At 44.1% G+C, this 288,358-nt stretch overlaps 1 protein-coding gene across 1 annotated transcript; it reads right to left on the minus strand.

The window, feature by feature from the left end:
- Positions 1–29,715: 29,715 nt before the first annotated feature.
- LOC141080666 (amine oxidase [flavin-containing]-like) lies at positions 29,716–229,070 on the minus strand. Its single transcript, XM_073566054.1, has 15 exons — positions 228,779–229,070; positions 115,383–115,477; positions 112,114–112,251; positions 82,844–82,948; positions 82,422–82,513; positions 78,130–78,271; positions 76,207–76,356; positions 73,046–73,205; positions 72,394–72,490; positions 69,608–69,661; positions 62,613–62,670; positions 61,693–61,790; positions 58,406–58,517; positions 33,256–33,318; positions 29,716–30,643 (listed from the first exon to the last, which is right to left on the minus strand). Exons 1-15 carry the CDS (start codon positions 228,822–228,824, stop codon positions 30,491–30,493), a joined length of 1,563 nt encoding a protein of 520 aa, XP_073422155.1. The 5' UTR covers positions 228,825–229,070; the 3' UTR covers positions 29,716–30,490.
- Positions 229,071–288,358: the final 59,288 nt, after the last annotated feature.

Genomic DNA, 288,358 nt, shown 5'->3' on the forward strand with positions numbered 1-288,358 from the left:
CTTTAACACATAGTGAAATCGAAAACAGAAAAAAATTCCAAGTGCGGTGAAATTGTGAAAAAAACACAATTCAGACATTGTTTTTTGTCAGTTGTTTTTACAGGGGTGGGGAAAATGACCATGCAATATGATTCTCCCAATCACACAAGATTATGTCAATACCAAAAACATGTCCATTTTTTTTTTTTTAATTATTTTAGTGGTGAAAAAAAATTATGAAATTTACAAACAAAAATCTTTGGAGTTGTGTTGTGTTTTTGTGAGACTCGCAACATTTTTATTTTTTGTCCAATGGAGCTGTTTGATGGCTTATTTTTTGCAGGGTGAGGCATTATTTTTTCATTTTGGGATAGGTGTGACTTTTTGATCGCTTGTAACAGCATTTTTTTGGAATTGTGGTGACTAAAAAAAATTAATTTTGGCGTTCTTGATTTTTTTCAGTTTACAGTAATTACAGATCAAGTTACCGTATATACTTGTGTATAAGCCAACCTGTGTATAAGCCGACCCCCCTAATTTTGCCACAAAAAACTGGGAAAACTTATTGACCTGTGTATAAGCCGAGGGTGGAATCCATAGACTATTCCCCCATATGCTGCTCCATAGTTTATGCCTCCATATGCTGCTCCATAGATTATGCCCCCATATGCTTCTCCATAGTTTATGCCCCCCATATGCTGCTGCATAAAATATGCCCTCATATGCTGCTCCATAGAATATGCCCCATATGCTGCTCCATAGATTATGCCCCCATATGCTTCTCCATAGTTTATGACCCCATATGCTGCTCCATAGATTATGCCCCCATATGCTCCTCCATAGTTTATGCCCCCATATACTGCTGCATAGATTATGCCCCCATATGCTGCTCCATAGAATATGCCCTCTTATGCTGCTCCATAGAATATGCCCTCATATGCTACTTCATAGATTATGCCCCCATATGCTTCTCCATAGTTTATGCCCCCATATGCTGCTCCATAGAATATGCCCCCATATGCTGCTCCATAGATTATGCCCCCATATGCTTCTCCATAGTTTATGCCCCCCATATGCTGCCCCATAGACTATGCCCCCATATGCTGCTCCATAGAATATGCCCCATATGCTGCTCCACAGACTATGCTCCCATATGCTGCTCTATAGAATATGCCCCCATATTCTGCAAAAAAAGCCATACTAACCTCTCCTGGGTCCATCGCCACTGTCTGCCGCTTCTTGTGTCAGTGACTGTTCAGCCAGCAGAAGGGCGGCGCGCACTAACCACATCACCGTGCCCCCTGTTGCCTAAATGTCACTGACACAGGATGCAGCAGAGACAGCGATGAGTAGCGATGGACCGGGGGACAGGTGAATATCGCTATACTCACCCATCCTGCCGCGGTCTCTGCAGCCTCACTTCTCCACTGTCTACCTTCCTGTCTTCAGCGGTCACATGGTACCGCTCATTACACTCATGAATATGCGTATATTCCTGAGTGTAATATAATGAGTGTATGAGTGTATTACATGCATATTCATGAGTGTAATGAGCGGTACCACGTGACCACTGAAGACAGGAAGGGAGATAAAGATATTTAAAAATTTTTAAAATGCACATATCTGGTATTGTCACATTTAGAAAAGTCCGATCAATAAAAATATAAAAATAATTACCGTATATACTTGTGTATAAGCCGAGATTTTTAGCCCATTTTTTGGGGCTGAAAGTCCCCCTCTCGGCTTATACACGGGTCATATACCGGGGGGTCGGCAGGGGAGGGGGAGGGGGGAGTCAGAGATCATACTTACCTGTCCTGCCTCGGTCTCTGCAGCCTCGCTTCTCCACTGTCTCCCTTCCTGTCTTCAGCGGTCACATGGTACCGCTCATTACACTCATGAATATGCGCATATTCCTGAGTGTAATATAATGAGTGTATGAGTGTATTACACGCATATTCATGAGTGTAATGAGTGGTACCACGTGACCACTGAAGACAGGAAGGGAGACAGTGGAGAAGTGAGGCTGCAGAGACCGAGGCAGGACAGGTAAGTATGATCTCTGACTTCCCCGCTCCCCTCCCCTGCCGACCCCCCGGTATATGACCCGTGTATAAGCCGAGAGGGGGACTTTCAGCCCCAAAAAATGGGCTAAAAATCTCGGCTTATACACATGTATATACGGTAATTATTTTTATTGATCGGACTTTTCTAAATGTGACAATACCAGATATGTGCATTTTAAAATTTTTTAAATATCTTTATTTTCATTGGGTAAATTGACCTTTTTTTTTACTTTTTACTCATTTTGTTTGCCCAATTAGGGGTCTTGAAGATGCGATAATTCAATCGCTTGTGATATATGGAGCGATGCTGAGCCATCTATCTGAAACTGAACCTATCAAAAACTGAACTCCTCGTGTTTCCTCCCTTTACCAACCTACCTTTGCCCGATATTGCCATCTACGTGTGTGATTCCACCATAATTCCCCAGCAACATGCCCACTGTCTTGGGGTCATACTTGATTTGGAGCTTTCATTCATCACCCAAATCCGATCATTGTCTCGCTCTTGTTATCTGCACCTCAAAAAATTTCTAGAATTCGACCTTTTCTTACTTTGAACTCTGCAAAAACTCTTACTGTTTATCTTATTTATTCTCGTCTGGACTATTGTAACTCTCTACTAATCGGCCTCGCTCTTAACAAAATCTCCTCTCTCCAATCTGTCTTGAATGCTGCAGCCAGGATCATATTCCTCGCCAATCGTTACACCGATGCCTCTACCTTGTGCCAGTCATTACACTGGCTACCCATCCACTCCAGAATTCAGTATAACCATTACCCTCACCCACAAAGCACTCCATGGCTCAGCACCACCCTACATTTCCTCCCTTGTTTCAGCCTACTACCCTATCTGTGCCCTTCGTCTGCTCATGACCTGAGGTTAACATCCTCAATAATCAGAACCTCCCACTCCTGTCTCCAAGACTTTTCATGTGCTGCACCAATTCTTTGGTTGATACGATTAATCCCCAATACCCACAGTTTTAAACGTGCCTTAAAAACGCATTTGTTCAGACTGGCCTACCGACTCCACGCATTAACTTAACTATCCCTGTGTGGCCTATTCAAAAAATTTTTTTTTACCATAATCAGCTTTTTTGCATCATGTTCTCACATGCTTTATGCATTTAAAAGTCCTCTGTGTGTGTACTGTTATATACTTAGGCTGTTAACTGGTTCATGCAGCATCACAGGAACACCCGATTCTTACACTATGGCTGGTCCAAACAATGAAAGCAATTCTTACCATCTACCTTTCGTCTCCCCTTTTTCCTCATAGATTGTAAGCTTGCGAGCAGGGACCTCATTCCTCTTGGTATCCTCTTGGTATCTGTTTTGATCTGTGTTTATTGTTATGCTGTAATTTCTATTGTCTGTCCAAGTCCCCTCTATAATGTAAAGTGCTCTGGAATATGTTGGCGCTATAGTAATAAAATTATTATTATATAGGAGAAAGTCTCCTTTGAATCTCTGCCACAGGGCATGAAAACCCATCGGTGACCCGTGATCGCATCACAGGCGTGCTGATGGGCGGAAGGACACTCGTACTTGACCGCACAAGTTAAATGCCGCTGTCAGAGATTGGCAGTGGCATTTAACAGGTTAATAATCGAGGGCTCTGCTCCACCCGCGATTGTTAGCAGCAGGTACTGGCCGTAATACACAGCGATTACCTGTCGGGTATGTGGCAGGTTGCCCACTCCATACAGCTGCTTCCGCTTCAATCATATATTTACGGTACATTTCATGAAAGGGTTTAAAAAAACACATGTACCCTATTTATGCTATACTGCTATGCTCATATTCGTGTATTTACACAGAACGTGTGTCCTTGCAAAACACATGTAGACATTTTCATTTTTTCGGGCAGCACAGATGGCAAGGGCCAATACAAATCTATTGGTCTGTGTGTTCTCTGTGTACTGTCCATGTTTAACATTGCAAAGTATGAGACGTGTTCTAATTTATTTCTTCATCCCTATCATAAAAATATGGACACATGGATGACACACTGATGGAAAACTCTGACACTGTTATTGGTTTTACATCTACATGTTTTATAGGGATGTGTGAAGCCTTATTTAAGCACAAATTAGCATGCAGCAAACGTCAAATGCACAGCTCTGGTCAATTTACACTTCACATTTTTTTCCCACAGATTGTGCGGGAGATTTCTCAAAATGTGATCTACAGTATCTGTCATATGTCTGACATATATCTGTCATGTGAAAACAATTTTCCTCATTCTATTCTGCGGCTTGAATGTGCTGTGTATGTGATTTTTTGGGAATGCATATATTGTTGAAGTTTCTCCATGAAGTATCACCAAATGAATGAACGGATATGTCCTGCATTTCAATTGGCATGGAATGGCAAAATAAAAATTTGCCTGTTGCTATTTCACACACTGCTGAATACTCAGAGAGAGGGCTAATGGCATCAGACTTGGCCCGGTTGGCTTCTCCATTATAAACGGCCCTGTAGATCTATCACATGCCCAGCCAATCAGGGGGACAGTATAATAGATAAGTATGTCACAAAAAATAAGGAATAATTACATATCTATCCTAGGTGCATGAAGAGTTTCCAGCAGTAAAGATTAAAAATATGTTATCAAGTAAATGCATAAAAATAAATACAGAATAAAGTGACAGGGAAAGAAAAAACCTCCAATAATGAAACATAGAAATTCCCTCAAAAATAGAAACACCCAAATAAAGGTCCATATATATGAGAAACAAGGGAATGGATACCTAAAAGTGCCAGTGCTGTGCTTTTGTCAGAATTAGATGTCGGGAATGGATGTTACTCTTCTCTCTCTGGAGTCACGACAAACCAGTAGTAGAGTAAAAATGCAGATTTATTTTCTACACGTTTCAGAGTTCACTGACTCCTTCCTCAGTTCAACCATACATAAGGTTATGTATGGTTGTCCAGAATAACTTCCATTCCCAGCACTGAGTCACACACAACCCTATTAGGTGAGCAGTTCTGTTACTCTTTACTAATCATTTATGTTTAGTGGGGGTGTCACATTGTATGTTAGAAACGCGTATATCTGCACAGAGATTGAAGCTTCAGAGACTGGGAGTTCTGTGGAAACTGTTTGGGTAAGAATACAAGGACAGAACAATGGAAAGGACACCATTGTAGGCATTTACTACAGGCCGCCTGTGCAAGCTGAAGCTATGGATGAACTCTTTATGCATCAAATGGCCAAGTTCTCCAAAAAATATGACATAGTTGTCATGGGAGATTTCAACTATCCAGACATTTGTTGGGAATCTCTCTCAGGCAAAACTAACAGGTCAAGGAAATTCTTATCCTCTCTTGCTGACAACTTTATCTTCCAAAAGGTAAGGGAGAAAACAAGGGGAACTGCTACCTTGGATCTAATCCTTATAAACAGGGAGGAAATGGTTGAGGAGGTAAAAGTGGCTGGGACCCTAGGAGGTAGCGACCATGCTATTTTAGAATTTTGGATAACTAGAGGCGGAAGACCTGTGAAGACTCAGACGTCAAGGTTAGATTTCAGAAAGGCAGATTTTAAGGGATTCAGAAAGAGAATTGGAGGGATCCAATGGCTGGATATCCTTAAAGACAAAAATGTCCGGGAAGGATGGGAAATCTTGAAAAATGAAATTCTCAAAGCACAGTTGTTAACAATTCCGAAAAGAGGGAAGAATAGGAAGCAGTTAAGGAAACCAGGATGGATGAACACAGAACTTAAGCACATGCTAAAAAGGAAGAAAAAAATGTTTATAAAATGGAAAGAGGGAGGCATATCTAAAGAAGAATATAATGCTGTCTGCAGAACCTGCAGGGCACAAATCAGATTAGCTAAAGCTGAAAATGAATTGAGGCTTGCAAGAGATGTCAAAAGCAATAATAAAGGATTTTGGGGATATGTCAAAAGTAAAAGAAAAGTCAAAGATGCTATAGGATTTTTACAGGATGAAAATGATGAAATGGTAAGACAGGATGTTGAGAAGGCTGAACTTTTAAATTCCTATTTTGCATCTGTTTTCTCTCAGGAACGAAATGTAACATCAACTGTTATTCACTGTCCTATTAAGGGAATAGAAGAATCCAGGATATCTATAAACAGAAAGATAGTGAGGAAACACTTAGCTAGCCTAAATGAATTCAAGTCTCCAGGTCCAGATGAATTACACCCCAGAGTACTGAAGGAGATAGCAGAAGAAATTTTTGAACCCCTCTCTATAATCTTTGAAAATTCTTGGAGAACAGGAGAAGTGCCAGAAGACTGGAGAAGAGCAAATGATGTTCCTATCTTCAAAAAGGGGAAGAAGGTGGACCCAGGCAACTATAGGCCGGTGAGTCTGACTTCTATACCAGGAAAGATCTTTGAACAAATTATTAAACAACATGTATGTCAATACCTGGATAAGAATGAAGTGATTAAACAGAGTCAGCATGGGTTTGTAACTAATAAGTCATGTCAGACTAACTTAATTTCCTTCTATGACGGTATCACTGATTGGGTGGATCAAGGAAATGCTGTAGATATAGTATATCTTGACTTCAGCAAAGCATTTGACAAAGTCTCTCATACAATCCTTATTGAAAAACTGACTAAGTATGGAATGGACAAGGCAACTGTTAGGTGGATTCATAACTGGCTTAGTGATCGGACCCAAAGAGTGGTCGTAAATGGCTGCACATCCAGTTGGAAGAATGTCTCAAGTGGGGTACCACAGGGCTCTGTCCTGGGCCCTGTATTGTTCAACATCTTTATCAACGATTTAGATGAAGGAATTGAGGGTAAACTGATTAAATTTGCTGATGACACAAAGCTAGGAGGGATAGCTAATACTAGAGAAGAGAGAGAGAGGATTCAAAAAGATTTAAACTGGAGAAGTGGGCAGCAACTAACAGAATGGTTTTTAACAGGGAGAAATGCAAAGTACTACATCTGGGCAATAAAAATGGAAAAAGCATATATAGAATGGGAGGAATAGGGCTAAGTGACAGCACATGTGAAAAAGACTTGGGTATACTAATAGATCACAGACTGAATATGAGTCAACAGTGTGATGCAGCAGCAAAAAAGGCAAATGCAATTCTAGGATGTATTAACAGAAGCATACAGTCTAGATCACGTGAAGTCATTATTTCCCTCTACTCCTCTTTGGTCAGACCTCATCTGGAATATTGTGTCCAGTTTTGGGCACCACATTTTAAAAAAGACATCAACAAACTGGAGCAAGTTCAGAAAAGAGCGACCAGAATGGTGATCGGTCTGCAAACCCTGTCTTATGAGGAAAGGTTGCAGGATTTGGGAATGTTTAGTTTGCAAAAGAGAAGACTGAGAGGAGACTTAATAGCTGTCTACAAATATCTAAAGGGCTGTCACATTGTAGAAGGATCAACTTTATTCTCATTTGCACAAGGAAAGACTAGAAGCAATGGGATGAAACTGAATGGGAGGAGACACAGATTAGATATTAGAAAAAACTTTTTGACAGTTAGAGTGATCAATGAGTGGAACAGGCTGCCACGAGAAGTGGTGAGTTCTCCTTCAATGGAAGTCTTCAAACAGAGGCTGGACAGACATCTGACTGGGATGATTTAGCGAATCCTGCTTTGAGCAGGGGGTTGGACCAGATGGCCAGGAGGTCCCTTCCAACTCTACGATTCTTTGATTCTTTGATTCTATGTTGGATAAGACCCTATTGTACTCTTCCATTTCTGTATAGTGCTGTACTTTTACATATAAGCAATTTGTAAATGGTATATTACCTGTAGCAAATGTGCCTCCTAAGAGGTCCAAAGGCTCTGTAACCCACCACCCCAACGCCATTTTGCCTATCTTCTTCCAGGGGGTTGTCTGCTGTGAGGGATCAAGAAGGATCAAACACCTTTATTTAGGTGTTTATACTTTTGTTGTAATTTCTGTGTTTTTTTTTGGATCATTTTTTCTTTACCTGGCTTTTTATCTTGTATTCGTTTTTATGCATTAACTTCATAAAAGTATTTTTAATCTTTACTGCTGGAATATCTTTATACATCTACAGTAGATATGCATTATTCCTTGGTGTTTTGGTGATAAACAGTGGGTACGGAAAGTATTCATCCCCCTTATTGCAGCCATTTGGTAATTTCAAAAAAGTTCATTTTTTCCTCATTAATGTACACTTTGCACCCCATCTTGACTGAAAAAAAAACAAATCCTCTCCAGTTCCATCAGGTTGGATGGTGAAAGTTGGTGGACAGCCATTTTCAGGTCTCTCCAGAGATGCTCAATTGGGTTTAGGTCAGGGCTCTGGCTGGGCCAGTCAAGAATGGTCACAGAGTTGGGTGTTTTTCAGCTGCAGGGACAGGACAACTGGTTGCAATTGAAGGAAACATGAATGTGGCCAAGTACAGAGATATCCTGGATGAAAACCTCTTCCCAAGTGCTCTGGACCTCAGACTTGGCTGAAGGTTCATCTTCCAACAAGACAATGACCCTAAGCACACTGCTAAAATAACAAAGGAGTGGCTTCAGAACAACTCTATGACCATTCTTGACTGGCCAAGCAGAGTCCTGACCTGAACCCAATTGAGTATCTCTGGAGAGACCTGAAAGTGGCTGTCCACCAACGTTCACCATCCACCCTGACAGAACTGGAGAGGATCGGCAAGGAAGAATGGCAGAGGATCCCCAAATCCAGGTGTGAAAAACTTGTTGCATCATTCCTAAGAAGACTCATGGCTGTACTGGATCAAAAAGGTGCTTCTACTTAATACTGAGCAAAGGGTCTGAATGCTTATGACCATGTGATATTTCAGTTCTTTTTTAATAAATTTGCAAAAATTTCTACATTTCTGTTTTTTTCAGTCAAGATGGGGTAGAGACTGTACATTAATGAGAAGAAATGAACTTTTTTGAATTTACCAAATGGCTGCAATAAAACAAAGAGTGAAAAATGTAAAGGGGTCTGAACCCTGTACCTGTGGGGTCCTGTACCCACTGTATTAATGGTGGGTGCACGTTTGTATTTAGCTGCGTAGTGTAGAAGTTGGGGAAAAGGGGGGGGGAATGTTCTCTGGAAGCAGTGATTTAGATAACTGTGTTATTTTCTGCAGAGACGAGTCCTGGCTGGAAGAAGTGATGGTGGTGTGCAGCGGATGAAGAAGAAAACTGAAGAGTCTGTGTGTTACCTGCATACTAACACTATACACCAGAGGTCTCAAACATGCGGCCCGTGGCCGCATGCAGCCCCTGAGGCAGTCATCTGTGGCCCGCGGTGCACCACATGTCTCACCCACTGAGGCAGGTAGAAGGGGGAAGGCAGGGCACGCATTCAGGAGTGTGCAATGGCTGTGAGAGTGCGATGGCTGTCCTGTGTGCACAGGACCTGTGATGAGGTCACAGGAGGGGGAGGAGTCAGGGGTTACATGATCAGGGGCCTCAGTGTATGCAGGACTCTGCTGTGCTGGTTGTCATGGTGCTGGATGCGGGTAAGTTTGTGTGTGGGGTTTACAGGTTGGATGTAGCAGAGCTGTGTGTGCACCAGGTGCATGGAGCGGAGCCGTGTGTGTATGAAGACCGAGGTGTAGGGAGCGGAGCCACGTGTGTACGAGGTGTTCTGAGCAGAGCCATGTGTGTACGAGGTGTACGGAGCAGAGCCGCGTGTGTATGAGGACCGAGGTGTAGGGAGCGGAGCCGTGTGTGTACGAGGTGTATGGAGCAGAGCCGTGTGTGTACGAGGTGCACGGAGCAGAGCCGTGTGTGTACGAGGTGTGCAGAGCCACGTGTGTATGAGGTGAGCAGAGCCATGCGTGTATGAGGTGTGCAGAGTGGAGATGGGCATGTATGAGGTGTGCTGAGTGGAGAAGTGCGTGTATTTTGGCATGGTGGGGGGGGCCCCATTTGAAAGTTCACACCAGGGCCCATAACTTTGCAGTTACGCCACTGCTCATCCTAGAAGAGAGGAGGAGTGCGCCGCTCTGTAGTGGCTGTGGCCCTGCGTGATGACACCCCTCTGACGCTGTGTAATGACATCACGCCAGCGTGCAGAGAGCGGAGGCGTGACTTTCCCCCCATTGCTAGATTTTGCAGGTGACTGTGGCTGTGCGTGTACAGCGAGATGCTAGCGCCCACTCACATGCAGAGCTGACACTATCATCCGCTGAGGAAAGCTGTACATTGCAGCTGACAACCTATTTGAACAGCCACGATCGGTATTAGCACCAATTGTGGCCATTTAACCCCTTAGATACCGTTATCAATTGTGACTGTATTAAGTTTGAAAGGAATGCGAGCTTAAATTTTTTTTTTTATGTGCGGCCCATTTACTCTGCCGAGTTTGAGACCCCTGCTATACCCTGTATATTATATACAGAGCTCCTGTGTATAATGTCACCAGCAATCAATGTATTACCTGTACACTATACACTATATACAGAGCTCCTGTATGTCTACCACGCAAAGTGTACACATTGTAAAAAATGTATTTTCTTGCACACTTTGCTGTTGTGAGACCTTGTATACACTAGAGTACTTGGTGAGTTTTTTACCTGAGTATTTTTAAGTCAAAACCAGGAGCAAAACTATAATAGAAACATGTCACTACTTCTGCATTTTTTACCCACTCCTGGTTTTGGCTTGTAAATGCTGAAGTACAAAACTCATCAAATACTCAGTGTGTGCACGTGGCCTAATATTACAACATTTCACCTGTACACATCTTAACACAGTGATGTGTTGCAGGATGTGAATTTTCCTACATTTTCTTGTCTTGTTGTATTTAAAAAAGGCATGTTGCCTTCTTTTCATTCTTTAAATATTTTAAAAGAAGATCAAATTTTAGTTTTTGAAAGCCTGATTTAATTGTCCAATTTATTAACCAAACCACTCACAACCTACGACCATGTTGCATGGAAAACCTATGGGTTGCTACTTCACAGGTAGCATTTCATAAATAGAAAAAAGATTAAGGCTTTGCCATTGCAAACCAAGTTGCATTTAAGAATCAAAGGCACCACAACAATACTGCTGGATGCTGCTGCTGAGGATTATTTTCCATGCATGTATCTAGAATGAAACCTAGGGTTAATTTTCATTAATTCGATGAGAATTTGAAATGAAAAATAACTATCACCTGCAAAAAAATTTTTTTTTTTTTTAAATTGTACACAGATACACACATTTTACTATTTGCTTACCTACAACATTTAGTCAAGCCTGTAAAATACTGGGAGAATGTAGTATGGTCAGATAAGGCCAAAATTGAACACTTCTGAAGCCACAATATACATCATGTTAGGGTAGTTTCACACTAGTGTTCGTGGGCGCAGCGCATGGCCGCCACTAAGCCCCGCCCCTGGCCACACCCCCTCTGGTCAGTTCCTCCTTTGATTGCATGAGGCTGCATGCGATCAGCATATCCTATATTTAGCGTTGGATACACTGATCGTGGTCTGATTTTGCTGGCGCTGCACCCTTTTGGCGCTGCACCCAGAGCACAAAAATGCAACACAGCGCGTTTTTGTGTGCTGGGCGCAGTGCCAGCAAAATCAGACCAGCGCATGGTCAGCGTATCCCACGCTAAATATAGGATACGCTGATCGCATGCAGCCTCATGCGATCAAAGGAGAAACTGACTGGAGGGGGCGCGGCCGGGGGCGTGGCTTAGCGGCGGCCCCACGCTGCGCCCAAGAACGCTAGTGTGAAACTAGCCTCAGGAGGCAAAAGTCACTGTATATCTCCCTAAAAGCATCATACTAACAGTGAAGTTTGGAGGTGGGAACATCATGGTGTGGGGCTGTTTTTCAGCATACGGCACTGATGAACTTCATATGATTATAAGTAAGATGAATGGACAAATGTACCGAGACATTCCTCGTAAAAATCTGCTGCTATCTACCAGGATGATGAAAATGGAAAGAGGGTGGAAGCTGCTAGAATGGCTCAGTCAATCACCTGACCTGAATCCAATAGAAAATTTATGGAAGGAAGTAAAGCTCAGAGTTCATAGGAGGAGCCCACTGGACCTTCAGGATTTGAAGAGTGTTTGGGTGAGCGAATGGACCAAAATCACACTGTATCCGATGAGTTTCTCCATACAGGAGGCATCTTGAAGTTATCATCACCAACAGAGGAATTTGTGCCAAGTATTAAGTGTGTTCAATACTTTTTCCCTGTGTAAGTTCTCATTATTACACATACAGTGCTGTGCAAAGTAATTGGGACAAAGCATTTCTTTAAGTAAAATCATAAGTTGGTTACCAGTCAGTGATTCAAACCAGTTTTAACTGCTTTGAACAGGTGTGAGTGCCTGTTCAAAGCTGTTAAAACTGGTTTGAATCACTGACTGGTAACCAACTTACAATTTTACTTTAAAAAAATGCTTTGTCCCAATTAATTTGCACAGCACTGTAACTTAATTTATGTACATCTATGGTTTGATTTCTTTATTTCTTTGCTTCTGTGGATTGGATGGGTTGTTTCCAACATCTGGTGAGAATATCATGTCAATAGCACCTTTAAAAATATATTTACTAAGAGAATTGGTGACGTTTTCATCCAACCAGAGTGCAACTCATTCTACTTAATGTGCTTCTGATTAGGTGATCACCTGAACCGAATCTTAATAAATTAAGGAATGTATAAAAAAAAACCCTGCTGTAGTGTTCACAATCTACTTGCAATAGGACAAGCTGGATGGCAAAACAAGTGCTAGTAATATCCTAAAAGCAATAAGAATGTAAAAATAACTTTTAACCATGCCAAAGGAGTTGAAAAGAAAAGTCTTGAGTGAGGAAAAGAAGGGCTCAATTCTGGCTTTACTAGCAGAGGGATACAGTGATTGTCATGTTGCCTCCATCCTTAAAATTTGTAAGACGGCAGTCTTTTACAACAAGGTCAAGCAGCAGACATTGGGGTCGACAAAGCTACAGACCGACAGAGGGCGAAAACAACCCTCCACTGACTGGGATGACTGTCATCTTATTTGAATGTAACTCAGCAACCACAAGATCACATTAAGTGACCTACAAAAGGAATGGCAAATGGCAGCTGGGTTGAAGTGCACGGCAAGTACAGTTCGTAACAGGCTTCTAAAGGCAGGGCTCAAGTCATGTTAAGCTAGAAAAAAGCTTTTCATCAATGGGAAGCAAAGGAGAGCCAGGCTGAAGTTTGCCAAACACCATAAGGATTGGACCATAGAGGACTGGAGTAAGGTAATATTCTCTAATGAGTCTAATTTTCAGCTTTGCCCAACACCTGGTCATCTAATGGTTAGACGGAGACCTGGAGAGGTGTACAAGCCACAGTGTCTTGCACCCACTGCGAAATTTGTGGAGGATCAGTGATGATCTGGGGATGATTCAGCAAGGATGAAATTGGGCAGGTTAATCTTTGCAAAGGACGTATGAATCAAGCTGCAGACAAGGTTATCCTGGAAAAACGGTTGATTCCTTCTGCTCAGGCAATGTTCCCCAACTCTGAGGACTTTTTTTTTCCAGCAGGACAATGCGACATGCCACACAGCTAGGTCAATCAATGTGTAGATGAAGGACCATCACATCAAATCCCTGTCATGGCCAGCCCAATCTCTAGACCTGAACCCCATTGAAACCTCTGGAATGTAATCAAGAGGAATATGGATAGTCACAAGCCATCAAACAAAGAAGAACTGCTTAAATTTTTGTACCAGGAATGGCATAAGGTCACCCAAAAGCAGTGTGAAAGACTGGTGGAAAGCTTGCCAAGACACCTGAAAGCTGTGATTAAAAATCATGGTTATTCCATAAAATATTGATTTCTGAACTCTTTCAGAGTTAAAACATTATTATTGTTGTTTCTAAATGATTATGAACTTGTTTTCTTAGCATTATTTGAGGTTTGCAAGCACTGCATTTTTTTGTTATTTTGACCATTTCTCATTTTCTGAAAATAAATACAAAATTTATTGCTTGGAAATTCGAAGACATGTTGTCAGTAGTTTATAGAATAAAAGAGCAATTTACATTTTACTCAAAAATATACCTATAAAGAGAAAAATCAGAGAAACTGAAAATTTTGCAGTGGTCTCTTAATTTTAATACAAAATCAGCAAGGGATCAAATACTTATTTCCTTCATTGTATATATTAATAACGGTAAAACATATTACTCACCACACAGAGTACAATATTAATATCAATATATAATTCCCATTTATATGATATATTTGATTCATTAAAATTGTCACTAAGGTTAAACCAAACATAAAATGACACACATGTGAAACGGTAGTTTTATTTTAGAATTGCATTTGTTCACTTCTCAAAACCATAAATAGCTGATCCAACAAAAAGATTTCACAAGTTGGTTTATAACACTGCCACAGAGGCACTTGTAGAAAGCACAATCCATTTAAGGTACAAGCCTCTGTATTTCAAAATAGAAATAAACGAGTGTCTGGATGCATTAACGCTAAAAGATATACCACATATACTTCAGCAATGTGTTCAGCAAGGACCCGCCTTTAGTACTTTGAATACATTCTGCAATATTGTTATTGTAATTTATCATGAAGAGTAATGTATGTAACTATGATTGCCCCTGCTAAAACATTTTTTAAAAATCCAACCTTTATATATAATATGATCCTGACTGAAAAATTGTGACTCTATTCACTAATAGTAATCTGTGCTAGTAGTAGCCATAATGAACTCAAACTAAAATATGCTTTAGGCAAGGCTCCATTTGTATACCACTGAATGATCCCACTATTATCAATTAACAGTCTAAAGATTCATTGCTGGATAGGATAGCCACTTTAACCTAGTGTCACACAACTGTGATGTACATTTTATCTTTTGGATTAAGGTTGTAACAAGATCCTCTTCTTATGATTCAACATTTCAACATGTACTAAAACAAATCTAGAAATAGTCTGTTTATAATGGAAAGGACTTCTAGGTCTTGTTCTCCAATATGTATAGCACAGCCTTCTTGTGGGTACACAGCTGGGAAAGGAAATTGAGTAGAAACATAAAAAAGTCAGATTGTAAGCTAGTTTTTAATCTATTTATTGATTACTGTTGCTTAGGGGGAGTTTTGTATGTGACAGTCTCTTTTATTGTATATGTAGCAGAAATATGTTTAACACTTGTTATCATAGGTACTTTTCTACCAATACCAAAAAACTTGCTATATTATCAGTAGTATAATTATAAACTGTCTTGTTTCAAAGAGCAGATACAAAAATTGGATGTGTTATTGAGGAAAATAATGCATCCCTGTTTTTTCTCATCCTCCATATTTTCAACTACATATGAAGTCATAAATTTAGCCCAAGGGTGAGCTCTAGATATGAATCAGAGATGGCATCATGGGTTGGATATATGAGTCATCTTAGATATTTACCACATCATTCATCAAATGATTTTTCCAGACGTAAAACTATTTTAAGTGTTCTACAAAAAACTTGGGGCTTTGGGCGTTTTTTGCCAGGCCCACATAGCTTTATTCACTTTTTTAAAAGTTATCAGAGCTTATCTGGGAGGAGCGTAGCCAAGCATAAATGACAAATTCATAATTCAAGCCTAATTCAACCAAAGCCCTCGATCTCCTGTAATAAAACAAAAATAATAAAACAACAATATAACATACCTGTCCGACATTCTGTCCCACGCTGTAATTTATGTCTGGGGGACAAATAGTTTTCAACCTGGACGATGCCAAGATGTGACTGTTCAGGTTGAGAACCACTAGTGAATGAGCTGCTGCTGTGTGGGACAGAATGATGGACAGGTATGGTATGTTGCTGTGTTTTTATTTTAGTTTTATTACAGGAGATCGAGGGCTTCGATGGAATTAGGCGAGGTCATAAGTATGGTTTAATTAAGATTATTAAAGAAGTCTGTGCTCTTCTTTCAATTATACAACTTTTTTTCTGGGAGTCTGTGTTTTCTTACAATGTGAATATGGGGAAGTAATGGGGGTGTCTTATTGACACCTCTCCATTACTAACTTCGGGGCTTCCTGTCACCTGACAATACAAAGGTGACATCAACCCCCAACTATCACCCCACTTGCCACCGCTACAGGGCAAGTTGGAACAGCTGGGCAAAGTGCCAGAATTGGCACATCTAATAGATGTGCCTTTTCTGGGCAGCTGTGGGTTGCTACTTTTAGGCTGGGGGCAAATATCCATGGCCCCTTACCAGCCTGAGAGTACCAGCCCCCAGCTGTCTGCTTTAGCAAGGCTGTTTGTCAAAAATAAGGGGGACCTCACCACAGTTTTTAAAATTATTTATTTAAAGAAATAAAAAAACAATGTGGGGACCTCTATTACCTTGATAACTAGCCTTGCTTAAGCTGACAGCTGAGGGTTGCAGTCCCCAGCTGTGAGTTTTGCCTAGCTGGTTAGCAAAAAATACAGGGGAACCCATGCCGTTATTTTTTAAATTATTTATTTACAGTGCAGGAGCAGTTGATGAATACTCCCATCCGCCGCTGCTGCACTGCTTTCACCGTTATTAGTGGCTGCAGGTGTTGAATGATGGGACTAGTAGTCTCATGAGCTGACACCAGTGACCAGAGATAAACTTGATACCTCCAATCACAGCTGAGTGCTCACTCTGTCACTTGACAGTGTGGGAACTGCTGCTCTCTGACCGGTGGGGATGATTTCACCACCGATCAGAAGGGGTGTTTCCCATGCTGCCATGCAAATGACAGCATGACAAACACCCGGTGTTCAGGCAGCCGAACCCAAACAGCAACACTGACTTCCTGGTGAAGTCCATGTTCCGTGTCTGTGCCCAAACAGTAGGTGTTCAGTAGAGTTGAGCGAAACAGGTCGAAAAATTTCAAAAGTCGCCGACTTTTGTCAAAGTCGGGTTTCATGAAACGAAACCCGACCCTAGGATGAGGTCGGCCACGAGGTCGGCGACTTACGCGCCAAAGTCGCGTTTCAAAAGTTTGTTTTGTGCTCTTTTACAGCCAATCAGGATCCACGGACACTGTGGGCAACGTGATGACATAGGCAGGGGTCACCACCATCTTTCAGAAGGGCATGCAAGTGATTGGCTTGCTTTGGTGGGCGTCACAGGGGGTATAAAAGGGCATGCACGCCTACCGCCATCTTACTTCTGCCGATCTCAGTATAGGGAGAGGTTGCTGCTGATTCTGTAGGGAGAGCGTTAGGCAGAGAAGAAGACAAAAAAACTGCTTCTGCTGCTAGCGATTTGGCCTGCACAACACACAAGTCACTGTGTGTGCAGTGCAAGGGGAGGCTATATTGTGGTGTATCAGTGGTGCTGGTTGTTGGGCTGCCTTTTAAGGCTTCCTGACAGGCTGGCATTGCTGTTTACCCACTGCTCCGCAAACTGCTTTTTTAAAAGCAATCCCAATTTTTTTTTTTTGACCTGCTGAGAAGAAAAAAAAACTGCTTCTGCTGCTAGCAATTTGGCCTGCACAACACACCAGTCACTGTGTGTGCAGTGCAAGGGGAGGCTATATAGTGGTGTATCAGTGGTGTTGGTTGTTGGGCTGCCTTTTAAGGCTTCCTGACAGGCTGGCATTGCTGTTTACCCACTGCTCCGCAAACTGCTTTTTTAAAAGCAATCCAATCTCCCTTATCCTGTAGTCACTTTGGACACAGCTGTGCCATCGAGCCTGTCACATAGCGCTCAGATATTCATTGGGCCTCACACAATCCACAAGTGTCCAGTGTCCAAAAGTGTGTGCAGAGATTCAAAATCTCCCTTATCCTCTCGTCACTTTGGTCACAGCTGTGCCATCGAGCCTGTCACATAGCGCTCAGATATTAATTGGGCCTCACACAATCCACAAGTGTCCAGTGTCCAAAAGTGTGCGCAGAGATTCAAAATCTCCCTTATCCTCTCGTCACTTTGGTCACAGCTGTGCCATCGAGCCTGTCACATAGCGCTCAGATATTCATTGGGCCTCACACAATCCACAAGTGTCCAGTGTCCAAAAGTGTGCGCAGAGATTCAAAATCTCCCTTATCCTCTCGTCATTTTGGTCACAGCTGTGCCATCGAGCCTGTCACATAGCGCTCAGATATTCATTGGGCCTCACACAATCCACAAGTGTCCAGTGTCCAAAAGTGTGTGCAGAGATTCAAAATCTCCCTTATCCTCTCGTCACTTTGGTCACAGCTGTGCCATCGAGCCTGTCACATAGCGCTCAGATATTCATTGGGCCTCACACAATCCACAAGTGTCCAGTGTCCAAAAGTGTGTGCAGAGATTCAAAATCTCCCTTATCCTCTCGTCACTTTGGTCACAGCTGTGCCATCGAGCCTGTCACATAGCGCTCAGATATTCATTGGGCCTCACACAATCCACAAGTGTCCAGTGTCCAAAAGTGTGTGCAGAGATTCAAAATCTCCCTTATCCTCTCGTCACTTTGGTCACAGCTGTGCCATCGAGCCTGTCACATAGCGCTCAGATATTCATTGGGCCTCACACAATCCACAAGTGTCCAGTGTCCAAAAGTGTGTGCAGAGATTCAAAATCTCCCTTATCCTCTCGTCACTTTGGTCACAGCTGTGCCATCGAGCCTGTCACATAGCGCTCAGATATTCATTGGGCCTCACACAATCCACAAGTGTCCAGTGTCCAAAAGTGTGTGCAGAGATTCAAAATCTCCCTTATCCTCTCGTCACTTTGGTCACAGCTGTGCCATCGAGCCTGTCACATAGCGCTCAGATATTCATTGGGCCTCACACAATCCACAAGTGTCCAGTGTCCAAAAGTGTGTGCAGAGATTCAAAATCTCCCTTATCCTCTCGTCACTTTGGTCACAGCTGTGCCATCGAGCCTGTCACATAGCGCTCAGATATTCATTGGGCCTCACACAATCCACAAGTGTCCAGTGTCCAAAAGTGTGTGCAGAGATTCAAAATCTCCCTTATCCTCTCGTCACTTTGGTCACAGCTGTGCCATCGAGCCTGTCACATAGCGCTCAGATATTCATTGGGCCTCACACAATCCACAAGTGTCCAGTGTCCAAAAGTGTGTGCAGAGATTCAAAATCTCCCTTATCCTCTCGTCACTTTGGTCACAGCTGTGCCATCGAGCCTGTCACATAGCGCTCAGATATTCATTGGGCCTCACACAATCCAAAAGTGTCCAGTGTCCACAAGTGTCTGCAGAAATTCAAAATCTCCCCTGTCCTATAGACACCTTGTACCTTGTTTTACATTACTATATAGTTTGTTGGATTTTGTCTACATTTCTACCAAAAATGAGGAAGGCTGGTGGAAGAGGCCGTGGAATTGGGCGGGGGTTGGCAGCTGGTAATGATGGTGTTGGTGGTGGATCTGATGGAAGTGGCAAGAGCAAAATAGGACCGAATGCAGGAGGTGTTGAGCCTGCGTCATCGTCTGGCTACATAAGGCCTCGAACGCTTAGTTTTCTAGGAGTTGGCAAACCGCTTTTAAAGCCAGAGCATCAGGAAAAAGTTTTGTCTTACATTGCTGACTCAGCCTCCAGCTCTATCGCCTCCTCTTCTTCAGTTGTAAAAAGTAAAAGCACTGAGTCGTCATTGGAGGCTCATGTTCATGAACCACACCTTTCCTTGTGTCCTTCACCCCAACCAAGATTGAAGGATGACGCAGGCCATACTACTGATTACTCCATGGAGCTGTTTTCACATACCATGCCTGGATTATCAAGTCAAATGGTGAATTACCCAGGCCAAGATGAATCTGACATGGAGTGCACTGATGCACAGCCGCTGATGGATGATTCTGCTGGTACATTCACTCAGAGCACTACATTGTCCTCGCAGTGTACAGAGCCAGATTCTGACCCTGATGAGACTCAGGTGCCCCTTCCCGCACACTATACCACCATACACGGTGACACAGAGGAAGGTGCACATGACATAGAAGAGGAGGTGATGGATGACCCAGTTGTTGACCCAGATTGGCATCCATTGGGGGAAGAGGGTGCTGCTTCCAATAGCTCAGATGAGGAGCATCCACAGCAGACATCGACATCGCAACAGCTGTTATCTGGCAGGCCCGTAGCACTCCAAAGACAGGTTCCAAACATCAAAAGAGTTGCTGGACTGCTTGTCCAGAGGGTCAAAAGATCACAGCGTGCTAGGCCGCAAAATGTCTGCCAAAGTAGGAAGAGTGCAGTGTGGCACTTTTTTGAACAAAATCCTCATGATCAGGCCAAGGTTATCTGTAAGAAGTGCGCAAAGACCTTTAGTCGAGGGAAAAATCTGAAAAATTTGAATACCAGTTGCATGCTTAGACATTTAACCAGCATGCACTTGCAAGCATGGACACAACACCAAACCTCAAGTGCCACATGTGCAACTGATCACAACGAAGGTAGTCAGCAACGCTACATTGTTTCCCCCACTGTAAGCCCACCGGTTAGCACAGCAGCAAATGTTGAGGTGTCGTTGCAAGGCCACAGCAGTCAGGGAATCCCACTGTTATATCAACGAAAGACTGATTCTAGGCCATCAGAAAGAACACCAACTCCATCACCATCATCAACCCTCTCTCAGTCCGCCCTGTCCACCGCTACTTCCACCATATGCAGCTCTCAAGTCCAGCTCACCCTCCCAGACACTATGAGTAGGTCAAGAAAGTACTCAGTCTCTCATCCGCGTACACTGGGTTTGAACGCCCACATTGCCAAACTAATCTTGTTTGAGATGATGCCCTTTCGGTTGGTGGAAAGCGCAGCTTTCCGCGAACTCATGGCCTATGCAGTACCACGCTATGACCTACCCAGTCGCCACTTCTTCTCTCGCAAAGCCATCCCAGCCCTCCACCATCATGTGAAAGACCGCATTGTCCATGCACTCAAGCAGTCAGTGAGCGGAAAGGTGCACCTCACAACTGATGCATGGTCCAGTCGGCATGGCCAGGGCCGTTACGTGTCCATCACTGCGCACTGGGTTATGTGGTGGATGCAGGGTCCACAGGGGACAGCGGTGGTGGGACAGTGCTGCCTAGCCCACGGTATAGGAAACAGTTGGCTGTAGGCGTTCGACCCTCCTACTCCTCCTCCAGAAGCGAAAGCTCGTCCACAGAGCGCAGTCGTACGAGCACTCCATCTGCAGCTGCCACTGTTGCACACGATGTGTCCCCCTATCGAGCAGCTAGTGGAAAGCGTCAGCAGGCTGTGTTGCAGATGATGTGTTTGGGCGACAGACACACCGCCGAGGTGCTGGCCGAGTACTTGAAGCGACAAACTGAGTCATGGCTGGGCAGTGTACATCTTGAGGCAGGCAAGGTAGTTAGTGATAACGGCCGTAATTTTGTGGCAGCCATAGCCCTTTCAAAACTCAGCCACATACCTTGCTTGGCTCACACCTTGAACCTCGTGGTGCAGTGCTTCCTCAAAAATTATCCGGAGTTAACAGCCCTGCTCCAGAAGGTGCGAAGACTGTGCGCGCACATCTGCCGGTCGCCTGTACACTCCGTTCGTATGCAGAAGCTGCAGCGATTGCTCCACCTTCCCAACCACCGCCTCATTATCGACATTGCAACAAGGTGGAACTCCACCCTGCACATGGTGGAGCGGCTGTGCGAGCAGAGGCAGGCCATAATGCATTTGTGGGAGGATACACGGCCAGGCACTTTGAGAGCAGACATGGAGTTGACAGGTGTGCAGTGGTCGAAGCTGAAAGACCTCTGTAAAGTCCTTCAGTGTTTTGAGGAATGCACACGGCTGGTAAGCGCAGACGACGCCATCCTAAGCATGAGCATCCCTCTTATGCGTCTGCTCATGCAAACTTTGACGCACCTTAAGGAGCAGGCATCTGCAGCCAATGTTGATGAGGAGGAAGAGGAGGAGGGAATCCTTGATGACATTCAGCCATTGTCTGCTCAGGGACCTCTCCTGGACGAGGTGGAGGAAGAAGAGGAGGAGGAGGATGATGATGGGGATGATTACTTAGGGGAGGAGGATGCATCTCGTGGGGCAAGTGAAAATGTTGGCGTGGCAAGGTCTGGTACAGGGTTTGTGCGTGACTGGAGGGATGTGGATTTGCCAGAAAGTGCTCCTCCACCCAGCACTTGCAGTGCATCATTGACACCGGGAACATTGGCCCACATGTCAGATTATGCCTTGCAGATCCTAAAAAGGGACCCCCGCATTGCCAAAATGATGAACGATGACGACTACTGGTTGGCCAGCATCCTGGATCCACGCTATAAAGGCAAATTACAAAACATCATGCCACAGGATAACCTTGACCTTATATTGGCTAATAAACAAGCAACTCTGGTAAATCGGTTGCTTGAGGCATTCCCAGCACACAGCAGCGGTGATGGTTCTCACACGAGCCGTACGGGCCAGGGGCAGCTTGGCAGAGGTGTTCGTGGTGCACACAGCAGAAGTGGTGTTGGAGACAGGGGTTTCATGACAATGTTGTGGACTGATTTTTCAAATACAGCTCACACAACTGGTAATACTGCATCGATGGAAAGTGACAGGAGACAGCAGTTGTCAACTATGGTAACAAACTACTTTTCCTCCCATATCGATGTTCTCCCACACAGGTCATTCCCCTTTGACTAGTGGGCCGCTAAACTGGACACCTGGCCTGAATTGGCCCAATATGCCTTACAGGAGCTCGCTTGCCCAGCTGCAAGTGTGCTATCGGAAAGAGTCTTCAGTGCAGCTGGATCAATCCTGACAGAAAAAAGGACCCGTCTGTCAACCCAAAATGTGGATGATCTAACCTTCATTAAAATGTACCATGCATGGGTTTCCAAGGATTTTGTCCCACCTTCCCCTGATGACACATAGGGTGACAGAAAAATGGCTTGCTTTGGTCCACCTCTTCCTGGTACTTCACCTATTTCGCCTTTTGCATCAGCTGAATGTCCAACATCAACATATGCCACTTTCTAAAACTCCCTAACTGTGCTGCCTCCCCCCCCATGGCCGGGGTCACCACCTGGCGCACGACACCGTGCGAGTGCCGTTGCCCTGGACAGGTGGGTAAGCCGACTCTTGGGCGCGGGCACTGGCACAGGGTCCCTCATAGTGCAATCAAGTGTCTCTGACGGTGGTGGTGCACACCTGCCGTCAGACACACCGCTGTACTATGAGGGGCCCAGTGCCAGTACCGACGCCCACGAGTGGGACCCCTTGCTTGGGCAGGGCCCCAGCATTTGCAATCTTTACCTCTCCCTGCTCCTCCGCTGTGTAATCTGGGCCGTCAAATCCATACTGTGCCTGACACCGTCTGAGCCTGCCTCCTGAGACATATATTTTGAATGTGTACGCTATCCATACATGTTATCCGGGGAAACGGTACCCTTTCAAACCTTTGTGCAATCACGTGCAATCCATACTGGGCCTGACACCGTCTGAGCCTGCCTCCTGAGACATATATTTTGAATGTGTACGCTATCCATAAATGTTATCTGGGGATACGGTACCCTTTCTAACCTTTGTGCAATCACGTGCAATCCATACTGGGCCTAATACCGTCTGAGCCTGCCTCCTGAGACATATATTTTGAATGTGTACGCAATCCATACATGTTATCTGGGGATACGGTACCCTTTCTAACCTTTGTGCAATCACGTGCAATCCATACTGGGCCTAACACCGTCTGAGCCTTCCTCCTGATGTATAGACATAGATTTTGAATGTGTACGCTATCCATACATGTTATCTGGGGATACTTTACCCTTTCTAACCTTTGTGCAATCACGTGCAATCCATACTGGGCCTAACACCGTCTGAGCCTGCCTCCTGAGACATATATTTTGAATGTGTACGCAATCCATACATGTTATCTGGGGATACGGTACCCTTTCTAACCTTTGTGCAATCACGTGCAATCCATACTGGGCCTAACACCGTCTGAGCCTGCCTCCTGAGACATATATTTTGAATGTGTATGCTATCCATACATGTTATCTGGGGATACGGTACCCTTTCTAACCTTTGTGCAATCACGTGCAATCCATACTGGGCCTGACACCGTCTGAGCCTGCCTCCTGATGTATAGACATAGATTTTGAATGTGTACGCTATCCATACATGTTATCCGGGGATACGGTACCCTTTCTAACCTTTGGGCAATCACGTGCAATCCATACTGGGCCTAACACCGTCTGAGCCTGCCTCCTGAGACATATATTTTGAATGTGTACGCTATCCATACATGTTATCTGGGGATACGGTACCCTTTCTAACCTTTGTGCAATCACGTGCAATCCATACTGGGCCTAACACCGTCTGAGCCTGCCTCCTGAGACATATATTTTGAATGTGTACGCTATCCATACATGTTATCTGGGGATACAGTACCCTTTCTAACCTTTGTGCAATCACGTGCAATCCATACTGGGCCTAACACCGTCTGAGCCTGCCTCCTGATGTATAGACATAGATTTTGAATGTGTACGCTATCCATACACGTTATCCGGGGATACGGTACCCTTTCTAACCTTTGTGCAATCACGTGCAATCCATACTGGGCCTAACACCGTCTGAGCCTGCCTCCTGAGACATATATTTTGAATGTGTACGCTATCCATACATGTTATCTGGGGATACGGTACCCTTTCTAAGCTTTGTGCAATCACGTGCAATCCATACTGGGCCTAACACCATCTAAGCCTGCCTCCTGAGACATATATTTTGAATGTGTACGCTATCCATACATGTTATCTGGGGATACGGTACCCTTTCTAACCTTTGTGCAATCACGTGCAATCCATACTGGGCCTAACACCGTCTGAGCCTGCCTCCTGAGACATATATTTTGAATGTGTACGCTATCCATACATGTTATCTGGGGATACGGTACCCTTTCTAACCTTTGTGCAATCACGTGCAATCCATACTGGGCCTAACACCGTCTGAGAATGATGGATGGGGCCCACCATACACTGGAACATTCCAAAGGTGGACATCAGACACTGGAGCAGCATTTACAGGGCCCATTATACACTAGAGCATTAGAAATGGGGCCCATTATGTTTGGAGCATTATTTGGGCCCATAAGACAGTAGAGCTTCATCTATGGGGACCAACATATACTGTAGCATTATGTGGAGCTCATCATATACTGTTTCAAACATTATATGGGACCAATGATTCTGTATGGAGAAATAGATGGGCCTTGTCACGAGATGTAAAAAGTGAGGTATTTTTCATTGTACTATACCGCTATTTCTCTGCCGTATCGGAGCATGATGAGTTGTGGTATGTGTTAAAGGGGCGCTCTTTCACCCAGGGCACATGAAAACCTGCAGCCAGCCCTCCCCCCCACAACTTTAGCCAAATAACCCCCATTTTTCAGTGTGTAACTTGTATTATGAAGTTAATTAAGGTTGACAAGCTTAAGTAAGAAGAATTGATGCTTTTGGCATTCAAATGGGCACTGTAGGTGTGTTTCCTGTCCTCCTCTCACTGCCGACTTTTATTCCCCATTGACTTACATTGGGTTTCGTGTTTCGGGACGACCCCGACTTTTCCCTATAATCGGACGATCTTGCTCGACCCGACTTTTAGAAAAGTCGGCTTTCACGAAACGAAACGCGACCCTAAAAAACCAAAAGTCGCTCAACTCTAGTGTTCAGTACTGATGCCGAATTTTACTGTTCGGGTTTGCCCATCTCTAATGGTAGCCCATCCTAGTTTGACATCAGGAGAGATTGAAGTTTAAAGAAACTCAGCTCCCAAGACCTGTGTCTCAACTGACAGAAGTGCTGTATCGTAAGCACACATACCTCGATGTGCCAAGGAGAAAGGCTGTGACATGAGAAGAAAGAAATCTTCTACTCTGCTGACTGAGATGATTTTTTATACCAGCTTGAGTCTTAAGTGCTCAGTCAGCCAAGGAGATTTACTTCTTCTCTTGTGATTACCCTTATCCTCAGAGTTATCAGTGCTCAATGGAGCTCAAATGTTGCATGGGTTAATAAAAGGTTCCATTTTACTGGATGTGCTGCCTCACTCTCCATATCTTCTGACTGTTGGTGTCTGTGGCATCAAATCCTTAGCGGTGTGAACTCCCTCTTTCAAATTGCCAGTGCTGTTACCTTTCTTTTAATTCAATTCAGTAAAATATGATGAAAGCTCCAAAAATGTTGTCAGTTTGACTAACAGCAAGTATTAAAGAAGTTTTCAGATCCCTGTATTTTCCAGGTAAGTGCTCCTCCACATTTTATGGCTCTGGCTACAGAAATCTTAACAATAGCCCGTCAATCTTATGTGTCATTTGGGCTAATAGTGCAGGAATTAGTACAGTATCTGTATAGTGTATGGGCGCCAATATCTTCTCTAACCACTGTCAAATTAACATAGCATTTTAGAAACATACCTACTGCCACTTGTGCCTGTCCATAGAGTAAAAATCACCTATTTTGAAATTTGGAAGTGGGAGTAGAGAGATATACTGACAGCTTACTTTATGCTCACCAAACCACTCTCTATCCAACACTTGTTAATATTTTATCAAACATTGATAGATTTTCTAACTTATGCAATGGACACAATGTACAATGATTAACAAATACCCAAAACATGAATAGATTCACCAGTACATGACACAAGTTCTAGCTCTTTATTATGTTGTATTCTTTAATTCGAAAGCACAGTAGTAGTCAAGAATTTGACAACATAATTGACAACATAATTAAATTAATACTAATTTTGACTATCAGTATGTCTGACTTTGAACAAATTGTATTAGTCACAATTACATATGTGTAAATATGTGTGTAGATATCCACTACTGAAATTATATTTCTAATATAGATACGAACATTGATCATTTTCTTTTCACTCATCTTGTTATCTTCTTTTAAAAGCTACATGCAAATTGTAAAGGACAAGTGGATTACAAAAGAACTGCAGTAACAAATTTTGTCTTAACACTTATCATATTCATTATCAATCAAGAGTAGAATTAGAATTTAAACATGGTGACGTCATCAATGAAAAGAAGGTTTATGAGTTACCAAGGTCATAAAATGGACAAGTATCCAGGCATTTAAAGAGGTTATCTACTATTACATTTTATATTTAAATTGTGTGGTGTAAAAATTGGAAAAACTCAAGATACTCACTTACCGGACCTCCACTAAAAAAAGCGAGACGGTTGGACAGAATTTTGATCATTGCAAGCTACCATAATTGGTTGCAAAAGTTATGCGATATCTGAAAAGAGGGCTGGAAGACTGTCAGGGTTCACAGATAACAGTGTGGAAGAACAGTGGGTATTTAACAGGTTAATATATGCTTTTTTTCTTTCTTATACCACACAATTTTAACATGGTAAAGTCAAATTAAAATGTTCGCAAATTCAAAAATGTAATATACACCTTCAGTTTTACAATAGACATTGTCTTAAAATTTTATTGGTCATACTCTCAATAATTTTAACAACTTACTAAGATGATGGAAGGAAGTAGTTACTAATTCCTTAACCGTACTAATTTCTTTCAGTTGTTTCCACTGTCATAACACAGCAAAAAACTTGGACTCTACATAGTTCTACCGAATTTTAACCATCATAGAACCTTATGGTAGTTTCAAATTGGGCTGTGATTGTTACCAAGATGCTTTTGTGACATAATTTTGTCTTAAAGAAGTAGTCTGTGACCACCACTGCCAAAAGTTTTTATGCAAAGCTGCATACTGTATCCAGGACATATTTTAGATATGTAGCCCTGGGCAAAAGTAAAAGTGGGACCCCAAATGCTAACATATTGCACCATAGTATAGAAACAGGTTGCATTTCAAAGGATCAGTTTTCAGTTCATTAAATGAGCACCAATTGGTTATATTCAAGTTGTTCGGCGCTTTTCTATTGGGCTCTTATGCAGGCTAATGAAGAACTATAGGGACAGAATGATTATTAATATATGGTTATATATTCGGTACCATTGCATATCATCAGTACAACATCTCTTATTTACATAGAACAGTGCCAAGAACAATGATTTTTGTTCCGGCACATACGATCCAATCACCTGATGAATGAAAATTTTGCTTGTTAGTTAGGAGAATGTTTACAGTTAAGAAAGCTTGTCTGTGCTGCCGGTATTTTTATATATGGATGCCATACATACCATGTCACTGCACGCTGCATGCTAAACACACACACACATTATTAAACACATTCCTTGCTACACACACGCTGCATGTTCCTCACATAGACATGTAGTACAGGATATATTGCATTGTTAGCATAATTTCTGGCTTAAAAAGGGAAGCCGCACCAGACTGACCAGCCGACAAAGCATGCAGCTGTATAGGTTGTAGCCAGGAGCCCCTTTGGGAGTTCTGAGCAACTGCCCCAAATAGGGGCCCTGACTGTACCTCTTGGGAAATTTAATCTTGGAGCTAAACCTCTGTGATCCCGGTTTTAAGCCAACTACCACTATTTAAGTAAAGAACATCAAATGCTAATATATTCTGTGCTACAAATGGATAGTGTGTTTGTAAAGGTACTGTCACACTTAGCGATGCACCAGCGATCCCGACCAGCGATATGACGCGGTCAGGATCGCTGGTACATCGCTAAGTGGTCGCTAGTGAGCTGCCACACAGGCAGATCTCAACAGCAACATAGCAGGGGTCGGGGGTCGCTACTTACCTGTCAGACAAGGCGATCCTGATGTCTTCCCGCCCGCGTCCACGCGTCGCTCGCCTCCACAGCAGGAAGCCCAGCAGGAAGCTGACGACGAGAAACGGTCCAGGACGTTCTCACGCGATCAGCGATAACCAGCGGGGGAGCGGTCGGAGGTAAGTATCAGACATAACGATATCGCTAGCAATATCGCTATAACGTCACAAAAGCCAGTGACGTTATAGCGATATTGCTAGCGATATCGCTTAGTGTGACAGGCCCTTAACACACAATGCACAATAAAATACGTCTAGTGACCAAATTTAAATTGTTAAATAATTTAACTATTGTTTACGGGTTTTTTTTAGAGAGTAATTCCTAATGAGTAAATTAAAATTATTACACTGGTATAGGAAGGACATAAAATGGACAAATGAAACTTATATCTACAAAATATAGTTCATTATACATGTAGTATTGTGGATACATGCAAAAAGATACCTTATTATAAATTAAATGTTTTGAGGTAATTGTATATTTCTAGACTAGTTCTTCCAGGATAAGTATAGTAAACTGAAAGCAGCAATAAAGACCTGGAGTATCACAACCATGAGACATCACCAATGTTTTCCCTGTAAAAAAAACAACTGCTAGCAACCATGTGTAAATTCTTAAAAGGACTAGGCCTCACTAAATAGTAATCCTCACTAGCAGATTATAACATTTGACTTCTAATGAATTATGCTAAAAGATGCAACCTAACTCAGCATTGACCCATCCCCTGATAATACCGAGTATTCAGCAAAACATGTTCAGGGGACATGTGCTTGGTCTTTAGTTTTAAACCTGTTGCATCATCTACCTCTTTATCCTTGTACCGTGGGGTGTCATCACAAATACCTGTGATAAGCAAATGTTACCTCATCAATCCAAACAGTATCTACTTCTTTTAGAAGAAATGCAATTATGTTATTCATACCCCGAATTAGTTTGCATTTTTTAACATAATGAATAGTGATGAGCGAGTATACTCATTTCTCGAGATTTACCGAGCATGCTCGGGTGATCTTGGAGTACTTGGATGTGCTCGGAGATTTAGTTTCTGTCACCTCAGCAGCATGATTTCTGGCTGCTAGAAAGCCTGAATACATGTGGGGATTTCCTAACTAACAGGCAATCCCCACATGTATTCAAGCTGACTAGCAGCCGCACATCATGCAGCTACGGCGACAGAAACTAAATCTCCGAGCATGTCCAAATACTCGGAAACCACCAGAGCATGCTCGGAAATCTCGAGTAATGAGTATACTGGCTCATCATTAATAATGAATTAAAAGTTACATTTTATAACCTGTTAGTGAGGGTTACTATCTAGTGGGGCCTTGCCCTTTTAGGAATTTATACTATATAAAATATCTCTCTCAGGTTGTATTATCTCTATGGGCTATTTTCATTACTCAGTTAGTAGGAAACATCAACTTAAAATAATTCAAATTTGGTTGACTTTTATAAAATCGTTGAAACATAGCTTGTGACATTGAGATTGTATTAAATATTGACTCTAGCCTTACGTTGAATAGTGTCAATCAACTGTGTCTTGTACAATCCTCACATAATATATGTTGGCATTCAGCAGTTTTGTCAAAATTTGTTGCGTTACAAAATTTTTAGGAAATATCAAAAATAATATGTTCTAAACAAAAATCAACACTAAAAAAGTAATCTACAAAATCATCCAACACTATGTTAATGACATTTTCAATCATTGACTTGAAAATTATTTTTTAACTATATCGGGATTGTTAAAACACAAATTAACTGTTCATTTCTGAAATTAGGTACAATAAGTTATTTCACAGACTAGAATTGTAGACTAGAACTAAATCTTTGGAATAAAGCATCTATTAATTCCGAACAGGAAGTCCTTTTTTGTAAAAGCTTAATCCTAACATGAGTGTTGTTATAACTGTTGAAAATCCAAAAAGAGTCAGTAAACCGCCAATGGAAGGTAAGTTTCTTTCCAAAAATGTAGTTGTAATTGGATTTGCTGGAATATCCTGCAAAAATATGAGAAGAAAAAAGAACAATTTAAACACAAATCAATTCTCACCATTCCAAAATATTTATTAAAGTGTAACTCCATTTCTGTAAAGGCAGTGGTTAAATGAATTAATCATGCTTAAAGGCATTGTCCCACAAACAAAGTACATTTTAATCACTAGATCTTGGTATTAAAATAGGTTCCACAATTGGATGTGGTAAAAGAAATGTTCTTGTGCTGAGACCATGCTGGAACATGGTCAGCACATACCACAGCTTCTGACTGGAGATGGGCAGACACCTGGATTTCAGGTCTGGTGGATTTGGCTGAACACTTACAAAAGTCTTCGGGTCCGGGTACCAGAACAGTTTGCAGACCTGAACCCAAACTTGAAAGGGGGGCCCAAACATAGAGTGTTTGTTACGCTGTCATGTCCATGACATAGCGGCAAACACTGTTTCTGATCGGTAGTTTTGAACAGCTGACATGTGCCCGCAATAGCTGCGGGTGGAATTGCGATCCACCCGTGGCTATTAACTAGTTAAATGCCACTGTCAAACACTGACACTTATACTTTACAGTTCTACTAATTTTGCAGTCTTGCTAGACACCCGTATCTGTCACACAAGAAGAAGTTCACAACCTACCATAAACCAGGAAGTAAGCAGAATTGTGAGTTACTCCAGAGATAATTTGAGAATACCCCACTGACAGCGGCATTTAACAAGCGCTTCTGACAAGCACGCCGGAAATACGCTCTTCGGTGACCCGAGCCACGTGATCGCGGCTCATCGGTGTGTCAGCATGACAACCGGAGGTCTCCTGGAAACCTCTATGGTTGTCAGTGCTGAATTGCTAGGAGTGCCACCCAGTGGTCGGCGCTCATAGCAAGTCAGTAATTCAGCTACATATAGGCGATCTGCTCATCGCCTCTATGTAGCTGAGCCGATCCAGTTGTGCCAGCTTCTAGCCTCCTATGGAGACTATTGAAGCATGCCAAACGTAAAAAAAAAAGTGTTTAAAAATATAAAAAAATACAAAAGTTCAAATCACCCCCCTTATGCCCCATTCTAAATAAAACAATAAAAATAGAATCAAACCTTGCCAAAAAGTTCCATTTTTGTCTCATCTGTCCATAGGACATTCTCCCAGAAGCATTGTGGCTTGTCAACATGTAGTTTGGCAAATTCCAGTATGGCTTTTTTATGATTTTTTTCAACAATGGTGTCCTCTTTGGTCATCTCCCATGAAGTCCACTTTGGTTCACACAACGTCAGATGGTGCGATCTAACACTGATGTTCCTTGAGCTTGAAGTTCACCTTTAATCTGTTTAGAAGTTTTTCTGGGCTCTTTTGTTACTATTCGTATTATCTGTCTCTGATTTGTCATCAATTTTCCTCTTGCGGCCACATCCAGGGAGGTTGGCTACAGACACATGGAGCTTAAAGTTCTGAATAACATGTGCAACTGTAGTCACAGGAACATCAAGCTGCTTTGAGATGGTCTTATAACTTTTACCTTTAACATGTTTGTCTGTAGTTTTCTTTCTAATCTCCTGCGACAACTGTTTCCTTCGCTTCCTCTGGTCCATGTAGTCTGTGATACACACCATGTCACCAAACGGCACAGTGAGTGTCTGTAGCCCTCTATACAGGCCCACTCACTGATTCCAAGATTGTAGACACTTGTGATGCTAATTAGTGGACACACCGCGATTTAACATGTCTTTTTTGTCACATTATTTTCAGGGGTACCATTATTTCTGTCCAGGCCTATTTTATGAGTTTTATTTTTTTTAAATTCTGTGGAAGCATGGTTGGAAATCAATGTCTGACTTTCATTTGTTTATTTTCATAGATTTTTGATTTATTATTACTTTTGTCAAGTTATTTCTGTCACCACTGTGGTTTTTTCTGTCATTAAATGAGGGTAAAACAGCAACTTTGACCACGTGTGAGTATTAACCCAGGTATTCACAAGCAAAGAATGTGGAATTGGTGTGACAAGTTGTATGTTCTCTTTATTGAATACACGTCAAAGCACCGTACATTTACGAGAGGTTGTGCCTGGTATTGAAATACACCAGTGTTCAAGAGCCGTGTTGCTCGAAACGCGTATGGTCTCATTACACACCACCCCTTGTCATTGCTGTGCCATCTGATATGTCTGTTTTGTCATTTTGAATTTTTTTAGGAACATCCAATAAATGTTTTCTAATTTTTAAATAAGCCCTGTGAGTGAGCTGGATCCACTTCTATTTTTCCTACTGAAATTCACTACAGATTTGTCCTATACAAGTAAATTGATAAATGATGCCAGATACAACTGTTACTAAAAGTACAGTACTGTGATGTATTGAGCATTGTAAACACTAAAGGAGATGTGGCTCTTGCCAAAGCAATGCAACCTCTGAAGCTGATCAGCAGAGGTGCTGAAAAGGGAAATCCTGACAATTAGATATTGCAGGCACTTTTAATGTTATCTTTTAATACTGTTCCATAAAGCCTATTTATTGCACATAGAATAGTATGCCAAGCAAGACTGACTCTAGCTGGATCCCATGGTACACTGTTTTGATTGAACCCACATAAGGGACCTAATATTCAGAAACATAATTGAGTTCTTACCAATGACTGTGGTTCTGTCATCAAAATATCATTCTCGGAAATTTTTCCCAGCTCACATAAAATCTAAAACAGAATTAATAGAAAGGTTATAGGATTTACAACCAGACAGTGAAATAAAAAAACTTAATCATAATTATGTAACAATAAAGTCATTATTTTGGAAATTTATCAACATTTTATGAATTAACAAATTAATTAGACAATACACTTCAGATACCATATATACTCGTGTATAAGCCGAGATTTTCAGCCCATTTTTTGGGGCTGAAAGTCCCCCTCTCGGCTTATACACGAGTCATATACTGGAGGGGGATCGGCGGGGGAGGGGGACCAGGGGAGTCAGAGATCATACTCACCCCCTCCTGGCTCGTCTCTGCAGCCCCCTGCTTGTTCCATGTTCTCGGCGCCCCTGATCATCCTGCTTCAGCGGTCACGTGGTACCGCTCATTAAAGTCATGAATATGCACATATACATGACTTTAATGAGCGGTACCACGTGACCACTGAAGCAGGAAGAGCAGCGGTGCCGAGAACATGGAACAAGCAGGGGGATGCAGAGATGAGCACCAGGAGGGGGTGAGTATGAGCGGGGGGAGCCATATTCATCTGTCCCCGTTCCACCGCTGTGTGTCGCTCTGCTGTCTTGCGTCCTCTGCAGTGACATTCAGGTCAGCGGGTGCGATGACGTAGTTAGTATGCGCCCTCTGCCTGAACAGTCACTGCAGAGCTGGCAATGCTGATGAGCAGCGGGCAGCAACGGAGGTGAGTATACATTTTTTTGTTAAAGGAGGCAGCTGCAGCAGCAACATGATGGGGCCACTCACTGTCATCATTATCTGGGGCCACTCACTGTGCAGCATTATCTGGGGCCACTCACTGTGCAGCATTATCTGGGGCCACTCACTGTGCAGCATTATCTGGGGCCACTCACTGTGCAGCAAAACTGGGGCCACTCACTGTGCAGCATTATCTGGGGCCACACACTGTGCAGCATTATCTGGGGCCACACACTGTGCAGCATTATCTGGGGCCACTCACTGTGCAGCAAAACTGGGGCCACTCACTGTGCAGAATTATCTGGGGCCACTCACTGTGCAGCATTTTCTGGGGCAACTCACTATCCTCATTATCTGGGGCCACTCACTGTACAGCATTATCTGGGACCACTCACTGTGTAGCATTATCTGGGGCCACTCACTGTGAAGCATTATCTGGGGCCACTCACTGTGCAGCATTATCTGGGGCCACTCACTGTGCAGCAAAACTGAGGCCACTCACTGTGCACCTAGGCTTATATGCGAGTCAATAAGTTTTCCCAGTTTTTTGTGACAAAATTAGGGGGGTCGGCTTATACACGGGTCGGCTTATACACGAGTATATACGGTAAATCACATTTCCAATATGTCAACTTTAAAATGTTTATACAAAAAATAGCTATTGATAACAATCTCTGAATTAATTATAGCCAAACAATACTTTTTATTAGATGGTTCATCTATTTCAGCTACATTCCCTGATCTTTATTAAAAGAATGCATACAGCAATGCAATGATGAAATAAAATTTTCCAGGTTCAACAAATTTTTTACCCAAATAGATTTTCTGTGAATACTACAAAGCTTCTATTTGCCCTAAAAAGACATGTGCAACACCCTGAGAGCTCCTAATCCATTCAAGCTCTTTAACAGAAACAAAGCCTTAGTAATGTTAAATAATGTAAACATCACCAAAGAAACAGAAGATTCTTCTAGATACACTTTCAGAAAGGGGATGAATTAGTGCAGCATGTACAAATATAAAATTTGACTAGTAAAACAGGTGTGGAAAAAAAAATTGCACAAGAAATGCAAACATTCAGTAAAGTTGCTTGTGATAAGCAAGTACACCCACTCTGACTGACATTGGTTTCATTTTTTATTCTGTAAAAAATATTGTGCTTGTTTGCTGCTGCTTTCTATTGCATTAAAATAGACCTAAAATATGTTGTAATTGTTAATTGTAATTGTTACAATTGTGGTTGTAATTACAATTGTTGTAATTGTTGCTGCTGGTACCTCACCTATTTCTCTCTCCCTACTAATTGAATTTTTGTATTATTCACATACTACTATAGTCATCTTCATTGATGCAAATGTACAACACCTTACTAACTGAAGAATTTGACCAATTTTCTAGAGCTTTCTATTCCCAGCTTTATTGCTGAGCTTTGAGCATAGATATCCTCTCACTGTCTTTAATCACTCTAAGGGCTCATACTTACTTGCGAGAGACTCGCACGATTCTTGTGCAAGTCTCTCGCATGAAAACATGGCACTGCCGCCGACACTCAGACCGGAGTGTGCAGCTACATGTATTTCTATGCCGCCGCATGCTCCGGTCCCAGTGCTGGCAACTGCCAGGTTTTCATGCGAGAGACTCGCACGAGAATCGTGTGAGTCTCTCGCAAGTGAGTATGAGCCCTAAAATTGCTGCTGCATTCCCTATCTAGGCTTGTAAACTGGCTGTGATAGTGCCTCCTGATTGGCTGCACTATAACATGCGATGTGATAGCTGAAAGGTATTATAGGGACACCAGCACGATCATGCCTGAGGTGATGGCAGCCTTCTGTGGCTGTTTCAATCTACTACAATGTGTGAAAAGGCTGAAAGCATTGCGTTGCTTTCTTTTGGTGATCCGCACAAATCAAATCACAAATTAGTTGAATTCACCAGGATCTACCAATTTCATGAAATTTGACTGAAATTCAATTAGCATTGAATTGATTTGCTCATCACTTCTCAGCATAGAACCATAATAATAACCATTAAAGGTAATCTGTCAGTAGGTTTTTGCTATGTAATGTGAGGACAGCATGAGGTAGAGGCTAAAAGACAGAAACCAACGATGTGTCATATGTCGAGCTGTGTGATGTTGTTTACCAAGACTTAAGATTTAATCACTTGGTGAATATTATTGCAGTAACTAGCTGGCACACACTTTCAGGTCTAACTCTCCCCCTTCTGTGATAAGCAGCTCATTGTCTATAGAGCATGCACACTGAAAGCCTGGTGTGGGTGGGGTTAGATTTTTCAGCTCTGCTGCATTGCTAAATCTAAAAACTCTGTGTCAGAACTGCTGCATAGAGTAAACTAAAGTTATACATCACTTGATTCAGGGTCACTTTGCCTACATCAAGCAAAAACCTGCTGACAGATTCCTTTTAATATCTTTAGGATTATAGAACAATTATGAACAATTCTGAACTAAACCTCATCATAAAGCATCTGTACCTATTCTCAATAATGCTTTTAGGCTATGTGCACACGTCCAGAATTCTGGCGGAAATTTCTGCGGGAATTCTGCAACTCCCTGCCGCAGGAAATACGCTAGAATTCTGCATGCGTAATTCCCATGTATTTCCCTAGATAAACTAGCGTTTTGCAAGCGTAATTAGCTTGCAGAATGCTAGCATTTTCCAAGCAATCTGTAGCATCGCTTGGAAAACTGATAGACAGGTTGGTCACACTCATCAAACATAGTGCTTGACAAGTGTGACCAACTTTTTAGTATTGATGCTGCCTATGCAGCATCAGTAGTAAAAAGATATAAAGTTTAAAATAATAAAAAAATAAAAAATCGTGATATTCTCACCTTCCGGCATCCCACGCAGCATTCCCAGTCCTCGTGATGCTCCCGGCAAGTCCCATTCCCAACGATGCCTTGCGACAATGACCTTTGATGATGCAGTGGTCTCGCGATACCATAGTGGTCTCGCGAAACCACTACGTCATCAAAGGTCATTATCGCAAGGTATCGCTGGGAATGGGAGTTGGCGGGACCATCGCTGAGGCCTGGGGACGCTGCGAGGGATGCCGAAAGGTGAGAAGAGCACGATTTTTTATTTTAATTCTATTTTTTACAGGGATATGGTACCCAAAGACTGGAAGAGAATCTCCTCTCCTCCAGACCCTGGGTACCATCCGCACATTTTCTGCTTACTTTGAGCATGGTGGGCATAGCCACATGTGGAAAGTAAGCGGAACAATGCATTCCTATGTGTGTGGAATTCCCGCGATTTCACACAAAGAATGAGCATGCTGCGTATTTTTCCGTGATGCGATTTTGCTGCGGAAAAATACACAGCATTAGCACAGCATGTGCAAAATGCCATTGAATACATTGGCTTGCTTATTTTATGCGTTTTCCCAGCGTCAAAACCCGGCAAAAATGCATAAAATACGTTGGAATTCCGGACATGTGCACATAGCCTAAGGGTTTAAAAAAAACAAATTTCCCTTGAAATTTGTGCACTCAAGCTAAGAATACCAAAAGGCAAATACATAAGTACAGTGCCTTGAGAAAGTATTCGGCCCCCCTGGAACTTTTCAACCTTTTCCCACATATCACGCTTCAAACATAAAGATTAGAGTTGAGCGACTTTTGGTTTTTTAGGGTCGCGTTTCGTTTCGTGAAACCCGACTTTTCCAAAAGTCGGGTCGAGCAAGATCGTCCGATTATAGGGAAAAGTCGGGGTCGTCCCGAAACACGAAACCCAATGTAAGTCAATGGGGAATAAAAGTCGGCAGTGAGAGGAGGACAGGAAACACACCAACAGTGCCCATTTGAATGCCAAAAGCATCAATTCTTCTTACTTAAGCTTGTCAACCTTAATTAACTTCATAACACAAGTTACGCACTGAAAAATGGGGGTTATTTGGCTACAGACTGTGGGGGGGGAGGGCTGGCTCCAGGTTTTCATTTGCCCTGGGTGAAAGAGCGCCCCTTTAACACATACCACAACTCATCATGCTCCGATACGGCAGAGAAATAGCGGTATAGTACAATGAAAAATACCTCACTTTTTACATCTCATGACGAGGCCCATCTATTTCTCCATACAGAATCATTGGTCCCATATAATGTTTGAAACAGTATATGATGAGCTCCACATAATGCTACAGTATATTTTGGTCCCCATGGATGAAGCTCTACTGTCTTATGGGCCCAAATAATGCTTCAAACATAATGGGCCCCATTTCTAATGCTCTAGTGTATAATGGGCCCTGTAAATGCTGCTCCAGTGTCTGATGTCCACCTTTGGAATGTTCCAGTGTATGGTGGGCCCCATCTATCATTCTCAGACGGTGTTAGGCCCAGTATGGATTGCACGTGATTGCACAAAGGTGAGAAAGGGTACCGTATCCCCAGATAACATGTATGGATAGTGTACACATTCAAAATATATGTCTATACATCAGGAGGCAGGCTCAGACGGTGTTAGGCCCAGTATGGATTGCACGTGATTGCACAAAGGTTAGAAAGGGTACTGTATCCCCAGATAACATGTATGGATAGCGTACACATTCAAAATATATGTCTCAGGAGGCAGGCTCAGACGGTGTTAGGCCCAGTATGGATTGCACGTGATTGCACAAAGGTTAGAAAGGGTACCGTATCCCCAGATAACATGTATGGATAGCGTACACATTCAAAATATATGTCTCAGGAGGCAGGCTCAGACGGTGATAGGCCCAGTGTGGATTGCACGTGATTGCACAAAGGTTAGAAAGGGTACCGCATCCTCGGATAACATGTATGGATAGCGTACACATTCAAAATATATGTCTCAGGAGGCAGGCTCAGACGGTGTTAGGCCCAGTATGGATTGCACGTGATTGCACAAAGGTTAGAAAGGGTACCGTATCCCCAGATAACATGTATGGATAGCGTACACATTCAAAATATATGTCTCAGGAGGCAGGCTCAGACGGTGTTAGGCCCAGTATGGATTGCACGTGATTGCACAAAGGTTAGAAAGGGTACCGTATCCCCAGATAACATGTATGGATAGCGTACACATTCAAAATATATGTCTCAGGAGGCAGGCTCAGACGGTGTTAGGCCCAGTATGGATTGCACGTGATTGCACAAAGGTTAGAAAGGGTACCGTATCCCCAGATAACATGTATGGATAGCGTACACATTCAAAATATATGTCTCAGGAGGCAGGCTCAGACGGTGTTAGGCCCAGTATGGATTGCACGTGATTGCACAAAGGTTAGAAAGGGTACCGTATCCCCAGATAACATGTATGGATAGCGTACACATTCAAAATATATGTCTCAGGAGGCGGGCTCAGACGGTGTTAGGCCCAGTATGGATTGCATGTGATTGCACAAAGGTTAGAAAGGGTCCCTTTTCCCTGGATAACATGTATGGATAGCGTACACATTCAAAATATATGTCTATACATCAGGAGGCAGGCTCAGACGGTGTTAGGCCCAGTATGGATTGCACGTGATTGCACAAAGGTTAGAAAGGGTACCGTATCCCCAGATAACATGTATGGATAGCGTACACATTCAAAATATATGTCTATACATCAGGAGGCAGGCTCAGACGGTGTCAGGCACAGTATGGATTTGACGGCCCAGATTACACAGCGGAGGAGCAGGGAGAGGTAAAGATTGCAAATGCTGGGGCCCTGCCCAAGCAAGGGGGGCCCACTCGTGGGCGTCGGTACTGGCACTGGGCCCCTCATAGTACAGCGGTGTGTCTGACGGCGGGTGTGCACCACCACCGTCAGAGACACTTGATTGCACTATGAGGGACCCTGTGCCAGTGCCCGCGCCCAAGAGTCGGCCTACCCACCTGTCCAGGGCAATGGCACTCGCACGGTGTCGTGCGCTAGGTGGTGACCCCGGCCATGGGGGGGGAGGCAGCACAGTTAGGGAGTTTTAGAAAGTGGCATATGTTGATTTTGGACATTCAGCTGATGCAAAAGGCGAAATAGGTGAAGTACCAGGAAGAGGTGGACCAAAGCAAGCCATTTTTCTGTCACCCTATGTGTCATCAGGGGAAGGTGGGACAAAATCCTTGGAAACCCATGCGTGGTTCATTTTAATGAAGGTTAGATCATCCACATTTTGGGTTGACAGACGGGTCCTTTTTTCTGTCAGGATTGATCCAGCTGCACTGAAGACTCTTTCCGATAGCACACTTGCAGCTGGGCAAGCGAGCTCCTGTAAGGCATATTGGGCCAATTCAGGCCAGGTGTCCAGTTTAGCGGCCCAATAGTCAAAGGAGAATGACCTGTGTGGGAGAACATCGATATGGGAGGAAAAGTAGTTTGTAATCATAGTTAACAACTGCTGTCTCCTGTCACTTTCCATCGATGCAGTATTACCAGTTGTGTGAGCGGTATTTGAAAAATCAGTCCACAACATTGTCATGAAACCCCTGTCTCCAACGCCACTTCTGCTGTGTGCACCACGAACACCTCTGCCAAGCTGCCCCTGGCCCGTACGGCTCGTGTGAGAACCATCACCGCTGCTGTGTGCTGGGAATGCCTCAAGCAACCAATTTACCAGAGTTGCTTGTTTATTAGCCAATATTAGGTCAAGGTTCTCCTGTGGCATGATGTTTTGTAATTTGCCTTTATAGCGTGGATCCAGGATGCTGGCCAACCAGTAGTCGTCATCGTTCATCATTTTGGCAATGCGGGGGTCCCTTTTTAGGATCCGCAAGGCATAATCTGACATGTTGGCCAATGTTCCCGGTGTCAATGATGCACTGCGAGTGCTGGGTGGAGGAGCACTTTCTGGCAAATCCACATCCCTCCAGTCACGCACAAACCCTGTACCAGACCTTGCCACGCCAACATTTTCACTTGCCCCACGAGATGCATCCTCCTCCCCTAAGTAATCATCCCCATCATCATCCTCCTCCTCCTCTTCTTCCTCCACCTCGTCCAGGAGAGGTCCCTGAGCAGACAATGGCTGAATGTCATCAAGGATTCCCTCCTCCTCTTCCTCCTCATCAACATTGGCTGCAGACGCCTGCTCCTTAAGGTGCGTCAAAGTTTGCATGAGCAGACGCATAAGTGGGATGCTCATGCTTAGGATGGCGTCGTCTGCGCTTACCAGCCGTGTGCATTCCTCAAAACACTGAAGGACTTTACAAAGGTCTTTCAGCTTCCACCACTGCACACCTGTCAACTCCATGTCTGCTCTCAAAGTGCCTGGCCGTGTATCCTCCCACAAATGCATTATGGCCTGCCTCTGCTAGCACAGCCGCTCCACCATGTGCAGGGTGGAGTTCCACCTTGTTGCAATGTCGATAATGAGGCGGTGGTTGGGAAGGTGGAGCAATCGCTGCAGCTTCTGCATATGAACGGAGTGTACAGGCAACCGGCGGATGTGCGCGAACAGTCTTCGCACCTTCTGGAGCAGGGCTGTTAACTCCGGATAATTTTTGAGGAAGCACTGCACCACCAGGTTCAAGGTGTGAGCCAAGCAAGGTATGTGGCTGAGTTTTGAAAGGGCTATGGCTGCCACAAAATTACGGCCGTTATCACTAACTACTAGAGTTGAGCGATACCGTCCGATACTTCAAAGTATCGTATTGGATGGTATCGGCCGATCTTTAAAAAAAGTATCGGTATCGCCGATTCCGATACCGGAAGTCCCATTCAAGTCTATGGGACTTCCGGTATCGGAATAAGAAAAACCCTTTCCTGCCCTTGTACAGCCTCTCTGGGGTCTGTACGGGCCTTTCGGGGGGCTGTGCCGGCCTGCCAGGGGGTCTGTGCAGGCTCCGGTGGTCTGTGCCGGCCTGCCGGTGGTCTGTGCAGGCTCCGGGGGGCTGTGCCGGCCTGCCGGGGGGCTGTGCCGGCCTGCCGGGGGGCTGTGCAGGCTCCGGGGGGCTGTGCCGGCCTGCCGGGGGGCTGTGCCGGCCTGCCGGGGGGCTGTGCCGGCCTGCCGGTGGTCTGTGCAGGCTCCGGGGGTCTGTGCAGGCATCGTCCGATGGGACTACAAGTCCCATCGGGCGATGCCTGCTACCATGACAGTGATTGACACATTAGCCAATGATGGGACAGTAGTAGTCCCATCATCCGGCTAATGTGTTAAATGTAAAAAAAAAAAAAAAAAAAATACTACATACATACTACATGCATACTACATACATACTACATTCATACTACATACTACATACATGCTACATTCATACTACATAAATACTACATGCAACATACATACTACATATATACTACATGCATGCTACATACATACTGCATGCTACATACATACCACATATATACTACATACATACTACATGCATGCTACATGCATGCTACATGCTACATACATAACACATATATACTACATGCATGCTACATACATACTACATGCTACATACATACCACATACATACTACATACATGCTACATACATACTACATATATACTACATGCATGCTACATACATACTACATGCTACATGCATGCTACATACATACTACATGCATGCTACATGCATGCTACATACATACTACATGCTACATACATACCACATACATACTACATACATACTACATACTACATATATACTACATGCATGCTACATACATACTACATGCTACATGCATGCTACATACATACTACATACATACTACATGCTACATACATACCACATATATACTACATACATACAATACATTCATACAATACATACATAGACATACAGTACATATAACATAGAGTAACATACTTACCAATACTTGTCACATTGTTCCCCGAAGCCATTGTCTTTTCCGGAATAAATATTAACATAACAAACCACAAAAATACTCACCCACGATCCGAAGCAGTCCACGAGTGTGTCCCACGACGATCTTGGGTAGAGAACTGCAGCATCAGCTGTTGCTGCCGTTCTCTACGGGCTGCAGGAATCCAATGACGGAAGGTAGGTATCCTTCCGCACTGTATTCCTCCGCCACTTAAAAAAAAAAAGTCCCTAGTCTCACTTTATGCCATTGCTGTGTGGGAATTTCCCACGCAGCAATGGCATAAAGTGAGACTAGGGACTTTTTTTTTTTAAGTGGCGGAGGAATACAGTGCGGAAGGATACCTACCTTCCGTCATTGGATTCCTGCAGCCCGTAGAGAACGGCAGCAACAGCTGATGCTGCAGTTCTCTACCCAAGATCGTCGTGGGACACACTCGTGGACTGCTTCGGATCGTGGGTGAGTATTTTTGTGGTTTGTTATGTTAACATTTATTCCGGAAAAGACAATGGCTTCGGGGAACAATGTGACAAGTATTGGTAAGTATGTTACTCTATGTTATATGTACTGTATGTCTATGTATGTATTGTATGAATGTATTGTATGTATGTAGTATATATGTGGTATGTATGTAGCATGTAGTATGTATGTAGTATGTATGTAGCATGCATGTAGCATGTAGTATGTATGTAGCATGCATGTAGTATATATGTAGTATGTATGTAGCATGCATGTAGTATATATGTAGCATGTATGTAGTATGTATGTGGTATGTATGTAGCATGTAGTATGTATGTAGCATGCATGTAGTATATATGTAGTATGTATGTAGCATGCATGTAGTATATATGTAGCATGTATGTAGTATATATGTAGTATGTATGTAGCATGTAGTATGTATGTAGTATGTATGTAGTATGTATGTGGTATGTATGTGGCATGTAGTATGTATGTAGTATGTATGTAGCATGCATGTAGCATGTAGTATGTATGTAGCATGCATGTAGTATATATGTAGTATGTATGTAGCATGCATGTAGTATATATGTAGCATGTATGTAGTATATATGTAGTATGTATGTAGCATGTAGTATGTATGTAGTATGTATGTGGTATGTATGTGGCATGTAGTATGTATGTAGCATGCATGTAGTATGTATGTAGCATGCATGTAGTATGTATGTAGTATGTATGTAGTATGTAGCATGTATGTAGTATGTATGTGGTATGTATGTAGCATGTAGTATGTATGTAGCATGCATGTAGTATATATGTAGTATGTAGTATGTATGTAGTATGTATGTGGTATATATGTAGCATGTAGTATGTATGTAGCATGCATGTAGCATGCATGTAGTATGTATGTAGCATGCATGTAGTATGTATGTAGCATGCATGTAGTATGTATGTAGTATGTATGTAGTATGTATGTAGCATGCAGTATGTATGTAGTATGTATGTATTATATATGTAGTATGTATGTAGTATATATGTAGTATGTATGTAGCATGTAGTATGTATGTAGCATGCATGTAGTATGTATGTAGCATGTAGTATGTATGTAGCATGCATGTAGTATGTATGTAGTATATATGTAGTATGTATGTAGCATGTAGTATGTATGTAGCATGCATGTATTATGTATGTAGTATTTTTTTTTTTTTTTTTTTTAACATTTAACACATTAGCCGGATGATGGGACTACTACTGTCCCATCATTGGCTAATGTGTCAATCACTGTCATGGTAGCAGGCATCGCCCGATGGGACTTGTAGTCCCATCGGACGATGCTTGCACAGACCCCCGGACATCAGCACAGCCCCCGGCAGGCCGGCACAGCCCCCCGGCAGGCCGGTACAGACCCCCACAGGGTGCACAGACCACCGGCAGGCCGGCACAGCCCCCCGGCAGGCCGGTACAGACCCCCACAGGGTGCACAGACGACCGGCAGGCCGGCACAGCCCCCCGGCAGGCCGGTACAGACCCCCACAGGGTGCACAGACCACCGGCAGGCCGGCACAGCCCCCCGGCAGGCCGGTACAGACCCCGGGCAGTCCACACAGCCCCCCGGCAGGCCGGCACAGCCCCCCGGCAGGCCGGCAGAGACCCCCGGAAGGCCCGAAATGACGGCGCATCATGATGCGCACACACCGCGCATCATGATGACGTCAGTCTGTCAATCAACTTTGAACTTCCGATTCCGATGCCGAATTCCGATATTGAAAAAATATCGGAAGTCGGTATCGGAATTCCGATACAGCAAGTATCGGCCGATACCCGATACTTGCGGTATCGGAATGCTCAACACTACTAACTACCTTGCCTGCCTCAAGATGTACACTGCCCAGCCATGACTCAGTTTGTCGCTTCAAGTACTCGGCCAGCACCTCGGCGGTGTGTCTGTCGCCCAAACACATCATCTGCAACACAGCCTGCTGACGCTTTCCACTAGCTGCTCGATAGGGGGACACATCGTGTGCAACAGTGGCAGCTGCAGATGGAGTGCTCGTACGACTGCGCTCTGTGGACGAGCTTTCGCTTCTGGAGGAGGAGGAGGAGGAGGAGGGTCGAACGCCTACAGCCAACTGTTTCCTATACCGTGGGCTAGGCAGCACTGTCCCACCACCGCTGTCCCCTGTGGACCCTGCATCCACCACATTAACCCAGTGCGCAGTGATGGACACGTAACGGCCCTGGCCATGCCGACTGGACCATGCATCAGTTGTGAGGTGCACCTTTCCGCTCACTGACTGCTTGAGTGCATGGACAATGCGGTCTTTCACATGATGGTGGAGGGCTGGGATGGCTTTGCGAGAGAAGAAGTGGCGACTGGGTAGGTCATAGCGTGGTACTGCATAGGCCATGAGTTCGTGGAAAGCTGTGCTTTCCACCAACCGAAAGGGCATCATCTCAAACGAGATTAGTTTGGCAATGTGGGCGTTCAAACCCAGTGTACGCGGATGAGAGACTGAGTACTTTCTTGACCTACTCATAGTGTCTGGGAGGGTGAGCTGGACTTGAGAGCTGCATATGGTGGAAGTAGCGGTGGACAGGGCGGACTGAGAGAGGGTTGATGATGGTGATGGAGTTGGTGTTCTTTCTGATGGCCTAGAATCAGTCTTTCGTTGATATAACAGTGGGATTCCCTGACTGCTGTGGTCTTGCAACGACACCTCAACATTTGCTGCTGTGCTAACCTGTGGGCTTACAGTGGGGGAAACAATGTAGCGTTGCTGACTACCTTTGTTGTGATCAGTTGCACATGTGGCACTTGAGGTTTGATGTTGTGTCCACGCTTGCAAGTGCATGCTGGTTAAATGTCTAAGCATGCAACTGGTATTCAAATTTTTCAGATTTTTCCCTCGGCTAAAGGTCTTTGCGCACTTCTTACAGATAACCTTGGCCTGATCATGAGGATTTTGGTCAAAAAAGTGCCACACTGCACTCTTCCTACTTTGGCAGACATTTTGCGGCCTAGCACGCTGTGATCTTTTGACCCTCTGGACAAGCTGTCCAGCAACTCTTTTGATGTTTGGAACCTGTCTCTGGAGTGCTCCGGGCCTGCCAGATAACAGCTGTTGCGATGTCGATGTCTGCTGTGGATGCTCCTCATCTGAGCTATTGGAAGCAGCACCCTCTTCCCCCAATGGATGCCAATCTGGGTCAACAACTGGGTCATCCATCACCTCCTCTTCTATGTCATGTGCACCTTCCTCTGTGTCACCGTGTATGGTGGTATAGTGTGCGGGAAGGGGCACCTGAGTCTCATCAGGGTCAGAATCTGGCTCTGTACACTGCGAGGACAATGTAGTGCTCTGAGTGAATGCACCAGCAGAATCATCCATCAGCGGCTGTGCATCAGTGCACTCCATGTCAGATTCATCTTGGCCTGGGTAATTCACCATTTCACTTGATAATCCAGGCATGGTATGTGAAAACAGCTCCATGGAGTAATCAGTACTATGGCCTGCGTCATCCTTCAATCTTGGTTGGGGTGAAGGACACAAGGAAAGGTGTGGTTCATGAACATGAGCCTCCAATGACGACTCAGTGCTTTTACTTTTTACAACTGAAGAAGAGGAGGCGATAGAGCTGGAGGCTGAGTCAGCAATGTAAGACAAAACTTTTTCCTGATGCTCTGGCTTTAAAAGCGGTTTGCCAACTCCTAGAAAACTAAGCGTTCGAGGCCTTATGTAGCCAGACGATGACGCAGGGTCAGCACCTCCTGCATTCGGTCCTATTTTGCTCTCGCCACTACCATCAGATCCACCACCAACACCATCATTACCAGCTGCCAACCCCCGCCCAATTCCACGGCCTCTTCCATCAGCCTTCCTCATTTTTGGTAGAAATGTAGACAAAATCCAACAAACTATATAGTAATGTAAAACAAGGTACAAGGTGTCTATAGGACAGGGGAGATTTTGAATTTCTGCAGACACTTGTGGACACTGGACACTTTTGGATTGTGTGAGGCCCACTGATATCTGAGCGCTATGTGACAGGCTCGATGGCACAGCTGTGACCAAAGTGACTAGAGGATAAGGGAGATTTTGAATCTCTGCACACACTTTTGAACACTGGACACTTTTGGATTGTGTGAGGCCCACTGATATCTGAGCGCTATGTCACAGGCTCGATGGCACAGCTGTGACCAAAGTGACTAGAGGATAAGGGAGATTTTGAATCTCTGCACACACTTTTGGACACTGGATGGACACTTTTGGATTGTGTGAGGCCCACTGATATCTGAGCGCTATGTGACAGGCTCGATGGCACAGCTGTGACCAAAGTGACTAGAGGATAAGGGAGATTTTGAATCTCTGCACACACTTTTGGACACTGGACACTTTGGGATTGTGTGAGGCCCACTGATATCTGAGCGCTATGTCACAGGCTCGATGGCACAGCTGTGACCAAAGTGACTAGAGGATAAGGGAGATTTTGAATCTCTGCACACACTTTTGGACACTGGATGGACACTTTTGGATTGTGTGAGGCCCACTGATATCTGAGCGCTATGTGACAGGCTCGATGGCACAGCTGTGACCAAAGTGACTAGAGGATAAGGGAGATTTTGAATCTCTGCACACACTTTTGGACACTGGATGGACACTTTTGGATTGTGTGAGGCCCACTGATATCTGAGCGCTATGTGACAGGCTCGATGGCACAGCTGTGACCAAAGTGACTAGAGGATAAGGGAGATTTTGAATCTCTGCACACACTTTTGGACACTGGATGGACACTTTTGGATTGTGTGAGGCCCACTGATATCTGAGCGCTATGTGACAGGCTCGATGGCACAGCTGTGACCAAAGTGACTAGAGGATAAGGGAGATTTTGAATCTCTGCACACACTTTTGGACACTGGATGGACACTTTTGGATTGTGTGAGGCCCACTGATATCTGAGCGCTATGTGACAGGCTCGATGGCACAGCTGTGACCAAAGTGACTAGAGGATAAGGGAGATTTTGAATCTCTGCACACACTTTTGGACACTGGATGGACACTTTTGGATTGTGTGAGGCCCACTGATATCTGAGCGCTATGTGACAGGCTCGATGGCACAGCTGTGACCAAAGTGACTAGAGGATAAGGGAGATTTTGAATCTCTGCACACACTTTTGGACACTGGATGGACACTTTTGGATTGTGTGAGGCCCACTGATATCTGAGCGCTATGTGACAGGCTCGATGGCACAGCTGTGACCAAAGTGACTAGAGGATAAAGGAGATTTTGAATCTCTGCACACACTTTTGGACACTGGATGGACACTTTTGGATTGTGTGAGGCCCACTGATATCTGAGCGCTATGTGACAGGCTCGATGGCACAGCTGTGACCAAAGTGACTAGAGGATAAGGGAGATTTTGAATCTCTGCACACACTTTTGGACACTGGACACTTTTGGATTGTGTGAGGCCCAATGAATATCTGAGCGCTATGTGACAGGCTCGATGGCACAGCTGTGACAAAAGTGACTAGAGGATAAGGGAGATTGGATTGCTTTTAAAAAAGCAGTTTGCGGAGCAGTGGGTAAACAGCAATGCAGGAATGTCAGGAAGCCTTAGAAGGCAGCCCAACAACCAACACCACTGATACACCACTATATAGCCTCCCCTTGCACTGCACACACAGTGACTGGTGTGTTGTGCAGGCCAAATTGCTAGCAGCAGAAGCAGTTTTTTTTTCTTCTCAGCAGGACAAAAAAAAAAAATTGGGATTGCTTTTAAAAAAGCAGTTTGCGGAGCAGTGGGTAAACAGCAATGCAGGAATGTCAGGAAGCCTTAGAAGGCAGCCCAACAACCAACACCACTGATACACCACTATATAGCCTCCCCTTGCACTGCACACACAGTGACTGGTGTGTTGTGCAGGCCAAATCGCTAGCAGCAGAAGCAGTTTTTTTGTCTTCTTCCCTGCCTAACGCTCTCCCTACAGAATCAGCAGCAACCTCTCCCTATAATAAGATCGGCAGAAGTAAGATGGCGGTCGGCGTGCACGCCCTTTTATACCCCCTGTGACGCCCACCAAAGCAAGCCAATCACTTGCATGCCCTTCTGAAAGATGGCGGTGACCCGTGCCTATGTCATCACGTTGCCCACAGTGTCCGTGGATCCTGATTGGCTGAAAAAGAGCGCAAAACAAACTTTTGAAACGCGACTTTGGCGCGTAAGTCGCCGACCTCGTGGCCGACCTCATCCTAGGGTCGGGTTTCGTTTCATGAAACCCGACTTTGCCAAAAGTCGGCGACTTTTGAATTTTTTCGACCCGTTTCGCTCAACTCTAATAAAGATACCAAATGTAAATATTTGGTGAAGAATCAATAACAAGTGGGACACAATTGTGAAGTTGAATGAAATTTATTGGTTATTTTAAATTTTTGTGGAAAGTCAAAAACTGAAAAGTGGGGAGTGCAATATTATTCGGCCCCTTTACTTTCAATGCAGCAAACTCATTCCAGAAGTTCATTGTGGATGTCTGAATGATCCAATGTTGTCCTAAATGACTAATGATGATAAATATAATCCACATGTGTGTAATCAAGTCTCTGTATAAATACACCTGCTCTGTGATAGTCTCAGGGTTCTGTTTGACGCACATAGAACATCATGAAGACCAAGGAACACATCAGGCAGGTCTGTGATACTTTTGTGGAGAAGTTTAAGGCTATGTGCCCGCGTAGCGTTTTAAAACGCTCACTAAAAACCAGACTCCTTCCCAGAAATCGCGAGGTTTTTTCCGCACGATTTCACCGCGATTTTACCGCAATTATGATCGCGATTTTGCCGCAATTTTCGCGTGCGATATTCAAGCACTTTCCAAGCGATTTGAAGCATCGCTTGGAAAGTGATTGACAGGTTGGTCACACTCGTCAAACATAGTGTTTGACAAGTGTGACCAGGTTTTTACTATTGAGGCCGCCTTTGCGGCATCAATAGTAAAAGATAGGATGTTAAAATGCTAAAAAAAATAAAAATATCGGGGTATATTTACCTTCCGGCGTCCCGCGCTGCATTCCCGGGCCACAGCGTTCCCAGTAATGCCTTGCGAGACCTGTGATGACGTAGTCTCGCGTTGCTATAGCGATCTCGCGTGACCACGTCATTACAGGGCCTTGCCGCAAGGCATTACTGGGAACGCTTAGGCCGGGAATGCAGCGCGGGACACCGGAAGGTAAATATACCCCGATTTTTTATTTTTTATTCTTTTTTTTACAGGGGTATGGTACCCAGGGCCTGGAGGACAGTCTCCTCTCCTCCACACCGTGGGTACCAACCGCACATGAGACGCTTAACTTCCCGCATGGTGGGCATAGCCACATGCGGGAAGTAAGCGACTCTCATGCATTCCTATGGGTGCGGAATCGCGGCAATTCTTTGCGATTCCGCACAAAAGAATGAGCATGCTGCGATTTTTTCCGCTATGCGATTCCGCCGCGGAAAAAAGCACAGCATTAGCACAACATGTGCGGAATGCCATAGGAATGCATGGGGGGCGTTCTGTACACGATTTTTAAACGTTTTTGCAGCGTTTTTACGCCGAAAATCGTGGCAAAAACGCTTAAAAATCGCTACGTGGGCACACAGCCTAAAGCCGGATTTGGATACAAAATGATTTCCTAAACTATAAACATCCCAAGGAGCACTATGCATGCGATCATATTGAAATGGAAGGCGTATCATGCCACTGCAAATCTACCAAGACCCGGCCGTCCCTCTAAACTTTCATCTCAACCAAGGAGAACATTGATCAGAGATGCAGCCAAGAGGCCCATGATCACTCTGGATGAACTGCAGAGATCTACAACTGAGGTGAGACAGTCTGTCCATAGGACAACAATTAGTCATACACTGCAAAAATCTGGCCTTTATGGAAGAGTGGCAAAAAGAAAGCCTTTTCTCAAGATATCCATAAAAAGTCTTGTTTAAAGTTTGCCACAAGCCACCTAGGAGATACACCAAACATGTGGAAGAAGGTGCTCTGGTTAGATGAAACCAAAATCTAACTTTTTGGCAACAATGCCAAACGATATGTTTGGCGTAAAGGCAACACAGCTCACCACCCTGAATGCACCATCCCCACTGTCAAACATGGTGTTGGCAGCATCATGGATTGGGCCTGCTTTTCTTCAGCAGGGACAGGGAAGATGATTAAAATTGATGGGAAGATGGATGGAGCCAAATACCGGACCATTCTTGAAGAAAACCTGTTCGAGTCTGCAAAAGACCTGAGACTGGGACGGAGATTTGTCTTCCAACAAAACAATGATCCCAAACATAAAGCAAAATCTACAATGGAATGGTTCACAAATATATGTATCCAGGTGTTAGAATGGCCAAGTCAAAGTCCAGACCTGAATCCAATCGAGAATCTGTGGAAAGAGCTGAAAACTGCTGTTCACAAACGATCTCCATCAAACCTCACTGAGCTTGAGCTGTTTGCCAAGGAAGAATGGGCAAGAATTTCAGTCTCCCAATGTACAAAACTGATAGAGACATACCCCAAGTGACTTGCAGCTGTAATCACAGCAAAAGGTGGCGCAACAAAGTATTAAGTTAAAGGAGCTGAATAATATTGCACGCCCACTTTTCAGTTTTTGAATTTCCACAAAAAATTTAAAATAACCAATAAATTTCGTTCTACTTCACAATTGTGTCCCACTTGTTGATTCTTCACCAAAAATTTACATTTGGTATCTTTATGTTTGAAGCATGATATGTGGGAAAAGGTTGAAAGGTTCCCGGGGGCCGAATACTTTCGCAAGGCACTGTATGTAAATGTGATTATTTCTTAGCAGTAAAATCTAAAAACTATAAAATTGTACAAGTGATATACCATATTTTTCAGATTATTAAGAAGAGGGAAAACACAAAGCACAATAGGGTCTTATCCCATGTATCACAAGGATGACACAACAAGAGAACTGCTCACCTGGTATACATGAATCATGGGCGGACATACCGCCAGTTCAACCGGTGCATTGCATGGGGGCCCAGAGGCTCCAGGGGTCCCCTGCAGGGCAGCTAATGGTGAAGGTAATCTGACCGGTTTCTCCAGGCCCGAGGCTACGGGGGGCCCTTGGCCAGATTGCCCTCATGTGTAGCGGTGGGCAGGGAGAGATCCCAACAGCTCCGCTGTCTGCAAGAGAAAACAGCAGGAGCGGAGCTGCAAAGATCCTTCCTGCCCGGCACCAGCGCTTTCTGTGTCTCTCTGACAGAGAGGAGTGCGTCGCTGAATGACATCATCATTCAGCAGCGCAGCTGCTGTGCCAGAGACACAGGAAGCAGCTGGAGGGCGGAGGCGGTGATGCTGCAGAGCGGACATCATATGAGGTACTGTCCTGCGGCTGCCTGTCACTGCTGCTGTGTGTGTGTGTGCGTGTGACTGTGTATGTGTGTGTATGTATGTAGTGTGATGGGGAGTGATGGGAAAAGGCAAAGATGTAGTGTGTATGTGTCGTGTATATGTGTGTATATGTGTATGTGAGAAGGCCATGATGGAGGTGATGGGGAGAAGGCCATGATGGAGGTGATGGGGAGAAGGCCATGATGGAGGTGATGGGGAGAAGGCCTTGATGGAGGTGATGGGGAGAAGGCCATGATGGAGGTGATGGGGAGAAGGCTTTGATGGAGGTGATGGGGAGAAGGCCATGATGGAGGTGATGGGGAGAAGGCCATGATGGAGGTGATGGGGAGAAGGCCTTGATGGAGGTGATGGGGAAAAGGCCATGGCCATGATGGAGGTGATGGGAAGAAGGCCATGGCTATGATGGAGGTGATGGGGAGAATGCCTTGATGGAGGTGATGAGGAGAAGGCCTTGATGGAGGTGATGGGGAGAAGGCCATGATGGAGGTGATGGGAGAAGGCCATGATGGAGGTGATGGGGAGAAGGCCATGATGGAGGTGATGGGGAGAAGGCCATGATGGAGGTGATGGGGAGAAGGCCATGATGGAGGTGATGGGGAGAAGGCCATGATGGAAGTGATGGGGAGAAGGCTTTGATGGAGGTGATGGTGAAAAGGCCATGATGGAGGTGATGGGGAGAAGGCCTTGATGGAGTTGATGGGAAAGGGCCATGATGGAGGTGATGGGAAGAAGGCCATGATGGAGGTGATGGGGAGAAGGCTATGATGGAGGTGATGGGGAGAAGGCTTTGATGGAGGTGATGGGGAAAAGGCCATGATTGAGGTGATGGGGAGAAGGCTTTGATGGAGGTGATGGGGAATGGGCAATGATGGATGTGATGGGGAGAAGGCCTTGATGGAGGTGATGGGGAGAAGGCCATGATGGAGGTGATGGGAAAAGGCCATGATGGAGGTAATGGGAAAAGGCCATGATGGAGGTGATGGGAAAAGGCCATGGTGGAGGTGATGGGAAAAGGCCATGGTGGAGGTGATGGGGAAAAGGCCTTGATGGAGGTGATGGGGAAAGGGCCAAGATGGAGGTGATGGGAAGAAGGCCTTGATGGAGGTGATGGGGAGAAGGCCATGATGGAGGTGATGGGAAGAAGGCCTTGATGGAGGTGATGGGGAGAAGGCCTTGATGGATGTGATGGGGAGAAGGCCTTGATGGATGTGATGGGGAGAAGGCCTTGATGGAGGTGATGGGGAGAAGGCCATGATTGAGATGATGGGGAGAAGGCCTTGATGGAGGTGATGGGGGAAAAGGCCATGGCCATGATGGAGGTGATGGGAAGAAGGCCATGGCTATGATGGAGGTGAAGGGGAGAAGGCCTTGATGGAGGTGATGACGAGAAGGCCATGATGGAGGTGATGGGGAGAAGGCCATGATGGAGGTGATGGGGAGAAGGCCATGATGGAGGTGATGGGGAGAATCCATGATGGGGGTGATGGGGAGAAGGCCATGATGGGGGTGATGGAGAGGGCAATGATGGGGATGGTGGTGGAAAGGGCAATGATGGGGTGGGGGAGAAGGCAATGATGGTGGTAGTGGGAAAGACAGTGATGGATGTGGTGGTGGAGGAGAAGGCAGTGATGGAGGTGGTGGAAAGGGCAATGATGGGGTGGCAGGAAAGAAAGCAGTGGTGGGGGAGAAGGCAATAATATAGGTGGGAAAGAGGTCAATGACAGGGTGGGGGAGAGGACAATAATGGGATGTGGGAAGAGGTGGACAATGAGGGGTTTAGGGGATTGGGATGGGTGGAAGGGGGACTTATAATGGACTTAGGAACAGGGGGAGGTGGAGGAAGACATTATTATTGCTTATTATGTCTAACACAGTCCCTTAGTATACAGTGTACTCACTTATTATGTCTAACACAGTCCCTTAGCATATAGTATACATACTTATTATGTATAACACAGTCCCTTAGCATACACTGTACTCACTAATTCTGTATCACACCATCATTAGTTACATAGTTTCCTCTTTTATTATGTATAACACCGTCCCTTATTACCTACCATCCTCTCTAGTTATATATGGTGCCGTCCCTTATTATATAGCTTCCTCTGCTGTTATGTATAGTGCTGTCTCTTACATAGTGTATTCTTTTTAATTTTGTTATTAACAGTGCCCTCTTTTATTACAAAGTCCCCTCTCTTTTTAGATATAAAATGACTACTGATGGAGGAGCCGGTGACCAGACTACCAGTCCATCATCTCCTCCATTAGAAAGGAAGCTTTCCTAGCATTCATTGCATTATACAGCTAACAAGACAGGACGGTATGTAATAAAAAAGAGGGCTCTGTATAATCCGATATGTAGTGAACGGTGCTGTACATAGCAAGAGAGGGCACTACATAATAAGGGACAGCAATATACATAATAAAGGAAACTATGTAATATATACGTATATGTGTGTGGCGCAATATACTGTGTGTATGTATGTGTATATATATATATATATATACACTAGCTGAAGAGCCCGGCGATGCCCGGGCATAGTAACTAACTGTGGTTAGCTATAACAAATGATAATTATCCTCCATCCCATAGTCCCGTGCCCATATACCCATCATACATATCCACCATCCCATAGGCCCGTGCCCATATACCCATCATACATATCCTCCTTCCCATAGTCCCATGCCCATATACCCATCATACATATTCTCCATCCCATAGTCCCATGCCCATATACCCGTCATACATATTCACCATCCCATAGTCGAGTGCCCATATACCCATCACACATCCTTCATCTCATAGTCCATGCCCATATACCCATTATACATATCCTCCATCCCATAGTCCCGTGCCCATATACCCATCATACATATCCACCATCCCATAGTTCCGTGCCCATATACCCGTCATACATATCCTCCATCCCATAGTCCAGTGCCTATATACCCATCACACATCCTCCATCCCATAGTCCCGTGCCCATATACCCGTCATACATATCCTCCATCCCATAGTCGAGTGCCCATATACCCATCACACATCCTCCATCCCATAGTCCCATGCCCATATAGCCGTCATACATATCCGCCATCCCATAGTCCAGTGCCCATATACCCATCACACATCCTCCATCCCATAGTCAACCATTATGACATCATAATGAGCGGCAGGGCTTGATGACATCAGCGTCGCCATGGTAACCATTGTGACATCATAATGAGGGGCAGGGCTTGATACGCACACACTGTTTCCACATTATGTAGATAGGGGCATTATGACATCATAATGAGGGGCGGGGCTTGACGCACACACACTTTTTCCTCATTATGTAGGCAGGGGCAAAATTGTTTGGTGAATTGGAATGCGCGGGGTTAAAATTTCGCCTCACAACATAGCTTAGGACGCTCTCGGGGTCCAGACGTGTGACTGTGCCAAATTTTGTGGCTGTAGCTGCGACGGTGCAGATGCCTATCCCGGACATACACACATACATACATACATACACACTTTGAGCTTTATATGTTAGGCCGGTTTCACATTAGCGCTTTTTAAGCGCACGCACGGCCGGGGGTAGCTCCGCCCCCGAGCCGGCTCTCTGCCCGGCGTGCCCGCCCCTTGCTTATAGCGCCGCCTCCTAGCAGACAGCGGCGCCTGCGATCGGCGCACCCTATCTTTAGCATAGGGTGCGCAGATCGTGCGCAGGCCGTGCGCTAGTTGCGCTTTGACCTGCGCTGCGCACCTCTGACGGTGCGCCGTGCGCGCCAAAATCCGAAAAGTTCGATTTTGGCGCGCACGGCGCACCGTCAAGAGTGCGCAGCGCAGGTCAAAGCGCAACTAGCGCACGGCCTGCGCACGATCTGCGCATCCTATGCTAAAGATAGGGTGCGCCGATCGCAGGCGCCGCTGTCCGCTAGGAGGCGGCGCTATAAGCAAGGGACGGGCACGCCGGGCAGAGAGCCGGCTCGGGGGCGGAGCTACCCCCGGCCGTGCGTGCGCTTAAAAAGCGCTAATGTGAAACCGGCCTTAGACTAGCTGAAGAGCCCGGCGCTGCCCGGGCATAGTAACTAACTGTGGTTGGTTATAACAAAATATAATTATCCTCCATCCCATAGTGCCACGCCCATATACCCATCATACATATCCACCATCCCATAGGCCCGTGCCCATATACCCATCATACATATCCTCCATCCCATAGTCCCATGCCCATATACTCATCATACATATTCTCCATCCCAAAGTCCCATGCCCATATACCCATCATACATATTCTCCATCCCATAGTCCGATGCCCATATACCCATCATACAAATTCGCCATCCCATAGTCGACTGCCCATATACCCATCACACATCCTTGATCTCATAGTCCCATGCCCATATACCCATCATACATATCCTCCATCCCATAGTTCCGTGCCCATATACCCATCATACATATCCGCCATTCCATAGTCCCGTGCCCATATACCCGTCATACATATCCTCCATCCCATAGTCCAGTGCCCATATACCCATCACACATCATCCATCCCATAGTCCCGTGCCCATATACCCATCATACATATTCTCCATCCCATAGTCCCATGCCCATATACCCATCATACATATCCTCCATCCCATAGTCCAGTGCCCATATACCCATCACACATCCTCCATCTCATAGTCCCATGCCCATATACCCATCATACATATCCTCCATCCCATAGTCCCGTGCCCATATACCCATCATACATATCCGCCATACCATAGGCCCGTGCCCATATACCCATCATACATATCCTCCATCCCACAGTCCAGTGCCCATATACCCATCACACATCCTCCATCCCATAGTCAACCATTATAACATCATAATGAGCGGCGGGGCTTGCAACCTATGATGACATCAGTGTCGCCATGGCAACCATTGTGACATCATAATGAGGGGCGGGGCTTGATACGCACACACTTTTTCCCCAGTATCTAGATAGGGGCAAAATTGTTTGGTGAATTGGAACGCGCGGGGTTAAAATTTCGCCTCACAACATAGCTTAGGACGCTCTCGGGGTCCAGACGTGTGACCGTGCCAAATATTGTGGCTGTAGCTGCGACGGTGCGGATGCCTATCCCAGACATACACACACACACACACATACATACACACACACATACATACATACATACATACACACTTTGAGCTTTATATATTAGATAAGGGGTGTGATGGCAGTGACCAGAGTCCACTTTGCATTGATTTTCCCACTGTGGTCTTTAGGAAAATAGCCACCAGAGGTTGTGCATGTGCAGATTAAGTTCTCAGGAAAGGGGCATGCAGCATCGCTCTCATTCTCGCAGCAATGGCTGCCTGCCTCCCGCAGCAATGACTCTGCCTCCCATGACCCCGCTAAATTGTTGCCACCCCCATCAAGCTATCGTAAAATTGGACTATAAGATGCACCACCATTTTATTTAACAATTTTTTTTCCTATCTTCTTCCCCAAAATTTGTGGTGCATTTTATGGTCCTGTGCGACTTATAGTCCTCAAAGCATCCTACATTGCAAGTGTTATTTTGTGGTCCTTGGACTGGTTGAGTCTTTTTTGTAACCTCAATCTCAATAACAGAATTGCGCTTGTCATGAAAGGTTTAAAAAAATTCTCAGTATGCAGAGTGTACTCTTTACTACACTTATTAATGATCTTTCAACACTTATCAATAATCAATAATTCCAAAATATAAAATTTGACCTCTCTAGCAGCTCTTTCTCCAGCTTGGATTGCTCCTTCAAGATATCCGCTCCACTCTGTCGCTGTCTCTGTGCCAGCAAAAAAGAGCCGACCAAAAGGTTGTCGTAGAACCCTTAAAATAAGAGGAGAAAGTTATTCAATTTCTAGGATTTACCTATGGATATTACAATGGTATTTCTATCAACATCCATACATTTCAATAATGGAATTTTCACTGGTTTACCATGACAGAGAGGAGACAGAAGACTGCAGTGTCTGATTTCTCCTACCCCTGCACTGATTAGAAGTACTTCATCTTCTTATTAAACAGTGTAAATTTCTTTTGGCAGTGCGGGAGTTAATCTGCTCTGTTGAGAGCTCCTAGAGTGTTTAGGCCCTCGGTTTGCACTGTTAGGCACTTCCATCTCCTATATAATAAGGGCCCTGGCTAGCCTAGCACTCATTGTCAGAGCTAGCTTATGCTGCATAGCTAGAGGTTGTTGGTGGTTAGTATAAGAAAAGGCATTTGGTGGGTTTATTTGTGACTGTTGCTAGGTTTTGAGAGTATGATAATTCCCTTTCTTCTCCTACTTTGGTTAACCCCAGCCTCTACTCCCTGGTGCATTCCTCTGTTATATGTGAGAGTATATTTATATGCATGGTATTTTTCTCTACCCTGGTTGATATTACCTTGTTAGTCTGGTTGGTGTAGTAAGGTATACTACTACTCCCCTCTTCCATGGGTGGGGAAGGGTACACACTGAGGGCAGATTCAGGAGCTAAGGAAGGTATGTGGCCCTGGCATCTTCACCATCAGAAGGAATCCAGGAATTGGGTGAGCTAGGGTACCCATAGTGTCAGGGACAGGGAAGGAGCCCCTGGTCCCGGGAAAGCCGGCAACAGTCTTGTCAAGTATTATGCACATTTGTATTAAATTAGGTAACCTGACATGTAATTATATACATGCCATGGTTTAATCCTTTTTTCAAATGATCTATAGAGAACACTACATACAGTGCTGTGCAAATTAATTGGGACAAAGCATTTTTTTAAGTAAAATCGTAAGTTGGTTACCAGTCAGTGATTCAAACCAGTTTCAACTGCTTTGAACAGGCACTCACACCTGTTCAAAGCAGTTAAAACTGGTTTGAATCACTGACTGGTAACCAACTTATGATTTTACTTAAAAAAATGCTTTGCCCCAATTAATTTGCACAGCACTGTACTCATTATGCAATAATGATATCCTATAAAAAACATAACATAGTAATGAAATTAATAATGCAGCAAATTTTTAAGTTTAAAAGATTTTTATTTTTGAATTTATAAATCTTACATAAGAAACTAATTGTAGACAAATAAAAGGAAGCCCCACACTAACAACTTAATTTTTTCTACATTGAATTAAATCATTATTAATACATTAGAAGGAATCCTGATTGACCTTTTTTCATTGATGCAGTGGTTCCATGGTTACAAAATATATAAAATTTTGTTCCAACAGACATGAGTTACTTCACTTTGTCTATTCTATTTTCTACTCTCTGTAGGTTATCAAGAGGGGAAGTAGATAGTAACATATCTCCTTAAGGCCAAGTCCTGAGAAGTCAGAATTTAGTCATTTTTTAAATGTCTAATAATTTCTTTATACAGCAAATCTGATATTATGAAGTAGAACAATCAAAAATAACGAAAAGAAAATATGCCGGGGCTAAAAATATTTACATCAGTATAAAATAATTAAGCATTTATTAAATACAAATTTAAGAACAATTTGAACGGACAATCCCAAAATATTGACATAAAATTGGTGGATGAAGCTAGTGTAGAAAACTCCTACAAAAATTAGTAGGTATGTACATAGAGGGCAAGGTCAGTGCATTAGGAATCATGCAGCCAAGTAAGAGAGACACCTATAAAAAATGCACACATAAATATATATAGATAAGTTGTCAATCCATGATGTAATACAATATGTATGTGTGGATTTTGGACATCAATTTCCATAATAGACATACAAGTAAGTATATTAACTCATAGATAATACTTTAGTAAACATATATACACCCCACATATAATAAATAAGTTAATAATAAAGATTAAATACCATCATAAATAATGAGCTCACCCACCAAACACCCGAAGCGCGTTTCTGCAAAACTGACTCCTGATGAAGCATTGACAATTGTTTATACTGATTTAAGTATTTTTTTGCCTCGCATATTTTCTTTTTGGTTATTTTACACTGCGTGCTTTTTTGGGATTAGTAATTTATTTTTTAGCGTTACAAATTTCGGTAATCTATATGAAGCAGAGTCAAACAAATATATGCGTCATTTTTACAATCATTTTTGTGACTGAATTTTTTCTTACAGTTATTATGCTAAACTGGAACATGAAAGTGTAGAAATTTTAAGAATCCTTGCCCTAACTATTAAGAGAGCTTGTCCCCTCACAATAGTATTGCAGAGACCTTTATACATTATATTACTGTTGGCTTGACTTTCCCATACATGGTAACTTTTGGCTCGGTTGTGCTATCATATATTCTCTATGAGGGAGCCACTACAAGACTCTTCTGGCAGTGGATTTTCTCCTGGAGAATAAAAGTTGCAGACACTCGAAATTCAACGAGTCAGATCCTCATCTCCCCTGGCATCATCTGTTGGGGAAGAGTAGGAAGTAATCAAGTAATCAAGAGAAAGTGAGCAGCCAGCCACAGCTCTCACCTCCTGTTGATTACTTATATATCAGAAGGAAGGTCAGTGACACCAGCGCTAATTGGGCACAGGGCTAATATGTCATAACAACCACACATGAGCCCCAGAAATGTGAGTACTGACACCGCTTGAGCAGCGCCAAAACAGGAGGTGAGTATTAGTGCTTTTATTTTTGCGAGGCAAACAATCAGATCGAAATGGGGGTTTTCCAAGTATTGGACAACCCCTTTAAGTGGAAAAATTGCACATTTTTTTCTGGCAGTTCAGTAGGCCATTACAGTGCTGTGCAAATTAATTGGGACAATGCATTTTTTAAGTAAAATCGTAAGTTGGTTACCAGTCAGTGATTCAAACCAGTTTTAACTGCTTTGAACAGGTGTGAGTGCCTGTTCAAAGCAGTTAAAACTGGTTTGAATCACTGACTGGTAACCAACTTACAATTTTACTTAAAAAAATGCTTTGTCCCAATTAATTTGCACAGCACTGTAATTGTGTCATTTACTCTTCTTAATGATGATAAGATGAAAGATGTAAATTAACTTATTTTAAAAATGTCATTGTTTGGTAAGAGTTCACTCTAAAACTTACCTTCCATACTGAGTCAGGATTCCCGGTGGAAAATAAGCCGTATAACATCCCCCAGAATACTGTTCCTCACACCAGTTCTTTTCCTCATAATGCACCGGCTGTTAATAGACCTACAGTTATGAACTTAAAACAGTTTTCTACTCTTGATTTTTTTAAAGGGTCGAAACCCATATTATCGAAACACAATATTAAGACCTCTTCAGTATTCCTTGTTTTCAAGTTAATAAACATTGGTATCAAAAACTGTAAATTCCTGTAATCTGCATAAAGATAGACTCAGATATCACATTGCTTGGACTACTGCTGATCAGACCTTGTTAGCATATTGTACCAATTTCTGTGTATTAGCCTCTTTTCCCTCCAAGATTTTGCCCCGAAGATTAAAATGGTGCTGCCACTTAAGTGGTTTGTCCAGGACTTATTTATTGGCAACCAATCCTTAGGATAGGTCATTAATATCACATCTATGGACTTCTATCACACCAATTAGCTGTTTGCAGCCACCAGTGTATGCACTGTACAAAGGGCAACAACATGGCTCTGTAGACTGTGTAGGGGCTGATATATGCTACAATAGCTCGGTGATGTCATTCAGTTCTACCAGCCATTCATAGGAGCATCGCAAATCTTGGGCCCAAACATTTTAAGGAGAGGTAACTCTTTATATGCAATAAGTTTTTCTTGAAATTCATAAAATCATTGCGAGTTGCTCTGTGCTCATATATGCAATATTCTTATGTATTTTATGGTAGTAATTCACGGGGATCTACTGATTTGTGGATTACAACACTATTCCCCCATTTTTCTTTGTTTTTGGTTTCTTTTTATTGGGTCAACTTTAGCATAAAGTTATTACTGTAATATATTAACCCTTGTTGAGCACCAGGATGAAAAGCTTGTAATGAAATAAGTGACCTTACATGTAAGGCTTCCTCAGACTCCAATACTCTTGCATACAGCTCACATATCTTTCTTTTTCTAAACAAAAAAAGGTAGGACATTTTTATTCAATGCAAGTTTGATTATAACAAGTGGGCACATGTTTCTAGTGATAAAGTACATGTTACCTTTTGAACTCCGATTGGCGAGTCGAAAATACCACACTATGGTTGTACTAAAATGTATGAGATTGCTGTATCTCCAGTCACTGGTGTTTCAGGTTTGAATATGTTACATCAGTTCATTTGTGACTGTAGTGTGATAAACAATGGCTGCCTCACTTGTAATTTGCATGAAAGATGAGCAGCTTACAGTGATGAAATATTTTGTGGTGCAAGAGTATGTCTGGTGCCAATATTTAGCGAACACTTTGAGGACAGTATGGAAAAAGACTTGACATGAAGAAATGTGCATGAATATGGTGGCTCATTGGTTAGCACCGCAGCCTTGCAGCACTGGGGTCCTGGGTTCAAAAAAGGACAAGGACAACATCTGCAAGGAGTTTGTATGTTCACCACATGTTTGTGTGGGTTCCCTCAGAGTTCTCTGGTTTCCTCCCACACTCCAAAGATATACTGATAAGGAAATTAGATTGTGAGCCCCAATGGAGACAATGCCGATAATGTCTGTAAAGCGCTGTGGAATTAATGGCGCTATCAAGAAGGCGCCAGATGTCCTTCCTTGACTGAAGACAACATTAAGAGTGCATGTGAACTGATTCTGTTGGATAAATCATTGACAGTGGACTATTTCATCTGAAAGAAGCTCTACTAGGATGGAGAATCAATTCTATTTAATTCTATTGTGGCTCACAGCTCAGTCGAAAATACAGGTGCATCTCACAAAATTAGAATATCATCAAAAAGTAAATCTATTTCAGTTCTTTAATGCAAAATGTGAAACTCATATATTATATAGAGTCATTAAACAGTGATCTATTTCAAATGTTTATTTCTGTATATGTTGATGATTATGACTTACAGCCAATGAAAACCCAAAAGTCATTATCTCAGTAAATTAGAATTCTTTATAACACCAGCTCAGCTTGAAAAATGATTTTAAAATCCGAAATGTTGTGCTACTGAATTGTATGTTCAGTAAATGCACTCAATGCTTGATCAGGGCTCCTTTGGCATTAATTACTGCATCAATGCGGCTTGGCATGGCGGCGATCAGCCTGTGGCACTGATGAGGTGTTATGGAAGCCCAGGTTGTTTTGATAGCAGTCTTCATCTCGTCTGCATTGTCAGGTATCTCTCATCTTCCTCTTGACAATACAGGCGAGTTTGCTGGCCAATCATGCAGAGTGATACTTTTGTTATTAAACCAGGTATTGGTACTTTTGGCAGTGTGGCTAGGTGCCAATTCCTGCTGGAGAATGAAATTTCCATTTCCTATAAGCTTTTCAGTAGAGGGAAGCATGAAGTGTTCTAAAATGTCCTGGTAGATGGCTGCGCTGACTTTGGTCTTGATAAAACACAGTGGACCTACACCAACAGATGACATGGCTCCCGAAACCATCATTGATTGTGGATACTTCACACTAGACCTTACCTTAGAGATCAAGGTCCCAGAGTCTGGAGGGAGAGTTGAGAGGCATACATTCCAAGCTGCTTAAAGTCTAGTGTGAAGTTTCCACAATCAGTGATGGTTTTGGGAGCCATGTTATCTGCTCGTGTGGGTCCACTGTGTTTTATCAAGACCAAAGTCAGCACAGTCGTCTACCAGGAAATTTTAGAGCACTTCATGCTTCCCTCTGCCGACAAGCTTTTTGGAGTTGTGAATTTCATTCTCTAGCAGGACTTGGCACTTGTCCACACTGTCAAAAGTACCAATATCTGGTTTAAAAACAACAGTATCACTGTGCTTGATTGGCCAGCAAATTCGTCTGACCTTAACCCCATAGAGAATTGTAAAGAGGAAGATGAGATGCACCAGATACAACAATGCAGGAGAGCTGAATGCTGCTATCTAACACCTCAGCAGGGCCACAGGCTGATCACCTTTATGCCGCCACACTGCATTGATGCAGTAATTGATGCAAAAGGAGCCCCAACCAAATATTGAGTGGATTTACTGAATATACAGGGTATAAGTATATGGGAGGGGGAAAACCTTTCAAGATGGGTGGTGACCATGGTGGCCATTTTGAAGTCGGCTTACCCAGGTGTATCCATATAAATGGCTCACACTATACATTTCAGTAGGCCAACATTTTGGATTTTATAATCATTTTTTCAAGCTGGTGTTATAAAGTATTCTAATTTACTGGGATAATGACTTTTGGGTTTTCATTGGCTGTAAGCCATAATCATCAATATTAACAATATTAATATTAACAATATTAACACTTGAAATAGATCACTCTGTTTGTAATGACTCTATATAATATATGAGTCTCACTTTTTGTATTGAAGAACTGAAATAAATTTACTATTTGATGATATTCTAATTTTCTGATATGCACCAGTACTTTTAAAGAGGAAATATCAAAGCTTGATGACAGATGGATAAATTGTAGGGAAATCAAGAAAAAATGATGTATAAATCTTTTCTGAAAGTTGATTAAAATAGATTTTACATTCAGAGTGTACATAATTTTTGACTCTCCGGTTTATAAACTTTATACAACATGAACATAATATAATGCCTATATTATTATCTGGCAAAAGTAAAACATTTTACATGAACATTACTAGTTCATGCCAAAACGATAAAATATTTATTTTTAGTTAAAAACAATAATGACTTAACATAATTAGTAAAAATACAATCAAGCCTTAATCACATGACTGCATTACAAATCCATGTTCCATTAATCTGTTATTCTGTACCAATGCAGGCCTCTGATACTACACAGAAGCACACAAAGTCTTTTTTAATAAAAGTATGTCAAGTTCTGTCACATGTGTACATAAAAGCTGGAATGCCAAAAAGTGCAATAGGGTTTTATCCTCATTACAAAGGATTTGCTCAGCTTTATGAACTTGTAAGCAAAGACTACTGCTGCAGATCCACCAAACAGATAGTAAGCAAACAAGTTTGCTTAAGTTCTGTCACATATTATTTTATGCAGGTAGTTTATTTATAGTGTAAAATAAAGTGCCTCAAAACATCAAATGGTGGAACAATCAGTTCCTTTAGTTCCATAATCCAACAAACCCATAAGGGCTACACTAAAAGCAAAAGGGTAACAATATTTTGGACTTTTGACTTTCGGGCTCCATATCTCACCATTCACTACTGCTTCGTATGTGAGACTACCATCATTTTATTGACTTATTGATGATTATCTTGCTAACCCATAAATTTGACTTGCCCCTTTTTAGCATATGATTAGTTATGCAGAATCTTATTATGTTACTGCATTGTTACTGTTTTGCTTCTGTCTCTTGGCCAAGAAAACTGCAACATGTGAGTGATATCACAGTTGGAAGTCAGTCCATTCAAAAGCCAAGAGGTGGACGTCAAGGCAAAATGTGGAAGTCAACAAGTTGGCTCATCACAAGGTATGTCAGTGGATTGTATGCTTCATAATAGTAAGGTCAGAGATATTCATGCAAGCACCAAGTGATGCACGGTACTCAAATCTGGAATGGTGGCTCGAAAAAAGGTGAAGAAGCCTCAACTTCAATATTGTTATAAGAAGCGTCAGCTCGAGTTTGCAAAAGATTATGAAAAGTGGTCAGCAGAAGATTAGAAATGGGTGATTTGGTGTGATGAGATGAAAGTCAATAGATTAGGCTCTGATAGGTGCAAATTGATCTGAAAGAAACAAGGGACGAAGGGACTAACAGATCAATAAATTTAAGGAACTGTCAAATTTGGTGGAGGAAGCCTGATGTTAGGCTAGTTTCACACTTGCTTTTTTTTGCAGCGCGTTTTTCCCGCAAAAAAACGCATTGAAAAAACGCATACAAAAGCATACAACTGCTGCGTTTTTTTCAAGCATTTTTATGAGCATGCATGAAAAAAACGCTGCGTTTTTATGCGTTTGTATGCGTTTTTAGTGCGTTTTTACCGCGTTTGCGTTTTTTTCCAACATTAGGTGGCCCCTCACACTAACCCAAACCATGACTTTACTAACCCTAACCCTGACCCTAACCCTAACCCTAACCCTAACCCTGACCCTAATCCTAACCCTGACCCTGACCCTAACCCTAACCCTTAACCAAACCATACCCTGATCCTAACCCTAACCCTAACCCTAACCCTGACCCTAACCCTAACCCTAACCCTGACCCTAACCCTGACCCTAACCCTAACCCTAACCCTGACCCTAACCCTAACCCTTAACCAAACCATACCCTGATCCTAACCCTGACCCTAACCCTGACCCTAACCCTTAACCAAACCATACTTAACCCTAACCCAAACCCTAAACCCTAACTAACCCTAACCCTGACCCTAACCCTAACCCTAACCCTAACCCTGACCCTAACCCTAACCCTAACCCTGACCCTAAACCTAACCCTGACCCTAACCCTGACCCTAACCCTAACCCTGACCCTAACCCTAACCCTAACCCTAACCCTGACCCTAACCCTTAACCAAACCATACTTAACCCTAACCCAAACCCTAAACCCTAACTAACCCTAACCCTGACCCTAACCCTAACCCTAACCCTGACCCTGACCCTAACCCTTAACCAAACCATACCCTGATCCTAACCCTAACCCTAACCCTAACCCTGACCCTAACCCTGACCCTAACCCTAACCCTGACCCTGACCCTAACCCTAACCCTTAACCAAACCATACCCTGATCCTAACCCTAACCCTAACCCTAACCCTGACCCTAACCCTAACCCTTAACCAAACCATACCCTGATCCTAACCCTAACCCTGACCCTGACCCTAACCCTAACCCTAAACCCCCTTAACTAACCCTAACTCTAACCCAAACCCCTAAATTCCATTGTCTAAACTAATGGTAAAAAAAAAAACGCATGTGCAAAAAAACGCATACATAAGCATGCCAATGCGCACATATGCTCACCATAGACTTATAATGGGTGTCTTGCTGTAAAAAAACGCATTGCGCGCGCATGCATTTTTTTGAGGCAAGTCGGACGCTCAAAAAATGCAACAGGTTGCATTTTGTGCGCCCGAGCGCATACAGCAAAAAAACGCATGCGCGGTAAAACGCGTACAAACGCATGTGTATGCGCACATAAGCGCATCCAATGCAAAGTATAGGAAAAAAAAACGCATGCGCTATTTAGCGCTAAAATACCGCGAAAAAAAACGCAAATGTGAAACCAGCCTTATGGGGTTGTTTCACAGCCAAAGGTGTTGGATACATGACCGGGCTGAGCTATATATGAGTATTCCATAAGATGAGTTACTTTATACATTCGAGTAATATAGGTATGAAAAGGATGACAGCGTTCAAGCAGGACAATGACCCAAAGCAAACATCAAGATTGGCGAAAAAATGGTTCAATGATAGCAAAGTAGAGCTGCTGGATTGGACTTCACAGTTCCCAGACCTCAGCCCACTCAAACACTTGTGGGTAGAGTTGAAGAAAAATGTTTACATACCCAAGTAAGTCGACCACTATGCACTAACTTTGGGAACATGCCGGAGAGACCTAGGATCAGATCTTGGTATAGACATATTTGAATCTTACTGAGAGCAGGCTTAGAAGGATTCTGGCAGTGTTGAAAACCAAAGGTGGATTTACAAAATACTGACAAAATAATAAAAATAAAAATTTAGATTCTAACCCCTTTCATACATCTGGCAGTGGTCAGCGCTCATAGCAAGTGAGTAATTCTGCTACATACAGGTGAGCTGATCCTCGCCCGTAGGTAGCAGAGCCGATCAGTCAAATGCAGCTTCTAGTCTAGTCTAGTTAAAAAATATAAAAAAAAAAAAGAAAAAAAAAGTTCAAATCACCCCCCTTTTGCCCCATTCAAAATCAAACAATAAAAAATCAAACATACACATAATTGGTAATGTCACATTCAGAATCGCCCGATCTATCAATATAAAGAAAGGATTAACCTGATTGCTAAACGGCGTAACGAGAAAAAAATTCAAAACACCAGTTACGTTTTTTTGGTCGCCGCAACAGTGCATTAAAATACAATAACGGGCGATCAAAAGATCGTATCTGCACCAAAATTGTATCATTAAAAACGTAAGCTCAGCACACAAAAACTAAGCCCTCATCCAACCTGAGATCAAGAAAAATGGAGCAATTATTGTTTTTAATCAAATGTTGTAATTTTTTTTCACCACTTAAAGAAAAAATAACCTAGACATGTTTGGTGTCTATGAAGTTGTAATGACCTGGAGAATCATAATGGCAGGTCAGTTTTAGCATTTAGTGAACATGGTGAAAAAAAAAACTAAAATCAACTGTGAAATTGCACTTTTTTGCAATTTTACCCCACTTGGAATTTTTTTCCTGTTTTTGAGTACATGGTAAAACCAATGGTGTCGTTCAAAAGTACAAGTCATCCCGCAAAAAACAAGCCCTCACATAGCCATTTGGAGCAAAAAATAAAAAAGTTATGGCTCTGGGAATAAGGGCAGCAAAAAATGAAAATGCAAAACTAAAAATACCTCTGGTCGTTAAGGGATTAAGAGGCAAAACAATAACAATGCAGTGACATCACAAGAATCTGCATAACTAATCATATGCTAGTCAAATTTATGTATGAGATAGCCAAGATAATTGTCTATAAAATGATGGTAGTCTCGCATTTGAAGTAGAAGTAGATGGTGAAATGAGGAGGCTGAAAGCCCAAAGTTCCAAACAGTGCTAGTGGTCGTTAGTGTCTGTGTTTCACTGTATAAGGTAAAATATATTATCTTTGTAAACATAAAATGCATGAAACACATGAAAAAATGAGCAAGAAAATATATTAAGGTAATTAAGTTATTCATATATACAGTAATATGGTGCTGTGATAATAAAATTTGAACGGTACACAAACAATTCAGAAGAAATTACACATCTCTTACCGTTCATCTTTGGAAAGATTAACCAGCCTCCTTGACTTGCGGGCAAGTATGAATCTACGATGAAATGAAAAATGTTGATAAATGTCATTAGCATTTGTTTACTCATTCAATTTATTTTTGTTTATTTTGGCTTTTTAACAAACTACCTAAGTGATACAGTGATACCAAAAGGTGCTGGCCTATGAACAACATTTAGCAGCTGTGCACATGACAGGGAGTAAAAGTATATTTACTAGGCAAACTTGTAAAGACATGCCAACTTTTCATGAGAACAGGGCTCCTGTGTGTGCATCATTTGAAAAAGGTATGGCCACACATGCGCATTACCCTCTATTCAGTGTCTTTGGGTCTAAGGCCGGGGTCAGACTTGCAAGAAACTCGCATGAGTCTTGCACCTCAATACTCAGCACTGCCACCGGCACTCAGACCAGCAGCGTTCAGCAGCATAGAAATACATGCAGCCACACACGCCGGACCCGAGTGCCGGGCGGCAGTGCCGGGTATTGAGGTGCGAGACTCGTGCGAGTTTCTCGTAAGTCTGATCCCTGCCCTACAAAGATGTTTTGTACTCATTGATTTCAATCAGTTCCATAGGTTTTTCTTATTTCTATAGGTGTTGTGCTTTTACTGTCTATCTAGTTGGCATTATTGTCTATCTATATGCATATTTAATACATCAATATGTATAGATACAAATGTACAGTGGGTACGGAATGTGTTCAGACCCCTTTAATTTTTACACTCTTTGTTTTATTGCAGCCATTTGGTAAATTCAAAAAAGTTCATTTTTTTCTCATTAATGTACACTCTGCACCCCATCTTGACTGAAAAAAAAATAGAAATGAGGAAATTTTTGCAAATGTATTAAAAAAGAAAAACTGAAATATCACATGGTCATAAGTATTCAGACCCTTTGCTCAGTATTGAGTAGAAGCACCCTTTTGAGCTAGTACAGCCATGAGTCTTCTTGGGAATGATGCAACAAATTTTTCACACCTGGATTTGGGGATTCTCTGCCATTCTTCCTTGCAGAGCCTCTCCACTTCCATCAGGTTGGATGGTGAACGTTGGTGGACAGCCATTTTCAGATCTCTCAAGAGATGCTCAATTGGGTTTAGGTGAGGGCTCTGGCTTCTGCCATAAAGGTCTGACTGGTGGAGGGCTGCAGTGATAGCTGACTTTGTGGAACTTTCTCCCATCTCCCTACTGCATCTGTGGAGCTCAGCCACAGTGAACTTGGGGTTCTTCTTTACCTCTCTCACCAAGGCTCTTCTCCCACGATTGCTCAGTTTGGCTGGATGGCCAGGTCTAGGAAGACTTCTGATGGTCCCAAACATCTTCCATTTAAGGATTATGGAGGCCACTGTGCTCTTAGGAACCTTGAGTATTGCAGAAATTCTTTTGTAACTTTCGCCAGATCTGTGCCTTGCCGCAATTCTGTCTCTGAGCTCTTTGGTCAGTTCCTTTGACCTCATGATTCTCATTTGGTCTGACATGCACTGTGAGCTGTGAGGTCTTATATAGACAGGTGTGTGCCTTTACAAATTAAGTCCTATCAGTTTAATTAATCACAGCTGGACTCCAATGAAGGAGTAGAACCATCTCAAGGATGATCACAAGGAAATGGACAGCATGTGACTTAAATATGATTGTCTGAGCAAAGGGTCTGAATACTTATGACCATGTGATATTTCAGTTTTTCTTTTAATAAATTTGCAAAAATTTCAACATTTCTGTTTTTTTTCTGTGAAGATGGGGTGCAGAGTGTACACTAATGAGAAAAAAATGAACTTTTTTGAATTTACCAAATGGCTGCAATGAAACAGAGTGAAAAATTCAAAGGGGTCTGAATACTTTCTGTGTATATTCTGTATACTTCTTGACATCTGGAGAGATACATACTGTATTTTTCCTATTTTTGTCCCCTATTTGTTATGATATTGGTATATATAACACAATCAATCAGACGATTGTAAGTTCAAATCCCTTGAAGGGAATAACAAATACAGTTAGAAAGAGAAAAAATGAAAACAAAAAAGTTCATCCCCATTAAAGATAAAGATAATCAAAAATGAAAAAATACACATGTGGTATCGCCACGATTGTTTTACGTATAAAAATAAGGAACCCAATTGGTAAACATTGTCAAAAAATTCAAAAATTACAAAATTAAGTTTTTTTGGTCACTGCAATACCACAGAAATGCTGTAGCAAGCGATCAAAATGTCATATCTATCACAAAATACTATCAATAAAAACATTTTCTGACTCTGCAAAAAATAAGTCCTCACGCAGCCCCATTGACCAAATAAAATGAAATAGTTATGAGTAGGGATGAGCGGATCCTTGGAAATTCAGGTTCTGTTATCCAACCAAACTTCAGTATAATGTTCGGTTCAGACACCAGAACTGTAATCATACTTGAACCCCATATTTGGAGCTGGAAAATCTCTTTCTCTCTCTCCCATTTTCCTTCTCACTTTCTCCCTCTCTTTCTCCCTCTCTCTTCCCCCTCTCTCTTCCTTTCTCCCTCTCTCTCTCGCCATAAAAACAATTTCTAAAAATCAATGTCAGAATTCTGTATTTTTCACATTTCACCAGACTTGGAGTTTTTTTTTTAACATTTTCCAGTACATTTATGTGATAAAATTGGCCGCATTGGGAAGGGGTTAAACTACCACTAAAACCTCAGATATATTTCTATTATAATATTTTAAGATTAAATCAGAGACAGAGATACACTTAAGAATGAAATTTACTTTTTTTTAATGCAGAAGACATATTACCCCATTATTGCTGGCACTGTGCCATCAGGTTTTGTATCATCCAAGGTTAGACCAATTGGTGCTTCTTCATCTTCAATAATCATGCTCCCACAATAATCTAGTGAATTAAAAAAATAGCATAATTACTAACTAAAAATTATTAGAGCTGGTGTGAAATAATTTAAAGGCTCCAATCCATTGACTTTGTCAATAATCTCTGGCTAGTTATCTGTGGCTCTTCTTTTGATTAGCCGACCTGGTGTGATGTCACATGCATGTCATGCTGATTTTGGTAGGAAGGTTCTCAGGGCTCAAATCCAGCAGTCACTACTGTTGTGGCCCTACAAATAGAATCACCCCTGCTCTAGTAATTGCATTTTTAAATGTGTTTAACTGATAGAAAATGGATTAAGCAGTGTTTTTTTAGTGGTAAATTGGTCTTTTAAGTCTCTTTAGAAGAAATCTTTGACTTCAAACCAAGTAGTTCTATGACTTAGTCTTCGAAATAAAATAATTTTAATCTAACCATTTTCCATGCCTTGGTCAATAATACAGTGCCAATTTAGAATGAAAATAATCATGGGACGTTAATTGTAAAATTTTTATGTACATACTGTATACATATTTGCATATAGACCAATAAAAGCAGTCCCTAATGTCTAAGAGTCCATACCTTTTTTTCTCCAGAAGGCCTCCTTATAATAAACCATGCACTTTATTACTGAGCCCATAGGAACACGGTTAATTAGCTGATTCCTTAGCGGAGGCAAACCAGGGTTAAAATGAATTTTAAGACAAAGAGCAGGTGGAATGGCACTGATGACATATTTGGCCTGTAACAATATAAAAGGGGTTTAAATACAAGAAACATTATTTGAATGCTTTCTATAGTGGGGAAAATAAGTATTTGATTCACTGCTAATTTTCCAAGTTTTCCCACCTATGAAGAATGGAGAGATCTGTATTTTGTATTGTAGGTACACTTGAGAGACAAAACTGTGAGAGACAAAATCTAAAAATAAAAAAACAGAAAATCACATTGTAAGATTTTTAAATTATTAATCTGCATTTTATTGCATGAAATCAGCAAGAATTCTGGTTCTCACAGACTTGATAGTTTTTGTTTAAGTAGCCTGCCTACTCCGCACTCATTACCTGTATTAATTGCACCTGTTTGAACTCACTACCTGTATAAAAGACACCTGTCCACACACTCAATGAATCACACTCCATTCTCACCACCATGGCCAAAGAGCGGTCTAAAGACACCATGGACAACATTAAAGATCTGCACAAGGCTGGGATGGGCTACAGGACAATAGGCAAACAGCTTGGTGAGAAGGCAACGACTGTTGGCACAATTATTAGAAAATAGAAGAAACACAAGATGACTGTCAATCTTCCTTGGTCTGGGGCTCCATGCAAGATTTCACCTCGTGGGGTAAGGATGATTTTGAGAAGGGTCAGGAATCAGCCCAGAACTAAATGGGAGGACCTGGTCAATGACCTGAAGAGAGCTGGGACCACAGGCTCAAACATTACTGTTAGTAACAAACTACGCCGTCATGGATTAAAATTCTGCAGAGAATGATAGGAAACGTCTGACCTCTGTAATTGTAAAAAAAGGTTTCTGTGTCAAATATTAAGTTCTATTTTTCTACTGTATCAAATACTTGTTTCATGGAGTAAAATGCAAATAAATTATGTAAAAGTCATACAATGTGATTTCCAGCTTTTATTTTTTGATTATTTGTAAATTGCAAGCCCTTCCAGGCAGGGCCATCATTAGTTTTGCTATATCATTGTATTATCTTTAACTTTTTTACTTAAGACTTGTATATAAACTGTTGAATTGTAAAGCACTGCGGAATATGTTGACGCTATATAAATAAAGATTATCATTAAATAAAGATTATTATTATTCTGTCTCTCACAATTGAAGTGTATCTATGATAAAAATTACAAACCTCTCCATTCTTTGTAGACTGTAAAACTTGCAAAATTGGCAGTGTATTAAATACTTATTTTCCCCACTGTAATATAAAACTATTTACCTCTTAAGGCCTCTTTCACATTACACTTACAGACATTCTATTGTGGGATAATTTGTTGTTTTTCTTTTGTTAATTTTGTTCAGATTTTCAGATAATTTGAAAAGGATCTGTCACCAGGTTAAAAGTTCTTAGTTTTTGCTTTTATTTTATTCCAGCTGCTCTCCTCAGTAATTCAGTTTTTTTTAAAAAAATATGCCTCGGTTCATGAAATATGGACCTTTATTTAGTGCTAATTTGTATAGACTTTATTAAGGAGGCGTGGCGCGGATTGCACACAGATGATACAATTTTACAACATTAATGACACTCTTGGTTTATATGTCACTTAAGAGTGACATGACCTTTGTGAAATTTAAACTGAGCCTGTCATGTCTGATGATGCTATTAACCAGCTGATATAGGGTTAATTTGCAGGTTAGTAGCATTATGAAGGTGTGTGGCACTAGGGAGAGCTTATTGACAGCTGATTCTGTAGTGGATCAGTGCCCGAGCGATGACTATAATTACCCCAGGAACAACTGAAAAATAAAGTTAGGCCGGCATCACACATGCGAGAAACCCAGATGAGTTTTGCACATTAATACCTGGCACTGCCACCGGCACCTGGATCGGAGCATGCGGCAGCATAGCAATACATGCAGCCGCACGGTCCGCTCCTGAGTGCCGGTGGCAGTGCTGGGTATTAACATGCAAGACTCGTCCGAGTTTCTCGCATGTGTGATCCCGGCCTTAATTTTCTTCTGGGTGCCACACTTTCAGTACTAAGACTGAGCACCTTCATAACGTGAGAGTGAAATTTGGGATTCGTCCTGGACAGTTAGTGTTTGGTGATAAATGCCGACCATGGACTTCTCCCTGAAGTCTGTTGCAATTTTCGGAGTTTCGGAGAGAGAGAGAGAGAGAGAATATTTTCCATCTCAAGTTAGGGTCACTATTGTTTTCAATGGGGTTCTGGGTCTGGTTATGGTTTAAGTTCGGGTATAATCCTGTTACCTGCACCGAACTTTGAAATAAAGTTTGAGTCAGGGAACCAGACTATGAACTTCCACGGGTTTGCTCATCCCTTGATGTTTCCTTTAAGAAGTGAAAAAATTGAGAAATTTGTAAAGAAAAACAAACACATTGATTTGTGCGACTATTTTCTGAGACCCAAACCAATTTTACATTTCTTTCGACTAAGCTGCGTGAATGCTTGTTTTTTGAGTGGCAAGAAGTTATTTTATTGGTGCCATTTTGTGAAAAAAATTATGTTATGAATGCATCTTATTGTGTTGTTTGGTAAAGGAGTGACAACTGAAAAATGGGGTTTCCATTGTTTCCTTTATGGTTTTTATAATACGGATTAGAAAATGTTATATTTTGATAAGTTGAACCTTTGTGCAATATCAAATATGTTTACTTTTATTACAACTTTTTAATTTATTTTTTAATACAATTGTTATATTTTTATTTTTAAACTTTTTTTTCTGTTTTTCAGTATCATTGTTAAGAGAGGGGGGAGAGTAGAGAGATATACGATATCTGCAGGTTAATAACGTTTTTACAGGTGACAGGTTCCCTTTAAGCTTACATTTAGATAGCAACTGAACAATTAAATGAACAATGACAATAAATCTGAGCAAAGATGCATATGGACTTAAGCTTTTTATGCATATACAATTGCAACTTTATGTTTATAAAGGTCTTTAGGCATGTACCTTGCTAACAAAGGAATCTGACTCACATTTTAACAAAAAAAAAAGAAAATCGAGATCTTTTGAAAACAAAATGAAATTCCTACCTCATATATTTCATGATTGACAGTTTCTACTGTAATATTCTCAGCAGATTGATCAACACGAACAACAGGCCTCTGCAGTTTTACCCGACCTTGTAAGCGTTCTGCCATTTTTTCACTAATTTGTCCAGCTCCACCAACAAATTTTCTTTCCTTAATAAACAAAATGTGATTTATAATGAATCTATACTGAAATGTTATAATGAAAGACTGATAGTACTTTGTATTGTGTATGTTTTATGGTGTCCTTTTGTTTTTTCTCCTGAAAATATATTAATAAACTGTCATTGCCCTTTGCTGTTGTTGTTGCCCATGGAGAAAATTATCCATAGACTCATAGTAGTAATAGAAATGGAATAGACAATGCAAGTCTTAGTTAATTCATGATTACTGACAGGGTCTATTTAAAGGGAACCGGAGAGCTGATTCCTGCTGCCCAAACATACTTTAAAAGGAGGCCATTGACAATGCATCTTGGATGACAAGTCCTAGGCAGAGCCCTGGGGGCGTCTCTCTGCCCCACTCCCTATGCCTAACAGGTCTCTCTTTGTACAACACACATAAGGACAGACCTGTCAATCATGGGGATCAGGGTAGGCAGAAGAATCTGGGAACCTACCTCAAACTAGTCAGCTGGCATTTCAAAGTAGGTTTTATCTGAAACACAACAGCATTACAGAGTAAAGCATACAAGTGTAATGGGGTTACCAGGACAGAGAGGAGCCAGTAGACCGCACCATCTGATTGCTATTAATCCTGTGCTGAATAGAAGCACTTCAACTTCTTTTTAAATGGTGTAAATTTCTTTTGGCTGTGCAGGGGTTAATTTGCTCTGTTGAGAGCTCTGGGAGCTAGGCTCTCAGCTGAACATGATTAGCCACTCCTATCCCCTATATAATCTAGGTCGTGACTGACACACATCATCAGATCTAGCTTATGCTGCATGGCTGAGAGGATAGTAGTTGGTGTTTATTTAAGTAGGCATTTGGTGGATTTATGTATGACTGTTGCTTGGTTTAGTGAGTGTGATATCTCCCTTTCTTCTGCTACTTTGGTTTTACCCCATCCTCCACTCCCCGGTGCATTCTTCTGTTATAGGTGAGTGTATATTTGCATGCCTTGTATTTTCCGTTTCCACTGTTCGTGTTACCTTGATCATATAGTTGGTGCACTATGGTGAATTGCTACTCTCCTCTTCTCTGGGTGAGGGAAGGGTACAGATGGAGGACGGATTTAGGAGACAATGCAAAGTATATGACTACAGCATCTTCACCTTCAGAAGTAACTCGGGGAACAGTGCGAGCTAAATCAACCCCTAGCATTGGGGACAGGGAAGGAGCCCCTGGTTCTGGGTCACCCGACAACAGAGTCCTGAGAATAAGGCTATAATAATGCGGCAAGAGTCTGGTTCATGCAACATAATCTAACTGACAGGTTTCCTTTAAAGAAACACTCCCATGAAGAATTGTTTTAATAAATGTGTCTGTATGTGCATATATTGTAGTGTGTTAATATATTCACCAATTGTCACCTTCTTCGGTGTCCAGTGCCTTTGCACTCCTGTTCAAAGTGACATCACCGCTCTTCAGACGTGCTGGGTCACACTGCGCCCTGTGTGACCCAGAAGTAAATTTTCCAATGTAAGACTAAGGGGCGCCAGAACATAAAGAGACTTCTGGCTTATGTATAAAGCATAGAGTGAGTGGATAGTCTGAAGTGCAGTGACGTCATTGGAGAAGGCAGCTGTAGGTGAGTATATTAACACATACACACTATGCTATATACTCATATATACAGATTTATTTAAAACATCTCCATTGGAGTGCTTCTTTAAGCCCTCAGGATGAAACATAATGAAATTATAACTGAAGAATTTAAAACTATCATCTAAATAGTAATTATAATTTAAAATAGTATTAGCTTTACCTGACCACCATTAGATGTCGAAAAAATTCTTGTGGTTCCTCCACATTGCTTTACATACCACAAGAACCAAAGTGCTGAAACTTCATGAGGTTCTGATGTTACATTTACATTCACAAAAAGTGTTGCAAACTTCTTGGCTGTGCTGCAAGATCATAGAAAATCAATATACTATGCTTAAAAACATATGTATAATTTAAGTATGAATGTTTTGATTCCGAGGTGGTATTGTATAGTCTAGCCACGTTATTGTTCTGTGTTCTTTACCACACTAACTTTAGTATAATCATTTACATTCATATCTTGAGCCCCCTTCCATACACAATTGATTTAATTATTAGCTGACAACTATCTCCCACGACTTCATCAAGAAAAACTTGGCTTAGCCTCACCATTTTCTTATCTCTCAGGATAACGAAAAGAATTGGCCATTGGAAATCCAACAGGTTGGGTCTTTCTCACCCCCAAAACCATTTTGGATAAAAGTCAGAATGCCTCAATACAGCTTAGATTCCCCGACATTAACCCCTTCCCGACCATTGATGTATAGATATGTCAAAGGTCGTGTCTCTCACTTTTATGCAAGCTTCGGAGCTGAACCCGTATCTGATTTGCCTCTATCATCCACATGTGAAATCGAGATCCACCACCGACTGTTAGCTTGTTAAATACCGCTGTCAATCCTTGACAGAGGCATTTAATGCAAGAGAGCTGGTAGCGTGTCATAAGACCCGTATGTCAACGCCCCTGTCACATGATCGCAGGATGCAGGTGGGATGGCATGACAGCTGGGGGTATTCAGAAGATTTTCACCTCTGTATTATTTATTACATGTCCATTATTTCCACATATTGTATATAATAGTTATCTATTACAATCAAAGTGAGAGAAACATGTAAAATAATAGCTAAAAATAGAATGTCATGGGCTTAAAAAAACAATTTGAACATTTTTGGTATTAATAGCAAGTTATCAAGCCAGGTGTTCCTATAACCACTCTGGGATTGCCCTTTTATTTAATTAAAGAGTGTGCAGCCAAAAATGGGTGATTTTTCTAAATATAAGTTATTTTTAAAAAGTGGTCATAAATAACCCAAATGCCTTCAAACTGGTCTGACTTTCTTGCAAAAGTCGGGCCTGAATTTAAGGGTTATGGGATCCTAGCATTTGTAGTGGCATTTTGCAACCCTCCACAAATTCTCTCAGAGTAAGAGCAAAATCTCGCTATTTGCAGTAACCCAGTATTGCCCTGCACTTTGCAAAACTGTTACCAAACAGTAACCGCTCTAATGATGTTACCAGTAACAGCTAAGTAACATAGTTAGCAAGGCCGAAAAAAGACATTTGTCCATCCAGTTTAACCTATGTTCCGTCAGAATAAATCCCCAGATCTACGTCCTTCTAAAGGACCTAATACCTGTAAGATACAATATTGTTAACCTCCAGTCAGACATCCAGGCCTCTCTTGAACCTCTTGACTGAGTTCGCCAACACCACCTCCTCAGGCAAGGAATTCCAGATTCTCACTGCCCTAACAGTAAAGATTCCTCTTCTATGCTGGTGGAAAACCCTTATCTCCTCCAGACGCAGAGAATGCCCCCTTGTGACCATCACCTTCCTTGGTATAAACAGATCCTCGGAGAGATATTTGTATTGTCCCCTTATATACTTAGTTATTAGATTGCCCCTCAGTCGTCTTTTTTCTAGACTAAATAATCCTAATTTTGCTAATCTCTCTGGGTATTGAGGTTCCCTCATCCGATTTATTAATTTTGTTGCCCTCCTTTGTATTTGCTCTAGTTCTATTATATCCTTCCTGAGCACCGATGCCTAAAACTGTACACAGTACTCCATGTGCGGTCTAACCAGGGATTTTTACAGAAGCAGTATAATGCTCTCATCATGTGTATCCAGCCCTCTTTTAATGCACCCCATGATCCTGTTTGTTTTGGAAGCCGCTGTCTGGCAATGGCTGCTCCAGGTAATTTTATCATTAACTAGGATCCCCAAGTCCTTCTCCATGTCAGATTTACCAAGTGGTTTCCTGTTCAATATGAAATGGTGATATTGATTCCTTCTTCCCATGTGTATAACCTTACATTTATCATTGTTAAACTGCATCTGCCACCCTTTGGCCCAAGTTACAACTTATCCAGATCCATCTGTAGCTGAATACGATCTTCTCTTGTATTGACTGCTTTACAAAGTTTTGTATCATCTACAAATGTTGATATTTTACCGTGTAAACCTTCTACCAGATCGTTGATAAATATGTTGAAGAGAATAGGTCCCAATACCCCTGTGGTACCCCACTGGTCACAGGGACCCAGTTAGAGAATATACCATTTATAACCACCCTATGCTTTCTATCACTAAGCCAGTTACTTACCAATTTACACACATTTTCCCCCAGACCAGCATTGTCATTTTGTGCACCAACATCTTGTGTGGCATGGTATCAAACGCTTTGGAAAAATCAAGATATACCACGTCCAATGACTCACCTTGGTCCAGTCTATAGCTTACCTCTTCATAAAAGCTGATTAGATTGGTTTGACAGGAGCGATTCCTCATAAACCCATGCTGATATGGAGTTAAACAGTTATTGTCATTGAGATAATCCAGAATAACATCCCTCAGAAACCCTTCAAATATTTTACCAACAATAGAGGATGGACTTACTGGCCTATAATTTCCAGGTTCACTTTTAGAACCCTTTTTGAATATTGGTACCACATTTGTAATGCATCAGTCCTGTGGAACAGACCCCGACGCTATAGAGTCCCTAAATATAAGAAATAATGGCATGTTTATTACACTACTCCATTCTCTTGTTCTCGTGGGTGTATGCCATCTGGACCCGGAGATTTATCTATTTTAATCGTATTTAGCCGGTTTTGCACCTCTTCTTGGGTTAGATTGGTGACCCTTAATATAGGGTTTTCTTTGTCTCTCGGCATTTCATCTAGCATTTCATTTTCCACCGTGAATACCGTGGAGAAGAAGGTGTTTAATAAATTAGCTTTTTCCTCGTCATCTACAACCATTCTTTCCTCACAATTTTTTAAGGGGCCTACACTTTCACGTATGATTGTTTTACTATTGATATAGTTGAAGAACAGTTTGGGATTAGTTTTACTCTCCTTAGCAATGTGCTTCTCGGTTTCTTTTTTGGCAGCTCTAATTAGTTTTTCTGATAAATTATTTTCTCCCTATAGTATTTTAGAGCTTCAATGGTGCAATCCTGCTTAAGTAGTTTAAATGCTTTCTTTTTACTGTTAATTGCCCCTCTTACTTCTTTGGTTAGTCACATTGGGTTTTTCCTATTTCTTGTCCTTTTATTCCCACAAGGTATAAACCGCTTACAGTGAGTATTTAGAATGTTCTTATACATTTCCCATTTATTATCTGCATTCTTATTTCTGAGGACATTGCCCCAGTCAACCAGATTAAGGGCATCTCTAAGCTGGTCAAACTTTACCTTCCTAAAGTTCAGTGTTTTTGTGACTCCCTGACAAGTTCCCCTAGCAAAAGACAAGTGAATCTGTACAATATTGTGGTCGCTATTTCCTAGATGCCAAATGACCTGCAGATTTGTTGTTCTGTCAGGTCTGTTAGATAGTATTGGGTCTAAAAGTGCTGCTCCTCTGGTTGGATTCTGCATCAACTGTGAAAGATAATTTTACTTGGTTATTAGCAGAAACCTGTTGCCTTTATGGGTTTCGCAGGTCTCTGTTTCCCTTTTAATATCCGGGTAGTTAAAGTCCCCAATAACAAGGATCTCACTATGGGTCGCAGCTTCATCTATTTGCCTTAGTAGTAGACTTTCCATGATTTCTGTTATATTTGGGGGTTTGTAAAAGACCTCAACGAGAATTTTGTTACTATTTTTCCCTCCATGTATTTCGACCCATATGGACTCGACGTCCTCATTCCCTTCGCTAATATCCTCTCTTAAAGTGGACTTTAGACAAGACTTTACATAAAGTCAAACCCCTTCTCCTCTCCAATTTTTATGATCCTTTGTAAACAGTAAATTTTGCCACAGCGCCTGGTTAGTGCAAAGAGCTAAAAATCTCTCTTTCACTATGAGAGTGAATGCACAGTGTTGTATATTAGAATCCCCAAACCCTGAAGTTTGGACTTTTACTAGAAAGTCAGGCCTTTTCGTGGGCATTAGAGTTACTTATGAGCATTTTTGGCAACTTTTTTAATAAAATCACCACTTCAGGGCTGTCCACTCTTTTGTTTGACTGCAAATGCCTACTTTCGAGTTGTAGGGGTTTTACACTTACTTGGTCCAGCATAACTTGTCAATCAGTTCTTTCATTGTTATTTTATCCCATTTTTCAGCATGTGGCGCATTCCAAGGAGAGTCATTGGGAATCTGAAATAAATAGTTTTAAACATGTAAAAATATGATTCCCCCCCCCCATTCATTCATTACTGTCAATAATTATAGGGTGTTTTTTTATCAATACCCAAAAGAAAATTGATATTTGAGCAAAAATAAACATTAGATTTGAGGTATCCTAAATGTGTAGCCATGTAGCCAGAGAACAGTGAAAATTAAATTATGGTATTATGGCACCCCAAAATGTTTTCTGCTATGGAATTGTCACTACGTAGTCTATCAGCACTTTTCTACAGCACTTTATATATTTTGGGATTTGTTTTTAAATTATGATGTAATTATTCAAGTTTTATTCAACGTTACCTCCTTTCCCATTTCATCCATAGTTCTCCAGAGATTGTTGTAATCCAAATAGACAATTGGATTCCACATTGGAGGAAAAGGACCTTTGAAAGCATATGCTTTACCCTAAAAGACAGTGAATTAAGAAAAAAATATATATTTGTGTGAAGAATGTTATAATGATAACTTCTTCATGCACAATATGAGATTCACACATTTTGGTTGGATACATTTTTGTTGGACATATCAGATTTAAATATGAATGTATTTATCGGATAATCTGATTGCTAGTAAAAAGAGAGGAAGAGAATGGTACTTACGAATTAGGGATATCACTTGTATTGCAATATTATGGACAGGAAGCATATACAGAATTCATAGAAGAAAATATGCACATGTTGCAGAGAAATTCACTAGACAGTAAGTTGGTTTTAATTTTAACCCCTTAACAACCAGAGGTATTTTTGGTTTTGCATTTTCATTTTTTGCTCCCCTTCTTCCCAGAGCCATAACTTTTTTATTTTTGGCCAAAATGGCCATGTGAGAGCTTGTTTTTTGCCGGACGAGTTGTACTTTTGCACCATTGGTTTTAACATATTGTGTACAGGAAAACAGGAAAAAAAATCAAAGTGCTGTGAAATTGCAAAAAAGTGCAATCCTACAGTTGTTTTTTTCTTTTGCTTTTTTACTATGTTCACTAAATGCTAAAACTGACCTGCCATAATTATTCTCCAGGTCATTATGAGTTCATAGACACCAAACATGTCTAGGTTCTTTTTTATATAAGTGGTGATAAAAAATTCCAAACTTTGTTAAAGAAAAATTGCTTCTGCTGCTGTTAGCGGCACTTGCCAGCTGTTTAAAACAGCTGACATGAGCCGGAAAAGATGTGGGCTCAGTGTCAAAGGCCACATTAAAAGGAGGGCATCCGACATCGGCATACTATTATGCCCAATGTTGGAAAGGGGTTAATATTTCAATGATTTAAAGTGGGTATCTAGGACTTTGTGAAAAGCAGAGCCTACCTGCCTGTTGTGCTCAGCACCATTCTTTGCTGGTACAGACCGCTCCTGCCAGGGATCCAGCTGCCTCTGCTGACATCACGTTGACAGAATGGCGGCCTCTTTTCCTCCCTATAATATTGAAGGGGTGTGACTTCAGACATCATTCTAACAGTTGGCTCTCTGATTTAGGCAGAATGGATCTGGCTGTGAATCTGAATGACGATGGCAGTCCTGCTCTGTCAATAGAGCAGATCAGAAAAAAGCTCCTGCTGTGTTGATGTGAAGTCAGCAGTGGCAGCTGAATCACTGGCAGGAGCATTCTGTGACCACTCTGTGCCTATGAGGAATGGCACCAGGCACAACAAGCAGGTAAATGCTAAGTAATATAATACAAAAAAGATACATTGTACAAACAAGACACATCCAATAAACAAGCTAAATCTCTAAAAAAGTAATAAAGTTCATCTTTAAACTATATAGAAAAAAACACTGATAAAAACAACTAAAATACACACTAAAATACTTCCACTCATGTCTGATCCTGGTATGGTTAGGCACCCCACCATGGAGAACCATTGAGAACCACACTGTACTGCAATAGTAAACACTATAATACTGTGTGCCCACAATGAGTTTTTGATGCTGCATATTTTCACGTCTAAGGCCACGTGCACACGCTGAGTATTTGGTGAACTTTTTAAATCAGTATTTGTAAGCTAAAACTAGGAGTGGAACTTACGGAAGTAAAGTATAATAGAAACACGTCACACGTCATCAGTTTTTACCTACTCCTGGTTTTGATTTACAAATACTGAGGTAAAAAACTCACCAAATACTTAGATTGTGCACGTGACCTTACAATTCCGGCAAAGTGGATAGGATTTGTAGAAATTTCATGCCCACTGTGCTACTATTTTACTCGACGCAAACTGACCTGTGGTGCTGGTTTCAAATCTGCAACATGTAAATTTATCTTGCAGGTACACTGAATTTTCTGTGCAAATTTATGCCATAGACTTGCAATAGATGCGAAGAATTTGCAGGTGAAAATGCACATGCGTTTTGGTGTGTTACCAAGGCAGAATCACATCAAGAACGCATGTGTCTGCACGTGCCTATATTAATAAAGTTTTGTTAATACTAAATACCAGTAAGTATTACAAACAAAGCAGCTTTATTTAAACATGGCATACCAAAAACTATAGCGCCAAAAACGAGATAAAATCACGAAAAAAACGCACTGAAAAACGCAATAAAAAAATAAGTAAACTCAAGTAACCTAATTTACCTAACAGGTGCAGAAATGGTACAGCAAATCTGCAACATTAACAACTCATCAAAAGTTCACTGTGGGAACATTGCCTAATGTATTCAAGTGCTAGTTAATTTCACCAGTCATTTGAGTTGCAGCTTATTAAAAGAACAGTCTGCAACCACGTGTGATTAATCTGCGTGAATCGATCACTAACAGTAGAACATTGATGCCAGGCCACTTTCAGCACATCAATAATATCTCAAAACCATAAAAGTAATGGTGTGCCTACAGTCTAAAGTGTGGTAGCAGATGTTGGATGCCGGATTAAGTCAGCAGAAATCAAATTATTCATCTCTTGCATCTTAATCTACTTTCCACTTTATCTTCTTTATTATGGCTAATAATTCAACCTATCACTAACGTCCGGTACCTTCCCTTCTACTTTCAAACATGCCACAATCACGCCTATCCTTAAAAAGCCAACCCTCGACTCAACCGCTATGTCCAGCTATCGCCCAAAATCGTTGCTCCCATTCGCTTCCAAATTCCTGGAACAGCACGTCCATGCTGAACTTTCCTCCCACCTATCATCTAACTTGCTCTTTGACAATCTACAATCTGGTTTCCGCCCCCATCACTTCACTGAGACAGCCCTGACCAAAATTACTAACGACCTACTTCCAGCCAAATCAAATGGACAATACTCTATACTCCTGCTTCTAGACCTGTCCGCTGCATTCGACACAGTTGACCACTGCCTCCTACTACAGATACTCTCCTCCTTTGGTATCAACAGCCTTTCCCTATCCTGGATCTCCTCATACCTTTCCAATCGCACATTCAGCGTCTCCCACTCCCACACCACCTCCTCATCCCATCCTCTCTCTGTTGGAGTCCCCCAAGGCTCTGTTTTAGGACCCATACTCTTCTCAATCTATACACTTGGTCTGGGGCAACTCATAAAGTCCCACGGATTCCACTACCACCTTTATGCTGATAACACCCAGATCTACCTCTCTGGCCCAGATGTCACCTCTCTGCTGTCCAGAATCCCAGAGTGTCTATCAGCCATATCCTCCTTCTTCTCCTCAAGCTCAATGTTGATAAATCTGAACTCATCATCTTTCCTCCATCTCTCAGATCTTCCGTACGCGACCTACCTATAAAAATTAATGACATCACACTTTCCCCAGTACCGGACATCCTCTGCCTCGGAGTAACCTTTGACTCTGCCCTGTCCTTCAAACCGCACATCCAAGCTCTTTCTACCTCCTGTCGCCTCCAGCTCAAAAATATTTCCAGAAATCCGTCCTTTCCTCAACCCTCAGTCTACTAAAATGCTTGTGCATGCCCTCATCATCTCCCGCCTCAACTACTGCAACATCCTTTTCTGTGGTCTCCCTGCTAACACCCTCACACCTCTCCAGTCCATCCTTAACTCTGCTGCCCGACTAATTCATCTCTCTCCTCGCTACTCCTCCGCTTCTCCCCTCTGCAAATCTCTTCACTGGCTCCCATTCCCTCAGAGTATCCAGTTCAAATTACTAATACTGACCTACAAGGCCATGTATAACCTGTCTCCCCCATATGTCTCTGAACTAATCTCCCGATACCTTCCCTCATGTAATCTCCGGTCCTCCCAAGACCACCTTCTCTCCTCCACACTTATTCACTCCTCACCCAACCGCCTCCAAGACTTCTCCCAAATAGCCCCTATTCTCTGGAATTCTTTGCCCCAACAAGTCCGACTATCAACCACATTTGGATCCTTCAGACGGAACCTGAAAACCCACCTCTTCAAGAAAGCCTACAGCCTGCAATGGCCCCGCTACCTCCTTCTCTCTCACCACTACCGGTGATCTCACCTCAACCAACACCGAAACAGCTGCAACCCACCAACCTACTGTCTCCTTCTCCACCATCCTGTAGCATGTAAGCCCGAAAGGGCAGGGTCCTCTCTCCCCTCTGTATCAGCCTGTCATTGTTAGTTTGTTTACTGTAAGTGATGTTCCATTTAGCTATGTGGTCCTGGATCACCGTATGTTTTTTACTTTTCAAGCAAGTTTTAAAAAGTGATCTTGTATTAAATGGAGTGTCCAGTCATCTCATAAAGAGAATCTTCCTTAAAAAAGTTCATTAGGAGTATAGGAGCTGCTGTGCAGTACCCGGCAGTGACTGCTATACTTTGAATGTAGCTGTGCTGTTCAATTTTCACATTTGGCCCTTGCCAGAGGTAATGACATCTGGGGTGCCAGATATTGGATCTCTACCAACCCAACATTGATGACCGATCTCAAAAATAGGTAATCAAAATTGCCCAGACAGCCGCTTTAATTATTTAGAAGTTAGATAAAAGACAATGTTTCTTTGCTTACTGATACTGGCATTTTTTCAATCTGTAATTATATTTACTATCTGGTTCAAGATTCAAACCTACATCCAATATGGCTACACTTAAATAAGAGGCCACAGCTGTAGTGGAAATTGCCAAACAAAGACTGTCACTTTGTCTTCAGATTAATTGGTATATAATCATCAATATAGAAATTACAACACCAAGATGGAAAAATCATGCAATTATGGGAATCCTAGAATGGGTAGATTTGTTAATAATATGAAGATAATGAAAAAAATGGAACCAACATTTTCAAAACATCTCAATTAATTCAGTATTGAGTATGAGAATCATGTGCAGAAATACAAGCACTTACACACATTGGCTGCTATCCATAAGGGTATTTCTGGTTGTCTGAGGAATGTTCTACCATGCTTAATGCACTTAGGTACGTAAATCATCAAGATCTACTGCTGGCAGCTTTGTTTGTGATTGTCAATCTATCAGGTCTTTTATGTGTTTCATGGGAAACAAGTCTAGAGATGCTGTAGGCCATGGTAGCTCATTTAGGCCACACAGTCTGCTCACAACATGAAGAGAAGCATGTGGCCCAGCAATGTCATGTTAAAGAACAGTTTCTTGCATACTCTGGAAAAATGGCTTTATCACTATTTCCAAGACCAAATCAGTGTAGCACTGAGCAGTTAGAGTACCTAGAATGTAGATAAGAGGGGTCCAGTGACCTTAGATAATACCATCCCTCACCATAATACCTGTAGTAAGGCCAGTGTGGAGTTTCCTTGTGAAGGTATCTTCATGGTGTGACCCACTTGGTCTCCATACCACTCTCCGGCTATCATTGCTCTCAAGATAAGAGTGGGACTCATCACTGGAAACCACTTGGGCAGTGCAATGTAGAAGTATTCATTCTGGAATGGCTTCATTCCAGGTACACCAACAGGTTGTCAATACATTGATTTAATTGTGCAACCAGTGTTAGTGCTATTTTTCAACACAACAACACTAGATCACATTTTGCTCTTGCTTTCATGGCCTGCAGAGTTTCCCGACATTTCTATTATTAAGCACATTTGGGATATCATTGGTCAGCAATTGCAAGGGGAGCTGAAAGTAGTGAATCTTGATGATTTGTGTGCCCAACTGCATTCAACATGGCAGATAATTCCTCAGACAACTGTGGCGCCCCCAGGAGTATGGTCGCCACAATGGCATTGCCTTCCTCCAGGGAGGGTGATGTCATGCTTGGAAGCAAGGAAGAGTCTCTCTAACAGTTAATCATGTCATGCAACACAGTACCCATTCCAGGCCAGCAGAGGGAGCTCTGAACCAGAATTGGGGGAGGAGTGCTCTCTGAGGGCCAGGAGGGGAAATTAGTTAGCTAGTGTGAGGAGGGCAAGGAGTGTAGATGCGTGGAGAGAAGCTGGTGGTTGAGCTGAGGATAGAGAGCTCCCTCCCAGTGATAGTGCATGATCTGGAGCCTGGTCTCCACGGTTGTATGGATACTGAAGGTCCTGCAACAGAAACCAGAGGAATAGGAAGCTGTAAATGCTCTATTCCCACCTAAGACTTGGAGGCACAACAGCGACGGGTGAGCCAAGAGAGATAGAGGGCTACAGCTGTCTGCCATACGAGGTAGTTCTAAGAGAAGATAAGAAGGAGGAACTTCAGTGTAACACTGTACTGCATGTACCTCAAGCCCGCACTAGGAAGGAGACTACACAACCCATCTGATAGAGAGATCCCTGAGTTGCTTCCAGGCTAACCTGCTCCTGTGCCATCTGTAACCAGGACCCTGGACTGTGTTTGCCAAGTAAAGGTAAAGAAACTGCACCCTGTTGTGTCCTTGCCTCCTTCCTGCAACATCCTCAGCACTGCTACATCTCTGTGCCAAACAATTGCACCTTCTTCCTAGCCCTTTGTCTACACTGCCCTGGGACTACAGCCCTGCCTGTGGAGGGCTACATCATTGCTGCACTACACTATCTGTCCCAGAGGATCTGCTTGCAGCGTCGGCTTAACACCTCCCTTGCCGAACACCACAGGTGGCGTCACGAATCACTTATAAACTTTATTCCCAAATCAACCCCGTTTACATGGGCGCCCAGGGCAATGGACCGGGTCACCGCTGCTGTGACAATCCCCTCTGAGAGACCGGCCCGGTACCGAGTACCCCACAACCTGGGAGGGCGACCCATTTTGGCATCACGAACAGGATTACGGAACCTGGTATCCCCGGGTCCTGTGTGCCAGAGACTGTGTTGTGTGCATTAGGCTGTTTGTACCATTGCCGCCATTATCCCACTACTTGGCACGCATGGGAAACCAAAGAGGCGGGCCGTCGTGGGCGGAGCCAGCCGAAGAGCACGAAGGAGTGAAGTGCCACGCGGGAAGAGGACAGCGTGCGAGAAGTGGGAGGAGCAGAGGCCTGCGGCCGGTAAGCCTGCTCATCCCCGGGGCCTGGCTAACGTTAACTAGGGGGGAAGAGAATGTCGGAGGCACGCACCGATGCAGTGGCGGACGCCCCCGCCAACACCTCAGCGCCGCAAGATGCAGGGCCCAACGCGGCTGCGGCTCCAATAGCACACACCGCAGCGGTCCTCATAATGCCGCTGTCCTTGCCCTACATACCGGGAGCGGCCTGGTTACCGCAGTACTCGGGTGAGTCCCATACCCTGAGTGAATTTAAAGAGAGACTGTGCAGTTTGTTTGAGGTGTATCCTCTATCTGAAAGCCAGAAGGTGAACATCCTTATTGGGCAGCTAACAGGTGCAGCATAGAGAGAAGTAAAAGCCTGGCAGGACACTGACAAAGAGACTGTTAAAAAGATTTTGTCCAAGCTAAAACGCACCTTTGACACCCCTGCAGCTGAAATCAAGATGAGGTTCTTTGAGTGTAAACAAAAAGTGCAGGACAATATAAGGGACTATGCTCTTAACCTGCAGGAGGCCTTGCGAACCGTCAAGCAAATTGATCCTGACAGTGTGAAAGAGGAAGACAAACTGTTAAAAGAGCAGTTCATTGAAGGACTCCTCTCCAGTACCCACAGAGCGCAGCTGCGCATCATAACCCTACAAAATCCTGACCTGGACTTTGCTGATTTCAAGGACAGGGTTATTCGGGTACTGCAGGATCCAACTATCAGCCGTCCAGCGCCCCCTAGATGCCCAGCGATCACCTACCACCAGGAAGCAACATCTTTCCCTTCCATCCCTGTGGAGGCTGATGCACAGACTCTGGATAAAGATCCAACAGAAAAGCTGCGTCTTCAAGTCCAGGAGTTGACCAAAGGTATGGCTGCACTTACTAAAACCGTGCAGTCCCTGCAGGTGTCCTCCAAGGAGAAGATCCAGCTGGCTTCCAGTCCAGAGGATGTCCCATGGCTCCGGAAGAGGAGAACATCGCCACTCCGAGGGAGGAACAACGATCGGTATGACCAGGACGGACGTCCCATCTGTCGTTGCTGCTACAAGGCAGGTCATCTTGCAAGATTCTGTCCTTTAAACGAGCAACCCCTGGGGCAGAGGGCCAACCCCCAGGAGTAGGACCACAAGGCCCAAGGAACTGGCAAGCCAAGTATGTGGGAGGGAGACCGATCCTTCCTGTGGTGATTGACGGCATCCCCATGAACGCTTTGCTGGACACTGGCTCCCAGGTGACCACTATGCCCTATATCCTCTACAAGCGGTATTGGGCTGACTCTGAACACATCCGTGGTGCCAGTGATGAACTAACGGTAGTTGTCAGCAATGGTCAGTCTTTACCACAAGTGGGATGTAAAGAAATTACTGTTAAAGTGGGGAGGGTAGAACTAAAATCTCAAGGTCTGATAGTTGTGGATATTGATCGACGAGAATGTAATCCCATGACGACTCTTGGTACAAATGAAATTGAAAATTGTCTTTCCGAGGTTATTGTCTTGTTGCAACAGGTGGCTGAGACTGCTGGTTTCAGTGAACAACGAGTCCTGCAGATGGAGATCAAGACCCTGATGCAAAGACAGCAGGTAGAACTCTCTGGCGGAGAAATTGGCAGTGTCAGAGTGAGTGATGCTTTCCCCATTGCAATACCACCCAGATGTGAAATGTTGATTTGGTGACGGGCAGCTATACGTCTCAGAGGAAAGGATTACCAGGCATTGGTAGAGCCAGTATACTCTGATAGCAGGCCCACTGTTCTGACAGCCAGAGGGGTGGTTGATGTACGTAAAGGGAGCGTGCCTGTACGCCTTTTGAATTGTGGGGAGGAGGAGGCCACAATACCTCGGTATGCCGCAGTTGCTAAACTGCTCACTGTCAGTAATAATGCAATGCAGGCAACAGAGCCCTTGGTCTCATCCAACCAGGTGGAGGACAATGGCTCTGTAAAGCAGCTGGAGGAGTGGTGCCAGCACCTGCAGGTGGGAACTGACTCCACACCTTCATACCTGAAAAATGGGGTTTACAGGGTGACCCAGGAATATGAGCGGGTATTCAGTAAACACCCCCTAGATTTTGGGAAGGCAAAAGGGGTTCAACACCATATCCCCACTGGAGATCATTCATCCATAAAAAAAAGATACTGGCCTATACCCCCAACACAATACCAATGTGCCAAAGGGATGTTGAGAGAGATGAAGGAAGCAGGGGTCATCAGAGACAGTTGTAGCCCCTGGGCAGCCCCAATAGTTTTTGTAAAGAAAAAGGATGGTACCATGAAAATTTGTGTTGATTACAGAAAATTAACAGCATTACACACAAAGATGCCTACCCATTACCTAGAATTGAGGAATCATTAGCTGCACTTAAAACTGCTAACTACTTTTCCACTTTAGATCTCACTAGTGGGTATTGGCAGGTCTCCGTGGCAGAGGCAGACAAGGAGAAAACAGCACTTACCACCCCAATGGGTCTCTGTGAGTTCAACTATATGCCATTCGGGCTTTGCACTGCCCCAGGAACATTTCAACGGCTGATGGAGTGCTGCCTGGGATACATGAACTTTGAGACAGTCCTGTTGTACCTTGATGATGTTATTGTTTTCTCCAAGACTTATGAAGATCATCTGGAGCACCTGGCTGAGGTGTTTGAAGCCTTGTACAACTTTGGCCTGAAGGTGAAGCCTTCCAAATGCCACCTCCTGAAGCCCAAGGTACAGTACCTCGGTCATGTGGTGAGTGCAGAAGGTGTGGCACCAGATCCTGACAAAGTCACAGCCATCCAGGACTGGCCGAAGCCCAGCAACCTCCATGAAGTGCGCCAATTCCTCTGGTTGGTAGGCTACTACCGAAGGTTCATTAAAGGCTTCACTGAAATAGCCACTCCTATGCAAAATCTTCTGGTGGGGCAGTCCAATAAAGCCAAACAGAAGAATTCCACATTTGAATGGACTGAGGAGTTGGAGAGGTCCTTCACCTGACTGAAGATGGCTCTCACAGGAGATGAAGTTCTGGCCTACCCAGATTATGACAAACCATTTGTGTTGTATACTGATGCCAGCAACGTGGGACTGGGAGCAGTACTGTCACAGGTACAGAATGGCAAAGAAAGAATGATCTCCTACGCCAGCAGGAAGCTGCGTCCCACAGAAAGGAACTCCGACAACTACAGTTCCTTCAAGCTGGAGTTCCTGGCCATAGTCTGGGCTGTGACGGAGAGATTCAAGCATTACCTAGCCTCAGCCAAGTTTACCATCTTCACGGACAACAACCCGATGACTCACTTGGAAACTGCCAAGCTAGGTGCACTGGAGCAGCGATGGATGGCTCGGCTATCTAACTATGAATTCACCATCAAGTATTGAGCAGGGCACAAGAATGCCAATGCTGATGTGCTGCCCAGAATGCCTAATCTGCCATATGCAGAAGACCCTGAGGCTCTTGAAGAAATAGCGTTACCTCCCTTCCACCGGCCACTTGCGGCCCAGCGTGCTCAAGGAGTGAGAGACAGATGGTCTGGCTTGAAAGAGGTCACCCTAAATCCATTGCCCCATAATGACTGGGCAGAAACTCAGGATAATGACCCCGCAGTCCGCCTGGTGAAGGAGCTACTGTCGCAAGCTGACTCACGCCCAGAGTCGGATGTTCCTGAAGAAACCCAGCAGTTGTGGAAGGAAAGAGGTCGGCTGTTCATCTATGAAGGAAAGCTGTGTCAGAGGAGTATCAATGCCCGCACTCATGAGCTGGTCTGGCAGGTGATAGTCCCAAAGAGAGAGGCATCAATGGTCTTGGAAGCATACCACAATGGAGCTGGCCACTTCGGATGGAAGAAGTTGGAAGCATTGCTCCGGGAGTAGAGTTGAGCGATACCGTCCGATACTTCAAAGTATCGGATCGGAATGGATCGGCCGATCTTAAAAAAAAGTATCGGTATCGCCGATTCCGATACCGGAAGTCCCATTCAAGTCTATGGGACTTCCGGTATCGGAATAAGAAAAACCCTGTTTTTCCCTTGTACAGCCTCTCTGGGGTCTGTACGGGCCTTTCGGGGGGCTGTGCCGGCCTGCCAGGGGGTCTGTGCAGGCTCCGGTGGTCTGTGCCGGCCTGCTGGGGGGCTGTGCCGGCCTGCCGGGGGGGCTGTGCAGGCTCCGGTGGGCTGTGCCGGCCTGCCGGGGGGCTGTGCCGGCCTGCCGGTGGTCTGTGCAGGCTCCGGTGGGCTGTGCCGGCCTGCCGGGGGGCTGTGCCGGCCTGCCGGGGGGGCTGTGCAGGCTCCGGTGGGCTGTGCCGGCCTGCCGGGGGGCTGTGCAGGCTCCGGTGGGCTGTGCCGGCCTGCCGGGGGGCTGTGCCGGCCTGCCGGGGGGCTGTGCAGGCTTCGGGGGTCTGTGCAGGCATCGTCCGATGGGACTACAAGTCCCATCGGGCGATGCCTGCTACCATGACAGTGATTGACACATTAGCCAATGATGGGACAGTAGTAGTAGTCCCATCATCCGGCTAATGTGTTGAATGTAAAAAAAAAAAAAAAAAATTACATGCTACATACATGCTACATTCATACTACATATATACTACATGCAACATACATACTACATATATACTACATGCATGCAACATGCATACTACATATATACTACATGCATGCAACATGCATACTACATATATACTACATGCTACATACATACTACATATATACTACATGCATGCTACATACATACTGCATGCTACATACATACTACATACATACTACATGCATGCTACATGCTACATACATACCACATACATACTACATACATACTACATACATACTACATGCTACATACATACTACATATATACTACATGCATGCTACATACATACTACATGCTACATATATACTACATGCTACATACATACTACATGCATGCTACATACATACTACATACATACTACATGCATGCTACATACATACTACATGCTACATACATACTACATATATACTACATGCATGCTACATACATACTACATGCTACATATATACTACATGCTACATACATACTACATGCATGCTACATACATACTACATACATACTACATGCATGCTACATACATACTACATGCTACATACATACTACATATATACTACATGCATGCTACATACATACTACATGCTACATATATACTACATGCTACATACATACTACATGCATGCTACATACATACTACATACATACTACATGCATGCTACATACATACTACATGCTACATACATACCACATACATACTACATATATACTACATGCATGCTACATACATACTGCATGCTACATGCATGCTACATACATACTACATACATACTACATGCTACATACATACCACATATATACTACATACATACTACATACAATACATTCATACAATACATACATAGACATACAGTACATATAACATAGAGTAACATACTTACCAATACTTGTCACATTGTTCCCCGAAGCCATTGTCTTTTAAAGGAATAAATATTAACATAACAAACCACAAAAATACTCACCCACGATCCGAAGCAGTCCACGAGTGTGTCCCACGACGATCTTGGGTAGAGAACTGCAGCATCAGCTGATGCCGCCGTTCTCTACGGGCTGCAGGAATCCAATGACGGAAGGTAGGTATCCTTCCGCACTGTATTCCTCCGCCACTTAAAAAAAAAAAAGTCCCTAGTCTCACTTTATGCCATTGCTGCGTGGGAAATTCCCACACAGCAATGGCATAAAGTGAGACTAGGGACTTTTTTTTTTTAAGTGGCGGAGGAATACAGTGCGGAAGGATACCTACCTTCCGTCATTGGATTCCTGCAGCCCGTAGAGAACGGCGGCATCAGCTGATGCTGCAGTTCTCTACCCAAGATCGTCGTGGGACACACTCGTGGACTGCTTCGGATCGTGGGTGAGTATTTTTGTGGTTTGTTATGGTAATATTTATTCCTTTAAAAGACAATGGCTTCGGGGAACAATGTGACAAGTATTGGTAAGTATGTTACTCTATGTTATATGTACTGTATGTCTATGTATGTATTGTATGAATGTATTGTATGTAGTATGTATGTGGTATGTATGTAGCATGTAGTATGTATGTAGTATGTATGTAGCATGCATGTAGCATGCAGTATGTATGTAGCATGCATGTAGTATATATGTAGTATGTATGTGGTATGTATGTAGCATGTAGTATGTATGTAGCATGCATGTAGTATGTATGTAGTATGTATGTAGCATGCATGTAGTATGTATGTAGCATGTAGTATATATGTAGCATGTATGTAGCATGCATGTAGTATATATGTAGTATGTATGTAGCATGTAGTATGTATGTAGCATGCATGTAGTATGTATGTAGTATGTATGTAGTATGTATGTAGCATGCATGTAGTATATATGTAGTATGTATGTAGCATGTAGTATGTATGTAGCATGCATGTAGTATGTATGTAGTATGTATGTAGTATGTATGTGGTATGTATGTAGCATGTAGTATGTATGTAGCATGCATGTAGTATGTATGTAGTATGTATGTAGTATGTATGTAGCATGCATGTAGTATGTATGTAGTATGTATGTAGCATGTAGTATGTATGTAGCATGCATGTAGTATATATGTAGTATGTATGTAGCATGTAGTATGTATGTAGCATGCATGTAGTATGTATGTAGTATGTATGTAGTATGTATGTGGTATGTATGTAGCATGTAGTATGTATGTAGCATGCATGTAGTATATGTGTTATGTATGTAGCATGCATGTAGTATGTATGTAGTATGCATGTAGTATGTATGTAGTATATATGTGGTATGTATGTAGTATGTATGTAGCATGCAGTATGTATGTAGCATGCATGTAGTATATATGTAGTATGTATGTAGTATGCATGTAGCATGCATGTAGTATGTATGTAGCATGCATGTAGTATGTATGTAGTATGTATGTAGTATATATGTAGTATGTATGTAGCATGTAGTATGTATGTAGTATGTATGTAGCATGTAGTATATATGTAGTATGTATGTAGTATGTATGTAGCATGTATGTAGTATGTATGTAGCATGTAGTATGTATGTAGCATGCATGTAGTATATATGTTATGTATGTAGCATGCATGTAGTATGTATGTAGTATGTATGTAGCATGCATGTAGTATGTATGTAGTATATATGTGGTATGTATGTAGTATGTATGTAGCATGCAGTATGTATGTAGCATGCATGTAGTATATATGTAGTATGTATGTAGCATGTAGTATGTATGTAGCATGCATGTAGTATGTATGTAGTATTTTTTTTTTTTTTTTTTTTAACATTTAACACATTAGCCGGATGATGGGACTACTACTGTCCCATCATTAGCTAATGTGTCAATCACTGTCATGGTAGCAGGCATCGCCAGATGGGACTTATAGTCCCATCGGACGATGCTTGCACAGACCCCCGGACATCAGCACAGCCCCCCGGCAGGCCGGCACAGCCCCCCGGCAGGCCGGTACAGACCCCAACAGGGTGCACAGACCACCGGCAGGCCGGCACAGCCCCCCGGCAGGCCGGTACAGACCCCGGGCAGTCCACACAGCCCCCCGGCAGGCCGGCACAGCCCCCCGGCAGGCCGGTACAGACCCCGGGCAGTCCACACAGCCCCCCGGCAGGCCGGCAGAGACCCCCGGAAGGCCCGAAATGACGGCGCATCATGATGCGCACACACCGCGCATCATGATGACGTCAGGCTGTCAATCAACTTTGAACTTCCGATTCCGATGCCGACTTCCGATATTGAAAAAATATCGGAAGTCTGTATCGGAATTCCGATACAGCAAGTATCGGCCGATACCCGATACTTGCGGTATCGGAATGCTCAACACTATCCGGGAGAGCTTCTACTGGGCTGGTACGAGGAAAGCCATTGAAAAGTGGTGCTGGGAGTGTGGACAATGTAACCTGCGCAGAAGGGATCGAAACAGCCAGAGAGCTCCTCTGCAGCCAATAGTAACCAAACAGCCACTCGAGTTGGTAGCCCTGGACCATGTGACGCTGGTCTCAAGCCGGTCAGGCTACATCTATGCTCTTACCATCGTGGACCACTACTCAAGATTCCTGGTAGTTGTGCCTGTCAAAGATCAAACAGCCAGGACAGCAGCCAGAGCGTTCCAACAGCACTTCTGTAGACCACATGGATACCCTGAGCAAGTACTTACAGACCAAGGTCCCACCTTTGAGGCCGAAGTGTTCCAGGAATTCTGTAACTTGTATGGTTGTAAGAAGATCCGGACAACACCATACCTTCCACAGATCGATGGTATGTGTGAAAAGATGAACCAGGTGGTGATCGACCTGCTAAAGACCCTGCCATTGGAGGAGAGGAATCTGTGGCCAGAAAAGTTGCCAGATCTGGTAGACCTCTACAACCACATTCCTGTGAATTGCCCCAACTGTACTCCAGCCTACCTAATGAGAGAGAGGACTGGCAAACTGCCTATTGATTTGGATATGGGAGTCCTTACACCTGAGGTGACGTCACCAGATGCTGACTGGGACACAGAGAGGCAGCAACAGTACTGTAGAGTACAAGAGTGTGTGGAAAAGAGTCTAGCTCAGGTAAGACAAAAACAAGAGAGGAACTAAAATCAGCATGCACCTGCAGTTCCCTTGTCACCAGGAGAACAAGTCCTCAAGAGTAAAAGAAGACTGCATAAATTGGATGACCAATGGGAAGCTGAACCATACACCATTCTACCCTCAAACTTTGACAATACCAAGGTGTGCCTTATTAGTAAAGATGGAGGAGAAACCTCAGCAGCAGTATCAAGGGATCATTTGAAATTATGCCCTGACCAGTTAAGAGAAAGAATGGAAGAACAAAATAACATCCAACCCATGGAAGAAGAAGCAAAAGTCAGCACTGTACTTGGAGAATTCCCTGCAAATTGGACTAAAGTGAATGATTCCATAGTGGTACCAGTGCTGACATTTCCCCAGCTGGTAGTACAAGAAGAAGTGACTCAAGAGAACTCTGAGAATCGGGAAGTTCAGGTAGCAGATGCCATACCAGCAGTGGAGCCGGAGAGTCCTCGCCCTGCCAGTGGTGAATCTGTTATACCCATGGTGAGTCTGAGAGTTCGCAGACAATCTAGTATCCCTGTGCTACGCAGAACCACCAGTGGTGTATCCAGTACATTACACACTACACCGGTAGTTAGCACCAGACAACCAGTGAGGTCCCCAATCACACCAGTGTTACGCAGGTCTACCCGTACTACACAAGGTATACTGTTATGATTGAGTCACCGTAGGAGGCAAAAACAGAAATGCAAGCTAAGTCCAGAAAACCAGAGAGGTTGTCAGCTATCGGATTGCAGACCCCTGAACCTATCAACACAACTAGCAGTAGCCGTGGGGGGTTCCTACGATGCCCTAGACCCCTCGATCACAGCCTGAGGACTAGATAGCCTAAAGACAGAAAGGGAAATCTAAACTGCCCCAGAGCAGACCCCAAAGCAAAAGGCAGCCCCCCACATATAATGACGGTGAAGCAAGAAGAAAGAACACAACACAGACAGAAAGATAGACTGAGCAAAGACGGGGCCCAAGCTAACTAGATAGGAAAGGACAGGAAGGCTGCTGTCTGCAATCCGTGAAAAACCCTATGAAAATAAGAACCAACAGACTGACAGTGAAAAAGGCCCTGAAGACGCTAGGCTTCAAAAAGACTATGTCAGTACTCAGGAATATTCTGAAGTCAGAGCAACCGGCAAAAGGAGATTCAGCTCACCCCAGCAGGGAATGGCAGAATCCAGAAAAGCAAGGCAAACAAAAACAAAACACAAATGCGAAAAGGCAAAGCAGAAAACTTAGCTTTAGAGGAGCAGGAATCAGACTGGTGTCCTAGAAGTCCACAGAGAAATCACCCGCAGGGCAGAAGGGCGTCGGCAGCCTTATATCCAGTCAGTGACTCCACTCAGCCAGTCATCATCATTAGGCTCAGGTGCCTGATAATCAGGCTCATTACCTTCCTTTACCAGAATAGGGAGTTCACCAGACCTCAGTGACGAAGGGGAAAATGAACTCACAACAGTATACCGCCCATCAGATATCGTGTATAGATAAGTAAATGTAAATGTTGAAATTGTATGTACATATGTAACTGTTTTCAAGTTTGTGCCTACAGATAATCTGTAAGTTTCCTTTGAACTTTCCAGTTTTGTTTTCATGGACATTGGACCACAGGACTTGTGTGATCACTAACTTTGTACATAGTTCACCATTTGCCCAGGAATGGACCATGTACATTGATGCTTGGACTTATCATCATAGGACTATTTTTGGAGCTTTTGCTTTTTGTAAATTTTTCCTTTTTCAAATCTTGTAACCTTCATATTGTTTATCTGTTTATATGGTGTTTTATGTTTTTCATCAGCCCAGGAGTGCTGACTTGCACTAGGGGGGATGTGGCGCCCCCAGGAGTATGGTCGCCACAATGGCATTGCCTTCCTCCAGGGAGGGTCATGTCATGCTTGGAAGCAAGGAAGGGTCTCTCTAACAGTTAACCATGATATGCAGCACAGTTCCCATTCCAGGCCAGCAGAGGGAGCACTGAACCAGAATTGGGGGAGTGCTCTCTGAGGGCCAGGAGGGGAAATTAGTTAATTAGTGTGAGGAGGGCAAGGAGTGTAGACGCGTGGAGAGAAGCTGGTGGTTGAGCTGAGGATAGAGAGCTCCCTCCCAGTGATAGCGCATGATCTGGATCCTGGTCTTCACGGTTGTATGGATACTGAAGGTCCTGCAACAGAAACCAGAGGAATAGGAAGCTGTAAATGCTCTATTCCCACCTAAGACTTGGAGGCACAATAGCGATGGGTGAGCCAAGAGAGATAGAGGGCTACAGCTGTCTGCCATACAAGGTAGTTCTAAGAGAAGATAAGAAGGAGGAACTTCAATGTACCTCAAGCCAGCGCTAGGAAGGAGACTACACCACCCATCTGATAGAGAGATCCCTGAGTTGCTTCCAGGCTAGCCTGCTCCTGTGCCATCTGTAACCAGGACCCTGGACTGTGTTTGCCTAGTAAAGGTAAAGAAACTGCACCCTGTTGTGTCCTTGCCTCCTTCCTGCAACATCCTCAGCACTGCTACATCTCTGTGCCAAACACTGCATCTTCTTCCTAACCCTTTGTCTACACTGCCCTGGGACTACAGCCCTGCCTGTGGAGGGCTACAACATCATTGCTGCACTACACCATCTGTCCCAGAGGATCTGCTTGCAGCGTCTGCTTAACACCTCCCTTGCCGAACACCACATGTGGCGTCACGAATCACTTATAAACTTTATTCCCAACTCAACCCCTTTTACATGGGTGCCAAGGGCCACGGACCGGGTCACCGCTGCTGTGACAATCCCCTCTGAGAGACCGGCCCGGTACCGAGTACCCCACATCCCTGGGAGGGCGACCCACAACCATTAATAACCTTATTAATAACCGTCAAAGTGATTAAGTGTCTGAGTTTCTGCGTGTCTGGAGCTCTTTTTTTTATTATTTGTATGTCATTAAAAGGAAAATCATGCTATTCATGCTGTCCAATCTATTGCAGCATGAATCAGAGACTGGCTGCTTGACTGAAGCATGCAAAATTCTTTTCTGGAAGCTCTGACATTGCAGAGAATATATAGTTGGAAGATCCTGGTACATTAGGCAGAGACAAGACTAGTCCAGTGCCACTCCATGTCATCTATGGCACAGACCCTCCGAGAACAACATCTGCAAGTAGTTTGTATGTTCTACTCATGTTTACATGGGGTCCCTTCCACACCACAAAGATTTACTGATTGGGAATTTAGATTGTGGGTCCTAATGGGGACAGTGATGATAATGTCTTTAAAGTGCTGTGGAATACGATGACATTATAAAAGTAAGGCCGGGATCACACATGCGAGAAACTCGGCCAAGTCTCGCATCCTAATACCCGGCAGTAAAGCTGGCATTCGGGAGCGGAGCGTGCGGCCGCATAGAAATACATGCAGCCACACGCTCTGCTCCCGAGTGCTGGTGGCAGTGCCGGGCATTAAGATGCGAGACTCGTCCGAATTTCTCGCATGTGTGATCCCGGCCTAAGCCTAATAAGTTCTGTGTTTTCTCTGAAATGCTAGACTGTTCACAGAACAATGTACCTGGCTGCAATTGTGCAGTCAGTGTCTGATTCAGGTTTTCAGTACCTTGAGCAGCATAAATCATGTGACAGGTTCCCTTTAACATGTCTATCCATCTTGTGATCTCCAGAATTCCATGATTTCTTCTTGGTGTTACAATTCAATGTTGAGGAGTCTATGTTAATGTTTAAATCCTATTATTTTCACAATTTTATTTACCATATTTATCACAATGATACACGTGCAGTAGATATGTATTGAAAATATATATTATTATATATATTATTATTATTATTATTATTATTAACTGTAGCTGTTGAATCAAAATAATTGTATTGAAATATATCTTTACCACCAGATGGGGCTGTGAGTGTTTGCATAAGATTGCAATCTGTTCCTGACATCCACAAAAAGCCCACAGGTTTTTGTTTTATTTTGATCACTCTTTTCCCTTCAGCACTTGTCTGGTGTTTTATTGCTTTGATCTACTTCCCACGTTCTTTCTTATACTTAGTTGCCTCCTTGTCATATTCACCCATTTTAGATATTCTCTTTGCTAAGCCTTAAAAATGCATTTGCAAGAATTACCAGAAAGGTACTGTGCTGCGAAAAGATCAATAATAATACATGAAATATTATGATTAGAGTTGAGCGACTTTTGGTTTTTTAGGGTCGCGTTTCGTTTCGTGAAACCTGACTTTTCCAAAAGTCGGGTCGAGCAAGATCGTCCGATTATAGGGAAAAGTCGGGGTCGTCCCGAAACACGAAACCCAATGTAAGTCAATGGGGAATAAAAGTCGGCAGTGAGAGGAGGACAGGAAACACACCTACAGTGCCCATTTGAATGCCAAAAGCATCAATTCTTCTTTCTTAAGCTTGTCAACCTTAATTAACTTCATAATACAAGTTACGCACTGAAAAATGGGGGTTATTTGGCTACAGACTGTGGGGGGGGAGGGCTGGCTCCAGGTTTTCATGTGCCCTGGGTGAAAGAGCGGCCCTTTAACACATACCACAACTCATCATGCTCCGATACGGCAGAGAAATAGCGGTATAGTACAATGAAAAATACCTCACTTTTTACATCTCATGACGAGGCCCATCTATTTCTCCATACAGAATCATTGATCCCATATAATGTTTGAAACAGTATATGATGAGCTCCACATAATGCTACAGTATATGTTGGTCCCCATGGATGAAGCTCTACTGTCTTATGGGCCCAAATAATGCTCCAAACATAATGGGACCCATTTCTAATGCTCTAGTGTATAATGGGCCCTGTAAATGCTGCTCCAGTGTCTGATGTCCACCTTTGGAATGTTCCAGTGTATGGTGGGCCCCATCTATCATTCTCAGACGGTGTTAGGCCCAGTATGGATTGCATGTGATTGCACAAAGGTGAGAAAGGGTACCGTATCCCCAGATAACATGTATGGATAGTGTACACATTCAAAATATATGTCTATACATCAGGAGGCAGGCTCAGACGGTGTTAGGCCCAGTATGGATTGCACGTGATTGCACAAAGGTTAGAAAGGGTACCGTATCCCCAGATAACATGTATGGATAGAGTACACATTCAAAATATATGTCTCAGGAGGCAGGCTCAGACGGTGTTAGGCCCAGTATGGATTGCACGTGATTGCACAAAGGTTAGAAAGGGTACCGTATCCCCAGATAACATGTATGGATAGAGTACACATTCAAAATATATGTCTCAGGAGGCAGGCTCAGACGGTGTTAGGCCCAGTATGGATTGCACGTGATTGCACAAAGGTTAGAAAGGGTACCGTATCCCCAGATAACATGTATGGATAGAGTACACATTCAAAATATATGTCTCAGGAGGCAGGCTCAGACGGTGTTAGGCCCAGTATGGATTGCACGTGATTGCACAAAGGTTAGAAAGGGTACCGTATCCCCAGATAACATGTATGGATAGCGTACACATTCAAAATATATGTCTCAGGAGGCAGGCTCAGACGGTGTTAGGCCCAGTATGGATTGCACGTGACTGCACAAAGGTTAGAAAGGGTACCGTATCCCCAGATAACATGTATGGATAGCGTACACATTCAAAATATATGTCTTAGGAGGCAGGCTCAGACGGTGTTAGGCCCAGTATGGATTGCACGTGACTGCACAAAGGTTAGAAAGGGTACCGTATCCCCGGATAACATGTATGGATAGCGTACACATTCAAAATATATGTCTCAGGAGGCAGGCTCAGACGGTGTTAGGCCCAGTATGGATTGCACGTGATTGCACAAAGGTTAGAAAGGGTACCGTATCCCCAGATAACATGTATGGATAGCGTACACATTCAAAATATATGTCTCAGGAGGCAGGCTCAGACGGTGTTAGGCCCAGTATGGATTGCACGTGATTGCACAAAGGTTAGAAAGGGTACCGTATCCCCAGATAACATGTATGGATAGCGTACACATTCAAAATATATGTCTCAGGAGGCAGGCTCAGATGGTGTTAGGCCCAGTATGGATTGCACGTGATTGCACAAAGGTTAGAAAGGGTACCGTATCCCCAGATAACATGTATGGATAGCGTACACATTCAAAATATATGTCTCAGGAGGCAGGCTCAGACGGTGTTAGGGCAAGTATGGATTGCACGTGATTGCACAAAGGTTAGAAAGGGTACCGTATCCCCAGATAACATGTATGGATAGCGTACACATTCAAAATATATGTCTCAGGAGGCAGGCTCAGACGGTGTTAGGCCCAGTATGGATTGCACGTTATTGCACAAAGGTTAGAAAGGGTACCGTATCCCCAGATAACATGTATGGATAGCGTACACATTCAAAATATATGTCTCAGGAGGCAGGCTCAGACGGTGTTAGGCCCAGTATGGATTGCACGTGATTGCACAAAGGTTAGAAAGGGTACCGTATCCCCAGATAACATGTATGGATAGCGTACACATTCAAAATATATGTCTCAGGAGGCAGGCTCAGACGGTGTTAGGCCCAGTATGGATTGCACGTGATTGCACAAAGGTTAGAAAGGGTACCGTATCCCCAGATAACATGTATGGATAGCGTACACATTCAAAATATATGTCTCAGGAGGCAGGCTCAGACGGTGTTAGGCCCAGTATGGATTGCACGTGATTGCACAAAGGTTAGAAAGGGTACCGTATCCCCAGATAACATGTATGGATAGCGTACACATTCAAAATATATGTCTCAGGAGGCAGGCTCAGATGGTGTTAGGCCCAGTATGGATTGCACGTGATTGCACAAAGGTTAGAAAGGGTCCCTTTTCCCCGGATAACATGTATGGATAGCGTACACATTCAAAATATATGTCTATACATCAGGAGGCAGGCTCAGACGGTGTCAGGCACAGTATTGATTTGACGGCCCAGATTACACAGCGGAGGAGCTGGGAGAGGTAAAGATTGCAAATGCTGGGGCCCTGCCAAAGCAAGGGGGGCCCACTCGTGGGCGTCGGTACTGGCACTGGGCCCCTCATAGTACAGCGGTGTGTCTGACGGCGGGTGTGCACCACCACCGTCAGAGACACTTGATTGCACTATGAGGGACCCTGTGCCAGTGCCCGCGCCCAAGAGTCGGCCTACCCACCTGTCCAGGGCAACGGCACTCGCACGGTGTCGTGCGCTAGGTGGTGACCCCGGCCATGGGGGGGGAGGCAGCACAGTTAGGGAGTTTTAGAAAGTTGCATATGTTGATGTTGGACATTCAGCTGATGCAAAAGGCGAAATAGGTGAAGTACCAGGAAGAGGTGGACCAAAGCAAGCCATTTTTCTGTCACCCTATGTGTCATCAAGGGAAGGTGGGACAAAATCCTTGGAAACCCATGCGTGGTTCATTTTAATGAAGGTTAGATCATCCACATTTTGGGTTGACAGACGGGTCCTTTTTTCTGTCAGGATTGATCCAGCTGCACTGAAGACTCTTTCCGATAGCACACTTGCAGCTGGGCAAGCGAGCTCCTGTAAGGCATATTGGGCCAATTCAGGCCAGGTGTCCAGTTTAGCGGCCCAATAGTCAAAGGGGAATGACCTGTGTGGGAGAACATCGATATGGGAGGAAAAGTAGTTTGTAACCATAGTTGACAACTGCTGTCTCCTGTCACTTTCCATCGATGCAGTATTACCAGTTGTGTGAGCGGTATTTGAAAAATCAGTCCACAACATTGTCATGAAACCCCTGTCTCCAACGCCACTTCTGCTGTGTGCACCACGAACACCTCTGCCAAGCTGCCCCCGGCCCGTACGGCTCGTGTGAGAACCATCACCGCTGCTGTGTGCTGGGAATGCCTCAAGCAACCGATTTACCAGAGTTGCTTGTTTATTAGCCAATATTAGGTCAAGGTTCTCCTGTGGCATGATGTTTTGTAATTTGCCTTTATAGCGTGGATCCAGGATGCTGGCCAACCAGTAGTCGTCATCGTTCATCATTTTGGCAATGCGGGGGTCCCTTTTTAGGATCCGCAAGGCATAATCTGACATGTTGGCCAATGTTCCCGGTGTCAATGATGCACTGCGAGTGCTGGGTGGAGGAGCACTTTCTGGCAAATCCACATCCCTCCAGTCACGCACAAACCCTGTACCAGACCTTGCCACGCCAACATTTTCACTTGCCCCACGAGATGCATCCTCCTCCCCTAGGTAATCATCCCCATCATCATCCTCCTCCTCCTCTTCTTCCTCCACCTCGTCCAGGAGAGGTCCATGAGAAGACAATGGCTGAATGTCATCAAGGATTCCCTCCTCCTCTTCCTCCTCATCAACATTGGCTGCAGACGCCTGCTCCTTAAGGTGCGTCAAAGTTTGCATGAGCAGACGCATAAGTGGGATGCTCATGCTTAGGATGGCGTCGTCTGCGTTTACCAGCCGTGTGCATTCCTCAAAACACTGAAGGACTTTACAAAGGTCTTTCAGCTTCGACCACTGCACACCTGTCAACTCCATGTCTGCTCTCAAAGTGCCTGGCCGTGTATCCTCCCACAAATGCATTATGGCCTGCCTCTGCTCGCACAGCCGCTCCACCATGTGCAGGGTGGAGTTCCACCTTGTTGCAATGTCGATAATGAGGCGGTGGTTGGGAAGGTGGAGCAATCGCTGCAGCTTCTGCATACGAACGGAGTGTACAGTCGACCGGCGGATGTGCGCGCACAGTCTTCGCACCTTCTGGAGCAGGGCTGTTAACTCCGGATAATTTTTGAGGAAGCACTGCACCACCAGGTTCAAGGTGTGAGCCAAGCAAGGTATGTGGCTGAGTTTTGAAAGGGCTATGGCTGCCACAAAATTACGGCGGTTATCACTAACTACCTTGCCTGCCTCAAGATGTACACTGCCCAGCCATGACTCAGTTTGTCGCTTCAAGTACTCGGCCAGCACCTCGGCGGTGTGTCTGTCGCCCAAACACATCATCTGCAACACAGCCTGCTGACGCTTTCCACTAGCTGCTCGATAGGGGGACACATCGTGTGCAACAGTGGCAACTGCAGATGGAGTGCTCGTACGACTGCGCTCTGTGGACGAGCTTTCGCTTCTGGAGGAGGAGGAGGAGGGTCGAACGCCTACAGCCAACTGTTTCCTATACCGTGGGCTAGGCAGCACTGTCCCACCACCGCTGTCCCCTGTGGACCCTGCATCCACCACATTAACCCAGTGCGCAGTGATGGACACGTAACGGCCCTGGCCATGCCGACTGGACCATGCATCAGTTGTGAGGTGCACCTTTCAGCTCACTGACTGCTTGAGTGCATGGACAATGCGGTCTTTCACATGATGGTGGAGGGCTGGGATGGCTTTGCGAGAGAAGAAGTGGCGACTGGGTAGGTCATAGCGTGGTACTGCATAGGCCATGAGTTCGCGGAAAGCTGTGCTTTCCACCAACCGAAAGGGCATCATCTCAAACGAGATTAGTTTGGCAATGTGGGCGTTCAAACCCAGTGTACGCGGATGAGAGACTGAGTACTTTCTTGACCTACTCATAGTGTCTGGGAGGGTGAGCTGGACTTGAGAGCTGCATATGGTGGAAGTAGCGGTGGACAGGGCGGACTGAGAGAGGGTTGATGATGGTGATGGAGTTGGTGTTCTTTCTGATGGCCTAGAATCAGTCTTTCGTTGATATAACAGTGGGATTCCCTGACTGCTGTGGTCTTGCAACGACACCTCAACATTTGCTGCTGTGCTAACCGGTGGGCTTACAGTGGGGGAAACAATGTAGCATTGCTGACTACCTTCGTTGTGATCAGTTGCACATGTGGCACTTGAGGTTTGGTGTTGTGTCCACGCTTGCAAGTGCATGCTGGTTAAATGTCTAAGCATGCAACTGGTATTCAAATTTTTCAGATTTTTCCCTCGGCTAAAGGTCTTTGCGCACTTCTTACAGATAACCTTGGCCTGATCATGAGGATTTTGGTCAAAAAAGTGCCACACTACACTCTTCCTACTTTGGCAGACATTTTGCGGCCTAGCACGCTGTGATCTTTTGACCCTCTGGACAAGCTGTCCAGCAACTCTTTTGATGTTTGGAACCTGTCTTTGGAGTGCTCCGGGCCTGCCAGATAACAGCTGTTGCGATGTCGATGTCTGCTGTGGATGCTCCTCATCTGAGCTATTGGAAGCAGCACCCTCTTCCCCCAATGGATGCCAATCTGGGTCAACAACTGGGTCATCCATCACCTCCTCTTCTATGTCATGTGCACCTTCCTCTGTGTCACCGTGTATGGTGGTATAGTGTGCGGGAAGGGGCACCTGAGTCTCATCAGGGTCAGAATCTGGCTCTGTACACTGCGAGGACAATGTAGTGCTCTGAGTGAATGTACCAGCAGAATCATCCATCAGCGGCTGTGCATCAGTGCACTCCATGTCAGATTCATCTTGGCCTGGGTAATTCACCATTTCACTTAATAATCCAGGCATGGTATGTGTAAACAGCTCCATGGAGTAATCAGTAGTATGGCCTGCGTCATCCTTCAATCTTGGTTGGGGTGAAGGACACAAGGAAAGGTGTGGTTCATGAACATGAGCCTCCAATGACGACTCAGTGCTTTTACTTTTTACAACTGAAGAAGAGGAGGCGATAGAGCTGGAGGCTGAGTCAGCAATGTAAGACAAAACTTTTTCCTGATGCTCTGGCTTTAAAAGCGGTTTGCCAACTCCTAGAAAACTAAGCGTTCGAGGCCTTATGTAGCCAGACGATGACGCAGGGTCAGCACCTCCTGCATTCGGTCCTATTTTGCTCTTGCCACTACCATCAGATCCACCACCACCACCATCATTACCAGCTGCCAACCCCTGCCCAATTCCACGGCCTCTTCCACCAGCCTTCTTCATTTTTGGTAGAAATGTAGACAAAATCCAACAAACTATATAGTAATGTAAAACAAGGTACAAGGTGTCTATAGGACAGGGGAGATTTTGAATTTCTGCAGACACTTGTGGACACTGGACACTTTTGGATTGTGTGAGGCCCACTGATATCTGAGCGCTATGTGACAGGCTCGATGGCACAGCTGTGACCAAAGTGACTAGAGGATAAGGGAGATTTTGAATCTCTGCACACACTTTTGGACACTGGACACTTTTGGATTGTGTGAGGCCCACTGATATCTGAGCGCTATGTCACAGGCTCGATGGCACAGCTGTGACAGAAGTGACTAGAGGATAAGGGAGATTTTGAATCTCTGCACACACTTTTGGACACTGGACACTTTTGGATTGTGTGAGGCCCACTGATATCTGAGCGCTATGTGACAGGCTCGATGGCACAGCTGTGACCAAAGTGACTAGAGGATAAGGGAGATTTTGAATCTCTGCACACACTTTTGGACACTGGACACTTTTGGATTGTGTGAGGCCCACTGATATCTGAGTGCTATGTCACAGGCTCGATGGCACAGCTGTGACCAAAGTGACTAGAGGATAAGGGAGATTTTGAATCTCTGCACACACTTTTGGACACTGGACACTTTTGGATTGTGTGAGGCCCACTGGTATCTGAGCGCTATGTGACAGACTCGATGGCACAGCTGTGACCAAAGTGACTAGAGGATAAGGGAGATTTTGAATCTCTGCATACACTTTTGGACACTGGACACTTTTGGATTGTGTGAGGCCCACTGATATCTGAGCGCTATGTGACAGTCTCGATGGCACAGCTGTGACCAAAGTGACTAGAGGATAAGGGAGATTTTGAATCTCTGCACACACTTTTGGACACTGGACACTTTTGGATTGTGTGAGACCCACTGATATCTGAGCGCTATGTGACAGGCTCGATGGCACAGCTGTGACCAAAGTGACTAGAGGATAAGGGAGATTTTGAATCTCTGCACACACTTTTGGACACTGGACACTTTTGGATTGTGTGAGGCCCACTGATATCTGAGCGCTATGTCACAGGCTCGATGGCACAGCTGTGACCAAAGTGACTAGAGGATAAGGGAGATTTTGAATCTCTGCACACACTTTTGGACACTGGACACTTTTGGATTGTGTGAGGCCCACTGATATCTGAGCGCTATGTGACAGGCTCGATGGCACAGCTGTGACCAAAGTGACTAGAGGATAAGGGAGATTTTGAATCTCTGCACACACTTTTGGACACTTTAGGATTGTGTGAGGCCCACTGATATCTGAGCGCTATGTCACAGGCTCGATGGCACAGCTGTGACCAAAGTGACTAGAGGATAAGGGAGATTTTGAATCTCTGCACACACTTTTGGACACTGGATGGACACTTTTGGATTGTGTGAGGCCCACTGATATCTGAGCGCTATGTGACAGGCTCGATGGCACAGCTGTGACAGAAGTGACTAGAGGATAAGGGAGATTTTGAATCTCTGCACACACTTTTGGACACTGGACACTTTTGGATTGTGTGAGGCCCACTGATATCTGAGCGCTATGTGACAGGCTCGATGGCACAGCTGTGACCAAAGTGACTAGAGGATAAGGGAGATTTTGAATCTCTGCACACACTTTTGGACACTGGATGGACACTTTTGGATTGTGTGAGGCCCACTGATATCTGAGCGCTATGTGACAGGCTCGATGGCACAGCTGTGACCAAAGTGACTAGAGGATAAGGGAGATTTTGAATCTCTGCACACACTTTTGGACACTGGACACTTTTGGATTGTGTGAGGCCCAATGAATATCTGAGCGCTATGTGACAGGCTCGATGGCACAGCTGTGACAAAAGTGACTAGAGGATAAAGGAGATTGGATTGCTTTTAAAAAAGCAGTTTGCGGAGCAGTGGGTAAACAGCAATGCAGGAATGTCAGGAAGCCTTAGAAGGCAGCCCAACAACCAACACCACTGATACACCACTATATAGCCTCCCCTTGCACTGCACACACAGTGACTGGTGTGTTGTGCAGGCCAAATTGCTAGCAGCAGAAGCAGTTTTTTTTTCTTCTCAGCAGGACAAAAAAAAAAAATTGGGATTGCTTTTAAAAAAGCTGTTTGCGGAGCAGTGGGTAAACAGCAATGCAGGAATGTCAGGAAGCCTTAGAAGGCAGCCCAACAACCAACACCACTGATACACCACGATATAGCCTCCCCTTGCACTGCACACACAGTGACTGGTGTGTTGTGCAGACCAAATCGCTAGCAGCAGAAGCAGTTTTTTTGTCTACTTCCCTGCCTAATGCTCTCCCTACAGAATCAGCAGCAACCTCTCCCTATACTAAGATCGGCAGAAGTAAGATGGCGGTCGGCGTGCACGCCCTTTTATACCCCCTGTGACGCCCACCAAAGCAAGCCAATCACTTGCATGCCCTTCTGAAAGATGGTGGTGACCCGTGCCTATGTCATCACGTTGCCCACAGTGTCCGTGGATCCTGATTGGCTGAAAAAGAGCGCAAAACAAACTTTTGAAATGCGACTTTGGCGCGCAAGTCGCCGACCTCGTGGCCGACCTCATCCTAGGGTCGGGTTTCGTTTCATGAAACCGACTTTGCCAAACCTAACAAACAGGCAATCCCTGCATGTGCTGCAGCAGTCAAATAGCCATGATACTTGATTAGGACACGAGTGTGTCGGATAATACCTTATCCGAGCATATTACCTACAATTACATTCCACAGTGTAAATATTACTCTTACCTTGACATAATGAAGGAGTTGTTGCTCTTCATTTACTTTATACGTCTCCACTCCAAGTTCTTTTGCGACTCTTATGATTCTGTTCTGAGTGGGTCCGATATAAGCACCACCGAGATCCACATATTTTGTTTTGCTGTTCTGATATGAAAACAAGTAAAAAGATAATTCATGGATGGTACCTTTATAAAATCTGTTATAATGCAAAAGAGCTGGAACTAGGGTGTAAATACGAGGGTTGCTCATTAAAGATTTCCCCTGACCCACTTCTATTTATCACAGGACGCTGAAACGGAACATGTGTAATGATACAAGTTTCTATAAGTTACGTGCCAATTTGCAACTCAGAACTGTTACAGTCTTGATTTTACAGGTGATAAAGTGGTGTGAGGTTTAAGTGGAATACAGAGCAGTCATCCAATTCCTTTACACCAAAGAGGACGTTTGATGAGATGAAAGAGGTTTATGGTGATGATTCCCTATCATACGATGTTGTCAACCACTGGCATCATCAATTCAAATGTGGTCAGACTTCGGTGCAAACAGCTCCAATTCCAGGGCGACCCCACTCTGCTATTGATGAACATATCCAACAAGTGGAGGTGGCGCAGCCATTCGCCACCTAGCCCAAAATGTCAAGACTAGTGTGGATTTCAAGGAAAAAATCATCCAAGACCATCTTTACATGCAAAAGGTATCCGCTCACTGGGTTCTCTGGCTGCTTACACCTTTCCAGAAGCAGGAACAAGTCAAATGCTCTCAGGCTCTATTGATGATGTGCCAGGGAAACCAGGAGGACTTTTTCAACAGACTGATCACACAGGATGAAAGCTGGGTCCATCACTATGATCCTGAGACTAAAGTCCAGTTGAAGCAATGGAAGCACCATGACTCACGGCCTCCAATAAAGGCAAGTGCCCAACCCTGGGCAGGCAAGGTAATGTTCACAGTATTTTGGGACCAGAACAGAGTAGTATTGATGGATTTCCTAGCAAAGGGTACCATGATCACTGGGGCATACTATGCTTCACCGCTGCGGATATTACAGGAGGCTGTCAAAACCAAGAGATGTGGCATGTCCGCCTTCTGCAAGACAATGCACCAGTTCACAACTCACATGTTGCCCAAATGGAAGCATGTGGCTTTGAAATTCTACCACATCCCCCTTAATCACCCAACCTCACACCATCCGACTTCCACCTCTTTCCAACAATGAAGTTATTTTTGAAGGGCAAGCATTTTCCAGATGATGAGACTCTGATTTCCGAAGCTACAATGTGGCTTTTGGAGCAACCTGTCGACTTCTACAAGCGAGGTGTTTTCAGTTACTTAAAGAGATGGGAGAAATGTGTGTGCCTGAGTACTCAGTGTGCATCCACGCACCTCAAATGCATTTCTAGGTTACATTGCATGTGACGTCAAAGCTTAGCACATTGGATTACTATAAAACAGGTATCATTTTTACTGTTGTTCTACAACGCATACAGCCAAATGACTAGTTTCTTTTTTTGCATTTTAAAATGACCAAGAAACGCGATTATTCAGATTCTTAGTAAAAATTACGGTAATACTAAACTTACATAGATTTATTTTCAGTGACAGAAAAAAATCCATAAATTTATAAATAAAAATTTGGTTTGTTTTACCATTTTCCAAGATCTGTTTTGTTTTTATTATATAATTCATGGAGCTGTATCATGTTTTTTTTTTTGCATGGTGAGCTGATGATTTTATTAATATAAATGTATGGGCTTTTTATTGCATTTTTTAGGATGGTGTGATGATAAATAAAAGTTCAAAATGCAATTTTAGCATTTCAAGTATTTTTTTTTCTTTTTACAGCATTTACTGCAAGGGTTCATTTGCTTTTTCTTATTTATTTATTTTTAATGGCGTAAGGAAAGTGATTTGAATTTTTATATATATTTTAGTTTTTTTAATATTTTTTAAAACTTATTTTATCTTTTAGTGAGACTAGAACCTCTAATTGTCTGATCACTTATTGCACATATACTGCAATATCACAGTATTACAGTAGATAATACGAATCACAGTCAGCCTGTGGCTGAGTTTCATAGGAAAGCCAAAATATGTGTGCAGTGTGTGTGCAAGTGTGTGCATTGATCACAGCTGATAGATTGACAGCGTCATCTGGTTAACAGCAGTTCCAACAGTTTCTCTGCTAGCTAAATAGACTGTAACAAGAATGTAACATAGCCTTGCTCTACTTTATATGGTGCAGGCTCAGCTCTTGAGCCTGTTTCATACACGAATGTCACTTCCCTGAGAGACACCTCTGACTGCCCAGCAGGTGTTATCTGAGCAAGATCGAGTGCTAATTGAGTATTTTCGGTGTGCCCTAATATTATGTTCAAGTCCTGTGGCGGCATGTCTCACAGCTGTTCAACTTTTCTAACAAACAGAAAGCTACTGTGACTAGAAGATAGTATTAGAGCATACCAAAGATACTCTATTAGCACTTGAGCATGCTCGGATAACACCTTGTCCGAGCATGTTCAATCATTATAAAACAGTATTCCACTGGAGAACCCAATTAATAAATCCATCCGCTTTGTCGTTATTTATATCAAGTGTTCTGCCCTCTTAATAGGGCAAAGAATGTTTTATTATTGTTGGGTTAATTATAGCACCATCTAGAGGTGGCTGAATTTATAGCAGTGTCTTCAATAGCATTATAAAGCCTGTGACTTTAACAGAAGCAATGCACTTTGGGATTAAAGCAGTGCTTTGTGGGAAGGAAGCAATGTATTTTGGGATGAAGAAGGGCCATTTTGCTTCTGTGAATCTCATAGGATGCACATGTTATTTTGTCCTCCTGTGTAACCCTTATTTTTCCTGAAACTTCTCTACTTGAGTCACTACCCGGATAAAGCATATCTGGTAAGCTTAATTTTCTTGCAATGCAGTGATTCAGAGGTGTTATTTACTGTGTAGCAGCCAAGAGATGTCACTAACCGTTTAGTTGCCAGTTCTCAGTAAATGTAATCATAAACTAATGTATTCCTATGTATTCCTGCATCTCAATGTACACTTCTGTGATTGTGTTAGCTATGATCATCTGCCCAATACTTATGCATGTTATTTGTATTCCTTGTAGTTTTACCGAGCATGTTCTATACTCTTCACAAATAAACAAGTTAGACTACAGAGAACGGTCTGCTTATTTTGGAAGACAGAGCTGTGGTTTATACTGTATGCTGGATTGCACATCGTGTAAGTGTGCCTGAAGGCAGAATATCAAGTAATCTTACCTTTACAGTGAATGTTCGTCCTCCTACCCGGTCACGAGCTTCAAGCACAACTACACTCAGACCTGAGTCTACAAGCACTTTAGCTGCCGAGAGACCTAGGAAAGAAAAAAAACCCATCATACATAGCATTCTTAGACATATTTATATGAGTTATGGGATAATGAATAGGGTTTATTGCTATTTAAATGCATTTGCTATTTTTTGAAAATTTTAACTCAGTGTGGGTAACAGGGAAACATTTGGTCAGGGGCATGAGTACAGGAGAGTACAAAAGAAGGTTGATTACATATTAAAGGGGACCTGTCACTTGATTATTGCTGCCTAAACAACGGGCAGCATGAATCAGAGTCTGCTTGTATGATTGCATCCAGGTATATTTTAGTTCTCTGAAATTCTTTTAAATTATAGTTTGAAGAGCAAGCTGGAGACCATTGGCAGAGAATTAGACTAGACCCTCAGTTGGCTTCTCCCCACCATGGTCCACGTGATTGACAGGTCTCTTATGTGTGTACTTAGAGAGAGGCCTATTAATCACCTGGAGCAGTGCTGGGCTCTGCAAACTATATTTTCTCTAAAAAGCTAGAGCATAAGGCCGGCGTCACACTAGAGAGGAATACGGACTAGTGAGAGGCGTTAAAAAAACGCATTGCCCACGGACCAATGATTCTCTATGGGGTAGCTCCCATCAGCCGTATTTTTCTCTCGTATTTTCTACGGTCCGTGCCAATCACAGCATGCTGCGATTGTCAGTGTATTATGACTGTAGTACGCCAATGCAAGTCTATGGGTGCGCAAAAAAAATCGCATTACACACGGACCACCCATGTGACTGGCGAGAAATACGCAAGACTTTTCCTGGTCACAGGAAATGGGCCAATCCATCATCAGGAAGCTTAGACATGCAAATTAGCTCAAAAAGCCCTCCAGACATCCAGGAAGTACTCTTCCACGGAGTACAGCATCATGGCACCCTACCAGAATCTGAATGTGGAGCTGCTAATTGCTCTTGTACATGATCACCCGGAATTATGAGACCAACGGGATGCACATTATGCCGACCGGGCAAGAAAGGAGGCTGCATGGAGGCGCATGTGTCGCAAAATGTTCCCTGATTTTGGTGATCGGCCACGTGAGGAGCAGCAGCACATAAGTACGTACACATAAATTATGTATGTCAAATTACCTGCCATCCCAAAAAAAATTAACAAGTAGGCTCCCAAACATTCTGTGCTTCTGATATTGGGCTCTTGTGGCTTGTAAATTATTTTTGGACCCACTGTTTGACCCTGAGAGAATGTTACCCTGTCCCCAAGCTCCTCATAATGCCTAGCAAAAACAGTTTAAAGAGTTGCTAATTGCCACATGAGCTACAGTGACCCTGTGCATCTGGCCTGGTTGCACTAATGCTATATGCCACCCTGGGTAGAACTCACACCCTAGTAGGCCACATGACTTGGATACTAGTTCAAAAACTTGTTTTCGGCAAATTGTAAGTTTTCATTCTTTTATGTCACATTACAGTCGAAGATGTGATGAGATGCTGGCGCAGCATCCATGACCAGTATCGCCGTGAGCACCAGCAGCAGGCAAGAAGTGGTTCAGGGGCCCACACAAAGCGGAAATATGTTTATTTCGATCGCCTCTCGTTCCTCGTTCCAATTATGGATCTCTGACCGTAAGTATAACAAAACCATCACAATGCTTTATAGGGCCCGATCAAAAATGTCCTTTTTCTACATTTTATATTTAATCACAGAACTCAGTCTAACATCACTGAAAGGGAGACAGGGTCTGAATCAGAGGCCATCATCGATTCTGTAGGTGGAGGGGTTGAGGTGTCTGACCCATCTTGTGATCTTCCAAGGAGCCAGGCCAAAGTCACTTCTCCGACTCGACCTGATCCTGCCCTAGAACCTGGGCCGCCATCAGAAACACCACCACCAGGAACAGAGCAACAACAAGGACCATCAGCTGCATCACCACACGACATCCAGGATGAACAGGGCAACAGCAGCAGCCCAATTGTTCGGCTAGAGGGCTCCCCCCAGCCTGCTGTGCCATCCAGGTGACGTAGACGAAGGCGCCATATCCCTGCCACTGATACCACAACCAATGTGGATACAGAGGACCAAAATTCTCGTAACAGAGTTGCCACTGATGATGGGGTGGAGGAGTACTCACGCAGCCTTGCCCATTATCTTCGTTCCCTTCCCCGTGAGGTGCGGCTACGTGTGCGAGGATCCATTCAGATCCTAATTGACGCAAGCACACCCCCCAATACCCCTTATGAGCTGTTTGAGTTTCTGGAGAGGTGGCAGCTGTCACCCAGGAATCTCATGCGTCTTAACCCACACCCCAAAGTGCTTGCTCAATCAGGGTCTGAGGATCCTCCTACACGTGGGCTTACACCTCACACCCTTCCCCCCCTACCCAACATTGGCAACATCATTCCAAAATGTCAGGGTATAACCCAGCACACCAATATGGCCACTTGTTCCCAGCCAATGTTGGAGGCTGGTCCCAATCTGGTTGGGGATGACATGGCCATCTTGGTGGTTTTGACTCACGGCCCTACCAGCCTCAACAGGAGAGTCGTCTCCAATATAGTGCCCAGTATCTACCTCAAGCCCATGTGCCAGCCCACTACCTCCATCATGGGCAAGAGTATGCGCCCACACAGGCCGAGGGCCAAGGTGGCCACACTAGCCATCAGGCAACACAGGCTGGGCTGCCGCCTTCTCCCCTCCTACATACTACAATTTATAACTTTGCGTGTGTTTTTGTGGTTAAATGCTGCATTGTAACATTATAAAAATTTGTTTGTGTTCTAAGGCCAATTCTGGCCATTTTGCTAAATAACAAAAGGCTTCACAAGGGCTTTAAAAAAAGGATACATAAAAAGTTTTAACTTTCAATTGTTGTTGTCTTTATCAAATGATACACTTACATCACGACATGCTGCCATATGCTTACACATTGATTTATAAATAGAGAAAAGACATAAGGGGTTGTAATATATATAGTTTCCCAAAGCCCAAAAACAAACATTTACAACATAGACACAGCATGCTCTTGCCAAGAAGGTTCCCCCTCAGGTGACATAAAGTAATTTGTGAAAATGTCACGCACTTTGAGCCCAGAGAGCAGTCTACGTTGAGGGTTGATAGGTGGTCTCGCCCTACGTACATTGTCTGACCCACGCACAACACCAGCAGAGGAGGAACAATCATGTATCCTGGTGAAGTTATGGCCAACGCCACATGCTTTAATTACTTCATTTACATTTTGTTCACTCAGCTGAATGGCAGACTGGAGGACCCGCCATTTGGCCCAATGAATGCCAAAGGAACACTCCACCAGTCACCGAGCATGTGATAGACACAAGTTACAAATTCAGCGCCGGTGGTCCAGGTTGCACCGGGGATATGGCCTCAAGACATTGCGCGTTAACTGAAACGCCTCATCTGCCACAAGGAAATAAGGGACTGATTCTTGAGTGGATCCTGGTAGCTGGCGTGGTGGTGGTAGATCCAACTGGTTGGTGCGTAGCCGCTGACCCATAATGGAAGTATTGAAGACTCTAGAGTCTCCCATCCTTCCATAGGCCCCAAAGTCAACAATTATAAGCTTGTATTGAGGGTCGGCCAGAGCCAACAATACAGCAGAAAAGTATTGTTTATAATTGAAGAATTGTGAGCCACAGTTCGGCAGCTTACGCACCCGGATATGTTTGCCATCAGGGCCCCAATACAATTAGGAAACTGGCATTCCTCCTCAAAGTCCCTTGATATCCTCAACCAGTCTTCCATCCTGGGCTGGGGCATGACGAGCTGATGTAGTCTTGACAATATTTGACTACATGTCGACCTGACTACGCCAGAAATGTAAGATCTTCCAATGAGAAACTCATGGTGGAGGGCAGCATAAGACAGGCCAGTGGACAGGAAGCTGAAGAACAACAGAAATGGAACATTTTAGAGTGCACAAATTAACAAAACACCAGGTACATACATACCAAACTTGTTAGTGATTCATATCTACTAACACACATATATTTGGTCGCACAATCACTACGTGATATTCAGTACATATTATTACACATAACATTCTGGTCTGTAAGTTTATATATCTGGAATAAGATGAGGCATTAAACTTAGGACAAAATAAAAAACATACTTTGGGCAACACATCATGAACATAGAGAATGTGGTTGTGTAGTACATACCGTAATGTGAGTAGAAGTCGCTCCTCTGCAGATATAGCTTTGCGCATCCTTGTGTCCTGAAAGGTTATCCCAGGGCGCACTGTCTCCAAGAGTAGATCAAATGTTGCAAGGCTCATGCGACAGTATTTGTAACATTTTTCCAGATGATCCCGCAGAGAAGAATAGAGGGGATGAAAATGATCTCTTGTGAGTCATTGCCTCAAAAGTGGATGGACCCACATGCGTCTCCTCCTCCTCGGATCCACAATCAGTGAGTATGGCTGGCCAAAGCGCCTGGACAAAACCCAGTTGAAGAGAACATGGTCTGTTGTTGTGAACTGAAGTGTGTCAGACATGTTTGCTAACAACCAGCAAGCCACCCACACAAGCAGAGCACCAAAATGGTCAGATTGGAGGCTGCCACCTGATGTTGAGGCAATAAATTGGGTTGGTGCTGATGATTTAAATTATGTGCAGGCCTCAAAACCGTTAAATGTCCATTTTGCAAGGTTGCGAGAAAAAAACGGTACACGGATGCCATACGGATTACATATGGATGCTTACATGAGAAAAATACGCGGCCACACCCTGACAACGGATGACATACGGAGCACTATTTAGGGACCATTTATGCGTATTACGGACGTAAAATACGGTCCGTATTTTTCTACCTTGTGTGTGACTCCAGCCTTACGGAAAAAAACATACCAGGTCGCAATGGTGCAGCCGCCAGGCTCTGATTCATGCTGCCTATGGTTCGGGCCACATGAACAGAAAGAAAGAAACTGCTCCAAAAAGGTAAATGTGGATGGCAAGATTCATGTTATGAATATCATTACTGCCCCCCCAAAAAACAGCGTTACTTTGGTTTTAGATGCATGAGATTAAGAAATTAACCATTTCCATTTCCAGTCTATCTGTATGAAATGTAGCTAAATAACTTACCATCAGCTTTAAATTACAGTAACTTAGTTGTGCAAAGTAAATATGTGGTGTGAGCAGACCGGGCTGCAGCACTGATGTAGCTTTTTATGACTTTACCTAAATCAAATATTGTCCTTATCTGACAGAGTAATGCTTAATGCTGGCTGTCCGTATCAATTTCCTGCTTTTCTGTACCACTGACCTTTCCAGCAACCAGCTGATAACTTGCAATAATCTTGTGTACAGGGAATACATGATCCACATTTCCTACAGTTACATGATAGCAGTTATTCTGCTGTATATTCACATAAAGAATTTGGGCAATTAGGTAATGCTCACACAGGGCTTTCCTTGCGCTGTGAGAATGCGATTTTAGAAATCTGATTTATTTAGCTGTGACTGTAAAATGCTGTTTTTTTAATGAACGAATAATTTGAAATGTATTTATAGTCTGATTTTATGTAGCTATACCCTCTACGTGTCTTCAGTCCCAGAAGCATACCTTCAGAACAAAGAAAATAGTATTTTTTCCACCCGCATAATACTATTGCATTTAAGCATCTAGGTTGTGAATCTAACAGAATAGGCTGGCAAAGCTCTAATGTACTGATATACACCCAGAGATACAGCATGTGTATAATGGAAGAGAGAAACGCAGTGTGTTAAAAATACCAGAATACTTGCAATGTACACCAAATATATACAAATAATTATGTATGACAATTACATAAAGATGAAAAACAGGTGCAGAAAAAAACTGAAAAATAGCACTTGTTGCCAACAATATATAATGGGGTGCACCTTGTTGGATATTGTTGGTATTTCATAGAATCATAGAATGGTAGAGTTGGAAGGGACCTCCTGGGTCATCAGGTCCAAATCCCTGCTCAAAGCAGGATACATTAAATCGTCCCAGATAGATGTCTTTCCAGCCTCTGTTTGAAGACTTCCACTGAAGGAGAACTCACCACCTCTTGTGGCAGCCTGTTCCACTCATTGATGACCCTAATTGTCAGTTTCAACCCATTGCTTCTAGTCTTTCCTTGTGCAAATGAGAATAAAGATGATCCTTCTAAAATGTGACAGCCCTTGAGATATTTGTAGACAGCTATTAATTAAGTCTCCTTTCAGTCTTCTTTTTTGCAAGCTAAACATTCCCAAATCTTGCAACCCTTCCTCATAGGACATGGTTTGCAGACCAGTCACCATTCTGAACGCTCTTCTCTGAACTTGCTCCAGTTTGTTGATGTCTTTTTTAAAATTAGAAACACTAAGGCTGTGTGCCCACGTTGCGCTTTTAAGCGTTTCCGCCGCATTTGTGCAGCAGCAGAAAAAAACTCTTCAAAAACACATTCCCATGCAATCCTATGGGATTCTGTGCCCATGCTGCAGATTTTACCGCTGCGGAATTGTAACGTGGTAAAATCCGCAGCATGTCCATTAATTCTGCGAAATCGTGGCGATTCCGCCACCATAGGATTGCATTGAAATGCTCACTTTACGCATATGGCTATGCCCACCATGCGTAAAGTGAGCGCTTCATGTGCGGATGGTACCAAGGGTCTGGAGGAGAGAAGACTCTCCTCCAGGCCCTGGGTACCATATTCCAGTAAAAAATAGAATTTAAAAAAAATATATATACTCAGCTTCTGTCGGCCCCCTGAGTCATCAGCGGTGCACGGGGCACTGCCAGCATCTTCCGTTCCCAGGGATGCATTGCGAGAATCACCCCAGATAACGTCACAGTTGCGTGACCGCTACGTCATCTGCGGTGATTCTTCCAATGCATCCCTGCGAACGGAGCTTGACGGCAGCGTTGCTGACGACCCGGAGGGACTCCGGGGACCCACAGAGGGTAAGTATATCCCTATTTTTTATTTTTTTTTAGTTATTTCTAACATTCTATCTTTTACTATTGATGCTGCATACTTCATCCACATGTAAGTTACCATTTGTAAGCATATATTCTAATCGGCACTTTTTGGGCCGACACTATAGACACTTTTATATACCTTCATACTGCCTGAACTGAATAAGATCTCTATGCACTGTCACTTTACTCTATCTATGGACCATGTGATTCAATATGGCTTTGTTAAGCCTGATCAGTATGCCCTAAGGACACTCTCCTAAGCCTATCATTGCTATAACAATACCTCTGTGCACTGTCAATTTATATTTATTTTGTAGCAATTGGCTTAAAAGGATATTCTGTGGTTTAGTATTTTATAAGTAATTCCTCTATTAGCACTAGGGTTCTCTTGTATTTTGCACTTTATTAATTCACAGATAATTTATGTATTATGGGCTTATTTCTTAACTTTTGTGCTAATTCTATTTCTGATATATATATATATATATATATATATATATATATATATATATATATATCTGTGGTCCATTAAGATAATTTACTATTTATCAGGGTAGTAATTTATTGACCTTTTATTTTGCATTTTTGCTTGCCTAGCTTTTGTACCATGTTGTGGTTGAACTTCCCCCTTCTCCAGCTTAGTTAGCGTTACTCTATAAAATATATTAATTTTGTTTATTTAATAAAATGATTGATCTTGTAAAAAAACTCTTGAGCTAATTTTTTGCTTTAGTTCGGCATATGGAAGGTCTTTTGTGGTCTTTTTTAAAATGTTGTGCCCAAAATTGGACACAGTATTCCAGATGAGGTCTGAACAAAGAGGAGTAGAGGGCCATAATGACATCACATGATCTAGACTGCATGCTTCTATTAATACATCACAAAATTGTATTTGCCTTTTTTTCTGCTGCATAGTCATGTTCCATCTGTGAACTAATAGCATACCCAAGTCTTTTTAACATGTCCTGTTGCTTAGCCCTATTCCTCCCATTCTGTATATGCTTTTTACATTTTTATTGCCCAGATGTAGTACTTTGCATTTTTCCCTGTTAAAAACCATTCTGTCAGTTGCTGCCCACTGCTCTAATTTATTTATATCTTTTCAAAAGCTCTTTCTCTCTTCTCTAGTATTAGCTATCCCTCCTAACTTTGTCATTTTTTCAATAAGGATTGTGTGAGATACTTTGTCAAATGCTTTGCTGAAGTCAACATATGCTATATCTACAGCATTTCCCTGATCCACTCAGCCAGTTATTCTGCCATAGAAGGAAATTAAGTTAGTCTGACATGACTTATTAGTTACAAACCCATGCTGACTCTGGTTAATCAATTCATTCTTATCCAGGTACTTACACACATGTTGTTTAATAATTTGTTCAAAGATGTTTCCTGGTAGAGAAGTCAGACTCATCAGCCTATAGTTCCCTGAATCCACCTTCTTCCCCTGTTTGAAGATAGGAACAACATTTGCTCTTGTCCAGTCTTCTGGGACTTCTCCTGTTCTCCAAGAATTGTCAAACATTATGGAGAGTGGTTCAAATATTTCTTCTAGAATCTCATTCAGTACTCTGGAGTGTAATTCATTTGGACCTGGAGACTTCAATTCATTTATGTTAGCTAAGTGTTTCCTCACCAGCTTTCCGTCTATAGATATCCTGGATTCTTCTATTACTTTAATAGGACAGTGAAGATCAGTTGGTGTTACATTTCCTTTCTGAGAGAGAACAGATGCAAAATAGGAATTTAAAAGTTCAGCCTTCTCAACATCCTTTCTTACCATTTCATCATATTCATCCTGTAAAACTCCTATGGCATCTTTGACTTTTCTTTTACTTTTGACATATCCCCAAAATCCTTTTTTAATACTTTTGAAGTCTCTTGCAAGCCTTAATTCATTGTCAGCTTTAGATAATCTGATTTGTGCCCTGCATGTTCTGCAGACAGCATTATATTCTTCTTTAGATATGCCTCCCTCTTTCCATTTGATAAACATTTCTTTCTTCCTTTTTAGCATGTGTTTAAGTTCTATGTTCAGCCATTCTGGTTTTCTTAAATGCTTCCTATTCTTCCCTCTTTTCGGAATTGTTAATGATTGTGCTTTGAGAATCTCATTTTTCAAGATTTCCGATCTTTCCTGGACATTTTTGTCCTTAACGATATCCAGCCTTTGGATCCTGCGTTTCTTTTTCTGAGTCCCTTAAAATCTGCCTTTCTGAAATCTAACTTTGAAGTCTGGGTCTTCACAGGTTTTCCTCCTCTGGGGTCCCAGCCACTCTTACCTCCTCAACCATTTCCTACCTGTTTATAAGGATAGGATTAGATCCAAGTTAGCAGATCCCCTTGTTTTCTCCTCTACCTTTTAGAAGAAAAAGTTGTCAGTAAGAGAGGATAAGAATTTGCTTGACCTGTTAGTTTTGCCTGAGAGAGATTCCGAACAAATGTCTGGATAGTTGAAATTTCCCATGACCACTATGTCATATTTTTTGGAGAACTTGTCCATTTGATGCATAAAGAGTTCATCCATATCTTCAGCTTGCACAGGTGACCTGTAGTAAATGCCTGAAATGGTGTCCTTTTTGTTGTTCTCTCCTTGTATTCTTACCCAAACAGTTTCCACAGAACTCCCAGTCTCTGAATCATCAAACTCTGTGCAGATATACACTTTTCTAACATACAATGCGACACCTCCTCGTTTATCAAGTCTGTTTCTTGCAAATAAGTTGTATCCTTCTAGCCTTGTATTCCAATCATGTGTATTGTCCCATCAAGTTTCAGTGATTCCAAATGACATCATATTTCTTTTCTTGCGTTAGTAGTTCCAATTCTCCTTGTTTGTTGCCCATGCTTTGTGCATTTGTATAGAAACATTTTAGTTTGTGATTGGTCGACTTCCAAATACATGTTTTCCAGACTTCGTAAGATGCATCCCATCTCTAGCAAGTAGTCCATCATATAGGTAATTCACTCCGTGATCCAGAAATCCAAATCCTTGCTGACGGCAACGTCGACATAGCCAGTTGTTCCCCTGCAGAATATTATTCCTTCTCCTTGTTCCATGGCCATCCACTGGGAGGATGGAAGAGAAGACCACCTGTGCTCCCAGGTCTTTCACTTTCTCACCTAAGTTTTCAAAGTCACTGCAGATGGTTTCCAGGTCCTTTCTTGCGATGTCATTTGTCCCCACATGTATTAGCAGGAATGGGTAGTCATCTGTAGGTCTGAAGAGTCCTGATATCCTGTCAGACACATCTTTAATTTTGGCACCTGGAAGACAGCACATTTCTCTTGAGGTTATATCCAGTCTGAAGATAGCGATATGTCCGGTAGATAGCATGTCATGTCTGCAGATAGCATCATATGTCCAGTAATGCAGGGCTACCATCAGGAATTTCTGGACCCCACACAGCCAAGGAGTTTTGTCTCCTACTATCCCCCTTTTTACTCTATTGGGTTCCATGTACTCATTGGTAAATGCTCCAGGGATGACACAAAATAGCAGGGCTCTGTCAGCAGAACAGGGTTTAGACACTATGTGGCAGTGGCGTTTTGGAGGATCATTAAATGCCTCTATTTGGTAAGAGGGAGTTGTCGAAATGGGAAGAGGACAGTAGGTTGGTAGAAAAACTTCTTGGAGACACGAGGTGGCAGGACTATGTAGGGTAAATATCTAGGGAAATGGAAAGTGGCAGCTCTTAGAAAAAGGGCAGAGGGAAGGCATAACCTGGCCAGGGCTATGTTGAATGGCAGAGAGTAAAATTAGATGAAAATAACAGTATGGTGTAGCTTTACCATAGGATCTTTGGAGAGACAGTAAGTGAAAAAGGCCATTCCAATGGCTTGGAGAAGTCCAAAAATTATAGATGCTTTGTGAAGTCAGGGACACAGCATAAGGCAGAGGTTCTGTTGCTGGGTGAAATGATCTTTTATGCCGCATAAAAGATTATCGTTCTCTGCAGCACATTGTCCAGTGTAATCAGGACCTGTGCTGCCAGAAACAATGACAGCACTTAGCATTCATTGCAGTTTGTAAGAACTGTCTACCTTAATTAAGTGACAATTAAGTGACTGGCGATCAGTAAACAAGTTGCTGATTGGTGGGTGCTTAGTTCTGCTGGCTGTCGTAAAAGCATCTTTACGCTTAACACATTCACCATGGGTGTATAATGGTGTCCTTTGTGTTAACAGGGAGCACAGTTCACTCAGAAATGACGGTACATATCAAATATTCCTTAGCTAAAATATTTCCCAAAATGCTAAGAGGAGTTGAAGCTATTTTGTATGAAGAAATGGGCTAAGGACAAATTAACACCTACTGGAAATGTTTAGATTCCCCTATAGCACAAAAGAAGTCACACCAGATAATAAAAATAAGGGTTCACATAATTTTGTCACTCACAAACATCACTAGAACATATTCCTCATTTTAAAAAAGTAACAAAGCCTCATATTTTTGACTCATTTCTCATTTGTTGTATGTTGTTCTCTTTAACTAGTTTTCGGACTTGTGTGAAAATCTGATCTAGTTTCAGGTCAACTTTTTGCAGAAATATGGAAAATTCTAAGGGGTTCACAAATTTTCAAGCACCACCGTAAATCTGCATTCTTCATAGAAAATTTAAAAGGTTCTGGTATTGCCAATTTTTGCACCTAATCATTCTTTAAGCTTTTTTTTCCTGATATCATTATAAGTTAGTATTATTCTGTAGCATTTTTTGTAACATTAACTACATGATCTCATGGAGATAATTAATTGAATAGTTGCAACAGTATTTGATTTTATATCTATCAAATTACATTTGTTTTTCTTACATTTATTGGCACTCGGGGCAATGCTTTATTTTTATAGAAGTCTGATGGTAAGCACAGCAGTAAATGTCAGGGATGACCTGTGGCTTTGTTTTAATTGAATAATGCTTTACGACAACTTTATTACATCTGTCCTTTAGTGTTATCAAATACTATTACTTTTATTAAGAAAAATGACCACAGCTAAATGAAAAATCAGAAAAACACACAAACAATGCGATACAAGTTTGAAAAAAGGACCAGCAATGTGCAAATGCTGTTAGAACTTTGTGCCTTACAGTAACAGCATATGCAAATTGCCTCTTCAGGGAGGAAGGGGACTGAACTCTATAGCGCTACCTGTTGGGAGCAACAATCCTACAAGTCACTATTGACCTTTTAATGGGCCTTGAAATGTGGCTTAGGATAAAAGTCAAATCAGAATCTCAATTTGCAGACACGGTGTTTAGGGATATTGCCCCTCGTCATTGTGAATGATCGGCAATGCGTGTGATTTCTGAGGCCGTTGTTGTGACGTCAGACCAGTCACCGCAATTAATCACATTACAGTGGGTGTGAATAATATTGAACAGGACCTTGACCGACTGACTTAACTGGTAAAAAACGCCACCCCTACATCTGAAACGAAAGGTATGTGATGCAATCTACTAATGATATAAAGTGTTTATACAACTTTATACTGGGAGCTTTTCTTTCAGAAAACAATGTTAGTGATGCAGATTGCATAATTAACAACACTCTTGGGGCAGTTTAAAACAAAAAAAGGACATGACGGGTTCCCTTTAAGGTTTAAAGAAGACAAAAGTTCACCATGTTGAACCTATAACGTAGCACGTTGATCCAGTGGAAGGTAAAATCTGAAATGGAAGACACTAATTGCTCAATATTAATGGGGAAAGTCCTTCCTGACAAAACATACATCAATCAGACTAGTTCCCTGGATCAAAGCCCCATCACAGAATCTAGTCCATCAGGTTTTAAATACATTAGATAGGACTGCTTCGAGATGGGTATACCGTGACATTGGTGGAGTGGCTCAGTATACATTTTTTGCAAAAAAAGTATCAACTAAATACCCTGTCTTTGTCATCATTTTTTCCGAGAACTTGCTGTCTACTGCTATATTTTTTACAACAGAGTATTTTTGCACGTTTGTCATACTGTGTTTTTTCTTTGTGTTTCAGTCTTTGGGTGGTGTGAACACGGTCCAACCGACCTGTTCACTTTTGTGAATGTCACATGTGTTTTTAATCTATTAGTTTCTTGCTTAGGCAAGGTTTGGGAAATCCCCGCCCCTCTCTTGTGTGACATGCACATAAAGAGCCATCTTACACAGCGTGCCCACATCAGGAAGCGACTTTCTGAATTCTGCTCATATAGGTACTGTCCACATGATCAGATTTTAAATACATTAGATAGGACTGCTCCGAGATGGTCCAACCGACCTGTTCACTTTTGTGAATGTCACATGTGTTTTTAATCTATTAGTTTATGGCTTAGGCAAGGTTTGGGAGATCCCCGCCCCTCTCTTGTGTGACATGCACACAAACACAGCGTGCCCACATCAGGAAGCGACTTTCTGAATCCTGCTCATATAGGTACTGTGCACATGATCAGGTTTTAAATACATTAGATAGGACTGCTCCGAGATGGTCCAACCGACCTGTTCACTTTTGTGAATGTCACATGTGTTTTTAATCTATTAGTTTCTTGCTTAGGCAAGGTTTGGGAGATCCCTGCCCCTGTCTTGTGTGACATGCACATAAAGAGCCATCTTACACAGCGTGCCCACATCAGGAAGCGACTTTCTGAATCCTGCTCATATAGGTACTGTGCACATGATCAGGTTTTAAATACATTAGATAGGACTGCTCCGAGATGGTTATACCGTGACATTGGTGGAGTGGCTCAGTATACATTTTTTGCAAAAAACGTATCAACTAAATACCCTGTTTTTTGTTATCATTTTTTACTAGCACTTGCTGTCTACTGCTATATTATTTACAACAGAGTATTTTTGCACATTTGTCATACTGTGTTTTTTCTTTGTGTTTCAGCCCAAGGACGCAGGGTAAGAGCCTTTCTAGACCAGGGTTCCCCAACTCCGGTCCTCAAGGCCCACCAACAGGTCTTCAGGATTTCCTTAGTATTGCCCAGGTGATAATTGCATCACCTGTACAATACAAGGGACATCCTGAAAACATGACCTGTTGGTGGGCCTTGAGGACTGGAGTTGGGGAACCCTGCTCTAGATCCACTAGGCACACGGCATCACAACTGCGAACGCCACTAATAGGCGCTGGCTACTGTGGAGTGCGGCCCAAGTGCACAGTGGCGTAAAAGCAAAGCCACTACTTGGCACTGAAGCTAGGCCCTGACTCTGCTTCCTGCCTGCACTATCAGCCAAGGTACTACCTGGCAAGGCTGATCAACACATGCATATCAAAGGTAGGGGTTTCTTAATAAGTCAGTCACCAGAGACATTCATGCGTGCATACAACACTCATTCCATATTGTCTATACTAGCGTCATGCGATCCTTTTATAACAGCAGCCTTCCGGGACCTTCCTGATGGCCCTATCCAAGCTGCTTGAGGACCTGAGCATGTGACCTCTGACCAACAATGAGCGGTCGTCTCCCGGGCATGCTCAGATGAGGAAAAGCAGGACTTAGTCCCAGGAGCGTCTGCTTGCCGCTGACTAATGCTGGATGCTATAGCCGTACCTGGGACGGTAGCAGCAACCAGATGCATAGCATTATCCTGAGGAAGATGCTGGAACTGACGTCTATGCTGAGCAGGAACCTCTGCGGCTGCAGAAGAATGGGAGACTGCAGAGGACATGGCTTGAGATTCCCCCTGTGCAGTGGCAGGAATTTGATACCTAATGGGTAGAAACATAAAAAATTTATAACTTTTGAAATAAGAGGTGGAAAAAATAAAAGTGCATAAATGACAAATGTTTTTTGTTTGTCCAGGGTGTTGTGCTCCTGATTGATTGATAGGTTGGACGAGTTTTTGGGTGGTGGGGTTGACCCAAACTGTGCGATTTCTGATGCTTAAAGCTGTGGCACTGAATCTAGCCAGTTTCAGAGATCAGTAATCCTTCAGAGCAGCACTTACAAACATTATAGTAAAAAGATTGTAAGTGCTGCACTGATTTCTTAAGAGACTAACCACTGACGATGAATTGCACGGATGGCAGGTAACCTATGCAATGAGCAGTGAAGAATAAATAGAATAAAATTAAAATTAAAAATTAAAAATCCTTCTGTACTTGAGAGTATTTTTTAGTCACAAGTATATTGGAAAATTGCTTGGTTTTACAAAACACTTTGCAATTTTACCCATTTTAAAAAGATGAGACAACCTATTCAAGAAGCTAATTTGGCAGGGGAGCACTCTATGACCTATAAGTATCCTTAAAGGGGTTGTGTCAAGAACAAACTACATTTTATTTAATTAATAGATCTTGGAATAATAACAATTTCCACAAAATATAAAAAATGTGCTACAGTGGGGAAATATGTATTTAACCAGCCACCAATAGTGCAAGTTCTCCCACTTGAAAAGATGAGAAAGGCCTGTAATTGACGTCATAGGTAGCCCACAACTATGATAGTCAAAATGAGAAAACAAATCCAGAAAATCACCTTGTCTGATTTTGCAAGATTTATTTTGCAAATTATGGTGGAAAATAACTATTTGGTCACCTAAAAATATGCAAGATTTCTGGCTGTCACAGACCTGTAACTTCTTCTTTTAGGCTCCTCTGTCCTCCACTCATTACATGTAGTAATGGCATCTGTTTGAACTTGTTATCAGTATAAAAGACACCTGTCCACAACCTTAAACAGTCACACTCCAAACTCCACTATGGTGAAGACCAAAGAACTGTCGAAGGACACCAGAAACAAAATTGCAGCCCTGCACCAGTTTGGGGAGACTGAATCTGCAATAGGCAAGCAGCTTGGAGTGATGAAATCAACTATGGGAGCAATAATAAGAAAATGGAAGACATACAAGACCCCTGATAATCTCCCTCAATCTGGGGCTCCACGCAAGATCTCACCTCGTGGGGTCAAAATGATCACAAGGACGGTGAGCAAAAATCCCAAAATCACACGGGGAGACCTAGTGAATGACCTGCATAGAGCTGAGACCACCATAACAAATGCTATCATCAGTAACACACTATGCCGCCAGGGACTCAAATCTTGCAGTGTCAGATGTGTCCCCCTGCTTAATCCAGTACACGTCCGGGTCCATCTGAAGTTTGCTACAGAGCATTTGGATTATGCAGAAGAGTATTGGGAGAATGTCATATGGTATGATGAAACCAAAGTAGAACTGTTTGGTAGAAACAAAGCATGTCGTGTTTGGAGGATACAGAATGCTGAGTTGCATCCAAAGAACACCATACCTTCTGGGAAGCATGGGGGTGGCAACATCATGCTTTGGGGCTGTTTCTCTGCAAAGGGACCAGGACGTGTACATGAAAGAGTGAATGGGTCCATGTATTGTGACATTTTGAGTGCAAACCTCTTTCCATCAGCCAGGGCATTGAAGATTAAGCGTGTATGGGTCTTTCAGCATGATAATGATCCCAAGCACACCTCCAGGACAATGAAGAAGTGGATTTGTAAGAAGCATATGAAGGTCCTGAAGTTGCCTAGCCAGTCTCCAGATCTCAACCCCATAGAAAACCTTTGGAGGGATTTGAAACTCCATGTTGCCCAGCGACAGACCCAAAACATCACTGCTCTAGAGGAGATCTGCATGGAGGAATGGGCCAATAAGCCACCAGCAGTGTGTATCTTGTAAAGACTTACAGCAAACGTTTGACCTCTGTCATTGCCAACAAAGGATATATAACAAAATATTGAGATTAACTTTTGTTAATGACCATATACTTATTTTCCACTATAATTTGCAAAATAAATCTTGCCAAATCAGACAAGGTGATTTTCTGAATATGTTTTCTCATTTTGACTCACATAGTTATGGTCTACTTATGATGTCAATTACAGGCCTCTCTCATCTTTTTAAGTGGGAGAACTTGCACAATTGGTGACTAACTAAATTTTTTTCCCCACTGTATGTACTGTGTGGCTGTGTCTTACTGTGCAGTAACATGGTCTGATCACACCACATCTCCTGGAGAGGGGAGGGCGCAAAAGAGAGGATACAGACATTACAGTACAGCAGGGGTCCCCAACCTGTAGCTCGGGAGCCAGATGTGACTCGCGGTCCCATGAATTGTGGCTCACGACTGTCTGCCAGCTTGCTGCATTAGCTCCAGGTCTAGCAAACAGGTATGAAGAGAACATCTCAAAATGGTGAATTTTGTGAGCAGCCCAGCACAGAAGAGCAGATCTGAATGCACATATACTGTCTTGGGGTTTAGAGAAGATTTAGGTATGGTACGCTGGAGGATGATACTACCTGTTAGAGGAGGTGTTGAAGTTGGGTGCGACAGTGTGTTGGGAGTCCTTGATGGGAGAATACTGAATGGGGGATATTGTGGGAACAACTCCTGGATCTTAGTTTACTTCTTTGGAGTGATTTATGTGGAAAAGCTTTGGTTATGATTATACCTGTAATGGTGTCTTTGGGTGACTCTACTATGAGGGGGGTGGGAGCTGGATGTGGCTTGCGACCCTTTCTGTGCTGAACGTGGCACGCAACCCTCTCTCTAAGCTGAATGTGGTTCTCAAGGTCAGAAAGGTAGGGGATCACTGCAGTACAGAGATCACAGCTGATTCTTTCTGTGAGGTAAAACATGGTTTTAAGCATAAGAAACACACATGTTTTTAAACAGGCTTGGAAATGTTTTACATCACAGAAACCAGCATCTGTGACCTCATACTATAATGTCTGTATACTCTCTTTTGCTTCTTCCCCTGCCCAGGAACTGTGATGTGATCAGCCGATGTTCCTGCACAATCAGACACGACCATTACACAGTACACAGCAGGGGGACATTTATAAGATTATCTCCGCACAGGAACATTTTTTTAACTCATCTAATTGTGGAACTTATTATTATTCCAAGATCTATTGATTAAAGTGTACTTTGTAATGTGACAATCCCTTTATTTTAGCTTAGCTCTGTCAGCAAGAAGAAACTCTAACTCTTAGTCCGAGGGCACATTAGCATATAGTATATGATACGAGAACATTGGATGTGATATGCTAATCACACTCGGCTCAAACTCTGCTGCTAGCGGTAGCCAAGTTTCAGTGCTCTGTGCTCGATCCTCACGTATGAGAGAATCATAGCACAGGTGCGGAGGAGACGGAGAAAATAATTTCTCCATCTCCTCCATTGACGGCGTCCTCGGGAATTGTGTCTGTTTTATCATGCCAAATCGGCATTAGATAATAATTGCATATGTGAGCTGCTCCATAGAATAACATTGGGCTGAGTGCAATCTGATATTTAATCAGATTACACTTGCCGATTTATAGCCCTTAGGCTAGTTTCACACTTGCTTTTTTTTGCAGCGCGTTTTTCCCGCAAAAAAACGCATTGAAAAAACGCATACATAAGCATACAACTGCTGCGTTTTTTTCAAGCATTTTTATGAGCATGCATGAAAAAAACGCAGCGTTTTTATGCGTTTGTATGCGTTTTTAGCGCATTTTTACCGCGTTTGCGTTTTTTTCCAACATTTTTAGGTGGCCCCTCACACTACCCAAACCATGACTTTACTAACCCTAACCCTGACCCTAACCCTAACCCTAACCCTGACCCTAACCCTAACCCTAACCCTGACCCTAACCCTTAACCAAATCATACTTAACCCTAACCCAAACCCTAAACCCTAACTAACCCTAACCCTAACCCTAACCCTGACCCTAACCCTAACCCTGACCCTAACCCTGACCCTAACCCTAACCCTAACCCTAACCCTAACCCTAACCCTGACCCTAACCCTAACCCTAACCCTAACCCTAACCCTGACCCTAACCCTTAACAAAACCATACTTAACCCTAACCCTGACCCTGACCCTAACCCTAACCCTAACCCTAACCCTAACCCTAACCCTGACCCTAACCCTAACCCTAACCCTAACCCTAACCCTGACCCTAACCCTAACCCTAACCCTGACCCTAACCCTAACCCTAACCCTGACCCTAACCCTTAACCAAATCATACTTAACCCTAACCCAAACCCTAAACCCTAACTAACCCTAACCCTAACCCTAACCCTGACCCTAACCCTAACCCTGACCCTAACCCTGACCCTAACCCTAACCCTAACCCTAACCCTAACCCTGACCCTAACCCTAACCCTAACCCTAACCCTAACCCTGACCCTAACCCTTAACAAAACCATACTTAACCCTAACCCTGACCCTGACCCTAACCCTAACCCTAACCCTAACCCTAACCCTAACCCTGACCCTAACCCTAACCCTAACCCTAACCCTAACCCTGACCCTAACCCTTAACAAAACCATACTTAACCCTAATCCTGACCCTAACCCTGACCCTAATCCTTAACAAAACCATACTTAACCCTAACCCTGACCCTAACCCTTAACAAAACCATACTTAACCCTAATCCTGACCCTAACCCTGACCCTAACCCTTAACCAAACCATACTAAACCCTAACCCTGACCCAAAACCCAACCCTAACCCTGACCCTGACCCTAACCCTAACCCTAAACCCCCTTAACTAACCCTAACTCTAACTCAAACCCCTAAATTCCATGGTTAAAAAAAAAAAACGCATATGCAAAAAAACGCTTACATGAGCATGCCAGTGCGCACATATGCGCATCCATAGGCTATAATGGCCCTTTTTAGCGCAAAACGTGCGCATATGTGCGCATGCGCTTTTTTGCAGGGCCAAAAAATGCAACATGATGCGTCTGGAAAATCCAATCGCACACCCCAAAAAAACGCAGCGCATGAAAATCGCATACATGCGCTTACAAGCGCGCAAGTATGCGCACCCATGTTAAAGATAGGGGAAAAAACGCATGCGCAGGTTAGCGTTTTTTTCCAGCGCTAAAAAACGCAAATGTGAAACCAGCCTTAGACAGCCTTTATATGGAATGATAAATGTTATGATATTTTTATTCCATTATGTAATCAGAGTTGTAGCTGACTATATAGCGCCCCTTATAGCTGTGTACAAAGTGACCATCTTTCTTAATTCCTTTGAAGTGAAGGTGGATTGAGAAATACTTGACATCCGCAATGTTTTGCGAGATAATTGATTTCTTAGTGACAAAGAAATAATGTTTCCACATTTACTGTACTTATATGTTATATTGCATTTGTCCAGGCTAGGTAGAGAACTGTATTTATTTGTTCTTGGCAGCAATCCCTTATAAAGTGCAGGCTATAATGTGATTTCAGTTGTTGTAAAGCTGGATGGATCAGGGAATGCTGCCCTAAATGACCCTCGCATGTTTAGTTGAAAGAGGACAGTAGAGCATATCTCTTGTTAGAAGCTGGAGGCTGATTGCTGACATATGCTTACATCATCTTACAAACCTATTGTTGCTCCAGGTTCTCATTGGTTACCATGGAAACGCTAAACCAAGATGTATGTACTTGTAGATACAGCAACAGAGGGAAATCTGCAGCTGCATCTTTCTCTATGCTTCACGTGCAGAGCGGGGAGCAAACTTGTATGAGCATGAGACAAATAATTATTAGAATATTACTAATTTTGCCCAATATTTTTGTGACTTCCTTAGTCCTGCCTTTTCCTTACGCATCGGTGATTAGTCTGATGTTTATATTTCATTTGACATTTAATTTTTTTAATTTTTCTGGCTTGTATTTTTAACCAGTGATTATTCTTTGCTACTAACCAAGAGCTTTGTGTGTGGTTTGTGTAGTACTGGCTTTAACTGTGTACAAATGTGACTTTTATGTTTACTGATTAAACATTTAATCATTAAACTATGACCTATACTTAATCAATGTTGTGCTGCTATTAGAGATGGGCGAACCTGAACAGTAAAGTTCGGCATCAGTACCGAACACCTACTGTTCGGGCACGGACACCGAACACGGACTTCACCAGACTGCCCAAATACCGGGTGATTGTCATGCTACTATGTGCATGACAGCGGTGTAAACACCACTTCTGATCGGCGGTGAAATCATGCCTGCCGTTCAGAGAGCCATGGTTCCCATGCTGTCAAAAGACAGTGGGAGTGCTCAGCTGTGATCGGAGTTATAAACTTTACCTCCGGTCGCTGATATCAGCTGATGGGACTAGTGATCCCATCATCCGACACCTGATGCCACTAATTACAGTGAGAGCAGGAGCGGCAGATAGGAGAATTCAACAGCTGCTCCTGCGCTGTAATAAAAAAATTAAAAAAACAACTTGGATTCCCCTGTATTTTTGCTAACCACCAGCCAGACAAAACTCATGTCATGATCCAGGACGGGGTTTCGCCTTGGCCCGTCCTGGTCAGACAGGGGGTTAATTGTTTCTGCCTCTCTCTGGCAGAGGGCGGCTATTTAATGCTCACTAGACCTAGGTCCGGTGTCAGTTATACTTCTGCCCTCGGCTGAGTTAGTTGACCTCTGGTGTACGTGTGCCTTGTGCCTGATTACTTGTTGCTTGTTTGGTTTTGATCCGGTTCTGTCCCTGTTACGAGTTCTGCCTGTCCCTTTTGTACCACACCGCTCCCTCGTGTATGACTCTCTGCTTGTGACTTGACTATTCTCTGCTCGTCCCGCTGTACCGCGCTTGCCCGTACTGTGTATGACCTTTGGCTTTGTCTGACCTCTCATCTGTATATCCCTCCTGTACCTCATTTTCCCGTACTGTGTATGACCTCCGTTTTGCCTGACTCTGAGTTGTTGCATGGTGTCCTGCCATCTCTGAAAGCAGGACGCTAAGCCCCGCCCCCTTGCAGTCACATGACCGTAGGTCCTGTGCCAGCTTGCTAACTTCAGCGTCCACAGGTCCTGTGCATCTTTACTTTCCGGCGCTGACAGGATCCTGACACTGATAGTTTGAAGCACGCATTGTCACCACTGCTGCCCTGCTCCACATGTATCTTTGAGCACTGTTTTTGTATTCAGAACATGCGCACTGGCTCAGTGAGCGAGTGTAGTGCGGTGTTCCTGACATTATAACTGACCATTACCATTTTTTTCTCTGCTCCCTTTCTCCTGTGTGTGTTATGGATCCTATGCACGCCCTTTCTGAGCAGGTAAAGCACCTGACTCAGATGTCTCAGAGACTCCTGGGGGAACAACTAGCCCTGGCTCAGTCTCAGCAGCTGATCGCTGACACTGTACAGGGGGTTTTATCATCAGGGGCTTGGGAGGTTACAGTAATTTCCTTTGAATCTCCGGTTAAGTTACCGGATACTTTTTCTGGAGATAGAAGGGAATTCAAAGTGTTCAAGGAGGGCTGTAAGCTTTTTTTTTCCTTGAGACCACACTCCTCGGGGATGAAAGTCAGAGAGTAGGGGTCATTATGTCTCTGGTAAGGGGAGCTCCCCAGGCTTGGGCTTTCTCCCTTCCTACCACTGCCCCTGAGCGTATGACTGTGGAGGCATTTTTTGAAGCCTTGGGGCATATTTATGATGAGCCTGATCGGATGCGTATGGCTGAGGACAGGGTGATGAGTATGTGTCAGGGGAAGCAGTCAGCCGAGTGGTTCTGTTTAGAGTTCAGATGCTGGGCTGCTGAGGTCTGCTGGAATGATGCCGCCCTCCAGGGTTTGTTCTGCAGAGGCCTGTCTGAACATCTGAAAGATGCCTTGGCTCTCCACCCTCCGCCTGATTTCCTGGAGGAGGCTATGACACAAGCCGTCCGAATGGATCGCAGGCTATGGGCCAGGGGAGTGATGCAGGTCGAAACCCCATTATTTTCTCAAGGAAGGGGAGCCAGTCTTACATTGGAAACCATGGAGATGGGAACCGTTGACTTCAAGGAGAAAGGAAAGAGACAATTGCTTTTGGGAAAATGCTGTTTTTTCTGTGGAGAATCTGGACATTGGAAAAAGAATTGCCCTTCTTGTCCACCAACTTACAAGCGACTGAGCCCGGGTGATTGTCGTGGAAGTCACCCAGGCTCTCAGGTACCCTTTTTCTCCATATTCCAAAATGATGTTATAAGTGGAACTTTGTTGTGGGAGTGTCTCCACAACCACTTCTGCTTTTGTGGATTGTGGATCGTCGTTAAACTTTATTGACTCTGACTTGGTGTCCAGGTGTAAGTTAGGGACAGTTAGGTTGGAGACTCCTATTCACGTTGTTGCCATTGACAAAGCACCACTGGCAAAAAATGATGTCATATTTTGTACAGAAGAGTTTCTCCTTAAAGTGAGTTCCTTACACCAGGAACATATTTCATGTTTTATTATGGACAACCTGCCTGCGGGACTGGTGTTGGGGTTCCCCTGGTTGCAATTACATAATCGGGTGATCAATTGGGAATCTCAGGACATTGCTAAATGGGGTACCTATTGTTCCGAAAATTGTTTGGTTACTGTGTCTGTGTCGTCCGTGAGTCTGGAAGGTATTCCGGAGTGCCTAAAAGACTATACGGACGTTTTCTCCGAAAAAGAGGCTGAGGTTTTACCACCACACTGCCCTTTTGATTGTGCCATTGACCTGGTTCCAGGTGCTAAATTGCCCAAGGCCCGCTTGTATAACCTTTCGGGTCCAGAATGGGCTGCAATGAAGGAATACATTTCCGAGAGTCTCCATAAGGGACAAATTCGTCCTTCTGTTTCTCCCGTGGCGGCGGGGTTCTTTTTTGTAAAGAAAAAAGATGGTGGTATACGCCCATGCCTCGATTTTCATGAGTTAAATAAGATAACTGTGAGGAATACGTATCCCCTCCCACTTATTCCTGATTTATACAATCAGTTGTCCGGAGCGAAGTGGTTTTCAAAATTAGATCTACGGGGAGCGTATAACCTCATTCGAGTCCGGGATGGAGATGAGTAGAAAACGGCTTTTCTCACTACTAAAGGGTTGTTTGAAAATTTGGTCATGCCTTTCGGTCTGACCAATGCTCCAGCGGTCTTCCAAAATTTCATAAATCACTTGTTTTCCGATCTTATTGGACGGTTTATGGTGGTGTATTTGGATGACATATTGATCTCCTGATAAACAGGCTCACATTGGTCATGTTCGGGCAGTTCTCCAAAGGCTTCGGCAGAACTGTCTCTTTGCTAAACTGGAGAAATGTTTATTTTTTGTTCAGGAGCTGTCTTTTCTGGGATTCATTGTGTCTGCTGAGGGGTATCGCATGGATCCTAATAAGGTGCAGGCCATTGTCGATTGGGTTCAACCTTGTGATTTAAAGGCTCTGCAGCATTTCCTAGTATTCGCCAATTATTATCGCAAATTTATAACGGGGTTCTCACAGGTGGTTAAACCCCTCACAGACATGACTCAAAAGGGGGCTGATATCAAGAATTGGTCAGCCGCAGCGATAGTGGCGTTTCAGTTTTTGAAAAAATGTTTCATGTCTGCTCCGGTTCTTATTCAACCGGACCCGTCTGAACCATTTATCATTGAGGTAGACGCCTCAGAGGTGGGGGTGGGGGCGGTATTGTCCCAGGGACCCGCCACTTTGACCAATTTGAGACCTTGCGCCTTTTTCTCGAAGAAATTCTCCTCCGCGGAGAGAAACTATGATGTTGGGAATCGAGAACTTCTGGCTGTAAAGTTGGCCTTTGAAGAATGGAGGCATTTTTTGGAGGGGGCTGTCCATCCTATAACTGTAATTACAGATCACAAAAACCTAGCTTACATTGAGTCAGCTAAAAGGTTGACTCCCAGACAGGCTAGATGGTCACTTTTTTTTCCCCGATTCAACTTCTCGATCACTTTTCGGCCAGGGTCCAAAAATGTCAGAACTGATGCCTTGTCACGCAGTCTTGATCCGGTGTCCCCCCCCGAACCTCCATCCTCCATTCTTCAGCCTGGGGTGTTGGTGGCAGGTGTCTCTAATATGTTGGAACGGGAGACTCGAGAAGCCCAGTCTCTTGCACCTCCGGCTAAGCCAGTGGATAAACTTTTTGTGCCAGCTCAGTTTCGTCTCAAGGTCCTCCGGGAGTTCCATGACTCAGTTCTGGGTGGACATCCAGAGATCTCGGCTACCCGGAAGGCCATTGCTAGAGTATTCTGGTGGTCTTCTTAAGCCTCTGATGTTGGGGAATATGTGTCTGCATGTGATGTTTGTGCCCGTGCAAAAACCCCTCATAACCGGCCGGCCGGGGAATTGGTACCACTGCCAATTCCTGAGAGACCATGGACACATTTGTCCATGGATTTCATCACCAACCTTCCCCCCTCCAAGGGTAATACCGTCGTTTGGGTTGTGGTAGACAGGTTTAGTAAGCAGGCACATTTTGTACCGTTGGCAGCTCTACCTAATGCAGAAACATTGTCCAGATTGTTTGTTGAGCATGTGGTGCGGTTGCATGGGGTACCCTTGAATGTGGTATGTGGTGTCTGATAGAGGAGTGCAATTTGTTTCCAGATTTTGGAGGACTTTTGGTAAGAGGTTGGGTATTGGTCTGTCCTTTTCATCCGCTTATCATTCAGAGACTAATGGGCAGACCAAGCGGACCAATCAGTCTCTGGAGCAAATTCTGCGTTGCTTGACCTCAGCCCGGCAGGATGATTGGTGTTCTGTGTTACCGTTGGCCGAGTTTGCGTTTAACAACCGCTTTAACCAGTCTACGGGTACATCTCCCTTTTTCTGCAACTATGGGTCTCATCCTCATTTTGGAGAATTTTCCCGTTTGAACTCTGGGTGTCCTGGGGCGGATGAGACTATCCAGCGGTTGGGGTAGGTATGGCGGGAGGTCCAGAGTAACATTACGAAGGCCCAGGATAAATTTAAATTTTTTGCAGACAAAAAACGATCCGTGGGACCAGTGTTTCAGATTGGGGATAAGGTATGGTTATCTACCAAGAATATAAGGCTCAAGGTCCCCTCTGCGAAGTTTGGACCTAAATTTATTGGTCCCTATGAAATTATAGAAGCTGTTAACCCGGTGGCTTTTTGGTTGCGTCTCCCGCCATCTCTATGGATCCCCAATGTTTTCCATAGGGCCCTTTTGAAACCTGTGAGGTCCTGTGCGGAGGGATCATCAGCCTCCCCGCCACTGGTTTTGGCAGACGGGCAGTCTGAGTATGAGGTGGAACGAATTGTCGGCTCTAGGTTGGTCCGTCGTGCCCTTCAGTATCTGGTACATTGGAAAGGCTACGGTCCTGAAGAACGGTCGTGGGTTCCTGCGGATCGATTGGTCCGGGCCTTTCATGCCAAGTATCCTGAGAGACCTGGGGGTCCAGTGGCCCCCCATTGAGAGGAGGGTACGGTCATGATCCAGGACGGGGTTTCGCTTTGGCCCGTCCTGGTCAGACAGGGGGTTAATTGTTTCTGCCTCTCTCTGGCAGAGGGCGGCTATTTAATGCTCACTAGTAGAGTTGAGCGACTTTGCCTTTTTTTTGGGTCCAGTCGGTTTTCATGAAACCCGACTTTCGCAAAAGTCGGGTCGAACGAAATCGGCCGATTTTTGTGAAAAGTCAAAGGCCGACTGAAACACGAAACCCAATGCAAGTCAATGGGGAAGCAAAGTCGGCAGGAAGCACACCTACAGTGCCCTTTTGAATGCCAAAAACATCAAATCTTATTACTGAAGCTATTCAACCTTAATTTACTTCATAATACTAGTTACGCACTGAAAAATGGGGGTTATTTGGCTAAATTTGTGGGGGGGTAGGGCTGGCTCCAGGTTTCCATGTGCCCTGGGCCAAAGAGCGCCCCTTTTAACACATACCACAACTCATGATGCTCCGATATGGCAGAGAAATAGCGGTATAGTACAATGAAAAATACTTCACTTTTTACATCTCATGACTGATATCCATTTTAAATTCTCCAATAGCTCCAAAAACGGACAGTATCTTACTCCATACAGTATTATGGCCACCGCATAGTGCGCTATACAGATTAATGAGGCCCATATATTTCACCATACAGAATCATTGGTCCCATATAATGTTTGAAACAGTATATGATGAGCTCCACATAATGCTACAGTATATGTTGGTCCCCATGGATGAAGCTGCACTGTCTTATGGGCCCAAATAATGCTCTCTGTATAATGGGCCCCATTTCTAATGCTCTAGTGTATAATGGGCCCTGTAAATGCTGCTCCAGTGTCTGATGTCCAACTTTGGAATGCTCCAGTGTATGGTGGGCCCCATATATCATTCTCCAGAGTATAGTGCTCCCCAAAAATTGCTGTCTCAACATTGAAAACAATTAAATAAGTCTCCTCAAATAAGTCTCCTCGCTAGGGAATACCTGTACTAGTCTGGGCGTACAGACGTGATGTCATTGCGCTCTCTGATCAGAATATCACTGTCAGGAAATGCGGAAGACGTCATGGCGGTGGAGCAGGGAGAGGTAAGTATTTCAACTTTGCAAGTGCTGTGATCCAGAGCAAGCAGGGGGGCCCACTCGTTGGCGACGGCACTGGCACAGGGCCCCTCATAGTACGGCGGTGTGTCTGACGGCGGGTGGGCTGAACCTGCACTTTCAGCTGCACCTTCCTTTTTGTCACCATGTAAGGTGGTACAGTATATGGGAAGGGTAACCTGAGTTTCATCTGGGTCACATTCAGGCTGTGTAGAGTGTGAGGGGAATGTAGTGGTCTGGTCAATGTACCAGCAGAATCATCTAGCAGTGGCTGGGCCTCAGTGCACTCGTGGCGCCCCCAGGAGTGCGGTCGCCACAGTGGCATTACCTTCCTCCTAGGGAGTGTGATGTCATGCTTGGGAGCAACGAAGGATCTCTCTAGCAGTTAAACCAACACACTACACATTTCCCACTCCAGGCCAGCAGGGAGACCTCTGAACTTGACTGCTGAGGAGCTGCTGTCTGTGGTCGGGAGGAGGTAAGTTAGGGCAGTCTGTGAAGGGAAGGGGAAGTGTGTGGACGTGAGAAGGGGAGCTGGAGGATGAGCAGAGTTAAGGCTCATTCCTAGCTTGAACGCATGGTCCGGATTCCGGTCTCCGAGTTTGTAGGGACACTGACGTTCCAGCAGCAGAAACCGGAGGAAGTAGCAGCTGTAAATGCTCTGTACCCAACTAAGGCTCGGAGGCCCCAGCAGCAACGTGTGGGAGCCTGAAGGAAAAGGCTACGACTGCCCGCCATACGAGAAAGTTCCAAGAGAGAGTGGTCTCTTTTCTTCTGAGCACTAAGAATGTTAGGCAGACGCCCTTTCTAGGAGTTTCTTTGTGGATTCTCTTATTATGACCGAGCCTACTACCATTCTAAATGAGGGGGTAGTTCTTTCTGCCATCTCACCCGATTAGAGAGATGTCCTGGAGGAATTTCAGGAGGACAAACCTGAACGTTGCCCTATGGGAAAATTGTATGTTCCTGACCAATGGAGGAAGAGAGTAATGTCTGAAATTCATTGCTCCGTATTGGCTGGTCATCCAGGTATTTTTGGTACCAGAGATTTGGTGAGTCGGTCTTTTTGGTGGCCTGCCTTATCTCGTGATGTCAGGAATTCTTTGCTCTTTTATAGGAGAGATACAATTTACGCACCACGTATATTATTATCACCTTTCACTTTATGGTTGGCACCTAGATACCGGAAGTCCACAATATCCTTGATCATGATTTCACTTCTTATGGACGTTTCATAGCAATTTAATGGCGGCTATCTCCTTAACATTGATTTCTTTACCTCACTTCACACCTGAGATTCATCTTCAAGATACTATTTGACAAGTTGTATATTCCTTGACATAGTTTAACCTTCTTTTCTTGAAGAATATATTACTCTTATGCATTGTAAGATTTGATATTTTCTCTAATTGTGATACTCAATAATATAGATTTATTTCTATTTCTGTATATATGTTCCTTCAGAGAAGTTCTGATGAAGATCCATTATCGTATCGAAAACGTTTAACACATATAATCTGGATGCAAATAAAACTAAAGATTTACTTCATCTGCCACCTGAGTGCCAAGTTCCTTTATATTACTACGTGGGCTGGAGACCCTACTTGTGCACCTGCTACTATTTATTTGAAGAGTGCCTTGTTGCTTCTACTACGTGAATCTTCTATCTCAAGGGCACCTCCTAACAATGTCATGTGAAACCTTCTCATTTAATGCTACGGAAACGTCCGAGATCGTTTCGAAGGTAACCGCATCGAGTGACTTTCTTCAAACCCCTACCAGGGAGATCAAAAACAAAGACCTTGAGAGAGATTCCAGAAGAGCAGTCAATTTAGAGCTTCATTCTATAACTCTAGCTGAATATCTACGGGTCTTACATATCCCCAGGGGCCTGCGAGTACCCCTACAACCCACTTTCTTCAAAGAGGACAAGGAGTACTGCACGAAGTTTGAGCAGATTTTAAACAAGTGTTCATTTGATTTGATGACACTAACTTTATCTTTATTACAGAAAAATTTGGAGTGTGTCAATTCACAAATATGTGTCATAGAAAGTCAACTTTCAGCCACCATGACCCAAGAAGAGTTCCAAGAGCTCAAGCTCAAAAATCAGGAGAATTTACTTCTTCACAGAACAGAATTGGAAAAGAAAAAGAGATCAAAGTTCCTACGGGACACCGAGGATTACCTGAAAAACAGAGTTTACGGATGGCGGGACACGCAACGTCCTTTCAGGCTCCGCACCTCACGAAGTTCTTCGGGGTCAACGGACAGCCGATCCGGCATAACCAGCAACACCACTTCTACGACTTTTTTAGGCCACAATCGAGGCCGCACAAGAGGAAGATGAGGCGGGGCGGCCAATGCCACCGGGGACAGCCGAACAGACACCGGGTCAAAGGTGGCGACCAGATCACAGGTAATGAACCTCTGGTGATAAACATCTCCTCAAAAAATCTGAATACCAATCAATTGTCTGTACTCCAAAAGGGATTGTCATTTTGCCCCTCTTATAAGTTCAATTTTTTTGAACTCGATATGGATCTACAGAGGTTCTTCAGAAACCTCAGACTTAAGGTACATTTTGCAAAACAACCATCTAGGCCAATAGGTCAGGTTTCCACAAGCCTACTCCAATTTACTGATCTAGGGCTTCGTACACAGTACCGTTATGCCCCCAAAAGGTAATCCACCAATTGAAACCTTTATCTCTCTAGTTGAAAGGGACATAGGAGTCTTTCATAGAGAAGTTGATCAGGGTAAATTCCACCACCACACCAATTTGTCCAGAGAAGAAAAAATGGCGCTTGATTGCCTTTCTTCCGACAAAACATTGGTCATCAAACCAGCCGATAAGGGTGGGGCATTAGTGATCATGAACAAATCAGATTATTTAAGTGAGATTCACAGACAATTAAGTGACAGAGAAATCTATAAGCCCATTTCTTACAATCCTCTCGACTCTATCATCAACAAAATTAAACCCATCATACAACACCATATAGGCGTGGGTACAATTGATAAAAAGATAGGGGAGTTTCTTTTAACCTCAGATCCCATCACACCAGTTTTTTTTATCTTACCGAAAATTCACAAGAGACTTTAAAAACCACCAGGTCGTCCAATCGTGTCTTCCACAGAGTCCATTCTTTCCCCACCAGCTATGTTTCTGGAAAGAATACTTACACCACTGGTTAAGACTACGAGATCGTACTTGAAAGATACCAACGAGTTTATAATACTCATTAAATCTCTGGGTCTTCTCCCCCCTTCCTCTTTTTGGGTCACATGGGATGTTAACAGTTTATATACATCCATTACGCATGAAAAGGGTTTAAGAGCTACCGAAACATTGATGGAGAAGGCAGGTTTGGATATTAGAATTCGTAACCTCTGTTCCGATCTCCTAGAACTAGTGTTAAAAGAAAACTATTTTCTTTTTCAAGACACATTCTACATACAGACACAGGGCACTGCAATGGGGTCACATGTAGTGCCCCCCTACGCTATTGCCTATATGGCCTCGTTTGAGGAAGATTATATCTATTCCAACCCACTGTATATACAGCATTCCAAAGTATGGCTTAGATTCATTGATGACATCTTCTGTGTGTGGGATGGCCCCCTGGACACTCTAATACAATTTGATTATCATATCAATAATGTCTGGCCCGAACTCAAATTTACCCTACAGTATGATACAGATAAGATGAACTTCTTAGATACATTGATCAGTAAAGATTCACTAGGGACACTAAGAATAGATCTTTATGTCAAACCAACCGACAGAAACAGCATTTTACACTTTGACAGCTTTCATCCATCCACGGTCAAAAAATCCATTCCCAGATCACAATACTGTAGAAAAGACAGAATAGTCTCGGAGGAGGCCACAAAGGTCCAGAGACTGACGGACATGACAAGAAAATTCACAGAAAGGGGTTATCCTGAAAAACTTTTAACTGAGTCAAGATCCAAGATAGGCCAATTTAAGAAAACTGATAAATCAGATAAACGTATACCCTTTGTCAACACATACCACCCCTACTCGAGAAAGATACAGACCACTATAAACAAACACTGGGGTCTGTTATCCAGGAGTTATCCGGAGATAGAGGAATTTCAGAAACCATTCCTCCCCTGCTATCGGAGACCAAGAAATTTAAAAGACAAGCTTGTTAGAGCAGATATTGGCTCTAACACAAGGATACCGAGACAGATGTTTCTCCACACACAAAAACAGGGTACATTTCCATGTCTGTCCTGTCTACAATGTAATATACAAAAGGGAGATCAGATTTTTCACCCACAAACTGGAAATGCTATTCCTATTAGAGGATATTATACGTGTGAATCCACATATGTTGTATACTTAATTAAATGCCCATGTGGCCTAGCTTATGTGGGGGAGACCACGCAGATGGTGAAAGACAGAATTTCACAACATAAATCCAATATAAAACAAAACCAAAGGAAAAAAACAATGTATGCATATACCCTAATAAAAATAAATAAGTAAAAAAGCAAGTGCATTAAATAACATAGGGTACTTAGTAAACACTATTTTGATCAAAAAAGTATAAAGCTGTCCCACCACGACAAGGTGTACCCATTTGAGACAGTAACTACACTAACGGTTAAAACCTACCTAGTGTGAATAGTAGCAGAGTCTCTGGGTCCCAAACGGACACCCAGCTTCAGAGGGACTAAATAAACTACACAGCTCAGTAGAATGGAGGCCACACCCTATTTGTACTGAATACAAAAATGCAGAAGAAAAAACAAAAAAACTGAACTGAAGTAGAATTGAATGACATGCATGATGTAAAAGCATGTTCACATTGGCCATAAAAGCAAGCAAAACCAAAGGAAAAAAACAATGTATGCATATACCCTAATAAAAATAAATAAGTAAAAAAGCAAGTGCATTAAATAACATAGGGTACTTAGTAAACACTATTTTGATCAAAAAAGTATAAAGCTGTCCCACCACGACAAGGTGTACCCATTTGAGACAGTAACTACACTAACGGTTAAAACCTACCTAGTGTGAATAGTAGCAGAGTCTCTGGGTCCCAAACGGACACCCAGCTTCAGAGGGACTAAATAAACTACACAGCTCAGTAGAATGGAGGCCACACCCTATTTGTACTGAATACAAAAATGCTGAAGAAAAAACAAAAAAACTGAACTGAAGTAGAATTGAATGACATGCATGATGTAAAAGCATGTTCACATTGGCCATAAAAGCAAGCAAAACCAAAGGAAAAAAACAATGTATGCATATACCCTAATAAAAATAAATAAGTAAAAAAGCAAGTGCATTAAATAACATAGGGTACTTAGTAAACACTATTTTGATCAAAAAAGTATAAAGCTGTCCCACCACGACAAGGTGTACCCATTTGAGACAGTAACTACACTAACGGTTAAAACCTACCTAGTGTGAATAGTAGCAGAGTCTCTGGGTCCCAAACGGACACCCAGCTTCAGAGGGACTAAATAAACTACACAGCTCAGTAGAATGGAGGCCACACCCTATTTGTACTGAATACAAAAATGCTGAAGAAAAAACAAAAAAACTGAACTGAAGTAGAATTGAATGACATGCATGATGTAAAAGCATGTTCACATTGGCCATAAAAGCAAGCAAAACCAAAGGAAAAATATGCATACATTGTTTTTTTCCTTTGGTCTTGCTTGCTTTTATGGCCAATGTGAACATGCTTTTACATCATGCATGTCATTCAATTCTACTTCAGTTCAGTTTTTTTTGTTTTTTCTTCAGCATTTTTGTATTCAGTACAAATAGGGTGTGGCCTCCATTCTACTGAGCTGTGTAGTTTATTTAGTCCCTCTGAAGCTGGGTGTCCGTTTGGGACCCAGAGACTCTGCTACTATTCACACTAGGTAGGTTTTAACCGTTAGTGTAGTTACTGTCTCAAATGGGTACACCTTGTCGTGGTGGGACAGCTTTATACTTTTTTGATCAAAATAGTGTTTACTAAGTACCCTATGTTATTTAATGCACTTGCTTTTTTACTTATTTATTTTTATTAGGGTATATGCATACATTGTTTTTTTCCTTTGGTTTTGCTTGCTTTTATGGCCAATGTGAACATGCTTTTACATCATGCATGTCATTCAATTCTACTTCAGTTCAGTTTTTTTGTTTTTTCTTCAGCATTTTTGTATTCAGTACAAATAGGGTGTGGTCTCCATTCTACTGAGCTGTGTAGTTTATTTAGTCCCTCTGAAGCTGGGTGTCCGTTTGGGACCCAGAGACTCTGCTACTATTCACACTAGGTAGGTTTTAACCGTTAGTGTAGTTACTGTCTCAAATGGGTACACCTTGTCGTGGTGGGACAGCTTTATACTTTTTTGATCAAAATAGTGTTTACTAAGTACCCTATGTTATTTAATGCACTTGCTTTTTTACTTATTTATTTTTATTAGGGTATATGCATACATTGTTTTTTTCCTTTGGTTTTGCTTGCTTTTATGGCCAATGTGAACATGCTTTTACATCATGCATGTCATTCAATTCTACTTCAGTTCAGTTTTTTTGTTTTTTCTTCAGCATTTTTGTATTCAGTACAAATAGGGTGTGGCCTCCATTCTACTGAGCTGTGTAGTTTATTTAGTCCCTCTGAAGCTGGGTGTCCGTTTGGGACCCAGAGACTCTGCTACTATTCACACTAGGTAGGTTTTAACCGTTAGTGTAGTTACTGTCTCAAATGGGTACACCTTGTCGTGGTGGGACAGCTTTATACTTTTTTGATCAAAATAGTGTTTACTAAGTACCCTATGTTATTTAATGCACTTGCTTTTTTACTTATTTATTTTTATTAGGGTATATGCATACATTGTTTTTTTCCTTTGGTTTTGCTTGCTTTTATGGCCAATGTGAACATGCTTTTACATCATGCATGTCATTCAATTCTACTTCAGTTCAGTTTTTTTGTTTTTTTTTATAAATCCAATATAAGATGTAAGAAATCTCATCTCCCACTTCCACATCATTTTCTCGAGAAGGGACACAATATTTCCCAGTTGAAATTTCAAGTTCTGGAGCAAATTGAACCCGACAGAAGAGGGTATGATAGGACAAAAAGACTCAAAAAAAGAGAGGCCTATTGGATTTTCACACTACAGACCTTGGAGCCCAGAGGACTAAATGGAGACTATGACAGAGTTTTCTGTGATATAAACTGTCGTTTACTAAAATTGTGTAAGTTTAAATAAGTTGTGTTAAATGACTTATTTTGACCGTAATTTTTCTTCTTTTTCATATAGAATCGTTAGACTTGGCTCTTCACTTCCTCACTGGGCACAATTGTTTCACCTGGTATATTATTCTTTCACCGCCATCTTTATATTTATATAGGACATATATCTCCCCATATGCTAAGGTTAAAACCAAAGTGATATGTGTACTTCGTACCTTTCACACACCCTAATTTTCCATACTAATTTTCTGTACTAACTCCCCTTTGTCTTATTGGTTACTATAAAATTATAACGGTACCTTACCCATGTCCTTTTTATGAATTGCGCACATAACATACATTTTAATGATTATATAATGGGATTTTTTCCTTTATTAAAATGCCTTGCCAATATCCCTTTTGTTTAATCCTGTGCAATTCCTATGTAACTTATACCATTTTTGGGCCACATAGATTTATTATTAACCCCTTCCTGACATCAGACGTACTATCCTGTCCATGGGACCCGGGCCCCTATGCCCATGGACGGGATAGTACGTCTAGCGCGATCAGCGGCGCCCACGTGGTGAGCGCCGCTGATCGCGGCTGGGTGTCAGCTGATTATCACAGCTGACACCCCGCACTATGTGTCAGGGGCGGTCACGGACCGCCCCCGACACGTTAACCCCTTGCACACCGTGATCAAACATGATCGCGGTGTACCGGGAGTTAAAGGGAAGCATCGGCAGGGAGGGGGCTCCCTCCGTGCTTCCCTGAGCCCCCCACGGCAGCGCAATGTGCAGCGCTGCTGCGGGGGACTCCTTTCCTCCAGGCCCCCGGATCCAAGATGGCGACGGGGGCCTTCGGGGGCCTGGAGGAAGCTGGCTTCCTCAGTGCCTGCAAAGCACAGGCATGAGGAAGCCTTGTGCACTGCCTGTGACAGATTGCTGATCTGTCACAGTGATCTGTGATGTGACAGATCAGCGATCTGTCACAGGACAGTGATGTCCCACCTGGGACTATGTAATAAAGTAAAAAAAAATAAAAAAAAGTGTAAAAATAATTTTTAAAAAATCGCCAAATAAATTAGTAAAAAAAAAAAAAAATATTCCCTAATAAATTCATTTTTTGAAAATAAAAAAAAACCAAAACAATAAAAGTACACATATTAGGTATCGCCGCGTCCGTAACGACCCGCCCTATAAAACTGTGCCATTAGTTAACCCCTTTAGCAAACCCCTTAAAAAATAAAAATAAAAAACGAAGCAAAAAATAATGATTTATTATCATACCGCCAAACAAAAAGTGCAATAACGCGCGATCAAAAAGACGCATATAAATATCCATGGTACCGCTGAAAACGTCATCTTGTCTCGCAAAAAACGAGCTGCCACACAGCTTCATCAGCGAAAAAATAAAAAAGTTATAGCTCGCAGAATAAAGCGATGCAAAAATAATTATTTTTTATATAAAATAGTTTTCATTGCATAAAACCGACAAAACATAAAAAACGACCTAAATGAGGTATCACTGCAACCATACTGACCCGAAGAATAAAACCTCTTTGTCAATTTTACCGCACGCGGAACGGTGTAAACGCACTCCCCCAAAAGAAATTCATGAAAAGCTGATTTTTGTTCATTCTGCGTCCCAAAAATCGGAATAAAAAGCGAGCAAAAAATGTCACGTGCCCAAAAATGGTGCCAATAAAAACGTCAACTCGTCCCGCAAAAAATAAGACCTCACATGACTCGGTGGGTCAAAATACGGAAAAATTATAGCTCTCAATATGTGGTGATGCAAAAACTATTTTTACAATAAAAAGCGTCTTTTAGTGTGCGACAGCTGCCAAAAATAAAAACCGCCATAAATAGTAAATCAAACCCCCCGTTATCACCCCCTTAGTTAGGGAAAAATAATAAAATTAAAAAAATGTATTTATTTCCATTTTTCCATTAGGGCTAGGGTTAAGGCTAGGGCTAGGGCTAGGGTTAGGGTTAGGGTTAGGGCTAGGGTTAGGGCTAGGGTTAGGGCTAGGGTTAGGGTTAGGGCTAGGGTTAGGGCTTGGGTTAGGGCTGAGATTAGGGTTAGGGGTGTGTTGGGGTTCGGGTTGGAGTTAGAATTGGGGGTTTCCACTGTTTGGGCACATCAGGGGCTCTCCAAATGCAACATTGCGTCTGATCTCAATTCCAGCCCATTCTGAGTTGAAAAAGTCATATGGTGCTCCTTCCCTTCCAAGCTCTGCCATGCGCCCAAACAGTGTTTTACCCCCACATGTAGGGTATCAGCCTACTCAGGACAAATTGCAAAACAATTTTTGGGGTCCAATTTCTCCTGTTACCCTTAGGAAAATAAAAAATTAGGGGCAAAAATATCATTTTTGTGGAAAAAAATTTTTTATTTTCACGTCCGAGCGTTATAAACTTCTTTGAAGCACTTGGGGGTTCAAAGTGCTCACCACACATCTAGATAAGTTCCGTGGGGGGGTCTAGTGTCCAAAATGGGGTCACCTGTTGGGAGTTTCAATAGTTTAGGTACATCAGGGGCTCTCCAAACGCACATGACACCCGCAGACCATTCCATCAAAGTCTGCATTCCAAAATGGCACTGCTTCCCTTCCGAGCCCCGACGTGTGTCCATACAGTAGTTTTCTCCCACATATGGGGTGTCAGCGTACTCAGGACAAATTGGACAACAACTTTTGCGGTCCAATTTCTCCTGTTACCCTTGGGAAAATGAGAAAATTGGGGACTAATTGATCATGTTTGTGGAAAAAATACGATTTTTTTATTTTCATGCCCTGGCATTATAAACTTCTGTGAAGCCCTTGGGGGCTCAAAGTGCTCACCACACATCTAGATAAGATCCTTAGGGGGTCTAGTTTCCAAAATGGTGTCATTTGTGGGGGGTTTCCACTGTTTTGGTACATCAGGGGTTTTCCAATCGCGACATGATGTCCGATCTCAATTCCAGCCAAAAACGTCAAATGGCGCTGCTTCCCTTCCGAGCTCTGCCATGCGCCCAAATAGTGGTTTATCCCCACATGTGGGGTATCAGCATACTCAGGACAAATTGCACAATAACTTTTAGGGTCCTGTTACCCTTGGGAAAATAAAAATTGGGGTGAAAAGATCATTTTTGTGGAAAAAATATGATTTTTTAATTGTACCGCTGTACGTTATAAACTTCTGTAAAGCCCTTGTGGGTTCAAAGTTCTCACCACATATCTAGATAAGTTCCTTGGGGGGTCTAGTTTCCAAAATGGGGTCACTTGTAGGGGGTTTCCACTGTTTAGGTACATCAGGGACTCTCCAAATGTGACATGGCGTCCGATCTGAATTCCAGCCAATTTTGCATTGAAAAAGTCAAACGGCGCTCCTTCCATTCTGAGCTCTGCCATGCGCCGAAACAGTCGTTCCCCCCCACAAATCAGGTATCAGCGTACTCAGGACAAATTGCACAATAACTTTTGCAGTCCAATTTCTCCTGTTACCCTTGGTAAAATAAAAAAAATTGAACCTGAAGTATTTTTTTTGTGAAAAAAAGTTAGATGTTCATTTTTTTTTAAATATTCAAAAAAATTCCTGTGACGCACCTAAAGGGTTAATAAACTTCTTGAATGTGGTTTTGAGCACCTTAAGGGGTGCAGTTTTTAGAATGGTGTCACTTTTGGGTATTTTCTATCATATAGACCCCTCAAAGTGGCTTCAAATGTGATGTGGTCCTAAAAATAAAATGGTGTTGTAAAAATGAGAAATCACTGGTCAACTTTTAACCCTTATAACTTCCTAACAAAAAAAAATTTTGGTTCCAAAATTGTGCTGATGTAAAGTAAACATGTGGGAAATGTTAGTTATCAAGTTTTTTGTGTGCCCTATCTCTGTGATTTAAGGGCATAAAAATTCAAAGTTGGAAAATTGCGAAATTTTCAAAATTTTTGCCAAATTTCTGTTTTTTTCACAAATAAACGCAAGTTATTTGAATGAAATTTTACTACTAACATGAAGTACAGTATGTCACGAGAAAACAATGTCAGAATCACCGGGATCCATAGAAGTGTTCCAGAGTTATGACCTCATAAAGGTACAGTGGTCAGAATTGTAAAAATTGGCCCGGTCATGAACGTGCAAACCACCCTTGGGGGTGAAGGGGTTAATAAAACAAGTATACACAATGTTAGAACACCATCATAGCGCAGGCGCAAGATGAGGATTACATGTGATCACTATGCAGTGACGTTCAGTCACACCTCCCGCCCCATCCTGATAATAGTGCAGGTGCGCCTCTCCATGGAGTTTAAGACCGCTAGGTCTGCAATGCGCAGACTCAATGACACAAACAAGGGATTTTCCCCGCCGGGTTACACGTGACCGCTGTGCCAAAAATGCGCTGACTCAATGACGTAATTAGGGGAGTTTCCCCGCCGGGTCATATAAACCCGGATACACATCCTAGTGTCCTGGCGTCCTCCATTACAGTGGGCACACCGCGTGTTTCCTGGCATCCTCCACTACAGCGGACACACCGCAAGTCATATGGGCTAGAGGGGGCAGGTAATATACTATTCCTTTCCCACATCACACCATGAGCCGTGTACATTGAGCAATATTGAGCAACTTCTGTTCATTTCTCTCTCTACAGCTCCATATAAAAAAGCGACTGAGGTCGCTATACCAAGCACATTACCTCTCCTTATATTTACTAAACTCAGGTATTGCTAAATATTCACTCTAAGTATAAATCTGCGCTTCCTCACTTGTACCACCACCAATCTGCATATAATAATATTATTCTATAGGACCTGCAACAAATGATTTTTTCTTTGCTCTTTTAGAGGAGAGATACAATTTACGCACCACGTATATTATTATCACCTTTCACTTTATGGTTGGTACCTAGATACCGGAAGTCCATAGCAATTTAATGGCGGATATCTCCTTAACATTGATTTCTTTACCTCACTTCACACCTGATATTCATCTTCAAGATACTATTTGACAAGTTGTATATTCCTTGACATAGTTTAACCTTCTTTTCTTGAAGAATATATTACTCTTATGCATTGTAAGATTTGATATTTTCTCTAATTGTGATACTCAATAATATAGATTTATTTCTATTTCTGTATATATGTTCCTTCAGAGAAGTTCTGATGAAGATCCAGTATTGGCTCGAAAACGTTTAACACATATAATCTGGATGCAAATAAAACTAAAGATTTACTTCATCTGTCACCTGAGTGCCATGTTCTTTTGTATTACAAATGTGGTTGATAGTCGGACTTGTTGGGGCAAAGAATTCAAGAGGACAGGGGCAATTCGGGAGAAGTCTTAGAGACGGTTGGATGAGGAGCGAATAAGTGTGGAGGAGAGAAGGAGGTCTTGGGAGGACCGGAGATTGCGTGAGGGAAGGTATTAGGAGATTAGTTCAGAGACATATGGGGGAGACAGGTTATAGATGGCCTTGTAGGTCAGTATTAGTAATTTGAATTGGATATGCTGAGGGAATGGGAGCCAGTGAAGAGATTTGCAGAGGGAAGAAGCAGAGGAGTAGCGAGGAGAGAGATGAATTAGTCGGGCAGCAGAGTTAAGGATGGACTGGAGAGGTGTGAGGGTGCTAGCAGGGAGACCACAGAAAAGGATGCTGCAGTAGTTGAGGCGGGAGATGATGAGGGCATGCATAAGCATTTTAGTAGATTGAGGAAAGGACGGATTCTGGAAATATTTTTGAGCTGGAGATGACAGGAGGTAGAAAGAGCTTGGATGTGCGGTTTGAAGGAGAGAGCAGAGTCAAAGGTTACTCCGAGGCAATGGACTTCTGGTACTGGGGAAAGTGTAATGTCATTAATTGTTATAGCTAAGTCGGGTAAGGAAGATCTGTGAGATGGAGGAAAGATGATGAGTAGAGTTGAGCGACTTTTGCTTTTTTAGGGTCGCGTTTCGTTTCGTGAAACCCGACTTTTCCAAAAGTCGGGTCGAGCAAGATCGTCCGATTATAGGGAAAAGTCGGGGTCGTCCCGAAACACGAAACCCAATGTAAGTCAAGGGGAATAAAAGTCGGCAGTGAGAGGAGGACAGAAAACACACCTACAGTGCCCATTTGAATGCCAAAAGCATCAATTCTTCTTACTTAAGCTTGTCAACCTTAATTAACTTCATAATACAAGTTACGCACTGAAAAATGGGGGTTATTTGGCTAAATTTGTGGAGGGGAGGGCTGGCTGCAGGTTTTCATGTGCCCTGGGCGAAAGAGCGCCCATTTAACACATACCACAACTCATCATGCTCCGATACGGCAGAGAAATAGCGGTATAGTACAATGAAAAATACCTCACTTTTTACATCTCATGACGAGGCCCATCTTTTTCTCCATACAAAATCATTGGTCCCATATAATGTTTGAAACAGTATATGATGAGCTCCACATAATGCTACAGCATATGTTGGTCCCCATGGATGAAGCTCCACTGTCTTATGGGCCCAAATAATGCTCCAAACATAATGGGCCCCATTTCTACTGCTCTAGTGTATAATGGGCCCTGTAAATGCTGCTCCAGTGTCTGATGTCCACCTTTGGAATGTTCCAGTGTATGGTGGGCCCCATCTATCATTCTCCAGAGTATAGTGCTCCCCAAAAATTGCTGTCCCAACATAGAAAACAATCAAATAAGTCTCCTCGCTAGGGAATCCCTGTACTTGTCTGGACAGGTGCTGTAGCTTGCTTAACAGCTCGCCAGCCGTTCTCACGCCCAGTATGGATTGCACGTGATTGCACAAAGGTTAGAAAGGGTACCGTATCCCTGGATAACATGTATGGATAGCGTACACATTCAAAATATATGTCTATACAGCATGAGGCAGGCTCAGACGGTGTTAGGCCCAGTATGGATTGCACGTCATTGCACAAAGGTTAGAAGGGGTACCGTATCCCCGGATAACATGTATGGATAGCGTACACATTCAAAATATATGTCTATACAGCATGAGGCAGGCTCAGACGGTGTTAGGCCCAGTATGGATTGCACGTCATTGCACAAAGGTTAGAAGGGGTACCGTATCCCCGGATAACATGTATGGATAGCGTACACATTCAAAATATATGTCTATACAGCATGAGGCAGGCTCAGACGGTGTTAGGCCCAGTATGGATTGCACGTCATTGCACAAAGGTTAGAAGGGGTACCGTATCCCCGGATAACATGTATGGATAGCGTACACATTCAAAATATATGTCTATACAGCATGAGGCAGGCTCAGACGGTGTTAGGCCCAGTATGGATTGCACGTCATTGCACAAAGGTTAGAAGGGGTACCGTATCCCCGGATAACATGTATGGATAGCGTACACATTCAAAATATATGTCTATACAGCATGAGGCAGGCTCAGACGGTGTTAGGCCCAGTATGGATTGCACGTCATTGCACAAAGGTTAGAAGGGGTACCGTATCCCCGGATAACATGTATGGATAGCGTACACATTCAAAATATATGTCTATACAGCATGAGGCAGGCTCAGACGGTGTTAGGCCCAGTATGGATTGCACGTCATTGCACAAAGGTTAGAAGGGGTACCGTATCCCCGGATAACATGTATGGATAGCGTACACATTCAAAATATATGTCTATACAGCATGAGGCAGGCTCAGACGGGGTTAGGCCCAGTATGGATTGCACGTCATTGCACAAAGGTTAGAAGGGGTACCGTATCCCCGGATAACATGTATGGATAGCGTACACATTCAAAATATATGTCTATACAGCATGAGGCAGGCTCAGACGGTGTTAGGCCCAGTATGGATTGCACGTCATTGCACAAAGGTTAGAAGGGGTACCGTATCCCCGGATAACATGTATGGATAGCGTACACATTCAAAATATATGTCTATACAGCATGAGGCAGGCTCAGACGGTGTTAGGCCCAGTATGGATTGCACGTCATTGCACAAAGGTTAGAAGGGGTACCGTATCCCCGGATAACATGTATGGATAGCGTACACATTCAAAATATATGTCTATACAGCATGAGGCAGGCTCAGACGGTGTTAGGCCCAGTATGGATTGCACGTCATTGCACAAAGGTTAGAAGGGGTACCGTATCCCCGGATAACATGTATGGATAGCGTACACATTCAAAATATATGTCTATACAGCATGAGGCAGGCTCAGACGGTGTTAGGCCCAGTATGGATTGCACGTCATTGCACAAAGGTTAGAAGGGGTACCGTATCCCCGGATAACATGTATGGATAGCGTACACATTCAAAATATATGTCTATACAGCATGAGGCAGGCTCAGACGGTGTTAGGCCCAGTATGGATTGCACGTCATTGCACAAAGGTTAGAAGGGGTACCGTATCCCCGGATAACATGTATGGATAGCGTACACATTCAAAATATATGTCTATACAGCATGAGGCAGGCTCAGACGGTGTTAGGCCCAGTATGGATTGCACGTCATTGCACAAAGGTTAGAAGGGGTACCGTATCCCCGGATAACATGTATGGATAGCGTACACATTCAAAATATATGTCTATACAGCATGAGGCAGGCTCAGACGGTGTTAGGCCCAGTATGGATTGCACGTCATTGCACAAAGGTTAGAAGGGGTACCGTATCCCCGGATAACATGTATGGATAGCGTACACATTCAAAATATATGTCTATACAGCATGAGGCAGGCTCAGACGGTGTTAGGCCCAGTATGGATTGCACGTCATTGCACAAAGGTTAGAAGGGGTACCGTATCCCCGGATAACATGTATGGATAGCGTACACATTCAAAATATATGTCTATACAGCATGAGGCAGGCTCAGATGGTGTTAGGCCCAGTATGGATTGCACGTCATTGCACAAAGGTTAGAAGGGGTACCGTATCCCCGGATAACATGTATGGATAGCGTACACATTCAAAATATATGTCTACACAGCATGAGGCAGGCTCAGACGGTGTTAGGCCCAGTATGGATTGCACGTCATTGCACAAAGGTTAGAAGGGGTACCGTATCCCCGGATAACATGTATGGATAGCGTACACATTCAAAATATATGTCTACACAGCATGAGGCAGGCTCAGACGGTGTTAGGCCCAGTATGGATTGCACGTCATTGCACAAAGGTTAGAAGGGGAACCGTATCCACGGATAACATGTATGGATAGCGTACACATTCAAAATATATGTCTATACAGCATGAGGCAGGCTCAGACGGTGTTAGGCCCAGTATGGATTGCACGTGATTGCACAAAGGTTAGAAGGGGTACCGTATCCCCGGATAACATGTATGGATAGCGTACACATTCAAAATATATGTCTATACAGCATGAGGCAGGCTCAGACGGTGTTAGGCCCAGTATGGATTGCACGTCATTGCACAAAGGTTAGAAGGGGTACCGTATCCCCGGATAACATGTATGGATAGCGTACACATTCAAAATATATGTCTATACAGCATGAGGCAGGCTCAGATGGTGTTAGGCCCAGTATGGATTGCACGTCATTGCACAAAGGTTAGAAGGGGTACCGTATCCACGGATAACATGTATGGATAGCGTACACATTCAAAATATATGTCTATACAGCATGAGGCAGGCTCAGACGGTGTTAGGCCCAGTATGGATTGCACGTCATTGCACAAAGGTTAGAAGGGGTACCGTATCCCCGGATAACATGTATGGATAGCGTACACATTCAAAATATATGTCTATACAGCATGAGGCAGGCTCAGACGGTGTTAGGCCCAGTATGGATTGCACGTCATTGCACAAAGGTTAGAAGGGGTACCGTATCCCCGGATAACATGTATGGATAGCGTACACATTCAAAATATATGTCTATACAGCATGAGGCAGGCTCAGACGGTGTTAGGCCCAGTATGGATTGCACGTCATTGCACAAAGGTTAGAAGGGGTACCGTATCCCCAGATAACATGTATGGATAGCGTACACATTCAAAATATATGTCTATACAGCATGAGGCAGGCTCAGACGGTGTTAGGCCCAGTATGGATTGCACGTCATTGCACAAAGGTTAGAAGGGGTACCGTATCCCCGGATAACATGTATGGATAGCGTACACATTCAAAATATATGTCTATACAGCATGAGGCAGGCTCAGACGGTGTTAGGCCCAGTATGGATTGCACGTCATTGCACAAAGGTTAGAAGGGGTACCGTATCCCCGGATAACATGTATGGATAGCGTACACATTCAAAATATATGTCTATACAGCATGAGGCAGGCTCAGACGGTGTTAGGCCCAGTATGGATTGCACGTCATTGCACAAAGGTTAGAAGGGGTACCGTATCCCCGGATAACATGTATGGATAGCGTACACATTCAAAATATATGTCTATACAGCATGAGGCAGGCTCAGACGGTGTTAGGCCCAGTATGGATTGCACGTCATTGCACAAAGGTTAGAAGGGGTACCGTATCCCCGGATAACATGTATGGATAGCGTACACATTCAAAATATATGTCTATACAGCATGAGGCAGGCTCAGACGGTGTTAGGCCCAGTATGGATTGCACGTCATTGCACAAAGGTTAGAAGGGGTACCGTATCCCCGGATAACATGTATGGATAGCGTACACATTCAAAATATATGTCTATACAGCATGAGGCAGGCTCAGACGGTGTTAGGCCCAGTATGGATTGCACCTCATTGCACAAAGGTTAGAAGGGGTACCGTATCCCCGGATAACATGTATGGATAGCGTACACATTCAAAATATATGTCTATACAGCATGAGGCAGGCTCAGACGGTGTTAGGCCCAGTATGGATTGCACGTCATTGCACAAAGGTTAGAAGGGGTACCGTATCCCCGGATAACATGTATGGATAGCGTACACATTCAAAATATATGTCTATACAGCATGAGGCAGGCTCAGACGGTGTTAGGCCCAGTATGGATTGCACGTCATTGCACAAAGGTTAGAAGGGGTACCGTATCCCCGGATAACATGTATGGATAGCGTACACATTCAAAATATATGTCTATACAGCATGAGGCAGGCTCAGACGGTGTTAGGCCCAGTATGGATTGCACGTCATTGTACAAAGGTTAGAAGGGGTACCGTATCCCCGGATAACATGTATGGATAGCGTACACATTCAAAATATATGTCTATACAGCATGAGGCAGGCTCAGATGGTGTTAGGCCCAGTATGGATTGCACGTCATTGCACAAAGGTTAGAAGGGGTACCGTATCCCCGGATAACATGTATGGATAGCGTACACATTCAAAATATATGTCTCAGGAGGCAGGCTCAGACGGTGTCAGGCACAGTATGGATTTGACGGCCCAGATTACACAGCGGAGGAGCAGGGAGAGGTAAAGATTGCAAATGCTGGGGCCCTGGCCAAGCAAGGGGGGCCCACTCGTGGGCGTCGGTACTGGCACTGGGCCCCTCATAGTACAGCGGTGTGTCTGACGGCGGGTGTGCACCACCACCGTCAGAGACACTTGATTGCACTATGAGGGACCCTGTGCCAGTGCCCGCGCCCAAGAGTCGGCCTACCCACCTGTCCAGGGCAACGGCACTCGCACGGTGTCGTGCGCTAGGTGGTGACCCCGGCTATGGGGGGGAGGCAGCACAGTTAGGGAGTTTTAGAAAGTGGCATATGTTGATGTTGGACATTCAACTGATGCAAAAGGCGAAATAGGTGAAGTACCAGGAAGAGGTGGACCAAAGCAAGCCATTTTTCTGTCACCCTATGTGTCATCAGGGGAAGGTGGGACAAAATCCTTGGAAACCCATGCGTGGTTCATTTTAATGAAGGTTAGATCATCCACATTTTGGGTTGACAGACGGGTCCTTTTTTCTGTCAGGATTGATTCAGCTGCACTGAAGACTCTTCCCGATAGCACACTTGCAGCTGGGCAAGCGAGCTCCTGTAAGGCATATTGGGCCAATTCAGGCCAGGTGTCCAGTTTAGCGGCCCAATAGTCAAAGGGGAATGACCTGTGTGGGAGAACATCGATATGGGAGGAAAAGTAGTTTGTAACCATAGTTGACAACTGCTGTCTCCTGTCACTTTCCATCGATGCAGTATTACCAGTTGTGTGAGCGGTATTTGAAAAATCAGTCCACAACATTGTCATGAAACCCCTGTCTCCAACGCCACTTCTGCTGTGTGCTCCAGGAACACCTCTGCCAAGCTGCCCCCGGCCCGTACGGCTCGTGTGAGAACCATCACCGCTGCTGTGTGCTGGGAATGCCTCAAGCAACCGATTTACCAGAGTTGCTTGTTTATTAGCCAATATTAGGTCAAGGTTCTCCTGTGGCATGATGTTTTGTAATTTGCCTTTATAGCGTGGATCCAGGATGCTGGCCAACCAGTAGTCGTCATCGTTCATAATTTTGGCAATGCGGGGGTCCCTTTTTAGGATCCGCAAGGCATAATCTGACATGTGGGCCAATGTTCCTGGTGTCAATGATGCACTGCGAGTGCTGGGTGGAGGAGAACTTTCTGGCAAATCCACATCCCTCCAGTCACGCACAAACCCTGTACCAGACCTTGCCACGCCAACATTTTCACTTGCCCCACGAGATGCATCCTCCTCCCCTAAGTAATCATCCCCATCATCCTCCTCCTCCTCCTCTTCTTCCTCCACCTCGTCCAGGAGAGGTCCCTGAGCAGACAATGGCTGAATGTCATCAAGGATTCCCTCCTCCTCTTCCTTCTCATCAACATTGGCTGCAGACGCCTGCTCCTTAAGGTGCGTCAAAGTTTGCATGAGCAGACGCATAATTGGGATGCTCATGCTTAGGATGGCGTCGTCTGCGCTTACCAGCCGTGTGCATTCCTCAAAACACTGAAGGACTTTACAAAGGTCTTTCAGCTTTGACCACTGCACGCCTGTCAACTCCATGTCTGCTCTCAAAGTGCCTGGCCGTGTATCCTCCCACAAATGCATTATGGCCTGCCTCTGCTCGCACAGCCGCTCCACCATGTGCAGGGTGGAGTTCCACCTTGTTGCAATGTCGATAATGAGGCGGTGGTTGGGAAGGTGGAGCAATCGCTGCAGCTTCTGCATACGAACGGAGTGTACAGTCGACCGGCGGATGTGCGCGCACAGTCTTCGCACCTTCTGGAGCAGGGCTGTTAACTCCGGATAATTTTTGAGGAAGCACTGCACCACCAGGTTCAAGGTGTGAGCCAAGCAAGGTATGTGGCTGAGTTTTGAAAGGGCTATGGCTGCCACAAAATTACGGCCGTTATCACTAACTACCTTGCCTGCCTCAAGATGTACACTGCCCAGCCATGACTCAGTTTGTCGCTTCAAGTACTCGGCCAGCACCTCGGCGGTGTGTCTGTCGCCCAAACACATCATCTGCAACATAGCCTGCTGACGCTTTCCACTAGCTGCTCGATTGGGGGACACATCGTGTGCAACAGTGGCAGCTGCAGATGGAGTGCTCGTACGACTGCGCTCTGTGGACGAGCTGTCGCTTCTGGAGGAGGAGGAGGAGGAGGGTCGAACGCCTACAGCCAACTGTTTCCTATACCGTGGGCTAGGCAGCACTGTCCCACCACCGCTGTCCCCTGTGGACCCTGCATCCACCACATTAACCCAGTGCGCAGTGATGGACACGTAACGGCCCTGGCCATGCCGACTGGACCATGCATCAGTTGTGAGGTGCACCTTTCCGCTCACTGACTGCTTGAGTGCATGGACAATGCGGTCTTTCACATGATGGTGGAGGGCTGGGATGGCTTTGCGAGAGAAGAAGTGGCGACTGGGTAGGTCATAGCGTGGTACTGCATAGGCCATGAGTTCGCGGAAAGCTGTGCTTTCCACCAACCGAAAGGGCATCATCTCAAACAAGATTAGTTTGGCAATGTGGGCGTTCAAACCCAGAGTACGCGGATGAGAGACTGAGTACTTTCTTGACCTACTCATAGTGTCTGGGAGGGTGAGCTGGACTTGAGAGCTGCATATGGTGGAAGTAGCGGTGGACAGGGCGGACTGAGAGAGGGTTGATGATGGTGATGGAGTTGGTGTTCTTTCTGATGGCCTAGAATCAGTCTTTCGTTGATATAACAGTGGGATTCCCTGACTGCTGTGGCCTTGCAACGACACCTCAACATTTGCTGCTGTGCTAACCGGTGGGCTTACAGTGGGGGAAACAATGTAGCGTTGCTGACTACCTTCGTTGTGATCAGTTGCACATGTGGCACTTGAGGTTTGGTGTTGTGTCCACGCTTGCAAGTGCATGCTGGTTAAATGTCTAAGCATGCAACTGGTATTCAAATTTTTCAGATTTTTCCCTCGGCTAAAGGTCTTTGCGCACTTCTTACAGATAACCTTGGCCTGATCATGAGGATTTTGGTCAAAAAAGTGCCACACTGCACTCTTCCTACTTTGGCAGACATTTTGCGGCCTAGCACGCTGTGATCTTTTGACCCTCTGGACATGCTGTCCAGCAACTCTTTTGATGTTTGGAACCTGTCTTTGGAGTGCTCCGGGCCTGCCAGATAACAGCTGTTGCGATGTCGATGTCGCTGTGGATGCTCCTCATCTGAGCTATTGGAAGCAGCACCCTCTTCCCCCAATGGATGCCAATCTGGGTCAACAACTGGGTCATCCATCACCTCCTCTTCTATGTCATGTGCACCTTTCTCTGTGTCACCGTGTATGGTGGTATAGTGTGCGGGAAGGGGCACCTGAGTCTCATCAGGGTCAAAATCTGGCTCTGTACACTGCGAGGACAATGTAGTGCTCTGAGTGAATGTACCAGCAGAATCATCCATCAGCGGCTGTGCATCAGTGCACTCCATGTCAGATTCATCTTGGCCTGGGTAATTCACCATTTGACTTGATAATCCAGGCATGGTATGTGAAAACAGCTCCATGGAGTAATCAGTAGTATGGCCTGCGTCATCCTTCAATCTTGGTTGGGGTGAAGGACACAAGGAAAGGTGTGGTTCATGAACATGAGCCTCCAATGACGACTCAGTGCTTTTACTTTTTACAACTGAAGAAGAGGAGGCGATAGAGCTGGAGGCTGAGTCAGCAATGTAAGACAAAACTTTTTCCTGATGCTCTGCCTTTAAAAGCGGTTTGCCAACTCCTAGAAAACTAAGCGTTCGAGTCCTTATGTAGCCAGACGATGACGCAGGGTCAGCACCTCCTGCATTCGGTCCTATTTTGCTCTTGCCACTACCATCAGATCCACCACCAACACCATCATTACCAGCTGCCAACCCCCGCCCAATTCCACGGCCTCTTCCACCAGCCTTCCTCATTTTTGGTAGAAATGTAGACAAAATCCAACAAACTATATAGTAATGTAAAACAAGGTACAAGGTGTCTATAGGACAGGGGAGTTTTACAATTTCTGCGTACACTTGTGGACAGTGGACACTTGTGGATTGTGTGCGGCCCACTGATATCTGGGCGCTATGTGACACGCTCGATGGCACAGCTGCCTGTGACCAAAGTGACGAGAGGATAATGGAGATTTTGAATCTCTGCGTACACTTGTGGACAGTGGACACTTGTGGATTGTGTGCGGCCCACTGATATCTGAGCGCTATGTGACACGCTCGATGGCACAGCTGCCTGTGACCAAAGTGACGAGAGGATAATGGAGATTTTGAATCTCTGCGTACACTTTTGGACAGTGGACACTTGTGGATTGTGTGCGGCCCACTGATATCTGAGCGCTATGTGACACGCTCGATGGCACAGCTGCCTGTGACCAAAGTGACGAGAGGATAATGGAGATTTTGAATCTCTGCGTACACTTGTGGACAGTGGACACTTGTGGATTGTGTGCGGCCCACTGATATCTGAGCGCTATGTGACACGCTCGATGGCACAGCTGCCTGTGACCAAAGTGACGAGAGGATAATGGAGATTTTGAATCTCTGCGTACACTTGTGGACAGTGGACACTTGTGGATTGTGTGCGGCCCACTGATATCTGAGCGCTATGTGACACGCTCGATGGCACAGCTGCCTGTGACCAAAGTGACGAGAGAATAATGGAGATTTTGAATCTCTGCGTACACTTGTGGACAGTGGACACTTGTGGATTGTGTGCGGCCCACTGATATCTGAGCACTATGTGACACGCTCGATGGCACAGCTGCCTGTGACCAAAGTGACGAGAGGATAATGGAGATTTTGAATCTCTGCGTACACTTGTGGACAGTGGACACTTGTGGATTGTGTGTGGCCCACTGATATGTGAGCGCTATGCGACACGCTCGATGGCACAGCTGCCTGTGACCAAAGTGACGAGAGGATAATGGAGATTTTGAATCTCTGCGTACACTTTTGGACACTGGACACTTGTGGATTGTGTGCGGCCCACTGATATCTGAGCGCTATGTGACACGCTCGATGGCACAGCTGCCTGTGACCAAAGTGACGAGAGGATAATGGAGATTTTGAATCTCTGCGTACACTTGTGGACAGTGGACACTTGTGGATTGTGTGCGGCCCACTGATATCTGAGCGCTATGTGACACACTCGATGGCACAGCTGCCTGTGACCAAAGTGACGAGAGGATAATGGAGATTTTGAATCTCTGCGTACACTTGTGGACAGTGGACACTTGTGGATTGTGTGCGGCCCACTGATATCTGAGCGCTATGTGACACGCTCGATGGCACAGCTGCCTGTGACCAAAGTGACGAGAGGATCATGGAGATTTTGAATCTCTGCGTACACTTTTGGACACTGGACACTTGTGGATTGTGTGCGGCCCACTGATATCTGAGCGCTATGTGACACGCTCGATGGCACAGCTGCCTGTGACCAAAGTGACGAGAGGATAATGGAGATTTTGAATCTCTGCGTACACTTTTGGACACTGGACACTTGTGGATTGTGTGCGGCCCACTGATATCTGAGCGCTATGTGACACGCTCGATGGCACAGCTGCCTGTGACCAAAGTGACGAGAGGATAATGGAGATTTTGAATCTCTGCGTACACTTTTGGACACTGGACACTTGTGGATTGTGTGCGGCCCACTGATATCTGAGCGCTATGTGACACGCTCGATGGCACAGCTGCCTGTGACCAAAGTGACGAGAGGATAATGGAGATTTTGAATCTCTGCGTACACTTGTGGACAGTGGACACTTGTGGATTGTGTGCGGCCCACTGATATCTGAGCGCTATGTGACACGCTCGATGGCACAGCTGCCTGTGACCAAAGTGACGAGAGGATAATGGAGATTTTGAATCTCTGCGTACACTTTTGAACACTGGATACTTGTGGATTGTGTGCGGCCCACTGATATCTGAGCGCTATGTGACACGCTCGATGGCACAGCTGCCTGTGACCAAAGTGACGAGAGGATAATGGAGATTTTGAATCTCTGCGTACACTTGTGGACAGTGGACACTTGTGGATTGTGTGCGGCCCACTGATATCTGAGCGCTATGTGACACGCTCGATGGCACAGCTGCCTGTGACCAAAGTGACGAGAGGATAATGGAGATTTTGAATCTCTGCGTACACTTTTGGACACTGGACACTTGTGGATTGTGTGCGGCCCACTGATATCTGAGCGCTATGTGACACGCTCGATGGCACAGCTGCCTGTGACCAAAGTGACGAGAGGATAATGGAGATTTTGAATCTCTGCGTACACTTGTGGACAGTGGACACTTGTGGATTGTGTGCGGCCCACTGATATCTGAGCGCTATGTGACACGCTCGATGGCACAGCTGCCTGTGACCAAAGTGACGAGAGGATAATGGAGATTTTGAATCTCTGCGTACACTTTTGGACACTGGACACTTATGGATTGTGTGCGGCCCACTGATATCTGAGCGCTATGTGACACGCTCGATGGCACAGCTGCCTGTGACCAAAGTGACGAGAGGATAATGGAGATTTTGAATCTCTGCGTACACTTGTGGATTGTGTGCGGCCCACTGATATCTGAGCGCTATGTGACACGCTCGATGGCACAGCTGCCTGTGACCAAAGTGACGAGAGGATAATGGAGATTTTGAATCTCTGCGTACACTTGTGAACAGTGGACACTTGTGGATTGTGTGCGGCCCACTGATATCTGAGCACTATGTGACACGCTCGATGGCACAGCTGCCTGTGACCAAAGTGACGAGAGGATAATGGAGATTTTGAATCTCTGCGTACACTTGTGGACAGTGGACACTTGTGGATTGTGTGCGGCCCACTGATATCTGAGCGCTATGTGACACGCTCGATGGCACAGCTGCCTGTGACCAAAGTGACGAGAGGATCATGGAGATTTTGAATCTCTGCGTACACTTTTGGACACTGGACACTTGTGGATTGTGTGCGGCCCACTGATATCTGAGCGCTATGTGACACGCTCGATGGCACAGCTGCCTGTGACCAAAGTGACGAGAGGATAATGGAGATTTTGAATCTCTGCGTACACTTTTGGACACTGGACACTTGTGGATTGTGTGCGGCCCACTGATATCTGAGCGCTATGTGACACGCTCGATGGCACAGCTGCCTGTGACCAAAGTGACGAGAGGATAATGGAGATTTTGAATCTCTGCGTACACTTGTGGACAGTGGACACTTGTGGATTGTGTGCGGCCCACTGATATCTGAGCGCTATGTGACACGCTCGATGGCACAGCTGCCTGTGACCAAAGTGACGAGAGGATAATGGAGATTTTGAATCTCTGCGTACACTTGTGGACAGTGGACACTTGTGGATTGTGTGCGGCCCACTGATATCTGAGCGCTATGTGACACGCTCGATGGCACAGCTGCCTGTGACCAAAGTGACGAGAGGATAATGGAGATTTTGAATCTCTGCGTACACTTTTGGACACTGGACACTTGTGGATTGTGTGCGGCCCACTGATATCTGAGCGCTATGTGACACGCTCGATGGCACAGCTGCCTGTGACCAAAGTGACGAGAGGATAATGGAGATTTTGAATCTCTGCGTACACTTGTGGACAGTGGACACTTGTGGATTGTGTGCGGCCCACTGATATCTGAGCGCTATGTGACACGCTCGATGGCACAGCTGCCTGTGACCAAAGTGACGAGAGGATAATGGAGATTTTGAATCTCTGCGTACACTTTTGGACACTGGACACTTATGGATTGTGTGCGGCCCACTGATATCTGAGCGCTATGTGACACGCTCGATGGCACAGCTGCCTGTGACCAAAGTGACGAGAGGATAATGGAGATTTTGAATCTCTGCGTACACTTGTGGATTGTGTGCGGCCCACTGATATCTGAGCGCTATGTGACACGCTCGATGGCACAGCTGCCTGTGACCAAAGTGACGAGAGGATAATGGAGATTTTGAATCTCTGCGTACACTTGTGAACAGTGGACACTTGTGGATTGTGTGCGGCCCACTGATATCTGAGCACTATGTGACACGCTCGATGGCACAGCTGCCTGTGACCAAAGTGACGAGAGGATAATGGAGATTTTGAATCTCTGCGTACACTTGTGGACAGTGGACACTTGTGGATTGTGTGCGGCCCACTGATATCTGAGCGCTATGTGACACGCTCGATGGCACAGCTGCCTGTGACCAAAGTGACGAGAGGATCATGGAGATTTTGAATCTCTGCGTACACTTTTGGACACTGGACACTTGTGGATTGTGTGCGGCCCACTGATATCTGAGCGCTATGTGACACGCTCGATGGCACAGCTGCCTGTGACCAAAGTGACGAGAGGATAATGGAGATTTTGAATCTCTGCGTACACTTTTGGACACTGGACACTTGTGGATTGTGTGCGGCCCACTGATATCTGAGCGCTATGTGACACGCTCGATGGCACAGCTGCCTGTGACCAAAGTGACGAGAGGATAATGGAGATTTTGAATCTCTGCGTACACTTGTGGACAGTGGACACTTGTGGATTGTGTGCGGCCCACTGATATCTGAGCGCTATGTGACACGCTCGATGGCACAGCTGCCTGTGACCAAAGTGACGAGAGGATAAGGGAGATTGGATTGCTTTTAAAAAAGCAGTTTGCGGAGCAGTGGGTAAACAGCAATGCCAGCGTGTCAGGAAGCCTTAAAAGGCAGCCCAACAACCAACACCACTGATACACCACAATATAGCCTCCCCTTGCACTGCACACACAGTGACTTGTGTGTTGTGCAGGCCAAATCGCTAGCAGCAGAAGCAGTTTTTTTGTCTTCTTCCCTGCCTAACGCTCTCCCTACAGAATCAGCAGCAACCTCTCCCTATACTAAGATCGGTAGAAGTAAGATGGCGGTCGGCGTGCACGCCCTTTTATACCCCCTGTGACGCCCACCAAAGCAAGCCAATCACTTGCATGCCCTTCTGAAAGATGGTGGTGACCCGTGCCTATGTCATCACGTTGCCCACAGTGTCCGTGGATCCTGATTGGCTGAAAAAGAGCGCAAAACAAACTTTTGAAACGCGACTTTGGCGCGTAAGTCGCCGACCTCGTGGCCGACCTCATCCTAGGGTTGGGTTTCGTTTCATGAAACCCGACTTTGCCAAAAGTCGGCGACTTTTGAATTTTTTCGACCCGTTTCGCTCAACTCTAATGATCAGTTCAGATTTGTCCACATTGAGCTTGAGGAAGCGAGAGGAGAAGAAGGAGGATATGGCACTCTGGGATTCTGGACAACAGAGAGGTGACATCTGGGCTAGAGATGTGTGACTTTGCCTTTTTTAGGGTCGAGTCGGGTTTCATGAAACCCGACTTTCTCAAAAGTCGGATAGATACCGGAGTTTCAACATTCTATCCTTCCATGTTACCGGAGACCAAAAACTTTGAGGGACAGATTAGTAAAGGCAGATGCAGGTTCTAGTACCAAGGTATTGAGACAAACTTTTCTCAGGACACAGAAACGGGGAACTTTTCCTTGTCTAGCGTGTTTGCAATGTAATCATATACAGAAGGGGTACCAAATTTTTCATTTACGAACCGGACGGGCCATTCCGGTCAAGCGATTCTATACATGTGAATCCACCTATGTTGTATATTTGATCAAATGTCCGTGTGGCCTTGCCTATGTAGGCGAAACGACTCAAATGATAAAGGACAGGATATCCCAACATAAATCTAAATCTAATATAAGATGTAAGAGGACCCATCTCCCACTACCATTACATTTTCTCAACAAAGGACACAGCATTTCTCAATTAAAGTTCCAGGTTCTGGAACAAATTGAACCCAACACTAGGGGTCAAGACAGAACCCGGATTCTTAAGAAAAGAGAGGCCTATTGGATTTTCACCCTCCAGACTTTGGAACCTAAAGGACTTAATAGAGACTACGATATACAGTTGTGGCCAAAAGTATTGACACCCCTGCAATTTTGTCAGATAATACTTAGTTTCTTCCTGAAAATGATTGCAAACACAAATTCTTTGGTATTATTATCTTCATTTAATTTGTCTTAAATGAAAAAACACAAAAAGAATTGTCCTAAAGCCAAATTGGATATAATTCCACACCAAACATAAAAAAGAGGGTGGACAAAAGTATTGGCACTGTTCGAAAAATTATGTGATGCTTCTCTAATTTGTGTAATTAACAGCACCTGTAACTTACCTGTGGCACCTAACAGGTGTTGGCAATAAGTAAATCACACTTGCAGCCAGTTGACATGGATTAAAGTTGACTCAACCTCTGTCCTGTGTCCTTGTGTGTACCACATTGAGCATGGAGAATGCTCCTGTGTCTACCGTGCACAGTGTCATTAAGAAGTTTAAAGCCCATAGCACTGTGGCTAACCTCCCTAGATGTGGACGTAAAACAAAAATTGACAAGAGATTTCAATGCACGATTGTGCGGCTGTTGGATAAAGAACCTCGACTAACATCCAAACAAGTTCAAGCTGCCCTGCAGTCCGAGGGTACAACAGTGTCAATCCGTACTATCCCTCGGCGTCTGAATGAAAAGGGACTGTATGGTAGGAGACCCAGGAAGACCCCACTTCTTACCCCGAGACATAAAAAAGTCAGGCTGGAGTTTGCCAAAACTTACCTGAAAAAGCCTAAAATGCTTTGGAAGAATGTTCTCTGGTCAGATGAGACAAAAGTAGAGCTTTTTGGGCAAAGGCATCAACATAGAGTTTACAGGAGAAAAAAGAGGCATTAAAAGAAAAGAACATGGTCCCTACAGTCAAACATAGCGGAGGTTCCTTGATGTTTTGGGGTTGCTTTGCTGCCTCTGGCACTGGACTGCTTGACAGTGTGCATGGCATTATGAAGTCTGAAGACTACCAACAAATTTTGCAGCATAATGTAGGGCCCAGTGTGAGAAAGCTGGGTCTCCCTCAGAGGTCATGGGTCTTCCAGCAGGACAATGACCCAAAACACACTTCAAAAAGCACTAGAAAATGGTTTGAGAGAAAGCACTGGAGACTTCTAAGGTGGCCAGCAATGAGTCCAGAACTGAATCCCATAGAACACCTGTGGAGAGATCTAAAAATGGCAGTTTGGAGAAGGCACCCTTCAAACATCAGGGACCTGGAGCAGTGTGCCAAAGAAGAATGGTCTAAAATTCCAGCAGAGCATTGTAAGAAACTCATTAATGTTTACCGGAAGCGGTTGGTCGCAGTTATTTTGGCTAAAGGTTGTGCAGCCAAGTATTAGGCTGAGGATGCCAATACTTTTGTCTGGCCCATTTTTGGAGTTTTGTGTGAAATGATCAATATTTTGCTTTGTGCTTCATTCTCTTTTGTGTTTTTTCATTTAAGACAAATTTAATGAAGATAATAATACCAAAGAATTTGTGTTTGCAATCAGTTTCAGGAAGAAACGGAGTATTATCTGACAGAATTGCAGGGGTGTCAATACTTTTGGCCACAACTGTACAAGGTTTTCTATGAGATAAACTATCCCCTATTTATTATGCACATATTTTATATGGCATGATAATATCCATACTATTGTTGGATTAACATGTAAGCCTGTTTTTTGTCTATTGTTTATTTTACTTATAATGCTTTTTTCTCTTTCTTTATAATAGAATCGTTAGATCTTCTCTTCGTTATCCCACTGGGCACTTCTGTCTACTTGGTAATATATGCACCTCACAGTATATAGTGTAATATACTGCACAGAGAGTGTGATCTCTCTGGTTCCTAACATACCTTTTTCAATTTATATATTCTTTAGGCCCACTTAATATGCATATTTATATGGTTTTCCATTTTAACAGCAGCCATATTTAAAAGATTATCCACATTTGTTTTGGGTAGACGTTATTTTATTGCTTACATGATACAAGCACAGCCACCCCGGTCACATGATCACTATGATGTGGGCATCTACAAAGTGGCAAGCGCAGTAACTGGAAATGCATATTGGCACACGGTTCACAGCAAGACATAACGCACACTGTGTGACGCTGTGTGACGCGGTTTAATGGGCGGTCCCACCGGATCTTAAACCCGGAAGTGCATGCTGGCACTTGGCGCCCTCTGCTTACAGCGAGACATATCGCACTCCGGACGAGGCCCCCCACAGGTACGTCAGGGACTTATAGCCACTACCGCTGATATATAGCCATCCTGCTTTGTATCCTGGACATAATCAACACGGTGGTCCCCTTCTTTTTCTTTCTTTAGCGCCATTCAACAGAGATAAATCGCTATACTATAGCGCTACTTACCTACAACATTCAGGTAATCAGTAATACCCCCTTTATTCAAAGAATGGGGAATTATATTGCTGCATAATTTTTCCCTGATTCACGGTTAGGGATTTTCTTTGCTGCATATTATTGTGGACTATACATAAAATATAGAACTGTATAAACTAATTGGTCTAACTTCACCTTTCCTTTTTTCCTCCTAGGAGGAACAGCCTACTCAGACCACGTATAGCACAAGCACTATCGCTTCCGATATTGAAATGGGCACAAATTGCACCGAGCACTGTAGAGCACTTATATCCTTTACTACCTGTGAGGTTTTTCACTTGTGATTTCACCCATGTTCTAACATGTACAATGAGCATTATTCTTTTCCTTAACACCGAGTACTATATATTATCGCACTGATTGACTAGAGGATGCGTATCTTTTTGGATCGGTCTCTGTTCTCTGAGACTGAAAGTATATACAGTTGACATGTGATGTTATAATACAACGTGCTGCCTTTCTTTCTTTATTTATATGCATCTTATTCGATTTTGTTTCTGTTTCTGTTATGAACTGCGGATCTCAATACAATCTCTGATGAAGGTCCTATGTTGTGACCGAAAACGTTTAGAGTAATGTTATCTGGACGCCAATAAAAATGGATCAACTATTTTCATGATTTTGAGTGCCAAGTTGTTTATCATTTTATCAAAAGTCGGGTCGAACGAAATCGGCCGACTAGAGGGAAAAGTCGGAGGCCGACTGAAACACGAAACCCAATGCAAGTTAATGCGGAAGCAAAGTCGGCAGGGAGCGGAGGACAGTAAGCACACCTACAGTGCCCATTTCAATGCCAAAAACATCAATTCTTATTACGGAAGCTTGTCAACCTTAATTTACTTCATAATAATAGTTACGCATTGAAAACAGGGGGTTATTAGGGTAAAGTTGTGGGGGGGTAGGGCTGGCTCCAGGTTTTCGTGTGCCCTGGGCCAAAGAGTGTCAGTGCACCCCTTTAACACATACCACAACTCTTGATGCTCCGATGCGGCACAGAAATATAGTTATAGTACAATGACAAATACTTCACTGCTTACATGACATGACTGATCTATTTTAAATTGTACAATAGCTCAAAAAAGGACAGTATATAACTCCATACAGTATTATGGCCACCACATTGTGCGCCATGCAGAATAATGAGCCCCATATATTTCTCCATACAGAATAATTGGCCACATATAATGTTCCATACAGTATATGATGAGCTCCACATAATGCTACAGTATATGATGGTCCCCATGGACGATGCTCCAGTGTGTTATGGGCCCAAATAATGCTCCACATATAATGGGCTCCATTTCTAATGCTCCAGTGTATAATGGGCCCCGTAAATGCTGCTCCAGTATCTGATATCCCCAATCTGGAATGCTCTAGTATATGATGGGCCTCATGGATGATGCTCCAGTGTCTTATGGGCCCTAATAATGCTGCGTATATAATGGGCCCCATTTCTAATGCTCCAGTGTATCATGTGCCCCATAGATGCTGCTCCAGTGTCTGATCTGCCCCATTTGGAATGCTCCAGTATATGATGGGCCTCATGGATAATGCTCCAGTGTATGATGGGCCCTAGTAATGCTCCATATGTAATGGGCTCCATTTCTAATGCTCCAGTGTCTAATGGGCATCATAAATGCTGCTCCAGTGTCTGATGCCCCCCATTTGGAATGCTCCAGTATATGATGGGCCTCATGGATGATGGTCCAGTGTCTTATAGGCCCTAATAATGCTCCATATATAATGGTCCCCATTTCTAATGCTCCAGTGTATCATGTGCCCCATAGATGCTGCTCCAGTGTCTGATCTGCCCCATTTAGAATGCTCCAGTATATGATGGGACTCATGGATGATGCTCCAGTGTCAGATGTCCCCCATTTTGAATGCTCCAGTATATGATGGGCCCCATTTTTAATTAACCCAGGCATGGTATGTGAAAAGAGCTCCATGGAGTAATCTGAAGTGTGTGCTGCCGCATCCTTCACTTTTGGTGTGGGTGAAGGACACAAGAAAAGTGGTTGCTCCTGACCAGAAGCCTGCACTTACGACTCAGTGCTTGCATTTTTTAAAACTTCAGAAGAGGAGGCGATAGAGCTGGAGGCTGTTTCAGCAATTTAAGTCAAAAACAGTTCCTGATGCGCCGACTTTAAAAGCAGTCTACCTACTCCCAGAAAACAGAACCTTACAGGCCTTCCAGAGCTACACCGTGATGCAGGCTCAACACCTCCTGCCTTAGCTGCTATTGTGTTTTTGGCACTACCAGCAGATGCACCACCATCAGTACCAGGTGGCCCCCCACACCCACGTCCGCGTCCTCTTCCACCATACTTCCTTATGTTTTAGAAAATTTACCCAAAATACCAGAAGATATATGGTACTGTATCAGAAGCGTATAGCTCTATACAGTCTAGGCATAACAGTAAATTTCCGTATATATTTCATGAGTCATACACAGACGCTCACAGGCTGATTATGGATTACCCAATAAAATAAAAAGGTGAAAAAGGGTAAAGTATCACCAGATACAAGGTATTTATAGAATAGTGTAAACATTCTGAATTTCCATATACATTTCAGGGGGCAGATACAAACACTCTCAGGCCCAGTATGGATTACAAAAGAATATGAAAAGCTGTAAATGGGTAATGTAACACAAGCGTACAGCTGTATACAGTGTTGGGCAAATTTGAAATTTCGGTATATATTTACGGAGTCACCCTCAGACGCTCACTCAGTCTGTGTTTGACCATAATAAAAAATGTTGTAAAAAAGGTACTGGATAACAAGATAGCAAGTATATATATTATAGGGTACAATTGAAATCTCCGTATACATAGTCCCGTAGTCAGTCTCAGACACTTACTCAGTATGGATTTGACCGTAATATTAAATGTCGAACAAAGGTACTGTATAACAAGATACAAGCTGTAGCGAATATAGGGTAAAAATTGTCATCTCCGATTCACCGTATATTTAGAAGGCGGAAACCACACACGCTCACTCACTATGGATGATACCATAATGCAAAATTTGGAAAAAAGGTGTTGTATCAGCACATACCAGGTGTATCCAGTCTAGGGGCAATTGTAAATTTCCGTCTATACTTCCGGAGTCAGACACAGACACTCACAGGCTCAGTATGTATTACACCAGAATTTAACAAGTAGAAAAAGGGAAAGGTAGTCGAAGCGTACCACAGTATACAGTGTTGTGGTACTTTTAAATATTCGTATATATTTCAATCTCAGTAAGCCAGTCCAGACTCTCCGCCACTGGAAACTACATGGATACAAGAACAGATGGAAAGTCGAGTGTTAGCAGAAATTTGGGAATTACGCATTGCGGGAAAACCTCCCGGTCGATGTTCCTTCAATTACTGTGTCTGTGGAGACAGCGAAAACGGTTCTTTGTGAAGAAAGGATTGCTTTATCGCAGTAGCGTGGATCACATCACCGTTACTCATCTACATCAAACTGTGATCACAGGGAGAGATGTAGACATGGTCCTCACTGCCTATCATGATGTCTCTGGTCATTTTGGAGTGCCAAAGGCAGAAGCCACAGACCGTAGGCAATTCTATTGGATTGGCATGAGAGGAGACATTGAAAAATGATGGCAGGAATGTCACACATCTGTGACTATCACAAATGTGAAAGGAGATCATAAAGCACCACTGCATCCGCTTGTAAGTTGACTTCCATTACAAATGGTAGCCATTGATCATCTGAAAGTAGAGGCCAGCAGGACAGGGCATAGCTACATTTTAACCATCATCGATCAACACACCAAATTTCTAGTGGCCGTCCCTGTGAAGGATTTAACTGTCCAGACTACACAGCGGTGGAGCAGGGAGATGTAAGTATTGCAACTTGCAAGTGCTGTGGTCATGACCAAGCAGGGGGGCACACTCATAGCCGACGGCACTGGCACAGGGCCCCTCATAGTACGCTGGTACTACGCTGGCGCCTGCGTCCTTTTGACAGTGCGCCGAGCGCAACCAAATTGCAACAGGTTGCATTTGGCGCTGGTCGGCGCACCATCAAAAGGACGCAGGCGCCGCCAAAACACATACTGCGCACGGCCTGCGTCCTCAGTGATAAAGATAGGGACGCATGACGCATGCAGCGTCATGCGCCCGAAGGCGGAGCTACCGGCAGAGGCGTGGCAGGGGCGGGGCTTAGCGGTGGCCGTGTGCAGGCCGTCACTGCGCCCTGAAATCAAATGTGAAACTGGCCTTAGCAGTCGTGTGAGCGGTACTTGAAAAATCATTCCACAACATAGTCATTAAACCCCTGTCTCCAACGCCACTTCGGCTGCGTGCACCACGAACACCTCTTCCATTGTGCCCACTACGGCTCGTGGTAGAACCAGCACCGCTGCTTTGTGTGGGGAAAGCCTCAAACAACCTGTTTGTCAGAGTTGCTTGTTTGTTAGCCAATATTATCTCTAGGTTTTCCTGTGGCATGATGTTGTATAATTTGCCTTTGTAGCGTGGATCGAGGATGCTGGCCAGCCAGTAGTCATCTCTCATCATTTTGGCAATGCGGGGGTCCCTTTTTAGGATCCGCAAGGCATGTGGGCCAATGTTCCAGGAGTCAATGATGCACTGCCAGTGGTGGGTGGAGGAGCACTTTCTGGCAAATCCACATCCCTACAGTCACGCGCAAACACTGTACCTGACCTTGGAACCTCAACATTTTCTCTTGCCCCTGATAAGCATCATTCTGCCCAAAATAATCATCCCCATCCTCCTCCTCCTCTTCCTCTTCTTCCTCCACCTCATCCAGGACAGTTCCCTGACCAGACAATCACTGACTGTCATCAAGGCTTCCCTCCTCCTCCTCTGCAGACGCCTGATCCTTAATGCGCGCCAAACTTTGCATGATCAGACGCATAAGTGGGATGCTCATGCTTATGATGGCGTCGTCTGCGCTTACCAGCCGTGTGCATTCCTCAAAACACTGAAGGACTTTACAGAGGTCTTTCAGCTTTGACCACTGCACACCCGATAATTCCATGTCTTCCCTCAACCTGCCTGCCCATGTATCCTCCCACAAATGCATTACAGCCTGCCTCTGTTCGCACAGCCTCTCAACCATGTGCAGGGTGGAGTTCCACCTTGTTGCAACGTCTATGATTAGGCGGTGCTTGGGGAGGTGGAGCAATCACTGCAGCTTCTGCATATGACTGGAGTGGATGTTTGAGTGACGGATGTGCAAGCACAGTCTTCGCACCTTATGGAGCTGGGATGTTAACTCTGGATAACTATTAAGGAAGCACTGCACCACCAGGTTCAAAGTGTGAACCAGGCAAGGTTTGTGTGTGAGTTTTGCACAGGCTATGGCTGCCACAAAATTACGGCCGTTATCACTGACTACCTTGCCTGCCTCGAGTTGTAGACTGCCCAGCTATGACTCTGTTTGTTGCTGCAAGTAGTCGGCCAGTACCTCCACGGTGTGTCTGTTGTCGCCCAAGGACATCATCTTTAACACAGCCTGCTGACACTTACCACTAGCTGTTCGATAGTGGGACACCTCGTGTGCAGTACTGCCAGCTGCGGATGGAGTGCTCGTGCGACTGCGCTCTGTGGATGAGCTTTCGCTGATAGAGGAGGAGGAGGAGCAAAAACCTACAGCCAACTGTTTCCTATACTGTGGGCTAGGCAGCACTGTTCCACTGCCGCTGTCCCCAGTGGAGCCTGCATCCACCCCATTAACCCAGTGCGCAGTGATGGATATGTAATGGCCCTGGCCATGCCTACTGGTCCATGCATTTGTTGTGAGGTGCATCTTTCCACTCACTGACTGTTTTAGTGCATGGACAATGCGATCTTTCACATGCCGGTGGAGGGCTGGGATGGCTTTTCGAGAAAAGCAGTGCTGACTGGGTAGGTCATAGCGTGGGACAGCATAGGCCATGAGGTCGCGGAAAGCTTCGCTTTCAACCAAATGGTAGGGCATCATGTCTAATGAGATTAGTTTGGCAATGTAGGCGTTCAAGCAAAGTGTACACGGATGAGAGGATGAGTACTTTCTTGTCCTGCTCAGAGTGTCTGGTAGGGTGAGCTGGACTGGAGAGCTGCATATGGGGGAAGTAGCGGTGGACCGGATGGAGTGAGAGGGGGTTGGTGATGGTATTGGTGGTGATTGCCTAGATTCAGTGTTGTGTTGCAAAACCATTGTGATTCCCTGAGTGCTTTGGCCTTGCGACAACACCTCAACATTTAGTGCTGGTGGTGTGCTTAACGGTGGCGGTGGTCATACAGTGGGGGAAGCGATGGAGCATTGCTAACTACCTTCAGTCGGAGCAGGTGCACACGTGCTACCTGAGGTTTTGTAGTCTGTCCACGCTTGCAAGTGCATGTTGATTAAATGTCTAAGCATGCAACTGGTATTCAAATTTCTGAGTTGTTTACCTCGGCTAAAGGTCCTTCCGCACTTCTTACAGGTAACCTTTGCCTCATTAGGATTTTGGACAAAGAAGTGCCACACTGCACTCTTCCTACTATGGTATACATTTTCTGGCCTTGCATGCTGTGCTAAGTTGACTGTCTGGCCAAGCTGTCCTGCAACTCTTTTAGTTTTTGTTCCACGTTTTTGGACGGCGACGGGCCTGGCAGATAACGGCTGTTGCGATGTCAGTGCCTGCTGCGGATCCTTCTCCTTATCTGAAGTATTGCCAGCGCCACCCTCCTCCCCCAATGGATGCCAATCCGGGTCCAGAACTGGGTCATCCATCACCTCCTCTTCAAAGTCATCTGCACCTTCCTCTTTACCTTTCTCTGTGTCACCGTGTAAGGTGGTATAGTGTGCGGGAAGGGGCACCTGAGTTTCATCAGGGTCAGATTCTGGCTCAATAGATTGCGAGGGCAATGTAGTGCTCTGGGTCGATGTACCAGCAGAATCATCTAGCAGTGGCTGTGCATGAGTGCAGTCCATGTCAGATTCCTCTTGGACTGGGGAATTCTGGATTTGACTGGATAACCCAGGCATGGTATGTGAAAAGAGCTCCATAGAGTAATCTGAAGTGTGGGCTGCCGCATCCTTAACTTTTGGTGGTGGTGAAGGACACAAGGAAAGGTGTTTTTCCTGACCAGAACCCTGCACTGACGACGCCGTGCTTGCAGGTTTCGAACATTCAGAAGAGGAGGCAATAGAGCTGGTGGCTGTTTCGGCAATGTACGCCAAAACCTGTTCCTGATGCTCCAGTTTTAAAAGCGGTTTTCCTACTCCAAGAAAAGGCAACCTTACAGGCCTTCTTGGGCCAGGCGATGACGCAGGCTCAACACCTCCTGCCTTAGCTGCTATTGTGCTTCTGTCAGAACCAGCCGATGCACCACCACCATCAGTACCAGCTGCGCCCCCCTGCCCATGTCTGCGGCCTCTTCCACGATACTTCCTCATGTTAGGGAAAATGTACCAAAAGTACCAGCAGAGAGATGGTACTGTATGAGGAGCGTCCAGCTGTGTAAGGTGAATTAAAAAAATTAAATCTACGTATATATTGTGCTAGTCACAGACGCTCTCACAGTAAGTATTGGACCGTAATCCAACAAGCAGATATATATCAGAACTGTATCAGAAGTGTACAGCTGTATACGTTTTTTGTGTAACTAACAATCTCCATATATGTATTTACGGAGTGTCACACACACACGCTGACTCTGTATAGATGTGACTGTAATATGAACGGCAGATCTACAATACTGTTTGAGAATCGGACAGCTCTATACGGTGTGTGTATGGAAAATTGTCAATCTCCGTCTATTTGTATAGGGACTGACACATGCTGTCTCTATCTAGTTTTGATTGTAATCAAACAGCAGATATACGAAATTGTTTGAAAAGCGGACAGCACTCTCAGGTGTAGGTCTGGAAAAACTGAAAAACTCCTCGGCTTTTTCTTCCAGATTCACACCCAGATAGCTTCTATTTGTCCGTGATACAAGGCGGTACACGGTAGTGTGTGAGGAGCGTACACCTGTTAGGAATGGTGGAACGCACTAAATAAAATAATAATAAAGTGCGTTCGCCGCTTGGGGTCCACCGTGCAGTAGCTGGTATAACTGCTGCTAAGTGGTGGCAGAGAAGCAATATGGCAGTATGATGCACACGGGTTAAACTTCACCCGGAGTGCGCAGAGCGGCCTCTGTTCACACACAGAGGTGCTGCAACAAAAAACATACAAAACACTGAACCTGTTAGTGACACAGGCTTCAGGTAGATGCACACACGGTATCTGGTCAAAGGAGCAGGACCCAAGACAGAGGAGCTGCGTCCCTCTAGACCTACCGTGTGTGCGGCGTCACTTTTGTGGATGCCAAGGAGTGCTGCAACTGCAGCGCGGTGTAGGACACTGCCGCTCGACGACAAAGCCAGAAAGCAAGCGCGATGTCGGACGCTAGCGTAGCGGTGCGGTGAGCACAGTGGCTTAAGGCTTGCCACTGACTGGCGCTGACTGCAAAACTAATTCCCTATTCACATGCGTATTATCAGAGGGAAGGGGTTTCAAATGAGTCAGTCACCAGAATCATGCATCCGTCACCATTCACACGTAGCAAGTATAGTCTATACTAGCGCATGGCGGAACGGCCATGTGCACTTTTTATAGCCGTGCGGGACCTTCCAAGTCTCCGAGATGGACCAATGAGATCTGGAACAGGACCTGGGCACATGACTCCCGATCTCCAATGGGAGATCGTCTTGTGAGCATGCCCAGTAGGAGCACAGAGGGACTTAGTCTCTGGAGCGGTCTGCTGCAAAGCAATCTCCTCTGCAGTAGAAAGACAGCAGGAGACCGCAGAATGTGAGGCTCTGGATTCCTGCAGAGCAGATGCAGAAACCTGACGCCTAACACACCGCTATACGGTGTCTGTATGGAAAATTGTCAATCTCCATCTATTTGTATAGGGACTGACACACGCTGTCTCTGTCTAGTTTTGACCGTCATAAAACAGCAGATATACGAAACTGTTTGAAAAGCAGACAGCACTCTCAGGTGTAGGTCTGGAAAAACGGAAAAACTCCTCGGCTTTTTCTTCCAGAGTCACACCGAGATAGCTTCTATTTGTCCGTGATACCAGCCAGTACACGATAGTGTGTGAGGCGCGTACACCGCTCTACGGTGTCTGTGTGGAAAATTGTCAATCTCCGTCTATTTGTATAGGGACTGACACACGCTGTCTCTGTCTAGTTTTGACCATAATCAAACATCAGATATACGAAACTGTTTGAAAAGCGCACAGCACTCTAAGTTGTAGGTCTGGAAAAATGGAAAAACTCCTCGACTTTTTCTTCCAGAGTCACACCCAGATAGCTTCTATTTGTCCGTGATACCAGCCGGTACACGGTAGTGTGTGAGGAGTGTACACCGCTATACGGTGTGTGAAGAAATGAACACTCAGTAACTCACCAGGACAAAATAATAAAAATTGGAGTGCTTTGAGAAAAGCAGTTTGAACAGCAGTGTGCACGCAGCAATGCAGCTAGCAGGTAGCCTTAAAAGACAGCCTAATCACCACCAGCGCTGCTGCACAAAAGCAAAAATCCTCCCCTTTCACTGCACACTAACTGTACAGTGAAAAGCGCTTTCAGCAGAAGCAGTTTTTTTTCTTCTTCCCTGCCTAATGCTCTCCCTTATTCAGAATCAGCAGCAGCACCTCTCCCTATTCTAAGATCGGCAGAAGTAAGATGGCGGTCGGCGGTCACAGCCTTTTATACCCACTGTGACGCCACACAAAGCCAGCCAATCACTTCAATGCCCTTCTCTAAGATGGTGGTGGCCGCTGCCTATGTCATCGCGTTGCCCACAGTGTGCATCCACCTTCATTGGCTGAGAAAAGGCACTAGAAGCATTATTTGAAACGTGACTTTGGCGCTCTGATCGGCGACCTCAGGGCCGACCTCACGCTATGGTCGGGTTTCGATTGGCGAAACCCGACTTTAGCTAAAGTTGTCGTTTTTTGAATTTGACCGCCCTGTTTTGCTCAACTCTAGTCTGGGCCAGAGAGGTAGATCTGAGTGTCATCAGCATAAAGGTGGTACTGGAATCCGTGGGACTTTATGAGTTGCCCCAGACCAAGTGTATAGATTGAGAAGAGTGGTGTGGGAGTGGGAGATGCTGAACGTGTGGTTGGAAAGGTATGAGGAGATCCAGGATAGGGCGAGGTCTTTGATGCCGAAGGAGGAGAGGATCTGTCGTAGGAGGCACTGGTCAACTGTGTCGAATGCAGAGGACAGGTCTAGAAGCAGGAGTATAGAGTATTGTCCACGATCATGTGACAGGGTCACCGATGGGTGGGACTAGTGTTACTCTTCCAGCGTGATCAGATTAAATGCCGCTGTCAGCGATTGACAGTGTCATTTAATGGGTCAACAGCCGCGGGTGGATCGCAATTCCACTTGCGGCTTTTAGGGTCACATGTCAGCAATTCAAAAAAGCTGAAATGTGACAGGAAAGATGTGGGCTCAGCATCGGAACCCACATCAAAGTGTCTGGAGGGAATGCAGGGCAAGCGTTAGAAGAATTAAAGCCAATAATGAAGTGAGGCTTGCAAGGGTGGCTAAAAGCAATAAAATAGCGTTTTGGTGGTATGTCAAAAGCAAAAAAAAGTCAAAGATGCTATAGGATTTTTACAGAACGAAAAGGGGAAAGTGGTCAAAAATTATGTTAGGAACGCCGAACATTTGAATTTCAATTTTGCCTCTGTGTTCTCTAAGAAAGCAAATGTAACGTCAACTAATCTTCACTGTGCTATTGAAGGAATAAAAGAATCCGCACTATCTATATAAAGAGAGAGATAGCAAGGGAACACTTACAGTAAATAATTTAGATACAGTACATTTAAATCTCCTGGTACAGATGAATTGCATCCTAGGGTACTGAAAGTGATAGCAGAGGAAATTGCAGAACCACTAGCCAGAATCTTTGAAAAGTCTTGGAGAACAGGAAAAATCCCAGAAGATTGGAGAAGGGCAAATATGTCCCTATCTTCAAAAAAGGAAAGAAGATGGAGACAGGAAATTACAGGCCAGTGAGTCTTACTTCTATACTAAGATTTTTGTTAAACAGCATGTATGCAAGTACTTGGATAAGAATACAGTAATTAACCAGAGCCAGTACAGGTTTCTAGCAAACATGTCAGACTAGACTAATCTAATTTACTTCTATGATGGAATCACTGACTGGGTGGATCAGGGAAATGAGGTAGATATAGTATATGTCGTCTTCAGCAAAGCATTTTATAAAGTATCTCATACTATCATTATAGAAAAAAATTAACAATTATGGAGTTCAAAAAGTGGATTCATAACTGGGTCAGTAATTGCACTCAAATAGTGGTAATAAATGGCTACACATCTAATTGGAAGAGTGTTTTGAGTACGGTACAGTAAGGTTTTGTTCTGGCCCTAGTGTTGCTCATGTTGGAATGTTTGGTGCAACAACTCCATTCCTGTCCGAGTGTTTAGTTGCTAGATTTGTATGCTGTTTATAGAGTAGAGCCAAAAAAACTCCCAGAGGCTCACACAGGGATAGCATGTTACTGTGTTTCCTGTTTTTCCTGTGTCTGTGTATGAGAGAAGCAGCCTGCTGCAGATGCTGCACAGATAGAGACACACAAATAATTTATTCCTGATCTATTAAGCTTATCATATATTGTTCCTGTTTGTTCCTGAATAAAGAAGCTCTGTTGTCACACGCTTGTAGAGTATCCTGAATAATCCACTGCCAACAGTTCAACATTTTTATAAATAATCTAAGAGAACTGAAGGTAAACTAATCAAATTTGCAGACGATTCACAGCTAGGAGGGATAGCTAACACTAGAGAAGACAAAGGATTCTGAAGTATCTAGAAAAATGAGCAGCGACTAATAGAATGGTATTTAACAGGGAAAAATGCAAGATTCTGGATCTGAGCAAGAAAAACAAAAATGACATATGCAGAATGGGAGGAACAGAACTAAGCAACAGCACATATGAAAGACTTGAGTAGTTAGATCACAGACACAGATCACATGAGTCAAAAATGTGATGCAGCAGCAAAAAAGGCAAACACAGTTCTGGGATGTATTAAATGAAGCATAGAATCTGCACCACGTGGAGTAATTATTGCCCTCTACTTCTCCTTGGTCAGACCTCATCTGGAATCATGTGTTCAGTTCTGTGCATCACATTTTAAAAAAGACATAGAAAAACTGAAGCAAGTTAAGAGAATAGCTACCAGGATGGTGAGTGGACTGCAAACTATGTCCTAAGAGGAATGGTTACAGGCTGGACAGATATCTGTCTGAGATGGTTTAGTGAATCCTACATTGAGCCCTATAGGGGCGAGAGAAGGAGCCCACTTCCTCTCAGAGACTTCTAAATGCCACGATTGCTATTGATCGCAGCATCTAGAAGACAACACAGGGTTAGCATCATCAGAACCTGAGTCAATCAGCTCATGGTGATGTTGCAGATTAATGGTATTGCTCTGCTTCTGAATCCTAGTGCTCCCAGGACTCTGAGGGTTCTGAGCACTGCAAGACTGCCAAACATAGAGATATGGTGCTGTACAAAGCCCAGCAAGTGCCAATGTTTACTTCTCGTTGGTGGTAGTGAAGGGGTTAATGACCTGTGCACTCACCATGCTATTTAAGTGGTTGGACAGAGAGAAGAGTATTCTCTGTCTAACCACATCTACCTAAGCAGAGCTACTGAACTCACTGGTTGTCTATACCAGTCACATGTGCTGTAGTTAAAATAGTAATTTTGACACTCCTATGGATGGTGTCAAAGTGGGATCCTATCCTATGTAAATCTTGTAGAAAACGTAGCACTTCGATAAATGTTGCAAAAATATAATTTTATTGTGTACAGGCAATCCAAAAATAAACGAAGAAGTTTTGGCTGTATAGTGACCTTCATGAGTCAGGAAGATTTCAGATTGCAAAAGAATAGAGGTAATAACGAACACTCTAGCTGGTGGTGTAGCAGTGTGTGGCGTTCAATCTGTCTGACTGATGAAGGTTTTCAGCAGACTCTTTACCACAGCAGGCAGGATTACAATGACAGGTAAGGTTAGTTTCACACTAGCTTATGGAGGAGCTGTGGAGGGATGCGGAATTCCTCTGTGAAGCTCCGCCCCCTGCCACGCCTCCTCCATTCAGCTTTGCTCCTGCCACACCTTCTCTGTTTAGCTCTGCCTACATCGGCATGCGGCCTGCGTACCCTATCTTTAGCATTGGGTACGCAGGCCATGTCTATGTATGCGGATGCCTCCGCATGCGTTGGTTTGACGGTGTGGCGACCGCAACAAAATCCAACATGTTGTGTTCGGCGCAGGTCACCGCACCGTCAAAACGACGCATGCGGAGGCATCCGCATACATTGGCATGGCCTTCATACCCAATGCTAAAGATAGGGTACGCAGGCTGCATGCGGACATAGGTGGAGCTGACCGGAGGAGGTGCGGCAGGGGGCGGAGCTTCACGGAGGAAGTCTGCATCTCTCTGCAGCTCCTCCATACGCTAGTGTGAAACTAGCCTAACACCTCTATACACAGCACATAACACACGAGCCACCATTTACAATAGTTAATTTTGCAGTTCTACTTGTTCTCCCTCTTTCCCTCCAAGAATATCATGTTTTCTCCTTGACTAGGGTGTCCCTGCTTGTGCTTGTGGATAGCCATTTTTTCTTTGTTTTCTTTAAAAATTTAAACTACAGAGCATCAACTCTCCGGCTACAAAGAAAGTTTCATAACTTCTAAAAGTAGCACTTTTCAAGTGTCCCTAATTTTGATGCACAGTTATACAAAATTTGTATACAGTGACTCAGTAAATTCAGATTTGGTATTTTAGTACGCTACAATTTGTGTTGTTCTTCTTAGACAATACAAGTCACAGCACTATTTCATTTTTAACAGACGGTTTGATGAAGGAATGACTTGTCAAATTCAATGTATAGAATAAGGCTCTTAGATGGAATGAGCATAAGAGTGGATTTAGGTTGCTACATTTAGCTCATTTAATAAAGGCAATCAATGTTTCTAACTTCTGCTAATCCCGACCTTGCGATTCTGATGACAGGACTAGACATTACATCATTGTGTTGAAAGAAATACTGTGAAAACTACAACTCCTAGTGAATGTGATGGAAAAGTGCAGCAGCCTAACTAATGGACCAAGAGAAACTTTCTCAAATTTGGCCTTTCTCTCACTTGCTATGGATCCGTGCAATAAATCTGCCAGTGCATAAACCAGAACTTTATTTTTTATATTTATTTTTTTGCAGAATGTTCTTAGCTCTTTGGCAGTTCAAAAAATAATAGAAGTATAATATTTCCTTGTATACACTGATTTAGTGCTAGTAAAATGTTCATTATAATTTAAACATGAATTGATCATATTTTATGGCCAATTTTGCAAATTGACATCAAATTGCCTCTATGACTATATATTACTACTAGAATTAATATAATATATTAGTATACAAATTTATTTGAATTACATCCTACAAATAAGTCTGCAGGGAAAGTTCCCATACACCACAGATAATTCAGAGACAGTTGTCAACCAAGCTATCAGTCCTGGCTCCTCTACATACAGACACTTCTGGTGGCTGGGAGAACAGAAAAATCAACATTTAAATTGTAATACCTGATCTTGTTTTCGCAAAATACAGTAACCTGTCAGGAGGTCCTGGTACACATTAGGTGGTTGGTTGGGCATGTCACAATATGAAGGTTTGGTAACATTTAGGACAGGGCTGCAGGGCCATAGATTCTCTCATCCTAGAGAATCAGGCCGATTATGCAAATGATGCTCTGATCACACTCTGATCAGCGTTTGATCCGAGTGTGATCCAATTCTCTCGGAAGAGAAGATCGGAGCACACGGTGAGGGGAAGGTTTTTCTCCATGCTCTCCATTGTGTCAGTGCGCAGAAATCTGACTACACTTGGATGTCATCCAAGTACACTCCAATGATTTCCCCCTTATTCATTGACTTGCATGGTGGAGTGCAATCAGAACATCCGATCAAACTCTGGTATGCTGAGATTTGTTCTTTGGACCAGCTTGGTCTGAGTAAAAAATACAGATATAGAATGCCTGACTCACCTCTAGGGAGAAGCTGCTATTACAGAACCCCAGTAACACAGGAACAAGTGTGGGTTGTGCAGACGGCATTTCAGAGCAGCGGAAATACTCGAAACAGAGTGAAGACAGAGGCCTAATTGGAGTACGTTGACAGTTAGTAGTAGTCTAGAAACAATCGCAAACTGCCACCAAGTAGGCCTCGGCCTACTACCTGATTTTCCCTGGGCTCCGACACCGCCAGTTGGTGCTCAGAAGTGCTGTCCGCACAGACAAAACACTCGCTCATGTGTAAGTGGGGTTCGGTAACGTCAGCTGATCCCCTGCTGTGTGTATGGCAAAGTGTCCTGCTCCCTCCACAGTCAAACAACCTCAGATTTACACCTGGCTCCAAGTAGGCCTCGGCCTACTACCTCATTTTCCCTGGGCTCCGACAACGCCAGTTGGTGCTCGGAAGTGCTGTCCACAAAGAAAAACACACTCGTTCATGTGAAAGTGGGGTTCGGTAACGTCAGCTGATCCCCTGCTGTGTGGCGGGCAAACTGCTGCTGCCTCCAAATTTTAGCTACTTCAGATTTAAACATTCTCTGATTTGGCCTCTGTCTCCACTCTGTCTCTAGTATTTCCCCTGACCTCCAACTCCGCCAGTTCCTGCTCACAGTTGCCGTCCACGCATTCCACACGTGTTCCTGTGTTACTGGGGTTCTGTTACGTCAGCAGATCCCCCAATGTGTGTCCGCCACTGTCTCCTGCGCTGTCCACCTTCCCACTGCAAGTGGTGGGAATGTGGACAGAGCAGGAGACATTGGCAGACACACATCAGGGGATCTGCTGACATTACAGAATCCCAGTAACACAGCAACACGTGTGGATTGGGCAGACGGCTGCTGTACGCATAAACTGACGGTGTTGTTGTTCACGTGAAATCCTGGAAACAGAGTGGAGACAGATGCCTAATTGGAGCACGTTGGCAGTCTGTTGTAGCCTACAAACAATCTAAAACTGCCACGGTGTAGGCCTCGGCCTGCACCCTGGTTCTCCCTGGGCTCCAACAACGCTAGTTGGTACTCAGAAGTGCTGTCCACACAGAAAAACACACTCGTTCATGTGAAAGTGGGGGTCAGCAACGTCAGCTGATCCCCTGCTGTGTGGAGGGCAAAGTGTCCTGCTCCCTCCAAAGTCAAAATACCTCTGCTTTACACCTCGCTCCTAGCAGGCCTCGGCCTGCACCATGATTGTCCCTGGGTTCCAACACCGCAAGTTGGTGCTCGGAAGTGCTGTCCACACAGAAAAACACACTCGTTCATGTGAAAGTGGGGTTCAGTAACGTCAGCTGATCCCCTGCTGTGTGGAGGGCAAACTGCTGCTGCCTCCAAATTGTAACTACTTCAGATTTAAACATTCTCTGATTTTGCCTCTGTCTCCACTCTGTCTCTAGTATTTCCCCTGACCTCCAACACCGCCAGTTCCTGCTCATAGTTGCCGTCCACGCATTACACACGTGTTCCTGTGTTACTGGGGTTCTGTAACGTCAGCAGATCCCCCAATATGTGTCCGCCACTGTCTCCTGCACTGTCCACCTTCCCACTGCAAGCGGTGGGAATGTGGACAGAGCAGGAGACAGTGGCAGACACACATCAGGGGATCTGCTGACATTACAGAATCCCAGTAACACAGCAACACGTGTGGATTGGGCAGACGGCTACTGTACTCATAAACTGGCGGTGTTGGTAGTCACGTGAAATCCTGGAAACAGAGTGGAGACAGATGCCTAATTGGAGCACGTTGACAGTCTGTTGTAGCCTACAAACAATCTAAAACTGCCACCAAGTAGGCCTCGGCCTGCACCCTGGTTCTCCCTGGGCTCCAACAACGCTAATTGGTGCTCAGAAGTGCTGTCCACACAGAAAAACACACTCGTTCATGTGAAAGTGGGGTTCGGTAACGTCAGCTGATCCCCTGCTGTGTGGAGGGCAAAGTGTCCTGCTCCCTCCAAAGTCAAAATACCTCAGCTTTACACCTGGCTCCTAGTAGGCCTCGGCCTGCACCATGATTGTCCCTGGGCTCCAACACCGCCAGTTGGTGCTCGGAAGTGCTGTCCACACAGAAAAACACACTCGTTCATGTGAAAGTGGGGTTCACTAACGTCAGCTGATCCCCTGCTGTGTGGAGGGCAAAGTGTCCTGCTCCCTCCAAAGTCAAAATACCTCTGCTTTACACCTCGCTCCTAGTAGGCCTCGGCCTGCACCATGATTGTCCCTGGGTTCCAACAACGCTAGTTGGTGCTCGGAAGTGCTGTCCACACAGAAAAACAAACTCGTTCATGTGAAAGTGGGGTTCAGTAACGTCAGCTGATCCCCTGCTGTGTGGAGGGCAAACTGCTGCTGCCTCCAAATTGTAACTACTTCAGATTTAAACATTCTCTGATTTGGCCTCTGTCTCCACTCTGTCTCTAGTATTTCCCCTGACCTCCAACACCGCCAGTTCCTGCTCACAGTTGCCGTCCACGCATTCCACACGTGTTCCTGTGTTACTGGGGTTCTGTAACGTCATCAGATCCCCCAATATGTGTCCGCCACTGTCTCCTGCGCTGTCCACCTTCCCACTGCAAGCGGTGGGAATGTGGACAGAGCAGGAGACAGTGGCAGACACACATCAAGGGATCTGCTGACATTACAGAATCCCAGTAACACAGCAACACGTGTGGATTGGGCAGACGGCTGCTGTACGCATAAACTGGCGGTGTTGTTGGTCACGTGAAATCCTGGAAACAGAGTGGAGACAGATGCCTAATTGGAGCACGTTGACAGTCTGTTGTAGCCTACAAACAATCTAAAACTGCCACCAAGTAGGCCTCGGCCTGCACCCTGGTTCTCCCTGGGCTCCAACAACGCTAATTGGTGCTCAGAAGTGCAACGCTAATTGGTGCTCAGAAGTGCTGTCCACACAGAAAAACACACTCGTTCATGTGAAAGTGGGGTTCGGTAACGTCAGCTGATCCCCTGCTGTGTGGAGGGCAAAGTGTCCTGCTCCCTCCAAAGTCAAAATACCTCAGCTTTACACCTGGCTCCTAGTAGGCCTCGGCCTGCACCATGATTGTCCCTGGGCTCCAACACCGCCAGTTGGTACTCGGAAGTGCTGTCCACACAGAAAAACACACTCGTTCATGTGAAAGTGGGGTTCACTAACGTCAGCTGATCCCCTGCTGTGTGGAGGGCAAAGTGTCCTGCTCCCTCCAAAGTCAAAATACCTCTGCTTTACACCTCGCTCCTAGTAGGCCTCGGCCTGCACCATGATTGTCCCTGGGTTCCAACAACGCTAGTTGGTGCTCGGAAGTGCTGTCCACACAGAAAAACAAACTCGTTCATGTGAAAGTGGGGTTCAGTAACGTCAGCTGATCCCCTGCTGTGTGGAGGGCAAACTGCTGCTGCCTCCAAATTGTAACTACTTCAGATTTAAACATTCTCTGATTTGGCCTCTGTCTCCACTCTGTCTCTAGTATTTCCCCTGACCTCCAACACCGCCAGTTCCTGCTCACAGTTGCCGTCCACGCATTCCACACGTGTTCCTGTGTTACTGGGGTTCTGTAACGTCATCAGATCCCCCAATATGTGTCCGCCACTGTCTCCTGCGCTGTCCACCTTCCCACTGCAAGCGGTGGGAATGTGGACAGAGCAGGAGACAGTGGCAGACACACATCAGGGGATCTGCTGACATTACAGAATCCCAGTAACACAGCAACACGTGTGGATTGGGCAGACGGCTGCTGTACGCTTAAACTGGCGGTGTTGTTGGTCACGTGAAATCCTGGAAACAGAGTGGAGACAGATGCCTAATTGGAGCACGTTGACAGTCTGTTGTAGCCTACAAACAATCTAAAACTGCCACCAAGTAGGCCTCGGCCTGCACCCTGGTTCTCCCTGGGCTCCAACAACGCTAGTTGGTGCTCAGAAGTGCTGTCCACACAGAAAAACACACTCGTTCATGTGAAAGTGGGGGTCAGTAACGTCAGCTGATCCCCTGCTGTGTGGAGGGCAAAGTGTCCTGCTCCCTCCAAAGTCAAAATACCTCAGCTTTACACCTCGCTCCTAGTAGGCCTCGGCCTGCACCATGATTGTCCCTGGGTTCCAACAACGCTAGTTGGTGCTCGGAAGTGCTGTCCACACAGAAAAACACACTCGTTCATGTGAAAGTGGGGGTCAGTAACGTCAGCTGATCCCCTGCTGTGTGGAGGGCAAAGTGTCCTGCTCCCTCCAAAGTCAAAATACTTCAGCTTTACACCTGGCTCCTAGTAGGCCTCGGCCTGCACCATGATTGTCCCTGGGTTCCAACAACGCTAGTTGGTGCTCGGAAGTGCTGTCCACACAGAAAAACACACTCGTTCATGTGAAAGTGGGGGTCAGTAACGTCAGCTGATCCCCTGCTGTGTGGAGGGCAAAGTGTCCTGCTCCCTCCAAAGTCAAAATACCTCAGCTTTACACATGGCTCCTAGTAGGCCTCGGCCTGCACCATGATTGTCCCTGGGTTCCAACAACGCTAGTTGGTGCTCGGAAGTGCTGTCCACACAGAAAAACACACTCGTTCATGTGAAAGTGGGGGTCAGTAACGTCAGCTGATCCCCTGCTGTGTGGAGGGCAAAGTGTCCTGCTCCCTCCAAAGTCAAAATACCTCTGCTTTACACCTCGCTCCTAGTAGGCCTCGGCCTGCACCATGATTGTCCCTGGGTTCCAACAACGCTAGTTGGTGCTCGGAAGTGCTGTCCACACAGAAAAACACACTCGTTCATGTGAAAGTGGGGGTCAGTAACGTCAGCTGATCCCCTGCTGTGTGGAGGGCAAAGTGTCCTGCTCCCTCCAAAGTCAAAATACCTCTGCTTTACACCTCGCTCCTAGTAGGCCTCGGCCTGCACCATGATTGTCCCCGGGTTCCAACAACGCTAGTTGGTGCTCTGAAGTGCTGTCCACACAGAAAAACACACTCGTTCATGTGAAAGTGGGGTTCAGTAACGTCAGCTGATCCCCTGCTGTGTGGAGGGCAAACTGCTGCTGCCTCCAAATTGTAACTACTTCAGATTTAAACATTCTCTGATTTGGCCTCTGTCTCCACTCTGTCTCTAGTATTTCCCCTGACCTCCAACACCGCCAGTTCCTGCTCACAGTTGCCGTCCACGCATTCCACACGTGTTCCTGTGTTACTGGGGTTCTGTAACGTCAGCAGATCCCCCAATATGTGTCCGCCACTGTCTCCTGCGCTGTCCACCTTCCCACTGCAAGCGGTGGGAATGTGGACAGAGCAGGAGACAGTGGCAGACACACATCAGGGGATCTGCTGACATTACAGAATCCCAGTAACACAGCAACACGTGTGGATTGGGCAGACGGCTGCTGTACGCATAAACTGGCGGTGTTGTTGGTCACGTGAAATCCTGGAAACAGAGTGGAGACAGATGCCTAATTGGAGCACGTTGACAGTCTGTTGTAGCCTACAAACAATCTAAAACTACCACCAAGTAGGCCTTGGCCTACACCATGATTGTCCCTGGGCTCCAACAACGCTAGTTGGTGCTCGGCAGTGTCTTTGGCACGGGGACTCCCTGTTGCCCAGCCTGGTTCCAGCACGCCTGCTGTTTCCGGGTAGTGTCAAGGTCACTATGCCACCAATCCGTTGTCCTGTCGTCTTGCGGCCGGGTTAGCCGACTCTACGGTGCCTGCAGTTTAGGTGACTCCTATGTGGGCTGCGGGAACTGGCACTGAAGGCTGGATCCGTAGTGCCAATGGGACATGGACCCCCTGTAGGACTGTGGGTTTCGGTAACTGCGGCAGGCTTGCAGCCTGGCTACTTTGCTTTCAATGGGTACCTTCTGCTACCCACCCGGGTTCCAGCACTGTCTGCTGGTTCTCGCTAGAGCCTTTGGCCTAGGTGCCTCCATCTTGGTATCCGAGGTCCAGCACCGTCAGCTGGTCCTTGGTAGTGCTTTCTAGCACAGGTACCTCCTGCCTAGTAACCGTGGTCCAGCACCGTCAGCTGTTCCTCGGTAGTGCCATTGGCTCTTGTAGCTTTTGCTACCCATCTGGGTTCCAGCACCGTCAGCTGGTTCTCGGCAGTGTCTTTGGCACGGGGACTCCTTGTTGCCCAGCCTGGTTCCAGCACGCCTGCTGTTTCCGGGTAGTGTCAAGGTCACTAGGCCACCAATCCGTTGTCCTGTCGTCTTGCGGCCGGGTTAGCCGACTCTACGGTGCCTGCAGTTTAGGTGACTCCTATGTGGGCTGCGGGAACTGGCACTGAAGGCTGGATCCGTAGTGCCAATGGGACATGGACCCCCTGTAGGACTGTGGGTGTTGGTAACTGTGGCCGGCTTGCGGCCTGGCTACTTTGCTTTCAATGGGTACCTTCTGCTACCCACCCGGGTTCCAGCACTGTCTGCTGGTTCTCGCCAGAGCCTTTGGCCTAGGTGCCTCCATCTCGGTATCCGAGGTCCAGCACCGTCAGCTGGTCCTTGGTAGTGCTTTTTAGCACAGGTACCTTCTGCTTAGTAACCGTGGTCCAGCACCGTCAGTTGGTCCTCGGTAGTGCCATTGGCTCTTGTAGCTTTTGCTACCCATCTGGGTTCCAGCACCGTCAGCTGGTTCTCGGCAGTGTCTTTGTCACGGGGACTCCCTGTTGCCCAGCCTGGTTCCAGCACGCCTGCTGTTTCCGGGTAGTGTCAAGGTCACTGTGCCACCAATCCGCTGTCCTGTCGTCTTGCGGCCGGGTTAGCGACTCTACGGTGCCTGCAGTTTAGGTGACTCCTATGTGGGCTGTGGGAACTGGCACTGAAGGCTGGATCCGTAGTGCCAATGGGACATGGACCCCCTGTAGGACTGTGGGTTTCGGTAACTGCGGCCGGCTTGCGGCCTGGCTACTTTGCTTTCAATGGGTACCTTCTGCTACCCACCCGGGTTCCAGCACTGTCTGCTGGTTCTCGCCAGAGCCTTTGGCCTAGGTGCCTCCATCTCGGTATCCGAGGTCCAGCACCGTCAGCTGGTCCTTGGTAGTGCTTTCTAGCACAGGTACCTCCTGCCTAGTAACCGTGGTCCATCACCGTCAGCTGTTCCTCGGTAGTGCCATTGGCTCTTGTAGCTTTTGCTACCCATCTGGGTTCCAGCACCGTCAGCTGGTTCTCGGCAGTGTCTTTGGCACAGGGACTCCCTGTTGCCCAGCCTGGTTCCAGCACGCCTGCTGTTTCCGGGTAGTGTCAAGGTCACTAGGCCACCAATCCGTTGTCCTGTCGTCTTGCGGCCGGGTTAGCCGACTCTACGGTGCCTGCAGTTTAGGTGACTCCTATGTGGGCTGCGGGAACTGGCACTGAAGGCTGGATCCGTAGTGCCAATGGGACATGGACCCCCTGTAGGACTGTGGGTTTCGGTAACTGCGGCCGGCTTGCGGCCTGGCTACTTTGCTTTCAATGGGTACCTTCTGCTACCCACCCGGGTTCCAGCACTGTCTACTGGTTCTCGCCAGAGCCTTTGGCCTAGGTGCCTCCATCTCGGTATCCGAGGTCCAGCACCGTCAGCTGGTCCTTGGTAGTGCTTTTTAGCACAGGTACCTTCTGCTTAGTAACCGTGGTCCAGCACCGTCAGTTGGTCCTCGGTAGTGCCATTGGCTCTTGTTCCTTCTGCTACCCATCCGGGTGCCAGCACTGTCTGCTGGTTCTCGCCACAGCCTTTGGCCTAGGTGCCTCCATCTCGGTATCCGAGGTCCAGCACCGTCAGCTGGTCCTTGGTAGTGCTTTTTAGCACAGGTACCTTCTGCTTAGTAACCGTTGTCCAGCACCGTCAGTTGGTCCTCGGTAGTGCCATTGGCTCTTGTTCCTTCTGCTACCCATCCGGGTGCCAGCACTGTCTGCTGGTTCTCGCCAGTTTCTCAGCCTTCTTGTACCTTCTGCTACATTTCCAAGATCAAGCTTTTTGAAATTGTCTTTGGTAATCCTTATTGATCTCCATGACGATGACCCTGATGATGACGACCCTGAAGACCACACCAAAGAAGACCAGAAATATGACCCTAAATAATAAGACCAAGAGGACAAAGAACATGAAGACAACCACCAAGATACAGAACAAAAGACAGAAGAACAAGAAGCAGAAGAAGCAAAAGCAGAAGAACAGAAAGCAGAAGAACATTAAGCATAAGACAAAAAATCAGCATAGAAGAAATCAAAATTATAAGCAGAAGAAGACTTAGCAGGAAATGGGGGTGAGTCCGTTCCTCCTCGTGGTGCCCCTGGAAAATGCCTGCTGCTGCAGGCCAAACTGAACGCGGACAAATCCTGTTGTAAATCTTTTGTGACAGGCAGAACGTAAGGTGTAATCTTATAACTTTTATAGATAAGTACTACAGGAATGCCTGTCACCATAAGAAAATGAAGAAAAAGAAGAATAGGAAGAAGATGAAGAAATAGCATATGAAAATTAATAATAGCTGAATAAGAAGAATATGAAGAATGGAAAAAAAAAATTAATGGGAAGAAGGTGAAGAAGAAGAAGAAGATGAATAAGGTGAAGAAAAAGTTGATGAAAAAAATGCTACTGCTGCGGATCATGAAGGAGAAAGTGTGGGAGAAGTACAAAAGAAGGTGAAGAGCATGGAAGTTGCGAAACATACATATCTGACTAAATATAAAAAAGTTAACATAGTCAATATCTTTTTAACTCCGAACGTCTTGAAAAAAAAAATTGGAATTAATGCTATGCCATGTGATTTGAATAAACCACTATGCTTTTAATGTCTCCTCCACCTCCCACAATACATTCTACATGATTCTTATTTGTTTTCAATTATGTAGAATTAGCCAACAAGGAAATAAAGGCCTTTTTTTAATTCCGATACCGGAAGTCCCATTGACTTGAATGGGACTTCCGGTATCGGAATCGGCGATACCCGATATTTTTTTCGTATCGGGCGATACCATCCGATACGATATTTTTGGGTATCGAACGGTATCGCTCAACACTAGTCAGCAGTGACTGTTTAAGTAGGTACAAAAGTGGGATTGTTGATGGCATCATCTCTGCTCACCATTTTTTGGAGTCCTCAAAGTGTTGGAGAACTGCACAAATGTCAGACATCCATGCCCACTCTTCAGTTGTTATGTACAGAGGCTGACCAGAATACCGACGGGCTTTTTGGAGCTGGTATTTTACAACTGGTCTCTGCTGCTCATAAAGCTTTGCCAGCATGTGCACTGTGGAGCTCCAGCATGTGGTGACGTTGCACACTAGTCACTGACCTGGAATTTGTATGTGCTGCCACAGCACTGTCAGGGCGGCAGCAGCTGTAGATGATTTGCAGAAAGGGACACTGACACGGCGTACATTGACCAGAAGCTCTGGCAAATATGGGAACTTTTTCAGAAACTGCTGAACTACCAAGTTGAGCACTTGGGCCAAGCATGGTACTTGTACGTGTGTGAGCTTGCTATGCTTCACAGCTGCCACCAGGTTACAGCCATTATCAAACATGACTATGACTGATTGTAGGTTCAACGGCGAGACCCACAGATCTCTCTGGTCTTTTTTTCCTTTCCATAACTGTGCCGGGTTGTGCAGTTTGTCTCCTAGACATATTAGCTACAGCAGAGTCAGTTGCCGCTTCACTTTGCAGACTTTCCAGCTGATCTGTGCTCTGAGATAGCATGTCGGAGATGGAGGATGAGTAGGGCCATCAATCCTCGCTGTCGGTAGCACATGTGTCATGCTAGAGTGGGACTCGCCTCCAGCCTCCACAATGTTCACCCAGTGTGCCACCAGTGAAAGGTAGTGTTCCAAGCCACAATCACTTGTCCACGTGTTGGTCACTAAGTGGACAATCCCAGTAAGCATGCTGGTAAAGACACAAATAATGATCCTGGATCTGGACATGTGCTGTACAAGGCGGGGATGCCACACCAGGAGAAATAGTGGAGGCTCGGGACTGAGTACAGAGTAACCAAATTTGTACACCTGTAGCAGGCCAATTTTGTTTTTTATTTCAAACAAACAAAATTGCACACAAACCAAGTTCTACAGTATATATCACAATTTTCAATTTTTGAACAACTAAATGTGTACACCTGTTGCAGGCCTTTTTATTTCAAACTAGCAAGATTACACACAAACCAAATTCTATAGTATATATGACAATTGTCAATTTTTGAATAATCAGATATGTATACCTGTAGTAGATGCATTTTGTTTTTTATTTCAAACCAACAAAACTTCTCACAAAGCAGGTACTACAGTATATATGACAAAAGTGAATATTTTTTAACAAAAATATTTTGTGAACTGTACCAGGCCAAGCAGTTTATAAAAATTTTAACCCCCATAATTTTACATAAAGCACCTGTACACCTATAGTAGGTAAATTTTGGGTTTTATTTCAAACCAACAAAACTTCACACAAAGCAGGTTCTACAGTATATATGACAAAAGTGAATTGTTTTGTAACAAAAATATTTTGTGAACTGTACCAGGCCAAGCAGTTTATAAAAATTTTCACCCCCATCATTTTACACAAAGCATGTTAAACTGTATATATGATTAATTGAATCCATAAAAGATTTTGGAAGGATTTTTGAGAGTTTTATATACCTACATAATGCAACAATAACTGCACGAACCATGTTAAACTGTATGGATGAATAGTTCAATGCATAAAATTTTTTTTAAGTGATTTTGGAAGGTTGATATACCACCGTAATGAAAGAAAAGCCACATGAAACTGTATGGATGATGAATTGAATCTATGAATCATTTTGGAATTTTATTGGGAGTGTTATATACCACAATAATGTAATAAGAACCATGTTAAACTGTATGGTGGAATAATTGAATCCATAAAAATTTTTGAAACTTTTTTTGGAGGGTTTTATAAACTTTATGGATGAGTAATTGAATCCAGACAAATTTTTCAACGCTTTTTTGGACTTTTATATATCACGAAAATCTAACAAAAAGCACCTAATACTCTATGAATGACTCATTTTATCCAGACAAATTTTTCAATGCTTCTTTTGGAGTGTGTTATACCACCCTAATGTCACAGAAAGCACCAAATACTCTATGGATGACTAATTGAATCCAGTAAAAAATTTCAATGCTTTTTTGGAATGTTACATATCACAATATTGTCAGAAAGCACATAATATTCTATTTATGAATAATAGAATCCAGATTATTTATTCAATGCTTTTTTGGAGTGTTTTATAGCATCAAAATGTAACAGAAAGCACCTAATACTCTATGGATGTGTTAACTGAAACAAGATACATTTTTCAATGATTTTTTGGAGTGTTATATACCATTGAAATGTAACACAATGCTCCTAATAATCTATAGACGGCTAATTGAATCAATAAAAAATGTTCAACTGTTTTTGAGTGATATATACCATTGTACTGTACCACATATCATCTAACACTGTATGGATGAGTAATTGAATCCAGAAAAAAAAATATCAATGCTTTTTTGGAGTGTTATATACCACAGCAATGTACGACAAAGCATGTAATACTCTATGGGTGAGAAATTGAATCCAAAAAAATTTGTCAACACTTTTTTGGAGTGTTATATACCACTGATGTGTTCCACAGAGCACATAATACTCTATGGGTGAGTAATTAAATAGAAAAAAGTTCAATGCTTTTTTCGAGTGTCATGTCCCCAGAAATGTACCACAAAGCATGTAATATTCTATGGGTGAAAATATAGTCAATTTTTTCACGCAGAAAGGAAAAAAATGTGGTCACGTGCAGCACATACAGTATATATTTACCAATGGACTGCAACCCCTAAACCCTGTTTAGAGACTGTATTTTGCCACTCTAAATATAGAATGTATCTGATACAAACAGCAAAGCACAGATTCGGCCCTTACAATGGCTGTTAGTAGAATCAGCACAAGTTTCAAAGCAAGAGGACTCTGATTCATTTAACTGTTTCATCTGTGCACACACAGGCCTGGACAAGCATTCATTCCCTCTAATAAGGACTGTCCTTGAGCTGTGCTATAGTGTTAGTGTGCCGATCATAGCAGCGCCTGTCCTTTTATAACCCCTGATGATGTCATACTGCCAGCCTATAACAGTAATGCCACTACCAAGATGGGTACGGCATTACAGTGACTTGTAGGCAATCTGCACATGCTTCTCGGCTGTGTAACAGGTGCCAAACATATGGAGCAAGGATTCCAGTTTCAATTTCGAGCATCGGCTAATGCTCGCCGAATGACGAGCACACCCAGGTACTCGAGTGATATCTGAGTATGACCATGCGCGTTCACTAGTACCTACAATAAAAACTACAGCCCTCTCCATTCTTTGTAGGTGGAAAAACTTGCAATATCGGTAGTGAATCAAATACTTACTTTCCCCACTGCGTGTTATCCCTTTTCACATCTACAGCACCCTTAAAATAATGATGCTTTAAAAATAAATAATAATAATAATAGCAAAAAAAAATGTATTTATTTAGAGAAACTATTAAATAATATTAAGATGAGAGAAAACATGTTTTGGCAGCTAGCTGTGTTAGATGTAAGCTGAATCTTCACTATCTTCCTCTCCATTTAGGCTGTTTTATTAGAATTGCATTGCTCCTTATACTTGACTCAAATGATTCCCTCACATTCAATCAATTTATAGTGTCCATGTAGCATCTCAATAATGAAACATTACAGTAGGTAAAATATGTCATAAATAATTGCATACATACTGTACATTTTGTACAAAAAAATAAAAAAGTTAAAGAAACAAATATCCTATTCCAGTGATCTTTCAAATCATATTTGCATTGCAATTTGTCTACAAGCACAGTCCCACCAATAAGCCATGTTTTAGAGATTTTCCAGTGACCTAACCACCACTTAAGTCCATTAGACTAATTTACACGTGCAGTGAGGAATATTTTTTAATCTAGTACTTTAGGAGAAGCTTGAGATAACCTGATCTACACTTTACTGATCTCTGTGCTTAAAGTACATCCACTATATCCATGAAATTAATTTGCAGCAAATAGAAATGAATTTTCCTGCATAACTTTATCCAGGTTGCAAACCTAATTTTTTTAAAAATTCATAGCCTGAAAACTTTTTTATGAACACCTTGGATGTTGAGCATATTCCCAATATATACAGTTCCAAAGATGTAAGATGCTGACAATATGTGCATAGTGACCTAACTACTTTTAGACTTTCTGTGTATGTATGTACGGTAATTATTCTTTCTGTGATTATGAAGCAACCACATAGCATCAGGTGCTGCTCTAATCTTTAAAAACAGCAATTGTCAAAATGTATTTGCCACCCCATGACTTGAAATAATATGAATGTGACTCAATGACATTACTTCTTCTCCCCTTCCTTGTTTAAGGAGGACAAGGAGTTGCCCTGTCCTCATCAGCCATTATCAAAGGTAGATACTAATATCATCTCCATCCATCCATAGAATAGGGTTTGTCTTTCTTCACTTTGTTCTCCTGATGTACTGTATACTCAAAAGATCAAGCCCTGACAAATGCAATTATATACTATATAATTGCATTTATCCATAGGCTCCTGTATTTAAAAAAATGTTTTTGGTTTGACCATAGCCTTACTTTTCATTGTAAAGCTACTGTATGATTATAACAGTATGGGCAGAGATACACTAGCATATTTTTCGTCCGAGAATCGCACCGTAAAACTTGCACTGGCTGTCGGCTCTTCTGACCCTGCATAGTAAACCATCACGCTGTCATGCTCAGGTCTGGAGAGGTGCTGGCCAGTCCGTGCTATGCGATGCGATTATCGCATGAGAAATTTGGCAGTGTGACTCCAGCCTATATCTTAGGCCTGTTTCACACTTCCATTTTTTCTCGTCAGTCAAAATCCGCCAATTTTAGAAAAAAACCGATCCGCCAAGAAAGGGGCGGATCCGTTTTTTCCCCATAGACTTACATTAGTGGCGGATCTTGACTGACGGTTGTCCGTCCCACCCGTTTTTTGACGGATCCGCCAAGATTTTAGCGGCTCCCGGGCGGATGAGACGGACAATGCAACTTTTTTTGCCTTGACGGTCCGCTATTTTTAAGTGCGCATGCCCGGCAGCTTTACTCCGGGAGGCATTTTAACCATGAAATGCCATTCCGGGAGCAGCGAAAAATCTCTCTCTCTCTCCTTCCAGGCCACACTCACTTTAAATTTCCTGTACTTTTCATCGTCGGTGGATCAGACCTAATTAGTGTCCGCTGACATCCGTATGTCACCTCCCAGAGGCGGATCCGTAATTTTAGTGTTTGGCGGATGTCAGCTGTCCACCAACTGCTTCCAGTGCCTTTTCTCAGCCAATCATCCAGGACGCACACTGTGGGCAACGCGGTTACATAGGCAGCGGCCCCCAACATGTTAGAGAAGGGCATTCAAGCGATTGGCTGGCTTTGTGTGGCGTCACAGTGCCTAAAAAAGGCCGTGACCGCTGACCGCCATATTACTTCTGCCGATCTTAGCATAGGGAGAGGTTGCTGCTGCTCGTTCTCAATAGGGAGAGTGTTTAGGCAGCCCAAAAAAAACAATTGCTTCTGCTGATAGCGAATGTCACTGTACAACACAACAGTATAGTGTGCAGTGACAGGGGAGGCTATATTTGTGTGCAGCAGCTCTGTTGGTTTTTAGGCTGCCTTATAAGGCTCCCTGATAGCTGCATTGCTGTTTGCACACTGCTGTGCAGAGTGCTTTTTTAAAAGCAAAAATATTTTTATTCCTTTTTTCTGCACAGTTACCAATCGTTCATTTTTTCACACTTTTTTGTACAGCAGCTCTGTTGGTGATTAGGCTGCCTTATAAGGTTCCCTGATAGCAGCATTGCTGTTTGCACACTGCTGTGCAGAGTGCTTTTTTAAAAGCAAAAATCCTTTTATTCCTTTTTTTCTGCACAGTAGATACTGAGTGTAAATTTTTTCACACACCGTATAGAGGTGTACGCTCCTCACACACTACCATGTACCGGCTGGTATCATGGACAAATACATGCTATATGTGTGTAGCTCCGTAAAAAATACAAGGAGATTAACATTTTTCCATACATACACCATATTGAGCAGTCCGATTCTCAAACAGTATCGGATATCTGGTGTTCTTATTATGGTCATATCTACACAGAGTCAGCGTGTGTCTGTGAGACTCTGTAAATACATATACGGACATTTCCATTTCTCCATACGTTGTATTGAGATGCTGTCCGATTCTCAAACAGTATCGGATATCTGGTGTTCTTATTACGGTCACAAACAACACAGAGTCAGCGTGTGTGTGTGTGACATTCCATAAATACATATACGGAGAATGACAGTTTCACCAACAACGTATACAGCTGTACACCTCTGATCCAGTACCGTATATCTGCTTGTTGGATTACGGTGAAATACATACTGGGTGAGCGTCTGTGACTCACAAAATATATACGGAGATTTCACTTCTTACATACACCTTACACAGCTGTACGCTACTCATACAGTACCATTTCTCTGCTGGTATTTTTGGTACATTTTCCCAAACATGAGGAAGTCTGGTGGAAGAGGCCGCGGACTTGAGCGGAGGGGCACAGCTGGTACTGAAGGTGGTGGTGCATTGGCTGGTTCTGGCAAAAGCACAATAGCAGCTAAGGTAGGAGGTGTTGAGCCTGCGTCATCATCTGGCACAAGAAGGCCTTTAAGGTTCCCTTTTCTGGGAGTAGGCAAACCGCTTTTAAAGCTGGAGCATCAGAACAGGTTTTGGCTTACATTGCCGAAACAGCCTCCAGTTCTATTGCCTCCTCTGCTGAAGTGACAAAAACTGCAAGCACAGAGTCGTCAGTGCAGGCCTCTGGTCAGGAACCACCCCTTTCCTTGTCTCCTTCACCCCCACTAAAAGTGAAGGATGCAGCAGCCCACACTTCAGATTACTCCATGGAGCTCTTTTCACATGCCATGCCTGTGTTATCAAGTGAAATTCTGAATTCCCCAGTCCAATCGGAGATGGAGTGCACTGATACAGAGCCACTGCTAGATGTTTCTGCTGGTACATTGACCCACAGCACTACATTCCCCTCACACTCTACAGAGTCAGAATGTGACACTGATGAATCTCAGTTGCCCCTTCCCGCATACTATACCACCTTACACGGTGACACAGAGGAAGGTGCAGATGAAAGTGCCGGTTCCCTGAGCAGGTGGGGGGTCCTACTCGTGGGCGACGGCAGTGGCACAGGGCCCCTCATAGTACAATAAAGTGTCTCTGCCAGTGGGAGGGCCCACTCGCCGTCAGACATACCGTCATACTATGAGGGGCCCTGTGCCAGTGCCGTCCCCCACGAGTGGGCCCTCCATGCTTGCTCAGGGCCACAGCACTTGCAATACTTACCTCTCCCTGCTCAACCGCCGTGACGTCTTCCGCCTTTCCTGACAGTGACATTCAGGTTAGACAGCGTGATGACATCAAGTCTGTATGGCCTCTACCGAAAGAGTACAAGTGCATAGAGCTTGAACATGGCAATGCTGAGGACTCCAGAGTAGTGCAGTGCCCAGCGAGGAGAGCTATTTAATTTTTTTAAATGTTGGGAGGATTTTTTGGGGATCAATATACACTGGAGAATGATATGTGGGGCCCATCATACACTGGAGCATCATCCATTTGGCCCATCATATACTGGAGCATTAGAAATGGGGCCCATTATATATGGAGCATAATATGGGGCCATAACACACTGGAGCATCGTCCATGGGGACCAACATATACTGGAGCATTCAAAATGGGGGACATCAGACACTGGAGCAGCATTTACGGGGCCCATTATACACTGGAGCATTAGAAATGAGGCCCATTATATATGGACTCTGGAGCATTATTTGGGCCCATAAGAGAGTGGAGCATCATCCATGGGGACCAACATATACTGTAGCATTATGTGGAGCTCATCATATACTGTAGGGAACATAATATGGGACCGATTATTCTGTATGGAGAAATATATGGGGCTCATTATTCTGTATGGCGCACTAGGTGGTGGCCATAATACTGTATGGAGTAACATACTGTCCGTTTTTTGAGCTATTGTAGAATTTAAAATAGATATCAGTCATGTCATGTAAGCAGTGAAGTATTTTTCATTGTACTATACCTATATTTCTGTGCCGTATCGGAGCATTATGAATTGTGGAATGTATTAAAATGGCGCAGTGACACTCTTTGGCCCAGGGCACACGAAAACCTGGCGCCAGACCTACCCCCTCACAACTTTAGCCAAATAACCCCCAGTTTTCAACTATTATTATAAAGTAAATTAAGGTTGACAAGTTTAAGTAATAAGAATTGATGTCGTTGGCATTGAAATGGGCACTGTAGGTGTGTTTACTGTCCTCCACTCCCTGTCGACTTTGCTTCTCCATTGACTTGCATTGCGTTTCGTGTTTCAGTCGGACACCGACTTTTCCCTATAGCCGGCTGATTTCTTTCAACCCGACTTTTAAGAAAGTCGGGTTTCATGAAACCCGACTAGACCTGAAAAAATGGCAATTTCGCTCATCTCTATTTCTGATGGTTCTCTAAGAAATTGTTCCAGCAAGAATAGGTTTAAAACATAAAAAAAACCCTCCTTTTTAATAAAAATTACAATATGCTTAATGGTTACAACTCTTAATTAGGGTACTAAAGCTTTGTGGCTACAGTTCAAGTCTAGATTGTGCTATTCCTTGGATGTTCCAGTACTCACTTAAACAGTTATTGGAATTTACCAGCTAAGATTTCCTTTCAGGTCACTGTTCGCTTCACAGGTTTTTTTTTTCAGGCTAGTGTTGTTTTCACACCAATCTACAGACACTATTGACTTCACTTAGTTTTTAGCACAGTACATTTAGGATCACTATTGCACTGGTTTTACCACAACCTCCTCTTTCCCACTGCATTCAGCTAATCTTTAGCCCACCATGATTGGAGACTGAATGAAACAGGACACACCTAGGATCTCAAGGAGGCCAACCTGCCTTTACACAATTTCCACAAGGCCTCCTTAGGGAGAGAATTAGTCTAAGAACCCACTCTGGCTCCCTCTGATCCTGACATTTCTTACAGCCACAGCAGGTTCCCCAAAACAGACCACTCTAGAGCTGTCAAATCTATTCAGCGACTGCGTGCACAGAATTCTGCAAGCTGCTTACTTTTGTGGCAAAGTTATATCCAGTCCACTACTCTAAAGTTGCAATGATTACAGCAGATCAGCTCATCATCCCATTATTGAATTTATAGACCTTGCACTGTGATGCTGCATGAAAACTATCATCTATGAGAGGAACAAAGAAATGTAGCTGTTTACCCACTGTGCAGGCTTCCACAGGCCTTGTGTCACACGTTCCAGTTCACAGCCCTTTGCCATTTCTGAAGTGGACAAGCCACTATGCCTCTACTGGATCTCAGACCAGAGAACCAACCCATATTGGCCTACTGAATCTCACAGGCCTATCAAAGGTTCATTGACTCCACACACAAACTATCCACATACATCAACATAGCAGCATAGCAATTTTACATTGCAAGTCTTTCCCCAATGGTAGTAATAGACCCATTCTGGTTCTGATATTTATTTTTCTTGTGAGCTGTGAGCTGAGAAACAAAACATTTCAACTGTCAGCTTCTGTGAATGACCATGTTTAGTGAAAAAAACTAAATATTACAGCCTGCCCGTCTAGCAATAAGGTTACAAAGACATATAACAGCACAATTTGAGCCCCCCTTCACAAATCCATATAAAACTCGTAAGTGAGAACACAGTACCATTGTCATCAGCATTTTCCTTCAGTGTGTCATCCGGGTGACCATATTTACCATTAGTGTATCATCAGTGTTTTTCCAGTATGGATAAAGAAAGAAATTACAAAGCTTCTTCTATACTTTCCAGTGTTAAACATAGAAAGCACACCGATGCCTTCCGTGTGGTGCACGTGTTTTTCACAGCTATCTTCTAAACTTCTGGTCATGCGCAGTGCATGACTCTGAAGGCAGGAAGTGTACACTTGGCTTCAGAGACACAGTGACGCCTCCGGAATGAGCGGCGCGCATGCGCTAGATTTGCATGAGCAGCGGTGACGCCGCTAGTGCAAATTATGTTATCACTCCCACAAGGATGACTAGTCTGGGGCAACTAACGCCCCATCAGTCAGCATAGGAAACGGGGACATTATAAATGCTTTTTTTTCTGCCTTGTCTTCACTCAGTAACATTATACAGGGCTGGTTAGGCAGGGAAATTGCTCATACATACTGTAGGTAAATGCTGCTGGGTTGGAGGCATGAGTGACTTGACAGATTCTCTTTAAGTAAAAATGATAGTAATGCATGTGTGTTGTGAATCATTCCCTACATAACCATATACAGGTTAATTGTCACAGTAATCCTAATAGACACGTGTACAGTCAGAAATATTCCTAAACATGGCTTTGGTGTTATAGAGAGGATTGTGAATCCCTGATTTGCAGCATACTTCCTAAGAGCTTGGCTCATTATTTTTATACTATTTATAACTGACCTGGAAAATCATCCATGCTGTTTTTGCTTTAATAGCAACGTGAACCCAAATCACGACTAACCTATTCTTCTTCTTAAACAGGCTATTGATGGTATGGATTTCTGTTAATCGCTATGTTATTCTGTACCAGCAGCTTTAGGCTAGGCTCAGATGAGCATATAAAACATCATTTGATTTTCTGCCAGAAAAAATGGGTGATTTCATCGGTATTGTCACCTATATGTTATCAGTTTGTTTTTTTTACATCAGTATGACATCGGTTTTCCATCTATATCAACATGTTAAAAAAAATTACATGACCAAATAAAATTCCTATGTTAAAAATTGCAATGTTTCCTTAAAAATTAGACACAATTTTGATGATCTGTATGGCAACTCATTTTTTTTTGTGCATTCATCATTGGAAAAACGGAAGAGGATAGCGTATGGTCCATGTGAAAAACCCACACCTGAACAGTCCTATTCAATAACAGCTGTCAGTCTGCCGTCCATGTGATATCTGAGTATAATAAAAAGTATAATATGCTTGTCTGAATGAGCATTTACAAATACATTGTACTTTGCCCCATTTTATCAGATTTCTATTTCTTTCCTTACGATCTCATGTGGCTGGGTTTTACATACTGCGACTGTGGGTCTTTTTTGACACTATTTTCCGAAATGTCAAAAAATGTACCACAGTTTTTACATGTGAATCTGGTTTAAAATGGCTTTGTCGAAGAACATTTACAAATAGAACTCTGCGAATCAGGCCATGGATGGGACGATTTTACCGAAGTGCAAACCATTTTTCTATTTTTGCTTCTGTATAATTTAAGTTGAGAATATTGCTTTCTAGTTTTGCAAATATTGTTCTTTGCACATATATTTTTATACTTTCTATAATTTAATTAAAAAAAGAAGTCCTTTACTTATTCTATAGGGTGGAAGGAATTTTCCATTGGTAGCATCTATGATAAAATGATAACACTGTGTAACCAAGGTTTTGTCCCTCAGAAGATTTAGTGATAAAGATCTTTGTATTTCTGGTTGCAAAATACACAACAGTAGATAATTCACTGTGTAACAAAGGTTTTGTCCCTCAGACAATTTTGAGTGTTCCTGATAGATTTTTTTCATGCAGATTTCAGAAATGACTTCTGATTTTTCCTATCACGTAAGGTTTTTGAGAAATGATACGAAACATTATAATATTCTGTTATTCAAAAAATTCATATATGAACTTTTTCTGAAACAGTACATTCTGAATTTTCCACTGAAATAACATAAATCGCTGATCTACACATATGCAAGCACCAATGCAAATTCCGTGCAGGCGCAGTAAATCATTCGGCTGACCGTGTACGGAGCATACCACATCTCCTGGGCAGGGGGGAATCAAAAGACAATACTGCCTTACTTAGAGCATGGCTGAATGGATCACGACCTTCAATGCCATTTGCTGTCCCAATGATATGGAGAGAGCAGAGAGATCATGTAACAGATTGCTACTTCCGCCTTACAAATGTAACAGGATATTCAGCAAAGATCAAGAAATCAATATAATATCCTAATCTTCCTTCAGCCATAAGACCAGTGCCACACTATGAAACTCTTCGTATTCCAAATCCGCCCAAAGTATAGACAATGGAGGACGACGAAGATGAACTTACAATGTCAGTGGAAAATGAAACTGCTGCAGACCCAGACTTTGAGCCTTCTACATCTAATCCACATCTGTGCAGTTAAAGAGGCAAGCAGAATTATTGGGATCAAGGTTACAAGAAAGGAATCTCTTATTACCAGGAACAAGAGTTTCTGTTTTTCACAGTCGTCAAGAAAACCTTAATCAATTTTTCAACCATGTCGACAGTTTAACCTTTTGCAATGTCATTTTGGGGTTGTTTGGTGCTCTTGGATGCGAGCATGATCCGAAGGAATGGCGACTGTTCATTGACTCATCAGTTTTAACTATGAAGGCTGTTTTACTACACAATGGAAATATCTATCCTTCTATACCTATTAGACATGACGTACACATGAAAGAAACGTATGAGAATATGGAGTTACTGTTAACCCACATTAATTATAGAAATTATAGCTGGAGCATATGTGGTGATCTAAAAGTTGTTGCACTTCTTCTTGGACTGCAGCTTGGATGTACCAAGTATTGTTGCTTTATTTGTGAGTGGGACAGTCATGCACGAGAAATACACTATTTCAGAAAGGACTGTCCACTCTGCGAAAATCTGGTTGCTGGACAGAAGAATGTTAATCATAATCCTCTCGTTGATCCAGCAAAGATATTTCTCCCTCCTTTGCATATTAAACTTGGGCTTCTGAAGAATTTTGTCAAAGCAATGAACAAGAATCAGAAGCCTTTTCTTACTTGCGACAGAAGTTTCCAAGAATAAGTGATGCAAAGATTAAAGAAGGTATTTTTATTGGCCCACAGATCAGAGATATAATGAATGACAGTAGCTTTGATGGTCTTTTGCAAGGTGCTGAACAAGTGGCATGGAGAGAAGAGATGAGCGACTTTGCCTTTTTAAGGCCGGTTTCACATTTGTGTCTCAGGGCGCAGCGACGGCCTGCGCACGGCCGCCGCTAAGCCCCGGCCCTTGCCGCGCCTCCGCCGGTATCTCTGCCTACCGGTACATGACGCTGCATGCGTCCTCTATCTTTATCACTGGGGATGCAGGCCGTGCGCAGTATGCATTTGGCGGCGCGTGCGTCCTTTTGACGCCCTGAAACACAAATGTGAAACCGGCCTTAGGGTCGAGTCGGGTTTCATGAAACCCGACTTTCTCAAAAGTTGGGTGAAACGAAATCGGCCGACTATAGGGAAAAGTCGGAGGCCGACTGAAACACGAAACCCAATGCAAGTCAATGGGGAAGCAAAGTCGGCAGGGAGTGGAGGACAGTAAACACACCTACAGTGCCCATTTCAATGCCAAAAACATCAATTCTTATTACGGAAGCTTGTCAACCTTAATTTACTTCATAATAATAGTTACACATTGAAAACAGGGGGTTAATAGGCTAAAGTTGTGGGGGGGTAGGGCTGGCTCCAGGTTTTCATGTACCCTGGGCCAAAGAGTGTCAGTGCACCCCTTTAACACATACCACAACTCATGATGCTCCGATACGGCACAGAAATATAGGTATAGTACAATGACAAATACTTCACTGCTTACATGACATGACTGATCTATTTTACATTGTACAATAGCTCGAAAAAAGGACATTATATTACTCCATACAGTATTACGGTCACCACATTGTGCGCCATACAGAATAATGAGCCCCATATACTTATCCATACAGAATAATTGGCCATATATAATGTTCCATACAGTATATGATGAGCTCCACATAATGCTACAGTATATGATGGTCCCCATGGACGATGCACCAGTGTGTTATGGGCCCAAATAATGCTCCACATATAATGGGCTCCATTTCTAATGCTCCAGTGTATAATGGGCCCCATAAATGCTGCTCCAGTGTCTGATGTCCCCCATCTGGAATGATCCAGCATATGATGGGCCTCAAGGATGATGCTCCAGTGTCTTATGGGCCCTAATAATGCTCCATATATAATGGACCCCATTTCTAATGCTCCAGAGTATCATGTGCCCCATAGATGCTGCTCCAGTGTCTGATCTGCCCATTTGGAATGCTCCAGTATATGATGGGCCTCATGGATGATGCTCCAGTGTCTTATGGGCCCTAATAATGCTCCATATATAATGGGCCCCATTTCTGATGCTCCAGTGTATCATGTGCCCCACAGATGCTGCTCCAGTGTCTGATCTGACCCATTTAGAATGCTCCAGTATATGATGGGCCTCATGGATGATGCTCCAGTGTCAGATGTCCCCCATTTTGAATGCTCCAGTATATGATGGGCCCCATTTTTAATTAATTCCAGGCATGGTATGTGAAAAGAGCTCCATGGAGTAATCTGAAGTGTGTGCTGCCGAATCCTTCACTTTTGGTGTGGGTGAAGGACACAAGGAAAGTGGTTGCTCCTGACCAGAAGCCTGCACTTACGACTCAGTGCTTGCATTTTTTTAATCTTAAAAAGAGGAGGCGATAGAGCTGGAGGCTGTTTCAGCAATGTAAGCTAAAAACAGTTCCTGATGCTCTGGCTTAAAAGCAGTCTACCTACTCCCAGAAAACAGAGCCTTCCAGGCCTTTCAGAGCTACACCATGACGCAGGCTCAACACCTCCTGCCTTAGCTGCTATTGTGGTTTTGGAACTACCAGCAGATGCACCACCACCACCATCAGTACCAGGTGGCCCCCCATGCCCACATCTGCATGCTCTTCCACCATACTTCCTCATGTTTTAGAAAATTGACCCAAAATACCAGCAGATATATGGTACTGTATCAGAAGTGTACTGCTCTATACAGTCTAGGGATAACAGTAAATCTCCGTATATATTTCATGAGTCATACACAGATGCTCACAGGCTCAGTATGGATTACCCAATAAAATAAAAAGGTGAAAAAGGGTACAGTATCACCAGATACAAGGTATATATAGTATAGTGTAAACATTCTGAATCTCCATATACATTTCAGGAGGCAGACACAAACGCTCTCAGGCCCAGTATGGATTACACAAGAATATGAAAAGCTGTAAATGGGTAATGTTACACAAATGTACAGCTGTATACAGTGTTGAGCAAATTTGAAATCTCGGTATATATTTCCGGAGTCACCCTCAGATGCTCACTCAGTCTGGGTTTGACCATAATAAAAAATGTTGTAAAAAAGGTACTGGATAACAAGTATATATATTATAGGGTACAATTGAAATCTCCGTATACATACACCCGTAGTTAGTCTCAGACGCTTACTCAGTATGGATTTGACCATAATACTAAATGTCGAAGAAAGGTACTGTATAACAAGATACAAGCTGTATCGAGTATAGGGTAAAAATTGGTATCTCTGATTCACCGTATATATAGAAGACGTAAACCACACACGCTCACTCACTATGGATGATACCGTAATACAAAATTTTGAATAAAGGTACTGTATCAGCACATATCAGGTGTATCCAGTCTAGGGGTAATTGTAAATTTCCGTCTATACTTCCGGAGTCAGACACAGACACTCACAGGCTCAGTATATATTACACCAGAATTTAACAAGTAGAAAAAGGGAAAGGTAGTCAAAGCATACATCAGTATACAGTGTTGTGGTACTTTTAAATATTTGTATATATTTCAATCTCAGTAAGCCAGTCCAGACTCTCCGCTACTGGAAACTACATGGATACAAGAACAGACGGAAAGTCGAGTGTTAGCAGAAATTTGGAAACTACTCATCGCGGGAAAACCTCCCGGTAGATGTTGCAGAGGCGATGCAGACCCTCAATTACTGTGTCTGTGGAGACAGCGAAAACGGTTCTTTGTGAAGAAAGGATTGCTTTATCGCAGTAGCGTGGATCACATCACCGTTACTCGTCTCTATCAAATTGTGATCACAGGGAGAGATGTAGACATGATCCTCACTGCCTATCATGATGTGTCTGGTCATTTTGGAGTGCAAAAGACAGAAGCCACAGACCATATGCAATTCTATTGGATTGGCATGAGAGGAGACATTGAAAAATGGTGGCAGGAATGTCACACGTCTGTGACTATCACAACTGTGAAAGGTGATCATAAAGCACCACTGCATCCGCTTGTAAGTTGACGTCCATTACAAATGGTAGCCTTGATCATCTGAAGGTAGAGGCCAGCAGGACAGGGCATAGCTACATCTTAACCATCATCGATCAATACACCAAATTTCTAGTGGCCGTCCCTGTGAAGGATTTAACTGCCCAGACTACACAGCGGTGGAGCAGGGAGAGGTAAGTATTGCAACTTACAAGTGCTGTGGCCATGACCAAGCAGGGGGGGCACACTCATGGTCGATGATACTGGCACAGGGCACCTCATAGTACGCTGGTGCGTCTGACGGCGAGTGGGCCCCCCACCGTCAGAGACACTGTATTGTACTATGAGGGGCCCTGTGCCAGTGCCGTCGGCCATCTGTGGGCCCAGCCACCTGTTCAGAGCAACGGCACTTGCCCGGGTGTGCCAGGTGTTGTCCCAAGCCATTGGGGGGGTGGGCAGCCCACTTAGGGAGGTTAAAAAAATGGCATATGCTGATGTGTTGGCTGGACATTCAGCTGCTGCAAAGGGCAGAATTGGGCAAGTCCGAGGAAGAGGAGGACAAAAGCGAGGCTGTTTTCTGGCAACCTAAGTGTCATCAGGTGAAGGTGGGACAAAATCCTTTGAAACCCATGCATGGTTCATTTTAATGCAGGTTAGATCATCAACATTTTGGGTCGACAGACGGGTCCTTTTTTTGTCAGGATTGATCCAGCAGCACTGAAGACTCTTTCAGATAACACACTAGCAGCAGGGCAAGCGAGCTCCTGTAAGGCATATTGTGCCAATTCAGGCCAGGCGTCCAGTTTAGAGGCCCAATAGTCAAAGGGGAATGACCTGTGAAGGAGAACATCGATATGGGAGGAGAAGTAGTTTGTAACCATAGTTGACAACTGCTGTCTCCTGTCACTTTTAATCGATGCAGTATTAGCAGTCAAGTGAGCGGTACTTGAAAAATCATTCCACAACATGGTCATTAAACCTCTGTCTCCAACACCACTTCGGCTGTGTGCACCACGAACACCTTTTCCATTGTGCCCACTACGGCTCATGGGAGAACCAGCACCGCTGCTGTGTGCTGGGAAAGCCTCAAACAAACGGTTTACCTGAGTTGCTTGTTTGTTAGCCAATATTATCTCTAGGTTCTCCTGTGGCATGATGTTGTGTAATTTGCCTTTGTAGCGTGGATAGAGGATGCTGGCCAGCCAGTAGTCGTCATCCCTCATCATATTGGCAATGCGGTGGTCCCTTTTTAGGATCCGCAAGGCATAATCGCACATGTGGGCCAAAGTTCCAGATGTCAATGATGCACTGCCAGTGGTGGGTGGAGGAGCACTTTCTGGCAAATCCACATCCCTACAGTCACGCACAAACACTGTACCTGACCTTGGAACGCCAACATTTTCTCTTGCCCCCTGAGAAGCATCCTCCTGCCCAAAATAATCATCCCCCTCATCCTCCTCCTCTTCCTCTTCTTTCTCCACCTCGTCCAGGACAGTTCCCTGACCAGACAATGGCTGACTGTCATCAAGGCTTCCCTTCTCTTCCTCCGCTGCAGACGCCTGATCCTTAATGTGCGTCAAACTTTGAATGAGCAGATGCATAAGTGGGATGCTCATGCTTATGATGGCACCATCTGCGCTTGCCAGCCATGTGCATTCCTCAAAACACTGAAGGACTTTACAGAGGTCTTTCAGCTTTGACCACTGCACACCCGACAATTCCATGTCTTCCCTCAATCTATATAAGGAAAGTTCTGCTCCAGCTGCTATTAAAATCTTCTTTAATGAAAAACCATTAAAACATACAATGGTGAAGACTCTCCATATAACCTCACCACAACAGAGATGACAGGCTACGCGTTTCGACCAGACGGTCTTTGTCAAAGCCATGACCTTCCCTCAATCTGCCTGCCCGTGTATCCTTCCACAAATGCATTACAGCCTGCCTCTGTTCGCACAGCCTCTCAACCATGTGCAGGGTGGAGTTCCACCTTGTTGCAATGTCTATGATTGGGTGGTGCTTGGGGAGGTGGAGCAATCACTGCAGCTTCTGCATACGAGTGGAGTGGACGTTTGAGCGACGGATGTGCGAGCACAGTCTTCACATCTTATGGAGCAGGGATGTTAACTCTGGATAATTATTAAGGAAGCACTGCACCACAAGGTTCAAAGTGTGAGCCAGGCAAGGTATGTGTGTGAGTTTTGCACGGGCTATGGCTGCCACAAAATTACCGCCGTTATCACTGACTACCTTGCCTGCCTCAAGATTTAGACTGCCCAGCCATGACTCAGTTTGTCGCTGCAAGTAGTCAGCCAGTACCTCCGCGGTGTGTCTGTTGTCGCCCAAAGACATCATCTTTAACACAGCCTGCTGATGCTTACCACTAGCTCTTCAATAGTGGGACATTTCGTGTGCAACACTGCCAGCTGCAGATGGAGTGCTCGTGCGACTGCGCTCTGTGGACGAGCTTTCGCTGATAGAGGAGGTGGAGGATCGAAAGCCTACAGCCAAATATGCGGTCTTTCACATGCCCATGGAGGGCAGGGATGGCTTTTCGAGAAAAGCAGTGCTGACTGGGTAGGTCATAGCGTGGGACAGCGTAGGCCATGAGGTCATGGAAAGCTTTGCTTTCAACCAAACGGTAGGGCATCATCTCTAATGAGATTAGTTTGGCAATGTAGGCGTTCAAACAAAGTGTACGCCGATGAGAGGATGAGTACTTTCTTGTCCTACTCAGAGTGTCTGGTAGGGTGAGCAAGACTGGAGAGATGCATATGGGGGAAGTAGCGGTGGACCGGACGGAGTGAGAGGGGGTTGGTGATACTATTGGTGGTGATGGCCTAGATTCAGTGTTGTGTTGCAAAACCATTGTGATTCCCTGAGTGCTTTGGCCTTGTGACAACACCTCCACATTTAGTGCTGGTGGTGTGCGTAACGGTGGTGGTGGTCTTATAGTGGGGGAAGCAATGGAGTGTTGCTGGCTAATTTCAGTCGGAGCAAGTGCACATGTGCTACCTGAGGTTTTGTAGTCCGTCCACGCTTGCAAGTGCATGTTGATTAAATGTCTAAGCATGCAACTGGTATTCAAATTTCTGAGTTGTTTACCTCGGCTAAAGGTCCTTCCGCACTTCTTACAGGTAACCTTTGCCTCATCAGTAGGATTTTTGACAAAGAAGTGCCACACTGCACGCTTCCTACTATGGTATACATTTTCTGGCCTTGCACGCTGTGCTAAGTTGACCGTCTGGCCAAGCTGTCCTGCAACTCTTTTAGTTTTTGTTCCACATTTTTGGACAGCTACGGGCCTGGCAGATAACCGCTGCTGCGATGTCAATGCCTGCTGCAGATCCTTCTCCTTATCTGAACTATTGCCAGCGCCACCCTCCTCCCCCAATGGATGCCAAACCGGGTCAAGAACTGGGTCTTCCATCACCTCCTCTTCAAAGTCATCTGCACCTTCCTCTTTACCTTCCTCTGTGTCACCGTGTAAGGTGGTATAGTATGCGGGAAGGGGCACCTGAGTTTCATCAGGGTCAGATTCTGGCTCAATAGACTGCAAGGGCAATGTAGTGCTCTGGGTCGATGTACCAGCAGAATCATCTAGCAGTGGCTGTGCATGACTGCACTTCATGTCAGATTCCTCTTGGACTGAGGAATTCTGGATTTGACTGGATAACCCAGGCATGGTATGTGAAAAGAGCTCCATAGAGTAATCTGAAGTGTGGGCTGCTGCATCCTTAACTTTTGGTGGTGGTGAAGGACACAAGGAAAGGTGTTTTTCCTGACCAGAACCCTGCACTGACGACGCCGTGCTTGCAGGTTTCGAACGTTCAGAAGAGGAGGCAATAGAGCTGGTGGCTGTTTCGTCAATGTACGCCAAAACCTGTTCCTGATGCTCCGGTTTTAAAAGCGGTTTTCCTACTCCAAGAAAAGGCAACCTTACAGGCCTTCTTGGGTCAGATGATAACGCAGGCTCAACACCTCCTGCCTTAGCTGCTATTGTGCTTTTGCCAGAACCAGCCGATGCAGCACCACCATCGTTATCAGCTGTGCCTCCCTGCCCACATCCGTGGCCTCTTCCACCATAATTCCTCATGTTTGGGAAAATGTACCAAAACATTTTGTTAGTCACAGACGCTCTCACAGTATGTATTGGACCGTAATCCAGCAAGCAGATATACGGAACTATATCAGAAGTGTACAGCTTTATACGTTTTTTGTGTAACTAACAATCTCCGTATATGTATTTGTGGAGTGTCACACACACACACTGACTCTGTATAGATGTGACTGTAATGCGAATGGCAGATATACAATACTGTTTGAGGATCGGCATCTCTATACGGTGTGTGTATGGAAAATTGTCAATCTCCGTCTATTTATATAGGGACTGACACACGCTGTCGCTGTCTAGTTTTGACCATTATCAAACAGCAGATATACGAAACTGTTTGAAAAGTGGACAGCACTCTAAGGTGTAGTTCTGGAAAAACGGAAAAAACTCCTTGGCTTTTTTTTCCAGAGTCATACACAGATAGCTTCTATTTGTCCGTGATACAAGGCGGTACACAGTAGTGTGTGAGGAGCGTACACTGCTATACAGTGTCTGTATGGAAAATTGTCAATCTCCGTCTATTTGTATAGGGACTGACACGCTGTCTCTGTCTAGTTTTGACCGTCATCAAACAGCAGAAATACGAAACTGTTTGAATAGCGGACAGCACTCTAAGGTGTAGGTCTGGAAAAATGGAAAAACTCCTTGGCTTTTTCTTCCAGAGTCAAACCCAGATAGCTTCTATTTGTCCGTGATACCAGCCGGTACACGGTAGTGTGTGAGGAGTGTACACCGCTATACGGTGTGTGAAAAAATGAACACTCAGTAACTCACCAGGACAAAAAAATAAAAGTTGGAGTGCTTTGAAAAAAGTAGTTTGAACAGCAGTGTGCACACAGCAATGCAGCTAGCAGGTAGCCTTAAAAAACAGCCTAATCACCACCATCGCTGCTGCACACAACAAAAATCCTCCCCTTTCACTGCACAGTAACTGCACAGTGAAAAGCTCTATCAGCAGAAGCAGTTTTTTTTTCTTCTTCCCTGCCTAATGCTCTCCCTGTTCAGAATCAGCAGCAGCACCTCTCCCTATTCTAAGATCGGCAGAAGTAAGATGGCGGTCGGCGGTCACAGCCTTTTATACCCACTGTGACGCCACACAAAGCTAGCCAATCACTTCAATGCCCTTCTCTAAGATGGTGGTGGCTGCTGCCCATGTCATCACGCTGCCCACAGTGTGCATCCTCCATCATTGGCTGAGAAAAGGCGCTGGAAGCATTATCTGAAACGCGACTTTGGCGCTCTGATCGGCGACCTCATGGCCGACCTCATGCTATGGTTGTGTTTCGATCGGCGAAACCCGAATTTAGCTAAAGTCGTCTATTTTTGAATTTGACCGACCCGTTTCGCTCAACTCTAATGGAGAGCCTTTAAACATGTGACCTTCAACTTCCTTGGCAACAGCAGGGCACTGAACTTTGAACAACTTGTGGACAACATGTTCACAGCATATCATTTGAAGAAATGCAATATGTCACTAAAAATGCATTTTCTACATTCTCACTTGGACTTTTTCCCAGCCAAACTTGGTGCCGTTAGTGATGAACACGGTGAAAGATTTCACCAAGACATTGCGCTGATGGAGAAAAGGTACCAGGGAAAGTGGAGTACGTCAACGCTGGCTGACTATTGCTGGAATCTTATTCGAGAAGCATCTGACACGGATTATAAACGAAAGTCGTCTGCAAAACACTTTTGAGCAATTGCTTTTGCTACTGACATCGATGCACATGTATGTAGTGTCTCGGATATCATAGTGTAGGCTATAAACTGTTGTTTCTTAACCACTTACTGCCAGCTGATGGAAGAGTACGCCAGCTGGCAGCATCCCCAACTTTGAGGTGGGCTCCGGCACTGAGATCACCTCCAAGCCATGACATGTCAGCTGGTTTTAATCGCTGACATGTGCCTTCAATAGGCGCGATCGGAATCACGATCTGCCCGCGCCTATTAAGTATTTAAATGCCGCTGTCAAACTCTGACAGCAGCATTCAAATGCACTTCCGGATGCCGGTATGGAAATACGCGCAGCGACGACCCCATGATCACATGATCGGGGGTCATCGCTGCGTTGCCATCACAACCAGAGGTCTCCTCGAGACCTCTTTGGTTGTTGATGGCAGATTGCTATGAGCACCATCCTGTGGTCGGTGCTCATAGCAAGCCTGTAATTCTGTTGCGTAGAGGTGATCTGAGCATCACTTCTATGTAGCAGAGGTGATTGTGCTATGGCAGCTTCTAGCAGAGGCTATTGAAGCATGCCAAAAGTAAAAAAAAAGTGTTTAAAAATATAAAAAAATAAATAAATAAAAGTTCAAATCACCCCCCTTTCACCGCAATCAAAATAAAACAATAAAAAAAAAATCAAACCTACATATATTTGGTATCGCCTGGTACAGAATCGCCCAATCTATCAATCAAAAAAAGAAATTAACCTGATCGCTAAATGGCGTAGCGATAAAAAAAAATCAAAACGCCAGAATTAAGCTTTTTTGGTTGCCACGACATTGCATTAAAATGCAATAACGGGCAACCAAAATAACGTATCTGCACAAAAATGGTATAATTAAAAACATCAGCTCGGCACACAAAAAATAAGTCCTCAACCCAACCCGAGATCACAAAAAATGGAGACACTACAGGTCTTGGAAAATTGCGCTTTTTTTTAGCAAACTTTGGATTTTTTTCACCATTAAATAAAAGAGAGCCTAGACATGTTTGGTGTCTATGAACTCGTAATGACCTGGAGAATCATAATGGCAGGTCAGTTTTAGCATTTAGTGAACCTAGCAAAAAAGCCAAGCAAAAAACAAGTGTGAGATTGCACTTTTCTTGCAATTTCACCGCACTTGGAATGTTTTTCCAGTTTTCGAGTACACGACACGGAAAAAACCAATAGTGTCGTTCAAAAGTACAACTCGTTCCGCAAAAAAATAAGCCCTCATACGGCCATATTGACGGAAAGATAAAAAAGTTATGGCTCTGGAAAGAAAGGGGGCGAAAAACGAAAGTGAAAAATCAAAAAAAGCTCCAGTCATAAAGGGGTTAAAAACATTAGGCAATACAGACTTTTGGAGCACATATTCATGTTCAGCATATCAAAATCTATAAGATACAAAAAAAATTTCTCAGGGTACAAGAACTTCCCTGAAATTTTTTTGCGCAGTGTAATTGGCATTTAAAGAAATAAGGTTTCATAGTTTTTTTTAAGTTTGAAGGTAGACTTAAGTCCATTGAGTTCAACCTATAGCCTAATATATTGATCCAGTGAGGCAGACATCAATATCTCCATATTAGGGGAAAAATTCCTTCCTGACTCTACATACAGCAATCAGACTAGTACATAGGATCAATGCCCCATCACAGAATGTTGTACCCCTAACCTGTAATATTAGATTTTTCAAGAAAGGTATCCAGGTCCTTCTTGAATTTTAGCAATGAATCAACCATTACAACATCATGTGGCAGAGAGTTCCATAATTTCACAGTTCTAACAGTAAAGAATGTGTCTGCGATTATGATTAAATCCTCTTTCCTCTAGACGTTGAGGATGCCCCGTGTCAGCGTTGCAGGCCTAGGTGTAAAAATATCATTACAAAGATCTCTGTAGCGTAGCCTCATATATTTGTACATTGTAATAAGATCGCTCCTAAGCCCATTTTTTCCAAACTAAATAAACCCAAGTTGTCTTGGCATTGTAGTCCACCAGTGCCCTTAATAACCTTGGTCGCTCTTCTCTGCACCCACAACTGTTCAGCTCATACCTTCTTATACACTGAAGACCAAAATTCTACACCATATTGTAGATGTGGCCGCACTAGTGACTTGTATAGAGGCAAAATTATGTTCTCATCATGAGCATCTATGCCTCTATTAATGCATTCCTTTATTTTATTAGCCTTGGCAGCAGCTACCTGGAACTGGCCAGTAAAGTTGTGCCGTCCACCCATGCGTCCAAGTATTAAAGCAGTTTGACATCTTAAATCTGTTTCATTGGAAAGTATTCCAATTCCAACCTAAGGTATTATTATCTGCAAGCATGGGCTTTGGTTAGATTATTACCAGGTTGCAGTTTCCAACATAGCAGGTGCACTGGAAAAGGGTTATAACTATTTAAATCAGCCTGTTATAGTTAAGATTTGCTTGTTTCCAAGTTATATTTGGGAATTAAAAACTTTTTATCGGCTGCACAATATGTAGATATAAGTACTTAAAGTTTTCTGTTTCAATAGTCATTGGTGCTTAGTGCCCAGCTCTCTCAATAGTCATTCTGTGCTTGGTAGATAGCATAGGTTATCTTCCACAATTTTTTAAACCACTAATTGTTCTTCAATGGTTCAAAAATGTTGGTGTGTTAAAGAGGTTGTCCACTACTTTTTGACTGATGACCTATCCTTAGGATAACCCATCAATGTCTGATCGGCCTGGGTCTGACACCCATCACCCGCATCGATCAGCTGTTATTGGTAACAGCAGCGGTAGGAGGAGGCTGGATGTACTCACTTGCGGAGCTGCTCTCTCTTCTGGTAGTGGCTGCCACGGGGTACTGTACATCCATCTCCTATTGATTTAAATAAGAGGTAAATGTGTAGTTCCAACCTCGATCTCTATCAGAAGACGGCCAGCCCCACTAGAGAGTACTTCTGGACGATGGCCGCCACCATCACTGATAACAGCTGATCAGTGGCGGTGTCGGGTGTTAACCTCAGCCCGATCAGACATTGAGGAGCAATCCTAAGGATAGATCATCAATCAATAAGTAGCGGACAACCTCTTTAACCCATTTTATTTATTTATTTACTTTTATTTAAATAGCTCTATGAGGGTGTGTGTTTTTGAGATGCAAGTATAATTTTTCAATGGCACTATTTGGAAGTACATTCAGCTTATTGATTAACTTTAATAACTGTTTCTGGTGGTCGATTGGGAAACAAAGCAATTCTAACACTAGTTTTTTCCTGTTTATTATGCAATGAAAAGACCATGTTAAATTTTATTTTGGGTTGGTCTAAATAGGGAAATGGGTCTGAATGGGGTGATAGGGGAAGCCATCTCCCTCTGTCAAATGCAGTACAGTAGATGCGACAGGCCCTACTATTGTGGTACACACGGGAACATTTTCTAGCATCTCACTAGGGTTATATTTACCCATCACATGATAACAAAGATTACATCTTATAGGAAAGTACTGGAAGCCTATGTAGTAAACTGTGTTATTCCTCCCAGAGGCATCCAGCACCAGTTTTAAAACTTGTTAGTGATGATAAATAGCAAAAAAAAAGTGGAAAAAATATTCAGCCTACCGTACATTAGTGTCCATATAGTCCATAAGTGGTCTGATGCCAGGAGATGTCCAGTGCGGTTCAACTGGCGCTCTAAATCCAAATCCAAAGGAAAAAAGAGGGGATCTCCAGCACCAAAATTAGTGAAAAAAGATAAAACTCACATTTATTAGGAAGGTTTTAAAATCATATTAATAAGCCACCATGACAGGCAAGGCTACCTTACGCGTTTCCTTAGTCATAGGTATATCTTATAAAAACTAGGAAGCTTAAATAAATGAATACATGAGGAGACTGCAGAGTGAACACCCAGTTTCAGGAAATTAATTAGCTCAGACCTGAGCAATTAATGCTGCTAAACAAAGGCTAACATATAAGTAAGAAATATATGTTTGCAGACATAAATAAATACAAGCAAAAACAGCAATAAACCATAAATCACAATAGACGTAAATAGATGAGTATTGCAAAAAAAAACAAAAAAAACCCATATTACATTATATATTGCAAATCTGATCTATAATTTAAACCTTTTGGTACACGAGCATCAAGAAGCAGGATCCATTTAGCCTCAGCTAATAATAGTGCAGCAAACCAATCACCACCTCGCTCCGCTCTGTTAATTCTCTCTATGCCCCTCACGGACAACGTATATAGATCACCTCCATGCACTTCTGAGAAGTGTTTTGATAAGCCAGAGCTAGGTCTTTTATTGCTATAGCGATCAGTAGTCTCCACAGGGGGAGAAGAAGAAAAATGTTCAGCTAATCGTTTCTTTAACTTACGTGATGTACAGCCAACATAATATTTGCTGCATGCTTGACAGCTAGCTTAATACACTACATAAGTTGTTGAACAATTTCTAAATGTTTTTATCTTATAAATTTTACCATTATTATCCAAAAACTCTTTATAATTAGCCATATATCTGCACAGATTACATCTGGAGGTACCACACCTAAATGAACCCAATGTGCTGAGCCACATATTACTGTTTCTAGGGGTGATATGCAAACTTGGTGATAGTAAATTGCCCAAATTTGTGGATTTTCTAGCTACAACGTTCACACCATTTGACAGAATTTCCTTCAGAATTGGATCCTGTTCCAACATATATTTAAGAAAAGCCTTTTTTATGTTAATAAAATCCAGACTATATGGATTAGAAAATGTAAGCTGATTTTTATCATCTAATCCTGGTTCATTATCCCTCAACAAATCTGATCTTGATTTTTTAGTAGCAATAAATAAAGCCCTCTTAAGAGATTTATTAGAGTACCCTCTCTGTTTCAATCTATCAAATATAACTCCACATTCTGAATGAAAGGAAATTTCAGTCGAACACAATTTATGTGCCCTCACAAATTCTCCAATAGGTAAATTGTGGATGGTATTAGCCGTGTGTGAACTAGTAGCATGTAATGTAGAATTACCGCTTGTAGATTTTCTATATAAAGCAGTGGTGATCAAACCTGTCTTATCATCTCCATGTAGAAAAACATCCAAAAAAGGAGAAGAATTTTTATGAATATCCACCTTGAGGCTATGTGCCCACGATGCGATTTTTAAGCGTTTTTGCCGCGATTTTCGGCGCGAAAACGTTTAAAAATCATGTACAGAACGCACCCCATGCATTCCTATGGCATTCCGCACATGCTGTGCTAATGCTGCGCTTTTTTCCACAGCGGAAACGCAGCATGATCATTCTTTTGTGCGGAATCACAAAGAATTGTCGCGATTCCGCACCCATAGGAATGCATGAGAATCACTTACTTCCCGCATGTGGCTATGCCCACCATGCGGGAAGTTAAGCGTCTCATGTGCGGTTGGTACCCACGGTGTGGAGGAGAGGAGACTGTCCTCCAGGCCCTGGGTACCATACCCCTGTAAAAAAAAGAATAAAAAATAAAAAATCGGGGTATATTTACCTTCCGACGTCCCGCACTGCATTCCCGGCCTAAGCGATCCCAGTAAAAAAACGCGCGATTTCTGGGAAGGAGTCCGGTTTTTAGTGTGCGTTTTAACACGCAGCGTGGGCACATAGCCTGAATTTCAAATTTAGGGGGTTATCATTCAGATATCTTTGAAAATCCACACAAGACATCTGTACATCGTGTTGTGAGTTAGTACGCCAGATAATCACCAAATCGTCTAAGTATCTGACGTACCAACAAATTTTGTCACAGAAAGGGTTAAATGACGAATGAATATAAGTCTCTTCCCACCATGATATATAATTTGCCAAAGATGGTGAAAAAGATGATCCCTGTCATGGTGGCTTATTAATATGATTTTAAAACCTTCCTAATAAATGTGAGTTTTATCTTTTTAATTTTGGTGCTGGAGACCCCCTTTTTTTTTTTCCTTTGGATTTGGAGTGATGATAAATGCAATATATCTACAATTTATGATGCAAATTGTCTGTTTAGATATGAGGAGGACTTGGACTCAAGGGCCACATATTGAAAGTAGCAATCCTAAAATTCAATATCAATTCTTTAATGAGCCTTGCCATGACTTAGGATAAAAGCCAAACCAGAATCTTAATTTACAGATATGTGTTGCCCTTCCTCAGTGCAAAGCATGAGATCTGATTTGGCAGTAATAAAGGCCTCTGACTGGAATCTAAGGGTTAATGGTTCTCCTTGTGGAGAGTGGTGTGTCTGATAGGTAAGGGTGATGAGACTTATAGGCTGTCCAATGCCCCATCTGGGAAATTGAATATACAAATTGACTCTTTAGCGACAATTTGCATATTTATTGCAACCCTCAATATTGAACCTTTAACAAAACAAGACTTGTTAAAGGGTTGATATTGACTTTTAGGGTTGCTACTACTAACAGGTGACACTATAGTTCAAGTCCTCTTCCTCTATGAAGAGACAATTAACATATTTAACTTTTCAGAGGAGCATTGAATGGCCTATAAGTCTCCTTATCCTAGCATTCAATAAAGTTAAGGAAAATACGTGTCAAACCTGCGCTGCTGAAAGATCCAGGATCTTATGTTAAGCTAGTTTTTTGTCCTGAAAAAAGGTCATGTGTGGCCTTGATATGTATTGACTGCCAAATCTGTTCAGAATAAACTATTTTAAAGAATTAAGCTGAAATCCTGGATCTTTCAGCACCGCAGGCTTGACACATATTTTCCTCCACTTGCTGAATCTGTTTCTGATCCATGGACCCATATTCTGCTGTAGCCGATTTAAGTTGTTGTCCATGTAGCTATTTTGCAACCCCATCGGGTGAGTTAGCACCCCATTGGTTTTTCACTGTTTTTACCAGTTAAGACCCTATTGTGCTTGTGTTTGCTCCCCAGTTTTCTACGCTACTTATCTTGGCATGTCACTCTCTAGAAGGAGAAATGTTACTCCATAGATCTACAATTTACAGTGGCATCCAAACCTTCCATTGAATGTGAAGGGTGGAAAATCCTTGCAAGGTATAGCTCTAATGGAAGTGTGAATAGTGATGTGAACAGAACTATGCGTCTGTTAAATTACATTAATCATATGTATGATTTTTTTTTATAGTTTGAGGGTTTCCCTATGAAAATTTGGCCTATAGGAAACCATTTGATATCTTCAATGAAAACATAAAGAAATAGTTTAAAGTGAACCCGTTATTTGCTTCATGGTGCCCAAACCGCTGGCAGCATGAATTTCAGTCTGATATATTATTCTCTTAAATGGCAGAGAACAGAGAGAAAATATTCTTTGAAGAGCTGACCTGGGACAATAGTTGGAGACCATATTAATCCAGCTCCAACTTCAGACAGCTTTTTCCATCATTGCTGCAAATGATTGACAGGTCTCTTCATCTTGTGTGCATAGACACCTGTCAATCACCTCTATATGAATCAGTCTTGCATATGCAGCATCAGAAGTGCAGTGAGACTGAATCTGGCAAGGATCATAAGCTATCCACCTATTTTGCAACATTTTGAGAATAACCCTTTAACACTCATGCACTTAACAAAAAAATGTCAAACTCGCCAATTTTCGGTAGAGCCAACCAACCATTAAATGTGTATGGGAGCCTTCAAACTCTCTGGGGAGAGAAAGATCAGGTGTAATATATAGAATTATATACAACAATCCTTAAATTCTCCCAAGAGATCAGCTGCTTGTAGAAGTGTCTGGCAGCGGCCTTCTCTACTCTCCCAACTGAAACCACATATACTCTCAATTGAACTGATTATGAATGTTTATGGAAAAAGCAGTGGATATAGCTAAATTGTATGGGTACATTAATTCCAAAACTTTTGTAGACATTCATCAAGCACTTTATGCCAAGCTTCTGGAATATAAAAATCACCATTTATTGCACAACACGTAGTTGTTCCAAAAAAAATGTGAATTTTTGTGTTTTTATGCTGGCCCAACCACTTTTCTAAGAAAATGGCCAAGGCATAATGGGAGGGGTGTGGCCAACAAAGGCCCAACATATTTGTTATAATTTATGCTACAGTTTGATGTTAATCATAGTAGAAATATATTCCAGCTCATAATTGCCATAGATTTTGGCTTATGACTGAGCAAAGGTGAGAAATTTTTTTCTTTAGAACTTGTGCATCTGAATAAATTTGGCACAAATTACGGTACTTAAGAGGATAAGAAAAGTCAGTCTTGAAGGTTCGTCTTTACCCTTTATATTGAAAAAATGTGAATTAATTTAATTGTGTTTTTCCAACAAACATACCTTGGACATCAAAAACAAAGTTTAACAAGGGTTTAAAAAACAAAATCTAACCATACATTTCATTCTGCTTATTTCCTCTGAACACAAAGAAAGATCGTACACGTGAAAATCCAACAGCCATATCTTTTCTTTCCCCCCCAAATCTGCTGCCAGGGGTCACCCATTAAACAGTTGGTGGGACCTGCAGGTTTGGCTGATATTTCCTCTAATGTGTATGGCTACTTTTAAGAACAGCAGTGCATCTTCCAGCACTGATCTCTTAGGCGTGACTCCACCCTATCAGAAAGCTAATCATACCTATAGAAAGCTACCTACAACTTGTTGCTACATACAGAATGTTTTGTACCTATTCTATTCCTCAACTTAGTTCTTTTGGACCCATTCTTGTCCCTATTGTAAGCTTACCATATTTTAACCATATCTCATTATTCACAATCGCGAGGCCCAATGCTGTTGAATTACTACATTGTGATCTGCCTCCACAAATCTCACCGATACAGATTACAAAATGATCTTGTTAAACTGTGGTATTACATTTCTAGACATCTGCGATAATCATTGTAGCACCGACAATCCTGAATAATGAATAGTGGCACCTTCTTTAAAATCCCATGTATCGCAAATGAACAATAATCTCACTACTCTGATGTTCTTTGTCAGGTTGAGCCCTGCAGCCTAGACGGATTACAAAGATAGTTTCTACAGGATCACAGTGGATTAAGCAATGTGTAAAGAAAAGAAAAGCTCGGCATTTGAATTGACAACAGAGGAATATTTACAATGCATCTTCATCGTGGATCTCTATTTATAAGGGACCAACGAAGGCGATAGTGCTAAAGTTGGTCTGACAAGTGACACAACGTATTCAATCAAAATATTACGTTGATACAAGGTGAAGTGTGTCCGTTACGCACCTGAAATGCCTGCTCCAATGACGACCACGTCGTATTTGTTGCTCATGTTGCAAATTGTTATTTTCTACCGGATCTGATTCTTCTATTCCTTTGCAGCTATACTAATGCTAAGGGTGAGTGAAGCTGGCAAGGATCTCCCCCTGACAGCTGTAAGCAGCTCTGTCTTCCAGGAGGTGGTTTTATTCTTATCAGTGTGTCTCCTCTGGACTCCTCCTTCTCCCTGAATGATGGAGAAACTGAAATGATCCTCTTAGTATAAAAACCTGGAAGCTCCGAGCTCTTGTGCACAACAAAGATCATCCTGCTTAATGTGCAATCTATTCAGCTAATCAAATCTGTAGCCACAAACTCCCTCAAGTGGCGAAACCGAAATATATCACATCACAAAAAGACAGCAATAAAACAAGGTGATAAATCAGTGTGAGTTACCTGACAACCACAAAGTGCTATGGCAACTGAGAGGGAGACACAATTCTGATTAGATTAATAGATTATTGCAGTGCAATTAGCATAAAGATCAAAGACAAAAACATGTGTAAATCATTTTGCATTGACCAAATATGGTCTAAGCAGGCAATTTTTTAAAGGGAATCTGTCAGTAGGATCAACCCTCCTAAGCCATGCATGTAATAGATAGCTGAATAAAATGCTGCCTTCATATCTGCGATTCGATGTTTAATCCAAAGAAATTCACATTTTTCATACATGTACAGTTATACTCAAAAGTTTATATATCCCAGCATTTTGATACAGGAAAGATGTATATCTTTGTACCGTGTTAGCCAGTAGATAGAAAAATATTCAGGATTGAGAGTCCTCAGTAGTTGATACCTTTTAATGGCTAACTGAAAAGATGGTAATACATTGCAAGCTTTCGAGACTACTCAGGTCTCTTCATCAGGCTAGACTAATACAAAATCTGAAGTCACATATTTATGCACAATACATTTTTTCTAGGCTGTATTGTGCATAAATATGTGACTTCAGATTTTGTATTAGTCTAGCCTGATGAAGAGGCCTGAGTAGTCTCGAAAGCTTGCAATGTATTACCATCTTTTCAGTTAGCCATTAAAAGGTATCAACTACTGAGGACTCTCAATCCTGAATATTTTTATATCCCAGCAGAACTTTTGCGTTCTTGGCCTTTTTTCAGGGAATATGAATGATAACACCAAAACATTTTCTCCACTCGTGGTTAAAGGTTGGGAGAAGCCATTTATTGTCAAACTACTGTGTTTTCTCTTTTTAAATCTTAATGACAACCCAAAACATGCAAATGACCCTGATCAAAAGTTTACATATCCCATTTCTTAATACCGTGTATTGCCCCCTCTAACATTATTATTATTTATATACAGTAGCATCATTAATTCCATGGTGCAGTACATGAGATGAGGTTACATCAAAATACAAATTTAACAGTTAGCAAACTAACAAGACTGGTACAGAGGGAAGAGAACCCTTCCCTTGTGGGCTTATATTCTACAGGATTATGGGGAAGGAGACAGTATGTCAGGGGTTGCAGTAGCTCCGATGGTGTTGAGGTGGCCGTGTGGTCATTAGACGTTGCAAGCTTTCTTGAAGAGATGGGTTTTCCAGTTCCGTTTGAAGGATCCAAATGTGGTGAATAACTGGACGTGTTGGGGCACAGAATTCCAGAGAATGGGGGATATTTGGGAGAAATCTTGGAGGCGATTGGGTGAAGAGCGAATAAGCGAGGAGGAGAGAAGAAGGTCTTGTGAGGACTGGAGATTACGTGAGGGAAGATATTGAGAGATTAGTTCGGAAATATATGGAGGAGAAAGGTTATGGATGGCTTTGTAGGTCAGTGTTAGTAGTTTAAACTGGGAAATTGGGAGGCAGTGAAGGGATTTGCAAAGAAGGGAAGCAGGAGTGTAGCAAGGAGATAGATTAATTAGCTAGGCAGCAGAGTTAAGGATGGATTGGAGGGGTGCGAGAGTGTTAGAAGGTAGACCACAGAGGAGGATGTTGCAGTAGTCGAGGTGGGAGATGATTAGGGCACGCACAAATATTTTGGTAGAGTGAGGGTTGAGGAAAGGATGGATTCTAGAAATATTTTGAGCTGGAGGCGACAGGAGGTCCCGATAGCTTTGATGTGTGGTTTGAAGGACAGGGCAGAGTCAACATCAATGACAGCTTAAAGTCTTTTGTAGTAGTTGTGGATGAGGTTCTTTATTTTCTTAGATGGTAAAGCTGCCCACTCTTCTTGGAAAAAAGCCTCCAGTTCCTGTAAATTCCTGGGATGTCTAACATGAACTGCACGCTTGAGATCTCCCCAGAGTGTATTAATGATATTGAGGTCAGGAGGCTGAGATAGCCACTTCAGAACGTTCACTTTGTTCAGCTGTAGTCAATGACAGCTCTACTTGGCCTTGTGTTTTGGATCGTTGTTATGTTGGAACATCCAAGTATGTCCCATGCTCAGTTTCCAGGCTGATGATTGCAAATTTGCCTCCAGTATTTGCTGATAACGTGCTGCATTCATCTTTCCTTCTCCTTTGATCAAGTTTCCTGTGCCTTTGTATGTCACACATCCCCAAAACATCAGCAAAGCACCTCCGTGCTTTACAGTAGGAATGGTGTTCCTTTCATCATAGGCCTTGTTGACCTGTCTCCAAATGTAACATTTATAGCTGTGGCCGAAAAGTTCAATTTTGGTCTCATCACTCCAAATTACCCTGTTTCAGACATTTTAAGGCTTGTCTTTGTGCTGTTTTGTATATTGTAGGCGAGATACTTTGTGGCATTTGTGCAACAATGGCTTTCTTCTGGCGACTCGACCATGCAGTCCATTTTTCTTCCTTATTGTGCATCTTGAAACAGCCACACTGCTAGTTTTCAGAGAGTCCAGTATTTCAGCTGATGCTATTTGTGGGCTTTTCTTTGCATCCCATATCATTTTCCTAGCAGTTGTAGATTAAATTTTTGCTTGTCTACCTGACCATGGTTTTGTTTGTACAGAGCCCCTGATTTTACATTTGGCATTATCAATTCCTTGGATATCTTTTTGTATCCCTTTCCTGTTTTATACTGCTCATCTACCTTTTCCCTTAGTTCCATTGACAATTCTTTTGCTTTCCCCATGACTCAAAATCCAGAAACGTCAGTGACTGGATGAAAGATGCAAGAGTCTGTCTGGTACCCAGAAACTCACTCAGCTTTTATGCGCACACTGATTACAAGCAAACAGGTCAGAGGTGAGTATGTTACCTTTAGTAGCCATTCAAACCCATTTGTGTCAACTTCTGTGCATGTTATCAGTCCAAAATCACAATAGTATGTAAACTTATGATCAAGGTCATTTGGATGCTTTAGGTTGTCCCTATGATTTAAAAAGAGAAAACACTGAAGTCTGACAATAAATGGCTTCACCCAACCATTAACCATGAGTGGAGAAAAAGTTTTGGTGTTATCATTCATATCCTCTGAAAAAGGGGCAAAAAAGCAAAAATTCTGCCGGGGTAAGTAAACTTTTGAGCACAATTGTATATGAGCTGTTCAGAACTGTGGACTAGACACTGCTCTATATGAAAATCTGCATCAGCGTTTATTGTAAGTAAAAGAGAACATTGCCGATGTGAAACAAGTAACTAACGCATAACAGTAGAACTGAACTTTATCTTCATGCAAACACATTTTTTTTCAACTCTCTAATCTCTGCTGTATTACAAAAATATTGTAACACTGTCTTCCTGTGAAATGGAAGATGAAGCTGAGAGGAACTTGTAGATGTGTCGGGTATAATCCCAACAGCTCTGCAGTTAGATCAGAAGAGCAGAGAGCAGCCATTACATATCACCAATGTTGGACTGGCCCAGCAGAGCACCCCACATTCCTCTGGTTGGACCCTCCCCCTTGGCCTTGAATCCTGAATGTTTGGAGCAGAGACACTTTAGCTGAAATCTGAAGCATCATTTAAGGTTGTACTGGCATATACATTGAGTTCTGCACTACTACCTTAATAAAACTCTCTGTGTCACCTTAACACCTCCATCCTTCCTTCCCCTCATAAACACTTCTGTCTTCCTTGCTGTAAGGGCAGAGAGAGGGAGGGGGTAGGCAAGCTGCAACTGCACAAGTAGAGGCTTTTATCCTGCACACAGCAACTCAGGGGTAAAGTCGGGGGTTCTGTGTGTAAATATTTATTGAGAATATGTGTTTATTGTGTACACTGTGTGAGTACTTATACTCATGTATAATGAGTGTATAGCTGTCAGTGTGTGTGTGAAGGGGCCCTTATTCAGTAAGTGGTGATGTGGGTGGTAGAAAAGGGACCCCTCAGTTATGAGTAACTAGGGGCCCCCATCCCACAACACCCATATATTACTTTTCTGAATTAGGACCCCGACACTCACACTGACAGCTATACGCGCATTGTACATGAGTATAAACATTCATACTCCGTATACCCATGTACACATTCACACTTACTGACAGCTGTGCGGGTTGAGCTCTGGGCTCTAAATCAGTTATAACCTTATAAGTAATATAAAGCTTTCCATAAAAAGTCTATAGAGCTGGAGAGTTAGAAATGTTTGGTTTCTACACTAATAAAGCCATAAGTGGATAAGGGCCCTCTCTCATCCTCCATCTCCGTCATGAAGAGCCCTTCACATATGAGTTTTTTGGTACATGTGCAATCAATCATTTTTGCAGATAGATCATCGACCCATAACAGTAAATATACTTTTTCATCATTTTTGGAAGAAAAATAAGACATAAGACATATTCTACTTTGATTCGTATTACCAATAAACACATTTATTACTTGCATATTTTACTGCACATTTTACCCTATGCAATGCAAAGGGTTAAATCCTCAGAGAAAATTGTCACAAAGCATTGACACAAAGTGGAATTTCCACATTGCAGTGTAATTATTAGAAACACTATATATGACGACAATCTAGCGCTTGTACTGTACCTGCTTGTAAGTGCTGATTACACGTGCAGTTCACCATGAAACCAAGGTATACTAGGTGAGAATCACAGCGGGCTATTATTCACTTGATGTGAAAATTGTGCAAATTATAAAAACTTTCAGTCAGATGCACCACCCCTGAGGAAGCAGGGACAGTGATACACGAGGGCTTTCTGTGGTCCCCACTTAAGGCCTCTTTCAGACGTCCATTACGTATGTATCCATGTTTTTTTCATAGATGGAATATAGTTTAGATGTCTTCTATGAAGTTGTTCACACCACTGAGTTTTTGTTCAGACCTTGTGTCCTCATCTGAAAATCATTACGTTTTGTACGTCAATTTTTGATCCAAGTTACAAATCAAAATCACCCCCACAAATCTTTTTTATTGTCATTGTACTTATTTGTATACTGACCTAGTATTATTATATTTGTCGTTCTGTTGTATTATTGAGTCAGTAGAGGATTTTAGGCCCATTCCTGGTGTACAGATGGTTTACTTGTGTGTTGTCTTTTTTAGTGTGTACTAATATATTTTGGAAGGATATTATGGAGATTGCATTTGTTCATGATCCCTTATATTTCTTGTTTGGTGTATGTCGTTATGTTCGGAGGAATAGGGTGCACCTGCAGCACTTCCCGCACTTGCATTGATGACTGTACTGCAATCTAAACCTTTTGTTGTGCTGCATTTTCCGCGTTAGGAAAAAGCATGTGAAAGTAAATATAAGAGAATTCTTTCATTTGTCTCATTTTCATGTTTTTGTGTTTTTACTTTTTACAGGTTTATAGTTTGGTCAACATTGGATTAGGTTGAAGACGTTTTGACTGACATGGGATCCATGTCTTTGACAAAATGGTCCCTCTTTGACAAAATGGTCAAAGAGGGAGAGTACCATGAATGTTTTTATTTTAAGTAACTTAAATTTTTTAACACTTTATTACAGCACTAGCTGAAGAGCCCGGCGTGGCCCGGGCATAGTCACCAACTGTGGTTAGTTATAACAAATTATAATGATTATATTGCACATATGCAGCATGAGAATAAAAATGAGAAAACAAATCCAGAAAGTCACCTTGTCTAATTTGGCAAGATTTATTTTGAAAAATATGGTGGAAAAATAAGTATTTGGTCACCTAAAAACATGCAAGATTTCTGGCTATCACAGACCTGTAACTTCTTCTTTAAGAGGCTCCTCTGTCCTCCACTCATTACCTGTAGTAATGACACCTGTTTGAACTTGTTATCAGTATAAAAGACACCTGTCCTCAACCTCAAACAGTCACACTCCAAACTCCACTATGGTGAAGACGAAAGAGCTATTGAAGGGCACCAGATACAAAAATGTAGCCCTGCACTGGGCTGGGAAGACTGAATCTGCAATAGGCAAGCAGCTTGGTGTAATGAAATCAACTGTGGGAGCAATAAGAAAATGGAAGACATACAAGATCACTGATAATTTCCCTCGATCTGGGGCTCCACGCAAGATCTCACATTGTGGGGTCAAAATGATTACAAGAACGGTGAGCAAAAATCCCAGAACCACACGGGGGACCTAGTAAATGACCTGCACAGATCTGGGACCACCATCAGTAACACACTATGCCACCAGAGACTTAGATCCTGCAGTGCCAGATGTATCCCCCTGCTTAAGCCAGTACATGTCCGGGCCAGTCTGAAGTTTGCTAGAGAGCATTTGGATTATCCAGAAGAGTATTGGGAGAATGTCATATGGTCTGATGAAACCAAAGTAGAGCTGTTTGGTAGAAACACAACTCGTCATGTTTGGAGAAGACAGAATGCTGAGTTGCATCCAAAAAACACCATATCTACTGTGAAGCATGGGGGTGGCAACATCATGCTTTGGGGCTGTTTCTCTGCAAAGGGACTGGGATGACTGATCCTTGTACATGAAAGAATGAATGGGGCCATGTATCGTGAGATTTCGAGTGCAAACCTCCTTCCATCAGCAAGGGCATTGAAGATGAAATGTGGATGGGTCTTTCAGCATGATAATGATCCAAAGTACACTGGCTGGACATTGAAGGAGTGGCTTTGTAAGAAGCATATAAAGGTCCTGGAGTGACCTAGCCAGTCTCCAGATCTCAACCCCATAGAAAAACTTTGGAGGCATTTGAAACATTTGAAAGTCCATGTTGCCCAGTAAAAGGCCCAAAACATCACTGCTCTAGAGGAGATCTGCATGGAGGAATGGGCCAACATACCACCAACAGTGTGTGCCAACCTTGTGAAGAGAAAACATTTCACCATTAATGAGGAGAGGCTGCCATTTGCTGGTAAGGCGAAATTAATTGGAACCAAATTGTGCTGGATAACTTGAAGGAGGAGCGACTTCATGTGCTGGACTGGAAAAGGTGACTCACAGGAAGGACCTCCCTGATAGAACAGCCCTCTGCATCAAGCTGCAAGGAGATTTGGCACCAGAAAAGAGTGGAGCAGACATTTGTGATGGTCAAACTCCCATAGTGAAACTAAGTAAAAAAAAAAAAAAAAAAAAATATATATATATATATAAATAACATAACAAAATAATAGTAATAATAATAATAATAAAATCTATATATATAAAGCTGTATTATGTATGTGTGTATGTTTCAAGTCATGCCCTCTTCACATAGCCTCGCCCCCTCCATATAGCCACACTCACTCCACATATCCATACCCACTCCACATAGTCACGCCCACTCCACATAGCCTCCCCCACTCCATAGCTCCGCTCCTTTTATGATATACTGTGTGTGCGTGCATATATACAGTACATATATATATATATTTATGCTGTGTTGTGCATATTATACACACATGGCACTGCAGTGCAGACACATATTTCTCTGTGATGAATGAAGCATCTGACCTCCGATCCTGTCGGAATTCTTATCCCGCCTACACATGCATGTGATTCATCACATAGTCATGACATCACCGAAGGTCCTTTAGCTTCCTCGGATTTAGCTATTACTGAAAGAAGATGGCATCCTTGGTGCATAAGTGAGGAGTGGGCTGGCTTCCCTGACACTAAGTACAGCTGCACTGGTGTAGCCGAACCTGACGCAGCTGGGAACTCATTCCCCGGAGCAGAGACCGGCTAAGGGCAGGTGACAGTCTGCGGGGTACATGCTTTGTCCTCAGCCTCCTGTGTATGTGAAGCTGCTGTTCTGTGGTGAACGGAATGTATTGTGTATTGAGACCGAGTGCCCTCTTATCCCCTGTACTGCTCTGTGGTTGGTGCAGTGACCGAAGGTACTTACCCCATGTGTTATCAGCCACAGGGCGGCACTGTCCTGCCTGCAGTAACACCCCCACTCAGTGATGAGAAGAGGCAGTGGCCGGTAGCATAGAGTCAATGCCTCAGCTGAGCTCCCTGGCAATCTGTACACACAGACCCAGCTGTCACATCACTTCTACTGAGCACCCAAACAGTGAGATACAAGACTGTGGGGTCTGGCTGTAGTCTACATGCTCCCAGCTGTAAGGCCTCACCTTAGTCTGCGCACTCCTGGCTGTAGGGTCTGGTTGTAGTGTGCACACTCCCAGCTGTAGGGCTCACTGTAGTCTGCACACTCCCAGCTGTAGGGCCTGCTGTAGTCTGTGCGCTCCTGGCTGTAGGGCCCACTGTAGTCTGCACGCTCCTGGCTGTAGGAGGTGGGGGACAGGTTTGGAGGGGTCACCACAAGCAAGGTTTAGAGCTGAGGGGGTCACCACAGATGGGGCCAGGGTTGAAGGGATCACAACAGGCAGGGGCTAGGGTTGGGGGGGTCACAACAGGCAGGGCCAATGGTTGGAGGGGTCACTACATGCAGGATCTAGAGTTGGAGGCTTCACCGCAGGCAGGGACCAGGGTTGGAGGTGTTACCACAGGCAGGGGCTAGGGTTGGAGGGGTCACCACAAGACCACAGGCGGGAGCCAGAGTTGGAGGTGTCACCAATGGCGGGGACCAGGGATGGAGGGGTCACCACAGGCAGGGGCTGGAGTAACGGCACCAAACAAATAAAATACTATCAATACTTGGGTAATCATTTAGTTAATTTGTGTTGCAAATTTATAGTGCTGAATATATGATGTGAAATGTTTTTACGTGCAATATAATCATTATAATTTGTTATAACTAACACAGTTGGTTACTATGCCCAGGCAACGCTGGGCTCTTCAGCTAGTATATATATATATATATATATATATATATAGGTATATATATATTGTACCCATAAATAGATATTTTATGAAAATAAAAAAATTTAAAAAGTACACATATTTGGTATCGCCACATCTGGAACGGCACAACCTATAAAACTGTACCTCTAACTAACCTCTTCAGTGATCTCTATAAAAAAAATAAAAAAAAAGAGGCAACAAAAGATGCTTTTTCCTCATACTGCTGAATAAAACGTTGAATAAAACGTGAACTAAATAACAAATGTACATAAAAATGGCAGAGCTGAAAACGTCCAGCAAAAACAAGCCACCATACAGCTCCATAAGAAGAAAAAAAGTTATAACTCTATGAATACAGTGAAGCAAAAATGATTATTTTTTCAGTAAAATAGTTTCTACTGTGTAAAAGCGTCAAAACATAAAAAAATTATATAAATGTGATATCACTGTAATCGTACTGACCCAAGGATTAAAGCTGCCTTATCAATTTTACCACACAAGGAGCGACATTAAAAAAAGATTAAAAAAATTCCTGAATTGCTGGTTTTGTTCATTCTGTCTCCCAAAAATCTAAATAGAAAGCGATCAAAGAATGTCATGTGCCCAAAAATGATGACATTGAAAATGTCAACTCGTTCCACAAAACACTAGCATTCACATGACTCTTTGGAAGAAATATGGAAACATTATAGCTTTCAAAATATGGAGATATAAAAACTAGTTTTTGAAAAAAAAGCATGTTATAGTGTGTGAAAGCAGCCAGGCATAAAAGAAAAATATACAGTTGGTACCACTGTAATATCAACAACCAACAAAATTAAGCTGTCTAATCACTTAGACTACAAAAGAAATCGCATACAAAATAAATAAAGCCAATTTTTCACCTGCTGTTGATTTGTTCATTCTGCCTCCCAAAGATTTCAGTGAGGCTTGGATCACATTTATCCTATGTGTACTGTGAGTGCTTACACTGAGATTTCTGTGAAAATCTCTGAAATACATGATTCAGATGGAACTACAGGCAGAAAATTCTCTATATTAACCCATTTCTGACATATGACATATTATCTCGTCCATGTGCCCTGGGCCTTAATGCCCATGGATGGGATAGTACATCATACGTGACCAGCCACGCTCACGGGGGGGAACAGGGCTGATTGCAGCCAGGTGTCATCTAATTCTGACAGCTGACACCCGGACTAAGTGTCAGGAGTGGTCACGGACCGCTCCTGGCACTTTAACCCCTGGAACACTGCGATCAAACATGTTTGCAACATTCTGAGAGCAGGCAAAGGGGCTGTCAGCTGTGACAGCCCCTCTGCCTTTGGATCGGAGACCCTGCGGCATGACGCGGGGTCCCGATCTCTCCCATGGTAACACAATGTCGTCATGATGACATCCAGGTTACCAGAGCTCAGAGACTTCCTGTCATGTGCAGTGCATGTCAAGAAGTCTCTGACATTAGTGACAAATCCCTGCAGCGCTGACAGCTTATATGGCATGCAGATCTGCATGCCATATAAGCGATCATCCTGCACAAAATGAGTGTCCCATAGTGGGACACAGTGTAAAAGTAAGAATGAAATAAAACAATTTTTTTTAAATAATTGTAAAAATATTTAAAGAGAATAAAAAATAATAAAAAAATCAATATTTTTTCCCATTATTAAATCAATATTTGAATAAAAAAATCTAAACAATAAAAGTACACATATTTAGCATCACCATGTCCGTAACGACCCGACCTATAAATCTGTCCCACTAGTTAACCCCTTTAGTGAACATCATTAAAAAAAACAAGGCGTGGACCTTCTGGGTCGCAGCACCGAACCTCCCCTGGGTGAGCGAAACAGGTGGACCAGACCACTATAGAGGGATCGTTAGAGGCAGGTCCGGGGGAGTAAGATACCGCGACAGCTGGTAACAAGAGGGACGGCTTGTAGAGAAGCAGTGGGACAAAATGGATAGGGCTGGCGGGATTGCCGCAGGCTGGGTAGCAAGAAGACAGGAACCACGAAGGCCTAGCAGGTTCTGGGTGTTTGGGAAGGAGAACCCTAAGGCACCAGGGTACAGGACCAGTAGCAAGACAAGGACCGCTGAGCAAAAGCCAGGAGTGGAGGGAACACCAGGGCAGGTCAGGAGCAGGGAACCCAGAAGCAGGGAGAACCGGGAACTGCAGGAGACACAAGCAGAGATAGGGTTAACCAATGACAGTGGCCTAAGCATGAGTATGCAGTAGCACACACAATAATCAGGCGCCTCCATTAAAGGAGGGCAGCCTGATACACCCAGTGACAGCATCTGATAGGAGCAGCAGTACTTCCGGATCAGGCGCTGCAAAGCTAAAAAGCCGGCAGAGCACGCGGCCGCGGCCTAAGGCGCATGCGCAGATCCGCTGCTGGCCATGAGACCGACAGCGCTGGAGAGATACGCTGGAGCAACCGACCAGCAGGATGCCAAGGTGGCGGAATGGAGCGGTAAGTATTGGAAGGCGGGGCGGGCGCCGCTGCTGCGGCGGCCGCCATCATGACAGTAGATAAATTCCCAAAGGGGTATAATTTCCAAAATGAAGTTACTTGAGGGGGATTCTGCTTTTCTAGCACTTATAGGTTCTGTATAGGGAGTTTGCAAACTATTGTAGGAAAATCTGCTCTACTGGAGGCAAATAGCGCCCCACCCCTCCCGAGTTTCACGATGTGGCTAAGCAGTACTGTACAGCTGCATATGGGGTATTTTCATGTTTTGCAGAAATTGTGTGGAAAAACAAATATTTTGTCTTGAAAATATTATTTTTTCTTCACTGCCCAATGGTACAAAATTCTGTGACACACTTGTAGTGTCAATATGATCACTGCTCCCTTAGATGAATGTATTGAGAGGTATAGTTTGTAAAATTATGTCACTTATGGGCGGTTCTGCTGTTCTGGCACCTTAGGGGCTCAGCCAATATGACATGACAATCTCAAACCATTCCAGCTAATCTTAACTCCAATATGGTGTTTCTTCCCTTCTGAGCTTTACATTGTGCCTCAAAAGTAGATTTGTGACCGCATATGGGATATTTTATGATGCAATTTGTCCTGATAACTTTGTGAAAAAAAATTGGGACTGAAAAAACAATTTTTGTGGGAAAAAATTTGATTTTTTATTTTCATAGCTCAACGTTATAAACTTCTGTGAAGCACTTGGGGGTTCAAAGTGCTCACTAAACATCAAGGTACATTCCTAAAGTGGTCTAGTTTCCAAAATGGCATCACTAGTGGGGGATTTCCACTGTTTAGGTGCATCAAGGGTTGTCCAGACTTAACATGGCATACGCTAATGATTCCAGCTAATTTTGCATTCAAAAAGTCAAATGGTACTCCTTCCCTTCCAAGATCTGCAGTGCATCCAAACAGTTTTTTCTCCACACATATTAGGCATAGGCGTACTCAGGAGAATTGCTCAACAAATTTTGTGCTTCATTCTCTCATTTTATCCTCGTGAAAATAAAAAAATTGTGGTTAAAAGAACAATTTTGTTGAAAAAATGTATTTGTTTTTATATTCAAGGCTCAACATTATACATTTCTGTGAAGCACCTGGAGTTTGAAGGTGCTCACCACAAATTCAGATAAGTTTCTTGAGGGGTCTAATTTACAAAATGGGGCCACATGTGGGGGATTTTCACTGTTTAGGCACATTAGGGGCTCTTCAAATGTTATATGGCGTCCGCTCTCGATTCCAGCCAATTTTGTGTACGAAAAGTCATGCGGTGCTCCTTCCTTTCTGAGCTCTGCCTTACACCCAAAGAGAAGTTTTTCCCCACATATTGGGGAATTGGCATGCTTAGGAGAAATTGTACAACAAATTTCGGGGTCCATTTTATCCTTTTACCCTTGTAAAAATAAAAAATGGGTCTAAATTAAAATTGTTGTGGAAAAAGATTATATAATGCTTCAATTCCTGTGAAGCACCTGAAGGGTTAATAAACTTCTTGAATGTGGTTTTCAGTACCTTGAGGAGTGCAGTTTTTAGAATGGTGTCAATTTTGGGTATTTTCTATCATATAGGCCCCACTAAGCCACTTCAAATGTGATTTGGTTGGTCCCTAAAAAAATGGTTTTGTAAATTTGTTGTAAAGATGAGACATCACTGGTCAACTTTAAACTATTCTAACAAAAAAAATGCTTCTAAAATTGTGCTGATGTAAAGTAGACTTGTGGAAAATGCTATTTATTAACTATTTTGTGTGACATAACCTTCTGAGTTAAAAGCATAAAAATTAAAAGTTTGAAAATTGCAAAATTGTTAACAATTTCATTAAAATTCAAATTTTTTCACAAATAAACATGTCATATCACACAAATTTTACCACTATCATGGAATACCATATGTCATGAAAAAACATTCTCGGATTCAGTAGGATTCGTTGAAGTCTTCCAGAGCTTTTACCACAAAAATTAACTCTGGTCATGAAGGCTTGGGGGGGGTGAAGGAGTGTAAATGATGTACAGTGTATATTTACTAAAGGACTGTAAGCAGGTGCGGACATACCGCTGGTTCAACAGGTGTGGTTGCACCGGTGCCCGGAGGCGGAGGGGGCCCCTGAAGGATGGCTAATAATGAGGGCAATCTGGCCTGTTTATCTGGCCCAGAGGCTCTGGGGGGCCCCTGGCCAGATTGCCCTCATGTGCGGCAGGCAGGGAGCAATCCCTCCAGCTCCGCTGCCCTCCGCTGCCTGCAAGCGAGAATGGCAGCGGAGCTGCAGGGATCTGTCTTGCTTCCTGCCTGCACTTCCTGTCTCACACAGCAGCGGCTGAATGACATCATCATTCAGCGCCTTGGCTGTGCGAGACAAGAAGGAAGCTGCCGGCGATGCTGCGGCTGCAGGATACCATGCGCAGAGGTGAGGTGTGTGTGTTGTGTGTTGTGGTTGTGTGCGTACATATGCAGAGAGGTGAATGGTGCTGTTAGTGTGTGTGTAGGTGGAGGAGAGGGCATGTGTATGTGGATGCAGAAAGGTGAAAGGTGCTGTGTGCATGTAGGTGGAGGAGAAGGCAATGATGGGGTGATGGGGCAAAAGGCAATGATTGAGTTGACGGAAAGGGCAATGATGGGGGTGATGGGGCAGAAGGCAATGATTGGGTTGACAGAGAGGGCAATGGTGTGGGTGATGGGGCTGAAGGCAGTGATTGGGTTGACAGAGAGGGCAATGATATGGGTGGTGGAGAAGACAGCAATGATTGGGTGGTGGAAAGAGCAATAATGGGGATGGTGGGGGAGGAGGAAATGATGGAGGTGGTAGAATGGGCAATAATGGGAGTGGTGGGGGAGGAGGAAATTATGGAGGTGGTGAAATGGGCAATAATGGGGGTTGTGGGGAGGAGGAAATGATGAAGGCGGTGTAATGGGCAATGATGGGGGTGGTGGGGGAAAAGACAATGATGGTGGTGGAAAGGGAAATGATGGGGATGGTGAGGGAGGAGGAAAATGATGGAGGCGTGGAATGGCAAATAAATGCAAATAATTACCCATAATGAATGCTCTGTCCTGCCTTAGCCTCAGCCTCGTACCCCAACACGCGTTTCGCGTATGATGTCGCTTCCTCATGGGGCAGGACGGAGCATTTATTATGGGTAATTATTTGCTACTTTTGTTATAATTATGATTATTATGGGTATGTGTAATGGAGGGTAATAGATGTTAACCAGACAGTTAATGTTTTGGGGCTATTTATGCCAATAATATACATTTATAAGCATGGATTTCCAAGGGATCCCTAATGGATCCTATAAAGTGATTACAGGTGATTGTTTACATATCCCTCTTGTTCACATTGCTCACTAATATTCCTGACCTTATCTTTGGCCGTTTATGGAACATCTTTTGGAGTTCATCACACTTCTTATTTAACCCATGTTGTTTAAATATATATTTATGTAATTCTAGCTGAAGAGCCCGGCGCTGCCCGGGCATAGTAACTAACTGTGGATAGTTATAACAAATTATAATTATCCTCCATCCCATAGTCCCGTGCCCATATACCCAACATACCTATCCTCCATCCCATAGTCGAGTGCCCTTATACCCATCACACATCCTCCATCCCATAGCCCCATGCCCATATACCCATCATACATATCCACCATCCCATAGGCCCGTGCCCATATACCCATCATACATATCCTCCATCCCATAGTCCCATGCCCATATACCCATCACACATCCTCCATCCCATAGTCCCATGCCCATATACCCATCATACATATTTGCCATCTCATAGTCGAGTGCCCATATACCCATCACACATCCTTCATCTCATAGTCCCATGCCCATATACCCATCATACATATCCTCCATCGCATAGTCCCGTGCCCATATACCCGTTATACATATCCTCCATCCCATAGCCCAGTGCCCATATACCCATCACACATCCTCCATCCCATAGTCAACCATTATGACATCATAATGAGCGGCGGGGCTTGCAACCTATGATGACATCAGCGTCGCCATGGCAACCATTATGACATCATAATGAGGGGCGGGGCTTGATACATACACACTTTTCCCCATTTTGTAGATAGGGGCAAAATTGTTTGGTGAATTGGAATGCGCGGGGTTAACATTTCGCCTCACAACATAGCCTAGGATGCTTTCGGGGTCCAGACGTGTGACTGTGCCAAATTTTGTGGCTGTAGCTGCGACTGTGCGGATGCCAATCCCAGACATACATACATACATACATTAGCGACGCTAATGTCATAATAGGTTGCAATGGCAAAGATGCTGTCACAATGGTTGCCATGGTGACGATGATGTCTTAATAGGTTGCAATGGTGACGGTTATGTCATAACGGTTGCCATGGTGATGATGATATCATAATGGGTATATGGGCACGGGACTATGGGATGGAGGATGTATGATGGGTATATGGGCATTGGACTATGGGATGGAGGATATGTATGACGGGTATATGGGCACGGGACTATAGGATGAAGGATGTGTGATGGGTATATGGGCACTGGACTATGGGATGGTGGATATGTATGATGGGTATATGGGCACGGGACTAGGGGATGGAGGATAATTATAATTTGTTATAACTAACCATAGTTAGTTACTATGCCTGGGCAGCGCCGGGCTCTTCAGCTAGTTTATGTATAGTTTTGTTATATGTATTGGGTAAAAAAATTTCTTTTGTTTTATGATGTTTGAAAAAATAAAATTTTGATAATTTTTTATTGGCATTTTTTTTACTTATTTTTTCTCCTGAGTTCAATATGGATATAAAGTGTATTGTTTTTCAAATAAGTAGAAAAATTCATAACTTTTCTATGGATCATACGTTGATCTGGCAAATGCATTCAAATTATGTAATATAAGCATATACTGTATGGAGAAGTTCGTTTTCAAGGCACTTTAATGTCATTAGGTCACATCCATACATTGAGTATTTGGTGAGTTTTAAGTTCAGTATTTATAGGCCAAAACCAGGAGTGGATAAAAAATGCAAAAGTGGTGACGTGTTTCTGTTATACTTTCCTTCTGATTGTTCCACACCTGATTTCGGCTTAAAAAAACTGATGTAAAATACTGATCAAACAATGAACATGTGGATGTGGCCTTAATATTTTACCAAGGGAATTGTTAGGCTCTGAGAACACCTTGATCACTAATTTACCTAGAACTAGATAACAGGGGATATTAATGTTTACATTGTTGGGTTTGTTTGGTTTCTTCGTTCCACGTGCTGTTTCTCCCATGACAGCCACCATGCCCTCTTATGCAAGTCATTGTAAGGCATCCACAATGCCAATCACAATGTCTCACGGCTGCAGAAATATTTCCATGGAAGCCACTGGGCTTTCCATAACAGCTAAAAACCTTCCCCTCAATGCACCATTTACAGCCCACACAATCTGAGAGTGGAGATAAAGGATGTAAAATATTTTAACATTATAGTCATAGAATCATAGAATGGTAGAGTTGGAAGAGACCTCCTATATCTAATCTGTGTCTCCTCCCATTCAGTTTCATCCCATTGCTTCTAGTCTTTCCTAGGGCAAATGAGAATAAAGATGGTCCTTCTACAATGTGACAGCCCTTGAGATATTTGTAGACAGCTATTAAGTCTCCTCTCAGTCTTCTTTTTTGCAAGCTAAACATTCCCAAATCCTGTAACCGTTCCTCATAGGAAATGGTTTGCAGACCGGTCACCATTCTGGTCGCTCTTCTCGGAACTTGCTCCAGTTTGTTGATGTCTTTTTTAAAATGTGGTGACAAAACTGGACACAGTAATCCAGATGAGGTCTCACCAAAGAGGAGTAGAGGGCAATAATGACTTCACGTGATCTAGACTGTATGCTTCTGTTAATACATCCCAGATTTGTATTTGCCTTTTTTGCTGCTGCATCACACTGTTGACTCATGTTCAGTCTGCGATCTATTAGTATACCCAAGTCTTTCTCACATGTGCTGTTGCTTAGCCCTATTCCTCCCATTCTGTATGTGCTTTTTTCATTTTTATTGCCCAGATGTAGTACTTTGCATTTTTCCTTGTTAAAAACCATTCTGTTAGTTGCTGCCCACTGCTCCAGTTTATTTATATCTTTTTGAATCCTCTCCCTCTTTTCTTGTATTAGTTATCACTCCTAGCTTTGTGTCATCAACAAATTTAATCAGTTTACCCTCAATTCCTTCATCTAAATCAGAGGTCTCAAACTGCATTCCTCAAGGGCCGCAAACAGGTCATGTTTTCAGGATTTTCTTGTATTGCACAGGTGATAATTTAATCACCTGCACAGATAATGATTCCAGCACCTTGTGCAATGCTAAGGAAATCTCAAAAACAAGCATGGTTTGCAACCCTCCAGGAATGCAGTTTGAGACCCCTGATCTAAATAATTGATAAAGATGTTGAACAATACAGGGCTCTTGACAGAGCCCTGTGGTACCCCATTTGAGACATTCTTCCAACTGGATGTGCAGCCATTTCCAACCACTCTTTGGGTCCGATCACTAATCACTAATGAATCCACCTAACAGCTGCCTTGTCCATTCCATACTTAGCAATTTTTTCAATAATGATGATGTGAGATACTTTGCTAAATGCTTTGCTGAAGTCGATATACTATATCTACAGAATTTTCCTGATCCACCCAGTCATTGATTCTGTCAAAGGAGGAAATTAAGTTAGTCTGACATGACTTATTAGTTACAAACTGATGCTGACACTGGTTAATCACTTCATTCTTATCCAGGTATTTACATACATGTTGTTAAATAATTTGTTCAAAGATCTTTCCTAGTATAGAAGTCAGACTCACCAGTCTATAGTTCCCTGGGTCCACCTTCTTCCCCTTTTTGAAGACAGGAGCAACATTTCCTTTTCTCCAGTCTTCTGGGACTTCTCTTGTTCTCCAAGGATTTTCAAAGATTATGGAGAGTGGATCAAATATTTCTTCTGCTATCTCCTTCAGTACTCAGGGGTGTAATTCATCTGGATCTGGAGACTTGAATTCATTTATGATATGTTAAGTTTTCCCTCACTGTCTTTCTCTTTATAGATAACCTGGCTTCTTCTATTCCTTTAATAGAACAGTGAAGATCAGTTGATGTTACATTTCCTTTCAGAGAGAAAACAAATGCAAAATAGAAATTTAAAAGTTCGGCCTTCTCAACATCCTTTCTTACCATTTCATCATTTTCATCCTGTAAAAATCCTACAGCATCTTTGACTTTTCTTTTACTTTTGACATATCCCCAAAACCTTGTTTTTATTACTATTGATGGCTCTTGCAAGCCTTAATTCAAAGTCAGCTTTAATAATCTGATTCGTGCCCTGCAGGTTCTGCAGATTGCATTATAATCTTCTTTAGACATGCCTCCCTCTTTCCATTTGATAAACATTTCTTTCTTCCTTTTTAGCATGTGTTTAAGTTCCGTGTTCATCCATCCTGGTTTCCTTAAATGCTTCCTATTCTTTCCTTTTATTGTAATTGTTAATGATTGTGCTTTGAAAATCTAATTTTTCAAAATTTCCCATCCTTCCTGGACATTTTTGTCTTTAAGGCTATCCAGTCATTGGATCCCTCCGATTCGCTTTGTGGGTCCCTTAAAATCTGCCTTTCTGAAATCTAACCTTGAAGTCTGAGTCTTCGCAGGTCTTCCTCCTCTATTTATCCAAAATTCTAAAATAGCATGCCCGCTACCTCTTAGGGTCCCAGCCACTCTTACCTCCTCAACCATTTCCTCCCTGTTTATAAGGATTAGATCCAAGTTAGCAGATCCCCTTGTTTTCTCCTCTAGTTTTTGGAAGATAAAATTGTCAATAAGAGAGGATAAGAATTTGCTTGACCTGTTAGCTTTGCCTGAGAGAGATTTCCAAAAAACTTCTGGATAGTTGAAATCTCAAATGACAACTATGTCATATTTTTTGGTAAATTGGCCATTTGATGCATAAAGAGTTCATCCATATCTTCAGCTTGCACATGTGGCCGGTAGTAAATTTCTACAATGGTGTTATTTCTGTTGTTCTCTCCTTGTATTCTTACCCAAACAGTTTCCACAGAACTCCCAGTCCCTGAAACTGCAATCTCTGTGCAGGTGTACGCTTTACTAACATACAATGCGACACCTCCTCCTCGTTTGTCAAGTCTGTTTCTTGCAAATAAGTTGTATCCCTCTAGCCTTGTATTCCAATCATGTGTATTGTCCCACCAAGTTTCAGTGATTCCAATGACATCATATTTCATTTCCTGTGTTAGTAGTTCCAGTTCTCGTTGTTTGTTGCCCATGCTTTGTGCATTGTGATTGGTTTCTCTATCTCCAATATTTTTATTATTTAGATTTTTGCTGTCTTTGTTCTTCCTTCCCACTTCTAATAGCAGAGTTCTTAATAGTAGTTATGTGTATGGCTTTTTCTGGGATTTTGCTTCCCTTCTTACAGTGTTCTAGTTTAAAGCTCTCCTGATGAGTGTAGCAAGGCGACTTCCAAACACATGTTTTCCAGTCTTCATAAGGTGCACTCCATCTCTAGCAAGTAGTCCATTGAATAGGTAATTCGCTCTGTGATCCAGAAATCCAAATCCTTGCTGATGACACAATCGACGTAGCCAGTTGTTCAGCTTCAGAATCTTATTCCACCTCCTTGTTCCATGGCCATCGACTGGGTGGATGAATGAGAAGTCTACCTGCACTGCCTGTTCTTTCACTTTCTTACCTATGTTTTCAAACTCATTGCAGATGGTTTCCAGGTCCTTTCTTGTGGTGTCATTTGTCCCCACATGTATTAGCAGGAATGGGTAGTCATCTGTAGGTCTTAATAGTTCTGATATCCTGTCAGATACAGCTCTGGCAAAAATTAAGAGACCACCATATCAAAACCCTGTCATGGGCAGCCCATTCTCCAGACCTGAACCCCATTGAAAACCTCTGGAATGTAATCAAGGTAATCAAGAGGATGATGGATAGTCACAAGCCATCAAACAAAGAACTGTTTAATTTTTTTGCGCCAGAAGCAGTGTGAAAGACTGGTGGCAAGCATGTTTTCAAACTCATTGCAGATGGTTTCCAGGTCCTTTCTTGTGGTGTCATTTGTCCCCACATGTATTAGCAGGAATGGGTAGTCATCTGTAGGTCTTAATAGTTCTGATATCCTGTCAGATACAGCTCTGGCAAAAATTAAGAGACCACCATATCAAAACCCTGTCATGGGCAGCCCATTCTCCAGACCTGAACCCCATTGAAAACCTCTGGAATGTAATCAAGGTAATCAAGAGGATGATGGATAGTCACAAGCCATCAAACAAAGAACTGTTTAATTTTTTTGCGCCAGAAGCAGTGTGAAAGACTGGTGGCAAGCTGTTTTTAAAAATCATGGTTATTCCACAAAATATAGATTTCTGAACTCTTCCTGAGTAGTGTTGAGCATTCCGATACTGCAAATATCGGGTATCGGCCGATATTTGCTGTATCAGAGTTCCGATACTGAGTTCCGATATTTTTACAATATCGAATACCGGAATCGGAAGTTCCCATAATGCAATGAGCCAGTTGTGTTAGCCATGTTAACTAATGGCATGGCTGTGATTGGCTGCTGAAATGATGTCATCATGATGCGCGGTCTGTGCGGGCCTGCCGGGGGTCTGTGCGGGCCTGCCGGGGGTCTGTGCGGGCTGCCAGGGGTCTGTGCGGGCCTGCCGGGGGTCTGTACGGGCTACCGGGGGTCTGTGCGGGCCTGCCGGGGGTCTGTGCGGGCTGTCGGGGGTCTGTGCGGGCCTGCCGGGGGTCTGTGCCAGCCTGCCGGGGGTCTGTGCGGGCTGTCGGGGGTCTGTGCGGGCCTGCCGGGGGTTGTGTGTGCAGGCATCGTCCGATGAGATTACAAGTCACACAGGGCTATGCCTGCTACAATGACAGTGATTGACACATTAGCCAATGATGGGACAGTAGTAGTCCCATCATCCGGCTAATGTGTTGAATGTAAAAAAAAATAAACATACATACTACATACATACCACATATATACAACATGCATGCATACTACATATTACATACTACATACATACTTCATATATACTACATTCATACAACATGCATACATACTACATACATACTACATATATACTACATTCATACAACATACATACATACTACATAATACATACATACTACATATATACTACATTGATACAACATACATGCATACATACATACTACATACATACTAAATATATACTACATTCATACAACATACATATATACATACTACATACATACTACATATATACTACATTCATACAACATACATACTACATAATACATACATACTACATACATACTACATTCATACAACATACCTACATACATACTACATACATACTACATTCATACAACATACATACATACTACATAAACTACATTCATACAACATACATACTACATACTACATACATACTACATTCATACAACATACATACATACTACACATATAATACATTCATACAACATACATAAATACATACTACATACATACTACATACATACAACATGCTACATACATACAACATACATACTACATACATGCTACATACATACTACATAGTACATACAATACATTCATACATTCATACAATACATACATATAGACATACAGTACATATAACATAGAGTACATACTCACCATCACTTGTCACTTTGATCCCCGAAGCCAGTGTCATCTGTAAAAAATATTAAAATAACAAGCAACCAATATACTCCCTGATACGCAGAAATCCACGAGTGTCCCACGACGATCTCCCATGGAGAACAGCAGTATCAGCTGCTGTTCTCCATGGGAGATCGTCGTGGGACACTCATGGATTTCTGCGGATCAGGGAGTATATTGGTTGTTTGTTATTTTAATAGGGAAACAAGCTTGCATTACTGGTATGTGAAGCTTAGCTTTTCCACTGGTAAGTCTGTGAACATGTAGCGAGAAATACAGCTCACCAGATGGCTCTTGGCTAGTGTTGAGCATTCCGATACTGCAAATATCGGGTATCGGCCGATATTCACGGTAATGGAATTCCGATACTGAGTTCCGATATTTTTTGCATATCGAATACCGGAATCGGAAGTTCCCATAATGGTATGAGCCAGTTTGATTTGATTCAGCTAATGAGGAATCCTCAGAAGTGTGGGCATATCCTGTTATGCATGTTAGGCATGTTGACTAATGGCATGGCTGTGATTGGCTGCTGAAATGATGTCATGATGCACTATAAAAGCCGCCGCCACCATTTTGGGTTCACTCTGCTGTGAATTCAGTTAGGGACAGGACGCTGCTGTTCAGACTCTGAGGGACAGTTAGAGATAGCGATTTTCTATATAGTGCTTTACCCAGGCTACTTTATCAACCGCTGTAGCTTTCTTTTGCCTTGCAGCGCTGTTCACAGCTGTCTGCAAGGTCTGTGTGTGTGAGTGCAGCTCACGCTGTAGTGTTCTGCAGCCACCTCTGGTTGTAGTCCGCTCAGCGTGCGTCACTGCCTCATAAATAGTCCTTTTTTTGTTTTATTGCTGCTCATTTTTCCTGATTTCTCCTATTAGTGTGCTTCCATCCGTATCCATCTACATTGGTTGCAAACACTATATAGGAGTAGATAGCGGAGCCTTTCTACAGCCTTTCAGTGAAGTGCACAGTTCTCTGCACTGTTCACGGCTATCTGTGAGGTCTCTGTGTGAGTGCAGCTTACGCTGTAGTGTGTTCTGCACCACCTCTGGTTGTAGTCCGCTCAGCGTGCGTCACTGCCTCATTCATTGTCCTTTTTTGCTGTAGTGCTGCTTATTTTTCCTGAATTTCTCCTATTAGTGTGCTTCCATCCGTATCCAGCTAGATTGGTTGCAAACACTATATAGGAGTAGATAGAGGAGCCTTTCTGCTGGCTTCTGCCCTGCAGCCCCAGCCAGATTAGTATTAGCCTATTTTTTTGTAGCCTCATCTATTGCATTGTAGGTTACCTTCCTGCATTGTAATAGCTACAAAAAGTTTGTGATACTATCGCTTTTACATCTTTGGTCACATCCTTTTTTTGTGTGAAAAAATACGTAAAATAATGTTCACCAAACACTCCACTTTACAGTTGTGTAGGCCACATTAGCTCATATTAAAGTGTAGTGCACACTTTATAAAATTAGTGTTTCTTATACCTGTTAGCAGCTGTTGGAATAAGCACACTAAGCCATTAGTACTTTTCTGCCTATCTTTATCAGTCTACCAAGATGAAGAAAGCAGGGAGTAAGGCACGTGGTCGTGGGCGTGGAGTTTCAGCAGGGACTGGACGTGGGGATCCTGTGCCTGCTGCGGGCACCAGTGACTCAGCATCCCCCAGTTTTACCAGGGAACAGTCCTTTATGCGCAGCTTTGTAGGAGCTCGCCATACCCCACTGCTGCGGGAGGAACAAATTGAAGCCGTTGTCGGATGGATGGCAGCTAACGCATCGACTTCAATTAGTTCCACATCCTCTCAGGTGCAGAGCACTGAAGAGCAACCATCTGTCTCTTCACCACCTGCCAAATTGCCCAGGCAGTCAGAGAGCCCTGGACAGGAGCCATCTCTACTTCTGTTCTCTGAATCTCTTGGCTTGGAAATAGGGGGCCAGCCAAGCAGCATTCTAGAATGTGAAGAAGAGGTAGTATGCAGTGATGCGCAACAGCTTTGTCTCTCTGAATCTGAAGAGGCGGGTAGGCCAGTGCCTATGGTCAGCACACCTCAATACGCATCTGATGATGAGCAGCTCTGAGGAAGAGATTGCCGAACGGCCAAAACAGGAGGGAGAGGGAGGGGGCAGACTCAGTTGCCTGTAGCCTCCACTTCGGCACCCATTGGAAGCATTCCTCTTCCAAAACCCAAAACGGGCGCTCCCAGGACTTGCAGTGCGTGGTCCTTTTTGACACAGTTGCAGATGACATTTGCTTTGTCAAATGCAAGCTGTGTAATCAGAAAGTCAAAAGAGGGAAAAGTGTCAGCAACCTCAATACCACAAATATGAGGAAACATGTGTGGACCAAGCACGTGGTGGAGTTACAAAGACACACTGAAGACGTAGGCCAACATACAGCACCACCTACCACCTCTTCAGCTCGTGTTGTAGCCTCTTCCTCCAGCTCACACACATCTGGTTCGGCTTCCTTGCAGGATCGCCATGGAATAACCTCTGGCACTGTTGTACAGAGACACAGTGTAATTCCACCCACAGCACCACGTTCTCTGTCATCCTCACACTCCCAGGCCACTCTACAGCCATCGGTAGCACAGGCATGGGAGAAAAGGCGGCCATACTCGGCAAACCATCCCCGAGCACAGGCTCTGAATGCTGGCATTGCAAAACTACTGTCCCTTGAAATGCTCTCATTCAGGCTGGTGGAGAATGACACCTTCCGTAACTTCATGGCATTGGCAGTCCCACAATACAACATGCACAGCCGCTTTTATTTCAGCAGGCAAGCCATCCCTGCCCTGCAAAAGCATGTGGAGGGAAAAATTAAACATGTGCTACTAAACCCTATCAGTAGCAAGGTCCACCTGACCACCGATGCGTGGACCAGTAACCATGGACAGGGATGATATCTTTCCCTCACTGCCCATTGGGTAAATGTTGTGGAGCCAGGTACAGATGTTGAGAGTGGCTTTGTATGTGTTCTGCCAACTCCAAGGATTGCAGGAATCCAGTCTGTACACATTGACTCCTCATACTCCAGTTCCTCTGAATCAGCGCTGCAGGAGACATCACGGTCTACCTCCACATGGACCCGTGAACGCTTACCTGTTACGACCGATATGAGCACAGCCGTGGCCAAACGTCAACAGGCCGTACTGAAATTAATTTCTTTGGGGAATCGAAGCCACACAGCGCAGGAGCTCTGGAATGCCATCAAGCAGGAGAACGACGTGTGGTTTGTGTCAGCGAATCTCCAGCCAGGCGTGGTAGTGTGTGACAATGGCCGAAATCTGGTGGCAGCTCTGGGCCTAGGCAACCTCACTCACATCCCATGTCTGGCACATGTGCTCAACTTGGTCGTGCAGAGTTTTTTGAGGGACTATCCGGATCTTGATGCACTGCTGCACAAGGTCCGCATAGAGTGCGCTCACTTGCGGCGTTCCAGCATGGCAAGATCGCTCATTGCAGCTCTGCAGCGCCGATTCCGCCTTCCGGAACATCGCATCATATGTGACCCACCCACCAGGTGGAATTCAACGTTACATATGTTGGAGCGGTTGTGTGAGCAGCAGGCAGTAATGGAGTACCAGCTGCATCAGGCGCAAACAAGTCGCACTGCGCGCCGTTCACACTTCACCACCACTGAGAGGGCCTCTATGAAGGACATCTGCCACGTTTTGCGTGCCTTCGATGATTCCACGCGGATGGTGATTGCAGATGATGCACTGCCCCCCTTATCTGCCTGCTTGAAAAAACACTACAAGCACTAAGGGAGGAGGTTGTGGAAGAGGTGGAGGATGAGGAGTCACAAATGCCATCTGCTACTGGACAGTCTGCGCAACATGGTTCCTCACAAAGGCCTAGGCAGGGGACACTTTGTGAGGATGACGAGGAGTCAATGGAGGAGGAAGACATCTCTCCAGAGGAGGGAGGTACACAATGCTCTAGTAGTCAGTATGTAGAGCGAGGGTGGGGTGATGCAGAGCAGGCAGAGATGACACCTCAAGCAGGTGACAGCGTTTCTTGGCCAGTTGGGAGTCTGCAGCATATGGTTGATTTCATGCTGCAGTGCCTGAGAAACGACCGCCGATTATTGGGTGTACACCCTCCTAGATCCTCGCTACCGGGACATCTTAAAAAGCCTCATAACACCGTTGAACCGGGAGCGTAAAATGCGGGAGTACCAAGACACACTGGTGCATTCCATCATGCTCCCCATTCCACCCGAGAGCAGTGCTGCTAGTGCTTTACAAAGCAGCTCTGTGCGTCGAGGCTGTGGAGGAAGCTCTGCACAAAGAAAGAGCAGAAGCAGCGCCTCAGCACAAGGCAAGACCAGTATGGCCCAAATGTGGCAAAGTTTTGTGTCCCCGCCACAAATGTCTACCCCATCACAGATGGCTCCAGTCAGCAGGAGGCAGCGTTTCAGTCAGATGGTGACAGACTACATGTCTTGCCCTGTCAGTGTACTCCCAGACGGCTTTTCCCCCTTCAAGTTTTGGGTCTCTAAGCTGGATACATGGCCAGAGCTTAGCCAGTATGCATTGGAGGTGCTGTCTTGCCCTGCTGCTAGTGTATTATCGGAACGCGTCTTTAGTGTCGCAGGTGATGTACTAACAGACCGTCGCATGGGACTATCCTGCGATAACGTTGACCGGCTTACTTTTCTGAAAATAAAAAAGGCCTGGATCTCGCAGGAATTTGCCAGTCCTCTTCCAGATTAAATAATTGGTTGGCAACAGTATCCTGGTCTCCTGTTGTGTTCATGTTTCTACCACCTGAACTGTAATTTCTGGGCTCCAACACCGCCAGTTGCTGCTCAAAAGTGCCATCTGCACAGTCAACACTTGCTCCTGTGTTATTGGGGTTCAGTAACGTCAGCTGCTCCCCTGCTGTGTGTCCGGCAATATCTCCTGCTCCGTCCACATTCACACAACATCAGATATTAAACTTGCTCCAATTAGGCCTCAGCCTACACCCTGATTGACCCTGGGCTCCAACACTGCCAGTTGCTGCTCAGAAGTGCCTTCTGCACAGAGAAAAACACTAGCTCCTGTGTTAGTGGGGTTCAGTAACGCCAGCTTCTCCCCTGCTGTGTGTCCAGCAATATCTCCTGCTCCGTCCTCATTCACACAACATCAGATATTAAACTTGCTCCAATTAGGCCTCAGCCTACACCCTCATTGACCCTGGGCTCCAACACCGCCAGTTGCTGCTCAGAAGTGCCATCTGCACCAAGAACAGCACTAGCTCCTATGTTAGTGGGGTTCAGTAACGCCAGCTGTTCCCCTGCTGTGTGTCTGGCAATATCTCCTGCTCCGTCCACATTCACACAACATCAGATATTAAACTTGCTCCAATTAGGCCTCAGCCTACACCTTCAATGACCCTGGGCTCCAACACTGCCAGATGCTGCTCAGAAGTGCTGTCTGCACAGAGAAAAACACTAGCTCCTGTGTTAGTGGGATTCAGTAATGCCAGCTGCTCCCCTGCTGTGTGTCCGGCAATATCTCCTGCTCCATCCACATTCACACAACATCAGATATTAAACTTGCTCCAATTAGGTCTCAGCCTACACCCTGATTGAAACTGGGCTCCAACACCACCAGTTGCTGCTCAGAAGTGCCATCTGCACAGAGAAAAACACTAGCTCCTGTGTTAGTGGGGTTCAGTAACACCAGCTGCTCCCCTGCTGTGTGTCCGGCAATGTCTCCTGCTCCCTCCACATTCACACAACATCAGATATTAACCTTGCTCCAATCAGGCCCTAGCCTACACCCTCATTGACCCTGGGCTTCAACATTGCCAGTTGCTGCTCAGAAGTGCCATCTGCACAGAGAAAAACACTAGCTCCTGTGTTAGTGGGGTACAGTAACGCCAGCTGCTCCACTGCTGTGTGTCCAGCAATATCTCCTGCTCCGTCCTCATTCACACAACATTAGATATTAAACTTGCTCCAATTAGGCCTCAGCCTACACCCTCATTGACCCTGGGCTCCAACACCGCCAGTTGCTGCTCAGAAGTGCCATCTGCACCAAGAAAAGCACTAGCTCCTGTGTTATTGGGGTTCAGTAATGCCAGCTGCTCCCCTGCTGTGTGTCTGGCAATATCTCCTGCTCCGTCCACATTCACACAACATCAGATATTAAACTTGCTCCAATTAGGCCTCAGCCTACACCTTCTTTGACCCTGGGCTCCAACACTGCCAGATGCTGCTCAGAAGTGCCGTCTGCACAGAGAAAAACACTAGCTCCTGTGTTAGTGGGGTTCAGTAATGCCAGCTGCTCCCCTGCTGTGTGTCCGGCAATATCTCCTGCTCCGTCCACATTCACACAACATCAGATATTAAACTTGCTCCAATTAGGTCTCAGCCTACACCCTGATTGAAACTGGGCTCCAACACCGCCAGTTGCTGCTCAGAAGTGCCATCTGCACAGAGAAAAACACTAGCTCCTGTGTTAGTGGGGTTCAGTAACACCAGCTGCTCCCCTGCTGTGTGTCCGGCAATGTCTCCTGCTCCCTCCACATTCACACAACATCAGATTTTAAACTTGCTCGAATTAGGCCTCTGGCTCCACTCTGTGTCTAGTATTCACCCTGGGCTCCATCACTGCCAGTTGCTGCTCAGAAGTGCCGTCTGCACAGAGAAAAACACTAGCTCCTGTGTTAGTGGGGTTCAGTAATGCCAGCTGCTCCCCTGCTGTGTGTCCGGCAATATCTCCTGCTCCATCCACATTCACACAACATCAGATATTAAACTTGCTCCAATTAGGTCTCAGCCTACACCCTGATTGAAACTGGGCTCCAACACCGCCAGTTGCTGCTCAGAAGTGCCATCTGCACAGAGAAAAACACTAGCTCCTGTGTTAGTGGGGTTCAGTAACACCAGCTGCTCCCCTGCTGTGTGTCCGGCAATGTCTCCTGCTCCCTCCACATTCACACAACATCAGATTTTAAACTTGCTCGAATTAGGCCTCTGGCTCCACTCTGTGTCTAGTATTCACCCTGGGCTCCCTCACTGCCAGATGCTGCTAAGAAGTGCCGTCTGCACAGAGAAAAACACTAGCTCCTGTGTTAGTGGGGTTCAGTAATGCCAGCTGCTCCCCTGCTGTGTGTCCGGCAATATCTCCTGCTCCATCCACATTCACACAACATCAGATATTAAACTTGCTCCAATTAGGTCTCAGCCTACACCCTGATTGAAACTGGGCTCCAACACCGCCAGTTGCTGCTCAGAAGTGCCATCTGCACAGAGAAAAACACTAGCTCCTGTGTTAGTGGGGTTCAGTAACACCAGCTGCTCCCCTGCTGTGTGTCTGGCAATGTATCCTGCTCCCTCCACATTCACACAACATCAGATATTAACCTTGCTCCAATCAGGCCCCAGCCTACACCCTCATTGACCCTGGGCTTCAACATTGCCAGTTGCTGCTCAGAAGTGCCATCTGCACAGAGAAAAACACTAGCTCCTGTGTTAGTGGGGTACGGTAATGCCAGCTGCTCCCCTGCTGTGTGTCCAGCAATATCTCCTGCTCCGTCCTCATTCACACAACATCAGATATTAAACTTGCTCCAATTAGGCCTCAGCCTACACCCTCATTGACCCTGGGCTCCAACACCGCCAGTTGCTGCTCAGAAGTGCCATCTGCACCAAGAAAAGCACTAGCTCCTGTGTTAGTGGGGTTCAGTAATGCCAGCTGCTCCCCTGCTGTGTGTCCGGCAATATCTCCTGCTCCGTCCACATTCACACAACATCAGATATTAAACTTGCTCCAATTAGGCCTCAGCCTACACCTTCTTTGACCCTGGGCTCCAACACTGCCCGATGCTGCTCAGAAGTGCCGTCTGCACAGAGAAAAACACTAGCTCCTGTGTTAGTGGGGTTCAGTAATGCCAGCTGCTCCCCTGCTGTGTGTCCAGCAATATCTCCTGCTCCGTCCACATTCACACAACATCAGATATTAAACTTGCTCCAATTAGGCCTCAGCCTACACCCTGATTGAAACTGGGCTCCAACACCGCCAGTTGCTGCTCAGAAGTGCCATCTGCACAGAGAAAAACACTAGCTCCTGTGTTAGTGGGGTTCAGTAACACCAGCTGCTCCCCTGCTGTGTGTCCGGCAATGTCTCCTGCTCCCCCACATTCACACAACATCAGATTTTAAACTTGCTCGAATTAGGCCTCTGGCTCCACTCTGTGTCTAGTATTCACCCTGGGCTCCATCACTGCCAGTTGCTGCTCAGAAGTGCCGTCTGCACAATCAACATTTGCTCCTGTGTTACTGGGGTTCAGTAATGTCAGCTGATCCCCGGCTGTGTGTCCGGCAATTTCTCAAACAGCAGGGGATCAGCTGATGTTACTGAACCCCAATAACACAGGAGCAAGTGTTGACTGTGCAGATGGCACTTCTGAGCAGCAACTGGCGGTGTTGGAGCCCAGGTAAAATACTAGAAAATCAGTAGTAGTCTATAACAGATATTAATCTTGATCCAATTAGGACTCTGGCTCCACTATGTTTGTAGTATTAACCCTGGGCTCCACCACCGCCAGTTGCTGCTCAGAAGTGCGGTCTGCACAGTCAACATATGCTCCAGTGTTATTGGGGTTCAGTAATGTCAGCTGATCCCCAGCTGTGTGTAAGGCAATTTCTCCTGCTCTGTCCACATTCACACAACTACAGATTTTAAAATTGCTTCAAATAGGCCTCTGCCTCCACTCTGTTTGTACTATTGACCCTGGGCTCCAACACCGCCAGTTGCTGCTCAGAAGTGCCATCTGTATAGTCAACATATGCTCCAGTGTTATTGGGATTCAGTAATGTCAGCTGATCCCCAGCTGTGTGTCCAGTAATTTCTCCTGCTCTGTCCACACTCACACAACTATAGATATTAAACTTGCTCCAATTAGGCCTCTTTCTTCACTCTGTTTGTAGTATTTACCCTGGGTTCCAGCACCGCCAGCTGGTTCCCGGCAGTGTCTTTGGCACAGGTACTCCCTCCTGCCCAGCCTGGTTCCAGCACGCCAGCTGTTTACCGGTAGTGTCAACGTCACTTTGCCTCCAAAACTTTGTCCTGTCGTGTTGCGGTCGGGTTAACCGACTCTATGGTGCCTACAGTTTAGGTGCTTCCTTTGTGGGCTGCGGGATCTGGCAATAAAGGCTGGTTCCGTAGTGCCAATAGGACAAGCACCCCCTGTAGGACTGTGGGTTTCAGTAACTGCGGCCGGCTCGCGGCCTTGCATCTTTGTTTTTAATGGGTACCTTCTGCTATCCATCCGGGTTCCAGTACCGTCAGCAGGTTTTTGGCAGTGCCTTTAGCTTAGGCGCCTCCTTTTTGGTATCCGAGTTCTAGCAACGTCTGCTGGTCCTTGGTAGTGCTTTCTAGCACAGGTACCTCCTGCTTAGTAACCAGGTTCCAGTACCATCAGCTGGTCCTCGGTAGTGCAATTGGCTCTTGTTCCTTCTGCTACCCATCCGGTTTCCAGCACCGTCAGCTGGTTCTCGGCAGTGTCTTTGGCACAGGTACTCCCTCCTGTCCAACCTGGTTCCAGCACGCCGGCTGTTTCCGGGTAGTGTCAACATCACTTTGCCACCAATACGTTGTCCTGTCGTGTTGCAGTCGGGTTAGCCGACTCTGTGGTGCCTGCAGTTTCGGTGCTTCCTATGTGGGCTGCGGGATCTGGCAATAAAGGCTGGTTCTGTAGTGCCAATAGGACAAGCACCCCCTGTTTGACTGTGGGTTTCGGTAACTGCGGCTGGCTCGCGGCCTTGCAAGTTTGTTTTTCATAGGTACCTTCTGCTACCCATCCGGGTTCCAGTACCGTCAGCTGGTTCTCGGCAGTGCCTTTGGCTTAGGTGCCTACTTTTCGGTATCCGAGTTCCAGCAATGTCTGCTGGTCCTTGGTAGTGCTTTCTAGCACAGGTACCTCCTGATTAGTAACCTGGTTCCAGTACCATCAGCTGGTCCTCGGTAGTGCCACTGGCTGTTGTTCCTTCTGCAGCCCCTCTGGGTTCCAGCACCGTCAGCTGGTCCTCGGTAGTTCCAATGGCTCTTGTAGCTTCTGCTACCCATCCGGGTTCCTGTATCGTCAGCTGGTTCTCGTCAGTGCCTTTGGCTTAGGTGCCTCTTTTTCGGTATCCGAGTTCCAGCAACGTCTGCTGGTCCTTGGTAGTGCTTTCTAGCACAGGTACCTCCTGCTTAGTAACCGGGTTCCAGTACCATCAGCTGGTCCTTGGTAGTGCTATTGGCTCATGTTCCTTCTGCTACCCATCCGGGTTCCAGCACCGTTAGCTGGTCCTCGGTAGTTTCATTGGCTCTTGTAGCTTCTGCTACCCATCCGGGTTCCAGCACCGTCAGCTGGTTCTCGGCAGTGTCTTTGGCACGGGTTCTCCCTCCTGCCCAGCCTGGTTCCAGCACGCCGGCTGTTTCCGGGTAGTGTCAACGTCACTTTGCCACCAATACGTTGTCCTGTCGTGTTGCGGTCGGGTTAGCCGACTCTACGGTGCCTGCAGTTTAGGTGCTTCCTATGTGGGCTGCGGGTTCTGGCAATAAAGGCTGGTTCCGTAGTGCCAATAGGACAAGCACCCCCTGTAGGACTGTGGGTTTTGGTAACTGCGGCCAACTCGCGGCCTGGCATCTTTGTTTTTCATGGGTACCTTCTGCTACCCATCTGGGTTCCAGTACCGTCAGCTGGTTCTCGGCAGTGCCTTTGGCTTAGGTGCCTCCTTTTCGGTGTCCGAGTTCCAGCAACGTCTGCTAGTTCTTGGTAGTGCTTTCTAGCACAGGTACCTCCTGCTTAGTAACCGGGTTTCAGTACCATCAGCTGGTCCTCGGTAGTGCCATTGGCTCTTGTTCCTTCTGCTACCCATGCGGGTTCCAGCACCGTCAGCTGGTTCTTGGCAGTGTCTTTGGCATGGATTCTCCCTCCTGCCCAGCCTGGTTCCAGCACGCCGGCTGTTTCCGGGTAGTGTCAACGACATTTTGCCACCAATACGTTGTCCTGTCGTGTTGCGGTCGGGTTAGCCGACTCTATGGTTCCTGCAGTTTAGGTGCTTCCTATGTGGGCTGCGGGATCTGGCAATAAAGGCTGGTTCCGTAGTGCCAATAGGACAAGCACCCCCTGTAGGACTGTGGGTTTCGGTAACTGCGGCCCGTTCGCGGCCTTGCAAGTTTGTTTTTCATGGGTACCTTCTGCTACCCATCAGGGTTCCAGTACCGTCAGCTGGTTCTGGGCAGTGCCTTTGGCTTAGGTGCCTCCTTTTCAGTATCCGAGTTCTAGCAACCGTCTGCTGGTCCTTGGTAGTGCTTTCTAGCACAGGTACCTCCTGCTTAGTAACCGGGTTCCAATACCATCAGCTGGTCCTCGGTAGTGCCATTGGCTCTTGTTCCTTCTGCCACCCATCCGGGTTCCAGCACTGTCAGCTGGTTCTCGTCAGTGTCTTTGGCTCGGGTACTCCCTCCTGCCCAGCCTGGTTCCAACACGCCGGCTGATTCCGGGTAGTGTCAACGTCACTTTGCCTCTAAAACTTTGTCCTGTCGTGTTGCGGTTGGGTTAGTCGACTCTATGGTGCCTGCAGTTTAGATGCTTCCTATGTGGGCTGCGGGATCTGGCAATAAAGGCTGGTTCCGTAGTGCCAATAGGACAAGCACCCCCTGTTGGACTGTGGGTTTCGGTAACTGCGGCCGGCTCACGGCCTTGCAACTTTGTTTTCATGGGTACCTTCTGCTACCCATCCGGGTTCCAGTACCGTCAGCTGGCTCTGGGCAGTGCTTTTGGCTTAGGTGCCTCCTTTTCGGTATCCGAGTTCCAGCAACATCTGCTAGACCTTGGTAGTGCTTTCTAGCACAAATACCTCCTGCTTAGTAACCAGGTTCCAGTACCATCACCTGGTCCTCGGTAGTGCCATTGGCTCTTGTTCCTTCTGCTACCCATCCGGGTTCCAGTACCGTGAGCTGGTTCTCGGCAGTTCCTCAGCCTTCTTGTACCTTCTGCTACATTTCCAAGTTCAAGCTTTTTGAAATGGTTTTTGGTAATCACTCTGGATCTTCCTGACGACGATCCTGAAGACGACGACCCTGAAGACCACCCCGAAGAAGACGACGACCCTGAAGACGATGACCCTGAAGACGACGACCCTGAAGACAACCCCAAATAAGACCAAAAAGATGACCCTGAAGAAGATGGCCAAGAGGACAAAGAACATGAAGACAACCACCAAGATACAGAACAAGAGACAGAACAACAAGAGACAGAAGACCAAGAAGCAGAAGAGCAAAAAGCAGAAGAACAAAAAGCAGAAGAACATTAAGCATAAGACTAAAAATCAGAGCAAAAGATATTATCTAAATTATAAGCAGAAGATGACTAAGCAGTGTATGGGGGTGAGTCCGTTCCTCCTCATGGTGCCCCTGGAAAATGCCTGCTGCTGCAGGCCAAACTGAAGGCGGACAAATCCTGCTGTAAATCTTTTGTGACATGCAGAACGGAAGGTGTAATCTTCAAACTTTTATAGATATCAACTACAGGAATGCCTGTCACAAATAAGAATATGATGAAGAAGAAGAATAGGAAGAAAGTGAAGAAGTAGAATATGAAGAAGAATAATAGTTGAATAAGAAGAATATGAAGAATGTAAAAAAAGAATAATTGGAAGAAGGTGAAGAAGATGAATAAGATGAAGAAGAAGTTGATGAAAAAGATGCTGCTCCTGCTAAGGATCATGAAGGGGAAAGTGTGGGAGACGTAAAAAAGAAGGTGAAGAGCATGGAAGTAGTGAAACATACATATCTGACAAAATCTAAAAACGCCGAACGTCTTAAAAAAAAAAATTTAATTCCTGCTATTCTATTTGATTGGGCTAAACCTCTATGCCTTTAATGTCTCCTCCACCTCCCCCAATACATTCTACATTATTCTTAGTTGTTTTCCTTCGTGTAGAATTAACCTACAAGGAAAGAAAGGGTTTATTTTAATTCCGATATTTCTGTCCCATTGACTTGCATTGGTTTCTGGTATCGGAATCGGCGATATCTGATACTTTTTGGGCATCGGTCCGATCCAATCCGATCCGATATTTCCCGATATCGGAAGGTATCGCTCAACACTACTCCTGGCCTTTTCCATGTTCTTATCGTTAATAAGATATGAATGGCAAAAATGTGGCAAAGTTTACCAATGTCCTCCTTTCAGCTTCAATGGCCAAAATCCAGTGTTCTTTGAGCTCGCGGAGAATCTTCACTTATCTCGGAATCAGGCCTGGATTGGCAATATGCCCAAGCGGGCATTATCCCGCTGGGCCGCTGTCATGTGGGCCGCGGGCGGCAGCGCCTGCTTATCTGGCTGCTTGCTAGCTGATGCGGCCACTGGCCTGGCTGTTGTTCCTGCCGCCGGCCCTCTGCGTGAACTGCATGGAGATAAGCCGCCACGCACCCCACCCTCGCCCTAGCTTGAGACCCCCCCGCAGCCACACACTGCGTCGCTTGCCTGCTCTCTTCTATGTACACAGGACCTGTGATGAGGTCGCAGGAGGGGAGGAGTCAGGGGTCATATGATCAGGAGCCTTTGTCCAGACCCCTGATCATGTGACCCCTGACTCTGCCCCTCCTGTGACCTCATCACAGGTCCTGTGCACACAGCCCTGCCTCTTGGTGTCTGCCGGACTCTGCTGTGCTGGTTGTCATGGTGCTGGATGAGGTAAGTATGTGTGGGGTCAGGAGGGGTTTACAGGGTAGATGTAGCAGAGCTGTGTGTGTGTATGAGGTGTACGGAGCGGAGCCTTGTGTGTACGAGGTGTGCGGAGTGGAGCCGTGTGTGTACGAGGTGTACGGAGCGGAGCCGTGTGTGTACGAGGTGTACAGAGCGGAGCCACGTGTGTGCGAGGTGTACGGAGCGGAGCTGGATGTGTACGGAGAGGAGCCGTGTGTATGAGGTGTACGGAGAGGAGCCGCATGTGTACAAGGTGTACGGAGTGGAGCCGTGTGTGTACGGGGAGTACGGAGCGGAGCCGCGTGTGTACGGGGTGTACGGAGAGGAGCCACGCGTGTGCGAGGTGATCGGACCGGAGCCGTGTGTGTACTTGGTGTACGGAGCGGATCTGCGTGTACGAGGTGTATGGAGAGGAGCCGCGTGTGTACGAGGTGTACGGAGAGCAGCCGCATGTGTGCGAGGTGTACGGAGCGGAGCCGCGTGTGTACGAGGTGTACAGAGCGGAGCCGTGTGTGTACGGGGTGTACGGAGAGGAGCCGCACGTATACGAGGTGTACGGACCAGAGCCGTGTGTGTACTTGGTGTACGGAGCGGAGCTGCGTGTGTATGGGGTATACAGAGCGGAGCCGCATGTGTACGGAGTGGAGCCATATGTGTACGGGATGTACGGAGCGGAGCCAAGTGTGTACGAAGCATACAAAGCGAGCTTTTCCCATGGACACAGGAGTACACGGTGGAGCCCCGAGAAACATTTTAAAACTCACACATGACGTTCCACCGTAAGTGATATGCTGGAAGCTGACCGGAAATGAGATAATTTCATGAGGAGATTGTGACGGAACTAGGAATGCTTCAGTTCCATCACCATGTCCTCCTCCGACAGCGCAGACAGCAGTATCGCCTTGGAATCGGGGATGCTGGCCATACGAGCGGATCATGATATGTCCTGCATCGGAAGGCTCAGGTGGGCACTACAATGGGAGCCGGGCTGCTATAGCATCTTTATAGAATCTTTCTTTATTTCTTTCTCTCTTTTTCTTTCTTTCTCTGTTCTTTCTTTCTCATTCTCTGTTCTGGCTTTCCCTCATTTTCTTTCTCTCTGTTCTTTCTTTCTCTCTCTAATCTTTCTTTTTTCTTTCTCTCTCTCTCTGTTCTTTCTTTCCCCTCTTTCTTTCTTTTCCTTTCCTCTCTTTCTTTCTCTCTGTTCTTTCTTTCTTTTCTTTACTTCTTTCTTTCTCTCTCTGTTCTTTCCCTGTCTCTCTCTGTTCTTTCTTTCTTTCCCCTCTTTCTTTCTCTCTCTGTTCTTTCTTCTTTCTCTCTCTGTTCTTTCTTTCTCTCTTGCTCTCCTTTCTTTCTCTCTCTGTTTTCCTTTTTCTCTCTCTCCATGGTTTTAAATCTCAAAGCAAACCTGCGTGTAGCTTGATTCTGCAGTCTTGTGGTAATTTATTCATCTTGTCCTTTAGATATTGAACATGGTGCAGATGTCAGGGAGTAACTCATGACTATAAAATCAAACTACATGAAAAACTTAAAAACAAAAAAATGATTGGACATTTTCAACTCAACATTGTTTGCAAAGTTGATTTATTTCAGGTTTAGAATGCACTAGAGAAATAAAAATTACATATCCATTAAATAGTCACTGTATTTTCAGTCATCTAGATCTTATTAAAGCAAAAATGTGATAAATAAGCAATCCTTATTTTAAATGATGTCTTAGGAAAATAAATAACAATGGGAAGTGGAACAGGAAGCCCTGGCAGCTCATTTATTAGCCCTGGCACCCCAGCAAAGCATGTTTCCTAAACAAAAATATTTTATTGAAGGAGAAAGAGCAGGAAATTTATTGGCAACAATCATTAAGGTAGTAAAAAAGTTGACATTGGATTAATATCGGTAGAGGAGGAGACAGTTACAGATACATCAGCTGTTATGTCCACATTATGTTCCTATTATGGTGATCGGTATACATCTAAATCGCTGCCCAAGAGGAGGAAATATCTTCCTTTTTAGATGATATAAAACACCTCAGGCTGTCGGCAGATTCCAAAAAGGTATTGGACCAGACCCTGACAATGGAAAAGTTTGAGGAAGCATTGAGTAAACTCCAAAATGAAAAAGCACCGGGCTCAGATGAACTTCCAGTGGAATTATATAAAGAATATGGGGAAGTATTACTAATTGTTGGAAGTGTTTGAGGAAGCTGAATCAGTTGTGAGTTTACCTACAGCATCTCTATGAATGAAGCAATTCGTTTTTTTGAAACCAGGACAAAATTCCGAACAGCCAGATTCATATTTGAGCATTATTTTTGCTTCCGGTAGATGTAAAATTGTTAGCTTACATGATTTTGAGTAGACAGAATAATATAATAACTGAAGTGGTCCAGGAAGATCAATCAGTATTTATACATAATAAATCAACTGCTATTATTCTAAGATATTTATACCCTAATTTACAACTGTGCAGTACAGACCTTGGATCTAGAGCAATAATGTCTCTTGACGCTACAAAAGCATTTGACAGCATTCAAGGGAATAACTTGTGGATGGTATTAGGTAAAATAGATTTTGTCCATAGATTTACAACAAGGTTGCTAGTAAATGACCGTTTTTTTTGTCCTTTTGCGCTGAGGAGTGGAACTGGACAGGGTTTTCCTCTATCGTCCATCCTCTTCACTCTGGCAGTTGAGTCCATGGCATGAAGGTTGCGGGATTCAAGGGAATCAAAGGTTTTCAGTGTAATAATGTGGAATAAAGATGATGTCTCTATGCAGATGACATACTGCTCTTGAAGCCTCTATGCAGATGACATACTGCTCTTTCTGGTTGATGTTAAGTCATCTATTGGCCAAATAATGGCAAATATAACAGCGTTAATTGAGAAAAATCATTGTTATTGCCATTAGACCCTCTTCCCCCTTCAGACGTATTTGAGCTCTCCAAGATACAAGTGGTTGATAAGTTCAAATACTTGAGTGAAGTGGTCAGTTCTTGTCCAAAGGATTACATAACGCTCAATATAAATCCACAGCTAGACAGATTTAGATCCAACATAAATACATCGAGTAGACTGCCTTTATCAGTAATAGGCAGAGTGATTCTCATCAAAATTATGTCAACCACACAGTTGCTTTACCTGTTACACAACTCCCTGAGTTGGATTCCACCCCACATTTTCCGTAAAATACAAGCCATGTTTAGGGAACTGATATGACGCAAGCGGTATGCAAGAATCAAGCTAATGACACTTCAGAGACATAAAGTTGCCAGCAGACTGGCAATACCAGACCCATGGTATTAATTTATATAATCTCATTTTAGTATTTCCATGGCTGGGGAGGGTAAAATAGGATGTCTTGTTTAGAAATGTTAGTCTATAATACCAAACATTTGTTGGCAACCAAATCAGTCATCCAATATTCCTTCAATTGACGATATAATGGACACAATTTCATTCCCTAACACATTCGAATTATCTCTTCGAAATTAGAAATGACACTGTCCAAAAATATAGAGCCAAATGGTATGTCTGGAATAAAAAATTCCATTTCAAGGTTAATACTGCCACTAATACAAATGTTTAAGATGGTCCGAATCTTGAATATCAAACTTTGATTGACTTTATTTTCTCAGTTATTTGTTTATAACAATAATTTGAGTGCATATACTCATGTTTTTCTATAATTTAGTAATGTTCAAAGACATACCCCTTTGTCTCTCCCTCTTTTCATCTCTTCCCCGTTTTCCTGCCCAATAAAGTTTGTTGGCTTTACTTCAATCCTCACATTTCCCCTACAAATTTTTCCCTTTACCCAGTTATTTCCCTTTTTTTATTATCCATGTTTTACTGTTAGGCGTTGTAATCTTGAAAAACTCAATAAAAATAATTAGATGAAATGTTAGGCTGTGGGTTGAACTCGATTGACTTAAGCCTACTTTCAATCCTAAGAGCTACAAAACTCCAAAATAAAGGATGTTCCTCAACCTTATGTATATTTATGCTAGGTGCCAGGTATGTTAAAAAATGGAAAAAGTTATTAGGAATTTCCAGTTGCACTATGTTTACCCCAATTTGGCATAATCCTAAATTCAATAAATTTGTTGGCTTTATAAGTTGGAAGAGAGAGGAGTATAAATATTAGATAATTTGTTTGAAGATGATGTATTCAAAAGCTTTAATAAACTCCTGCAGAAGTTTAACCTACCTCATAATCTCTATTTCCTACAATTAAGACATGCCTGTCGGACCCAATTAAATACAAACAGGCTGGATATACAATAGGATTAAATCATAGACTTGATCATTTCTGCAAAAAGCACACATTGTCTACTTTTCACTATATATCAACAGTTCTCAGTGCCCTTCATAGATGAGAATCCTCAGACTTGGGACAGATTTCTGAAGCTCAATGGAGGGAGGTGTTGGAGCTTATTCCTAGGTTATCCGCATATGAATCACTAAGGCTTTCGCAAATCTACCTAATTCATGGAGTATACAGAACACTGAGTTTTCTTTAAAGAACAGGACTTCGCTTGAATGTTGAATGCTTCAGGTGCGGAATGGAGAAGGTACATCTGAAGGTTATGTTTTCAAGTGCAAACGGTTAGGCACATATTGCAGTGATGCATTGCCCCCAATAGAAAGGATAATGGGGGTGCAAATCATGCAGACTTTAAAACATGTGTAATGGGTTTCTTAGGGGATTCGGATGAATTTCAAGCTCTGATTGCTATAGGTATATCACACATTTTATATCAACCACACAAGCTTACTGTTCATTGGTTAGATGACCAATCAACAACCAATGCTCAATCACTAAGAGAAAAACGAACAATATTATTTGGCTGGAAAAAGGAAAGTACAAAAATAATAATAATAATAATAATCTTTATTTATATAGCGCCAACATATTCCGCAGCGCTTTGCAGTTTCAAAACACAAGTCATAAGTAACAACGTTAACAATACAATAGTTAAAGCAAAATAAGACATCCCTGCTTGTGAGAGCTTACAATCTACAATGAGGTGGGGGAGATACAAAGTATACATGTGTATTTACAATGATGGTCCAGCAATCTTGAGGGAGTGAGGGTATAATTGGAGATAGTGAATGGGCTACACACGCACACTTACACATAAAATGACTTTGATTAGTGAACGTGATAGGCCGCTCTGAACAAATGCGTTTTGAGGGAGCACCTAAAACTGTGCAAATTGTGGATAGTCCTAATCACAAAAAGAGAAATACCATGAAAAAATTTGAAGACATTGGGTGACCATGGCTGGATGATCCAGGATTACCATCCAGAGTCTTGTTGAGAGACAGGGCATTGCAGCTATTAGTTCCTCGATAATGGGATCTGAGTGTTATAGTTTTTTTTTATTAAGCACATTAAAGGGGTGGCCAAAAACAGATTTATTTTCATTCCAAATATTTATCTATTTAATGCCATAATCTAATCTATTTTCTGCTATACGTTAATTAAAAGTCCATAATATACTGTCTAACTGCCTTATTTTTGTTTTTGTCACACAGTGACAGTACACTTGCCTGCCGACTCTGATCGGAAGTGAGGAGCCTTCAAGAGATTGCACTGTAAGAGTACATTGTATGAAGAATACCCAGTGTGCAGAGACCAGCGCTGCTCCTGCAAGTGATGTAACAATGACTGACAGTACGCTCTCTTGGTGACTCCTTACTTCTGATTAGAGCCAGCGAGTGAGCGCACTTTCACTGTGCATATTGCACAGTCACAAGAATCTACTGAGCATACATTGGAATTGACAACCAACACATGCTATATAGAGCAGGAACTAGCCCAGCTGCTGAAATGGAGGTCACTAATGATGCTTCATTTCAGGATGGTAGTAGAGGCTGCGACAGTGACCGCAGCTTCTGCCCCTTGATGATGACTCGTTTGAGTATCCCAGCATGCATTGGGATTCTCACACGAAGCATCCGCAAAAATGAGGTAGTAAAAAATAAAGGAGTTGTCAGAGTCACCGCACTACACTTGCTCATAGAGCCAGTGCGCGTGTCCTGAGTACAGAAGCAGTGCTAAAAGTTACCTGGGGAGCAGGGCAGCAGAGGTGACCAGGCGTGCTTCAAGCTAATAGTGTCAGGGTCCAGTCAGCGCCGGAAAGTAAAGAGGCATAGGACCTGCGGACACTGAAAATGAGCAAGCTGGCACAGGACCTATGGTCATGTGACTGCAAGGGGGCGGGGCTTAGCGTCCTGCTTTCAGATATGACAGGACACCATACAACAACTCAGAGTCAGGCAAAACGGAGGTCACAACAGTACGGGCAAACGAGGTACAGGAGGGACAAACAGAGGGGTAGTCAGACAAAGCCAAAGGTCATGCACAAGAGGGCGACGTGGTACCAAGTGGATGAGCAGAGAGAAGTTGGGTCACAAGCAGAAAGTCATACACGAGAGGTAGCGCAGTGCAAGAGGGTTAGGCAGAACTCGTAACAGGGACAGAACCGGATCAAAACCACACAAGCAAGCAAGATATCAGGCACAAGGCACACGTATACAAGATGTCACTTAACTCAGCCGAGGGCAGGAGTATAACTGACACCAGACCTAGGTCCAGTGAGCACTAAATAGCTTCCTTCTGCCAGAGAGAGGCAGCGCAATTAACCCATAGTCTAACCAGGACGGGTCAAAGCGAAATCCCGTCCTGGATCATGACAGTACCCTCCTCTCAATGGGGGGGCCACCGTACCCCCAGGTCTCTCAGGGTACTTGGCGTGAAAGGCTCGGATCAATCGATCCGCATGAACTGATCGAGCAGGAACCCACGAGCATTCCTCTGGACCGTAGCCCTTCCAATGTATCAGATAGTGAAGTGTTGTGAGTTCATTTTCCCCTTCACCATTGAGGTCTGATGAACTCCCTCTTCTGGTGAAGGAAGGTAGTGAGGCTGATTACAAAGCACCTGAGCAGAATGATGATGACTGGGTGACTGGAATTGCTGACTGGATATAAGGCAGCCGACGCGCTTCTGCCTTGCAGGTGATTTCTCTGAGAGATTCTTGGAGACCAGTCTGATTCCTTCTCCTCAAAAGCTAAGTTTTTCTGCTCTGCTTTTTGCATTTGTGTTTTGGTTTTGTTTTGCCTTGTTTTTCTGATTTCTGCCTTTCCCTGCTGGGGTGAGCTGAATTCCTTTTTGCTCTGTCTTCAGAAAATACCTGAGTACTGATATAGTCTTTTTGAAGCCTAGCGTCTTCAGGGCTTTTTTCCCTATCAGTCTGTTGGTTCTTGTTTTTGAGAGGGTTTTGGCGGATTGCAGACAGCAGCTTTTCTATCCTGTCCTATATAGATAGCTTGGGCCCCATCATTTGCTCAGCCTATCTTTCTATCTGTGTGAGTGTTTTTTCATCTTGCTTCACCGTCATTATATGTTGGGGGCTGCCTATTGCTTTGGGGTCTGCTCTGGGACAGTTTAGACTTCCCTTTCTGTCTTTAGGCTATGTAGTTCTCCGGCTGTGATTGAGGGGTCTTGGGCACCGTAGGAACCCCCCACGGCTACTGCTAGTTGTTGTTGATAGGTTCAGGGGTCTGCAATCCGATAGCTGCCAACTTCTCTGGTTTTCTGGACTTAGCTAGTATTTCTGTTTTTGCCTCCTACGGTGACTCATTCATAACAGAATCACCCGCCATAACGCAGCTCCTAGGGTACTCAATAGCAGGAAAGAATTGTAAAAAAAAAAAAAAAGTGTGTATATTTTTTCCTCTATATCTCTGAGGCCGTAGGGGGAATTTTTTTTTTCTCTCAATGGAGATAAAGCAATTGTCTGATCGTGTGGAGCAGCTAGCTGCGGAAGTGCGGGGAATTTCCACCTACCTTGCTCATTCACATGCTGATGAACCAAAGATCCCTACTCCTGATGTGTTTTTTGGGGATTGGTCTAAATTTTTGAATTTCAAAAATAATTGTAAATTATTTTTTGCCTTGAAGCCTAACTCGTCAGGGAGCTCCACGCAGCAGGTTAAAATTGTCATCTCTTTGCTGCGTGGCGATCCCCAGGATTGGGCGTTTTCTTTGAAACCAGATGATCCTATTCTGACTAATGTGGACGCATTTTTTCAAGCCTTGGGGTTGTTGTATGATGAACCTAATGCTATTGACCAGGCTGAAAAGACCCTGTTGGCATTGAGCCAGGGTCGAGTTTCTGCAGAATTGTACTGTCAAAAATTCAGAAAGTGGGCGGTCCTTACTACCTGGAATGATAATGCCTTGGCAGCTCTCTTTCAGAAGGGTTTGTCAGAAGCCGTAAAAGATACTATGGTGGGATTTCCTGTTCCCTCTGGTCTTGACGATCCTATGTCATTAGCCATTCAAGTTGATCGGCGTTTACGTGAACGCAGGACTGCACGAGAGGTGTTGCCACCTGTTGAATAAGTGTCTGAACTTATGCAATGTGATAGAGTTTTGTCCAGGGAGCAACGTCAGGAGTTCAGAAGGCGTAATAAGCTGTGTTTTTTTTGTGGAGATGCCTCGCATATTATTTCTGTCTGTCCTAAACGGGAGAGACGTTTTGCATACACGTTTCTGTGGGTGGTGTTCAACCTAAGTTTCTTCTGGCAATTACTCTGATCTGCTCCCTTTCCACATTTTCCGCCAAGGCTTTTATGGGTTCGGGAGCAGCCCTGAACCTAATGGACTTGGATTTTGCTAAACGTTGTGGATTTCCGATGATGCCTATCCCTTTGAGGGGGATTGATGCTACTCCTTTGGCGAAAAATAAACCTCAGCTTTGGACCCAGGTGGTAATGCGGGTTGCCCCAGACCATCAAGAAAATTGCAGATTTTTGGTGTTGCATAATTTGCATGATACCATTGTTCTGGGGTTTCCCTGGTTGCAAATTCATAATCCAGTTTTGGATTGGAAATCTGTGTCTGTGGTGAGTTGGGGTTGTCGGTGTGCCCTTAGTGAGGCTCCAGTTTTTTCCACCTCTCCTCAGTCGCATAATGTTCCTGACTATTTGGCGGATTTTTATGATGTATTTAGTGAGAATGAGTCTGCATCTTTGCCTCCTCATAGGAGTTATGACTGTGCAATTGAACTGAGCCCGGGGTGTAAATTTCCCAAGGGTCGGCTCTTCAATTTATCTGTACCCGAGCATGAGGCTATGCGATCCTATATTAAGGAGGCGTTGGAGAAGGGTCATATTAGACCATCCTCTTCACCCTTAGGTGCCGTTTTTTTTTTCGTGGCCAAAAAGGATGGTTCATTAAGGCCTTGTATTGATTATCGTGCCCTCAACAAAATTACTATTAAATATCAGTATCCATTACCCCTGATTTCGGATCTATTCTCCAGAGTTAAAGGTGCTTGCTGGTTTACCAAGCTTGACCTCAGGGGGGCGTATAATCTTATCCGCATTAAGCATGGGGATGAATGGAAGACGGCGTTTAATACTCCAGAGGGACATTTTGAGTACCTGGTGAGGCCTTTTGGGCTCACTAATGCCCCTTCTGTCTTCCAGTGCTTCATGAACGACATTTTCCGAGACTTTGTGGATAAATTTTTGATTATCTATCTGGATGATATTTTGATCTTCTCCAAGGATTGGGATTCTCATGTGGAACATGTTCAGACTGTGTTCCGGATCTTGAGGGAGAATTCCCTGTGTGTCAAAGGATCGAAATGCCTTTTTGGGGTACAGAGGATTTCATTTTTGGGATTTATTTTGTCTCCGTCAACTATTGAAATGGACCCGGCCAAGGTACAGGCCATTTATGATTGGGTTCAGCCCACTTCTTTGAAGGCACTCCAGAAGTTTTTGGGTTTTGCTAATTTTTATCGGAAATTTATAGCAAAATTTTCTAGTATTGCCAAGCCATTGACTGATCTGACTAAGAAAGGTGCTGATGTGTTGAATTGGTCTCCGGAGGCTGTTTCTTCCTTTCAGAAGCTGAAGCGAAGATTCACTTCTGCCCCGGTTTTGCGGCAACCTGATGTCTCACTCCCGTTCCAGGTAGAGTTGGACGCTTCTGAGATTGGTGCAGGAGCTGTTCTGTCCCAAAAGGATCCTGTAACATCTAAAATGAATCCCTGTGCTGTCTTTTCCCGAAAGTTCTCTCCATCTGAACGTAACTATGATGTGGGGAATTGGGAACTGTTAGCCATGAAATGGGCATTTGAGGAGTGGAGACATTGGTTGGAGGGAGCTAAACACCAAGTCGTGGTCCTCACTGACCACAAGAATTTGATTTACCTGGAGTCGGCCAAACGCTTGAACCCTAGACAGGCTAGGTGGGCCTTGTTTTTTACACGTTTTGATTTTGTGGTCTCTTTTCTTCCTGGCACTAAGAATGTCAAGGTAGACGCCCTCTCTAGGAGCTTCTTTGCTGATTCTCCTGTGGTGACCAAGCCTGCTACCATCTTAGGCGAAGGGGTAGTTCTTTCTGCCATCTCGCCCGATTTGAGACGTGCTCTGGAAGAGTTCCAGGAGGACAAACCTGAGCGTTGTCCCAGTGGAAAGTTGTATGTTCCTGACCAGTGGAAGAAGAGAGTGATGTCTGAAGTTCATTGCTCTGCATTGGCTGGTCATCCAGGTATTTTTGGTACTAGAGATCTGGTAAGTCAGTCTTTTTGGTGGCCCGCCTTGTCTCGTGATGTCAGGAATTTTGTGCAGTCCAGTGGGACTTGCTCCCGGTCTAAACCTAGTTCTCGCTCTAGTGGGTTGTTGATGCCTTTGCCGGTCCCCAGGAGGCCATGGACCCATATTTCAATGGATTTCATCTCTGATATGCCTGTCTCTCAGAGAATGACTGTTATTTGGGTGATTTGTGATAGGTTGTCTAAGATGGTTCATCTTGTACCACTCCCTAAGTTGCCATCTTCCTCTGAGTTGGTGCCCCTGTTTTTGCAACAGGTGGTTCGCGTGCACGGGATTCCTGAGAACATTGTATCTGACAGAGGAGTTCAGTTTGTGTCTAGATTTTGGAGGACTTTCTGTTCCAAGCTAGGAATTCAGTTGTCCTTCTCTGCTTTTCACCCTCAGACCAATGGGCAGACGGAGAGAATAAACCAGTAGAGTTGAGCAACTTTTGTTTTTTTAGGGTCGCGTTTCGTTTCGTGAAACCCGACTTTTCCAAAAGTCGGGTCGAGCAAGATCGTCCGATTATAGGGAAAAGTCGGGGTCGTACCGAAACACGAAACCCAATCAATGGGGAATAAAAGTCGGCAGTGAGAGGAGGACAGGAAACACACCAACAGTGCCCATTTGAATGCCAAAAGCATCAATTCTTCTTACTTAAGCTTGTCAACCTTAATTAACTTCATAATACAAGTTACGCACTGAAAAATGGGGGTTATTTGGCTACAGTTGTGGGGGGGGGAGGGCTGGCTCCAGGTTTTCATGTGCCCTGGGCGAAAGAGCGCCCCTTTAACACATACCACAACTCATCATGCTCCGATACGGCAGAGAAATGGCAGTTTAGTACAATGAAAAATACTTCACTTTTTACATCTCATGACGAGGCCCATCTATTTCTCCATACAGAATCATTGGTCCCATATAATGTTTGAAGCAGTATATGATGAGCTCCACATAATGCTACAGTATATGTTGGTCCCCATGGATGAAGCTCCACTGTCTTATGGGCCCAAATAATGCTCCAAACATAATGGGCCCCATTTCTAATGCTCTAGTGTATAATGGGCCCTGTAAATGCTGCTCCAGTGTCTGATGTCCACCTTTGGAATGTTCCAGTGTATGGTGGGCCCCATCTATCATTCTCCAGAGTATAGTGCTCCCCAAAAATTGCTGTCCCAACATTGAAAACAATCAAATAAGTCTCCTCGCTAGGGAATCCCTGTACTTGCCTGGACTCCTCGTCGTCCCCATCTTCCATCTCACTGCACAGTATTTCAACTTTGCAAGTGCTGTGATCCTGAGCAAGCAGGGGGGACCCACTCGTTGGCGACGGCACTGGCACAGGGCCCCTGATAGTACGGTGGTGTGTCTGATGGTGGGTGGGCCGAACCTGCACTTTCATCTGCAGCTTCCCCTTTGTCACCGTGTAAGATGGAACTGTATATGGGAAGGGTAACCTGAGTTTCATCAGGGTCAGATTCAGGCCGTGTAGCATGTGAGGGGAATGTAGTGGTCTGGGTCAATGTACCAGCAGATTCATCGAGCAGTGGCTGGGCATCAGTGCACTTGTGTCGCCCCCAGGAGTACGGTCGCCACAGTGGCATTACCTTCTTCCTAGGGAGTGTGATGTCATGCTTGGGAGCAACGAACGATCTCTCTAGCAGGTTAACTGATTGGGCGGCGTTATTCCCACGAGTCATGACCCTCCAAACAGCGTTCATGAAGGCAAAGTGTTTGTTTTACGTGGGCAGTATGGTTGCAAAGCTGAACCTTAAAGGAATGTCCAGAAGGGCACCACCAGGAGTGGAGCCTACGGTTAAATTCGACTCCACCTGGGAAACCTCAACCATGCCAGCTACAGAACAGATGCACACATTGCAAGCTTAATTCCGTTAATGAACGAGACTCCGTCATGCCCCGCGGTCCGAGTCCGGCTTACTAGAGGGACACGTGAGGCTCTGGCACATGAGATTGGCCAATAACTGGTGTGTCATGCCCTTACATGTCCGTGGCTGCATGTGCGCTACACTGAAAAGGCCAGCGTTGGTCGCTTACAGGTGCAGATAACCCGCTGAACAACGTTAGTGATGGGGATCACTGATTACAATTATTACCCGCGAACAATGATTTCCCAGTAAGTGCAGGTCAACCGCAGTTCCGGAATTAGGCCTAACCGTCATTCCTGAAAAAATGAAAAACTTACGTATGCAAACCACAGGTGCTGTAGCTTGCTTAACAGCTCGCCAGCCGTTCTCACGCCCAGTATGGATTACACGTGATTGCACAAAGGTGAGAAAGGGTACCGTATCCCCAGATAACATGTATGGTTAGCGTACACATTCAAAATATATGTCTATACATCAGGAGGCAGGCTCAGACGGTGTTAGGCCCAGTATGGATTGCACGTGATTGCACAAAGGTTAGAAAGGGTACCGTATCCCCAGATAACATGTATGGATAGCGTACACATTCAAAATATATGTCTATACATCAGGAGGCAGGCTCAGACGGTGTTAGGCCCAGTATGGATTGCACGTGATTGCACAAAGGTTAGAAAGGGTACTGTATCCCCAGATAACATGTATGGATAGTGTACACATTCAAAATATATGTCTATACATCAGGAGGCAGGCTCAGACAGTGTTAGGCCCAGTATGGATTGCACGTGATTGCACAAAGGTTAGAAAGGGTACCGTATCCCCAGATAACATGTATGGATAGCGTACACATTCAAAATATATGTCTATACATCAGGAGGCAAGCTCAAACGGTGTCAGGCACAGTATGGATTTGACGGCCCAGACTACACAGCGGAGGAGCAGGGAGAGGTAAAGATTGCAAATGCTGGGGCCCTGCCCAAGCAAGGGGGGCCCACTCGTGGGCGTCGGTACTGGCACTGGGCCCCTCATAGTACGGCGGTGTGTCTGACGGCGGGTGTGCACCACCACCGTCAGAGACACTTGATTGCACTATGATGGACCCTGTGCCAGTGCCCGCGCCCAAGAGTCGGCCTACCCACCTGTCCAGGGCAACGGCACTCGCACGGTGTCGTGCGCTAGGTGGTGACCCCGGCCATGGGGGGGAGGCAGCACAGTTAGGGAGTTTTAGAAAGTGGCATATGTTGATGTTGGACATTCAGCTGATGCAAATGGTGAAATAGGTCAAGTCCCAGGAAGAGGTGGACCAAAGCAAGCCATTTTTCTGTCACCTATGTGTCATCAGGGGAAGGTGGGACAAAATCCTTGGAAACCCATGCGTGGTTCATTTTAATGAAGGTTAGATCATCCACATTTTGGGTTGACAGACGGGTCCTTTTTTCTGTCAGGATTGATCCAGCTGCACTGATAGCACACTTGCAGCTGGGCAAGCGAGCTCCTGTAAGGCATATTGTGCCAATTCAGGCCAGGTGTCCAGTTTAGCGGCCCAATAGTCAAAGGGGAATGACCTGTGTGGGAGAACATCGATATGGGAGGAAAAGTAGTTTGTAACCATAGTTGACAACTGCTGTCTCCTGTCACTTTCCATCGATGCAGTATTACCAGTTGTGTGAGCGGTACTTGAAAAATCAGTCCACAACATTGTCATGAAACCCCTGTCTCCAACGCCACTTCTGCTGTGTGCACCACGAACACCTCTGCCAAGCTGCCCCCGGCCCGTACGGCTCGTGTGAGAACCATCACGGCTGCTGTGTGCTGGGAATGCCTCAAGCAACCGATTTACCAGAGTTGCTTGTTTATTAGCCAATATTAGGTCAAGGTTCTCCTGTGGCATGATGTTTTGTAATTTGCCTTTATAGCGTGGATCCAGGATGCTGGCCAACCAGTAGTCGTCATCGTTCATCATTTTGGCAATGCGGGGGTCCCTTTTTAGGATCTGCAAGGCATAATCTGACATGTGGGCCAATGTTCCCGGTGTCAATGATGCACTGCGAGTGCTGGTTGGAGGAGCACTTTCTGGCAAATCCACATCCCTCCAGTCACGCACAAACCCTGTACCAGACCTTGCCACGCCAACATTTTCACTTGCCACATGAGATGCATCCTCCTCCCCTAAGTAATCATCCCCATCATTCTCCTCCTCCTCCTCGTCTTCTTCCTCCACTTCGTCCAGGAGAGGTCCCTGAGCAGACAATGGCTGAATGTCATCAAGGATTCCCTCCTCCTCTTCCTCCTCATCAACATTGGCTGCAGAAGCCTGCTCCTTAAGGTGTGTCAAAGTTTGCATGAGCAGACGCATAAGTGGGATGCTCATGCTTAGGATGGCGTTGTCTGCGCTTACCAGCCGTGTGCATTCCTCAAAACACTGAAGGACTTTACAGAGGTCTTTCAGCTTCGACCACTGCACAACTGTCAACTCCATGTCTGCTCTCAAAGTGCCTGGCCGTGTATCCTCCCACAAATGCATTACGGCCTGCCTCTGCTCGCACAGCCGCTCCACCATGTGCAGGGTGGAGTTCCACCTTGTTGCAATGTCGATAATGAGGCGGTGGTTGGGAACGTGGAGCAATCGCTGCAGCTTCTGCATACGAACGGAGTGTACAGGTGACCGGCGGATGTGCGCGCACAGTCTTCGCACCTTCTGGAGCAGGGCTGTTAACTCCGGATAATTTTTGAGGAAGCACTTCACCACCAGGTTCAAGGTGTGAGCCAAGCAAGGTATGTGGCTGAGTTTTGAAAGGGCTATGGCTGCCACAAAATTACGGCCGTTATCACTAACTACCTTGCCTGCCTCAAAATGTACACTGCCCAGCCATGACTCAGTTTGTCGCTTCAAGGACTCGGCCAGCACCTCGGCGGTGTGTCTGTCGCCCAAACACATCATCTGCAACACAGTCTGCTGACGCTTTCCACTATCTGCTCGATAGGGGGACACCTCGTGTGCAACAGTGGCAGCTGCAGATGGAGTGCTCGTACGACTGCGCTCTGTGGACGAGCTTTCGCTTCTGGAGGAGGAGGAGGAGGGTCGAACGCCTACAGCCAACTGTTTCCTATACCGTGAGCTAGGCAGCACTGTCCCACCACCGCTGTCCCCTGTGGACCCTGCATCCACCACATTAACCCAGTGCGCAGTGATGGACACGTAACGGCCCTGGCCATGCCGACTGGACCATGCATCAGTTGTGAGGTGCACCTTTCCGCTCACTGACTGCTTGAGTGCATGGACAATGCGGTCTTTCACATGATGGTGGAGGGCTGGGATGGCTTTGCGAGAGAAGAAGTGGCGACTGGGTAGGTCATAGCGTGGTACTGCATAGGCCATGAGTTCGCGGAAAGCTGCGCTTTCCACCAATCGAAAGGGCATCATCTCAAACGAGATTAGTTTGGCAATGTGGGCGTTCAAACCCAGTGTACGCGGATGAGAGACTGAGTACTTTCTTGACCTACTCATAGTGTCTGGGAGGGTGAGCTGGACTTGAGAGCTGCATATGGTGGAAGTAGCGGTGGACAGGGCGGACTGAGAGAGGGTTGATGATGGTGATGGAGTTGGTGTTCTTTCTGATGGCCTAGAATCAGTCTTTCGTTGATATAACAGTGGGATTCCCTGACTGCTGTGGCCTTGCAACGACACCTCAACATTTGCTGCTGTGCTAACCGGTGGGCTTACAGTGGGGGAAACAATGTAGCGTTGCTGACTACCTTCGTTGTGATCAGTTGCACATGTGGCACTTGAGGTTTGGTGTTGTGTCCACGCTTGCAAGTGCATGGTGTTTAAATGTCTAAGCATGCAACTGGTATTCAAATTTTTCAGATTTTTCCCTCGGCTAAAGGTCTTTTCGCACTTCTTAAGGATAAACCTGATCATGAGGATTTTGTTCAAAAAAGTGCCACACTGCACTCTTCCTACTTTGGCAGACATTTTGCGGCCTAGCACGCTGTGATCTTTTGACCCTCTGGACAAGCTGTCCAGGAACTCTTTTGATTTTTGGAACCTGTCTTTGGAGTGCTCCGGGCCTGCCAGATAACAGCTGTTGCGATGTCGATGTCTGCTGTGGATGCTCCTCATCTGAGCTATTGGAAGCAGCATCCTCTTCCCCAATGGATGCCAATCTGGGTCAACAACTGGGTCATCCATCACCTCCTCTTCAATGTCATGTGCACCTTCCTCTGTGTCACCGTGTATGGTGGTATAGTGTGCGGGAAGGGGCACCTGAGTCTCATCAGGGTCAGAATCTGGCTCTGTACACTGCGAAGACAATGTAGTGCTCTGAGTGAATGTACCAGCAGAATCATCCATCAGCGGCTATGCATCAGTGCACTCCATGTCAGATTCATCTTGGCCTGGGTAATTCACCATTTGACTTGATAATCCAGGCATGGTATGTGAAAACAGCTCCATGGAGTAATCAGTAGTATGGCCTGCGTCATCCTTCAATCTTGGTTGGGGTGAAGGACACAAGGAAAGGTGTGGTTCATGAACATGAGCCTCCAATGACGACTCAGTGCTTTTACTTTTTACAACTGAAGAAGAGGAGGCGATAGAGCTGGAGGCTGAGTCAGCAATGTAAGACAAAACTTTTTCCTGATGCTCTGGCTTTAAAAGCGGTTTGCCAACTCCTAGAAAACTAAGCCTTCGAAGCCTTATGGAGCCAGACGAGGACGCAGGCTCAACACCTCCTGCATTCGGTCCTATTTTGCTCTTGCCACTACCATCAGATCCACCACCAACACCATCATTACCAGCTGCCAACCCCCGCCCAATTCCACGGCCTCTTCCACGAGCCTTCCTCATTTTTGGTAGAAATGTAGACAAAATCCAACAAACTATATAGTAATGTAAAACAAGGTACAAGGTGTCTATAGGACAGGGGAGATTTTGAATTTCTGCTCACACTAGTGGACACTGGACACTTTTGGATTGTGTGAGGCCCACTGAATATCTGAGCGCTATGTCACAGGCTCGATGGCACAGCTGTGACCAAAGTGACTAGAGGATAAGTGAGATATTGAATTTCTGCAGACACTTGTGGACACTGGACACTTTTGGATTGTGTGAGGCCCACTGAATATCTGAGCGCTATGTCACAGGCTCGATGGCACAGCTGTGACCAAAGTGACTAGAGGATAAGTGAGATTTTGAATTTCTGCAGACACTTGTGGACACTGGACACTTTTGGATTGTGCGAGGCCCACTGAATATCTGAGCGCTGTCACAGGCTCGATGGCACAGCTGTGACCAAAGTGACTAGAGGATAAGTGAGATTTTGAATTTCTGCTCACACTAGTGGACACTGGACACTTTTGGATTGTGTGAGGCCCACTGAATATCTGAGCGCTATGTCACAGGCTCGATGGCACAGCTGTGACCAAAGTGACTAGAGGATAAGTGAGATTTTGAATTTCTGCTCACACTAGTGGACACTGGACACTTTTGGATTGTGTGAGGCCCACTGAATATCTGAGCGCTATGTCACAGGCTCGATGGCACAGCTGTGACCAAAGTGACTAGAGGATAAGTGAGATTTTGAATTTCTGCAGACACTTGTGGACACTGGACACTTTTGGATTGTGTGAGGCCCACTGAATATCTGAGCGCTATGTCACAGGCTCGATGGCACAGCTGTGACCAAAGTGACTAGAGGATAAGTGAGATTTTGAATTTCTGCAGACACTTGTGGACACTGGACACTTTTGGATTGTGTGAAGCCCACTGAATATCTGAGCGCTATGTCACAGGCTCGATGGCACAGCTGTGACCAAAGTGACTAGAGGATAAGTGAGATTTTGAATTTCTGCTCACACTAGTGGACACTGGACACTTTTGGATTGTGTGAGGCCCACTGAATATCTGAGCGCTATGTCACAGGCTCGATGGCACAGCTGTGACCAAAGTGACTAGAGGATAAGTGAGATTTTGAATTTCTGCAGACACTTGTGGACACTGGACACTTTTGGATTGTGTGAGGCCCACTGAATATCTGAACGCTATGTCACAGGCTCGATGGCACAGCTGTGACCAAAGTGACTAGTGGATAAGGGAGATTTTGAATTTCTGCAGACACTTGTGGACACTGGACACTTTTGGATTGTGTGAGGCCCACTGAATATCACAGCGCTATGTCACAGGCAGAAATTGGCTAGTGTATCACAAACTACAAGGTCTATGTAGAATTGGGCAGAGTAGGAATCTCCCTAGATTGCAGGTCTGTAAGAACGGAACATGTCCTCGACTTATTCTCACAGAGTGACACAGATAGCTTCACTGTGGCTGTGATAACAGCCGTTACACGGTACTGTGTGAGGAGCGTACACCGCTGTATGGTGTGAAAAAATGCACGCTCAGTACCTCAGCAGGACAAAAAAAAAAAATTGGGATTGCTTTTAAAAAAGCAGTTTGCAGCTCAGTACCTCAGCAGGACAAAAAAAAAAATTGGGATTGCTTTTAAAAAAGCAGTTTTCAGAGCAGTGGGTAAACAGCAATGCAGCTGTCAGGAAGCCTTAGAAGGCAGCCCAACAACCAACACCACTGATACACCACAATATAGCCTCCCCTTGCACTGCACACACAGTGACTGGTGTGTTGTACAGGCACAATCGCTAGCAGCAGAAGCAGTTTTTTTTTCTTCTTCCCTGCCTAACACTCTCCCTACAGAATCAGCAGCAACCTCTCCCTATGCTAAGATCGGCAGAAGTAAGATGGCGGTCGGCGTGCACGCCCTTTTGACGCCCACCAAAGCAAGCCAATCACTTGCATGCCCTTCTGAAAGATGGTGGTGACCCGTGCCTATGTCATCACATTGCCAACAGTGTCCGTGGATCCTGATTCGCTGAAAAAGAGCGCAAAACAAACTTTTGAAACGCGACTTTGGCACGTAAGTCGCCGACCTCGTGGCCGACCTCATCCTAGGGTCGGGTTTCGTTTCATGAAACCCGACTTTGCCAAAAGTCGGCGACTTTTGAAATTTTTCGACCCGTTTCGCTCAACTCTACAAACCAGACCTTGGAGTCGTATTTGAGATGTTTTATTTCCGCTGATCAGGATGATTGGGTTTCATTTTTGCCCTTGGCCAAATTTGCTTTAAATAATAGAGCTAGCTGTGCCACTTTGATGTCACCTTATTTTTGTAACTTTGGGTTTCATCCTCGATTTTCTTCAGGGCAGGTGGAGCCTTCTGCCTGCCCAGGTGTTGACACTGTGGTGGAGAGAATGCACCAGATCTGGGACCAAGTGGTGGATAAGTTATCTCTCTCCCAGGAAAAGGCCCAGCGGTTTTCCAACCAACATAGGACCTTTGGTCCCCAGTTTAAGGTTGGTGATATGGCTTGGTTATCATCAAAAAATATCGCTATGAAGGTGGCTTCTCCTAAGTTTAAGCCTAGATTTATTGGACCTTACAAGATTTTGGAGATTATTAATCCGGTCTCTTTTTGTTTGGCTCTTCCTGTCACATTTAAAATTCATAATGTGTTTCATAAGTCCTTGTTGAAGAGGTTTGTTGAACCAGTTGTTCCTGGGGTGGCACCTCTGGACCCTGTATTAGTTGAAGGTAACATGGAATATGAGGAAGAGAAGATACTGGATTCCCGTCTGGCTAGACGGAGACTCCAGTATTTGGTTAAGTGGAAGGGTTATGGTCAGGAGGATAATTCCTGGGTCTCTGCCTCTGATATTCATGCCAAAAGATTGGTGCGTGCCTTTCATCGGGCTCACCCTGATCGCCCTGGTGGCGTGGATGAGGGTTCGGTGACCCCTCCTCAAGGGGGAGGTACTGTTGTGAGTTCATTTTCCCCTTCACCATTGAGGTCTGATGAACTCCCTCAGGAAGGTTATGAGGCTGATTACCAAGCACCTGAGCAGAATGATGATGACTGGGTGACTGGAATTGCTGACTGGATATAAGGCAGCCGACACCCTTCTGCCTTGCGGGTGATTTCTCTGAGGGATTCTTGGAGACCAGTCTGATTCCTGATCCTCAAAAGCTAAGTTTTTCTGCTCTGCTTTTTGCATTTGTGCTTTGGTTTTGTTTTGCCTTGTTTTTCTGATTTCTGCGTTTCCTTGCTGTGTGAGCTGAATTCCTTTTTGCTCTGTGTTCAGAAAATACCTGAGTACTGATATAGTCTTTTTGAAGCCTAGCGTCTTCAGGGCTTTTTTCCCTATCAGTCTGTTGGCTCTTGTTTTTGAGAGGGTTTTGGCGGATTGCAGACAGCAGCTTTTCTATCCTGTCCTATATAGTTAGTTTGGGCCCCATCATTTGCTCAGCCTATCTTTCTATCTGTGTGAGTGTTTTTTCATCTTGCTTCACCGTCATTATATGTTGGGGGCTGCCTATTGCTTTGGGGTCTGCTCTGGGGCAGTTTAAACTTCCCTTTCTGTCTTTAGGCTATGTAGTTCTCCGGCTGTGATCGAGGGGTCTAGGGCACCGTAGGAACCCCCCACGGCTACTGCTAGTTGTTGTTGTTAGGTTCAGGTGTCTGCAATCCGATAGCTGCCAACTTCTCTGGTTTTCTGGACTTAGCTAGTATTTCTGTTTATGCTTCCTACGGTGACTCATTCATAACACTGAAGGGCACGACGGACCAACCTGGAGTCGACAATTCGTTCCACCTCGTACTCAGCCTGCCCGTCTACCAAAACCGGTGGCGGGGAAGATGATGATCCCTCCCCACCGGACCTCACAGGTTTCAAAAGGGCCTTATGCTAAACATTAGGGATCCATAGAGATGGCGGGAGACTCAACCGAAAAGCCACCGGGTTAACTGCTTCGGTAATTTCATAGGGACCTATAAACTTGGGTCCATGCTTCGCAGAGGGGACCTTGAGCCTTATATTTTTGGTGGATAACCATACCTTATCCCCGACATGAAACACTGGACCCACGGATCGTTTTTTGTCAGCAAAAAATTTAAATTTGTCCTGGGCCTTCGTAATGTTATTCTGGACCTCCCGCCATACCTCCCCCAACCGCTGGATCGTCTCATCCGCCCCAGGACACCCAGAATTCAAACGGGAAAATTCTCCAAAATGAGGATGAAACCCATAATTGCAAAAAAATGGAGATGTACCCGTAGACTGGTTAATGCGGTTCTTAAATGCAAACTCAGCCAATGGTAACACAGAACACCAATCATCCTGTCGGGTTGAGGTCAAACAACGCACAATTTGCTCCAGAAACTGATTGGTCCGCTCAGTCTGCCCATTAGTCTCTGGATGGTAGGCGGATGAAAAGGACAGACCAATACCCAACCTCCTACAAAAAGCTCTCTAAAATCTGTACACAAATTGCACTCCCCTATCAGACAACACATTCAAGGGTACCCCATGCAACCGCACCACATGCTCCACAAACAATCTGGACAATGTTTCCGCATTAGGTAGAGCTGCCAAAGGTACAAAATGTGCCTGCTTACTAAACCTGTCCACCACAACCCAGACCACGGTATTACCCTTGGAGGGGGGAAGGTTGGTGATGAAATCCATGGACATATGAGTCCATGGTCTCTCAGGAATTGGCAGTGGTACCAATTCCCTGGCCGGCCGGTTATGGGGAGTTTTCGCATGGGCACAAACCTCACACGCAGACACATACTCCCCAACATCAGAGGCTAAAGAAGACCACCAGAATATTCTAGCAATGGCGGGTGGCTGAGATCCCTGGATGTCCACCCAGAACTGAGTCATGGAACTCCTGGAGGACCTTGAGACGAAACTGAGATGGCACAAAAAGTTTATCCACCTGCTTAGCTGGAGGTGCAAGAGACTGGGCATCTCGAATCTCCCGTTCCAACACATTAGAAACATCTGCCACCACCACCCCAGGCTGAAGAATGGAGGATGGAGGTTCCGGGGGGGACACCGGATCTAGACTGCGTGACAACGCATCCGCTCTGATATTCTTGGATCCTGGCCGAAAAGTGATCGAGAAGTTGAATCGGGAAAAAAAAAGTGACCATCTAGCCTGTCTGGGAGTCAACCTTTTAGCTGACTCAATGTAAGCTAGGTTTTTGTGGTCCGTGATTACCGTTATAGGATGGACAGCCCCCTCCAAAAAATGCCTCCATTCTTCAAAGGACAATTTTACGGCCAGAAGTTCCCGATTCCCCACATCATAGTTTCTCTCCGCAGGGGAGAACTTCTTTGAGAAAAAGGTGCAAGGTCTTAAATTGGTCAAAGTGGCAGGTCCCTGGGACAATACCGTCCCCACCCCCACCTCTGAGGCGTCTACCTCAACAATAAATGGTTCAGACGGGTCCGGTTGAATAAGAACTGGGGCAGACATGAAACATTTTTTCAAAAACTGAAATGCTGTTACCGCTGCGGTTGACTAATTCTTGATATCGGCCCCCTTTTGAGTCATGTCTGTGAGGGGTTTAACCACCTGTGAGAACCCCCTTATAAATTTACGATAATAATTAGCAAACCCTAGGAAACGCTGCAGAGCCTTCAAATCACAAGGTTGAACCCACTCGAGAATGGCTTGCACCTTATTAGGATCCATGCGATACCCTTCAGCAGACACGATGAACCCCAGAAAGGACAGTTCCTGCACAATAAACATTTTTCAAGTTTAGCAAAAAGACAGTTCTCCCTGAGCCTTTGGAGAACTGCCCGAACATGACCAATGTGAGCCTGTTTATCAGGAGAGTAGATTAAAATGTCATCCAAATACACCACCATAAAACGTCCAATCAAATCAGAGAACACATGATTTATGAAATTTTGGAAGACCGCTGGAGCATTGGTCAGGCCGAAGGGCATGACCAAATTTTCAAACAACCCTTCAGTAGTGAGAAAAGCGGTTTTCCACTCATCTCCGTCCCGGACTCGGATAAGGTTATACGCTCCCCGTAGATCTAATTTCGAAAACCACTTAGCTCCGGACAACTGATTGTATAAATCAGGAATAAGTGGAAGGGGATACGTATTCCTCAGTTATTTTATTTAACTAACGGAAATCGAGGCATGGGCGCAAACCACCATCTTTTTTCTTTACAAAAAAGAACCCCGCCGCCACAGGAGAAACAAAAG

The sequence above is a fragment of the Dendrobates tinctorius genome, unplaced genomic scaffold, assembly GCF_039654945.1.
Source record: "Dendrobates tinctorius isolate UK_male_01 unplaced genomic scaffold, ASM3965494v1 ptg000016l, whole genome shotgun sequence".
Classification (NCBI taxonomy): Eukaryota; Metazoa; Chordata; class Amphibia; order Anura; family Dendrobatidae; genus Dendrobates; species Dendrobates tinctorius.

Excerpts from the sequence above, each read along its gene's own strand:
- LOC141080666 (XM_073566054.1), bottom strand. The coding sequence starts at position 228,824 with ATGAGCAACAAATACGACGTGGTCGTCATTGGAGCAGGCATTTCAG. Across the intron at positions 73,206-76,206 it reads TCAATCATGAAATATATGAG|GCCAAATATGTCATCAGTGC; the intron begins GTAGGAATTTCA and ends ATATTGTTACAG. Across the intron at positions 62,671-69,607 it reads AATCTTTCCAAAGATGAACG|AAAAAGAAAGATATGTGAGC; the intron begins GTAAGAGATGTG and ends TTTTTTGTTTAG.